At 40.8% G+C, this 261,680-nt stretch overlaps 2 protein-coding genes and 2 long non-coding RNA genes across 8 annotated transcripts; 3 read left to right on the top strand and 1 right to left on the bottom strand.

The window, feature by feature from the left end:
* Positions 1-3,659: 3,659 nt before the first annotated feature.
* Positions 3,660-18,339, bottom strand: TAGAP (T cell activation RhoGTPase activating protein). 3 transcript variants are annotated; one of them, XM_020809392.3, is made up of 10 exons: positions 15,471-18,339; positions 14,633-14,717; positions 14,462-14,515; positions 13,271-13,337; positions 12,284-12,453; positions 10,979-11,140; positions 10,461-10,570; positions 8,313-8,508; positions 6,407-6,512; positions 3,660-5,574 (listed from the first exon to the last, which is right to left on the bottom strand). In XM_020809392.3, exons 2-10 carry the CDS (start codon positions 14,657-14,659, stop codon positions 4,313-4,315), a joined length of 2,154 nt encoding a protein of 717 aa, XP_020665051.3. In that variant the 5' UTR covers positions 14,660-14,717; positions 15,471-18,339; the 3' UTR covers positions 3,660-4,312. The 3 variants fall into 3 exon arrangements, with proteins under 3 accessions (XP_020665051.3, XP_020665060.3, XP_020665070.1); XM_020809411.3 differs by lacking the exon at positions 6,407-6,512 and having other exon boundaries at positions 5,482-5,574; XM_020809401.3 differs by lacking the exons at positions 14,462-14,515; positions 14,633-14,717.
* Positions 18,340-36,926: 18,587 nt separating this feature from the next.
* On the top strand, positions 36,927-50,701 carry LOC144585918 (uncharacterized). Its single transcript, XR_013540543.1, has 4 exons — positions 36,927-38,036; positions 39,005-39,048; positions 41,369-41,462; positions 43,244-50,701. It is a non-coding gene; the product is annotated as an uncharacterized LOC144585918 (long non-coding RNA).
* A 30,327-nt stretch (positions 50,702-81,028) lies between these two features.
* On the top strand, positions 81,029-197,723 carry FNDC1 (fibronectin type III domain containing 1). Of its 3 annotated transcripts, none has more exons than XM_072994707.2 (19): positions 81,029-81,268; positions 121,861-122,076; positions 130,322-130,439; positions 132,863-133,050; positions 135,525-135,632; positions 137,754-137,942; positions 139,891-142,935; positions 144,345-144,463; positions 144,560-144,671; positions 146,923-147,273; positions 154,385-154,450; positions 157,030-157,188; positions 166,917-167,147; positions 170,330-170,438; positions 185,870-185,949; positions 188,914-188,943; positions 191,857-192,018; positions 194,897-195,019; positions 196,739-197,723. In XM_072994707.2, exons 1-19 carry the CDS (start codon positions 81,160-81,162, stop codon positions 196,852-196,854), a joined length of 5,631 nt encoding a protein of 1,876 aa, XP_072850808.2. In that variant the 5' UTR covers positions 81,029-81,159; the 3' UTR covers positions 196,855-197,723. The 3 variants fall into 3 exon arrangements, with proteins under 3 accessions (XP_072850808.2, XP_072850802.2, XP_078239341.1); XM_072994701.2 differs by lacking the exon at positions 81,029-81,268 and adding an exon at positions 117,469-117,767; XM_078383215.1 differs by lacking the exon at positions 81,029-81,268 and adding an exon at positions 119,555-119,707.
* On the top strand, positions 148,042-150,935 carry LOC144585916 (uncharacterized). The gene is made up of 2 exons (XR_013540541.1): positions 148,042-148,330; positions 150,193-150,935. It is a non-coding gene; the product is annotated as an uncharacterized LOC144585916 (long non-coding RNA).
* Positions 197,724-261,680: the final 63,957 nt, after the last annotated feature.

The following is a 261,680-nucleotide window of genomic DNA, read 5'->3' as shown; positions in this document are numbered from 1 at the left end:
TTATGGCACATTGAACTATGAGCCAAAAATTGTCATGGTGAGGGAACCACAAAAGAAGCTCTGTAGAAGGTAACTGTTAACACCTAATCATCCAGTGACTGTCAACACTATGGAAACAAGCTGCTCATCTCTTTTGTTCTTGAACTATAGCCTGACATGCAGAAATTAAGCCTAGCAGTTTTCAGAGTTCAGAAACCATACTTCCTTGAGCACCATTTGTTAGAAACCCTTTGCCAAAAGGGCCGGTGGCGGAGAAGCTGGCAGATCCAGTGGGAAGGAAGAGCAGCTTTTCTAGGCTGCAGGGAAATATCTGCAGGTACATAGCTGTAAAAGAAGTAGAGGAGCAAGAGTTACGGTATGTTATGTTTCCAGAGGGGTTACCCCACACATTCAGATGCTGTGGTTGCTCGTCTGCAGGAGCACACAGACCTACTGGTGGACTCACAATTTGATGGAAATCTCACAAAAGTACTGAATGGTGGAATTCAGTACTTCCTGTAAGAGGCATAAGGCCCTTGAAGTGGTGCTATTACACCTGTTCAAAATTAGGCAGCGCCTATGTAAGCTAAGGGACGTAGTGGCACTGAGGGTTAAACCGCAGAAGCCTCTGTGCTGCAAGGTTGGAAGACCAGCAGTCTTAAGATCGAATCCATGCAACGGAGTAAGGTCCCGTTGCTTGTCCCAGTTCCTCGGCAACATAGCAGTTTGAAAGCATGCAAACATGATAAATAGGTACCACCACAGTGACAAGGTAATGGCATTCGGTCTAGTCGCGCTGGCCACATGACCACGGAAGATTGTCTTCAGACAAACATTAGCTCTACGGCTTGGAAACGGAGATGAGCACCGCGCCCTAAAGTCAGACATGACTGGACATTTGTCAAGGGGAACCTTTACCTTTTACCTATGTAAGCTCTCTGCATGCTGGTGCTTTTCAGATGAATAAGATGACTCTCATCATCCCACTGCCAGCATTGTGCTGGTCCTGGGCATGTTTGACATCAGGCGTTGCTGTCACTGAACACCTAATGAAGTTTGTGTTTCCTAGAGTTTCTGCCTGTGTGCGTTTGGCACACAGAGATGTCAAGAATTTCAAAGGCTTGAAATCAAGAGCTCTCATTTTATGTGCAGCTGCCTTGTACATGGCATGAGCCACCAAATGGCATGTTGCACCATGTGGGACAGAAGGACAAACTAAGGGCAGAAATAAACAATTTAGAAAGCCTTTGGTTAGAAGAACAAATCCTTAAAATACAATTGTGTGTTAAGTGTTGACTGTGGTACCTACTCTCCCCTTTTGGAGCTTACATCATTAGTTTCATTATTAGTTTTCAGAATTTTAAGCACAGGATTCCCCTCAATCCAATTTCTCAAACACCACACAAAAAGACCATGCCTTGAACATTTCCTGTGAAAATGAATTCGCTTTCAGGTCTAGTTACATGTTATCTATAAAGCCAAGATTTAGGAGCAAGATGAAAGTTAGAACTAGGGATAAGTACAAGATGTGGCAATTCACCCATGGAGCTGCACATAGAACCGTGAATTTAGGGATCTCTCATCATCGTAAACCCTCAATTTTATGCATAGGATGGAAGTACTATTTTGTGGCCAGGCTTCATTCTTTTTTTGGAGGGGGTATTTTCCCCCTTCTTTTTTTTTAAATTTATACATGGTGTTTGCTGAATTGGAAGCTCCAGGAAGAAAGTGAGTATAACAGCCATCTATAAAGAGGAGTAACTCTCATTGGCCTGTGTAGGAAAGAACAGCCAGTTTAGAACTGATTGCACTTGAGAAGAACAAGAGATATGAATTAGCATGTTACTACAGCCAACATTGTCCGGAAACCTTAGGGAACCATAGAAGAAAATGTTGGGGCTGGCGGGGAGACTGAGCCTATGAGTCACCTTCCTAGAGCGCGGTCACTGGTATACAGTGTCGTTCTCATGAAGTTCTAGTCCATGGGGCTGTGAAACTGGAAGCTCATATTTAAGACGGGAATCAGTCACTCAAAAGTTTTTAGGAAAAAACAACACACAACCTGGAAAAGTGATTTTTTTTCCCCCTGGCCTCTAACTCCCCAAATTCCTCAGGCCAGCATTTGGGGATTTGGGTAACTGTGGTTAAAAAAGTAACTTTTCCAAAAAGAAAACATTCTTGTTTGCTGACAATAAAACATGGGTAAAGAATATCTAATTCCCTGTTGAGATGCTATCAGAGATAAACACTGATGGTGACAACAACTTTCATAGAAAACTGTGACCAAACTTGGTTTTTAGTTTCCTGTTATATTATTTCTTTACCTCATATGAGGCTGAAGCTGAACGCATTCCTTCCTCCCTGCATCAACTTCTTAGATGAAGTTTGATGCTGCGGGTAACCCTTACGAAACTAAGAGGTTACCGAAGATATATATATTTCAGGAGTTTTCTCATAATGGTTTCTGGAGAGTCAGAGACACTGCACAGCTGAACGCAGGGCTCTTAGAGTGAGCACTGGTTGACAGCTAATTGAAAGGTTCCAGCCAGGAGATTCTCGCTGGACATCAACTTCAAATGGGAAGCACCATAACACTAAACAAACCCCCTTTTAAAAAGTGATGCTCAAAAGAGTAAAAGTACAAAAAGTTATAGAAAATCTCATTTTACTAAGGAAGAAAAGAAGAATGTTGTATGAATGGTGGCAGCAACACCTAAATACATTAATGAAGACAAATGGTCTGTCTTCATGGGAGTACAGTATATTTAACACTTTGGCCAGTTTTTTCTATTTTGTTTGTGCCCTGCTCAGTGCCAAATTGTAGATGGATTGAAAGGATAATCAATATTTTAAGCTGAAGAAATATTTCAAGAAAATAAAGCTGTATATCCCCATTTCTTCTTCTTTTATGTCTTATTTTAAAGGGTTTTTTTTTTACTACAGCACTCAGCAGGCTGAGATATTCCAAGGTGTTTGGTCCAAAAAGGTAGCATTTCCAGCATTGACATATTCACTGGGAAGTAGCATTAATGTTTTAACTTGCAACACCAGAGAACTGTTAATGACAGGATGTCCCTAATTCATAAGTCTGCCATAAATAAGAGGTGACTTGATAGCACATAAAAACAACAACCATTAATTTTAATTTCCAGGTAATAGTCATGTTAGTGGGTGGAATAAAATAATAAGATGGCAACATTAAAATGAACAAATGTATTATTGTTGATGCTGGAAGAAATATCTTAGTTTTAATGGTAGCACACAACTTTGTTATTTTCAATGTGATTTTGAGAAAAGTGGGTTTATAATAGATCACATAAACACTCCTGGGGCGTTACGCTATGCCTTCTTTATGTAGACATCTTCTGATACCTCTGAACTTGCTACAAATTAAAGAGGAAAGTAACAGACACTGGCTTTCTCTGTATGTTCTCTTTGTGAGTTGTGAGAAGCATCTTGCAGGCTATTTTTAAGACATAGGACCCTGGACTAGAAGAAAAGTCAGCCCAAAGAAAAAAGGAAGGTATGTTCTTATTTAAGTATCATAATCCTTGCACATATATACAAGTATATAGTTGTTTAGTGTACACTGATATATGAAACAGACAATATTTATCTACTGGGACATTTAAGGGTAACAAAGACTCAGAAAGAGGATCCTACATTTTTGGCAGAAACAATTTTGTACAATTGAGGTTTATTTCAGTTGGAAATAGCATCAGAAAAGGAAGCAGTAAAAACCATGGTAGTTTGAGTAATGTAAAACCAGACAAAGCAGTATCACTAGACATGTAAAAATAATTTTACTTTGTTCTAGGATTAAGATAGACTACAGCAAATTTCCCCCACCTGGTATCCTTCAGGCGTCTTAGACTAGACTATATTATCCATCATCCCCAGCCAACACTCCTATTCAGGCTGAGGACAATGAGGATTGTAACTCAACACATCTGGAAGGTGCTAGCTTAGAAAAGACTTCTTTATTAGAGTACCTATAACATTCCTGTAATGTCTTTAGCTTGCCCGTGTAGACTTGGAAAATAATGACTCATACGATGTATGACTTTGCTAAAAGCAATATAGATAAAAGTGCTAGTTCTTTTGCTTGACTTTAAAAATGTGCCTTTAAAATTCACAGGCATTGATGAGCACAAATATATACATTATGTACAAGATTTGCACACTTGCAGAAAAACAATCATATTCCTTTGTGCTTTTCTTTGTATTAAATATAAACAAATTAGTTTATGTTAGAAGCAGCCATATGTGTCCAAAGATACGCTTTCATGCCAATTGTACCATACACATTTGGGCATAAATGGGAAAGATCCAGTCAAACATAGGATTCTTTAGCACACTGTATGTGGTCAAAAGCTGGCTGACTGCATCTCCGCACCAAGTATTCGTGTTTGTTCTTTTGATAAGACCCAGACATGGTCCTGAGACGGTAGACTTGAGGGGTGAGAGGCAGATTAGCCCTGGAATGTATTCCAATTACAACATCAACAGGTGGCAGTTTGTCCTTAGAGCCAATGATCTCAGGAGGCTTCCCATGAAAAGGGCCTTCCTTTTTGTGCCTTGGAAAATGGGGCTTATGGTTGAGAGGCAGCATGCTGGGTCTCAAATTTTGATCTGCTAAGCTACTGTAGGAAGGCAGTCTAGCAGCTAAGCAGTTTTTGGTGGCCTCTTCATAGGATGGGGGCTTCCTGGGAGTCTTTTGATCCACAAGTCGAAACACCTCATCAGCTGACAGGAAACGAGGCCTCTGTTGACACCCTGTGGACAACTGTGTCTTGCACTGACCAGCCCCAGTGGCATGAATAATCTGGCAGGAAAGATGTCTCTCTTTCACAGGGTCATTTTTGAAACTGTCCCCTGGAAAGCCACTCACACTGCAACTTTGCATTTTTGTTAGCACCTTTTTGCAAGTTGCTACTGAAAAGGACATTGAATGTTTTTTGAGCTCTCTGCTGGATGTGTCACTTTCCTTTGAAGTCTTGGTGGAAAAGGACTGTGGCCGCGTTATGGCATTTTTCTGGATGGCCGAAGGTGATGTTAGTGGCGAGCTGGTGAAAACAGAACTGTCTGAGATTGAGGAGGTGCTGTCAAGTGAGCTGTTGGAAGATGTCCTTGGCAAAGAGCCACTTGACAATTCTGAGCGCAAGTCAGCTTTTATTGATAGTTGTGGTGGCTTTTTGTTCCTATAGAGGCCTGAAAGATAGGACTCCCTCATCATTGGCGCTGTTGGTCCTTGACATTTCAATGCCAGTTCCTCCTGCTGAATGACATTGTCCTCACTATTGTTTAGCTTCTGGCTCCTCGTACAGCCTTCCTGAGGGCCTTTAGAAGAAAACATGTCTGGTTCAGAGAACCTTCTATCCAGTTTGCTTATTGATTGTTTGAATCGGGTCAATGAGGAAACAGAAGGAGTCTGGGCTAGTCGTCGTTGCAAGTATAACTCTGTATCACTTGGTTTGCTGGCTGGTTCATTGGCTTGTGGCAGATCATTAGGCTGAGAATCACTGGAATTACATTCTCCATCAAAGTCTGTACTCCCATAGGCAGAGTCATGTTGCTGGTTTGCAGACATCATTTCTAGAGGAGAAAGAAAACATAAGAAATGCACATAAAAATTAGCTCAAAATTGAGATTTTATGCTCCTGGATGCCTCCAGGAACAGCAGTTTTTACTGGTTAGGTACGTAGGGTTTTCCTGCCCGAAGGTTAAGAAAAAAGTTGTAAGTGCCTTCACAGGTAGTTTTTGTTCAGTTATTTTTCAAAAAAGAATGCTAGAAAAAGGCTATTTTTGATTTTCCTGTAAACCATGGAAGAGGCTGGGGGCACAAATCTTGCTTCCAAGCCATCAAAGCTTGGTTACCCCATAGCAGAGTTTCTCATTTCTGAGGAACTGTAAAATTATTCTGATTGCAAAAATATGTCAGAAGGTAGGGTATTTTGTGGACCCTTCAGAAAGAGAGAGAGAGAGAGAGAGAGAGAGAGAGAGCGAGAGAGCAAGAGACAGAGCGCTGTTCATGGGTTAACTATCCTGAGATAAAACTGAACTACTTAATATATATAGCATCTTTAGATGACATTCCATGCTTATCCAGGATTATTTTGTCTTTATATATCAAACAGCAACCACCATGTATCTCTTGCTTCTGCACTGTGGAATGAGAGCAATTTCAGCAGAAATATAACATCTGAGATCTCATTTGGAAATGATCTAATTTTGTGGTGTGTCAGTTATCTTTAGTCACTTCCTGTGTAGCTAGACCCTGTCGAAAGAATTAGCAGTAATGTGCAACTGAATCAAGTGGTAGAGCACTTAACAATGAAATCCTAGCACATTCTGAGAAAAAGGCTTTGACACCGATCTAAACAATGTTAAAGAGCCCATGATTATACTATATGCCACTGTTACCTACCTGACTTGTCCAAGGAATCATCAGCAGAAATACAGAATAATGAACAGATTTCTTCCCCAAATATTTCAGAACAATTGTCAATGAGGAATTCCACCAACATTTTCACCTGTGCAAGTCATCAAGAATATTTTGTTAGCTGGCCATGTATCTCAGGCAGTTTCACAATTAATGCTATTGTTTATACAGAGCAGGCCATCTTTACATGATTCAATCACTGGTTTAGAGCCAACACTCATGCTGTGTTTGTTTACAGATGTGGGCATGAATCCCATTCTCTGCCCAATAATACATGAGCTCTATACCTAAACTGTTATCAGAAAGCATAGTCATCACCTGTGAGTGCTCAGATACAGTTACACTGCTTGGAAAAATATAGCAGCCAGGTTGCCTCAGATATTCTAAAAGTCATAGTCAAAATCACAAACTTTTACAAGCTCTGAACAGAGTATATATTTTTTTTCTGTAAAGGACTTCAGGGACAATCTGCCAATAGCTACATGTCAATGGCAGACAAAATCAAAGCCAACATTGCTTAGGGCCGGGGCCAGATGTGTGGCTATCTCCTCTCTTCTTGCCACTCTTCTCTTGTTCTGTCCCATCCTTCGTCTTCCTTCCTGCTCACTGGGTTGATGGGAAAGAGACAGTTTCCTTTTAACAAAAGCCTGAATTGCTCACCCTCTGAGCCCAAGAACCATATATAATACAATTACCCCACAGGTAAGAGTCTCTCTCTTTTTTTGTAACTACAGAGCTCACTCTTGTGAAGCTACCAGGCCAGAGTCAATCCACCCAAGTGCAGCCTGCTCAGCTCGCAGCAGTTCTCAGGGTCTTAGATAGAGGTCTTTCCCATCACTTCCTACAGGGGTGCCTCAACTTATGAACGTCTTGACTTGCGACTATTTCAAATTACGACCAGCTCCGGCCGCAAAATTTTGCTTTGACTTGCAGCCAGAGCTTCGAGTTACAACCAAAAAAAGGCAGTGAAAAAAGGGTGGGGAATTCAAATTGCTAACTGTTGGTGGCAAAGAGGCTGCTTCTTTGTAGGGCTTTCGCCCCAACGGTTAGAGTGTTCACGTTCGGAGGCAGCTTTGGACTGCCTGGTACTGCTTCCTGCTTTTTAAAATGCCTGTTCTGAGTGAGTACAGGGTTTTGCAGCATGGGTTTGGGCTGGGGGGGTCATGTTTCTGTGCTGTGATGGGTCTTGCAGTCTTTGTTTGCTTTTTGGTGTTTTATTTCCCCCACGTTTCCAATGGGTCTTGGAGTGTTTGCTTGCTTTTTGGTGTGTCCCCCCTGCCCGAAACGGATCAATTGCATTTCTGCAGTTGGGTCTTGCAGTATTTTTTGTTTTTCCTTGGGTTTTTTCCCGGCTGAAATGGATTAATAGCATTTCAATGAATTCCTATGGGAAATGGTGCTTTGAGTTACGACCAATTTGAGTTACGACCATCTTCCGGAACCAATTAAGTTTGTAACTGAAGGCACCACTGTACTTTGATTTTTGCATGGGGAATTGATCCTGGCATCTTGGCCAAGCAGTTGCTCTACTACAAAACTATTGTCCCTCCATTGAATCTGCTTCCTTCCTAGCATTAATTGATGTTATCGTGATCCACAAACCATTACTGAACTAGAAGTGTAATATTTAAGCTTATTTGAATATCACAGAGAAATGTCACAGAGGCTAAAGATCTATATTCCTTTCTTTATTAATGTAGCAGTCTAACTGCCTACAGCATTGGTTCTTATGCATCATAAGCCAGCTCGGCTCACTATTCCTAGTATGAGGCCACAGCAAGCTAGTTTGAAGATAAAGATGTAAAGATGTCATTGACCACTGTGTTGTAGTAATGGCCGCCTTGTCTTTGAACAACACAGTGAGAGTAGCAAGAAACAAAATTATGCTAACCTTATCTGTCAGCCCTTTCTGGACTTCAAGGGGCAGACTTTGGTCACAATCTGGTGTCAGTATAGTTGGCCCAAAGCAAATGGCAAGATTGCTAGAATCCATTTTGTTGACATCAGAGCTTTTACTGATGTGGTGGAGAACACATAGCAAATGCTTGAGCAGAAGAAGATTCGGCCTTGGGAGCTTGTTTGCAACTCTGTAAAAACAAGCAAAAGGAGGGGGGTGAATCATCCTCAGTAACTTTTCCTTTAAAAACAAAACAAAACACCCCTCCACTTCATGTTCACTTGTAGTGGATGAGACTTACTCAAAATGTGTAGATGTTTAATTAAAGTGGTTAGATAAGATTCCTATTTAAAAGTCCCAGAACAGCAGCTGAACCTCCTCAAAACTTTCCAACAAGCCCTCAAGTGGTGTAATACTGTCTGAAGTAAAAGTTATCGATTAAAAGAGAGAGAGAAAGAGAAACCCTAAATCCATTGCATCTGTGAAGATTCTCAGTCATCCAGATGAGGTTATTTAGAAAAGTAATGGCAACTGGACATCTTATTAGGTTTAAACGTTTCTCTACTCATCCAAGCAGCTTCTTCAAGCTGAGGAGAGTTGGTAGGAGAATCCTGATAGGGGAAAGTGAAACCAACGTGGAGGATATATCGGGGTCTTCTGCCAACTCTCCTCAGACTGAAGGAGCTATTTGGCTGATTAGTGAAATGTTTCAACCTAATACGAAGTCCAGTTGCTGTGACTCAACTTCCAGATACAGTAACTTAAATCCAATGCTGTGGAGATAGCATAGGAACTTTGCGTCCCCTGCTGCTGCCTTCTGTGCTACCCAAAAATCTGCTACAGAGGGTTTCCCTGGCTTTCAGAGAAGGTTTCTAGGGCTCATGCTGAGGACCACAGAAGGGATGATGATGAAGCTATTCCTGTCAGTTAGAAACACATCTTTAGCTGAAGTCCCTATGCATATAGTTTGATACAGGTGAAGCCATGGCATGTACATATTTCTGTTCAATTATGAAGTATAAAGCAGCCACCACAGATTCTTAACTGTCAGCTATCAAAGAAGCTATACCCCTGGTTTTGAGAATGAAAGCTAAGGACAGGAACCACACAGAATTAGGCAGCTTTCATTCCGGTTGATTTTAGGCCTTCAACATCGATGATATTATGATGCAGCATAGCTATTCAGATTTAACTGTGTGATGCAAAACTGAGCAATACCAAATCTTCACTCTGAATTGGGGTAAAGAGGAAATACAACTTCATTGCCTAATCAACTGGGCAACGAGCTGGCTGCATTTCCCTTCCAGCATTATTTCCCTTCTTGAGAAAAGTTCTTGGACAGAAAAAAATTACTCGGCAGCATACATTTCAAAGGGGGAATGCTCACAGCGATTTCCTGCTTTGGTTGACTGTTAACTGTAGCCATGTTGGCCAGTTTTGTGCAGGCTTATACGTATGTTCCCATTCTGTAGATAGGACTGTAGCCTTAGTCTGCAGCCTAAATACACGTAGGTTTCTGTGGCAAACCTGGGAGATGTGGGCCCGCTTAATTAGGCAATGGAACTCTCATACCAAGTAATAAGCGCTCCCAGAATTGATTGAGACTCAGCTCTGAATAAATATGCTTCAGATGATTGTGATGGTAAAACTGTCATTGTTGGTTTTACTCAACAGTAAAATTTGTCAAAAAAATTAACAAATGAACATGTTTAAACTTAGAATTTAATGTCAATGCTTTCTAAAGATATGCTTTCAAACCAATTTTGTATCATATTAAAGGGGAAATGTGGCAAGTCCAGAGACTGGAAAAATAATTTTTTGGACTATAGGTTCCAGTGGTTGTGGGAGCTGTAGGGGTTGCTGGGATTTGTAATCACATAAAAACACAACTTTTCCAAGTTCTGGACAAGCCGTACTTGTCAATATCCAACACAAATCTGTATCTGTCTTCTTGGAAGCAAGTCCCATTCATGTCAATGAGGCTTACTCCTAGGGTAAGTGACTGAAGGATTGTAACTTCACAAGTAATTTCAGGGTAATCAATGGAACATTTGACATGTAAAAGTGTTTAGGACTAGTGTCCCTCTGTGTTGTGTGTCAGAGAGCAACAATAAGAAATTTTCTGCAGTTGGATCCACTTACTCTTTCAGGGCTTCAGTTCTTTCATGGTGGTTTGTCTTCTCTATCGCTGTCATCCACTCATCATAAAGCTCAGTTAACAAGAGTGTGTGAGGAATGTTTCGGAGAAAATCCTGCAAGAAAATAACTCTTACTTTGTGTAAGATATTTTGCCATAGTACAAGCAAAATTATCTCTTTTTTTGCACAGAGAGAGCAGACCGATGAGAATTTGCTGCTTGAGGCAAAGAACAAAATTCCATGCCTTCCTATTCCACGTCAACAGGGAGTGGCCCTTGACTTTTTTTCAGCATTGATGATGGGGAAAAGCCTTCACCACATCTGAAGGTTGCCGGGTATTTTAGGGGGCACAGGGCAAGCTGTACTGCATGCCTCTCTCTCCTCCAGCACCTTGCTGCTGCCTCTCAGCCTTGTGAAGTGACTGTTTCAGTCTGCTCTTGTAGGCTTGGCCTTCCTGAGGAACCAGCAGCTTCAGCAAGAATGCATACAAGGACACACAGACAGAGAACTATATATATATACCTTAAAAACTACTGCTAACAAATGTACAGATGCATTTTCAAAGGTAACATTTCCTCCAGAGTTTAACTCTTCTTTCAGCTCCTTGCGTAACTTCTCATTGGCAGCTTTCCGGAATATTCCTTCAGTACTTGGTCCTTGCAGAAAGAGTATTGTAAGGATATCCTGCACATGAGTGAGAACAAAATACCTGTTATTCACCGTTTCAGCAAGAAACATTAATGGACACCACACTTTAAGAAGGATTCAGACAAATTGGAGCAAGTTCAGGGGATGGCAACAAGGATGATTAGGGGGCTGGACACTGAGCCCTATGAAGAAAGACTTGAAAAACTGGGCATGTTTAACCTTGAGAAAAAAAAGACTGAGGGGAGATATGATAGCACTTTAAAAAATACTTAAAAGATAGTCATACACAGGAGGGGCAGGATCGGTTTTTGATCATCTTAGAGTGCAAGACATGTAATAATGGGTTCAAGCTACAGGAAGCCAGATTACAGTTGAATATTAGGAGAAACTTCTTAACTGTTACAGCAGTATGGCAATGGAACCAATTAGGAGGTGGTGAATGCTCCAGTGCTGGAGGCATTAAAGAGAAAATGGGTCAACCATCTGTCAGAACTACTTTGATTTGAATTTCTGCCTTGAGCAGGGAGTTGGAGTCAGTGGCCTTACAGATCCCTTCCAACTCAATTATGATTCTATAGAGAATGGAACATAGTCATAGGTCGAAATATTGTTGCACAGTTTTGCCTGTACAATGACACTGATTAAAAACTTTCTATTTTGATTAAGGTTGCATATAGCTTTTATGCAATGAGATGAATTTGTGTGCACTCCAAAACTGAAAAAGGAAGTACTGTATTTTATTAGCAGCAATCTGCCTTTAGATCGGCCAAGTACCTATTAAAAAAGTATCTGCACAGAGTAGAGACAACTATTAGAATTAATGATGTTGTAATACTGTATTTGGAAAATTAGGATTTTATCCATGCACAGTGTTTCTGTCTCAGTGTAACTTGTTCTTTCTGCTGTTGGTTGCTTTCCTACCTTCTGTCCCACCCTCCTGCTAGACTCTTTGAAGAATACAGTGCATCTTAAGAGTTTCCTTATCATATAATTTAAGATTTTTGTTGGTGAATATATAGTCCAAACCTAAATCCTTACAAGCTAGGAAAAACTATTTCCTTCTGGATCAAAATTTGAAAAGGTTTTTCCCAGGAAATGTTGTGATTATTTTGCACAGCTTAAGAGAGTACCCTCTGCTACAAAAGGCATGCAGCTTTCCTACTGCAAGTGCCTCCTTACCTGTATTGGTTTGGGCAGCCTATCTTCCTGACTGCAAACAAGTGACAATGGCTGGTCAAACAGAGAGAGCTTCGAGTCAGGTTCAAGATGCCCCAGAGTTTCTGATCCAGCAGTTATCCGTCTCAGCATAAATGGCCAAGATATTACTTTCTTTCTTTTCTGTTTGCTGTCTGTTACAACATTAGAGAAGAAGAGTGTGTAACCAATAAGTAACATCAAAATAATTATATGGATGACTCATACATGATTACTGAATTATATACAGAGGAATAGCTAAAAAAACCCACACAAATCCATAGTGGAACAAAATCCATAGTGGAACAATAATTCATAAACATTTTATTAAAGCCAGAAAATTAAGTGTAGGTAACTAAGGCTGCAATACAATTCACACGTAATTTGCAGTAGATCTTACTGAGAACAATGGGTTCAATGTCTGCATAGACAAGTTTACTATGGCACTATATGGCTTGTTCACTTGTTCCCTTGATATTCTACTTTTCCTCCAAGAGGCTCAAGGTAGTCTACATATGTCTCCTGTTTAGCACTTTATCCTCACAACTTTTTTGTATCTGAGGAAGAAAGGAGATTTCCTGAGATTCTCAAGTGAGGGACTAGGATCTCAAAAGGAAAGGATCTCAAAAAGTAATTTTAGTTTGATACTACTCAAGGCCTCAAGCACTACTTGAGATGTCATAGCTGAGGCTAAAGAATCTTGGTACGTGTAGTTTGGAAGATATGTAGAATTCTCTGTGTATTGTCAGCAGAGAGAGAAAAGTGCCATGTTTAATGCCACAAGCATAAGTGCCCAATTTCACAATCTGTTTCAAAGCTATGGAATGTTAATCCTTTGGACTGTAATTCCCAGAATCCAGCATGGCTATGCCAGCTAAAAAATTTGGAGACTTGTAATACAAAAAAATTGGCTGACCAGGATTCTTAGTTTTCATGTTCATTAAAGGACATGGTTTCCATGTGAAAACATACCAGACAGGTGACATGGCCCATCTTCATCATCACATGGCATGAATAAGTGGCATCTCTTGATGTCAGCCTACAGTAAACCATAACAAGGTAGAAAGAAATCAATAAAAACTCAGTCCAACCAGCATATCCTCTAAGAAGCTTGAAATGTGTATCCCTTTTGAAAATCTCACATAGCATGTAGTTGAGATAAACATATTGAAAAGTGGCAACAGTAAGTCTGGAACAGATAAACGCAATCCTACTTTTCACAATATACCTCTTCATGATTTCTACCGAAAATATTAATCCTGTCCCTACAAAACATGGGTTGGATCTAGATAGACAGGTTTAAAATACACTAGCTGAAATGAATCCAGTAAATTATTCACTACTTACTTAACCCACCAATTTCAGTGAGGCTATTGTAAGCATGAGTAATTTGATGAAATGAATGTTGGGAGCCTGAAGGATTTTAGAATCTCCTCAAAAAGCTTTTTTCTCTTCCAAATACTATGCAGCAAAACAGTTTTTATAATAAAGTGGAATTTGCAAAATGGTTTGCCATTTGGAATGGAAGTTAGCAATTTACATGGACAGGTGGGAAGAAAGTCAAAAAATTCCACAGGACCAGTGCAATCTTCTGTTGTGAGCCTAAGCAGATCTTTTGGACCCGAGCCATAGACCCAAGTAAGGCTGCAAAGGGACTGCAGACTTCACATGCCTGGAAACAGCTTCACTGACGTGGATGGGTCCTTTAGCTAAAAAGCATTGAGGCTAAGAGTCATATCGTTTTCCAGACTGCACAGTTCTGTCTTGCAACATGATTGTAGCAGAGATGGGAGAACGTACTTCTTTGGACTAGAAAAAGCTATGGCCATTCTACCTTGGAGATCATGGGAGCTGTAGTCCAACTAAGTAACTTTTCCCGTCTTGGATTAATCCAGCAATGATGAAGGCACAAGCTCAGAGCTACATGTGCAACTTACTATGTACTTATTTTAATCAGTAATTCGAACAATAATGATAATAATGCTTCAGTTCTCGACAATTAAGCTCAAGTAAACAGTAAAATCAGAACTGGTCTGATAAAAGTGTACTATAACTCTCAAAATTTATTGAGAAGTTAAGTCCCACTGAACTCAAAGGCACTAACATTCTAAATTGCACTCTATAAAGAAGAATAGATAAAAACATGGGGGTGGGGTTATTTACCTCTGACTGGCATGCAATCAAAGTCTCCATGCTACTCATATTTAAGGTTTTGGGCTGTGAAATAAAACAAAGGCAAGGCATGGTGAACATTCCTTACAGTTGTATAGCTGAAACAGATTATAGTCTTCAGAGAAAAATATATTAGGTAAAGGAGCAAAAGAGACAACTTACTGCATTGCAGCTGCTTAGCACCTTCATCAGGAATTTAGTTGATGCAAGTTTTATGATTTTTGATTGTTTGATTTGTCTTGTTTTCCTGGTTAAGTGTAAAGAGGCATATATTTTAACAGCTACCCAGAGGCTTTTTGTTTGCTGCTTTTCTTTTCTCAATTGTAAACTCAGGCTGGATACAAATAACAATTTCTGTGATTTCAAAGACAAGAGCTTTTCTTGTCATGATGTAGGCACAGAGTAGTTTTTCTTTCATTGTTGCTTTTAGGTTTTTTAACAATAAAAAACCCTTTTACTAGAGACAAGAGTTAAGCACAGCAGAAGCAGCAATCCCACTTTCTGTTTGCCTTTTTTGGGGGGTGGGTGGGAAATGTTCACTCTCAAATCTTAAAAGTGAGCTAGTAGAGGTCCCCTACACAAGTATTGTTTCTACAACACATCATAAACATATGCTGGCTTAAAGGATGGCTCTAAAACCTTCCTTTCAAGTACTTTGCACAGTGTGCTGTATATTACAGTAAGGATCATCTATAGTACTAAACAGCCAGTGACTGTAGACATTTCAATACCCATCCACTTACCACCCACCCACCCCAAAAAAGGAAAGGAAGAGTAACATATGCTAGGATTTTCAAGCAGTTCCTGACATTGCAAAAATAAACTAAATCTACTGCAGTTACATTCTATGCATAACACAAAGCTAGGAGCAGCCTTAGTCTGCTAATGAGACAGTTAAGTTGGGCAGTCAGTGCTTCATCATATAACATATTGTTACTGCACCAGAAAGACAGACTCACACCAAGCTTCACCCTACAGTACATTCATTTTACAAGCTTACCAGAGAATATCCAGGCAGAGTTCTTTCACCTCCAACAAGCTGCATTGAAAAAGAAAACCCACGTTATGCTCTGTTGTTGCAACTAATTGACTGGGGAGAGATGGGGAAACAGAGAGACTTTCAGCCCTGTGTGTGCTGCATTCTAAATGAGCGGTGGTAGTGGAAGGACGCAGGTGGAAACCCACAACGTCACAGAAGCAGGAAAAAGCATCACGGTTTGAATGCAGAACTTAAGCGCTCACTGGCAGATGCTCATACTGCTCTGGCTTCCTCTTTCCTTTTAGGGCAGCTGCTGCGTGTGTTTGCCCTTCCCCCTTTCGTAAAAAAACAAAAGAAAAAGCCCAGTGTTGTCAGAGGCAGAAGGGCAATGGAACAGATGAGATGTCCCACAGGTAAAAGTTCCATTTTACTGTAGGACTCTAGTGGGATGTGTGAAAAGTTCATCACCGCGTAGGCTTTCCCCAAGTCTCTAAAGAGCTTCCTGCAGTTTTACATATCAAACTCTTACTAGGAGGAGAGGCTGTCTTTGTGTACATAACCAGCCCTAAGAGATCAAATCTAACCTCCTTCCTCAATAAACCACTTACAGTATCTTATAAAAGATCAAGGTCAGTGCAAAAATATTAGTGTGTTCTCTTTTATAAATTAGACAGAATAACAACAACAACAACAACAACAACAACAACAACATTTATTTATTTATTTATTTATTTATTTATTTATTTATTTATTTATTTATTTATTTATTTATATCCCACCTATCTAGCCAACTCAGGACCACTCTAGGCGGCCTGGGAAGGCATGTAGGGAGGGCTAGTAGGAAGATACATATGTGGGACCAGAAGTTTTGAAATGTAGAAAGTATTGTATTGGGCATCTATTTATAGCTGAGATCTTTGTAAATTTTTTGTTGTGGTGGGTATTGCATGAGAGTTTTTAAAAATCAATACACACACACACACACACACACACTTGTGTATATATGTGTGTGTATTTATTGTGATATGTACTTACTGTACTTAAGCCCTCTCCTGACCATTCTGTTTACAGAACTGCTATGGGACTAGTTTCTGGTGAACGGGAGCACTGGATTAAAACTTGACTCCTATTTTATCTCACAAAATGCCACATAAATCTGCAAACCTAGAATACCAGCTGCTTCAAGAAATAGTGATAAGCAGGTGAGGAACATCAAGTGGAGGAGGAAAAATGAAGCTGCCTTCTGGCTGACTGAGAATGGTCCCTCTAAAGCAGGAGGAGCTGCTAAAACAGTTTTCATACCTCATGAAAGCAGAGGATGGCTGACAAAAAAGCAACTGAGGCTGCAGTCCTAAGCAGAATTAGTAAGAAGGCAGTGATGTTGCATTCAATCAGCCTCCCCCAATCTAGCAACCTCCAAATATGCTTGATGACAAGTACTATCATTTCCAGAAAGTACAGCCAGTGGTTCTGCTGGCTGTCTATGACAGAGGTCAGCATCTCTGGAGGACACCAGGCTGGAGAAGGCTGATGCAAATGAACAACTCCATGGATCTCTTTTCTAGACAGTTTCAAAAGCATGGGAATTACTTGAATACTGTATTGTTCCACACTATTTGACAGGAATGGGGACTTGTGAATCACGACTTGCTCTCGAGTCTGAATCAAACTGCACTGGTGACTTGACTCTGATTCGACTCAAGGGGTTCTGGGGGGACACGGGACTTGATTCGCAACTCTGACCCATTTGTCAAGAGTCAGACTAGATAGTGTAAACTGCATAACACTGCATAAACTTAACATCGTGTTAAGACATGATTCTGATGGCCCTCCATGCTTGAACACACATGCAAATGATGCCCATGTCTACTTTTCAATCAACAACCAAAAAGCAAAACAAGTTATGGTTGTTGTGGGTTTTCCGGGCTCTTTGGCCGTGTTCTGAAGATTGTTCTTCCTAACGTTTCGCCAGTCTCTGTGGCCGGCATCTTCAGAGGACAAAACAAGTTCATTTGAAAACTACAAAATATGTGGAAAAACTCATACTGCAATATCAGATGTCTTTCTGTGCTTAAGGAATACCCTCTTCTAATAATCTGTGATATAGAGTTTGAGCTTAAAATAGTGACATGTATTAGAACAAGTTTCCCCGTTTTCTGGTATTATGGAAGGTAAAAGGCACTTGCCTCCTGAATGAAGAGCTTCATTTGGTGGTATCCAGATTAAGGTTATATCCAAATCACACTTATGAAGAAGTAAGCAAATATAATAGGATTTAATTCAGCATAAACATATATAGGGATGTGCTTTAAGTTAGTTGACTTTCATTCTTATTGAAATCTATGGGACAAGTCTGGCACGCATTACGTCTATTTGATTTAACAGGGAATTAAGTTTACCTAATCCAATCATGGTTTCCTACAGTCATCTCCCCACTGCCTTGGCTCTCATGTGCAAACAGCTTTCTTTGGAGCTTTGAAAAATTGCTTTTTTGAACTATAACCCGCAGACACTGCATGGCTATTAGCCTTGTTGATTGTGAAGTTCAGAGCTTTCCTATGCTCTGGCTAGGACACAGGTTGCATCATGCTCATAATTCATTTTTTAACACTTATTTGTAATTCATTTGCACATTTACTTGTACTAAATGCTGGTAAGGCCACACCTGGAGTACTGCGTACAGTTCTGGTTGCTGCACCTCAAAAAAGACATAGTGGAACTGGAAAAGAGAGCAACTAGATGACTGGGCTGGGGCACCTCCCTTATTAGGAAAGGCTACAGAGTTTAGGGCTCTTTAGTCTAGAGAAAAGCCGTCCGAGGGGGGACATGATTGAGACATATGAAATTATGCAGGGGATGGATAAAGTGGATAGAGGGAAGCTCTTTTCCCTCTCACGCAATACCAGAACCAGGCGACATGGACTTCAATTGAGTGTTGGGAGAGTGAGAACAGACAAAAGAAACTATTTCTTGACCCAGCATGTTAGGCTGTGGAACTCCTTGCCATAAGATGTGGTGATGGCATCTGGCCTAGATACCTTTAAAAAGGAATTGGACAAATTTCTGGAGGAAAAGTCCTTTGCAGGTTACAAGCCATGATGGGGATATATTATCTCCAGGTTTAAAAGAAAGGTACTTCATAATGCCAGATGCATGGGAGGTGGCACCACCCTAGCTTAAAAAGTCATGATGTTTTGTGCCTCTGAGCCCTGGTAACACTATAACAGTACACAAGGAGAGTGCAAGAGTTATGCTGCCTCCTACCCTGGGTAAGTGTACGTTTGGCAGCTGGGCAAAGAAACCCTAGAAGCAAATCAGTCTATGAGCATGAAACTCCTCTGCATTATCCTAGAATCCCTCCGTTTTTGTACATGCGTATGTGTGTGTCCCTTTCACGTATGTTTTTAAGGTGTGATGAACTTTTGGAACCTGCCTAGTAAAAGCAATCTTAAACTTTAAGATTTGCAGCTAGGTTTAACTAAGTTTAGTTTTTTAAAGTTTGTATTGCTTATATTTAATACAATTTTATTCCTATGTTTATAGAATTGTTTTTATGCTGCAAGCCAAGTTGGGAAGATTATGGCTAAGCAATGGATAGAGTAAAATAAATAATCTGTGATGTCTATTCTTCTTATTTGAGATATCTCTGAAGCTTCCTAGAGTGGAATTTCCAGCACAGAGCCAAGTAAATGCTGAGTATAATTAAAATAGCTTGGGACATGGATATTTGAAGGAGTGCCTGTCCCTATACAAACCTGCCCAATCTCTAAAATCTGCTGGGGAGGCCCTCCTTTGTGTCTCATCATTGAGAATAGCTTATGTGGAAACACAGGGGGGGGGGAGCTTTTTCTGCCTTAGCACCCCAATCATGGTATGCTCTTCCCTTGGATGTTTGAATGGCACTGACACTGGCATCATTTTTGGCACCAAGTCAAGATGTACTTTATTACAGCCTTTGGGGATTGAAGATTGTGGCCTGCATAGCATTTAGTGCAGTGCTTTTAATCAATAATCATGTGCTTTGAAGTTAATTCTACTTATGGAAATCCTTTCCAGGGTTTTCCAGGTAGAAAATACTCAAAAGCAGTTTACCATTCCCTTCTTCTGGGGGTGCCCTGGCATTCTGTAGCTTGCCCAAGGCCACGCAAGCTGGCTCTTTCCCAGGAGGCACAGTGAGGAATTGAATTCCCAACCTATGACTGAACTATCCAGTCAGCTGCAACATTTTAATATACTTAATATATGACTGTTTGAATTTTGTGTTGTTTGGTTTTAAATTGTTTTAAATAAGTTGTAAAAATGTTTTATTCACCTTATAACCTGCCCTGAGATCCTGTGATATCGGGTGGGCTAGAAATATTTAAATAAATAAACACAATAACTAAATGAACAACTATAAACTGTGCCAGTGAAGAAGAAAAAAAAATGTTTTTCTTAGCAAGGGCAGCTAAGTTAAGGTCCCAGGGAAACAAAAGGCAAGGAGACAGATTGCTAGTACCTTCCCCCCCCCCTTGCCTGCCTTTGTTCTTCCTCAAGTAGCATCTGTTTTAGTTCTTTTGTGAAACCCCCAATGGGAAAATCCCTACCATAGCAAATGTTAGCTGTTTCAAAAGAGCTGTAACCAACTTGTTAGGCACCCTGATGACCGTTGCAAAAGGGAGCTGCATGTGTGAGCAAATGGTGACAAATCTGTGCTTGTTTCAGTGATATGCTAATGAGAAATCAGCCAAGGTTTAGTATACTCAAGCAGACAAAGGGATGCGACTCAGCCTTTGACTCTTCCAGCCCCATGTATAATCCAGTGAAGCAATGAGGGTTCTGGACCATTGCTTCTCTCAATGTACTCTGCCCGAGTTGGCAGAGTAACTGTCTCCAGGGGAACAATAGAAACAATGACCAAACAAAAAAGTGCGCTTACGTAAGCAAAAGGAGAGCACAGTTTTTGTTTTTGTTTCCCTGCTTTTTCTCTAATGTTTTGGACTGCATAGCCTCCCAGCTCAGTTAAAACACCAGCTGTATTATTTTCAGAACGCTTAGTATTTTCCCTGTCTCTTGGTAGGGTCTTCACTGCAAACCCCGTTGTGTGTGATTGGGATGGCAATGCTGGTAGACCAGTGTGTTTTTCTCAGGGATGTCTATGCTGGTATTTCATTCTGTTTCTCAGGGGCCTGTGTCAACAAATACTGCACAGTACCATCCCAGAGGATAACATCTTTCTACGCCACACACTCATGAGCAAGTGCGTAGCCAGAGCTGAATCACTTTGCAATGCTGTACACTTTTACCCACTGCTTCAAGGCAAAAACAAATCAAATCAAATCCTGCACACACGGGTTAACAAATTCACAGCAGTGAAAATTCACACGGACGAAGAGACAGAACCCCTGCTCCCTCCCCCATAATGACTGTGACCTTTTCTGTTGATATGCCCTGTTTTACTCAATGCTCCCTCCTCCATTCCCCAAGGCCCAGGGAGTGGTTGATGGGCCTGGGGCCTGGCTGTGGCTGCCATGCTTTTCCACCTCAGTGCCCAGGCTGGTGTAACTTTTTTCCACGGTTGCTTGGAAGTCACAAGACAAGATCTTGGAAAGACTACAACTCCCAGAACTCTGCATCAAGCGTGGGAATGTATGAGTTATGCCCACAGGAGGATTCTGGTCCAAAAAGGGACATTTCTCAAGCTCTGACAAAGAGCTTGAGACAAATATCAAGGCATTTGTTTCCCTCCCTCTCACTTTTCCTCCATTGCAACACATTCTTTCCTCGCCGTGGTTTCAGCGCACCCACCGGGGCGGCCCGCCGCCTTCCACAGCCTGACGCGGGAAGGGAAGCGCGGCCCCCTCACAGCGCGCAGGGGGGCTGCTGCCCCCGCCACGGCAGCAAAGCGGTCGGCCCCTTCTGTGCTCGCAGCCAGGGCACGGAGGGGGCGCCCGAGAAAAGAGCCTGTGCGACAGCCACTTTTTCGTAGGCGTTCTCTCCGGGCCTTGGCCGGGAGAAGACTCCTTTCTCACAGAAGTGAGAAATGGGAAGCCGTCGGTCGGTGGCCGCCGGCCGACTCTCTCCTTCTCCTTTGTGCCCCCTGGCGCAGTGCGGGGGCGGCTTCCGTGCCCGCCGTTGGCCTTTCTCTTTCTAATCCTGTGGTGGAGGCAGGACGCCGACGACCCGAATACCCAGACAAAAGGCTCCCCAGAGAAGCGTGGCTGCCCGGCCTTTGACGCCCCACCGCTCTGCTGCCAGAAGCGGGTTGCGCGCGCGCGCACACACACACACACACACACCCGTGGCTCTCCTGGCCCTGATGCATATTATGAAAGGCAACAAATAGTATATTCACTATTCTTATTTCCAGGGATGGTGCAGAGGTTCTTGTGAGGATCTTCCATCTCAGGTGCTAAGGAAAGGAACAAAAGCAAGCAAGCAAAGCCTTTTCTGGTCCTTGTATATTGTTCACCTGAAACTGGAGTTGGGGTGGGTGGAGTGGCAGCATGGTTTGGAGCCTGTTTTATTCAGCAAGGTGTCTTGGACTGGCACTGTGAATCCGGTTTAGTATTGACAAACCAAAATTAAACATACATAAGAACATCTGACTCAGTAGTAGGCTGTGGTGTGTGTTGCTAGAATGTTATTTGCTGAATTCTGCCTGGGCCCATTTTTTTTTCCTGAGAAAAAGCAGAACAACATGTTTTCAAGGACAGGGTGCCCACCATTAATCAAAACCATTCTGACAAGTAGGAAACTAAAAGTAGATTGTTATCTGTGTATTGTGTTGCTGTTAGCAACAGCTACTTGTTGTTTTATCGATTCCAAGTTTGTACTGGTACCAGAATTTAAAATGAACTTACCTTGTTATCTCTATAATAGATAACTGGATATTGTAGCAAATTAAGCGCCACTCAGGTGATCAGCAAAGGAGCCAATCCTAACCACTTTCACTACTTTTAGGAAAGGTGTGAAGACACACTGTTTTAAATTGGCTTAGAATATTGTTTCATTTGTTGCGATGATTTTAACTATGGCCAATATCCTGTTGTTTAGTCTGGTGAATTGCACTAGACTAGGTCCACTGAATCAGTTTAGTGAATCACTTCCTCTGTAAGTTTCATTGATTCAAATGGGCTTACTCTAGCTGCAACTTACTTTAGCATAGTAAGTTGCGGCTAGAGTAGGCCAATATGAATCAATGGCATTTATGGAGAAGCTGACTCATTAAACCTTGATTGATTCAGTAGGCCTACTCTAGAATGATTTACTAAACTAAGCAATAGGATTTTGGCCTATTTATATACTAAGTTTAAATAGTTTTTACAGGCTGTGATCACACTGGTCATATGAATATATTTCTGTTCAGACTGTTCCAAGTCACATGGTATTTAAACTGGTGGCCATGTTCACATACACTGAATTAAAATAATTTATTTCTGGTAATTTCAACCAGTTTTGGCATCTATACTGCTGAAATCGACTCATTTCCTTTCTATCTTAGGAGCATGTTCTGTAAAATATTTTGATTTTAATTTTTTTTAAAGGTAAGTGATACATTGAATAATTGAGTGTCTAGGAGGTTCCATCTGGTGGCATAATAGTCAGTGGAAACTACAGGAAGAACATTGACTGGAGTGGCTACCCCAGGTGATTAATGATGAAAAAAGGAGAATGGGGGAGGGGGAGACTTCTAGCTGCTTTGCAGGGCGATGCTCCTGGCATGCAAACTGTCCTCCATGTCCAGGTAGACCACCAGCCAAATGGAGAGGACAGGGAAGGGAGTTGTAGTGCCAAATGTATTGATGAAGTGATGCAGTGATAAACATGTTAAGAAATAATTAAAAAAAAGAAAAAACAATGGTGTCCCTACCACCCACAATCCACATAGGCATACATTAAAATGACAGCAGCATTCACAGCCATAAAACTGCATTGAAGTGAATTGATTTTTAAAATGAGTTATTTTGAAAAGCTGCTGCTGGTCAGTTGGAAAAAAATTGCTTTGCAGCCCATATAAATCAATTTCACCCTTGTGTCCTGTGAACGATAAAATCTAAATAGATTTAAATGACGCTGAATATTATGTTCTTATTGCCAGTGTGGCTGTACAAGTTGTGTTGAGTTTTATCTGATTTTAATGTTTCTCTTGTTAAATTGAACCCAATTTCTGGGAGAGGGAGCGTTGGCTTCAGGCTGAGAGGTTACTTGGGTAGAGTAGCTTATCCTTCTTTAGAGGGTTGCACTTCCACGTTCAGTGGGGTGAGGGAGATGGAGTGAGTTTGCTCCTGTTAATGTGTGTGGGCTGCACACACTTTCTTAGTGACTGAATAGGGCTATAGGCACTGAGTAACAAGTGTGCACTTAGAATATATGGCTCCCCCCCCCCAGATATGTTCTTTGTTCATTAAATTTAGCCTGAGTTTGTGTAACCACAGCAAAAAGATTTGCGTGTCCAAAAAAGCATTTCCCAGTCATATGCTTCCTTTTAAAGAGTAGTTTTGGCTCCCCCTTTCCCTTCATTTATCAGATGAATGCATTAAATTGAGGCCATTCCCTCTGAGAACAGTGACAGGCCGAGGTTGCTTGCTTATAAACAGCCTTATTTGGTGTCTGCTCAAAACTTCCTACAATAAAGGTCTTGTGCTTAGTGATCCAAAACTTTAAGATGTATTTGGGAGACCCATAAATAAGTGAAAACATCATTTTCAGGGCAACTTGAATGTCAGTTCTAGTTTACAACTCCCAGCTTGCATGGTTTAGTGACCATGAAATAGCATTTATTTGCTTGAACACTGAGTAAATGTCTCAGCTGCAGCATTACACTGCCATGCAAAAAAAAAAAAAAAAAAATTATGTGTGGCGGGGAGTCAAACAACATATAATTAACAAAGGACATTTCAGAGTAACATGGTGTTAAGGGCTTCTCTTCTTCCCCCAAGGTCCAGAATGCTGAGACAATGCAATTTTAATGGCAACACATTGAATAGGTGTGTTATTTAAGCAATATTTATTTATTTATTTAATTTCTATCCTGCCTATCTGGTCATACTAGACCACTCTAGGCGGCTTACAATCGGAGCAACAATAAAATTATTAAAAACATTACAAATAGACAGAAATAGAAATCAAAGAATATAAAAGAAAAATCGTCAGGGATTATCTGTTGGGAAAGCCTGCCTATACATCAGTGTTTTCAATTGTTTCTTAATACAGAGAGGGCATGGTGTCCTGTGTGATTATTAATGTTAGCTTTACTGCTATCTTGGGATATAAATCCATGCATCTTTCATGAGAGGATGTTAATCTGAAATTAATTTGATGGCTCCCTTTTTTAGCTGTCTGTGTAAGCTTTGGTTCTTAAATGGAAAAGATAACCGTTTTGCATATATATGTTTACCAATTATGGAGGACATTGTGGGGAAGAAAACTGGTTCCTTCTTTTGCTTTCAGCTGGAAGGAAGCAATTTTGCAGGACTTTCAATATCTATCTTGAGGTTTCTTGTCAAGTCACAACAGGCTAAACAGATAAGGACAAAGAATTCAGCAAGGCTTTCTCCTTACCTGGGAACTGGGTGGTCAATGGTAAGGTGGTGTACCTAGATCCCTCCCACACACAAACACAAACACAAACACAAACACAAACACACACACACACACACACACACACACACACACACACACACACACACACACATCCCCACTCCATACACCACTAACCTATTTCTGGAGTTTATGTATGGATGTGGATGTTTTTTGTTCTCCAGTATATTACTGTAAGGGCAAATGGTATCTACAAACAATCTGTCCTATTCTGGCCTCTTCCTGCTAGAACATCTTCACAGCAGTATCCATATACATACCACAGGATTGGACCCAAGCATTTTGGTGCCTGTGGTGAAGAACAAAATGGCACCACCCTCGGTTCTATGCAGAAAAAGCCAACTGAGCTACTGTAGTTCAGTCTTTCACTAAGGAATAGCATCTTCACAGAGCAGCAGGCAACAAAGTAGCATAGCAAGGGAAAAGACAGCAGTTTCCTTTCTATGCCATGCTGCCAGTATCTTCCATCTAGGCAGCTGCCTCACTCTGCCAAATGGTAGACCTGAGCCTGATGGGGAGGGGTGGGGGACAGTGAGAGAATAAAAGTACCTGTAAAAAGAAAAGAAAAATGAATAGAGTCAGGATGTGCTGACATTAATTTTCCTAACATTCATCAGCAGATTTACTTCTAGATTTCAGTGCCCTGTACAAACTACCCCATCCTATTTACAGTCCAGTCTCTTTCCTCTAGTTATTGTTGGAGTTTCATTTGCAACTTCACGTACTGTCTAGTTTGTGCAACCTGGAGGGACTTTTCTGGGCTGGGCTTTCCTGCACTAACCAATAATTCTTTCCAGCCTTTGATTTGAAAAAGAGCCTTACCTCTCTGCTGAGTGTTCATTTCAAAATGGATTTCATTTAAATCAAATTGTTTTTTTTTAATTGATTTTTATTCAGTCTTACTCAGTTGGTGTCAGCTGCTTATTTGCTGTTGATCCGTTCAATTGATTGCTAAGTGTGCAGTGAAGAAAGCAGCATGCACAGGCCTGCAGTTTCAAGCAACTATAAATAAAGAAATGTTTTTTTATTCTTTCTCCAACAAATGTCTCAGTGTAAGTTATTGAGATTTGAAGTTAATGAGGAAGGGGTGGGTTCTGGAGAACTTCTAGATATTCTCATCTGTGGTGCTCTGTATACAGTACTTCTGTTACATAGCAAGAAGGAATTTTAACAGAAATTCAAAACTCTTCAACCATTATGACCATAGGATCCCCAAGCATGCACACACAGAGAGAAAGGGAGGAAGGAAGAGAGATCAAGAACAGGATTGTGATTTTAAATGGTATATTTTGTAAAAGGGTATGGTAAACAGATTGGGTTGCTGGCAAGAGGAGTGAAAACTATTGAGTATGGCTGTATCAGATATGCTAAAAACATGTTGGATATGCTTTGCAGACTAATGTATACTGTTTAAGTATGGCAGACTAGGACTGGGCAAACAGAAGTTCTAATCCCCATTCATACATAAGACCCATGATGGTGGTAGGGGGACTGAAACAAAGCCTATCTCACAAAGCTATGGTGATGATAAAAAACAGGGATAGTGGCCATTCACAGAGGAAAGCCAAGATCCAGAATAAATAAGAAAATAATTGCCATAATGATTGTTAAATCTCTGTCTGTCTGTCTGTCTGTCTGTCTGTCTGTCTGTCTGTCTGTCTGTCTGTCTGTCTGTCTGTCTGTCTGTCTGTCTGTCTGTCTATCTGTCTGTCTATCTATCTATCTATCTATCTATCTATCTATCTATCTATCTATCTATCTATCTATCTATCTATCTATCTATCTATCTATCTATCTATCTATCTATCTATCTATCTATCTATCTATCTATCTATCTATCTATCTATCTTTGTTGTTGTTTAGTCGTTAAGTCATGTCCGACTCTTCGTGACCCCGCAGACCAGAGCACGCCAGGCGCTCCTGTCTTCCACTGCCTCCCGGAGTTTGGTCAAATTGATGTTGGTAGCTTTGGTGACACTATCCAACCATCTCATCCTCTGTCGTCCCCTTCTCTTGCCTTCACACTTTCCCATATCGAGGTCTTTTCCAGGGAGTCTTCTCTTCTAATGAGATGGCCAAAGTATTGGAGCCTCAGCTTCATGATCTGTCCTTCCAGTGACCGCTCAGGGTTGATTTCCTTCAGAATGGATAGGTTTGTTCTCCTTGCAGTCCAGGGACTTTCAAGAGTCTTTTCCAGCACCACAATTCAAAAGCATCAATTCTTAGGTGGTCAGCCTTCTTTATAGTCCAGCTCTCACTTCTATAAATCGCTACTGGAAAAACCATAGCTTTGACTTTGCGGACCTTTGTTGGCAAGGTGATGTCTCTGCTTTTTAAGATGCTGTCTAGGTTTGTCATCGCTTTCCTCCCAAGAAGCAGAGGTCTTTTAATTTCGTGGCTGATGTCACCATCTGCAGTGATCACGGAGCCCAAGAAAGCTTGAGTTTTGCTATAAGAAGCTGATGATCAGAGTCACAATCAGCTCCAGATCTTGTTTTTGCTGACTGTATAGAGCTTCTCCATCTTTGGCTGCAGAGAACATAGTCAATCTGATTTCAGTATTGGCCATCTGGTGATATCCATGGGTAAAGTTGCCTCTTGTGTTGTTGGAAAAGTGTGTTTGTAATGACCAGCTTGTTCTCTTCACAAAACTCTATTAGCCTTTGCCCTGCTTCGTTTTGTTCTCCAAGGCCAAACTTACCTGTTGTTCCTTTTAACTCTTGACTCCCTACTTTAGCATTCCAGTCCCCTATAATGAGAAGAACATCTTTATTTGGTGCCAGTTCTAGAAGGTGTTGTAAGTCTTCATAGAATTGGTCAGTTTCAGCCTCTTCAGCATTGGTGGTTGGTGCATAAACTTGGATTACTGTGATATTGAAAGATCTGCCTTGGATTCGTATTGTAATCATTCTGTCATTTTTGAGATTGTATCCCAGTACAGCTTTCCCCACTCTTTTGTTGACTATGAGGGCTACTCCATTTCTTCTATGGGATTCTTGTCCACAATAGTAGATATGATAACCGTCTGAATTGAATTCGCTCATTCCTGTCCATTTTAGTTCACTGACGCCCAGGATGTCAATGTTTATTCTTGCCATCTCCTGTTTGGCCACATGCAGTACATAGATCTTACATTCCAGGTTCCTATGCAGTATTTTTCTTTGCAGCATTGGACTTTCTGTTCACTTCCAGGTGCATCCACAGCTAAGCGTCCTTCCAGCTTTGGCCCAACCACTTTATTAGCTCTGGAGCTACTTGTACTTACTTGTCCTCCGCTCTTCCTTAGTAGGATGTTGGACGCCTTCTGACCCGAGGGGCTCATCTTCCAGTGCCATATCTTTTAGTCTTTTGTTTCAGTCCATGGAGTTTTCTTGGCAAAGATACTGGAGTGGCTTGCCAGTTGCTGCTCCAGGTGGATCACATTTAGTCAGTGGGACTTTAATTCATCATTACTGACACATCTCACTAATCTAAGGGTGTCTAAGCAAGAATAAGTCTCATCTCATCCATAGGATGTTTTCTTTTTTTCCCCTGTTTTCTTCTTAAACTACAACATAAACATAAAAATAAAATACATAAAACAAAATACAAATCGACTGTGTCTCCCATCACCATAGTTGGGACCTCTTGCAGTAATCCTCTTCTTCCTCTATCTTTATTTTTCTTCTTCCTTTATTGTTCTCTTCTCCAGAACTGCATTGATTCTTGATTTGGAGCTTTCCCTTTTCCTCTTGTTAGCACATATTCAAGAAGTCTGGCCAATATATCATATAAATTTTTCTTTTTCATATCTCCTTTCTTAACCTTTAAGTTACAAGTTAACTTATCTTTTATAGCAATGTTCCGTATTTCATTATACCATTCTTCCATTCGAAATTCAGACTTTGATTTCCAGTTCCTAGCTATTATTAATCTGGCTGCTGTCAATAAATTGGTAACCAATTCTCTACTCATCTTATCATATTCCACATTCTCAAATATTGATAACAGAGCTATCTCAGGATTAAATTCTATATCTTTTTCACATATGTCATTTAGTAGTTTAAAGATTAGTTTCCAAAATCTTTGTACTTTTTTGTATTCCCACCACATATGAAAGTATGTACCAATTTCCTTCTCACATTTCCAACAGACATTCAGTTAACTAGCGTTAGTTTTATTCAATTTTGTCGGTGTCAAATACCATCTTAAACCCAATTTGAAAAAAAGATTATCTTATTCTCACCGACATAAATCGTAAAACCCTCATTTTCCCCATCTTCCTCCATTCTTAATCATTTATTCTTTTTCCTAAGTCTTGTTCCCACACTAACTTCAACCCTCTTTCTCAGTTTCTTCTTCTCCTAGATCAAGCAGGAATCTATAAATTTTACTTACTGCACCCTTGAATCGGTAGCTGAATATCTTTGTATGATAATAGAAATTGTTCATATTTTGTGTATTCTCTACCTTTATTATACTTCTTTACCCATTCATTGGTGCACCTTTCTAATTGCATATAATTCAACCATGAAATATTCTTATTTTGAAAGATTTGTTTCATTTGACCTTTCAATCTCATTTTATACAACCAGTCTTTTAATCTAATCACTTTTTAAAAACGATTCTGCATAAACTTTCATATTGGCAGGAAAAATCTCTTTTTCAGATCTAATGGAGTTAAACAGACATAAATTGTTTTTATGCTTGTACCAGACATTTAACGTTTAAAATTATATTTGTCAACAAACTTTTCTTGTTCTATTTTATTATGATTAAACAACATTATTTCAGATTTTTGCCAATTTACACATAATCCAGTTATTTTTCCAAATTTTCCTAAATGAATTTTAATTCTATCTATACTTTCTAATGGGTTTTTCACTGTCAATAGGGAATCATCAGGAAATAAATTAATCTTTATTTTATTATTTTCACCCATACCTTCAATTAAATTGTCATTCCTTATTGCATTTGCTAACATTTCAATAATCAAACAAAACCGAACTGGGGAAAGAGGGCAACCTTGTCTGGTTCCTTGGCCTAGAGCTATCTGATCTGTTATCCCTTCAGTAACAATTGCTGCAGAAGTGTTCTCCAAATATAATTGGTCTATTACCCCCCTAAATTTCTTTCCAAAACCCCAACCCTTTAAAAGGATCTTTAATGTTGGCCATTCTACACAATCAAATGCCTTAAAAAATCTTATGATAAAATACCTGCCTTTGATCTTTTTCTATATTATATATAATATTCAAAACCCTTCTGGTTAAATTTTCCATTTGTCTTCCCTTTAAAAACCCATTTTGATCCTCTTTAATATATTTTATAATAAACTTGTTCATTCTATTTGCCAAGATTGCAGTAAATACTTTGCATCTTGATTTAAATAATGAGATATGTCTATATGAACTTGGGTTTGTCAAATCTTTATTGGGTTTTGGAATAAGAGTTGCTAATGACTATTTCCAAGAATCTGGTATTTTCTCTCCTTCCAACATTCCATTATAAAGTATTTTAACTTGGGGATCAGTATTGATTTAAAAGCTTTCTAATATTCTGATCCCATTCCATCAAAGCCTGGAGTTTTACCATTTTTAGGATGTTTTCATTTCTTTTCTTACTCTGGTGTATAAATGGTTTTGTGTTTTTTTTTACCTCAGTGTGTGGGTGGGGAGCATTCGGCCCTATGGATGTTGTATGACTTCAGCTTCCATCTGCTCTAGTCAGCAGAGCAAGTGGTGATTCACTATGGGAGTTGAAATCCAACAATATCAAGAAGGCCACAGGTATTCCATTCCTGGCATGGTGGATCCTTCTCAGTGCCCAGTTCACAGATGCTCTTACAATGAGATGGTGGCACAGCAGCAGCAGCAATAGCATGTTTGGTAAATCCATTTAAATCCAGGATCAATCAAATCTCACTTGGATATGTTTGCATAATGCTTGTTTAGAAGGCAAGTTTTGAAAGCTTTAATGGTAGCAGAGCTTGTGGGAGGAATAGACAGAAATGCTCAGGAAAAGTGGAGAATTTGAGGCCTCTCCCACCTCCACAAAAGGTGAGATGAGGATGCACTAGCATTCAAGAGAATGTACCCAGAGTACAACGACACTGGAAATCATTCTGATTTGGCTTTGCTGTGATTTGATTCGCAACCTGTATTGCATATGAAATTGCAGTCAGTGCTCATGCAGGGGCTGTGGATTGATTCAGGAGTTCACTGTTCATATTGGATGCAATGTGATTTGCATTCTAGCTCACAGCACTCTCTTCTTTCCTTCCTTCCTTCCTTCCTCTGGTCCCACCTTTGCTAATCTGACATATATGGGGTAAATATGGGAAATAATAATGATAACCCAGTGATAGGTGATAGGGTGGTCTAGCGCAAATATATATGAAATATTTTTTAAAAATACAAAGGATGATTGAAGAAGAAATAAGAACAGGAGACCATGTTCTCCCGATCCAGAACATCACATCCCAACTGTCTACATCTCTGAAACACCACCTATAGGCACACTCCTGGTCTTTATAAGAATGTATCATGACTAACCACACAGGCAAAAGCCCACTTCAGTCATTCTGGCTTGAAAATGTAAAAGACCCCAGTGGCAGAGAAAACAAGCTGTTTCAGGAGCAAAAAATGGCTGGACTGATTTGAATCAGCCTTTGTGTCATGTGGTCAGTAAAAGATATTTCAAATATAAATGGAACAAATCCTGAGGTATTTGACCATGTAATTGGCAGCCTTAGTCAGGTTTGCATTTCTTTAAGGTCAGATACTGCTCTGTGCTCCAGGAGGTTTTAATAACCTTAGTTGAAAACATTTCTCCATAGTGTTGTTTCCTGTAGTCAACATGGGGATCAGATATGGACATCAAAAGTTAATGGTCTTTCCCACATTATATAATTTTTTTATTAGATTTTGATACCCAGGAGGAAGTGGTTAAAGAATATAAGATAAGTTGGGCACAGAATGTTGAGCACAATATAAGTTTGGATCAGTGGGAACAAATATGGAAAAACAATATAAAATTCACCAAGTCAGTAGCTTTTAAAGAAAATATATATGTTTTATAGATGGTATATAACTCCCACAAAATTAGCCAAAATAGATGTTAAAATTTCAAATCTCTGTTGGAGATATAAACAAAAAGAAGGTTCTTTTTATCATATGTGGTGGTCATGTGGGAAAGCCCAAAAATATTGGAAAAGATGCTTTTGCATGAGATTTTAGAGATCCCAATAACTGTAATCCCTGATTTTTTTCTTCTATACAGTATATAACCCCAGATTCAATAGACCTAGTGCAAAAATATTTAGTTATCCATATCTTGACAGCTGCAAGAATTATTTTTGCTAAACATTGGAAAGAGTCGGAGAATCCATCTCAAGATGAGTTAATAGTAAAAATCCTGGATATGGCAGAGATGGATAAACTATCAGAATCGCTAGATTCAACAAGAAAAGTGAATCATAAAGATTATTGGCATACATTTTATGATTGGCTTAGAAATAGAATGTAAATTAATATTCAATAATTGAAAGCCTAAGATCAATTTAGAATTAAAATATATATTATAAATCAGTTACACCAGAAACTTATGTATCTTTGAAATGTAATAGATAAGAATGAATATTGTAAAATGTTCATCTTGATTTACAACCCCTGTTTAATCCCATGTCCCCTGTCCCCATCCCTAACCCTAACCCTATAAAATAAAGCTAAAAATAAAAATAAAAAAGTTGGTGGTCTTTCCCCATGTTAATTTCCTTTCATCCTGTGCTTGTCCCTCAACAACCTTTCTCCCAACTGAGCTCATTTCCATCAATGGAACTATGCTAGGGGGAAAAGTGCTTGATGGGGTGGGGCAGAGAGTGGATAAGCAGTGGTGTGAAAAGGGAAGTTTAGCACGTCCTGATTGTACCCAGGGTTTCCTTCCTACTTTATATGCTACTCCAGGCATTGAAAGAAATGGGCCTGCTGCCCCAAACAGATTTTAAAAAGCATTTAGTTATAGTTACAGCCCCAAGGCTCCAAAGGTAGTTAGTTGCTATTATAATTATGTTTTTTAAAAAGCAGCTCTCTACTTACTAAGTGAGAATAATTAGTTATATATATATATATGGACTAGAGTGCAGCACATACCTATGCATGTTACTATAAAATTAACACAAGAAGGCATATACAGTTACAAGACAAAATGAAGGAAGTTATTCTTTATTACAATTGTTTTCATTATTGAAAAAGAAATTGATTACAAGTTACTATTATTTGTAACACCTTAACGTCTAAATTTTGCTGACGGCATTGGTTCTTGCTGATCAGACCTTGTCTTCTGTCTGTTGACACAAAAAATTGAGCAGTGGAATTGGTATTAAAACTAGGTCTTTTTTAATTGGAACACAGTGGCATTTACAGGAAGGTGAGTGACACGGTATCTACTATATGTGTGGCAGCTGAGACAAAGAGGAAGAGTAAGTGGACTGTGTGACGTTTTATCTCATGACTGTAGAAACTGATTCCTGGTTTCATCACGTTAACTAAAGAATGACATGGGATTCTCGAATTGTTGATGTTTTCCTAAATATCACCACTTCATTAAATAAGGAAGCATTTGGATTTTGCAAGATCTTGAGAGAGCTTGTCAGTACAATCTGGTTTTAACTTTTTTTGACCTATATAGCTTCAAAAAATGCCTGAGCTAGCATGGCTCTCAACGTTACTCTGTAGGCTACAAATTCTGGGAATTGTAGCCCCCACAGTAACTTTGTTAAGCTCTGGTTCTAGTAGCTTTATATTGCATTCTGCAAACACAGAGAAATTCTCAAACAAGAAAAAAAAACTTCTGTTAAAACAAAAAGTTATAATTGAAGCTATACACAAATAAGGAAAATACTCTTCAACCATTCATCTCCTCATCAAAACATGAATACATGGATGTACAGTGGTGCCTCGCTTAACGAGCGCACCATTTAACGACGAATCCGCATAGGTGACCCGTTTTTTGGGGTTGCTAATGCGATCGCATTGCGATGTTTAGATAGGCTAAATATCGCATTGCGATCATTTCTGCACCCGGCGTCCATTTTGGAAACAGCTGATCGGCCGGATCCAGGATTCTTCGCTTACCGGTGAGTTTTTCCCTAATAGGAACGCATTAAACAGAGTTTAATGTGTTCCTATGGGTTTTCCCCGCCCGGATAGCAAAGAATCCGGATAGCGACGTTAATCCTGGAACGGATTAACATCACTATGCGGGGCACCACTGTACATCTTTTCTACTTTAATTTCCATTCCAAATAAACAAAAGAACTGAACACTGCTCTTTGATTTCCTAAAGGTGAAAATATGTTGCTTGTATAGGCTTAGCCTTTCATGGACAAGACTTCCTCCATGCTCAAATATGGATCAATTGGACTGAACTACTGAAGATTATGTAACTATTGGAAATCTATAGCTTGTTGCTATTTGGTTGTTTAGTCGTATCCTGCTCATCATGACCTCATGGACCAGAGCACGCCAGGCCCTCCTGTCTTCCACTGCCTCCCAGAGTTTGGTCACATTCATGTTGGTCGCTTCGATAACACTGTCCAACCATCGCATCCTCTGTCGTCCCCTTCTCCTCCTGCGTTCACACTTTCCCAACATCAGGGTCTTTTCCAGGGAGTCTTCTCTTCTCATGAGATGGCCAAAGTCTTGGAGCCTCAGCTTCAGGATCTGTCCTTCCACTGAGCACTCAGGGCTGATTTCCTTCGGAATGGAAATTTCCTTCAGAATGGAAAATCTATAGCTTACATGCCATCAAAAGCCTATGTTTCTTTTTAGCTCTTCTCACCATTAGTGATATGCTATGCAAGGAGTGGGGTAGCTAGTGGGATTATGCTGTAGCATTCACTTGGTATGAAAATTAAGGTACCAAAAGGATACATCGACTAGTGAGGATGATGGCTGGGATCTGAGATCTAAATTTCCTTGCTTTTAGGTTTATAGTTTAAAGAATAACATTTTAGTTTAAAACTAAGATTTTTCTCTGTAGGAAATTTCTTCTGCTATTTTAATGTAGGAATATACAGACATTAATGGTTAGAAGTCTTTTTAATGAACAACTTGAGAGAAAAAGATAAGTCATTATATGAGTAACTAAAGTAAACAGTTAATGGCAGCATAACACTTTAGATTCACTGTATAAAACGCTACTTGTCTTATGGAACAGCATCTATGTAGGGCTTCTGTCTATAAAATATTGTACCTGATTTATACACTGGTATTAATATCCTAGGGACGTGGTGGCGCTGCAGGTTAAATCACAGAAGCCTCTGTGCTGCAAGGTTGGATGACCAGCAGTCGTAAGATCAAATCCACATGACGGAGTGAGCTCCCATTGCTTGTCCCAGCTCCTGCCAACCTAGCAGTTCAAAAGTATGCAAGTACGAGTAGATAAATAGGTACTATCACAGTGGGAAGGTAACTGCGTTCTGTGTCTAGTCACGCTGGCCACGTGACCACGGAAACTGTCTTCAGACAAATATTGGCTCTACAGCTTGGAAACAGGGATGAGCACCGTGCCCTAGAGTCAGACATGACTGGACAAAATGTCAAGGAAACCTTTACTAATATCCTGTAGATTTGGTGTGGTGGATAGTGTTGGAAGAAGACTCAAGAGGCCCGGGTTCAAATCCCTTTAAGTCAGAAGTAATGTGGCAAAACATAAGAACAGTGCACTAATATCCCAATTTATTCGCAAAGGCTTTCACGTCTGGGATCTAATGGTTGTTGTGGGTTTTTCGGGCTCTTTGGACGTGTTCTGAAGGTGCTGTCCTCTGAAGATGCCAGCCACAGAGACTGCCGAAACATTAGGAAGAACAACCTTCAGAACATGGCCAAAGAGCCCAAAAAACCCACAACAACCAATATCCCAATTAATCAAAAAATGTCTCTGTGCTGAATAAATACACATATGGTTATATAAATAAATAAATGTACACATGTTTGCAATGTAAGCAAGGGGGCAATCACAGAGTAATCGGAAACCTTTTGGTCTTAAGAGCGAAGTGTAAAAATTCCAACCATGCTGCAAAGATGCTTGAGACCACAGCCTCAAGGAGATTTTTAAAACCTGAGTCATTTGAAATCACCACTCACAGACATGTACCATCAGTTTTTGAACTCTGGACTCTCGTCTACAATTTTACTGCACTATTGATGAAGGGTAGGTACATTACTCCACAAAATTGCAATTATTTTAAATAAAAAAGTTTTACCCACTCATACATTTGTCTTTTCTTTGTAAACATGTTGGCAGGTGAAAGTGCCCTCCCCATGTCTCAGCTTTAAATCATTCTCACCCACTTTAAAATAATTCAGTGGCAATTTATATTGTAGACTAGATGGGGCAGCATAACCCCTAGCTAGTGTATAAAATGATGGATTAAGATTCAGGAAGCCTGGCTTCAAATCCCTGCCTCGGCCATGGAAATTCACTGGGGGCGGAGGGCTGGAACTAGTAAAACCTCTCCTGAGACATCTCATTTACGTGGAAAGTCCTATTAGGAAGACTGTAAGATGGATGTCACTTGATAGCACACAGGATCCACACGCACAACTTTACATGCCCACTGGCTCACATGTCCTGTATGCTCCAAGTAAAGACATCTTGTTTTCAGGTATATTGCTAATCAGATCATGTGTCATGGAACAAATAGCTTTGCCTCTTGCTTTTGCTAGTGACTAGCATTGCAATAGTTTAATAATGTCAGAGCCTGTTAAAAGATATTTGTGTTCACATTTGGTTTGTGTACACAGTGCAAGATAAGCAAATTTCCTTGTTTCATACTGGGATGGTACTCTAACGTTTTTTATAGAAGGCCAGTTTTTATAGAAGGCCAGTGCAAGATAAGCAAATTTCCTTGTTTCATACTGGGATGGTACTCTAACGTTTTTTATAGAAGGCCAGTCCATAGTTAGAGTGCTCCTTGTTTGTCTGTTTGTTTATTTCATTTCATTTTTTCTCTAAAGAGCTCAAGATAATATGCATGGTATATTTGCATATTCTATTTTATTTTATTTATCCCACCTTTTTTGAAGGCAGCCCAAGACAGTGTACATGGCCCCTTCTCTGGCATGTTATTATCACCACAACCCTGTAAGGTAAGCTAGGCTAATAAAAAGTCCTGATCCACAGTCATCCAGTGAGCTTCTCTGGAGATTTGTATGGGTTTCCCTTAATCCTTGTGCAAAACATTGACCAATCTGGCTGCAGTCCTGTGTTGAGTTACTGTGCAGTAACTGAACACAATGGAATTTTCTTCTGAGTAGACATTATATTATTGCATGGAATACTCTACTGCATCTCTGTACGGTGCATGTGAATTCCATTCTGTAGTTTTGTCCAAGGGTTGTTATAAACAAAACTCTACTGAAAACACAGACAGTGCAGAACTTGACAGATGAAAGGAGGGAAGATGCATGACAAAATCCAATCAGAGAAATGATCTTGTTAAGAAATGTGTGTTAGTTCTTCAAAGTGAGGTCATAAAACTAATGGAACCATGTGACTGGTTTGGGAGAAATTGGCATGTTTGCCTTATTTGGTGGTTTCTTATGAAAGTATATGCTTTTCCCAAGAGTCATGTTATAACCACTTGTCTTAGAGGAACTTCTCCTTTTCTAATCCCCTGGTGAAGAAGATCTTTTTCAAATCAGGGGTGGACAAGCCCCCCTCTCTAAATATGTGTAGCTAAGTGGGTTGGGGCACCTGCCTGCATGGCCAGGAGATCAAATCCTGGCTTTGTTTCCTGGGAGATTGGCCATCTGAAATCAGCTGGAGTATGGCAGGGGAAGCTGATGGCGTTACATGCCTTTCCTCCTGTGCAGCCTTGAGCAAGGTGAGTCATTCTAGAGCACCACGAGTGGGAGGAACTGACTAGTAAACCACTTTGAGTACTGTACACTTACTAGAAGACTCTGGAAGCCCATGTCCAACACACCGAACAATACAGCTTGAGTCCTGTGTTGAGTTACAGTAAGCTCTTCTTTTTAATGATGTAAGCTGCCTTGGGTCCTTTTTAAGGAGAAAGTCGGGATAAAAATATTTTAAATCAATCAATCCATTTGTCTTAACAAATAGATCCAGCTGAATGTAGTCATAGTGGAAATATTCAGGGCTATCGCAGATGCATCCAGTAGCACAAGGGTGCTTCATGAAACTTAAGATTTCAATTCTGTGAAAGCAAATCTGCTACTGTAGTTTTTTTGGAACTTCCCTTTTTGTGTCGTTTTAGACACAGCACAAACACATGATCTGTTACAGAATTATGGAACTTCTGCTTCCAGTTTCAGTCAATGAAATGAATGAATGAGTAAAATAATGTGTCAGGAAAGATCCATTGTGTCAACTTAATAAAGGTTTTAAAAAAGATGATGCTTGCACTATAATCGTTGCCAACTTTCTACAGGGTAAACCACTGAATTCTGTGCTGTTTATTGCCAGATAGAAGTGCACTGAACTTCCTCACCAAATTAAGTTCATTCCAGACAATGTTTACTGCCCATCATAATGCACCTTACAGGAGGGCTACTACAACCTACTGTATAAAGATTGATAAACATGGTTTTACTTGTCTGCAGTTTACTGCAGGCCTGTATACAGCGGCATTCCCCTTGTGGTCTTTGTCCCTCCTCCTTGTATTTTGAATATAGGGTTCTCTCATATCTGCAGTTTCTGGCATCCATAGCAGATCTAATTATGAGAACTAATCCCCTGCAGATATGGGGGCAGGGTTCCTACTGTACTTTTCTTTTTGCTATAATAGGATCTGGGGGCATGATGAGTACTTCAACAATTTTTGTTCTTGGGAAATTTCACTGTCTTGCCAGGCTGAGATTCTGTGCTATTACTGTTGAGTACTATTGTTTTCTTTGCTTCTCACAAAAAACAAAACAATAACCTTGTTTTCTGTCCCCTCCCCCTTTCTATCTATTTTTGCCTAGAAACAAGAAACTGCCGAATTCTGCACAATTCACTGCCCTTTCAGGTGAATCTTGCACAGGAACATGCCATTTTGCAAACAAAATATAATTAGCTTGTGCAGCTTGCCACTTTTGCCCTTTCCAGGTGAATGTTCTATCTAGACGAAAGATGCCATTATGCGCAGCGATGTTAATAATCTCCATGCAGCATGGCATTTCTTTTGGAAAGAATGACCATAAAACTTCCAGGAAATCCTGTGAGATTTCCTGCAAAAATTTTTTTCCTTTGAGGGGGGAAGTCACACAGAGAGGTCTCACCATAAGGAGTGAAGAGAACATCCAGGCCTGCAGTTTCACGCCCAAGAATGAGAGAAAACAAAATTCACATCCTTATTAGTTTCCATCACACGACTGGGTGATGATTTGATCTATGTAATTTCAAAAGGAAGCACAAAAACTGTTGCCAGATAGATAGATGTTGGGAGTTCATATGTGGCAGAAACAATAACTATGTATTTTTTTTATTCATCAGCTATATTTCTATTCTGCCTTTTTTTTAATGAGCTCAAGGCAGCCCACATGGTTCTCTCCGGCCCCAATGTTATCCTCTTGTGAACTGTGTGATGTAGGTCAAACGAAGAGAGAGTGACTTGTCCAAGGTTACTCATTGAGTTTCATGGCCAAGGGGTGACTTGAACCCAGGCATTCCGAGTGCTAATTTGACACTTTAGCCACTACATCGCACTGGCTCTCAGTTCTTTGGGCAGCCCAAAATTACTGGGGCAGAAGACAGTTGGGATCTATAATTAGATCTCTGGGAGATCTTCAGTCACTTGGTAAAGGTTTCTGTCTTTGAATGACTGGCAACAAAGTAGCTTTCCCCACCTATATCAGTGCCCCAATAAAGAAAACCTGCGGTAACCTGGCATGGGAGGAGTTTTTTTTTTTCCTGTCTTGTCTTTTGTTTGCATGAAAAGATTATGTGAGCAATTCAGTTCTGGTGATGAAAATAAACTCCTGAACTGAGAATGTGAACAAAGTTACCCTGGCTCTTTGATTTCAAGCACACACCCTTTCTTTTGCACCTGTGTTGTGGGATTCAAGTAGAATACAAAGTAGGTTCGACAAACCTGGAACACAGACACACCAATCTAAAGGAAAGTACTACTAGTCTACGTATTTCCAGCCACAATATGTGGGTGCAATCACTTGGAAATGTAGCTCGTATTTTGGAGTGTCATGGCCTGGTGAGAACTATTTTCTAATGATCGGGGTCATCATGAACTAGCCTATCCCTGCTCTGTATCCGATCTGGATCCGTTTTGCTCCACTGGCCACGATCTGGGCTGGAGTGATTCCTCTATGCATGGAAGACTTGCTTTATGGAAGATCACTCTCAGTGAAGCAATCCTTTCCAACCTGACCAGACCTGATACTCTATTGCCGTCTGCTCTAGTTCTTAGTACCGGTAATTACCACTGTTATCTCAGCACTGTGGCCTCAGTAACATTAGTAGTAGTGACAAGAAACAAACTTTTCAATTACTAATGCAAATACTAAAATCAAGGTTGTTTAAGAGAATGTTATACTGTTATTTCCAGGGCATTTATAAGTGCTAAAATGAAGCTTTAGGGTGAGCAATATGTGAACTACTAGGTGTCTTTCTGAAAGCAACCTACGTTATTGGAAGCATGTAGGAGAACGCTAAAAGGTCAACTATGCTGGTGGTCGTTTTGCCCCCTGGAGGAGTATGGTTTGTGCTTGTACAAGTTGGACGTGGAAGAAAGAAAGAAAGAAAGAAAGAAAGAAAGAAAAAGATGTCTCTGTGGCAAATGTGCACATTTGGGGAAGTTTTAATTGTTTATTCTTTAAATATAAGACAACGCTGAGGCAAAAGGGAACATTTGTTTCTTACATTCCCAAGTTTAGAATTATCATCCTCATCATCAAAAACAACAACAATATTAATTTCAACTGTGGCACAAGATGACATAAAATTTTAAAAAATCAAAATAAATGAAAAATGTATAGTCCTCCAAAATGAAGGTGTGGAGCCTATTGACCAATTTAATTGCCCTGGAATTTGGTTGAGTAAATAATGGCAGCACAACCATGCAATAAAAGTCAGCAAGAGATGCCTCAAAGTAGCATCCTTAAAGAGAAGAATCAAAGTTACAACAAATACTTAACAGTGGCTTTGAAAATGTGCATTGCATGTGCCATGTATTATCTGGTTCGCTGTATATACCATGGAGTCATGAACTTTATCACAGTTTAACATGCAAAAGGAAGAAACATTTCAGATATGCATTTCTCTTCATCCAAACCACTGTAAGAGCACTGGTATACATTAGGTTTTTCACATGTATCTGTTCCTATTTGCAGAAAGCAGAATCCATTCCTTAGGCTTCATGGTATGTGTTTGTTCTGTACTGTCAAGTCAGAACCAACTTATAGTGACCCTAATAGGGCTTTCAAGGTAAGTGAGATATTTAAGGAGTGGTTCTATCACTATTGCTCCCCTAGTGAGTTTCCATGATCAAGTCGGGATATGAACTTTGTTCTTCAGAGCAGTGTGGGTTGCAAGCACTTCGGCAAGGCTACCCCCCCACCTGTTTCTGCTACCACACTTCCATCCAGGCCTACTCGGACACCAAGCCTAGAAGAGAAACCGAGCAGACTTGAAGCTCCTTGTGAATCCCCAGCCCCCTCTGTGACATCACCCCCTCTGTGACTATCCCACCCCCTCCGTGATCCCCACCCTTTCACAACTACCCCAGCCCTCCATGCCCCCCCCTACTTGCTCCTGCTACTGCGCTGCCTTCCAGGCTTGTGCAGACAGCAGGCCTGGAAGAGAAGCTGAGCATCTATGACCCCCCTAAAATCCACTCCCCCCCATGACCGCCCTAAAATCCACTCCCCCCTATGACCCTCATTTCCCTCCATGACCCCCCCCACCTGCTTCTGCTGCCGTGCTACACAGACAACGGGCCTGGAAGGGAAGCTGAGCAGGCCTGACACCCCCCCCCCGTGTGAACACCCCTCCTCGGTGATTCCCTACCCACCCCTCCCTGCTCCTGAGACTGCCCTTCCCCAGTGGCCCCTGCCTCTCTGCAGGCCTGCCTGTCAGCTGGGCGGTGGGTGAGTGGCAGAGGCAGCAGGCCCTTGGCTCCTGGAAGGGAAGCTCAGTCTCCTGCCTCTGAAGATAGCCACTGCCGCCCCCAAGGAGAAGGTACTTTGCGGCTCCTAAAAATTATGCACTTGGGGAGACTGCCCCTGTGCCCCCCCATGCTACATTATTGCTCTAGAGTTGTAGTCCATCACTCTGTCCACGGCGCCATGCTGGGAATCTAGGCTTCCTGGAAATGCCCCAAATTTAGAAATGTTTTCCTGAGATGGGAAATGTCAAGGTTTTTTTACTACAATGTGGCCATGCTGAATTGGGTATTCTGTGAGTTACAGTCCACAAATGTAACTTATTCTATCTGGTGTTTTCACATTAACTATAAGTAGAAAGTTACTACAACTTCCAGGATCCAGCTGGCCATACTAGCTGGGGATACCAGGCATTTCAGTACAAAAATGTTGTTTTTCTAAGCTTGCTCATTTAAATCATCTGAAGTATTTGTCTTTGCTGCTGCACATGTACCCTGATTTTGGTAACCTCTCTATGAGTGATATCTAGAGACCATGCATTTTTAGAAATGGAACTGGGTGATGTTTTGGCTTTTTCCAATATTATAGTTCTCATTTATTTAAATAGTTCAAATTTAGGACATTTTTACATAATTCTGAAAATGTGTGAGAAACCCTAGCGGATTTGGTGATTTCAGCTAAATAAGGAGAATAAATAGTGATTTTCAAGTCAGAGGCCTTTGCTGAGTATGGCTGAACGTGATGCTATTGTGAAGTACTAGTCTTTGATGTCAGTGTACTTCTGCTGGTCAAAATACTGTATTAAAAGATAAGATTGATTAAAGGATCTCTTTGCCACCCACACAATTCTATAATATATTTTGCAGATAGCTTTGCTATATACTGCATGTTTAAAGTCAGAAGTTCTTCACTTTGTTGTAAACAGAGTTTGAGGAAATTCTGCAGTTAACCAACTGTGGTAAAGCTATTCTTCTGGGGCTTTTTCAACATTTAACTCCCGAGGAGAGGAAGCTCTGTATGGAAATGAATCATACTGTTGCTTTATTTAGAAAAGAGCAAATGAATAATGTATAGTTTTTCTTTACTGTCTCCTTCATTGTACAGAAAGAAGCAGAAGAAGAAACCTTATATTCTCCCTTGGTTCCAGCTGAATCCCTGGGTCAAAGCTGGCCAAGACGCAGCACCAGGTGGCACAACACACCCATTCCACACTGGCACAACTTGCCTGCACAGAAGCTGTGGCAGCTGCCCCAGAGAGCCGGTCTTCTGTCGGCTCAGTGCTGAGCTGGCAATTCTAATGAAAATGGCTTCCCTGGGACAGTAGGTTCACCACCAAAGGGTGACACTCCCTGGGAAGCCCTTAGGGAAGTTCTGCACGGATACCACTTTGTGCAATGAACTTCTTGCATAGACTTTGCTGTGCCTCGACTTGTGATTTCACAGAGTTAGAGATCCCACAATGGACAAGACATCGCATACTCTGTCTAATCTGGCTGTATGATGCCATCATTCAAGGTAACTGCAGCAGTGTGTAAGCAAAGATGTTGGCACAGAGTGCTGAAAGTGTTTTCCTTCTAGCTCTTGTTCCTTTTCTGATTGAGGCTGGATGTCATCTGGACCGGAGTGACTTCAGATGTAGCAGCATCTGTCATAATGTATAATGATCTCCAACCACATTGATCGCCAACATTATTCAGCTCTGTTCTCTTTTTTTTCTGCATTTCTTTCCCCATTTTTTAAAAAAATCAATGATCAGCCGGCACAAGGTGTACTTTTCATTATGAGTTTTATATTTTCTTGGTCTTTTACTCATTCATCTTAGTACTTCCTAGGTCACTGTCTTGATCCAAAAAATTGTTAACACAGTGCAATAATATTTTTGTGCTTTAGTCCCATTTATTTCATGCATACATCCCTTCCTTTCTATTATTTCAAATTTTTAAAAAATCATTGCTTCAAACACTGAGGTACAATGGGATTTCTGTTCTAGTACATCCTCAATCTTGGCTCCGGCTATTTACCTACTGGGATTAAAAACTTTACACAGATGCTGAAAGGACATGAAGAAGATGTGTTCCTGCACTAGCCTGGGAGTAAATGCAGAACAGGCCATACTTTCCACAACAGTTTGTAGGACACAAACAAAGATATTAACAAGCTTAATGATACTTGTTCACAAACAGCCCTAGAAGGGTGTCTTCAGAAGGCTTGGAAACACAAAACTGTAATGTGCCTGGAAGGACATTTCCCTCTGTCAAGAAAGAAAAAACGCTGGTTTAGAGTCCCAGTATCTGACCACAGAGGTTACTCCACTGCCCATGGAATTTATTATGCCTTCAGTGGCTCAGTGGTTTAGGTATTGGTTGGGAGTTTGATTTCCCACTATGCCTCCTTGACAGTGGCTGGATCTATAGGGGCCCTTCCAGCTCTACAGTTCTTTCCAATCACATCTCTACGAAGTGATTAGGAAGAACAACCTGTTTAAAGCCTTGGAAGTTTTAAACTGAAGTCTGTTCTGGTTTGCAGTTCTAGAAGGTTTTCCATGGACTAAGAGTTCAACTTTGCAGAACAGGAAGAAGGTTTAAGATGGAAACAAAGTGGTTTAGAGATTGGGTTTGCGTGGAAAAAGATCTCAGGTTAGGTTATACGTTTTGTGCTGGGGCAAATTGGGAGGACTTGTGTTGCTTTCTCTTCCCCAAATACACCAACTTGGGCATGATTATACAGTACTATGAGGTTGGGAATCGGGAAATGGATCAGGCACTTTGAAATTGGTTTAAAGTCATGTGGTAGCCATGTGGTTTTTGGGGTGATGTCTGCATCCTCTTGGGAAAACTTTTAATCTGTTTTTAAACTGTGTTGTGTATTGGTCAAGGACACTACAGAGGCTTTAAAAATTGTTGCATCTGAGGCCACCTGAGCTGCGTGCCCACCTGTCCTTGTGCTACTGTCTCTCACAACCACTCACCACTGCTGCTATGGTGTTATTTTTAATATTTGTTTTAATTTTTATTTCTTTCAAATTTAAACAGCTCTTGTCTGGTATTACAGACAGAAAAAATGGAGATACACACACAGAGACAAACGCACACACAGGGTGGAGAAGGAGAGGGAGGAACAGGGACTGGCAAGAGGAAAGGCATATCAGTGAGTGTTAAAGAGAAATTGACCAAAAATTTGTTAGGCCTGGCATCATCTAGGCCTGTGAAGGAGGGCGTGCTTTCCCCCGCCAGTGTTCTTCTCTCTGCTGGTTCTCTTTTCTGATTTCTTAAAAACCTAAGCTATACTCCATGTTTGCCTTGTGGCACAAGCCAATCCTTTCCTCATTCCTCCAGTTTTGATTTGCGATCAGGAGGAATGAAGGGCAGGAGAGCGCAAAGAGGCTCTGACAAAGGCAAGCGCATGAGCCAAAACAATTCAAAATAAATCACATTCACAATTGAGTTAAATTAAACACCCCGACTCCTGGTGGTTTAAAATACTTCACTTTCTGAACAAAAAACCAAGCTTCCCAGCCAAAAAAATTTTCATGTTTAGCTGATTTCATGTGTGCTAAACCTGATGCAAACCCAGGAGTATTTCAACATGTAACTGAACCCTTAGTTATCCTTTATTCAGGAAGATACCACTCTTGTGCTTAAACAAAACAAAGATAATAAGGCTAACAAAACATCTTAATTGTTTAACATTTGCCCATCTCTGTTCTAGTATGAAGAGAAAGTCTATCCTTTTTTCCTGTATCATGCATAATCTCATTTGCTTTTCTCCTCACTTCTCACCTTTTTTTTTCATAAGCTAAAACGCTCCAAACAAAGGTTCTCCAGTCCCCTGATCACTTTGCAGACCCTTTCTGTAAAGGACGGATGGGCAATGATGCTACTCTCGTAGCACCACTGAGTACAGAGGGAGTGGTAGTCCAAAAACGTATGGAGTGGCACATGGTGCCCAATTGTGCTGGAAAGCTTGACGGAACTGGCAGCAGCCCTCTTGTCTTGGCCTGCTACTTCCTACTGATCTTCCACAATTCCATGGACCTACTATGGCTCCAGAGAGATGGAGAGAGAAGCCACTACAAAATATGATGAGAAGTATTTGTACACATTCTGTGAAATTACCTTCTTTTTCTTGAGGAAGAAAACTCAGAACAAAATATTCTGAGATGTTTTCTCTCAATTCTAGCATTTGCCATGTTGGAAGAAGCTAAATGTGAAGAGATGCTTTACAATATGAAGCTATTAAAACATTATTTTGAAAGCTAGCAGCTTTGCTGACGATAGAGTTATGTCTAATTTGATAAGAAAATGTTTTAATTCAAACTGAAAGTGATATGCAGTTATTAAATCTAATGTATCTGCAGGGATTTGATGGTAATCTAATTTGTTTATTGTATACAAATTCTGGACAGGCCAGCCTGAGTGGGAGGCAGAGAATCTTTCATGCATGTAAGCCTAAAGTCAGTTAAGTGGGCGTAACCTAAAAGATTACATTTATACTCTTGCTTTAGTTTGACAAAAGCCAGGGAATCACCGAGGAGGAAAAGATACCTGTCTTTGGTCTTCATGGCTTTGGTTATTTGCATGCTCTCTTTGAAGATGTGTTCTGAGCTTTCATTGATCAAGCCCAGCACAAATCAACATCGCTCAGCAAGCACTAGGCAACCTGGAATGTCTCTGGAAAACAAAACAGTCATATTAATCTTTTCAGATGTAAGAACCAGGCTGGGCACTTGTTCTGCATGTCCGAGAGGGGTCAAGGTGAATAATGTGGTTAAAATGTGTGCTTTGCTCCAGTAAATGCTAAATATAAAGCACTATCTGCAAATCACCTCTCAAAATCATCCACACTATTTTTGGGTAGAGAAACTGGGGAGAACCATTTCACCATTTTTCTTCAGAAGATGTGGAAATTCTCTGCTGTTCTTAAGTGTGAGGATTCACCCTTGCTAATAGTTGTAGAACAACAACTCCCGCCCTCCCGCCCTCCCTTCCTAGTTGACAAGTTGACCACTATTTTGTATTCTCCCATTATGTTCCAAAATTATACGTGGACAACAAGGAGCAGGAAAGGGGGACTGGGAAGCTATGAATGGAATAGCCAATATTTGGAGAACATTCTGCAAATTTTCTTCTAATTTCTTGAAGGGATACTATGATAAAACACAAACATATTGGAAAGATTAGTAGTAAATGTCTTTGGAAAGATTGTGGCTCGGCTGTATAAACTGGGCAACAGTTTCAATAGTGCTGAAACTGGGAAGGATAGAAGGAGAAGCACTAAGCAAAAGAAACCCAAGCTCCTTTGATGCATGTTTAAAATCATTATCTATATGGGAGTAGGTTAACAGGTAGTCCACAGTTTTTATTAGATATTCAATGTCGCTGTATTGTATATTCTCTTTCCTACAGTCAGGCCATAAACCCTATAATTACCAGGAGGTGTATTTGACAGAATATGCTTTTCTGCTTCACCAAATGTCTTTGGCCACCTCTGGATAAACAATTGTGCTAGCTATGATCCAACCAAAGTTCAATATTTTGATTTCTGATCAGTGTCAGTAGTAGATTATAAGCTTACCTCTGGCTGGAGTACACTCTCCCCCCCCCATTATTTTTTTTAACCAAAACATGATAGACCTCAAGTCTTAACAGGTCATTTCCTCTCTGGACCTATAGAGAGAGTTCAGCTGCTATCTTATATGAGCCTGTCCCAACCCGACACTCCAGATGCATTGGATTTAAACCCATTATCCCACTAACCATGCTAGCTGAGGATGGAACTTTTCATTCTTTCTGCTACTAATGTCTCAGAGTGAGTTACTGAGACTGTAACTGCCAGTTGATAGAAAAGGGGGTGGACTAATCTGAGGAATTTGTGAAGGATGAGGAAAGATACGGCCCTGTACACCTGGAAGCTGCTCAACAAACCTAACAGAAAATAAGTCCCAGTGCTCTCAGTGAGCCTTATTTAAGAGTATTAAAACAGCCCTGCCAGATCAAGTTGAAGGATTATGTAGACAAGTGTTCTATTCCCCCTGTGGCAAATCAGATATCTGTGGAAAGCAAACAGGCAGGACATCAGGGCCATAGCAATCTCCCATGTTTCTAGCATGTGATATTGCAGGAGACAACATGTAACCATCATAACCCTATGGGGCTTTGCTAATTTGTTATCCTGAAGAGCTGACATTGGCCTTCTCAAAATGGAGGTGTTGGTAATGGTGAGCAAATCTGCATCCAGTACTGAAAGACTTCCCTGGAACTTGAAAAATTGCCAGAAAAACTTTGTGGGTTTCTTTTCTATCAGTGAAATTCTATTGACCCATAACTTCCAATCAACATCATTTTAAGTAACTGCCTCAGCTCTAATTTACTGTGAAAGAGCTCTGGACTAGGATGGCCAGAGGATGTAAAAATTAGCAAGGCTCCGATAGCTTTCATAGTTGAGTAAAACAGGAAGTTTCACTTATCAAAATACCCTTTTCTGTACAACCTCTGGAAATTCCTTTTTCTGCACGGTCCTGTTGTCTTTTGCATTTTGTGGTCAGCCTGGTCTGAACTGAAATGGGATTTTTTGGGGGGAGAAGGGGGTTGGCTGAAGCGTAGCAAGAAGCAGAGGGCAGGTTAGTAACTGATTTACCTTTACTGAGCAATAGCAGCTAACATGGTTAAAATAGCTTTGTTTGTTTTTGGATAATTCCAAAGAGTGGCCCTTTGCATTTCTATGCAGGAGAAAATCCCATTGACCCAGGCGAGTAAATATGTTTGTTTAAAATACTTATAAAAAATAATAATTGTGTGCCTTTCCAGGGTTTTCTAGATAGACAATACTCAGAAGTGGCTTACTGTTCCCTTCTTCTGGTAGAATCCTGGGTATGTGCAGCTTGCCCAAGGCTGGCTCTTCCGGGAGACGTAAGTGAGGGATTGAGTTCCCACCTTCTCGTTCCACAGCCAGGTATCTTACTCATTTAAGCTATCCAGTCAACCTAAACATTTATAGCCTACCCTGTACTGCAAGATCTCAGGGAAGAATATGGAGCCATATAAAACAATTTAAAAACATACATTTTAAAAAACAATTTAAAATTAAAGAGCTTCAAACACAGAAATTCAAGATATTAAAACACTAAAACCTTTGCTTTAAAATATGTGCAGGCTAAGATCCTCATCCCCAAAGGCTCTAATAAATAAGCATGTTTGACTTGGTGTTGAAATGATGCCATTGTCACTGTCAGTCAAGTCCACAAAGGGAAGGCATCCCACAGTGAGAAATAGGGTTAATGTTAAAAGGGAAAGTGGGATTGAGGGAAGAAAACTATGCAAGATCCCTTCAGGGAGAAGTGTGCCACCAAGTTAAGTTCAATATATCTTACAACTCCTTAGTGATATTTAACTTTCTTTTCATTAATTCATAGTGCCTGTACCAGAATATGATATTGACTCTTGTTCTAAGGTGGCTGACTCACTCACTAGACGATGCCAAGGTTTGCTTAGAGCTTTACTGAACACAAGTGCAGGAGATGAACTTTGGCAATGACTGAGGCTCTTTGGTAGCAAGAGATACTCAAATGACTCCTATGTTTCTCCTTAGCCCAATCATATGCATTGTTTTTGCCCTAAATGAATATCACTTCCATATCAGGTACATCCTTACGTGATGGACTTAGAGAATGGACAGGGAAGATGTGGTCCTCCAGATATTGTTCACCTGCACCTCTCATCATTCCCAGCCAGCATAGCCAATGGGAAGGGATGATGGGAGCTGCAGTCAAACAACATCTGAAGGACTGATGTGAAGGGACTGGAGGCTAGAAAAGTGGGTCCCCCCCCCGGCTTTGGTGGCTGAAGGATTCTGAGAGTTACAGGCAGAAATTTGGGTTGGGTAATATTTTTAATGGATCACTTAAAACCTATAAACACAGTGAGCCTCCAAGTCCTCCAGAATTCTTTCTTAGGCATAGATGTTATAGAATTAGAGTAACTGGGGAAGAAATAAAAAAGTTTACAAAAAAATTGTATCTAGATGTAGTAGCCATGGTATTTGAAACCAAATCCCTGGCAAACTCTAATTGGTAGTTACACCTAGTGTTCACATGAGACGGACTCCTCACTGAAGAGCAACCTAATGGAAAATTCTAATCCTCTGGCAGTGGACCCTGTTGTACACCTTTGGATTTTTGGTTTAATTTCTCTAGCTGTACAGCAGAAGTTCAGGGATTCACAGAGCAGAATAGCTTCTGATTCCCCAGATTAGTCCATCCCCTTTTCTCAACAACTGACACTTCCTATCTCAACAACTCACTCTAAGATATTAATAGTAGAAAGAATAAGAAGTTTAATTGCCCACAATCGAACAGATCAAACAGCAAGCTGACAATTATGACTGTTTGAAGAGCAGGCCTAAACAGAGGGATAGAACACCAAGCAAAGAGGCAAAGCTCTCCTTGAATTCAGAGGCAGGGAAGGAATAATTGGTTAGTCCTGAATAAATTGAGAGTCACCTTAGCCCAGAAAGGGCCTTCCCAGCCACACCCAATAAAGGCAACATGCAAGCTTGTAAAAAAAACTGCAACAGAACCAGACCCCAGGCAGATGACTTTTCCAGCCTTTGCAAATTACACATGGTGTTAATCACATCACTCTGACTTCGTACAAGACTTTGAGGAGGAGGAATAGAAAGCATGGAGACACAATATAGATCAGGTTCAGAACCCTAGGATTGAAGGGAGGGCTTTAACCATTTGGCCGCTCTTGTGGGCCTGATTTTGGTCAGGCGGGGGTTATGCTTGCAATTTACAATTTGCTCTTCAAAACAAACAAACAAACCCTCTGTTAAAGCAGAGTCCAAGTAGCTGCAGGGTATTTGGATCAAGAATGATGCCTGGTTCAAGTTCTGGAGTTTCCAACAACATAAGAGTTTAGCAAGTTCCTATCACTGACATTTGCAAATGTGTAACATGTTGCCAACATGGAGGATTTAACAATTAAGACAATTTTTGTTATGTTCAATTTTTCAGTAAATGAGAGCACTTAGGAACTTTTCCGAGCATAGGGGTTGTTATTGACTCATTATTACCATAATGTTTGACAAGTCCAGCCACTGTTGTTGAGTGGAAGACGTGCCAAAGCCAAATTCACCTACACTTTTTAGTTTCATAGCAGAGTGGGCAGATTGCTAAGATTCTGTCATAACAGTATTAGTATTAGCTGCTGACATTAAAAAGACCCTGTCTGCTGTGGGATTCTAGTAACTGAGCTTGTGCAAAGGCAGAATGAGGACAACAAATGATATTTTTATTGGTGGTAGGGTCTGTCAGAATCATATCCATTGGAACAAATTAGATCCAGTTTAAAAAACTAAATCGACTGGGTTGGATATACATTTAGTGGTACGTACTGATTAGTCAGAGTGGGGTGAGGACATGTGAGCACTGAGAGCCACAGGAATCCACCTCTTCCCTGTATTCAAATCTTGGTTTGGTTTCTTGGGGGGGGGGGGCTTGCCATACATATGATTGAGAGCAAAGTGGAGAGGGGTGCTGCTGCTGCACTGCCAAAATTGTGGAGTCCTAGAAATGGGCAGGAGTGGAACCATTTCCTAGGGGCCACATGTTGTGCACGTCTGGATTAGACCCACTGAACTCAATGGGCCTTAAGTTAGTTTTGACTTGCTCCTTATTTCTCACAATCACTTATTATTATGTCTGAGAAATGAAAACTCATGGTTCTAAGGCAATCTGATAATTCAGGGCCAAAATATATATCATTTAAATAGAAGTTAGCAGCTGTGACTAAAACCCACTTTAAAACTTACTGCAGTGTAACTCCATAGGAGTAAATGTCAGTGGCAAATTGCCACAAGTTAAGAAGTCAGCACAGGCATTTGCTATCATGTGCTGAATCACGTGACTATCGTGCAACAGCAAAATGACAATGACAGCTTCTGAGCCAGTGGCAATTCATGACTGAAATTTACACCAATGGAGTTGTGCTGGTGGGTGTAACTAAGAGCATTCTAGCCATTTTTTTCTACTTCTGTGGCTCCAATTCAAATTGAACTCCCCACATGGAATTTACAATGCAAACTAGTGATCAATTTGCTTCAGCGGTTTGCTGTTTCTTAATATAAATTGGCACTACAAATCCTGATCAGGACCACAGTGGAGGGGAGCGGTTAAGCTCTCCTTACTTTTCCATACTGGTGTCTCAGTTTTTACTGGTTTTTTGTGTTTACTTTAGAGTAAAAATGAACAGGTAATCACCTGAGCTTTATTGATGTTCATGTAGCTACTTGCAGCTAATTGATGAGGTGCTTCAGTGCACTTTGGCTGCAGCACAGCCAGGGACCTGGCCAGGTACACGATGCAACTGCAGCAAGTTATGCAAACCTTACGTGAATACTAATAAGATTCATCTTGATACTTGCTTTGGCCCTCATAAAGTAAGAGCTGGAGCATCTCAAAACACAAGTGATCTATAGGCATTTAATGGAATTCCTTCTGCTTCGATTATTGGATAATCTTTGATTATCTGTTCAGTTCCATAGGTGAAGGAATATAAATATTCCAACATAATAGAATGTCATATAAGAGCCAACTAAAACATTTTGTAGATTTAAAAAAATCAAAATAACCAGTGAAATGAAGATCTGGGACCACTACAGTAGTGTAATATTTGACAAAGGAAAATGTAAAGAGTTACATACAAGAAAGAAGAACCAAAAGCAGAAGTGAAAGATGGGGGAAGGTAATTAAAAACATACACAGTTCTTGCATTTTGAAGCACCTTGAAGTGAACTCACAAATCAGAGAAAGCTGACGATCATAGGCAAACTAGATTTATATCAAGGTAGACTGAGGTTTCTGAGTACCATAAGTCTGGATTAGAGCAGATATACCTTCATTTTTTTACCTACAGTACGTCAGTTTATTCTGTTTGCTTTTCTTTCTTGAGGAGGCATGACATAGCAACCCACGTGTGCACGGAAAAAGTGTGTCACAAGAAAAATAAACAGACAACGTCAAGTAGATACAGCTCTCCTATTTCCTTCTCAAGGCAGGAAGTCCTCTGATGTGTCACGATGTCTCATGGGACTAGCCTGCCAGATTACTTGTAAATTTAAAAGTGCCTTAGCGGTATCCCGCCCACTATATCAAACCATATCCCACTCATCTTCTTAACAAAACACAATGCTTTATTAGTGATGGAACAAGAGTCTGAGAGTTTTTCTCAATAAAGAGGCAGAAAAGTCTCCAAATTTCACAACAAACAAACAAGTTTTCCACACTCATCAACTTCCTCATGTGAAAGTACCAGGGATTTTGCAAACACATATAGAAATGGAAACAATTTTAAACCTGGAACTGAACTCCTGAGTATACGTAAATATGGACTGCTATGCAGAGCTTCACAAAATAATTGGATTAAAAATTCTCATAGCCAGCACAGCTAGTGATATGCTTAGTGTATATGATTGGTTCCTTTCCTGCAAGAACATAAGTGAGATGTGGGAGATCCACCCACAAGAGAGATTAAGAATGCATTTCTAACTGTTGGAAGCTCCAGATTTCCTGTTGTCTGAGGTAGGAGAGTGCATCATCACTTCTATTGCTTCCCTATTTCATGCCTCAGTTTCAGAGAGACCTTCCTCAGGGCAAGTGGGACTTATGTGGCCCTGGAGAAGGTCTGTACTGCAGTGCAGGCTGTCTGCTGGACTATCCGGCTGACAGTGATTCTTCCTAAGGAAGAGTAAGGGACTTGGGTCTGGGAGGCTCTCTGGAGTGGCTCACTCTCTGGTGCCTTACCTAAGATCTCCTCAGATGAGGTACCAGGCCTGCCACTTCAGTGGCTTTCACTAGTCAGGCATTAGACCAAGCTGACAGTAGGCTAGCAGAAGTAGGTAGTAGCCTCTAGTGGCAACTGGTACATGATTTGCCAGTCTTACACCAGAGTTAGGGCTCCTAACCTACCCCATGGGAGGAGAGGCCTTAATGCTTAATCTTTTGGGCAGCTGTCTGAGAAAAGTTAGAATAGGGCAAAAGTACCATTTGGTAGCAAAATGCTACTACAAGGGAGGACCCTCTTCCATTAAGATTCCTAATATACTCATAGAAAGCTCCATTAGGGGAGATATATTCTCCCCATAGTTTTAAGCATCTTGTCTTTTGCAGCCCCAGCATCTCAAATTGCAATCAGCACTGCTGGGAAAGTGGTACATCATCCGCTATTTCATTCCACATTACCACTGGCAGCATCTAACTTGTGGAGAATCAACATTTCCCATCATCATTTAACCAAAGTCTTAGTACATTTCCAGTGCCTTTTAAAATAACCTTATGATGGGTTGTTATGCATTCATTCTCATGCATTGTCAGCTGCTTTGGAAGACTGCCTGGAGGCAGAAGGATGGGATATAAAGCTGTTCTGGCTCCTTTTTAAGGAGAAAGGTGGGATAGAAATGTTTTAAATAAACAAATCATCTAAACAAACAAACATTTTATTTAGGATTGCTATGTCAAGTTACAGTCCTAAACACATTAGTCTTCTTGTTCTTTGTAGAGAGAGACACATGGGGTTGCACTGCAGGAGATAGTTCATTCTGTCATCTTGACTACCATCTGCCGGCCACTGCTGAACTGACAGAGAAAATTAAGTTGCTTTCAGAAAAGTGTTGGCATGTCTCCTGTAAGCTTTGAAGTAATAACATCCCACCAGGAGCCAAAATGTTGGTTTCAGAATTTTGATTAGGCTCCTGCCTAAGCCTCGGGACGTGCGGCTACACACTGTCTCATATTTTGGCTTAATCAGAAGGACCCAATCAAGCTCTAATTAAAAATAAATTTCCTTTTTAAATTCACCTTTGATTTTGGGGTAGCCTTTTATGTAACACATTCAAAATGTCATGTGCCAAAAAAGAAACAAGCCGGGCCTGATAGAGCTATATTTTCTTTTCACCGAAAGTCAGTATCCATTCTGGACCTTTTGAACTTTGATAACTGCTTGTTTGTGCCTGAAGCTTTCACTCAAATCACAGTGAAAGAGCTAATAACCTTTCAGTTTTGAAGGGAGCACTTTTAGTTTTGGGAAAAAGCTAAAGAGGAGCAATTCCTCAGGCAAATGCAATTCAAGGCCTATAGGCCTGAAGAAAACATGCTCAGTCAAGAATTGATATTTCCTGAAAGTCTGATGTTGCCCTCTGCTCTAGGAGATTTTAATGAATAACCGTCAGTTGCAGATCTTGTTAGCAGAGTGAAGCCTCTGTCTCCAGCAACAGATTCTGGATGGACTAAAAAAGGCAGCAGCTGGTATTTTTACTGCCAAGGAGTGGGAGAAACTCATGTGTAGACTATGTCTAGATGGGCGGCATATAAATGCAATCAATCAATCAATCAATCAATCAATCAATCAATCAATCAATCAATCAATCAATCAATCAATCAATCAATCAATCAATCAATCAATCAATAAATAAATAAATGTGGGTTTTGCTGCTTCAGGTGCCTCAAATAGTCATATGGCCGAGGCTGACTTGACTCTTGCTTGGTGAAAAACCACTCATTGTGGTGCCATTTTCCATAGGCAAAAGACTGCAGCAGCTATGAGTGGTCTCCTGGCTGTTTGTCCATTCATTTCTTCAGCACATGGGTGAGGTGGGGAGCACGTGTAACTCTACCCGTTCACTTGCCCTCTTATTGCCCAGAAAGAGAGAACAAAACAAAAGAGAGCATCTGTTCCTTCTATATGTTTTTAATTTGTCCTTATATACACAGAGAGGTAGAGGAAATAAAAAAGAACAGCATGGCCAAAGGGGCTGTGGAAATCACCAGAGGGCTTACCTCAGGTGTATAAACCTTGAAAGATACCACATCAGCGCTTACCATTTGGGGACTGAGAGATATATAAGGACATTGCTGTGAGCTATTTTAAGCTTCTGGCCCTATTCACACACTATCCACGTGACTGTTATCAGCACACCAAAGTCAAACAACTAGCTCCCCCCCCCATTTTTTTGCTTTTCCATGTGGAGAAACTCCTCTTCACATATAAGCTTTACTTATTAGTAAGAGCTCCAGTTTTCTCATTTTCATGCAAGCAGGAACTTTTCCTCTTCAGGCATGTGAGGGTGCAACAACACAATGGGAGAAAAGCAGATGGAGCACTTCCACCAGTCCCTTAGAAAAAGGAGTTTGGAGAAAAGAGATGTTCAACTGAGAGAGTCTGGCACCCTTGCAGGTGCCCCTTGGCTTCCTCTCTCCTCTTTTTGAACTATGAAGCTGGGAAAGCCAACTTCTGGCTATCCATTCAGCCCCGAAGCAGCAATGGCTCAAGCGATCACACTGCCTGAACTGATGCAAATTCATACCATTTTTTAAAAAGTAGAAGCCCAGCATTGGAGGAAAAACATGCAGATTGTGGGAGTTGGGGGACTCTAGGCTAATTCACATTCACCTGCACACTGCGTAATCAATTGGAAATAATGCGAATCAGACTGTCTCAATCCTGGAGCATTTAATGCATTATTTGTCGATGTAGTCACCCCCTCAGTCTCCACATAGGGAAGGCAACAATAGAGAGATGAAGGACAAGTGGCTCCTCTGAGTTGATGACAACCAACTAGGTAATGATAGAATAGGATTCATATAAAGCAGTTGGCTGTTACGTGATATTTAAAAAGTGGCTTTACCAGTTTCTGTCCCCCCAGTAAGTTTCAATGCCTGAGTGGGGATTTGAGCCCAGGCCTCCTAGGCCATCATTCTATCTGCTACACTATGCTGGGCATCGAAGAGTTTGGGCAAAGTTGGAGAATAAATTATAATTGAAATCAAATAAGTATTAATAGGTTTCATGAGACCTTCTGGGCAGCAGATGCATCTCTGATGAAGAAGCAAACAGTTAAATGCATTCCCTGGTGTGCCCTGCGGACCATGTGGACAATTTTCCTCTTGAGAACATGTGCTTTGCCACAGATGCACACAAGACTACAACAAACCTATTAATTCCGTATTTTGGCAGTGAAAGAGCTTGTCCTGTCCAATGAACCTTGTCTGCCAATTTCCTACAAGATGCTGGTCTTTTAAAACTACCCCTGTTTTGGGGCTTATGAAAAAAAAAACTTCTGAAAAAATAAAGGACTGATTCCTAACCAATAGGTGTGCCTCTGACTTACTGATTTTGCCAGTTTTGCAGCTCTTTTACAAGTAAAGAAAAGAAGATGGAAACATTTGATATAACTTGTACTCAAGGATTAAATCCAAGATGCATGGGTTTTGTTCGCTTGTGGGGTACCTGCGCTTGGATTGTGAAGATGAGCTGCTTTGCTATCCCACTGCTGTTTCCATAAATTGATGTCTCCAGATGCTTTGACAGGTCACCGGATGGCTCCAAGCTTTCATAATCCCTTTGAGCCAGAATCATGGGCAGGGATTGTTCAAAAACCCAAAATACACCCAAGTTCCTTGCTGTCCTCTTAGAGAGAAGAGGTGTCACTATTTTACTGTGTGAAATTACTGGGGAATGCCAGATTTTGTTGGACTCATATTCCCACCAGCACTAGCCTGCTGTGGATTATGGGAGCTGTAGTCTAACAAAATGGGGTGGCATAAGTCCCCCTCCTCCATCTCAAATGGAATATTTACCAAACTCACAGAAATGTTGCTGTTTTTAGTTGTCAAACTTTCTATAAATGTTATCCTTAGGAACAGCCTCCTCCCATGCAGGGCTTTCTATGATCTAATAGGGGAAAAATCCTGTTCTGTGTTTCTTCCTTTGGTCTTCTAAGAACCATGGACTGGTACAGATCCAGTTTTACTCTTTGGTGGCACCTAGGTTATCAAATGACTTCTCTGCCAAAGGCTATCTGGTCCACACTTTGTTCTAGTTTACCTTCAAGCATTCTTATTTGGTGTAAGCTTAGAAAAGTTACTTTTTTGGACTTCAGTAGTCAGAATATCCCCACCACCATGGACACTGGCCACATTGGAGGATACAAGTTGTAGTCTAAAAAGAGTACCTTTCTAAACCTCTTGAGACTCTAGCACTCAGTGAACAACTCTAAACAGTTTGGATACATGCCTTTCAACATCTTCCTGCTTTTTGCCAGTTTTGCCCATCCACCTGAATTTCTAATCTTTTTAATAGAAACAAATGTGTTTAACTTACTATTATTCAGATTATCATTGTGATTGGGTTCTTTGAAAATTCTTGACACTTCCAAACCTTGAGCAGGAAAATAAAACAGTGGGTCATTCAAATTTTTAACGGTTTTATTAAACTTGGAATCAGGTGAATCAACTACAACTTCAGTGGGGTATAAAGAGTTCAACTCTGGTAACTGTCCTGTAAACTCAGGAGACACCCCACAGTTAACACTGTCTTTCAGTATTGGGGAGCCGGACCAAAGTGCTGCTTGTCGGTCGGTTTCCTCATAGGTGCGCTCCGGACTGCGCATATCGTGTCACAACATGGGTGGCGGGTCCAATCTCCCTCGGGTGGTGGTTTGTGAGTAGAACTGGGCTGCACCACCTTCTTCCAACAACCCGACCTCTCAGGAATACGACCACCATCCATTCTGACATCTCCATGATCATCACCTCTTCTTTCCCCTTCACTGGGTCAGGCAAAAGTCCTCCCACCTTCAGGTTGGGGAAATCTTTTAGTAAATCTCGTACATGCTCGCCTTCTTTCTCCTCCTCTTCCTTTTCTCTTATCAGAACCCAAAAAACCCACTCTCCCCTTGTCTCTTTTATCTCCTCCTCCCATACCGTGATTTCTGACTCCTCCTCCTTTCCTTTCGCTTCCCCCACTAAGCAAATCTCCATTTTAACCCTTTCTTCTTTAATTCCCTCCCCTTTCATCTCTTTCTCATCTCTTTCCTGTGTTATGGTATTTCTTTCCTTTGGAGGAGACGGCACACACTCTCTCAAGTTCTCCTTTGCAATCATAATCAAACTCTTTCCCTCATTTCCACGTTTTCCATATGTTTCAATTTTGTGTTATGCCACGTCTAAACTGACTTATAGTGACCTTAATAGTCTTTTCAAGGAAAGTAAGATATTTAAGGAGTGCCACCTCCTCCCCAATGAGCTTCCATGGCCAAGTAGAGATTCATACTCAAGTATCCTGAGTCCTAGTTCATCACTGTATGCCCATGGTTCCCAACCTTGGGTCTACAGATGTTCTTGGAATGCAATTCCCAGAAATCCGGTCAGCACAGCAAATGGTGAAGACTTCTGGGAATTTCAGTCCAAGAACATATGGGGACACAAGGCTGGGAACCACTGCTCTATGCTCTACACCAGTGGTCCCCAACCTTTTCCCAACTGCAGAACGGTTGGGGGTGTGTGGCACACCCTCGGGGGGGCGGAGCTCGCCCGTGTACATGTGCATGTAGTGCTCGTGGGGGACGCTCATGCACATGCTCATAGCATGCTTGCAGGGGGCAGAACGCACTCACACGCATGCACACATCGCACTTATGCGGGGTGCACTCACACACAAGTACACAGCGTGCTTGCAGGGGGTGGAATGCGCTCGTGCACATGTGCATGATGGCGCTCGCAGGGGGTGTTTGTGGGGGGTAGGAGATCTGTGTCCACAGCCCAGTCCTGGATAGGCCACAGTCCACTGCCGGGTCGCAGACCGGGGGTTGGGGACCTCTGCTGTACACCACACTGGTTACTTCATGGTTAATTTACCTATTTCTTCAAGCTAGATCCTTTTTCTTGCAATTTCTATTAAAATATATGCTGTCTATACTGATGAAACAGCTCCTGAGAGTTTCTGTCTCAAACCAAGATACACTTTACAAGTGCTATAATCTTCTCTATTCTTTATTATACTTGGTGACTTTATGGAGAAAATATGGCAGTTTGGTGGAAAAAAAACAGCCTGGTCTAGAAGTTTTGGACATAGACTTAAGCATGTGTACATGTACACAAACTTTAGCCTTCAAAATAGGAGTAATGAAGGTAAATCCAGTGGAAACTTGGAATCAAAATATATCTCTTTTTCACTTTATTTTAAGCTCCACCATATTTGTAACATGTCTTATAAATCAGTTATTCACTTCTGTTACTTCACACCTGTGTCAGATTCAGAAGATTGACTGTTGTGCCTAATTAGAACATTCATCAAATGAACAAAAATAACAACCTGAAGTTTGCAAGAGGATGCATGGCCAAAAGAGCCAATTAACTCATCCAACACCTTAAATATATTTGAAGAAGAAATAAAAAGTAGTATGTAACTCCACAAGGTTGAAAATTCACTCAAAAGTCCATAAGAGAAGCACATTTTTTAAAATTAAACTTCTTTCTATTTTATAATGATATAACAGTCTGTGCAGTGTTTTGGGGTGTCATGAAAATCTAGCAAATTGTTCGTGACGTGGCTGGCTGGATAGCTCAGTACATTAGCTTGGGAACTTGATTCCCTATTGTGCCTCCCAGGAGAAATATCAGCCTTTGTAACCTTGGCAAGCTGCATCATCCTGGAGTATCCCTAGAAGAAAGGAATGGTAAGCTACCTCCGTGTCCCCTATACTGAGTATTGATTATGTGCTGTCAAGTCAATTCAGAGTTGATTTGACAGTACATAATAATGATAATGATTTTAGCATTATACTTTATCGTTTTTGCATGTTCATTCACAGAGATGTGGAGAGGTGCTTGCAGGCTTTCCTGTCTTATATAATGAAACAAAATTGATGGGCTCTGAGTACTGTGCTCCTTACTTTGGGTGGGTACAATGTGCCATTGTCAGTCCCCCTCAGGCAGCAAAACGTCTTGAGGCAGCCCTGCTGCAGCTTCCAGTTTGGCTTAATAAGCTCTGCTTGTGTTGGCATATGTGAAAGAGTGTAGATTCTCTAGCCTGTCCTAGACTTTGAGATCTGCAGAAGAGGTCCTTCTGTTGGTCCTCGCATCTCCAGAAGCAGAATGGACAAGGACTCAAGAGAGGGACTTTTCAGACCACAGGACTCCCGTATCGAGGGAAGCTAGGCTGGGCACCTACCTGGTGTCTTTCTTCCAACACACAAAAGATTTTCCTGTTGAGGCAAGGCTTCCATTACTAACTGACTCCTAAGGACTAGGGGTTTTAAGGATATACTGCACTTTTCTGTTTCTAACTGTAATTATTATTTTAGCTGATTGTTTCTTAAAGATGTTCTGTTTTAATATTATATATAGTTTTAAAATTGTACTTGTTTTTAAATTACACTGCAAGGTGCTTTTTGTGATAAAAACAGAGTACAAATCAAATAGGATCAAATCAATCAATAACAATCATAATCATGAAACCGATACAGGTACTGTATTACAAGTTCTACTGCACCCACACCACTTCTGACACAGCCCCTGCATTTTTCACATCTACAGGACCAATAAAAATGCAGTCATTACATATTTCCTTTGCATCGTGATAAAGTCATGGGAGAAACCATATCCATTCATTTTCTGCCTGCGAAGCATTTATCCAATGGAGGGTGTTTGTTTTAGAAAATGGTGACTTTTGCCCCCTTCTGATTAACTGCTTGATGTCAGACAAACTAGAAAAAGGCATGAGTGTTGAAAGACTGAACTTTATTATTTGACAGCAAGAACAGTGAGTCTCATGTCTTCTTAATGATGCCAAAGAAGATTAAAGATAAAGGAGATCACATTTCTGACACTTAGCTGTCATTCCACCTTGAGAAGGGCCATGCTTATCAGGCTAGTGTCATCAGAGGGGAGCAAACTGACAACCTGCTTCTAATTTTAGAGCTTGGACCATAAACATGCATCAAACAGAATCATAAAAAAAAGAAAGAAAGGATAAAACTGCTAAGCTTCAAGTAAGTAGGTGCAATTGCCAAAGATTTGTTATGAATATGTGGTCTTTTCATTGCAAGTCAACAAACAAAAGTAGCAGGGTTTCATTGCTGGGAGGGGGAAGAGAAAAACCCAAATCCTATCCGGATAATCTGTTCTGTTGATTAACATCCAGACAGACCAGAATGTACCACATCACACAAGCTGCTACTTTAATTCTGGAAGGGGTACAAGGAAGGTTCATGAGACCCCTCCCATTTACTGAGGAGGAAAAGTAGAGTTGGTTCCAGCAGTTACACCCTCTGTGTATTCCGTGTGCATGAGAAGAGGTCCTACATGTGTACTCATGTACAGCTCCTTTAATTGAAAAGGGTTCCTGGGTCAATCAGGATTATAATTATGGTTTGGTACATTTGGATTCCACCTATTCCAATTAACCATTTCGCTTGGAGCTGCTGCGCAACCAACAGGACTTCTCTACACGGACTCAACTGGAGCAGCTAAATATGGTCACGTAGGGTTGGGTAAAGATCTGGTATGTCATTTGACCTGATCCTTGCATCCAAATGGCTTATCAGCCTCAAATGACTCTCCAGATCCTTCTGCTGTCAATTGAAAACTTCCCCTGACAGTGGAAGTGAATATATTTTTTGCATCTGCTAGACCATTGTTGATGTGCCGAATCACTTAGATTATATGTCAACAAAAATTTCTTTGCCTTTTGTGTAGTGCCAATTGTGAAACTGCCTGCAGTCACAGTTTCAATCAGCACTGTACATAGTAGATTTTTTTAAAAAAAATGTTAAAGTGATTCGGCACATCAGTGATCATCTAGCAGGTGGAAAAAATTAACTCCTCTGCAGAGGAGCAGGGGAGGTGTTCACTTGCTAATAACCTGAACTGGCTTGTTTATTAAGCTTTTGTAGCTGCAAGCCTCAACTTTAATCCATTTCCAGCAATGGCACTCACTGGGAACAGACTAAACTAGAGCACACTGACTGACACCAAAAAAGTAGAAACCCCTGAAAGGATCTCAGAAAGTTGCAGCTTGGGTTCCTCTGGGTCAAAATGAGGTACATTGGTCCATTTGTCATGTGATCACCAGAAAAAAGAGCAAACCAACCTGTCCCTGCAATGCACCAAACAGCAGGGCAAATGCCAGTTCCTCTATTTTAACTGAGCCATGACTGAGCAAATTGATTACATGACCAGCCAGAAAGTTGCAACTCTCAGTTCCGAATGATTGCGATGGCAACAATAGCAGAGACCAAAGGCTATGCTCTTTTCTAAGCTTACCAGGTACATTGCACAGCAGGTATCTTCAGAATCCTGGGGTTCTATCTGCAGACCTGTGGTGTGTTTTTATGGGACCGGTTGGTTCCTACATCTAGATAGAATAAAAGTGAATGTTTGCAGTCTTATTTTGTTGATGACTCATGACAGACCTTCCCCAACGAGTGCCCTTCAGATGTCTTGAGCTACAACCCGCATCTTCATCCCACATGCTATACTGCAGGGATCAGTCAGATACAGTCCTTCAGATGCTTTCACAAGGCAACCCGCACCTGTCCTTGCCAACATGGCAAATAGAACGACGAGGACTGCAATCCAGCTGTACTTAAAGGGGCACAAGTAGCCAGCCATGAGTTTGAAGGTGCCAGGCTGGAGAAGCCATCAGCTTGAAGAAGATTTTCTGAAGCTTTCAAGACATTGTTCATTTTTCTGCCATGCATCTTTAAGGTCATTTGCAGTTATTAACAGAGCAACAACAACAACAACAAAACTCAAAACCTTTATTTGATTTTTCAGACTAGAGCAGGAACACAAATGTGGGATTAATGAGGCAAAATATTATTAAATTTTCCCTTGTACAGGCAAGCCTTACCATTTCCTATGTGTTCAGTTTTACGGGAACATTGCAGATATTCCTCTCCCCACATATTGATATTACTATGAAATGGATGGTGCTGTGTCTGTTATTATACAGCTTTCCTAGAATGATCGATGTGGATGTTCTGTTTACGTAACTTTATAAGATTGAGGGGGTTTTATGTGTGGAGTAAATCCACTGAGAACAAGACTGAAGAAATGCTATTACAATGTTTTATATTTGGGTTTTAGTTATATCCATATTACTATTTCACCACCACAATAAATATCTTAGTTGAACTATCATGTCCGTTCCTGCTTTTCTCTTGTAACGGAGCAAGTGCTTCGTGATGCTCAGAAGCCTGAACGTTATTTACTGGTGCTGATTAATAAATTAAAAAGCAGCAGCATGGCAATTGCTCTCCCCTCTAAACTATCTTGTGTATTGGGGTCTGTGAGTTTCTATGGGCTACAGCACCCCCTGGTGACTAAAATCTTATCATTCATTTCAGTTCTTTCAAATATGGAGTAGACGTTTGTGGTACCAGTGTATACTGGTGATATGTAAAGAATGCCCCAAATTATTTCCAGTATGCCACCTCAGGGATCACAAGTTACAACAAAAGAAGATGCACATTCCACCAATAGGAGGGTATGGAGAGGAATGTATCTTATGTTTGTTGTGTATTCATAGATATTCATACTAGGAATGCATAAAATTCTGGGAGTTACAGTCTGAAAAAACTCAAACCTGGACACTCTAATCCATATCTCTTATTTAGCTTTCTGGTCTTTAAAAAAGAAATTTAGCTGAAGACTTTGGATTTGAAGACCATTGTATTCAGTGCCTCTTTCGGGTCATACCATGGCATACTATCATATCACATCATGACATTCATCTTCTGGGGAAAGTGATGGCTGCTATGTGACATTTGTAGTGTTAAAGAAAAGAATAATGGAAAAGCTGAATTTAGAGAAGCTGTGACTAGTGGGGAACATGATTGTAGTGTATAAATTTATAAGTGCTGTGACAATATGCATCCTTGTCATGCTCAAGATCAGCAACTGAATCAGATTAGCATTCAGTTCTGGACAGACAAAAGAAAATAATTTCTTCATGGTGGGATTTGTTTATGGAACTCAGGGACCTGGCGATGGGTATTGGCTTAACTTGCCTTAAATGGCTTGGAATGAAACAAATTTCTTGTAGGATAGGCCTACCAATGGCTACTGGTCACGACAGCTCTATAGAACCTCCCCCCCCCCCATTCAGAGACAGTAGGCTATTGAGTAGCAGCTACCAGAGAGTGTTAACCCGAGAGGGCTTTTGCCCTCATTCCTTGCTCACACGCTTCCTGGAGGCATCTATTTGACATTGTAGAAAGCAGCTTGTTGGACTTGGTGACCTGATGGTTGAATATAATTACCTCAGAGTCCAAAGGCTATGCCCTTTTCTAAGCTTACTAGGCACATTGCACAACAGGTATCTTCAAACGGATTTGTTCTAGGACAAGATTTCTCTCTTCTGTATCTTGAATTCCAGTGTACTGTACTTTGCTTTGTGATGGATCATTGGATGGTAAACGTAATTTGCAAATCTGGTTGTTACAGCACTTACCTTTTAGGGATTTTTTCTGTAGGAGGTAGAAGTTATGAGTAATAAGGATTTCCCTTAATATTTAGTTTGATCCCGAGGCTCCACCATTTCCCTGAAAAAGTAAAAATCTTAAAGGGGCAGGGCTGGAGCCTGTAGCCTACTATTGTTTTGTCTCTCCAATGCTCATGCCAGCCATGATGCCTGTGTTGGTGTACTTTCCCAATGGATTGTAGGGCTCTCAGAGGCATTTGTGGACCTAATGTTGGAGCTGGACTTAGAGACTACAGTTGTTGGCCCTGGTACAAGAGTTTGCAGCTCGGGAGCCTCTGATGTTTTGAACAAGAGGGTCTCCAGTCTCACAAAATGGTGTTTGAGTTTGGTACCCCCTCCACAAGAACCACTGTTTTTTTTTAAGCCTCTGTGCCCATGTCCAAGTATTGAGAAACATTGCATGGGCTCTGTCTTAGTATTGTGTTGTTCTGAGACAGCCGCTTTGATAGTAGCTGCAGAAAGAATCCGTTTTGAGCTGCAAGGGGAAAGGGTAGTTAGATTTGGAGGAGGTATGCTCCCCTCTTACAGTCTAGAACTGCATCATACACATTTGCTCCATTTGTGCAACTCTTGTAGAAGCTCTTCCAAGCTGCTGACTTAACAATGTTAATTCTATCCATTCCTTTTGATCTCTAAGAGGCTTTTGACATGATCAGATTTGGTATCTTCTAGTCCTTTTGACCACAATACTGCTTTGCAGCTCGTACATAAATAGTTGGTTCCAGAGATATGGAAGGTTTCTACTCAACCTGTTGCCAGTGATTGCTGAGGTCTTCTGATTCTTTTTCCAGGACAGAAGCTAATGATTGGTGACGTGTTAACCAACTCCATCAAAATCACTTTATAGATGTTGTTGAAAGAGTTTGGAAATGCTATTTGGGGGGTTGCCATCCATTACCTGTTTGGATCATTTGGGGATGGTACTGTATAGCCAAAAAAAGAGAGTAAAGTAAAATTTCCAAATTCTGTGTGTATTTGTTGACCTCTTTTACAAATATACTAATGAGATTATGACTGCATGAATGATGAAAAAATCATTTGTTCTGAATTTACCTACTGACCTGCTGTTCATTTTGCTCTCTCTTCACAGTTGATTTTTCTGTAAGTCAGCCTATCAGTCTCATAAGGATCAATCCTGGAGTGCAGCCCTTTTTGGAAGAATGTGTTGCCTGCCAGTGCCAATGTTATACCACTTCTGTTTATTTCTTCCAGCAAACCTTGTGGGAACCACAATCTTTGAGCATTCGTGCACTAACCTACGTGTAGCTGTGTTCCACAAAACTTTTGGTTAAAAACGGTTTTGTATCATCATCACTGACCTTTAATTTATGGAAGTATCAAGTGGAATTTTTTTTGTTTGGCAATGGCCACAAATGTGAACCAGGCATTTGGACCACAGGCCTTCCAAAAAGGATTCCCTTTGCACCTTTAATGGAATTAATATAAACAGCAGACACACCATTGACAGGCAATTTAAATCACTGGCCATTGAGAAGCAATCAATCTTTCTAGCTCTGCAGTTGCTATTATTTTGTTTAAGCAGGAAGTCTGGAATATATGGCGAAGGATGGAATCCATGATCTTAACAGGTTGGTATTGCTGTCTCTACTGGGGAGAGCAACAATAACCTACCAATGCTCTTTATATTTACATTCTCTTTGTGGCTTTGGGTGTTGAACCAGAATCTTTTCTAGAACATTCCAATGTCTCAATTTTCAAATGTTGTGTTTGTAATACTCAGGCTATTCTGACAGCTGTCGTTGGAAAGGTTGCTTCTCCTATCTCTCCTCTGCAATTGTAGGGTCAAGGGCCTTGCTTTGGTGCACAATGTAAAGTAGAGTGCAGTAAAAAAAGTATACCTCCTTTGATGGATGATAATGAGTAGTCTCCCTCAGAAAAGACTTAGAAAACTAAATTAAATTTGCCCCTCAGCAGAACTCCAAGTCAAATCAGACCTGCTCAGACCATCATTAGTGAATATGGGAATATGATGAAGTTGAGTTGTTTCCCTTCCACCTTGCGCCTTCTATGCTTCCCAACCTATTCCCTCTTTCTTCTCATCCACCAGCATGTCCACTGGCTGTCTGCATTCCTTCCTTTTACCTGTCAGCCATTTGGGTTTGCCACTCTGGGTACAGTGGCAGTGGGAGAAAGGAAGAGGAGATTATTTCTTCTTGCTCTTATGACTGGCATGCTTCTGTAGCCCTTAGCTACAGAAATGCTCAGAAGTATACAAACAAAGACTTTTTGTTTGGCTTGGATCTGAGGTAAAAATGAAATTTGAGGTCATAATCCTAGCTTTGCATTTGAGATGAACATTACAAGTTGTTAAGATGTTATTTTACAGGATGAGGCAGTGAGGTGCTGGGACATAAATTTAGATCTAGACTGAAGTCTGAGAACATCAAGGGCATTGTCGTCTATGAATATTTTTCTTACACATTTCTCCACCACTATATAAGTACATATTGGCAGGCCATGGACCAAAGAACATACGTTGCTTTTTGGCAGTGAGATCTTCACATCAGTGTTTTATATTTTTCAAATTAATACGGACAGAATAAAATTCCTTAGAACCAATGTTTATCATCTTCAAGAGTAAAGCTGTAACTTGCCACATCATTAGGACAGTGTAGGGTGGATGCTGCCAAACATCTGCTTGTTCCTCACATAACTTCACAAATTGTGAGAACATATCTGCACACTTTAATGAGACTCAGCTAGCAGCCATTAGGGAAAAGAGAATCTTTCTCTTCTAATCTCACCTTCAAAAAGTTTCTTATGCTATTGGAGGAACAAAAGACACAAGTACTCTCATTTGCCTTTGTGAAGTTGTGTGGATATGTTTCCCCTTGAAATGTGAACCTTTTTAATGTGCAGTGAATGGACAATTAAACACTATTCTCTTGTCATGAGAACACCCAAGGGCCTGGCACATGTGGGAGAAACCACAAAAATACGTAGCACAGAAACATGGTGTATGCCACTGCACTGTATGTCAGCTAATAATGCATAGGAAGTGATTTCACCTTAATAACAAATAGCTCATCCACACAAGGTTCAGACTGAGTTCAGATTGAGGCAAACTGGAAGAGTAATCCCCTTTCTCCATAGGTACAGAATCATTCACTCCAAGCTTCCCTACCTGTTCTGACTTTCCTTTGAATGTTTCCCATTCGAATTTCCACAGCATCAGGCATCTCCTCTCTCCCACCTTCAACCTCTCCTGCTTCTTCCATCTCATGCCCCCTCTTCTCCACCCTGTTTCCACCCTTTGTCTCTTTTCTTCTCAAAGAGTGAGCTACAGGTAAGGTACTCCCGCAGATGACATCACAGCTGATGTTAGGAGAGTTCAGTTTGTGCATGCCCCATAGGAACTGAGCTTGTTTGAGGGAAAAACAGATGGGGCCAACACCTCTTGAACAACTTGGACTGTAAACCAACCAACCAACTACCATATTTTTCCGTGTATAAAACTATATTTTTGTCGAAATTCTTTAGACTAAAAATTGAGGCTCATCTTATACACAGACATAAGTCGAGGAGAGAACAAAAACAAGTGGAGGGGAAAGCAGAGATCAAAGCAATCTTGCAGCACTTTGATCCCTTTCCCCCTACACTTGCTAAGCCCCACTTATTTTTCTTAATTTTGGATGGGGGTGTCTTATACACAGAAAAATACGGTAGTTCCCAAGTGAAGGAAATAACCCACAAGGGGGAAGGATTGATTCGACTCTCTAGTAATGTCATGTAACTCTGCTAAACTAATCTGAATCAATACGCATGAGGGAACCACCTTCTTAACAAGAGCAAATAGGATGTGTGGATGAGTCCAAAGACAGTGCTGCCGACCAAATTGGATACCAATGTAAATAGAGAGTGACTGGGAGCATTCAGTGCTTTTCAACAGCTTTTCAACGGCAACGAAGACTATGAAATTCTAAATCAATCAGGCATTTTCATCTCTCCCCCATAACCCGCTCCCTTATTCACCTAACAGTTACAAAGGACACTCCTTAATATCAAATTAGACTACTGGCCTGGGTAGCTCAGTATACTCTATAATAACTAGCAGCAGCTTCCCAGGATTTCAGATAGAAGTCTCTTTGCAGTATCTGGAAGTGCCAAGGCTTGAATCTGATAATTTCTGCATGCAAATGATATCCTTTATCACCAAGCTAAAAACCATTCTGTCCTTCGATCCAAACTCTGAATTCTGCATCTGTAGAACTTCTAAGTGTCTCTCCCCCCCCCCCCCCAAAGGTGCTTGCATTCAAGGAGGTTAGGTTTGGGAATAGCATGCAGACAGACCTTTTTGGAGATCATTTGTTGCAAGTTACAGTGCCTCAAGCACCTTCTTTGTGCTGTTAGATGTAAGTGGAGACAAACCAACAAGACAGACAGAAAGTCTTGTGGGAAGCATCTAATGGGGGAACAACATCCAGAAGAAAGCAGATGTCATGCGAGGATTAGTTGCATGCACCTATGTCACATCTGAAAGCCATCTGTGTATGAACCTAATCCAGTTCCTGTTGAAGACAATCTGAGTATTTTCATTGACTATGAAAGGCAGACGTATTGTGCCATGTTAAAAGCTAAATAATTTATTTATTATACAGTGATAAGAGAAATAGCTCTATAAAAAATGAAGAAGAGAGCTAACAATGCCAAATAGAAATCTGAAGTTTGGATATGTCTCCTCTTCCTGGATGTTATATCAGTTTTAGAGGAGCCTTCTAAACTATGCTAGTGATTTGGGCCTGCGTCCCCCATCACACACCCCACTGCTGGAAAAACTAAGGTAACAGTGCAAAACAAATTCCACATAACCATGGATACAAGTCTGTGCTTATTGAAACATGGCACCCAGGCTGATTCACTGCATATTTCCATTATGTGAAGAATTCCATTTATCATCCCCCACCCCAAGGGTAGAAAGTTTGCTAAGGTAAGCAGCTTCAAAGATGTCCAACAGATTGAGCACTCCACCCCTGAATTCTACAGTTTGTTCCCTATATATGTTACAGTACGTGAAGTATTAAGCCAAGACCACACAGCAATGTTTAGGTTGTCAGCTGATTACAGAATGATTCGTTGACTAACTCACTGTTTTCTGATTATTTACACAATGCCATGGAAGTCAGTTTGTACATATCCAAAGCCTAAATATAGATGTTACATTAAAAAAAACAGGTAGAAGAAAGTGTAAGAAATTTTATCACTGAATAAACACAAGTATATACAGGTCCTTGGTGTCTTCTGCTTGATCTGGAAACCATTCATGGACCTGTTTCAACAACAGTTTCTGAATCAAAAGGCTGATCTCTTTGCATCCAATGGTTGGTGCAGTTCTAGCTTTAGGTTAGGAGTGTATGACATGGGGTTAGACTCCAACTCTCAGTATTCCTCACCACTGGCTATGCTAGATAGTGCTGATGGGAATTGTAAGCCAATAACATCTGGAGGGCTGCATGGTACTGTCCTCTGATCTATTTTTTGGGGTCATTCTTCTGTGGGAGACTTTGGGCATCTGCCTCAATGGTATGCCTTCACATTGCTGCTATGTTCCACCTCTATGTTCTTAATCTCCTCCCATTTACATTTCTCACCTTTCTTTATGATCATTCTGTACAGGACTGAGAGTCGAGGATGGTCCAGGAAACCAAAACAAAGCATTATTTATTTAACTAAGTACATATAAAGCCCATTTTCATTTTTAAAACAGGTACAGTAGAGAAAAACAGGTACAGTAAAATCGCTAGCTGAAAATAATAAAATAATGAAGCCAAGAATATCGATCCATCCGTGTTTGGCTTATGTGGAGAAGGGAGCCAGTTGCAGCACTCTCAGTACTTCAGGTAGTCATGTGTCCATGATGAAAGAGACTTGGAAGAAAAGACAAGGCTAGCTCATCAGCTTGACACATGTAGGGTCCACATGCTTTGAAGCACTGCTGAATAGGGCTTTTGATGGGACTCCCAGGTCTATGCCCTCTTTCCACATCCCATCTTCCCACATGGACAGGCTTCAGTGTTTCAGGATGGACTTGTTTCTTGCTGGAAAAGGTACCATCATCAGACATGATGAGCTATAGCATCTGTTATGCCAGGGATGGAGAAGGTATGGCCCTCCAGATCTTCCTGTCTGGCATCTCCCATCATCCCTGATGCTTGGCTTTGCTGGTTAAAATTAATGTGGATCAAAGTCCACCAAATCCGGAAGTCCATATTATTCCCACTCCTGCTTTATGCTTTCGCTTACCCAGGAGTTACTACAGTGTAGGAAAATTGTCAGAATTCTCTGAAACAAAAATCTGTTCTCAATATGTGAAAAAAACTCCATTTTACAAAGCATTTTTAATGCTTTTCTAAAGTTGGCAGAGTATTTTCTCTGCTTTTTCCTGGAATAGGGCAGCTTAACAAAGGTGTGATTGGCTGTTATTGTTAGGACTAGTTGAACCTTGTATTTCTGCACTTGGTAAGGCTTTGTTTGAAGAACACTTTTCTCTGAACTATGCAGTAACACTATGTGATGTTGATAGATGAAGAAATCATACTGAGTGACAATACACAACATGAAGAAAACTGTATAGGTTGGTATCCTAATGGGAAATATTGGTATCCTGATTGGAAAGGTACACTGAACAAAGGATTAAGGTGGCAGTTATTTAAATACTTTTTTTAAATGTACTGTATCTCATTTAGAGGAGTGAGGGAAATCTGTTCCTCAGACTTCCTTTTGTTTCTTTCATCATTATGTTATCAGAAACTTGACAAGTACTTGCACAGACAAGGAGGAGGAGAGAGAATCTATTGGGCTCATGTGCACACCACACCTTTTGTTTAGCACATTCTAGGCAGGGCTATCTCTGTCTTTAGGCAGAATGAAGCATTTGCCCCTGGCAGCAGTTTCTGGGAGGTAGCAGCAAGGTGCTGGAGGAGATAAGTAGGTGCCACACAGCCTGCCCTCTGGCTATTAAGCTGGCCTTCTCTCCTCATGTGTGGTGGAGGACCTTGTTCCAATACTATTGCTGAAGAAAATTCAATTGACAGACTTGGGTCTGTCTTGGGTCCATGGGATGGGAAAGCGCGCCATCTTGTTCTTTGCCCCAGGCAGTAAAATGTGTTGGGATATCCCTAATTCTAGGAGAGCTCTGAAGGGGGAAAAGTAACTATTTGCTGAGGGGGAAAAATAACTATTTTGAACCATATTATTATTGCTGTTGTTACATGACATCAAGTTGTCTCTGACTTATGACGACCCAGTGAATGAGTGATCCCAAAAATGTCCTGTTTTTAACATTCCTGATCAACTTGTGTAAACTCAAGCCTGTGGGTTCCTTTATGGACTCGACCCATCTCATATTTGGTCTTCTGCTTTTCCTGCCTCCAACCATTCCTAACATTATTATCTCTTTCAGAGAATCTTCCCTTTTCATGATGTGCCCAAAGTATGACAGTGTCAGTTTTGTCTTTTTTTTTTTTTGCCTCCAGACAGTGGTTCCTAACTTTGGGTCCCTGGATGTTCTTGAACAATAATTCCCAGAAGTTCTTCATCACTAGCTGTGCTGGCCATGATTTCATGGGGTTGTAGTCCAAATACATTTGGGGACCAAAGGTTGGAAGCCACCATCTCCAGAGATACTTCAGGCTTGATTTGCTCTAGAGGAGCTACTTTTTGTGTGTGTCTTTTGGCCAGTCCATGGTATCCACAAAGCTCTCCTCTGGAACACTATTTCAAATGAATCAATTCTTTCCCCCTGTTGGTTTTCTTTACTATACAGTTTTCACACCCATACAGCAGGAATGAAAGAGTTTGGACGATCTTGGCTTTGGTCTCCAGCCACACATCATTACACTTGATGATCTTTTCTAATTCTTTTTAGTCTCTTTCTGATTTCTTAGCTATAATCTCTATTTGGATTGATTGAACAAAAATATACAAAATCTTTAACTATTGAAATGTTTTTCTTCTCAGCATTAAAGTTAATTCTTCTATCATCATGAAGATTTTTGTAATGCTTATTTATTTATTTTAAGGATTTTTATCCTGCCTTTCTCCTAAAAGAGGACCCAAGGTGGCTTACACAGTTAAAAACACAATATTAGAAAGCTAACAAGAGTAAAATTTTCAAATATTTTAAATGAATTAATAACAGTAGACTGAAAATAACCTGCAAAAGTGAACTTGTCCACAAAAGCTCACATTAAAATAAAAGTAGTTAGTCTTTAAGATGCCAGAACATTTTTGTCTTCTTTTTTAATGTTTCTTTTGTTTTTTTTGACAGAAGTTAGTATAGATGAACACAGCTGCCTCTTCTAAAACTACATGAAATGCACACTTTGCTTTTTAAAGCTTGCTTGTCCTAGCCCAGCACTTTCATGACACCTTGGGTTCTCGTGATCTCCATTTCCGAAAGTAAATTAACAAGGGCACTCACTGCCTGGCTGAGCAGGATATGAGCAATGGCCAAGGACTGTTACAGGGCACCAGACTGGTAAAATCTAGGTTAAGGTTTCTTCTGACTAAGCAACTCTGGATTCATTGTTTTTGGTGTTTTGTTTTGTTTCATTGCTGTTTTGGGCAAGGCGGTCCCAGGGCTTTTGATTCCTGACTCCGGGCAGAGCACAGCTGACAAATAAAGCTCAAGGCAGAGCCAGGGAGCTCGCCACCAGAGCTCACAAACAGGGAGTTTGCTGCAGGAGTTCGCTGGGGGAGGCCCCAAACAATTTTGGGGGTTCCTTTGGGTATATGTACAACTACATTTAAACTAACAAAACAAGAGGGACAGGTTTCCTAAAACAGTTGAAAGTAAAAAAGCTAGAAGGGATTATGGAGGGTGGAGACAATTCAGTTGTGGTTACCTCCAAAATTTGTGCTATGTTTGCCTTTGTTCCTGAGTGCAAAATGCTGTATATGTGTAACAAATGTAAACTGGTGGCACTCTTAGAAGAGAAAGTCAGAGACCTGGAGCAGTGAGTAGCCACACTCAAGGCTATAAGGGAAGATGAAGCCTACATTGATAGAACTCTTGAACAGCAGCAGCTGTCAGAGGGGACACTGCTGATGGAAGAAAACCGAAACATTGCAGTGGAGAAAAATGCTGGAGAGGCTACAAACATAGTGGAGGAACCACCATGGAAAAGAACCACAGTTAGGAGCAAAAGAAGAAGACACTCTTTCCTGGTGGAACTAAAAAATTGCTTCCAGTTACTTGAAAAAGCGTCTGCCAGATAGGACACAGAGGAGACCCCACAGGAGGACAGGAGCAGGGCTGAAGCGCAGCAGAATACAATTGCTGGACCCACTCCCTACAAAAAGAAGAAGAGAGTAGTTATAGTAGGGGACTCCCTGCTACTTGGAATTGAGACCAAAGTTTGTCGGGAGGATCCATGGACTCGCCAGGTATGCTGTCTCCCTGGAGGATGGATAAGGGATCTGATGGAAGGATTGCCATTACTGTACTCATAAAATCTACAGATACATATCTGTTTCTTCTTGTCCCTGTGGGAACAAATGACACAGCCAAGAGGAGCTACTGAGAAATCGTGTCTGACTTTGAAGCTCTAGGAAGGAAACTCAAGGACTTTGGGGCCCAGATAGTTTTTTTCTTCCATCCTACCAGTGCTCGGAAGAGGAATCAAAAGAGAAAGGAAGATCCTCTGGGTGAATGACTGGCTACAAAGGTAGTGTCGAGAAGAGGGATTTGTTTTTTGGGATCATGGGCTAAGCTTCCTGGAAGCAAGAGACAGCTTGCAAGCCTTACATTTTTGTGTGATTATTATTGTAATGTTATAATTGTTTCCCTTTTGATGAGTGTGGCCCATTCCTCTTATTGCGTGTAAGGCTTCATCTACCCTTAACTCTGTGTTTGTGTCTCCTTCCTCCTTCCATTTCAGTACAAAAACTTGAGTGCAGAATCTGGCAAATGGTCCTGATTTAAAAGTTGACCAATCAAATTAAAATATATAGAGGGGAAATAAAACAAGATAAATTTATGAAAACCTGGCAACCAGTACAGTATTAACATATGGAATTAGCTGAAGAAAAGAAGAATGTGAAATGGGAAGTAATTTGGATTGCTGACATGTAATAGTTTAGAAGAATTAATTAATTGTGTTAAAATATGAACTAGTGGGTGTGTAAACAAAGATAATGTGCTGATAGACTGTGTAAGTAATGTGATAGTATTGTATTACAATTCCAACTTGCATTGTCATACTATGGATGTTAATAAAATAATGAATTTTTTAAAAAGTGCTTGCACTTTCAAACATGTTCAATTAATTTTGCAGCTGGTATAGACCAAAGAAAGTTGCAGAGAGTATAAAGAAGCTTGGTATGTCTTTGATATTCTGTCCAATAATTATGCCTTATATGCTCAGTATAAATGCATGTATTTATGTAAAGTTGAGAGTCCCAAGCCAGGTGTATATATATTTTTTCAAAAGAAAATGTGAATGACTTGATATCTAATGTGTAATTTTGTGCTATGCTCAGCTCCTGAAGAAGGCTTCGCTGAAAAGTGTTGAGCCAGAGCTTTTTAATGACCAAATTAAAGAATACAGAATAAAGAGCTTGATTCTATTTTCTACATCCTGAGACTTCATCTCTCATTTATAATCTGGACTTCCATGGATATACCAGTTCCTTTTGTTTTGATAATTTTCTCCTACAAAAAGTGGAGAAAGAAACTAGAGGATTTGCTATCCTTGACTGGCTTCTAACCAACAAAGATGATTTGGTGGGGGAAGTGGCAGTAAGGGAAACTCTAGGTGAGATTGACCATGTCCTTCTAGAATTCTTGATTTCAAAGGAAACGAAAGCAGAGTGTGGCCACACACTTCTGCTGGATTTTTAAAAAGCCAATTTTAATCATCTCAGAACAAGGATAAGTAAGGCCCCATGGCAGGAGATCCTAACAAGAGAAGGGGTCCAAGAAAGGTGGGAGCTTCTTAAAAAAGAAATTCTAAAGGCACAACTACAAACAATTCCAACAAGAAAAAAGGTGGGAGGTGGCAAAAAAAAAATGCCAGTGTGGCTTCACAAAAAAGTTCAGAGAGGACCTAAAAACCGAAAAAGACATGTACAGGAAGTGTAAAGAAGGCTAGGCCACTAAGGATGTGTACAGACAAGTAGCAAGGAAATGCAGGGATGGCATTATGAGGGCAAAAGCTGAGAATGAGCTGAGGTTACCAAGACACTAGGTAAAGGTAAAGGTTCCCTTGACATTTAGTCCAGTCGTGTCCGACTCTAGGGGAGACCCTGTTCATTACTGTTTCCAAGCCATAGAACCAGCGTTTGTCCAAAGACAGATTCCGTTGTCACGTGGCCAGCGCAACTTAGACCCGGAACGCTGTTTACCTTCCCACCAAGGTGATCCCTATTTATCTACTCGCATTTGCATGCTTTTGAACTGCTAGGTTGGCAGGAGCTGGGACAAGCGATGGGAGCTCATTCCATCGCGTGGATTCGAGCTTACGACAGCTGGTCTTCTGACCCTGCAGCACATAAAAGCTTCTGCAGTTTAGCCCGTAGCGCCACCGCGTCTCTTCCAAGACACTAGAAGCAATAAAAAAGCATTCTTCAGGTATGTGAGTAGCAAAAGACAAACAAAAGACATAGTGGCGCAGCTCTGCAATGGAAATGGCAAAATTATAACAGAGGACAAAGAAAAGACAAGGTGCTCAATTCCTATTTCAATTCCATCTTTTCCCATAAGGCAGACTATGAACCTCCAAACAAATTGAAAGTGCAAGTGTTGAGGGACAGGACTGAAGCTGGAGATTGAGAAACAAATAGTCAAGGAATACCTTATCACCTTGAATGAGTTCAGATCTCCAGGGCCGGATGAACTGCATCCAAGAGTATTGAAGGAACTGGTGAAGAACTCTCAGAACCGCTATCCATTATTTTCTTGAAATCATGGGAAACAGGTGAGGTGCCAGAGGATTGGAGAAGGGCTAAGGTTGTCCTTATGTACAAAAAGGGCAAAAGAGAGGAACCTGGGAACTACAGTCAGCCTGACACCAATCCCAGGCAAAATTCCGGAACAGATCATAAAGCAGTCATTGAGCAAGCACCTAGAAAACAGTGCAGTAATAACTAGAAGCCAACATGGATTTATCAAGAGCAAAACCTGCAAAACTAATTTGATCTCATTGTTTGATCAGTTCACCTCTCTGACAGACAGATAGAATGCTGTAGACATAGTATATCTTGACTTCAGCAAAGCTTTGGACAAAGTGCCCCACAATATGCTGATTAGCAAACTAACTAGGTGTGGGCTGGATAGATCAAGTGTCAGGTGGATACACAGTTGGCTACAGAATCGTACTCAGAGGGTGATGATTAATGGGCCCTTCTCTAACTAGGAGGAGGTAACAAGTGGGGTACCCGAGGCTCAGTCTTGGGCCCAGTGCTCTTCAATATTTTTATAAATGACTTGGATAAGGGAGTGCAGGGAATGCTTGTCAAATTTGCAGATGATACCAAATTGGGTGGAATAGCTAATACCCTTGAACAGTGGTCCCCAACCTTAGGCCTCCAGATGTTCTTGGACTTCAACTCCCAGAAATCCTGGCCAGCATAGGTAGTGGTGAAGGCTTATGGGAGTTGTAGTCCAAGAACATCTGGAGGCCCAAGGTTGGGGACCACAGCCCTAGAAGAGAGAAACAAAATTCAAAATGCTCTTGACAGGATGGAGCACTGGGCTGAAAGCAACAGAATGAAATTCAACAGGGATAAGTGCAAAGTACTGCACCTTGGAAAAAGAAACCAATGGCAGAGTTACAAGATGGGGAATACCTGGCTCAGCAGTACTACAAGCAAGAAGGATCCAGGAATTGTCGCAGATGACAAGCTAAATATGAGTCAACAATGTGATGTGGCTTGAAAAATGCAGATGCTATTTTAGGTAGCATTAACAGAAGTATAGTTTCCAAATCCTGCAATATGCTAGTTCCACTTTTTTCAGCACTGGTTGGGCCTCACCTTGTGTACTGTGTCCGGTTCTGGACACCACATTTCAAGAAGGATGCTAACAAATTGGAACAAGTTCAGAGGAGGATGACAAGGATGATCACAGGTCTGGAAACCAAGCCTTATGAGGAAAGGCTGAAAGAACTGGGCATGTTTAGCCTTGAGAAAAGAAGACTGAGGGGTGATATGATAGCACTTTTCAAATATTCGAAAGGCTGTCATACAGAGAAGGGGCAAGATCTGTTCTCGATCATCCCAGAGTGCAGGACACGCAACAATGGGCTCAAGTTAAAGGAAGCCAGATTTTGGTTGAATATCAGGAAAAACTTCCTGTTAAGGCAGTACAACAGTGGAACCAGTTACTCAGGAGTTGGTGAGTGCTCCAACACTGGAGGCATTCAAGAAAAACTTAGATAATCACCCGGCAGATATGCTTTGATTCTATTCCTGCATTGAATATGGGGTTGGACTTGATGGCCTTGTAGGCCCCTTCCAACTTCACTTTTCTGTGATTCTGTGAGGGCAGAAAACTGCTGCTCAAAACTGCCCCATGGTGACCTTTCTATGAAGTAACCACAAAGAAATGTTTTGTGATTTTTATTGTGATAAACTTGTCAGTGACATCTATAAAAGGCAATACCTCACCTCTGTTTGCTGGTGCTTCCCTGCTACCCCATCCTATATAGAAGTGGAAAAGCTGCAAAGTTACATGTAATCTGTTAGTGCAAACACAAAACTGAAACCTTACTTTGGCAGTTTCTTCTTACTAAAAGTTGTTTCAAGTCATTGCTGCTTTCTTCCAGAAAGGGGATTTTCGACTTTACCACTGGCAACCTGTCTAGATGTTCTGAAATGGAAGGTGGTCAGTGATATCATAAGAGCCTGAAACTCTGGGCAAATTTCAGCATTCATGTGTAGGATTTTTTTTCTTTTTTTCTCGCCCCAGAAGCTTAAGGGCCACCAACCAAAGTGAGACACAGAAGTTTGGCTTGGGGCTGAGGCCAGGTGCCCATCAAACCATTCAGCGGAGTCGCCTGCATAAATAGATCCAATGGTGTAAATAAGTCTTAAATATGAGTGACTGAACTACCACTGTTGCCTTGGGTACAATGTCTATCTTCCCCAGCCTGCAGGTCAGGTCATTGCCTGTGCTGCATGGAGATGATGAGAATTGTCATGAAACATGTGGAGATTGGGGAAGGCTGCAATGTAGTCAAGATACACATGACAAGAACTGGGTGGGTAGGTAGGTAGGTAGGTAGGCAGGCAGGCAGGCAGGCAGGCAGGCAGTTAGATAGGTAGGTAGGTAGGTAGGTACAGTAGGTAGGTGGGTAGGTGGGTAGGTAGGTAGGTAGGTAGGTAGGTAGGTAGGTAGGTAGGTAGGTAGGTAGGTAGGTAGGTAGATAGATAGATAGATAGATAGATAGATAGATAGATAGATAGATAGATAGATAGATAGATAGATAGATAGATAGATAGATAGATAGATAGATAGATAGATAGATAGATAGATAGATAGATAGATAGATAGATAGATAGATAGATAGATAGATAGATAGATAGATCTACTTGTGATATAGTATCTCTGTTTTTCAGGTGCTGCCTAGATCCTGCCTACCACCGCATCTTGTGTCACCGGCTGTAGACATTTTGTATCAAAGAGAAAAAGAACGTCAAAGGCCTGTAACGACTTCAAAGAGAAGCGCCGGCTCAGAGATGGCTGTTCCCGCTGGGTTAGAAGCGGGAAAGGCTTAAGCTGATGAGAACAGAGGAATCCCAAGAATGTGTCTAGTATTTCTGGACATGGTAGGGAATAAGGAAGTAGGCTGAGAGGGCAGCCTTCTGCACCCTACAACATCTGGCTGCAGGTGGGGGGATTTTCATTTTTGAACGCTGTCCAACATAAAACCGAGGCAGTGCCCCTGTAAGAGCTCGAACGCTGGACTTCTAGCAAGGAGTCGCCGGTTCAGATCCTTACTCTGTCCTGAAGCTCACCGGGTGATCTTGGATCTGCCAACTTCTGCCAATCAATTCTACCTCGCAAGGCTGTTGAGAGGGCGAGCGTCGACGTATGTAGGGCGCTGTGGATGGAGGGTGGAATAAAAACGGAAGAAAACGAAACGTCCTGGTCGTAGAAAACATGGGGGCAGGAGGCTTTAGAGCTTAACCCACGTTCCCTTCCTGATGTGCTTGACCAGATGCAAGGACGGTTTTGGCTTTTCGGGGTGTGTGTCCATAAATGGTAACTCCCGCCCCGCAGTTTGAATTGGTACAATCCAAAATCCGACCACCTGAGCACGTCGGCCTCTTCCTCGGGCACATCCATTAGGGTGAGCCCTGTCTATCTCCCCTCGTCCCGGTCTGGGTGGCTGCACTACCGCTCTTGGCCAGCAGGAGGAAACAGGGGGCCGGCAGAGAAAGCCCCCGCGGGGCGGGTGGCGGGAGAGAAGCCTTGGAGCGGCAACAGCAAACTTGAGGACAGCGATGAAGAAGAGAAGCGGCGAGCCCCGACGGCACCGACGGCGTGTGGCTGCTGCTGCTGCTGCCCGCCAGTAAGGAGGGTCGGAGTCGTAGGGTTGCTGTGGAGCGAAGACGGCCGTCGCTGCTCCGGGTGCCGGGCGCTTCCCTGCGGGAGACCCCCCTCCCTTTCCCGACCGAGCCACCACCCTCACCTCGCCCGGCTGCGAAGGCGCGCCTGCTTGTCGCCCGCGCACCGGCCCCATGGCTGCCGCCGCCGCCGCCGGCCGGGCTCCGCGGAGCCTTCTGCTTCCCTGGGCGCTCCTCCTGCTCCTCGCGGCTCTGCCCCGCGCCGCCTCGCCCGCCGCACCAGGTAATGTCCCCTTACTCGTTCTTCTCGCCCCGCATCTCTCCTCGGGGCATCCTCGGAAAGGGGGGGGGCGGGCGGGGAGGAGGAGGAGGGCGCAGCGTCTTTTAAGTGGAGCTTGGGAAAGTTATTGCGAGGGGGACTACAACTCCCAGAATCCCCCACACTTGAGGACTCAGCCTGCTGGTTGGGGCATTTTGAGGAGCTGTCCTCCCAGCAGGAAGATTCCCACCCTCTGCCTTTAATTTCAGGGGTGCAACCAGCCCTCATCACTGTTGCAGTCAGTGTGAGAAATGGAAAAGTTGACCCCCTTCTTATTTATCCTCTCTCCTCTGCTAGATCTTCTTCCATCATCTTTATCCTGTCTTGCCTACTTAACACTGTAAATTCTTGGAGCAGGAGCTGCATGAAGTTTGGGGTTCCCCATAACGTGTTGTTGACATGTGAAAAATATTACTAGGCATGAGTGTTTATTGGCAGTTTAGTGTCCCTGTTGTGCTGGAAAATGTCTGTGAGGGCTCAGTCACTTCTCTGGAAGGATTTTTTTTTGTCTGCAAAAGGAAAACAGGTGTCTTGCCCTGCAATTGTTTGTTCCTTGGGGCTTAGCCCTCTCTCCTTGTATATAACATGACTACCCGTCCTAAAATCCCTCAGTCAGCTTGATCACTAGCTATGCTGGTTGGGGAGTGCCGGATATCTATTATATAAAAAAGAAAGGTCTCCAAGTGCAGGCATAGCGGACTCATAAACGTCGGTCTTTCCTGTGTTAAAATGGACACATGATCCAAAATGCACAACCTGAAATACATCTATTCTCACTGCAATCTTAAATCCATCCAACTTCCTTTGAACCCTTTCCTCCTATTCTTATTTCTTTATGATCCCTCACAGCTGCTGATCCCAGTTCTTCCGTAGCAGAACTGTTGCAGGTAACCAGCAAAACAGGCCAGCCCTCTGTCTGGAAACTGTCTTGAGATTGCATAGGTTGCAGTACGTGCTGAGTAGGTCCAATTGCACTCCATTTTAGCAGGGAGGGAGGGAGGGAAGGACCACTGGTGGCCTGGAATAAGATTCATCTGCTGTTGAGAGGAAAACTTGGCATGGCACATGAGGGGTGGGTGGGGGAGGACATGCCACGGTTGCTGTGGGAGGGAGCCACTTCCCTGAGCTGATTCCCCCCCGTCTTCCCCCCTACCTTGTCTCTGCCTCTTGTTCACCCTGATCTCAGTGTGTTGCTCCTTGGTTCTTATCTTGCAGGATTAGAAGGTCTAGTACTAGCTGTATGTGTTGCTACAAGTTCATCTTGCAGGCAAGGGAAGGCATTCTGATCACAACATTTGCCCGGGGGGGGTGTCAGTGTCTTGACAGAGAAGGATGACATAACCGTCAAGACAAAGGACTGAATCCTTAAATGAGACAGTTTGCTCAAGAATTGGGTCCATTGAAATCAACGGGAAATACTTCGAGAAAAAAAATGAGTGTAGGTTTATCATGTCAGGGCAAAAAAGTAAATTATCAGATGGGGCTCTCCCTTGGATTTTCAATATAAATTGTTCAGTGGTATTGAATAGAGACATTGAAAGAGATACCTTTCGTAATGCTCAGTTTATATTGGAGGCTGGTTACAGTAGCTTTCTTCTGAAATTAGCCCCCACAACCAGACCACATACTCTCTGGAATGCTAGACCTCGTTTCATCCATGCTTGATGAGGATAATGGGTGGTATAATCCAATCCAGAGTGCCGGGCTCTGGAAGGCTGTCTAAATCCCACTGAAAAATGTGACAGGGTGGAGACCTTCCAGATCTGTTTTTTTGGACCTACATAGCTAGACATTGGTTCCTGGAGAGTGCAGGATCTGCACTACATATTTCAGGAATATCATACCCAGACAGCCTATGGCTAAGGCACCTGCAACTCTTTCAACAATTTGCTTGCCCACCCACCCACCCCCGCAAATCCTGGTGCTTTTCTGGAATGTTTGCTGTGGCCTAATCACTCCTGTTGTGTGTGTTGGGGAGAGGGAGAGGTTTTGGGTTGGCTTTCCTCTCTACCCCTCCCACTCACTGTGCTGTCTATAAATCACTCCAGAGAGATGGAATGTTTCAGCTGGCGATCTCTAATTTAGAGGCTTGCAAACTTACCGCTTACCATATTAATGCAGGATTTGCAGCACACAGATGGGCAGATGAAAGATAAAAGGCTTTGGGGAAAACCAGTTGGATTAACAAGGAGAACGGTTTTTGCTTTACTTGTGCGTGGAAGCAGTCATGGGATTTAGGAGTCTGATTAATCTGTCCTTTGTAAAATATGTACTGGCTTTCTGAGAAGCAGCAGCCCATCATCAGGCTTGGAAGGTAACTTCAATTCCAAAGCAACCCACTGCTCTGTTTGGAAAAATGGACAATTGAATGTTCAAAGTGAAAGGACACTTGTGTTTCTTTCCCCACCCCAATTGCTGTCAGTTGCACTTAGTACTCACTTCCATACTCTAGACTGCTCTAAAAGTCAGATGTCTTATATTATCACTCATGGTCTGTCAACATTCCCCAATGGCCTTTCTGATATTTGGAAGGTGGTTCCTATCAGGCATAGTTAATATGGCCAAAGCTGAGGGTTCATGGAAGTTGAAATCAAGATACCTTGGGGAAGCTTGGCTTAAGTCTCTGCAATTCTACAACTGTTTACTTTTAAATAAACAGTTATAGTGCTTACTTTTAAATAGGGACGTGGTGGCACTGTGGGCTAAACCACAGAAGCCTGTGCTGCAGGGTCAGAAGACCAGCAGTCGTAAGATCGAATCCACGCGACAGAGTGAGTGCCCGTCACTTGTCCCAGCTCCCGCCAACCTAGCGGTTCAAAAGCATGCAAATGCGAGTAGATTAATAGGGACCACCTCGGTGGGAAAGTAACAGCGTTCCGTGTCTAAGTCGCCCTGGCCATGTGACCACGGAATATTATTTTCGGACAAAAACGCTGGCTCTATGGCTTGGAAACAGGGATGAGCACCGCCCCCTAGAGTCGAACACGACTGGACAAAAATTGTCAAGGGGAACCTTTACCTTACTTTTAAATAAGCCTTAATGAATTTGGAGTAATTAACTGTACACTCCATAGATGACTCAGGGGTGCTGTTTGTTTCCTTTTATTTTTGAGAACTTGTATTGTTCAACACCGATAACCGATTCTGCCTCTTTTTTCAGAGGTATCTTGTCTGCAAACCATAACAAATCCCTCTCAACTTGCAGAGGCATGGAACTTAACTCTTTATATTGCCACCTAGGTGGGATGCCTGACTCCTCAGTCACAGGAGCACCTGACTTCATTGGGGAGGGTGGGAAACCCAGCCCACCTGAGGCTCCCACACCTTCTTGCCCAGGTTCTGTCTTAACCAGGGTCTGATGGGACTCACTTCAAGGGGTTTCCCAAGATGGTTGAGACATGACCTATTCTCCTGTCCCTGGACTTCTCGCTGTTGCCACTCTCTGCACTTTTTCCTTTGCTCCCTTTCCTCACTTTTGCTCCAGTAAGGTTGTTTCTGATATATCTTCCTGTTCCATTCCTTCTCCACATATTCTCTGGGCACTCTGAACTCAGTCCATCCCCCAGTCTACGAATCTTCCACCCAGTCTTTCTCTTGCTCATCTTCCTCTTCCCTCACCCAACAAGCCTCTGCCTCACCCAACTCCAACTGCCCCTCTCTCTCCTTCTCTCCTCCTTTTATTCCCTCCCCTCTCCCTGTCAAAATGTCACCCTCTGGTGGCTCCTTCTTTTCTGGGTCTCTCTGTCACTCCTCACTCAAGCACAGTCCCTTTAAGGTCTCCTCCAGGGTCGTCCTCTTTCCCTCAGTATCTTCACTGGAGGAGACAGATGGCACACTCTGAGGACTGCCCCTCAGGGTACTGCCAGCCTCACATTAACACATTAATGATTAATAATGTAAAGTACAGGCCTGCACAGACTACACAAACACAGTGGACTCAAATATCAAGTTCACCAGGGAAGACACCAAAGACAACCAGTTTGCTTTCCTGGACAGTACAATCATCATAGGATCCAACGACAGCTTAGAAATAGAAATCTACAGAAAATCTACACACACTGATCAGTACCTGCGATTTGACTCGAAGAAACATCCCCGCCTCCACAGAAGCCAAGAAGAAGGAAGAAGGACATCTGAGGACAGTGCTTAAGGCCTGTGGATATCCAAAATGGGCCTTTAAGAAGGCAATGTCCCAAGGCAGCAGGAGAGTGGCACGGTCTGAGACCCAGTCTGAGACCCTGGTCATTCCTTACATGGTAGGTGTGTCTGAAAATCTCAGAAGGATTTGTGGTAAACACCACATACCCATGCACTTCAAACTCACAAACACACTAAGGCAGAGACTTGTCCACTCAAAAGACCGGACACCAAAACACAACAGGAGCAATATAGTATATGCGGTCCAATGCAAAGAGGAGTGTTTGGAGCTCTACATTGGAGAAACCAACAGCCATTAAACAAGAGAATGGCCCGGCACAGAAGGGGTGATGGCTCAGGACCACAATCAGCAATGTTCCTTCATTTGAAGGACAAACAACACTCATTTTTGTACCAAGAAAATTCATTTTGTACCAAGAAAATAGGTGATTTGAGACAGGGGTCAGGGAGGTCATACATGTGCATATAGAAAATCCTCACTCAACAGGGATGGAGGCCTTAGATACAATCTGTCTCCTGCTTATCATGCTGCCCTTTCATCCATTTCCAGAAAGATTAGGACCACATATACCAAAAAGACCACTGTTAACCACTGTTAAAGACCCATGAGGATGGGTGGAGAAGGACTGCAAAAGTGGGATTATCCCTCACCCCCAGTCCTTTGTCCTTCTAATGAGCCTATTCAGACCAGGGGAAAGTGAAAACAATATATCAGGGTTCTCCTACCAACTCTCCTCAGACTGAAGAAGCTACTTGGATGAGTAGCGAAAGCAACAGAATTTTGGCCACAGTTTTGTAACTGATCTGTACAGGATCAGATTGTTAGTCTCTGAGTTCTATTTGACTGTAGATAATCGGTCACTAAATAATGTATCCTCTTTTTTGTGATTAAATGTTAGTAAATTAAATGGTAATTCATAGACTAAGTACCTGATTTGAATAAAGCAATAATTTTTTAAAAGCATACCTCTTTTGCCTTTAGATGGACACATCACAATAGACAATGAAAAAGATGGCATTTCTTGCTGTGAAAGAGTCAGGTTGGACACCATCTACAGTTTTAATAACTACATTTTTTGAAAACAGCATTTTTCTTTTAAAACAGGGTTTCAATGGGTGCACATGAACTGGGGAATGTGAAATAGAGGTAACCTGTGTGTGATTCTTTTTTTTCTTATAACTGTGGACACTCGTAATCTTTTATATTAGAGATCGAACAATGAAGAAATGGCCAGCTGGTAAGAATTATAACTTGACTTCTTCACCATTGGGAATGCAAGATTAAAATTTATTTTTAGAAGAATTCTTGAAAACATACACATATTTGTATTTAAGGTTTTTTGGCTAATAATTATCAGCTTGCTAAATTCCATAATGTTGCATCTTTAAATGGAGGCACAAGTAATATTATTCGTCATTGAGAATATATAAAAAACATCTGTAGTGGGTGTAAACAGACTAATTGTGAGCAAATTTCCTTTATGTACATTTTCTTGGCACACAAACTTTTGTTCATGAAAATTTGCTAAGAAGTTCCCTCCAACCTAACTGTTCAAGCGTTACTTGAAATGAAAAGCCGGAGCATGTTGGTTTAAACTGTCTGTGCTCTGCCCCAGTACAGTCAGTCCAGGAATGTAGTTCTAAAGACACACCAGTATAATTGAGGCAGGTGTAAGAGAAATGTGCCCCAAGGAGGTATTCCATGCAGCTGCTGTCTCAGAGCTTTTCCTGAGCAAGGACTGCTGGATCAAACCTTTGGTATTTGGAAAGATTTTTCATGTTCTTTTGACATCCCAGATGTACAGCATGATCATTTAGCAATTCTTATGAACCTGTGTGTGCATTAGGCTGCAATACTAAACCACTGTGAGCAAGACCCACTGAATTCAAAGATTAGATGTGTATTGGATCATGCAACAAATATACTTTTAGGAAAGTATATTTCAGCTTTCTTAAAAGAAACACTAAAAAGCATTCTGTTTTGTGTGCCAAGAACTAATGTGCAGGTTAATGGAAGTGCCATTGGGCAGTGGCCCATTGCTCAGCTTTATCAGTACTGTGTGAGGCATGATATTTGAGACCAAGATTGCCACTGTTTTTTTCTAGTTAAATCCCTGTGCTTTTTTCAACATCAGGAGAGGGCTTAATTCAACAGATGCCGCCTTTTCTGGCATAGAGGTGCAATGAGTGACACAGGAGCTCTGACAGAAAACAACAGCAAGTAACCAACAAAGAAGTTGTCATTGGAGTGGGGAACCATATTTCATTTATTTATTTGTCTCATTTGTAGGCTGCCTTTTGCCTGATGAGGTCTCAAGGTGGCTTATGGTATTAAAAAAAATTAAAGTCAAAAACACAATAAATTATATATTAAAAATAGTTAAATTGTAATAGTAGTTTATTGTGTTCATAAGGCCACTATCTGCTATGAGAGGGATGTGCCTTTCAAATAGGGAGTGTGATAAGAAGGGAGCCGGGAACAGCCATTGGAACAATACAGGATAGAGGGAGATATGGAGAAGAGAGACAACTGTATCATTATAGGAGCAGCAGGAAGGACACGATTCTGCTGACCCCCAAATGATCTCCCAATTGAAACAGCCTGGCAATGGTCCCTCTGTGTAAATACTACTGCTTTGCACCCATCATGGCATGACTGCATGTGAGCGTTAGTGGCAGCTGGTAGCAAAAGAGGTCCCTGTGCTGTTGTATTTCTTGGCAAAGAACAGTACACAGTGCATACCAGTGACGAAAATATCTCCTGTACATGTTGGGCTTAACTTCATGTCATGAAAATCCACATCACACTCATCCCTTTGGCTCCCTTTCCTGTACCTGACAAAATTTCAAAGGGCTGTTCAAGCTCTTGAAACAACATTACATAGTTTGATGCCATATATCTTGACAATCACAACTCCTCTTCTTCCTGGCTGCAGAATAAATGCTGTTTCAGAAAATAATTTAAGAATGACAAGTGAGGGTTAACTCTGGTGATAAGGAGTCCTTATTCCAGTAGCTCAGGGATGGGGAGTGTTTTCTGATGTTTTCGGACTGCAGCTCTCCTCCTCACCTCTCCCTGGTGGCTGAGGCTGATTGGCAGCCCCATGGCATCTGGGGGGACAATGTTCCCTGGCCTTGCAGCATGAGATTCTGTCAGAATTAAAATTATTGAATTTTGCTGTTTGAGGCTGCTAGTGTGAAAAAACAAAAACAAAACAGCCCAACACTATGTAATTCGCTTTGCACAGCTCCTGCTAACTTCGCACTTCCTGTCTTGGCCAAGCTGCAATTTGTATGGGAGATAACACAATTTATTCTTTTACAAGAAGTCTTTTTAATGAAGTGAACCCATGGGAGGATTCTCCCTCAATCTGATCAGCGTGGGACATCCCTCAAAGCAAATGTCACATTCACACAAGACATCACGTGGCTATTCCAGTCCCATTTGTTATCAGCAACACTACTTTACCGCAAATGGACACTTACCTCAAAAAAAAACTTGTATTTCTTAAAGGCTGAAAGTTAACACATGGTGTGCCTTGTCCCCAAGGCTGGAAAAATCAGGTGGCTAGAAACATTGGTTAAAATCCAGTAGTACATTGCAACTCAAGTAGGCCCATTGAATCTGTGGGGTTTTTGTAAGTCAACTCTTCTGCAGGCTCAGTTGATTCAATACACCTACTTTAGGCGTAGCTTACTACTGGATTTCAGTCATTGGCGCCTAAACCTGAAATGCTGATGATGAAAGGCTGAAAAATATAGAAGCCAGGAGATGCAGGGCCCAAGCAAGACTACAAAGTATGTGCACTTCACTATTTGAGAATCAGCATAGAAACAGGTTAATGTTGTTGTTGTTTAAAATATATGCATTATGTAGGAGAGACAATTACCCATTATTAAAGAAGATGGGATGTATCATTGAAAGAGGAACAGAAATATATGTAAGCTGTGCTTATTGAAATGTGTATGTGCAAATTTATACATATTATAATTAAAACAGAATACATGTATCTCAGTAAACTGTGATCAGCTGAGGGGCATGACAGCATGCTGTGATGTACTGTGGCTAATGCCCTCTGCTTTTCCATGTTATTGTTCTTTTCCTTTAAGCTGTTCTAGGGCTGCTTTTCAAATAGAAGACTGTTCTCAGGCAGCCTTTCAAATAGAAGGTTGTGACGTCCACCATCATGCCCCTTTGCTTGACCTTCAAACCTCAGAGCACACCGAAGGCAAACACTCTCTTCTTTTACACTTGCTGCCACCAGGTGATCTCTAAATCACCATTACTTCAGAAAGATTCAGGTCCACACTTCAAGTTCTTTTAAATAAAACTTTGGTTTATTGATTACAGAGATTCATAAATGTCTTCAGTAGCTAATCACATCTAAATTTCCCAAACTACATACTCTATTACTCTGTCTGGCTTTTCTCTCCTGCCTGACTCTTACATTTCTCTAACTCAGTGGTTCTTAACCTTTTTGAAAGAAACGCCCCCTTGAGCCATTGAGGAAGTTATCATCGCCCCCCTCCCCGCGGTGATATCTTATTTATTTATTTATTTATTTATTTATTTATTTATTTATTTATTTATTTATTTATTTATTTATTTATTTATGTATTTATTTATTTATTTATTTATTACACTTAAATCCAATGACCCCTGAAAACAAAATTCAATTCCAAGAAAATGAAATGCCCCCAAAAAGTAACATTTAATGATTTAGTTGCAAGCGAATTTTAAGCCTCAAAATGAAATATAAAAAGGGCATAAAAACAAACCACAATGCAGGAACTAAAAATTTCAAAACGAAAACTCTGAAACTAAATTAAGATTGGAGGAAAATATATATTCATGCACATTGTAAAAAGGCTGCAGCCATCTTCACAGGTTTGGCTTGCTCCAGCGCCCCCCTACCGCCCCCTTCTGCTCCATCGCCCCCACACCACCCCTTTTTGTTCTACCGCCCCCCGGAAAAATGAAATCGCCCCCTGGGGGGCATTATCGCCCACGTTAAGAACCATTGCTCTAACTGACTCCATCTCTCCCTCTGACTCACTGACCCCGCCTCTTATAGCATCTCTCTTGACTCCGCCTCTCAGCAATATGAATATTCATAAATCATTACATAATACTACAAGAACCATAGATCTAATAAAAGGAGAACGGTACAAAGGTGGTGCTCTCTAAAATGGGATTCAGAGCCACATTTGTATTACACTTGCTATGATTTGGAAGTTGGAGCTGTCTATCAAGTCTCTAAATTCCTAGGTAGGGATAGAAATTGTGTGGAAAACAGGGGCAACCTTTATTTTCTCCTCAATTTGAGATAGTAGAATGGATTTGGAGAAATCTTGTGCATTTTGAGACAAGGGTTGTTATTTTCTTTTTTTTGCCCTTTTCTGTGATGGAGAGAACAATAACTATTGCCTGTTGTATAAACTAGTAAAAGTAGTAGAGTTGGTTGGGTTGTTTGTCATCATTCAGCTTTTTAATTTTGCTCTCTCTCTGTGTGTGCACACTCATGTACTTAGCTTCATAAAGACTTTAGATTTGTATAGACATTATGTGCAAATATTGAAAGCTATGTTGAAAAACAAAACTAATATTTGGTGCCAACACTTTTGCTCTCAAATGAAGTAGTTGGAAATTCCTTGAGGGCCTTTTTGTTGTGCTGAGATGGCCTGTCTTGAGCAAAATCTTGGCAGTGGCACAGGAAAAGATCAACTTCTTCAGATGAATGTGTCTGAACAGAGGATTGTAATTGACAAAACTCATACTGAAATAAAATCCCGATTAATTACTTGATGGCACATACCAAACTTGCGTTGTTACTTTATAAGAAGAAACATTCATCTGATAATTCCCCAGATCATGATGCCACTGAGATGCTTAGCGGGTCACATGACTTTGAGGAGATGCCAAAAATATCTTTAGGGGAGGGCAATCTTCCCTACCATGAGATATCTTTGGAGTTTCCTCAGAGTCACATGATCACAACCTTAGTTGTTTGTTGTAAGTACTTCTGGGACAGAATCATACAAATTGTATCTTCTGGCAAAAGTTGATTCTGCAAATGGAAGGGGACAAGTCTCCATCTCTGTGGCTGGGACTCGCCCAGCTCCACCTTGGAGCAGGTTTTAGGCTCTGTGGAGGGAAGAGAGATGCAGGATCATTGCCTAGAATGTAGCTTTGGATTTATCCCAAGATGTCTGGTGCAGAGATGTGCCTTGTAGAAGTGCCTTCCACCCCTCACCCATCCTCACCTGCCCATATTGCATAGATTTAACTTGGAATTCCATTTCTGCAGGAGAGACCATTGGCAGCCTGACCAATGTGATCAGTCAACTGTAGCTGAAATAGCTGAAACTGTTTGTATCCTTAAGGTTTCTGGATCCTCTGTCATATTACTCATTTTTAATAAGAAAATCTTGGTTCCTTGTACTGTACAGAGTTGGAACCAGAGCAGAGAGAAGTGGGATAAAGCTGACAGCTGGGGATAGAGAGGAACATCATGAATCATGGGTTTGTAAAACTAGAGTGGAAACTTACAGGTTTTTATAGGTAATGTCCTGGCTGGCAAACTATCTCTTGCATAAAGGGTAGAAATGAATTTTACTGACCTCAGGCACCAACATTGGTTATCTTCCAGAATTAGAGATGCTTGAGGAATTTTATTTTCGTTAATTCTGATGCAAACTGACCTGACTTGAACCTCCCAGATGACTGTGCTAATGAGAATGTAATTATTCGTGGGTTTTAACACGTCTCCAAATGTGATGAAGCAGTTCTTAAATGTGTGTATATGAAAATGCAGGCAAGATATGCATTGTATGATAAAACAGCACTAGAAATGCATATGTTTATTAAATATACATGAGAGAATACAAATATATGAGTACTTCTGCATTTTTGTAGGAATTTTTTAAACATCTGCATATTGGGAGGGGATGGACTTCTGAATGAATACTGTACCTGGAAAAGTAACCGTGAGTTGGATTGATTATGCACTTTTCATTGACGGAAGGGCTCCATTTGTGGGTAGTACCTCACTTGGTCCAAATAGGAGTTTCTGAGTTTTCCTCACAACTACAGCAGAAGAGGGTTAAATTCCTCCTGTAGATCTGCTCTGATCCTTTTAATTATTACTGTCTCTAAACAGACACAGATTGGATTTTTAAAAAAAGAATACCTGCAAATTGCAGAATTTAAGAGGATGTGCAACTTGGTTTTGAGTCTCGGTATATGTGCCAGGATTATTGTTGTGTATTGGCCGCAGGAGCTTTTAGACTGCTCAGCGTTGGTCTTTGGAATATGAAGTCAGACAACGTCTTTTGTTTCAGAATGTGAGGATAAAGAATATTTTCAACAGCGAAGTTTTCACACCTTGGCTGGTGGTGTGCATATGCAAATATTTTCAAGTATCTATTAGTGTTATTATTATCTACTGTATAAATGCATAGTATCACATCCTTCAAGGAGAACCTGCACAATAACAAATTCAAGAACTGACAATAAAACATCAAGGTGGCTACATCAAGGACTGGATCCATTGTTGTCCAGCTACTTTTTAGCAGAACTAGGGGTCAGTTCCCCTCCCACCTAAATGCACTCATAGTTTGCTCCAGAGGTCTGGAAAGTCCCCTAGACATGATATTTGAGATTTCTGAGAAGCTTGTGGGGTAGGACAGTAAGGAAAGATTTCTGTTCTTCTTATGGTTGTTGTGGGTTTCTCGGGCTCTTTGGCCGTGTTCTGAAGTTTGTTCTTCCTAACGTTTCGCCAGTCTCTGTGGCTGGCATCTTCAGAGGACAACACTCAGAGCATAGAATGCTGTCCTCTGAAGATGCCGGCCACAGAGACTGGCAAAACGTTAGGAAGAACAAACTTCAGAACATGGCCAAAGAGCCCAAAAACCCCACAACAACCATTAGATCCTGGCCGTGAAAGCCTTCGCGAATACATCTGTTCTTTTTGTTATCACCTGTTAGCATAGCACTGGATTGAGGCCCGTATCTCATTGTTTCTACCACTACTAAACATTGATATGAATACTTCAAAAAGCCCAGTCCTCTTATCTGCAAATATATAACAGCAAATAAGGATTTTCTTAAGCAACAACAAAAGCTCTTATTTTCTATTTAAAAGTTTCCTTAATTCTGCTCAGCCTGCAAGTCACATAGTGCCCTTGTTCATGTTCAGACAGAAAATCATTGTGTTATCACTCGGTTCACAGACAGAATGATTAATTTTAATTATATAACTTAATAGATGTAACTTTCTTCCTGTCTAAGAGGCAGAATCTGTAATTAATCACAGATTATTTCAAGGGCAGTCAAGTTAATTATAGTTATGTTCCTCCCCCACCCCCACCCCCTTGCACTAATGTAAGGTATTTTGGAAGTTTGGAAAGGAATCCTGCCTAATGTGAGTCTGGCTTATTCTTGTCATTTGGAGGACTAAGTGCACTATGTAAGGTTGGGCAGATGCTGAAATTGCAAGAACCGGGCCATCATTTCACATACAGTTTAGTATTTTGATTTATTGTCTGCCTTAACTGCAGGCTCAAGACAGGTGAATGTAAATACCCAGAAGCCAAGCTCAAAAAAGCAAAGCAAAACAAAATAAAATTCTCAGTAAAAATGAGCTTTGGTATTGTCCTCAGATTGCCACTAGGCGTCTCCTAAACATCCACAGGAATGAAGAATCAGTTAAAGCCCTGTTTTCTGCCATAGGGTGCACTTGTCAGAACATTCAAAGTGGAAATGCCTAGGCTACCACATGGTAATATTCTCATGCCTTCTGATGTTTTGCATGGCATCTTAAGATATACTTCCTATTCTGATTTTTATATCACTTTTCAGTTTGCGTAAAATATTGAGAACTCAATAAAGTAATAACTGAAATAGCGGATCTATAAAAGCATCATAAATGGAGTATCCATATAATCGGAGTAAAACAGATCCCATATGATGAAAGCCTAGATAATAAGAGGACTTTGCTAGGTGCCTTCCAAAGCTGGGGTGCCATACTGCAGAGGTCCTCTTTTCTTAGTAACCGCCTGCTATGCTTCAGATGCTGGAGGAACATGGAGAACGATGTGTGATGATGGTGATGATGATGATGGTGGTGGTATTTAATATAGGCAAGCACATGTGGAGGCAGGTTTTCAGGAGTAACAGAAAGCAGAGAAAGTTTGCAACGCGTCAATTAAAAAAAATACATCAGCCATATGTCTTTGCAAGAACTACATCAGATAATAAAACTGTAATGCTAAAAATTAAGAAAACATTACATCTGCTCCAAGATATATCAAAAGTAAAAGACAGTGAAGAAAAATTAACATAATAAAATTAGCTAAAAAGTAACAATCAGGGCATTGTGTTTTGATACCAGCTGCCACATTTTTGCAGACTTTGTTGTCACCTGTTATTGTGATGTGGAAGAAGAAAAGAAATATACAAATCAGATGAATGCTCTGAGATGGAAACCAATATGTGGATGACTGACCACAGATACTTATAGAATGAGCAGAACAACCGTACATGAGTGTCTCAAGGCAATCTCCTCACAGGCAAACATAAATGCATCTCAGCTCTGTCTGAATCCTAAAGCCTTGCATGTTGACAGCTGTTGGCAAGAATCACTGCCCAAGCATTAGGTCTTGCTATCATCCATTGCTTAAGGCTCCATAACATCTTCCTTGATGCAATTGATTCATTGATTCACTGAGTCATAACCAAGAATGCTTCATTGGAAGTGTACTGGAAAGAGCTGGTTATGCTATGCTATGTTTATCAGCACTTAAAAAAAATGCCTTAAGAACTACAAGGCAGCTGTGTGTTGCATGTCTTCTTGGTCCCCATGCATAGGCATTGATTTTATTACAAGAGACAAGTGGTGCATGCAAGAAAATGTTACAGTGTGGGAAATACCCTCTGCCTTATCAGTTGGGGGCAAACAAGGGTCAGGTGCTAAAGGGTTATTATTGTTTGTATCCTTTGCAGAACTTGTATAACTGTGGAGGTACTGGAAACTAGATGAATCATTCTGAATGACTTTTTTGGGGTATGGAAACATTTATCTAATCTTTGTTAAATGGAATTCCAAAATAAAAAAAGCCGAAGGAGGGCATGCCAGGCTGAGTTTGATTTCTCTCTCCCTCCCATCTGCCTTGCTTGCTAGCTTTTCTCAGTACCGTTCAGAGAGAGCAAACACATCAGATTCAAAATGAAGCAGCCTGATAGCCTGCATTGTGAAAAGATTCACCCTCAAAAGAAGGAGAGAAAGAGGGAATGATGAAACAGTATCTTAGAACGACAGAGTGGTTATTATTCTATTTTTCATTATTCTGTCTAGCATCCTTTCACTGGGTTCCCTAATTCTGTCTAGTGGTATAAAACTTTAGTAGAGTACAGTGAGTACAAACAGGATTTCAGTATCCAAAGCAGTATTTATATTTGCTTACTCTTGTTCTACAATCTAATATTATATGTGTACAATCTTATATTAAATAGGGATGGAGAAGAATTTTGTTTTAGTTCACGTTTGATGAGTTTTGCTTGGATGATGTATACATGTCTGCTCACAAATTGATCCCCCTGTGTGTAATAGGATATTGGGTTCAACTAGATGGCCAAATTGAATTGGGCTGGATAGGACTAAATAGGATAGTTTAGGATTGCATCAAGGTGTGGTGATCCATTGGGTGCGATTCTTGCATTCATGTAGAATGATCAGGTGGTTTCAGGTCAGGAAACCATTCACATCACATCTCAAACAACCCTTTTTGGCCCATCCTCCCATTAAAGGGGAAATTGAGGGGGAAAGTAAAGTGGGTGGGGTGAAAAAGTAACCAAAAAACCCCTTTCTTGTCACCTTTTGTCTCCTTTTATTTTCAGGAAGAAATTTTCAATTTTTTATTCCCCCTCCCCCGAAAAGTAACGCATCAGCACTGCCTCTCAGGGCTTTTTTTAAAAAGCAGCTTTGCTTCCTCTCTTTCCCCCTCCATGGAGGAGTGGGAGGAAGCTTTCAATTTCCCAGTATCATCAAGTGGGAAGTTGTCTGCTTAAGCCAAATCCTTTGGTTCCGTTCCAGCAATTATACATATTGGAACCAAACCAAAATGAACTGGTCCTACCTGCACAAAACCAAAACAGGACAGAACAAAAAACAGCACCCCTGGCAGGGGTCCAAAAAGGTGTGGGTAAATATTTATTTATTTATTTATTTATTTATTTATTTATTTATTTATTTATTTATTTATTTATTTATTTATTTATTGGACTTATATACCGACCCATAGCGCTACAAGCACTCTCCGGGCGGTTTACAATTTTTTAATTATACAGGCTACACATTGCCCCCCTAGGAAGCTGGGTACTCATTTTACCGACCTCGGAAGGATGGAAGGCTGAGTCAACCTTGAGCCGGCTACCTGGGATTTGAACCCCAGGTCGTGAGCACAGTTTTAGCTTGCAGTACAGTGTTTTAACCACTGCGCCACGAGTATCAAGGATGGGCTGGTTCATGATGGTATGTTTATCACGTGGTTGCTGGAAAAAAAGAGTGAAGCAGACTGTCCTCAAGTGGACCAACAGCTGGAAAAGGCTCCGTCTGGTCACACTCTTACTTCCAAGTAAGTGTTGGCAGAACTTTGGAAAGCTACTTTTTGGATTGCACTTCCTACATTAAACTGACAGAGAAATTCTGCAACCTGTAGTCCCAAAATATATTTTCCATCTTAAACTTTGAAGGTGGATGTAGGATTTCAGCCTAAGATGAGAATGACAAAGAGAAGTCAAAATCTGAATTCAGAAATAGTTGGCAGTTAATGACTTTTGTAACTAAAAGACACATGAGACTTTCTGTCACCTCTTTTTTTAAATCAGAAATCTTTAGTGCTAGAATTTATGCTTTTGTGGCATAAATTCTAAATACAAATAAGCAATAGAGTGCAGCTTTTTTTTGCAATACGTGGCCAGTGGTCTAGTCTGAAAATCTCTTTTTTAAAGTATCTTTTTAATATAACTTTAAAATTAAAAAATACAAATAAACAACACAACTGAAAACATTTCAACGTCAATAAAACATCTAATAAAGAAAAAAGAAAAGAACATAGTCTGCGCCACCATATTAGGGGAAAAATGCAATTTACCCTTCTGGAGCCACCTTTCTGATATTTTATAAATTTTTGAGTTGAGCTTTTCCCTTCCCTTTTATTAACACAAATCAATAAATTCCCCCTATATGTCTACAGACACACCCCTATCAATTACCTTCCTTTTAACTCTTATATCACATGTAAGCATTGTTCCCTGTAAACCAAGTGGCTGCCCAGCTGCCCAGCACTGCTTTGGGGCCACATAGCACAGACAGTGTTGCTGCCCATTTGGTTCCTTTCGTGGCCAAAACCCTGTGCGTGCAGGGCAAGGTCCCTGCCCAGTGCTGGCAGAAAATTAGAGGGAATGTAGTGTGTAAGTTTAATTGCTACTTCCCAGATTTCCCTACACCATTCACTTCATAAAATATGATGAGTTGTTTTCCAGTTCCTAGCAATAATCAGTCTCACAATTATTAGCAAACTGAAAACTGGTTGCCCAATTACCTTGTGTCATGAGAATGGCTGACGGTCGGATTACAAAAAAATCTCCTGTATGGAGAATTAGTGCAGAAAAAATGCCCCAGAGGGACACCACAGCTGTGATACAAGGATATCTGCAAACAGGATCTGAAGGCCTTAGGAATGGGCCTCAACAGATGGGAAACCTTGACATCTGAGCGTTCAGCCTGGAGGCAGGCGGTGCATCATGGCCTCTCCCAATTTGAAGAGACACTTGTCCAGCAGGCCGAGGCAGAGAGGCAGTCCTGAAACAAGCAAAACCAGGAAGCTGGACAGGGGACAGACTGTATTTGTCTTCAATGTGTAAGAGATTGTCACTCTTGAATTGGCCTTCTCAGCCACACTAGACGCTGTTCCAAGTCCTCCATACAGAGCACGTTACCATAGTCTCTTGAGACTGAAGGATGCCTAAAAAACCACATCCAATTATTGATAAAAGTGCTATTTTAGGACATACAACTAAATCTAAATTGTTTATTTCATTTTTTGCTTAAAAACCAATTGACAAAATTTAAGTGTATACTAACATTCCACCCACCACATGTGAAAATGTATACCTAATTTCCGGCACCCTCTCCCACATTTCTTAGAGTAATTACCATCTATTTTGCTTGTTGAGTTTCTTGTAAACAATGACATGTGGTTTGTTCTTGTTCAATAAAGTCTCCATTCTTTTTCTTGTTATAACACTCCCCTGTCCCTCCACGTTTAAAGCTGGAATTCTTAGTCTATTAACTGTAACTATTTAAACTGTTAAATTTGCATCTAAGAAGTTAATTATCTATGAAAGCTAATTCTACAAAAATGTTGGCAGTTTTTGAGATGCTAGAGGAATACATTTTCATAGGTCTTTTATTTCTCTAATAAATTTTTTTGGACAAATAATTACTTTGAACTACTGGCCAAAAGCTGTTTTCCCACCCTTGTTTTTGTGTTTGTAGCAGAACATGTAAATGTTGTACAACTCCCACAATTCTTTATCTTAAAGCTAAACATAAACCATACTAGATAACCCTTCCAATAGAGAGAAGCTTTAATTTTAGGACTGCTATCTGCCCTTGCAAGAAAAGATTCCTCTATATAGAGTTGCGCATATGGACACTAATTACTCGGATTGGTGGTATAAATGTTTAAGGAACACAGTTCAGTTTTGTGTCTTATAAAATAGAGAAAGGGATGTTTTCTTTCCCTTTTGACAGTGCCAGATTTGATAGTCCAACTACATGTTTCATGACTGTTTATAACAGAGGAAGTTTTAATAGTGAACTGGCCCACCCAACATTCTTATCCTTGTAATGTTGTGTCTGTAGAACTTTATTATTTTTATTATTGATCTCTTGGATGTTCTGACATTTAAAGGTAAAGCTAAGACATATACAGTATTTGATTTCTTCATTGAGTGCATGTTAAAGCTTAAATTTGTGTTCCTTGAATTTATTTTTTGGTCTCTGAGAGAATTTTGGCAGTACCCAGTGGAAAGTTAACATTGCAATAGAGAGATGGAATGGAAAGAGTTCATGTAAACATAAGAATCCTTTTTGGATTGGAAAAAATCTTGTTGCAATATAAGGTGGAAGAATCATTTCACAGTTGGGTCTAATCTTCATAACCCAAGGTGTTCACATGACACTAGAAGATTAAGATTATAGATATCCTGTTCTTTTTGCAAGCACATCATGAGAACATGAAAAGTTTAATTTATCACAATATTTGCAAAATAATACAAAGCCAGGGCCATCATTTTCTTTTAGACATTTAATTCATGAGATATTTTAGTACAAGTGGTGCCCCGCATAGCGACGTTAATCCGTTCCAGGAAAAACGTTGCTATCCGGAAACATCGCTAATTACACATTGTGTTGAGCAGTTAGTGTGCATAGTTATATAAACTGAAATAATTGCTATGAGTTCCCTTGTTTAAGATTGGGACTATTTTGCACTAAGAGCACCTTCTCAGGGAACACTGTAGATTTTGGGGAAAAACTTCACCCCATGGTGAAGGAAATGGTTAAATTTCTTCTTCCAGTGTTCTCTAGCCCCAATCATGCTCCCTGATGGCTGTTAATAGCTTCCCTTCTAACTTAAACAACAGCTTTGGGCCAGGGAAGATCTTTATTAGTAGAGCTTAGGGAAAAAGTATTTCAAAAACCAATTTCACCCATCACCTCTCTCTCTCTCTCTCTCTCTCTCTCTCTCTCTCTCTCTCTCTCTCTCTCTCCCTGCAGCTGGTGCATAAAGGTGTTTTTTTTAAGTGCAAACTACTTGCTTAGTGGTGCATGACATGTGATGTCCAGGCTAGTACCAGTGTCATGTAATCCAAAAACAGGAGATACAAGACATCATTCCACAATGGCAAGATGACTCCCTCCCAAGCCACCAATGCATGATGGCTGTCTCCTGGCAAACTGAATTTTTTTGATGTAATATATAAGGAAGTCATTACATGTGGCACTCATTGGCTGCAATGTAAATCTATACAGCCCAGAGATTCTGTACTACATGATTTATATGAGTAATTTATATGGTTTATCATACAAAACTTTTTTACAGTTTAAAAAAGGAGCTACTTCATATGGGGGTGTGGGGTGTGTGTTTGTGCATGTGCTTACTGTGAACAGGGTGTTGCAGGTTGCTATCTGTGCCACAGCAGCCACTGTTCATGAACTTTAATGTCCACAACTATTAGGAAGAGGAAGATTTATTGGGTGGATCCGTCTAGTGGGTGCTTACTAGTGGATCCGTCTAGTGGCTGCAAAATAGTAGATTATTAAGATTAAACTGCAACAGCTTTTAAACTGAGCTGGAAGAAAGAAAGAGATCATTTGCTGTGCAGGACTATTTTGCCAAAATGGATGATACTCACCCAGCCTCTCACCCACATTTGAGGGTATGTAGAGATTAGCTGGACTGCAAGAGATCAAACCTATCAATTCTGAAGGAAATCAACCCTGAGTGCTCACTGGAAAGACAGATCCTGAAGCTGAGGCTCCAATACTTTGGCCATCTCATGAGAAGAGAAGACTCCCTGAAAACTCCCTGATGTTGGGAAAAAGTAAAGGCAAGAGGAGAAGGGGATGACAGAGGACAAGATGGTTGGACAGTGTCATCAAAGCGACCAACATGAATTTGGCCAAACTCTGGGAGGCAATGGAAGACAGGAGGGCCTGGCGTGCTCTAGTCCATGGGGTCACGAAGAGTCGGACACGACTTAATGACTAAACAAAGAGATTAGCTAGATCATTAAGCGTCAGTTGAAAAATTAGATACATTTTACTTTTAATAGAATAAATGTTCTGCTTTTCACTGCAGGCAGGCAAATGCATATTTCTCAGAGCACGAAGTCAAATCTTAGGTCCATCTGGTTCAATCCTGTCTACACCTACAGGGCGTGAGGTCCTGGGGGTTTCAAGCAAGAGTCTTTCTTGGCTCTACCTCCAGATGGTGGAAACTGGAACTGGGATGTTCTGCATGAAACACATGCTGCTCTATTGTTGAGCCAAAATAACCGACGGTCTCGTGTAAACTGAAGATGAGAAAAGGGAAAGATCAGCCTAGAATCTTTTTCTGATACATGTTTTAAGAGTTAGTCCATGAAAAAAAATGTATTTTCACAGAGAAGCAGTGCACCAAAAGGTGATCTCTTCTTGGCCTTAGAAGCATTTTTTTCTGTCATCATGCATCTTATCATATGTATCTGTTCTTACCATTCCTTCCATAGAAGGGTATATTTCCAGCATGCATTCATCAGGGATCAGCAGATGACTTGGAATCTTTTTTTATAAGGGAAACTTTCTTTTATATGGGAACCACTGTTTAGCTCAGGATTCTCTTACTCTCTTTTCATGTAATTGAAATATATACTGAGGGTTAGATTTTACATTAGTGCATCACTGTTGCCGTGGCCCCCCTCCAAAAAAGAACAATCAAGCATTCTGTGGTATCTTAAGGACTAGCAGTATTATTATACCATGATGCCCATTAAAGTTTTTATTGTAATCAAATTGATAGCTTTTAAGCTGCCATAGGACTCTTCACTGGTTTTTCTGCAGTGCCAGTCCATTTGGAAATTGTTGAATAGTTGTTATAGTTTTATTCATATGCCATTGTAGATGCAGCCCCACCATCAATGCAAGGGAAACATTGCTCACATTTCTTCAGTTATTTCTTCTCTAAGCAGAAGTGACCCTACCATTAGGCAAATTGAGAAGGCTCCTCCTTTTAATTTAAAATAAAAAGCCCACAGATAATATAATATAATATACAGAGCTGGAAGGACTCTTGCTTTCATCGTTACGGTGGAAGTGAGAGCTTCAGTGAGAGTATCAGGAAGGGGTTTAAATGTGGGTTGGCAGGAAAAAAAGGTTTGAAAGTAAGAAAACTGGTCTGAGACGTCTTGTCTCCATTGCAAAGTCAAATTTAGCAAAAACACTTCAGTATACAGTAATCTGAATTGGTATAATGGTAGTAAGATACCTTGATTATAAACCATCCAGGCTGAAAAAAACTAAAGAAGACTTGACTATAGCTAGGTTGAGTAAATTGGTGGAAACCAGAGGTGGGCAACTCATCATCTGTCAGCTACATATTGCCCCCATGTTCCTGTTGGGCTGTTGCCCACAGGGCAGAGTGCAAGGGTCATTCCTATGCTTCCTCCTTCCACACAGAACTGGCTGCTTCGTAGGTGAGCAGAACTCCAATTGTGAGCATGGGGAAAAGAGTACATATTGCAAATGATGCCCTCTGTTGTTAACAGAGACTGGGGAAAAGTATTCCTGTGACTGTTGGGTGGTAAACCTAACAGGAATAGGGACATTGCATTGCTCTGGGCAAGTGTGCATGCGTACTTCTGCAACTCCCAGTCACCTATTAAATGCAAAATATAGCCCTCAAGATTGGACATCTCTTGCACAGAGAGGGGGAAACCATTGTTTTCTGTACTACAGCTCCCAGAATCCAACAACCAGAATGCCCAATTATAGACCAAAAATGAAAAAATTTCCTCTCTGTGTCCTGAGATGAACTCTCTTGGCATGTCATAAGATGAGGCTTATATTTGCAGTGGCTGCAAATATAGGTTTTGGCAAATAGGAGGAAAGCTCCACAGTTGAGGGGGATCGTGGCAAGATACCCTGTACTGTAATGTGGGTACTAAAAGCCTGCCCAAGCAATAAGGGATTCCACAGCTTTTAAAGCAATTTTAAAAATGGAGTGTGAGGATTCGGGGTCTGGCTCCAGTTTGTCTTCAAATAAATTGACAGACTTCTTTGGTTTAGAAATTGGTGTAACATTTATTGGATTGTTTAACAAATAACCTGTGTCAGGTATTCCAACCATTTCCTCCCTCTAACAACTGGTTAGATGGGGGCTTCCAGTCTTCAGCTTTAAAGGGGTTACACCCCTGAACATTCCAGGGACCCGGCCAGTCCAGTGTAAAGTCCGTGTTCAGTAATTGTCCTGTCTCCCCTTCCAGTAAGGGGACTGTGTCTTCATCCCGGTCATCTGTCCAAACCTGGTCTCCTGAAGGGGAATTCTCCGGCTATAGTCTTCCGAGGGACCCCTCCGCTGTAGCTCCATCATCTGCCATTCCAATCTTTCTCTCCTCTCCCTCTCCACCTTTTCCTTCTCTTCCCTTAAATTCCTTCCCCACTCTTTTGTCAATAAGATGGTTTAGGGCTGCTCTCACTTCTCCTTCTAGCATCTGCCTCCTCCTTTGGGACTCTTAGTTTCTCTACCTTCCCTATCCATGGATCTTCCAAACAAATCCACTCCCAACCACAAGGCAGGTTTCTGTCCCCCCCCACTTCTTATATCCACAAGCCCTGCCTCCACCTCTACCTGGAGCTGTTGTTCCATTCCCACCAAAACATTCCTGCTTTCTTTAACAGTCATTTCTTTCAACTTCTGTTCTACAATCCCCGGGTCTGTTCCGAGTGGTCTTATCTTCCTGGGAGGGGGAATAGGTGGTGCTTGTACTTACTTGTCAGCAGAGGGCAGGAGGGACGGCGCTCCTGTTAGAGGAATCTTATTCTCACCTTCAGTCTCACATGGAGTAATATAATACTGTAGTCACAATTTTTCATGCCTTCTCTAACCAGCTCTCAAAATAAGAGCCAGAGTTGCTTAATGCAGTTTTCCATACACAGAATATTCTCTGGTAAATGTTTTGCTTTTTTGAAGAATATCCTATTTTGACATACTGGGAGCCTTATTAGAAGCTGTGGCTTGGGTGTAAGTTGTATTAGAATTCATGTTTTATTTAACATTAAGTCAGTCTTCTGAAGTCTCTTACAGTCTGAAACAGTGGCTTGATGTGAACCATATGTTTCAGAGCCAGGGATAGTTTTTTCTGAACATATTGCTGCAGAAACCCACAATGAAATGAAATGAAAAATTTATAGAAGTGAGAGTTCACCTAGTAAATTCAAGCGTTATATGCTATATCCTTTCCACCCCTTTATCTATACAGGGTTGGTTTTCCCATTCTAGTTGAACCTGGAGATATAGTGCCTGTGATTAAACTTTGCCTGCCACATTAGACAGTGCTAAATATTCAGTGAAAGCCATGTGTGTAACACAGATAGTTTTATTTATTGCATGGATAGCATGGAGTGAAAACAGGCTATCTGATCAGCTTAAACTCAAGCATTTGTATTATTGGGTGTACAGTTTTAAGAACCTTTAGTTGTAAATAAGTCTTACTGATTTCAGCAGATGGTCAAAGAAAATGGCTTACAGTAGTGTCTGGAAGCCAGTTGGTTTAAGAAGAAATGTATACAATTGGTGAAATAGGAGAATTTTAGAAATTAGTTAATATGTAATACTCACCCATAATTTGATAATATGGGAATTATGTTGGGGAGTCCTTGGCTTGTCCACTTCAACCTCTTCTTATTTATAGCTTGATATTCCCTGCACAAGCAAACTATGGTTAGATTGTGGTATGTAATCCTAATTTGCATGCAAGCACAAACCATAGTTTGTCTGTTGAGATGAAATTGCAAGTTATGGTTTTCTGCAAACAAGGAAGAAGAAAATCAGTGTGCACAAAGAAGAAAGAAGAGAACATGTGTGTCTCAAGCTCTTCTGAGAGGCCTCTTTCACATATGCCAAATAATTGATGGGTATCACATCTGAGCACATCTGTGGCATTCCATGTGAAAGATTACATCTGATAGCCTGTTCGAAGCAGGTTCCAGAGAAATGTGGGACTACATTTATATTTCCTCTCTTTGCCCTAGGCCCATACACTCTGGGGAAGAAACTGGTAGCATGTGGGATCTATGCCTTAGTGTAGGGAGGTTTCAAAGGCATTATCCACTGAAGTCTTCAGGGTAGCCATCCGTGTATCACTAGGTGGAGGAAATGAGTCAACACAGAGTTGTATAGATTTGAACAGATGCAAATTTAGATATAATTCCTGCAATTTAACTAGAAATGCAACAGTGGGAAGACTGTGATCAGTTGATCTCTGTGTGTGCCTGTCTGATCTGTCATCCAGATGCTATCTCCGGGAGGTGGGTATTTGTCTTTCAATCTGTTGGACCAGATGGACCTTCATGCGTCACAAGGGTGGGCAATTTGCTCCAGCCCAAAGAGTTAATTTCATTTTAGAGGACTTATAAAAAAGCATATTCTAGGGATAAGCAAGAGCCAGTGGTTTGCTTTTTTAAAAAAAAGGGAACCAAAAGTGCCAGCTTATTTTAGCTCAGAGGTATAACTGTCAGTAGAGAGAGAAAATACATAACTTCTGAGTGCTCTATACCTAGAAAACGCTGAAAAAGATAGCTATGAGTAGCAGTAGATTTGGCAGCCCACAATTATTATTTATTACCAGTGAAGTCTTAAAGGTTGTGGCATCTTAAAGATTAACAGACTTATTTAGTGTGAACTTACTTGGATTACAGCCCCCTTCCTCAGATACATGCAACATAACAGTCAGGCCACATGCTGCATAAGTATGTCCATGCCATTGTGCAAGTTACCTTTTTAGTCAAAGGGGAGTAACTTTGATGCCGTTCCAGTTGAACTACTTGGTTACAGAACTCCTTGCCACTTCCTACATTTTATTTTGGTCCATGTGTTAGACACTATAGGGGGAACACAGTTAACTAGTTTTTGGTGAATTAGCTGGTTGAGTAGTGGATATAAATAAATGGCTGTACAGACGTCTGCTGTGAATTTAGAAATGCCTGGCACTGTGCAAGGAAAGGTGTATAAAATTTACAGCTTTGGCTATGAGTGTAGAAAGTGAATTGGAAATATTGTAAAATGCACCCTCCTTTTATCTAGCTCTCTGCCCTTTGCTTCTATTGTTATTGTTTCTACAAAAATATGTGAATTCTGTAGTTTACAGAAATTAGTTCACAGGTGATCAACATATTCCCAGGTCATGGCATTATAACACACACAGGCATCTTCAGTTAATGTACAGGCAGTGACTGGACCAAAAATCATAGGATCTGAAATAGGCCACATCAGAAATTGTACTATATAGCAGAAGTAGGCACTTTGTGTGTTTTAGATTGCAACTTCTATCAGCTATAGCCAGTGTAGATCTTGATGAGGGCTCATGAGAAACAACATTCAGCAACAGGTAGTGGTTTGTGTGCTTTCCCCTACTCCAAAAAAAAATAGTAATGAATGTAGTAGATTTACTCCCTCTCCTCTGCTTTGATACCTGTTTGTCCAAATATTTATGAATGTTTTGGCAAGCAGAAGGCTGCAATCTATTTTTATCATGAGTTCCATTTCATGCTGGAAATCAAGGTCATGGACCATGATGTCTAGATGGTATCTACTATATTTTGCAATATTTGTGTATAATTTGTCACCTTGGGCCCATTTATTCAAGGACTGGATATCCCAGCCAGTCTTTTGCCCCCTATGTGAATAATGCCTTGGCTTAAAGTGTGCTTGAAGCCAAGCCATTATGGAGAGGAGTGGCTGAAAAAATAATACCACAGCGTTATTCACACATCCACAAGTGGAGCACCTCAGGTACGCAGGCAGGGAGTGGTGGTGAGGAGAAATGATCACTGCTGCTGTTTTCCTTCTCCTCTCCTGTTGAGTGTTGTGGGGTATGGCAGTGGCAACGGTGGCACTTCTCTTTCCTCTTCGGATAGTAGGAGAATATGCTCCGGCTCTGCCAAAAAAGTGAAGAAAGCAATGAAACAGGAGATCATAGCACCTGTAATTTTTATCAGTTGCTTTGTACTCTCTTACATAGACAGTCACCATCCCTCCCATCTATGGGTAAAGACCTCGCTGTTGAAATTGGCGGAATTCCCAAAATCGGACTAATCTAATACAACTGAAATAAGTAGATAAATTCCTCCCCCATTACTAGTAACCTTGCTATTTTGATACTTATCCAGTGATGACAGCACTATATGTTGGAACAGATTTTGGACTGCACACTTTGGGAAGATGGCAAGATCGTCTTCAGTTCTCTCCTAGTTGTTTGAAGAAATATTGCAGGCACTGCACTGTTTCAGTCCCTGGGTTCGAAAATGTCTGTGCTACTATGCTTAGTATTCAAAAGCCTCTTCAGAGAGACTTATGATTGATTTCAAAGGCTGTTAATCTTGCAGAATGAGATGTTAAAAGTTATGGGGATGACAGAAGGCTAATCTGCAGCTTTACAGAGAGCAATTTCATATAAATCAGGCATGACAGTAGGCCACAAATATGTTATCCAAAATTCTTGACCATAGGCTTGGTGAATTCTGGCATCTTTTCCATTGTTTAACACCAACCAATGGAAGAACTTCTTTTTCTTTGCAAACAAATATTGAGATGTGAAGATAATATTTCAAGAATCTAGCCTGCCATGGCCAAATATTTATACAAGATTGGTGGTTTAGAAAAAACAACAACAAAAAAACAAACAAACAAACTTATGGGCTACACCCCAGAAGAGTTCAGTTCCTAAATCTGTGGAAGATTACAGTATTTGTTCTCTCACTTTCTCACCACTCTAAAACTTTGGGGGGTCTATAGTAAAATACCACAAAAATGAACTTCTGAAGACTAAAAGAGAAAGCTTTGTCTTCATGTGCTATAGAGGTTGTTTAGGGTAATTTCCTGATAAACTGGAGCTGAATCTTTATTCATTAAGTCCATTTCATAAACTTAAACTTGATGATTATGACATAATAAAGCTTAATAGTAAAGTTTAATTTCAGTTCTGTACTTTCTTATGCTTTAAGTTCCTTTGAAGCAATGTTAAATTAAGTCACATTACTGGACTACTTAAGCCAGCATTACCTATTGCAGGTGGTAGGTAAAGGCTTCACGGAGAGGTCTTTCACAGCTGTGCCAGCAGAAATCCCTTTCAAATGAAGTTATGAGTGATTCAGTATATGGTTTTAATCCTGCAGAATGGGTGCTTAGCCACTGAATTCGTAATCTCAGTAGTTAGTTACTCCAGGAGAGAGTTAGTTAGGCATCCTTCAGTCTCGAAAGACTATGGTAACGTGCTCTGTATGGAGGACTTGGAACAGCGCCTAGTGTGGCTGAGAAGGCCAATTCGAGAGTGACAGTCCCTTCCACACTGAAGACAAACAGACAAATCCAGTCTGTCCCCTGTCCGGCTCCCTGGTTTTGCTGCTTTTGTGACTTCCTCTTTGCCTCGGCCTGCTGGGCACCGCCTGCCTCCAGGCTGAACGCTCAGATGTCAGGGTTTCCCATCTGTTGAGGTCTATTCCTAAGGCCTTCAGATCTCGCTTGCAGATGTCCTTGTATTGCAGTTGTGGTCTCCCTCTGGGGCGCTTTCCCTGCACTAATTCTCCATAGAGAAGATCCTTTGGAATCCGACCATCAGCCATTCGATGTGCCCGAGCCAACGTAGACGTTGGAGAGAGTAACCAAAACACAAACAAACACCAAGAGACTCAGCTCAAGAAACAGAACGCTGTCAGGTCAGATGAGTTGCAATGAGAATATGTATTGAGAATGGAAAGCTGAGGTGTCTTGAACACAGATGTTAAGAACAGGACATTTATATTAGAGTCATTCACATTTAAGAAGTCTTTGGGTAGATAGGCAACCTCTCCAGTACTTCTGGGCAAGATCAGGGTAAACAGGGTTTCCTGCCAAGAAGTCTGGGAGTGATAATTCCAGCTTATTTCAGAAGAAGCTTCCAATGCACTAAACTGATTGTTAATAATTTAGAATATGCAAATATTTGTGTACCTGTCCCAGTGGGCAGCAACAGTGAAAAAGGTGGATGCTGAGAACTTGAGCTATTACTTTCTCCCTCTCCCTCTCCCTCTCCCTCTAATTTTTTTTGCTGTCATTGCTTTGTTTTTTTATGTTATACTCTGCTAACTAAAAGAGAGGGGGGATTATTAAATCCCCACAACAGTACTCATTTGAATACAGCCATGTTAGGCCTGGAATGTGGCATCGGGCACCTTATCAAGTGACATGGGTGGGTTACAACATTCAGGGTCTGAGTTGCACTCTCCAATATGAGGATCGAGATGGGAACAGTTAGGCTAGATTTGTGATGCTTAGGGATAAAGGAAGAGCACAGGCAAGAACTGAAGTTTTGTTTATGGTGTTGGTGGGAGGGGTCAGTCCAAAACTGGTCCTTTTGAAGAAAGGAATTTGCAGCACATTTGCAGTGGCAACAAGACCATTTTTCTTTTCCTTTTTCAAGGACTGTCAAGTTCCATTCTAGTTAAACATTGAGAAAACTTTATGCAACCCTGTGCCCTCCTTTTTCAGGTTTTGGTTTTGAGAGCCATCGTGGAGAGTCTGGTCTCTTAATTGGGCAAGGGCCAGGTTTGCGCCCAACGTGGTCAATGCAGAGGTTCTAAGTGCTTGCACCTTAGGGTAAATGAAATCTGGAATCTGGAATTCCTTGAGGATGTGGAAAACTAAAGCCTTGGTATGTATATTCACTGATAACAGCAGAAGGCTAGGTTTCTTCTGACAAGAAAGCTTCTCAGTGTTCATGAGTAAACATCTCTAGTGCAACCATTTCATGCAGATTATCAGAACTATTCGCCAATCACCAGTTTAACTCTGCTCACGTATGTTGCAAGAATTATGAAATATCCCTTTACAAAGATACCTGCATCCCACTTCGTCAATTTGATATTTAGTAACATGAAAAGTTATTATCCAGATGTACCTTATTGATTTCTTATGAGTGCAGATTCCTGGAGAGCCACTTTTGAGCTAATCCAACCTTGTGGTGACTCATTTGGTCAATGCATCATAAACACTTGGTTGCTACATGAGCACAATATCCCAATCCTGACATGGTGTGGGAATTGGCTCAAAGTGCCCCTGTTAGGACCAAGTTAAGAGAAATCATCTGCCAACATTAATTATTCTCTAATACAACTGTTGCCATGGAAGAATAACATGAACAATTAAGACTGAACTGAATGAATATATTTTAAAAGGGTATTGAAAACTTCTAAATTTAATTCTGTTAGGAGTCTTTTTAATTTTTTTTCTTATTGCTTTTTTGGTATGGTTATATCTTTTTATTCTTTATTTATTTGTTTGTTTTGTTACCTTTCATTTTATGGCACTGAACTGTAAGCAGTAGGATTTGTCTCTCCAAATCTGGACAGGTAGCACTCACACATGTTTAAATTGGGACTGGAAGATATAAAGGTACAGTATCTCGTCCCTGCCACATCATTTTTGTTCTGGTGAAATCCCATTCCTAGTGAAAATTGCCTAAAGATCTTATTTGCTGCTCTGGTTCTTCAAACCATTAGAGAAGTATCTTGCTGCACTGTAGGAGTTGGAAGGATTCCCTGTGACTTGCAGAGATGTGTATGTGTGAGGGTGATTTTTGAAGGAGGTTGCCTCCATGTAACTCATCCCCCTATGCACCTTTGTGAGTTGCAGAAAATCCTCATGATTCCCATATACAGTATTTTGTTTTATTCTTCTGTCTGCAGAAGGGCAATAGACTCCATAAGGCATCTTTATTTCTGGACTTATATGAAGCCTTGAGCTCCATAAATTAATACAAACTGTAAATGTCAGTATTTTTTCTTAAATTATGCCATATTTCATAATTACATTTCAAAGCCTTTGAAAATGTGAGATGGCAATCCAAAATTGGGGTTATGTGCAAAACAGATGTGTGGCACATGTTGCTTTTTGAGAAATACAGAAAGCCAAGAGGAATGTAATAAACAGCACGAGGCACCAGCTCAGTAGATTGTGGCTAATTATATTCCGATTCTCTCTATGATTTATGAATGGAGATATTATATCATATCATATATCAAGTTTATGCACACTGGCAATTCAGAAACTGCAAAAGGTACAAAACATAGGGTGGCCACTCCATCACCCTCCAACAAGGGGATATAGGATTGCTTAATAATGGTGCACACTGATTTATACATTTAAATGCAAATACAGAAATAAATAATCCTGTAATTTTACTAGAATTACAGTATATGGTCACCATAGTGGAGAAGGCTGGCCTGTAGGTCTGCTCAGTATATTCTCCACTTGCTAACAATACATGGGTAACTTGAAAGTTCCTTCTGTTCATTCCCATGGAACGAACATCTCTAGCCATTTTTCAAACAGCTAGACAGTTTCAGAGAGCTATCTTCCAGCAGCCATTCCAAGAGACTGTGCAGTATACAGTACATTGCATCATGTGGCCAGTTTAATGAATTGAAAGGGCATGTTAGGGCAGAACTCAGCAGACCCGTGATCCAGAGTGGTTTCCTGAGAAATGCTATCTTCATTCTCTAACCACTGCACATGGTTAACAGAAAAGAGATGTGGAGAAAGGGACTGCATGCTGGCAGGCCATATTAAAGGGTTGGGCTTGACATGGACTACTACGCCTCATTCATTACTGAAAGAGAAGCGGCTGCTGATCTGGGTGCCTGGGTAGCTAATGAGGTACAGATCGAGTTTGTAGGAACATGGAAGGGCAACTGTAGACAGAGTCAAAAGGTCACAAGATCAGCATGTTAAATATTTACATGTTCTTGCAAAAATTTTCAGGTACCCATTAATAACATATCATGTACACATAGCACATGCGTGTTTAATAACCCAGAACTTGGAAAAGGTAATTTTGGGGGGGAGGGTCACAGTTTCCATAATCGTCCAGTAGCTATGCTGGCTGAGATTCTGAAAAACTGGTCTCAAAATAAACATTTCCCACCTTCTTTATCATACAGACAAACATGTGATGAAATTGAAATTATTTGTGTGTCTGTCCATCCATCCATCCACCCACCCATCCATCCATTTATTTGCCAACTTTTTTTCCATAGGGGACTTAAGGAAGCATACAGTGATTTAAAATAAAATTGTACAAATAAAATTGTAAACACAATTAAAAACCACTTTTTCTCTGTGTCAAAAGCAATCTGGTGGTGCTTCCAGGCTCAGCTGATGGGGTGCTGTCATTACCTAGGGTGTTCACAGTCCTCACATTCTTTTGAGAAGTTCCAGATCCCCCAGTTAAAAACATTGTAAAAAAATATTAAAAATTAGTAAAGGTAAAGGTTCCCCTTGACAATTTTTGTCCAGTTGTGTTCGACTCTAGGGGGCGGTGCTCATCCCCGTTTCCAAGCCATAGAGCCAGCGTTTTGTCCGAAGACAATCTTCCGCAGTCACATGGCCAGTGCGACTTAGACACGGAACGCTGTTACCTTCCCACCGAGGTGGTCCCTATTGATCTACTCGCATTCTGAATGCTTTCGAACCGCTAGGTTGGCAGGAGCTGGGACGAGCGACGGGCACTCACTCCGTCACATGGATTCGAACTTACAGCTGAAGATCTACAGATCTTACAGCACAGAGGCTTCTGCGGTCTAACCTGCAGCGCCACCATGTCCCTTATTAAAAATTAGATAAGCTAATAATATTAAAAACCACAGTTTAAAAACATACTCGTTGAATTCAGTAAATACAGCATTTCATGCTGCTTGTCCAAGTCAGTTGAACACCAGCCTGAAAAAGAAAGTCTTTGCCTGCCAGTGGAAGACTGGGAGCCGGGGGGGCAATTTGGTTTCCTAAGGGAATGTGTTCCACTACCTAGGAGCAGTCACGGAGAAGGCCCTCTGTTGTGTCCTCACCAAGCAAGCCTTGTGAGGGAGATGGAACTGAGAAGTGGCTTACCCGGGGGATATTAAAACCTGGGGAGCGCATACACGTTGGTAATTTTTTAGATAGCCTGGAATCAAGCTGTGTTGGACTTTATAGGTCACAACCAGCACTTTGAGTTTGCCCTGAAATGGATTGCCAACCAGTATAGCTATTGTAAGGGTGGAATTATATGCTCCCTAAAACCAGTGCCAGTCAGCAACCTGGATGCAATGTTTTTTAAAAGCTGAAGTTTCTGAACACTCTTCAAAGGCAGACCCACAGAGAGTGCATTGCAGCAATCCAAGCAGGATGTAATTAAGGCATGTGTCACAGAAGCTGCCTTAAGGAACAAGTATAACAGAGCGGTACATACACAAGTGAGGAGTTCCCCCCCCCCCCCCGTATCCTGAACATGTAAAAGACAAATGAATGGCAATGACACATGAATACTAATCTTAGGCTGGACAGGTTGTAGTTCTTCTGTATGGGTTGATATTCGGTTTGGTGAGGCAGAGGCATCCTACCTGGCTGTGGATTTTCCTCACATTTGTCTTTGTGATTCCAACACAGAAAGGCATGTTGTGTGTCTAACTGTGTTACTGTCCACAAAACAGATCTGTGTTACTGGACTGGGGTAACTGGATGGGATAGAGAACATACCAAACGAATGATATGAAATGCTGCTCTTGGCTTAGAAAGGAGAAATTACAGCTAGTTTCTGGGCTGATATTGGACAGCTGGAATTCTACAGCTGCTCTCAGTACTGCCACATCATAATATGTGACGAAATGTTAAGAAGATGATAAAAGATTGAGAACAGCAAAGGAAAGGTCCGGCACCCTTTTAAAGCCATGGGAAGGAAACACAATTCACTGAGACATAAAATTCAGTTGCATCAACTATTGATTTACCAAAATTTGTAAATATATTTTGGTCATAACATGAACCCCCAATGCTTATAAAGTTTTAGCTACTGTTATGTTTTAGCTACCATTTCCGAAATACTTTTTGGAATATCTTCGTGGTATTTTGAGGTCATCTTGTCACCATGAACCCCCTTACACAATACTGCCTGCTGTTGTGAGATAAAGGAGTTAGTATCTGCGGGGGGGGGGGGAGATGGCTGAAAATACCAAAAATCTCTTTTGGGAGGGGACAACAACTAGGAAACAACCCTGTCTGGTGACTGGGTTTCTTTTAAAAAAGTGTTACTGTTATTTTTTAATTTTAAATTTATCTGTATGACATGTGTTTTCCTTATGTTATAATACGAAAAATAATTTTTTTTAAGTGGGTGTACTACCCGTAATGCACCTTATCTGATTTTGGAAGTTAATCAGCTTGGGGCCTCATTAGTCACTGAGCAGGCGACCACCAGGTAATATTGGGGCTCTCCAGCTAGTGCTAGGAAAGTATCCTGCCTAAAACTGGCTTTGACAGCCCGTCAAAGTCGACAATATTAGACTACCAAGGCAACCAAGATGATCTAACTCAGTATAAGACAGCCAGTCTCCTGTGTTCCTACTTTTCTCTTCAGGCAGGCTTTCTTTAAATGATCGGTTGATTTAAGGGATTGTGTTATTCTGTTGTTTTACTTGAGCTTTTAATATTGCTGCTATTTATAAATTTGAATATGGCATCTGTTTAATGCTTTTTAAATGTTATAATTTATTGTTTTTACCTTTGTTCCTTTTAATACTGTAAGCTGCCTTGGATCCTTTAGGACAGTGGTTCCCAGAAGCCTTCACCTCCAGCTGTGCTGGCCAGGGTTTCTGGGAATTGCAGTCCAAGGACACCTGGGTTGGGAACTACTGGTTTAGGAGAAAGGTGGTATATAAATATTTTTAAATAAACGAAATAAATATTATTTTCCAGGAATTTTTTTGCTGGATTTAATAACTGCTACCCTCATTATGCTAGATAGGTAGTGAGGCTTTTTAAAAAAGCATATAATCTATACTAGCCATACAGTATTCATTGTGTGTACTGTCATTGTTATTATCATAACCTAAAGGAATACTTGTAAGTCAATGGGATTTAAAATCATATTGCTTTCTTGATTCTAAGGTCTGTCCTTTTTGCTAATACAGACAACATTGCCTGTCTACTCTTATGGAATTAATTGGTGTGGCTTGTATAGTGTAATTATTATTGTACTGTTTGTTAGATAAAAATTCTTTTTTCGCTTGGATTCATTTCCCTGTCTGATTTCCCTTCCCTTCTTCCCAGGCCTAATTCTGCTCTGGTGCCTTATCAGGACTCATTCCTGCTTATTCAGAGTGTTTCTAATACTGAAAACCTGGTGCACTTTAGTTGCTTTGAAGATGGGTGGCTTAGCTTTCCAACTTGCAAACTCCAGTTTTTTTCTGCTGGGGCAGGGGGTCATACAGAGAGGATCTTCTGGGATTTCAGTGCTTGAAATTCTTCATTGGCAGATGCTTTAAATATTATTATAACTGAATTACTGTGGTGTAATCATTTGTTTGGGTGGTTTTATTCTTATATAAAAAGGAAAATGATGCCTTTTTTTGTCTAGAGATGTATTTGAGAAGTATCAGATGTACAGTGTGGTTTGTAAATAATGTCTGGGTTAAATCCTTTGTTAGTGTAAATTTGAAAAAAGCAACAAGATTGCAGCTTTCTCGTGTTCAATTGGAACTGGTGGCAGGAAGCCCTTTATTTTCTGTCAGCATGCCATGGCTTTCAGCTGCTGATCCACTGCCATCTCTTCCTATTGGGGGTTGTATGTGCCTTGTGCTGTAGCCTTGAGAGGAGTTATCTACACTCTGTTAATCTACAGCAAGTGTCTTATAGGACAAAAACAGATGGCTTTCTTTCTTTCTTTCTTTCTTTCTTTCTTTCTTTCTTTCTTTCTTTCTTTCTTTCTTTCTTTCTTCCTGAGTTACAGTGAGAACTAGGGCAGCTAAGTGATTCCTTGCCTAAAGCCACATTTGTTTGAAAGAGAATATTTTCCACATGGGTTTCTGGCTGATTTGATTCCTTTTGTATCCTTTGTCCCGTGAAAAGACTTTGTACTAATTCCAGTTGGGAAGCTGCGGTGCTTATTGGTAGAGGGAAAACTGATCAGCTGCAGACTCTGTTCCTGCTGCATGTCGTTTGGTTAAATTATGTGGCCAGTAGGAATGTGTTCAGTCTTCATATAGAGTAATAATTCATTTATATTGCAAAGAAAGATTGCAGGATATGGTGACATCCATCTTGAAAATGAGGCAATTAAATACTTTGGAGTGAAGTGTATGTTATAATGAGATACTGATATAGCTGTGTGGTAGAACCAGACAGAGTTGCAGGCAATACAGTATAGCAACTTATGTTATTTACTTACTGGATAACACTGGTGGATTTTAGTGTGGGTTGCTTTTCAAGTCATTGCATCTGTGAATGAAGTGTCAGGTAAAGCTGGCTTTATACTTGTCCTGTTGAAAGGCTGTACAAATATAATTTTCATATGTCAAATATATAGAATATGTAGATATGTTTTACAGGAATTTGAGGAAGATTTCTTAAAAAGTTTGTTTTATGTCAAAACTCTTCTAGGACATAGGCTGACCATTAAACAGAGTAGGAAAAGGGCTGCTTAAGGTGGATGTTATATTCCTTGTGTGTTTCAGAATCCAAATATAGTCAGCAAGAAGAATAAGGATTACATGAAAGGAGCAAAAAGGACTGGTTTTCTTTCTCTGTTGCACTCCCCAGGAAAAATGGCTGATGCCGACAATGTAAACCTGGGCAAAGGGTCTAGAGACATGGGCCCTCCAGCCAGTGTAGCCTCTGTCAGAACCCCAAGCAAGAGCCCTTACCCGCTGCCCTGCTGCTCTGCAGGGCTCTATAGTTTGAGAAGAGACTTTGGCATCTTCTTGTATCATAGAGAGCTGACATGGTTTGCTGTAGCATTTTGATGGAAACTTTAGGAACATTGGCAGTTGTAGGATTTTTGTGGTGGGTCTTGTGGCTCCTAGAAGGTTATACAAGCCAGTGTGCTCACCTTCCTGCTGGAAGTTTCCCATCTGAGTTTAGGGACTAGTGTCTTACAACAAGGTCATGCATTCCCCAAACCCCTTCTCTTCTAACTTAGCTGTGCAATTGGAACAAATTCTTCATCTGATTCAGTAGCAATCTTAGCTATTGCTTAATGCTATATTGGGCTTACCCCTTCATGGATTGCTGCCCTGTCGTGGCGAAGGGGCTTGAGTAATTCAGAGAAGCTATGGGCTATGTCGTGCAGGGACACCCAAGAGAGACAGGTCATAGTGGAGAGTTCTGACTAAACGCGATCCACCTGGAGCAGGAATTGGCAAGCCACTCCAGTATCTTTGCCAAGAAAACTCCACGGACAGAAACAAAAAGCTAAAAGATATGACGCTGGAAAATGAGCCCCTCAGGTTGGAAGGCGTCCAAAATGCTACTAAGGAAGAGCAGAGCACAAGTACAAGTAGCTCCAGAGCTAATGAAGTAGTTGGGCCAAAGCCGAAAGGACACTCAGCTGCGGACGTGCCTGGAAGTGAAAGGAAAGTCCGAATCTGCAAAGAAAAATACTGCACAGGAACCTGGAATGTAAGATATATGAACCTTGGTAAGCTGGATGTGGTCAAACAGAAAATGGCAAGAATAAACTTTGAGATCCTTATATATATATTCCACAATAGTAGATATGATAATTGTCTGAACTGAATTCACCCATTCCTGTCCATTTATATATAAGGCCTATATATAAGTTCACCTCTGGAAAGCTAAGTTCATATATATAATATATGAACGGTTACATTTGTAAATATATTATTGTGAGGCTCCCAAGATGGAGGCAATGATAGGAGTGCCGTCGCCCCCGAAGAGTACCCATCACACCCAGACATCTCCCCCACCATCCCCACCGCGACGGGAAGAGAAAGGTGTGGAGACCCCTGATTGGGGGAAGGAAAGCGTCGGATCCCTTACCCTGAACAAGGGGGTAGACACCCATGATTTGGAGGAGGTCATGAAGGAGTTAAAAATCACCCGGGAACCGGGACGAGTTCTGGCGGGAAACCGGGGGGTGGAGATTGAGGCTGGGGTAGGAGATATAAGGGAGAAGCCGAGGGATATACCAGGAGGTTGGGAATGGGTGTGGATGGAGGACTCCTGGACCCATAAGTGGGAACAGGTCCGGGTTCCTCATGAAGAAGCCGAGAAACGTCGGCAGTTGGGACTAAAACCCCGCCCTTCTTATTGGGGGGAAACGGAGGCTAAGGAGTGGAGGAGAAAGCTGCATGAGGAGAGGGAAGCCGTTGCACGGGAGTTGGAGAGAAAGAAGCAATGGCATATCGCCGAACTGAGGAAGCTGGGGGGTTACCCGGCCCCTGGGGCACGGATGGAGGAGATGGGTCATCCTGGGATGGCTGGAGCAGAGATGAAGAGACATTACTGCTAATTTCTTTAGAAGAAGCAATGGACCCTGGGCTGGGATCTGTGCCGCCTACAACCGGTCCCTGGAACCCAGAGACGACGAACCCATTTGTAAATAGTTTGTGGACTCCGTTGAAACCAAGCCATGTTTTGCAAGAATCCCTGAACCCCTTTGTAGGGGGAAATACGGTTGGTGTTAATACAGGAATAAATACTGAACCATTTGATCTACCTCCACCGTCTCGTCCATTTATTGGGGAGCAAACAGCCCTTCCAAACGAACCCTCACAATTATCTCCAGCCAAGGCACTAGCCAGCTTTCAATCTGAAAAACCACCAACAAACCAGGGAAAGAAACATATGCAACACATCTTGATTCCAAACTGTTTCTGTCTAAAAACAGTGCTGTACTAAAGGGGAGAAGGTCCAGAGCACAATAGTAGATAACTTTCCTGATATTGAAGAGGAGCTGGAGGCAACAGGACCAGAAACAAAGAGAAGATGAAACTATGCAGAACTTCATTAGGGCGATAAAAAGAAGTTGGCTCAAAATCAAGAATCAGAGCTGGGGAAATTAAGGACTTCTGGAACATCAAAGAAGAATTGATTACAGAAAAAAAGGACTTTTACCTCAAGAAGAATGAAATACTGTTCCAAAAAAACACTAAGAAGTTTAGCTAGCAATTTTGGTTCCTGGGACAAACAGCACGAAACATGCTGAGCACACACACTCTGTCTCTAGTCGTTGCAGCACCCACTCACCTTCACCAGATGCTCCCTCTGCCCAGTTCATAGCCTGTGCAGGCAAATGACTATCCATCCTCTTCGACTCATTGCTCCATCCCTGGCACTCTTCTCCATTCTGCTGCCTGCTGCCTGCCCCCTGCTACTTTGATGTCATAGGAGCACCCACAGTAGCCTGGCCTGACTGAAGTCTGTGGAGACAAGAGGGAGGGAGGGAGGAAGGAAGGGAGGAAGGAACAACCGATGGACATGAGAGGCAAGACCTTGGTATTTCAAGTCCTGAAACATGGATTGAGTGTATGCAGCCACATGGTTCTAAGAAAAACAGTAGAGGCACATGACTTGGAAATGCAGAACGACCCATGACAAAGAATAAAAAAGCCTATGGTACAGGATTTTTGTGCTGTTTAAATTTTTGGTGTCCTGGCTCAAAGACCCACTCAAACTGCTATAGCTATGGCTCTGGAAACCAAGCATATTGAAGAATATTTAGATACAGTAGTAACTTTTGGGCATGATAAAGAACTAAAACTGGTCTGTTTAGCACGTACAGTAGCCAGGTGTTCAGATAAGCATGTTATTCAACTCTTCTAAGTTCATTCTAGTGTGGCACTGAATCCAACAATGTAATCTGCTATCTAGTATCTGGAATCAGAATCTCCTGTCCTTTGCAGCCTTCCATAATGCTAAATTGGTTGCTCAAGAGGGGCTCACCCTGGAACAGGCTTTCAGAAAGACCCGGAGGATGATGGGATGAAGGGTCTCTCTCCCCCCTCCCCCATTCTGGCAGAAGTAAGGAGATCCACTAGATATAGACAGTTGTATCCCTGGCTTTACAGTGGACAAGAGCCAAAGACAAAGACCTTTCTCTTCAGGCAGGCTTTGCCTTAGTAACTGACTGGCCAGGAGGTTTTTTAGAAATTGGGTGATTGTGCCTTGTTGCTTTTAAATGTGATTTTAGTAATGGTTTTATTCACCATTTTAAATACCATATTTGTTTAATACTTTTTAAATATTGTAATACTTTATTGTTTTTAGCTTTTAATGTCTCTTTTTAATGATGTGAACTGCCTCGGGTCATTTTTTGGAGAAAGGCAGAATATAAATATTTTAAATTAATAAATAAAACCAATAAGAGCTCTCAAAGTGAAACACTCCAATGCTTAGAATCTTCAAAGTGTGTTTTTGGTCTGGGTGTTTTACACCCTTTCCTTTGAAAGTGCCTGCTTTTTTGGGGGGGGGGGAAGACACTGTATCAAGTTCCAAGTAGTCTCCCTGCTTTGATTGCTTGATTAAAAATAACATAAAATAAAGGCACCTACAAATGATACATCTTGTTTTCAGTTTACTTTATGTTTATGACTGAAGGCAAGATCCTGGGTGATAAAACAGGAAATGAAAACAAATAGAAGTCAAATTATCTGAGATAAGTAGTTATCAAACACAACTCCTAGAATTTTACTGAGTTGATCCTTAATATAATAATACGTGATCAAGTAAGAAGAAAGCCTCTGAAAGCTCTTCTTTGGAGCTAAATTCAGGTCAGAGGTTTGCCAAGAACCTCTTTTAGATTTTGAGGAGATGTGAAAGTCTCTGAGGGTGTACACAGCATGGTTTTCTTGCTACTAAGGGTCAAGCTCAGTTCACAGTTCAAGAGTGATAGTACATGTTTGTTCCCGTAGTGTGATTTCCTCAGAGATTTGAAGCTGTGCAATCAGACTTGCAAATTAACTCTAAATTTACATTCCAATGACCAATCACAAAACAAAGCTTGCTGGAATGTGAGATAACATAATTGAGTGCAAGCACAGGCTATGGCAAAGAAATATTTTTCTATACTTAAAGAAGCCTTGATTCTAACAATATGCTAACAATATTGTCTAGTGCAGAAACCAGATAATACCTTTACTGGACCACTAAAGAAATAGAACAAAAAGCAAACAGTGAGCTTTCAGTGATAATTCGTCTTCTTCAGGCCATGCACCAAGTTCTTGTTGGTGGTTCCAAAATTATATGCTTTTATTATAAGTCTCATGGCTGTTGTTGGGGCCAGGTTAAGCTTCTTTGATGTAAATGGCTAAAGTTTACAAGAGGCTTGTGGGGGAAGGGAGTGGCTTCAAACCCCTCCCCAGCCAGTGTTTTTGAATTTATCATCCAACTCTTTAAACAAAGGGTAGCCAAGCAATCTGATCCCCCTGCATTTCCACCTTCCACCGTCTTTTGAAACTCCAATCTTTTCTGTTTGGGTACAGAAAACAAAAGAACTCAGAAGCATGGTCAGCCTCCATCAGAGTGGGGATTAAAAAAATAGTTAAACCATCAGGAACATCCAATTTTAGCCAAATTAAAGCCAAATCAATGGTTTTACCTGGCAAATGCTTTCTTGTCTAGTTTAGCTCTGACTAACCAAGCTCCTCATGTTCATTTAACAGCTGGAATCAGAGGTTCTATGTCAACATGATTTCTTTGCTTTTTTTCCTCTTTCAGTACCTTAAGAGTAACTTTATTTGTGTCTTTGTGTGTTTTTACATTTTTTGAAGAAAAGGAAGTGCCAAGCAGACCTTTGAGAGTACGTGTCCGATCACCATTATCAACATCGGATAGATCACCTGTTCGATGGAGGCTACCCCACTCTTCAGGGGCAAGGAGCCCGCGTAGATATCCATCTTACCTCTCAAGATATGGGGAAAGCAGCAGGAAGATGAGTTATAAGCCATTGCCAAAAGAAGAAAGGAATCATGAGATTAAAAAATTAAGTGAGTCATTTTGTAATAATTTTTTTGTTTCACAACCAACATATTTCTTTGAGGTGAAGAATGGTCTCTGTTCTTTCCCCCTGTTCAGTCTGTTGGATTATAAAGAGAGATGAGGGTATTCATATACAAATATGAATACTCCCGCTCAGGTGGACATAATGAGGGTCGAGCCCCCTGGCGCCAGACGGTCCACTCACGGTTCCATCACTGCTGCGACCTCCGTGGAGCTTTCCAGTGGCTCCAGAGATCGTGTTCTGCGAGCCACTCTTTGACCTAGCAGAGAAGCTTGTCATCCTACCTCCTGCCAGGAGTGGCGAGCCAGTCGCGATCTCCGGAGCCACTGGAAGGTTCCGCGGAGGTCGTGGCAGTGGCGGAACATTGAGAGAACCATCCAGCCCTGGGGGATTGGACCCTCATTATGTCCACCTGTACGGGGGTATTTGTATACGAATACAAATACCCCCATAACTAATTATAAGAGATGTGGATATTTTCATTGTGCTTAGTTCTTTATGAGGAAATTGTATATAGAATAGTCCTTTCAGTAGGACCAGGAGCTCCTGACCAGGCATAGTGGTTAAACTGAAGTCCTGCAATCAAGACTCTGCTCATAACCTGAGTTCGATCCTGACAGGCTCTGGTAGGTGGCTCAAGGTCAATTCAGCCATTCTTCTGAAGCTGGTGAATTGAGTACCCAGCTCACTGGGGTAGGGTGGGGGGCAATGTGCAGCCCTCATAATTAAATTGTAAACTGTCCAGAAAGTCCTATGGGGTGATATATAAGCAGCACACTTTGCTTTTTTGCTTCGTTTTAATCATTTGAAAAGATTGTCCTATGAGAAGAAAGTGTGTAACATCTAGGATTCAATTGTAGTCATTGTAAATGGCCATGATATCAGTTAGGACATTGTCATTATTAAGCCTGGTCAGGGCAAAAAATTACAGTGGGAGCGTGGGACTAACTGGGAGAGTAGGGATGCTACAGCGGGCTGCGGCATACAAAAGCTTAAGCAAATAGAACCTTTTAGTATTTCAGGTGCCACAAGACTTTTTGTTGATGTTGCTATATAATAGGGGGCAGACAGATAAGAACAGACATTTTTGTTAATAAATGACTTGAGCTAATTTGTGGAAGATAGCCAGTGTGGTACAGTGAGCAGAGTTATGGACAAAGACCCAGGAAACCTGGATTTCAATCCCTGCATGCCCATGGAAACTCACTCTGAGTGGCACTAGTAAAACCACTCCTTATGTATCTCACCTATCTGGAAAACTCTATCGGGGTTGCTATAAGTTAGCTGTAACTTGATGGCACATAGCAAGCTATTTGTGGCAGCTTCAGAGAAAAGAGAAGATATTATTTTTGTAGGTTGTAGGTAAAAGATACCCAGTTTGATGTAGTGGATGAAGCGGCAGACTAGGATTCAGGAGACCTTCGTTTGAATCCTTGCTCGGCCCTGGAAATTCATAGGTCCGGGTGCGGTCAGGGCAGCATTGGTGAAACCACTCCTTAAATACCTCATTTATCTTGAAAGCCCTATCAGGATCACTATAACTCAGTTCCAACTTGTAATGTAATTCACACAGCTAAATGGACCATGACCAATACTAATAAAGAGCCTCGTGGCTCAGTGGTTAAACCGCTGTACTGCAGCTAAAACTGTGCCCACAACCTGGGGTTCAAATCCCAGGTAGCCGGCTCAAGGTTGACTCAGCCTTCTATCCTTCCGAGGTCGGTAAAATGAGTACCCAGCTCGCTGGGGGGGGGGCAATGTGTAGCCTGCGTAATTAAATTGTAAACTGCCCAGAGAGTGCTTGAAGCCCTATGGGGTGGTATATAAGCAGCACGCTTTGCTTTTTTGCTTTAATGTTACATCACACTTCCACCTCATTTCAATTGAGATCATATTTGGCAGCATTGTTGCTGCTTTAATTGGTTTATTGACAGATTTATCAAGTAATGCTTCTGACCGTTTAATCATTACACCACATTCAATATATGCTATACTTATATACCTCAGAAGCAAGCACAAAACAGAACCATTCCTTCCAAGATGATGGGTTGGAACTATTTTGGAACAGCATCTTAAATTACTTCCTTTGCCAAGTGACGTGCCAATTTAAATTAGAGCTGAGTTTTACTAAAAGTGTTTAAGAATCTAAGTGCTCCTTGAAGTAAAAAAACAAACCAGCCACACTCTTTTCAGTAACCATTCCAGGAAAGTGTGCATAGGATTGTGGCCTTAATATGATTAATTGACAGACTGTGAGATTATCTGGTATGTCATAACTGAAAATTCAGTAAACATCACAAGCAAAACTTACCTGCAGATTCCTATGTTTTGTCATCAGTGTTTAAGATGCCATACTTAAGATAACAACATATGCCACACGAAATGCTGCTTACTTTTATTCTACTTTTTGCATTCTGGGGTATTTTTCTTGTCATGTTTGTCTTTCAACATTCAACACTGCTCCTCCTATCAAAACGTGAGTACCACACCTGCAAGAATTTAAATCCTCATTTGTCTTGTTCTCACATGTAAGGATGACAGACGGCAGCAACCTTCACCATACTGGCAGAGACACTAGGATATTATCTGGCACTGTCAAGGAAAGTGAGAATGAATTTTGAGTGCAAAGTTGTGCAAATGCACAAAACTATGGTGGCTGCTGTACTTTTCTTGTACTTGAAGGATTAGAAGCATTAGATGGGTTGTTTGCATTTTTAAATCATCTTTGTGTGTGTGCGCGCACATATACAGTGGTGCCTCGCTTAACGAGTGCACCATATAGCGATGTTTCCGTATAGCGGTCCCTTTTTCGGGATTGCTATATGGAAACATACCCGATCTTCGCAATGGGGAAAACCCGCATTGCGAAGATCGGGTATTGCGGCGGCCATTTTGGAGCCGCCGAACAGCTGATCGGCGGTTCCAAAATGGCCGCCGGAAGCCCGGAAATGGCTGCCGGCAGCCGTTTTCGCGCCCTGCCCTCACTTAGCGAAGGCGCGAAAATGGCTGCTGGCACCTGGAATCCTCGCTGAACGGGTAAGTAACGAAGGTATTGGAACGCATTAAACGAAGTTTAATGCGTTCCAATACCTTTCCCCTACCCGTTTAGCGATGATTCCGTATAGCGAGGGTTAATCCGGAACGGATTAACCTCGCTATACGGGGCACCACTGTATATATATATTTGTTATAAATTTTTTTAGAACTTGTTATCCTTATGTTGTAAGCCACCTAGAGTGGTCGAAATGACTAGATAGGCAGGTATAAATATAATAAATAAATACATAAATAAAAATATTGTGGGTAAGAATCCCGTAGAAGGAATGGAGTAGTCCTCATAGTCAACAGAAGAGTGGGAAAAGCTGTACTGGGATAAAATCTCAAAAATGATAGAATGATGTCAATACAAACCCAAGGCAGACCTTTCAACATCACAGTCATCCAAATTCATGCACCAGCCACTGATGCTGAAGAGGCTAAAATTGATCAATCCTATGAAGACTTACAACACTTTCTAGAACTAACACCAAAGAAAGATGTTCTTGTCATTATAGGAGACTGGAATGCTAAAGTAGGGAGTCAAGAGATAAAAGGAACAACAGGTAAGTTTGGCCTTGGAGTTCAAAATGAAGCAGGGCAAAGGCTAATAGAGTTTTGTCAAGAGAACAAGCTGGTCATCACAAACACTCTTTTCAAACAACACAAGAGGCCCGTAACATTGTACAAGAGACAGCAACAAAAACCATCCCAAAGAAAAGGAAATGCATGAAAGCAAAGTGGAATTCCAACGAGGCCTTACAAACAGGAGAGAAGAGAAGGGAAACAAAATGCAAGGGAGATAAGGAAAGTTACAGAAAATTGAATGCAGACTTCCAAAGAATAGCAAGGAGAGATAAGAGGGCCTTCTTAAATGAACAGTGCAAAGAAATAGAGGAAAATAATAGAAAGGGAAAAACCAGAGATCTATTCAAGAAAATTGGAGATATTAAAAAAACCTTTTGTGCAAAGATGGACATGATAAAGGAGAAAAATGGGAGGGACCTTACAGAAGCAGAAGTCATCAAGAAGAGGTGGCAAGAATACACAGAGGAATTATACCAGAAATATCTGGATGTCCCAGACAACCCAGATAGTGTGGTTGCTGACCTTGAGTCAGACATCCTGGAGAGTGAAGTCAAGTGGGCCTTAGAAAGCATGGCTAAGAACAAGGCTAATAGAGGTGATGGCATTCCAGTTGAACTATTTAAAATCTTAAAAGATGATGTTGTTAAGGTGCTACACTCAATTTGCCAGCAAGTTTGGAAAACTCAACAGTGGCCAGAGGACTGGAAAAGATCAGTCTACATCCCAATACCAAAGGTCAGTGCCAAAGAATGCTCCAACTACCGTACAATTGCACGCATTTCCCACGCTAGCAAGGTTATGCTCAAAATCCTCCAAGGTAGGCTTCAGCATTTTGTGGACTGAGAACTCAAAGAAGTACAAGCTGGGTTTCGAAGGGGCAGAGGAACTAGAGACCAAATTGCTAACATGCACTGGATTATGGAGAAAGCCAGAGAGTTCCAGAAAAACATCTACTTCTGCTTCATTGACTACGCAAAAGCCTTCATCTGTGTGGACCATAGCAAACTATGGCAAGTCCTTAAAGAAATGGGAGTGCCTCACCACCTTATCTATCTTCTGAGAAATCTATATGTAGGACAGGAAGCAACAGTTAGAACTAGAGATGGAACAACTGATTCATTCAAAATTGGGAAAGGAGTACCACAAGGCTGTATGTTGTCCCCCTGCTTATTTAACTTATATGCAGAACACAACATGCGAAAGGCTGGACTGGAGGAATCCCAAACTGGAATTAAGATTGCCGGAGGAAATATCAACAACATCCGATATGCAGATGGTACCACTCTGGTGGCAGAAAGTGAGGAGGAATTAAATAACCTTTTAATGAGGGTGAAAAAGTAGAGTGCCAAAAATGGTCTGGAGCTCATCATCAAAAAAAACTAAGATCATGACCACTGGTCTCATGACCTCCTGGCAAATAGAAGGGGAAGATATGGAGGCAGTGACAGTTTTGACTTTCCTGGGTTCCATGATCACTGCAGATGGTGACAGCAACCATGAAATTAAAAGACGCCGGCTTCTTGGGAGGAAAGCAATGACAAACCTAGACAGCAGCTTAAAAAGCAGAGACATCACCTTGCCGACAAAGGTCTGCATAGTCAAAGCTATGTTTTTTCCAATAGCAATGTATGGAAGTGAGAGCTGGACCATAAAGAAGGCAGACTGCTGAAGAACGGATTCTTTTGAATTGTGGTGCTGGAGGAGACGCTTGAGAATCCCCTGGACTGCAAGGAGAACAAACCTATCCATTCTGAAGGAAATCAACCACGAGTGCTCGCTGGAAGGACAGATCCTGAAGCTGACGATCCAATACTTTGGCCATCTGATGAGAAGAAAAGACTCCCTAGAAAAGACTCTGATGTTGGGAAAGTGTGAGGGCAAGAGGAAAGGGGGATGACAGAGGACGAGATGGTTGGACGGCATCATCGAAGCGATCAACATGAATTTGACCAAATTCCAGGAGGCTGTGGAAGACAGGAGAGGCTGGCGTGCTCTGGTCTATGAGATCACTATGAGTTGGGCAGGACTTAACAACTAAACAACAATTACTATTTGCATTTCACTAAGGATGTCGTGGCGCTGCGGGCTAAACCGCAGAAGCCTGTGCTGCAGGGTCAGAAGACCAGCAGTTTTAAGATCAAATCCACGCAACGGAGTGAGCTCCCGTCGCTTTGTCCCAGCTCCTCGCCAACCTAGCAATTCGAAAGCATGTAAATGCGAGTAGATAAATAGGTACCACCTCGATGGGAAGGTAAAACGGCGCTCCCTAGTCATGCTGGCCACGTGACAACGGAAACTGTCTTCAGACAAGCGCTGGCTCTACATTTTAAAAAAGGGGATGACCACTGCCCCCTAGAGTCGGACACGACTGGACTAAAAATGTCAAGGGGAATCTTTACCTTTAAATGGTCCTTGTCCCCGATTTATCATCACAACAAACCCATGTCAGAAGCCAAACTGAATGACAGTCAGAAATGTGTGAAATGCTACTGGTTACAATTCTTGCTATCCTTATTAGGGTGGTTGAGAATGCAGATCTGCTGAGAACCAAGATCTGCATTCCTGTGCACCATGTTTCCTAGCAGAGTGGCTGGGTTGCAATTTTGGAAATCTTGATGGCAGCAGACAATTAGAGGGCCTGCGCAAAAGGCTAGGGGGCCTGCCCATAGCTTGTGGGCTACCTGTTAGTGATCCCTATGTTGCAAAGAAGAGAAGTGGTGTGAAAAGGCCAAGGTTCCATGTCATGTGTGATACTGTTTATCTGCACCATTTTTATTCTATTTTCAGGTTAAAAACCCACCTGGGACACTTTGTGTATGCATGGCAAAAACAAGACAGTCTCTGTCTGCAGCTTCCACGTAAAAAGACAGAGCAAACATAAAGAGGGGTTGAGGAGGAAAGGGGGGGGAAGTAAGTAGGCTTTAAGCAGGGCTGATGAAATGGTCCTGATTCCCATGATCCATTCTTATGACTCACAGAGGATTGTCAGCAACTCCTTCATATCTAAGCAGAGATTCAGAGTGGAAAGTGGCTTAATTTTCATATAAACAATACAGGAAACCCAGCTGTAGCTTGTTAGCCCTGAAGACAGAACCAGCAATGACAAATGAGGTCACCGCCTGCATTCTGAGTTGCAGTGGGAGGGGCAAGGAGTAGGAAATGAAAGCTAGAGGTTATTTTCCAAGTTCTAACCTCAAGATAGCTGTACTGCCAATCCATCCAGGCATGTCAGAATTTGTAGGGCAGGCTGAGGGAGGTTGCCCTGAAGGAAGGAAATGTCAATCAATTTAATCTTAAAAACCAAGTTCTTCTTGGCTACAGCATACACAATGTATGCATATGTAACGGAATAATCTTATCTTTCTATGGTACAGTTTTAAGCAATCTGATCTAATTTGTCAGTGGAACAAATATGAAATTGTGGTCGCTTAATGGTGAATTGAGAGCAGGTGGTGTAAAATAAGAAGCAGAGATTCTAGTTTTAGTCCCTTGATTTATACAGTGGCATATTGATGGAGTATACTGTGTGGAATTGGCTGACAGTACCAGTGAATAGGGAAGTATGCTAATGACTTCTGGAAGTGGTTTAGCAATTGTCAAAGCCTAGAATGAAGGTATCACCAAGAAAATTCAAAAAAAAAAGTGCTTGGGCTCTTGATGATAGGGTGTGGAATGGATCAGTTCAAATCTGAGCCATGTTGCTCTTCCATGTGTGAAAATCAAAGTCCTTCCCAGCCATTTTAAACATTACTGCACAAGCTGCTGTGTATACACATATGCAAGCAAACATGTAACAATGTTAGTTATGGGGCTATGGAGTGTTTTGAAGACTCTTTTATTTAATGTTTTTGCACTTTTAAATGGGTAATGGTAATTTGGAGCAGCTAACATGTAAATACTGCTGCATGTGTTCAAAATATGTCAGCCCTGGGAGAAACAGATCCTGGTGAATCAAGGAATGCTAAATCTGCAGCACTGGCCTAGCAACATCTGCTATCCTAGAGAAGGGTTCAATGTTATTTGTTTCCTTTGTACTTTGAAGGTGGTGAAGAAAGAACAATTCAAGAATTATTTTTGCCACACTCCATGGTTTTCTAAAGTGTCTGAATACTGTCAGGAGAAAGACAGTATAAAAGTCCAAGAAATAAATTAAGTAAATAAATGCAAATGCTAGTTCTTTGTATGGGGCACCTTCAGCTGCAACCCTGCTCAGATGAATCTGTAAGTTTCTCCAGCAGTGTGGACAAAATCAGCAGGTCTAGGGACCAGCCCCTTTCCCTCCCCTCTCCATTACTGGGCCCTGTCATGAAAATTCAGTAGCAAAGCACACCAGCAGTTATAACATGCATTTTGCTTGCTTTAAATAGAGATTTTTCCTGATTATTACCGAACTTCAGCACTGCAATTTGCCACCTGTTTTCAGTAGCATTTGGCGGGGGGTGTGATTGGAAGGTTAGCAACAGTGGTGTTGGAGGCGAGATGTAATTCATAAGGTTGGAAGGAAATGGGGAGGACCTCAGGCTATCCTTCACTCACCTCATCCTGTACACTACAGGATGATAACTCTAACATTTTTATTATTGTTCACTGTCATTATCTCGTTTCAGAGGAAGATGAACTGGAAGAGGCAGAAGACATAACTATTCGCGTCATGTCTTCTCAATCAGTACTTGTTACATGGACAGATCCCATCTTTGAGAAACAGAAGAAAACTGTCACCTCCAGGTATTAGGCGTTATGTTCCTTTTTGTACCATTATGCCAAAGGTGTTCCAATTCCAACTTACTATATGTGACTGCTGAAGTATCGCATGGCAATGTAAAATAAAAATAATGTAAAAGAATGCCTTTAGACCATGGACAATATTTATTTTATTTTGTTCATTAGCTGAATTTATATCATGACTGTTCTTTGATCGCTCAGTTCAGCATTCCTTTCTCTCCTCTAAATCTTATCCTCACAACCAACCCTAAAAAATAACTGATCCAGAGAATGGCCTAGGATGGGTCAGGGATTTTCAAGGCTCACTGGGGATTAGGATATCCCAAGGCCCAGTCTAACACCCTGTTCACTATACTAGATGATTTTTATTGTACTTGCACCAGAGTCTAGTGCACTTTTTTTTACTCTGCCCTCCACAATTATTACTGTATAGCTAGTGTTGGACAGCTATGGTTGGTCTGCGGGCCAGTTTGAGGGACAGGAAATTGATTTAAGCTTCTGCTTTCAGTTTAGCACACTAAATTGAAAAGGAGATGAGAACCTGGCTTTTAAAACTTGCCTTCTAACATTTTCCCCTTATTCATACTTAGCTCCATGCAGGGCAAGAAGGCCTTCTCTTGGTGGCTCTCCTCCACCTCCTCACTCTTCTCACTACTACACTTCACTCATCATTTCTCTTTGTTCCTAGTGTGCACAATTGTCGAGAGAGAGAGTGTGTGTGTGTGTGTGAGAGAGAGAGAGAGTGGAAGGCCAAGATGCAGCTCTGTCTCCTTCCTCAAAGAGGACCAGCGAAGAGGCAGTCATAGCAAAGCAGCAAACATGGGGGTGGGGGGTGTTACAAGGCTCCAGAAGCCAATCCCTGCTGTTTGCTGGCACTTGGCAGCTGCCCAATAAGACTGATACTTGACATTAGCCCTAGTCTTTTAAAATTAGTCCAAGTGGGCGGGTGGGCGGGCAGGCAGGCAGGCCGGCCACCTTTCTCCCAATAAAGGGGCAAGGCAGCTCACAATATTAAAAAGAATAAGATTAAAAACAGAATTAGTTAAACATTAAAAAAACAATGAAACTATATGCTAATTAAAATATAGTTCAATAATTAAAAGCAAGTAAACATTAAAAACTATCTTAACTTTAAAAAGGCATTCAGGGACTCCGTCATGATTGCTAAGAGCCTGCCTGAAAAGATGGGTCTTCAGCTATCCGCAGAAGGATAAAAGGAAGGGAACCAGCCTGATCTCCTGAGGGAGAGCATTCTATAATGCTAATACAGAAATAACATCTAATATGTTTTTGAGCATGCGAAGGTAGGCAATTGAGAATATTACAGGAGTCAAACACTGAAATATTCATATCTTCTCCAAGACAACGTGCAATTCGACAGTCAGGGCTTATTCAAAGGGAATTTGTGAACTGCCATGCTAATGCTTATAATTCTCTGCTAAAGTCCTGCCACTCAACCCTCAGCTATCTTGGTTTCTGCCTTTCTCACGCATACATGTACATGTACGTACAGTTGTCATTTTTCTTGGGGTTTGGGTTTTAGATGACAGTTTGAATTAACCATTGGCTTTCCACATGCAGAAAAGTGTCTTCCACCATGGAAGGACTTGTTTTACCCTTTGTGACAGAGTGTTGTACAAGAAAGTGAATGTAATTCTGAGCTTATTTTTCTGCTTAAGAACGTTTTTTTTGCAAAAACTAATCTTGTGGTTGTTATAACATGAATGTCTAAGTATGTTTCCATTGAATCCAGCAAAATATTTAATAAAAATAATTCAGGTTTCATAGAAACTGGACTTTCAAAAACCTCTTGTAACAACAGCCTCATTTTGTTCCAATATCTTTGCACTTTTTTACAAATCCACCACATACAATAGAATGTTTGCACTTCCAACATAAATTTGATATTTGGGCATTCATAAAAGAGGCTCCCCGTGTGATCCATTACCCTAAAAAAATCATGGATGTGAGTCACATGCAGAAGCATCTGCACTTAAAGTAAACTCTCTGTTTCAGACTTGTCACTTTTTATAAGATCAAAGCCATAGTGCAGGAAAATGTTTCCCTTCCTCACATATTTATAGAACGGTGGAACAGGGTTTGAGCTGTTGATTCCTCATGTTGTTTCATGTCTTCAAGTCACTACCAACTCATTGCAAAGCCTATGAATGAGTGATCTGCAAAATGTCTTATCTTTAACAGCCCTGGTGAGCTCTTGTAAACTCAAGTATGTGGCTTCTGAGCCAATCCATCTTGCGTTTGGTTTTCCTCTTTACATTTCTATACTCTGATCATTTATTTGGTATTTCAGATAAGTCTGTTTGCATTACTTAGATATGGAGTGGCTTCTGAAAAGTCTGACAGTTATTGTTGTGCACCATTTCCTGTGATTTTTGTTGACAATACACTCTTTGTATTATTTCTAGGCAATACACTGTCCGTTATAGGGAGAAAGGAGAATCAGCAAGGTGGGATTACAAGAAAATACCTAACAGACGAGTATTGGTGGATAAACTGATTCCAGACACCATGTATGAATTTGCAATTCAGATCTCAGAGGGAGAAAGGGAAGGCAAGTGGAGTGCCTCAGTTTACCAAAGAACCCCAGAAGCCGGTACGTGTTTTGTTTCTGAATGTGTATTTGCTGTACTTGCCAGTTGTTCAGTCTTCAGTGTTAGAGATATTGGATCTGTTTCTCAGCCTTCAGATTAATTAACATACACCTATCTCACCATGTCTCCACTCAGTGTCTAAGCTGTTAATTACTTTCACAGTGAATGGATAAATGCCCTCATGGGGAAAATTGTACCTGGCAGTCAAAGGAAACTACAGTAAATGATATGCATGGCACCTGCTGCCGAGATAGAATCCATGTGCCTTTTGCTTGCCTCTTCTTTTCCATATTATCTTAGCAGAACTCACCTCATACTCTGATGTCATAACAGCTTTCTTTCCCAACATACTTCGCTGTGTTTTATTGGTTGTCTGGTAGAAGGAGGAAATGTCATGAGATAGCACGGTGGAAGCCTAAGTGCATAATTCCTGTTTTTATAATGTCCGCTTTTGATCTGAAATGAAGTGAATTTTCCATTTGAAAAACAAAACAAAACAAAACAAAACAAACTAATCTCCTTTGGTAATTTCATAGCTACAAGTCAGGAATCAAGATTCTTATGTGTCCTGGAACTTTTAGTCCATTTCTCAGCTTTCTATATATTTACAAAATTTTTGAATAATACAATTGATGAAAGTGTGGGATGTAGCTCTTTTTAGTGAGGAGTACCATTTAACTTGTATTTTTTCTTTTCTTATTCTGACTTGATGAGCAATTTTTTTTTACTGTAACTCTTTAAGACCAGAGATTGCAACACCCTTCAGGCCTGGCCAGCAGAGTTCATGACGAGGCTGTAGTGGGAACTGTAGTTGAATGACATCTGCAGAGCCATCTGGAAGGCCACAGTTGCCCACTTGGATTTAGAGGTTTTCAAATGGTCTCCAGTCTCCTTTTAAATTAGCTAAATGACTGCATGCAGTTACTTCAGTCATTCTTCACACAAGCTTCCTGTTACTTCCTGTTATTTATAGTGCATGGATGAACTGGACTGACCTTCATTGAAAAGTCCATATCACAAAGAAGTGCAGTGCAAACCAGATCTGGGAAAAGTCTGTCTGTCTGTCTGTCTGTCTGTCTGTCTGTCTGTCTGTCTTTCTACTTCTGTATTGCCCAACTTAGTAAAATCACTACTTGGGGCAGTTTACATGAAAGAAGCCAAGAACTTTATAGAGCCAAGCAAGAATAGAATTCCCAATCACCCCCAATGAAATCAATGAGATATTATAACTATAATAAAAAGGTGAACACCTGATGGCATATGATATAAAATAGAATCCCTTACAAACTCACAATAAACCAATAAACCACATAAAATAATTAAATAAAATATAACAAAACATTACAAAATACAAGGTCACACAAGTCATGGCCTCCCTGGACAATTCCGTTTTAACAAGTTTTCTAAATGTTTGGAGGAAGGAGGCCTGTCTCACTTCCAAAGGAAGTCTTTTCCACAAAGAGGGTGCCACTACAAAAAAATTCCTAATTCTTGGTGGAATTTTTCTTTATTTCTCTTGGGGTAGGCACACTCAATAGTAAGGCCTGTGAGGATCAGTTTAACCAGGTAGATGTTCTTGGGGACAGACACTCTGACAGGTAAAAAGGTCCCAAACTGTTAAAGGCTTTATGGGTCATAACCAACACCTTGAATCTGGCATGGGAGCCAACCAGAAGCCATTGCTGGAGCTTCCGTACCATCTTCAAGGAAAACTCACATACAGAACATTGCAGTAATCAATTCTGGAGATTACCAATTTGTGAATCAAAGTATTCAGGGATTTCTCATCCAGATAGGGGTGTAATTGGGCAATCTGCCTAAAGTGAAAAAAAGTGGTCCTGGTCATGGCAGAAATTGGATGTTCCATTGATAGCACCAGATCCAGACATATTCTCGAATTGTGGACCTCATCTTTTATTAGGAGTGTAACCCTGTCCAGGCCAGGTAAATTACCCGTAATGAAGCAGAAGACCCTCTAACACAGTGGTCCCCAAACTTGGGCCTCCAGATGTTCTTGGACGTCAACTCCTAGAAATCCTGGCTAGCAGAGGTGGTGATGAAGGTTTCTGGGAGTTGTAGTCCGAGAACATCTGGAGGCCCAAGATTGGGGACCACTGCTCTAACAACAAAATATCTTGTCAGGATTCAATTTCAACTTGTTTGCCCTCATTCAGTACATTATTGAAAACAGGCAGTGCTCCAGAAGCTGAACAGCATCCACTGCTGATTTAGTAAAAGAGAGATAGAGCTGTGTGTCATCAGTATATTGATGGCAGCACACTTCAGACCTCTGGATGACCTCTCCCAGTGGTTTTACATAGATGTTAAAAAGCCTATGGAGACAATTGAGCTCTGAGGGACTCCATAACAAAAGGCCTGGGGTATGTGGAGGAGGAGCTCTATTACTTATTTAATATTATTTACTATTCTCTTCCTTTTTCTTTCTCTTTTTTGGTTCTGCTGTATACTTCAACAGCTCCCACTAGTGCACCAGAAAACCTGAATGTTTGGCCAATAAAAGGCAATACCCCATCTGTGGCTGCCTCTTGGGATGCTCTTTCAGAGAGTGAGGGGAAAGTGAAAGGTAGGTGATGAATTTGAGACGTATGTTCCAGACCAAATAGACTTGCAAGACAAAAGAACAAAACAAAGTGCTATATGTTGCGTTAAAATCCTAGTGCTATATCGTGCAATACTTTGTGGTGGTCTGTTGGCAAACTGAAATCACTTAGGCTGGAAACACTAATGGGGCATAGCTATGCTAGAACAAACAGAATACTGTTTTGGTTGTTGTGGGTTTTTCGGGCTCTTTGGCCATATTCTAAGGGTTGTTCTTCCACGTTTCGCCAGTCTCTGTGGCCGGCATCTTCAGAGGACAGCACTCTGTGCTCCCAGAATACTGTTTTACCTTCAGTTGTGACTTTATATTCAGCCCTTTGATCTTGGTCATATATACTACAGATCTGATCTGGTACTAATAGGCATTTCCTTTCCCTGGTGAAATACTGGAGATTGCAGTTCTCTGAGGATTCTCTAAGGAAGGATCCCTGACACTTTTGTCAAACTACCATTCTTAAGACTCTCTTTGTTGTACATTTTGCCACCTTTGGCTCCAGATTTTTACAACCATCAGCATGTTTTGTTCTCATGGTTTAAACATTTACCCATTTTAGAGAGAAAGGCAACCCAAACAGAAAAGGTTGTGGGTACAGTGAGTTTTGATTAGTTTAATTTGACTATAAAACTTCGCTGTGGCACCTAGAGATGCCAAAAGCTTTCCCTGACTCTGCTCTACAGTCCCTCCAAGTTTGGTGAAGATTAGGTTTCGGATGTTCCAGTTATACACCCACAAAGAGGGTCCCCCCAGGAAAGTTCTCCCCAGGAACCTAGAGATGTCAAAAATACAGAGAAGCTTTCCATGGCAGTGCTCAGTGATACTGGAAGTTGTAATCTGACATCATCTAGAGGGTCACCTGGTTGTCATCTCTATATTCAAATGCTAAAAATAAACCAACTACATCCTATATTTGAATGTTTCATAATTACGTAATTTTTGGGTACTGCTTTGTATAGAATGTCCTGAATCTTTGCTACTTACTGTAGGCCCTGATATTTCTTATTTTAAATGAGGCAACTATGGGTGATCTGGGAGCAACCCATATTGTATATTGTGTAGTTTGTCACCATACCTCAGTTGTGCAGGAATTTGTGCATTTCTTTTGGTGCTACAAGCATAATATAAAAGCTGTCCATAATATGTTAAAAGTGTCTTTAAAGAGAAAATTGGGTCCTCCTTGATCAACATCTCTGCTGTGCCCATCCTTTTCTTTTCCCGTTTTCTCTTGATTGATACTTTTGATACAGAGACCCTGGTTTATTCAGCCACATTTACCTTTTTCAAATAGAAGCAGTATGTAATAGAGTACTAGAATTTGGGAGATGTGAGTTCAGATCCAATTTCAGCAACTCTGCTTAGGCTTGTTTTACTGTCTTAGCCTGAACTGCCTCACGAGTCACTGTGGGGAGAAATGAGGAGAAGGAATATAAATGGTTGTTGGAGGAAAAGCAGGATATAAATATAATAAATAAATAAATGTGTACTGCATCTTACTGTTGATTTACAGATCCTAGAATAATATCCTTGGTTAGTAAACTGACATTATACTGGAGTCAATTTTGAATGAAGAGAGGATATCTGGTCTAAGCAAGCCAGAATCTACATACAGTACCAAAGCCATCATATGAGGACAAAAGTGAAAGACAGGAGCAGAGTAAAGGACTGAATTCATGGACATCCATCCTTTATAATAATAGCTATTGAGGAAATATAAATTGTTGTGGGCTCTTTCTTGGAGCATTAGCAATACCACTATGGACAGTGTGCCTTTTGTTAATTCATTATTTGATCCTCTCAGTTTATGTATATGCAAAATATTTTGATATCCAAGGTAGCAATGATTGTCTGGGGGTATTCATTTAAATACTGGACATATATGTCCTAAAAGTCCAACTAAATGTTGGTTCACAACTCAAGTTACTACATCTATATAATGTCTTTTACACCCCAGCTGTTGACTTGACGTGCATTGCCAGTGTATTAATTTTAGTAATGCACGTTCTAATTCATCCTACCCATACAGTCTGTCCGCTGGAAACAGGATAGTTTTCAGTTTCCTCCTTCAAACCGTCTGCCAAATCATTTCAGAATACATTCTCTCATATGCCCCCGCTCTCAAGCCCTTTGGAGCAAAGTCCATTTCCTACTCGGGAGATACAACCTCCGCCCTAGTTGACGGTCTGCAGGCTGGTGAGCGCTATATTTTCAAAATCCGTGCAGCAAACAGAAGGGGCCAGGGGCCTCAATCCAAAGCCTTCAGTGTGGTCTTGCCAGCAGGTAAGCATACTTTGTACCTTCCTCAGCCCTTCTCTTTTTTCTTCTTTGGTGTTTTCACTTTGTTTCATTGAGACAATTGAATTGCTTTGGAGTGGTGATTTTCTATTTCAGTGATTATTACATATACAGTCGTGCCCCGCTTAATGATTACCCCGCATTATGACGAATCCGCTTCACAACGATGTTTTTGCAATTGCAATTGCTTTAAATAGTTTTTTTCCGCTTTGCGAAGATCGGTTGCCTGCTTTGGGAACCAATTCTTCGCATTATGACAATCAAAACAGCTGATTGTCGGGTTTCCAAAATGGCCACCGGGTGCTCAGAATGGCTCCCCGCTGTGATTAGGGATGGATTCCTCGCTATACAGGCACATAAAATGGCCACCATATGGAGGATCTTCGCTGGACGGTGAGTTTTTAGCCCATTCGAACACATTAACAGGGTTTTAATGCGTTTCAGTGGGTTTTTTATTTTTGCTTTATGACGTTTTAGCTCTACAGTGATTTTGCTGGAACGAATTAACATTGTTAAGCGAGGCACCACTGTAGTTGCGAGCACCTTGGTTTTACAATAAACACAGTTACACTCTTCTAAGACATGGGTGGGCAACCCTGGAGCTGCATGCAATCAGGCTAATTTCAAAATCTGTTTTCAACTGGCCTGTTCAGATCTCTGGGCGTGGCAGTATTTAAGAGAGAGGATGAGGTGATGTACAGTAGAAATGAGAGAGAAGAATGTTGATCATTTTGGCTAGGGCCCTATCCACTGGTGGCCTTGTGCCTGGCAACTACTAGCCTGTAACCTCAGCAGATTATCTCTAAGAAATGGAGGACCTTCAAAGCTTGAGATTAAAAAAAAAAGCTAGCAGACATCACTGAAAACAAGGTGGGACCAAAGCCCAGTTCAGTTGTGCTTCAAAGAGTGTGGAAGCAGTGAGGGAAGAACATTAGCTTCTGTTGTCTCCTTAATCATTGATATGTATCTGTTTAAGAGGGAGAGGCTTCTGGAGCCTCTCCACAAGAGTCAGAGCTCTGATTTCTTTGGGTTTTGGTTCACATGGGGAAACCACCCAAATACAGGAACATCCTCCTGTTCAACAGTTGTATTTCTGTGATTAAAGCCACAGGATAAGAGAGAGGGGTGCCAGCCTCCCTCAACACCTCTTGACTTTAAAACATGATTGAATAGGACTCAAATCTCAAAAAGTAAAAATAGAAATAGAAATGTTTTATCCTGGTATTGGAATGAACCTGATGCATTGTGGCCCCATATAGACTTTGGAGCCTTTCGTGGGGCTCCAAAATGAAACAGAAAATGAATCAATTTGATGGTATGTAATAACAATAGAACAGGGGCAGAACAATATTGATCAAAACAAAAAGCCTCAAAGTCTGTTTTGTGCAAACATTCACACCCAAAATGCAAATTTAGTTTTCTATCTATCTATCTATCTATCTATCTATCTATCTATCTATCTATCTATCTATCTATCTATCTATCTATCTATCTATCTATCTATCTATCTATCTATCTATCTATCTATCTATCTATCTGTCTGTCTATCTGTCTGTCTGTCTGTCTGTCTGTCTGTCTGTCTGTCTGTCTGTCTGTCTGTCTGTCTGTCTGTCTGTCTATCTATTTATTTATACCCCGCCTATCCGGTCATTGCGACCACTCTAAGATTTTAAAATGTTCAAATTTTGAACCTTAGCAACCATTCAGTTTAACTTAAATACTATTCCAGAGTTTTAGTTTCAGGCTATATTCTGTGAGTAATTTTCATCACCATAATCTCAAACTGGCTTGAATATGTTACAGCGAATCACAGGAATAAGTACCTTTGGTTTACTGTGCCCCTCACCACAGTTAAAATACCTTTCCTTTCTGTACTTGTTACATATTTTAATATATTTCTGTATTAATCTCTCTTTTTTTGGTTTTGTTGTAGAAAGTACAGATGAACTGAATGTTGATCAACAAACACATACTGAAGATTCAGAACCACAACCAAATTCCTCCTCTCAGGAGCTCTCACAAACTTTATCCTCTAAACATACTTCTGTCCAACTATCCAGTTTGCCTGGTGGCAGAGATTCCAAAAGTTCTATTTCTGATCTCAAGAAGAAACTCCCAGCTGGTAATAGAAACCCCACCAAAAAACAGTTGTCCTCCAGAAAAGATGCAGAGCTGAAAGGAGACTCTCACTCCACAAGGGATACTGTTGGCCACCATGCCAAAAAAGAAATAGCGACAGAACAACCAAAAACTCAGGATATTAAGAGCAGCATTAAGTCTCACTCTTCTGTTAAACCATCACATGCTATCAGTTCCTCAGGGAAAATGCCTCATAGTTCACAAACACCTGTAAATACAGAGCAGATAAGTACTGGGAAGCAAAGATCATTACCCTCTTCGTCTTCCTCCCCTGCTGTTCCCAAATATACAGAAAATGAAACAAAGAGTTTGAGACTCGACAGTTCTAACTTTCCTTCATCCTCTGAAGTCACATTAGATAATCCACCTGTTGACAATGAAAGTAATGATGAAATTGACAGCACAGAGGAAAAGCACATTTCACATTCGGATGAGCAGCATTCTGTATCTCGGAAGGTGGTTCAGAGTCGTCCACCGAAATTGCCTACCCTTTCTGTATCAGTCAAGTCTCCTACATTACCTGCAGTTGCGGGTAATCCACACCATCCCTCTTATAAACTAGTTCCTGTTGATACCAGTGATCCTTCTGAAAAGTCTAGTGGCAGAGATTCATTAAAAAGAGAGCAAAAGCCAAGTTCTAGGCCTCAGGGTGGCTCATCTCCATCTATGCAAGCCAGGCCTCCGTCTCATTCCAATCGCCAGGCAGTGAGAGATCCAAGAGTAGCCACCTCTGCAGTTTCTGCTGCTGCCACCCATACATTACCTCACTCATATCGCCCATCTTCCACCAAACATAGGCCTAGTGGAAGAGAGGATTTTGACGATAAGGACAATGAGGGTGATGAAAATGAAGAAGGCAAAGAGAACAAACGTGGTTTGTTGTCATCAAGATCCAGTTCTAGGGCCTCTTTGGGCCAGACTGTATCTGAACGGGTTGATTTGTTGAAACATCGATCAGCTCTCACTACAAACCGACTTGCAAACAGGGGAAGTAATACTCATGATACCAGGATTCAACCTTCTAAAGACTCCTCCATTGTTGAGTCCTCTAAGGTTCATCCACACGCCAGCTCTCATCAGACAACTGGCAGATCTACTTCCAGTAGTGATAGTGATAAAAATCTGCAAGATGTAGATGAAACCCCACTTCCATCAACTCTTTCCCATGGCAATTCACCATCCTTTCCTAAATCTTCAGTAGAGTATTCCAGAAGGAGAAATCCTCAGGTTGAATCTAAGAGCCATCACAGAGATATGACCACTGAAAAATCCAATCCCACAAAAACACAAGAAGAAATCCATAGTGAAGAAAAGGATGCCACAAATACTGATTCTTTACATGAAGCTCAGCACTCTGATGCACTGATTTCAGTATCTGGCCAGTCTCCCTCACTGAGCAAGCATCATTCTGGTGTTTCTCATCAGTTAACTAATGGTCAGAGTTCAAGGTCTAGAGGGACATCTCCATCTACTCGCTCAGTTCCAAGGACATCTGTGGGAAAGTCATCTCCTCTACGGTCTCCTGCTTCTAAATATCAACCTGATGATCTAGAGAGCAAAGATATATTTCCTAAACCCAAAGAGGCTTCACCTTTGCCTAAAAAAATATTAACGGGAGGTTCTCATGCTTTGTCACGTAAAACACCCCATCCAGAAACCAGCCATCATTCACAATCCCAGCCCTCCTTAAATTTGAGAACCCAACCCACACTGATACCCCTCCAAAGTAATGAAAACATGGAGGATGAAGATGAAGGCAACTTAGAGGGAAACTATAACAAAGAGGCAAGTGATATGAAGAAACAGAAGAATTCTCATTCAGTCCCTGCCAAGGAAGTTTCTACACGTAGGAGAGTATCTACATCTTTGTCTCGGGAAAGTACCAGTGCTCTTTCAAAGCATTCTGATTCTCATACTAGTAAATCTGGTGAAAAATCTCCAGCTCAGCATGAGCCATTAACTTCCTCCAGAAGGTTAACTTTGCCACCAGGACAACGTACTGGGTTGAAGGTTATTACTTCTAGTGAAGATTTGTTTGATATATATAAATTGCCTGCATCTTCCCATCAATCCAAATATGTTGAGCCAGAATCTACCTTTTCAAAAGACACAGTAAAAGACCATCAACATAGTAGGGATACTGCTTTATTTTCAAAACCACCCTCAACATCTCTTAGACAAACCCATCCTTCTTTATCCCGTTATCCCTCTGTTTCCAGAGTACCTTCTAGGACAGCTTCCCAAACAGGCAAAAAATATGGGCTCCCGGAGCCAGCCTCCACAAAAACTGAACATTTTCCAAAAACAACTTCTTCTAAAACACACCAGTCTTTTCCAAGCCATGATGATAATGAAGATTATGATCAGTCAGAAACAGAGGAAAATCCCAAAGCATCTTTAGCAGCAAGGTGGCCATCATCCTCAGTTTCAAGAGGCAGTAAAAACTTAAATAATAACACAGGTAGGGAAAAGAGTAAATCACCAAGCACTGCTTTGTCTCACGAAGCAAAACTTGTTGATGAGGAAGATTACAAGGAAGAGGAGGAGGAGGCGGAAGAGAAGGCAGAAGATGAGGAAGGGAAATACACTATTTCCAAAACATTAAATACTGCTACATTGGACAAGTCTGCTTTAACTTCCAGGTCTTTCCAGTCTTCTAACACACCTCATACCTCACGTTCCTCTGGATCTACTTCTGTATCTTCTCAACTTCATCCAACTCATACTGCTTCTCCAACAAGGTCTTCAGCTTCCTCAGTGTTCTCTAATCAGCGAATACAAAATTCAAGATTATTCAACCTTTCTCAGCGACAGCAACCTAGACTTCCTCACAGACAAGGTAATGTGCATTTGATGTTCGTACTAATGGTTGTTATTAGGCCATTAACTCCCACCATAACTGGTTTACAAAGAAAATGCTTTGTTATAAAAAAGTTTTCTCATGAAGTCCCCATCAGTGGATATTGCTCTGTTCTAGAATCATCAATTCATTCTGCTAATAGGAATGAATCAGTGAATGGTTTTTATTCTTTGCATTAACGTCCCCCCATGTCTTTCTGTTGGCAGTGTGCCAGTTCTCTCAGAATTGCACCATTTTTATTCAGTGACCCAAATTCTGTTGTTTAGTGTAGTAAATTGCACTAGAGTAGGTCAATGGAATCAATAGAGATTTAGTGAGTCAACTGCTGCGTACGTTCCATTGATTCAAATAGACCTTTTCTAGAATAGGCCTATTTGAATCAACGGCACTTACATAGGAGTTGACTCGTCCAACCCCACTGATTGGGCCTACTCTCATATGACTTACTACACTATTCAACTACATTTCAATCCTATTCCTGTCCACTTTAATTCATTCACATTGAGTAAAAAAGGTAAAGGTTCCCTTTGACAATTTGTCCAGTCGTTTGCAACTCTAGGCGGCAGTGCTCATCTCCGTTTCCAACCCATAGAGCTAGCATTTTGTCCGCAGACAATCCTCTGTGGTCACGTGGTCAGCGTGACTAGACATGGAATGCTGTTTACCTTCCCACCGAGGTGGTACCTATTTATCTACTCACATTTTTGCATTTTGCATGCTTCGAGCTGCTAGGTTGGCAGGAGCTGGGACAAGCGACGGGGGCTCACTCCGTCGCGTGGATTCAATCTTACGACTGCAGGTCTTCTGACCCTGCAGCACAGAGGCTTCAGCGGTTTAACCCGCAGTGCCACCACGTCCCTTATACATTCACATTGAGTACTGCATTACATTACATTTATTGTTTTAGAATTTTATGTTTACCTTCATTCAAAGTTCTCAAATTCCATGTTCTAATTATATGTCTTTTGCTTTGGTGCACATAGGCCAAGAGATACCCTCTCTTATCTCCATTGGAATTATCAGTTTTGTTTTGCTGGTGTGACTGTTAATCCAGAAGGGGTGGATGAGTCTAAGCCTGGAGTCTCAGCTTTGACCATTCTGCCTCGGGTTACCCCCTCTCCCACAAAAGTCTACTCACATAATGAAAATAACCATGAAAATCACAAATCTTCAGTGCAGTTATATTTACTGTATGGTAACTAGTGTATTCTCACTAGACCAAACCAGTTTAAGCAATATGTGTTTGGTCATTGTATGTATGCTAACTGAAGTCAAAGATTCATTGCATTATGCTAAATATTTTGGGGGGATTTGTTTATTTGAGCGCGGCAATTTCATTGAATGGACAAGACAAGGAATATCATGTGTTTGTTCTATGTGTATTTCAGGTAATGGTGGTCGGCCCAATCTAACAACAAAACTAGATCAAAATAATAAAATATCTCCTGGTAATAATGGCAAACGACATGGACAGAAATTGATAAATGGTCCACAAGGAACAAAGTGGGTAGGGTGACATTATTTAAAAATATAAAATACTTGTAAGATTTAATTTCATATTCTTTCATATTGGAGAGCCCTTCAATCTACACATTGTTTTTAGATTGTGGATCTTGACCGAGGACTGGTGTTGAATGTCGAAGGACGATACCTCCAAGATTCAGAAGGAAAACCTCTCAGGGTAAAATTAGGAGGAGATGGCCGTACTATTGTTGGTATGTTAAAAAATTTTTTTTACTTTTATGTAGTATGACTTATTATATTTTTAGTAAATTGCCCAGAAGACTTCATTTAGTGAGTGGTAGAAATGTTCTGTAAATTAATACTGAATAAGCAAAAGAATATTAATAGAAATCTGGACATTGGCCAATTGTGGAGTTCTTCCAGCAAAGTGATCCGGTTGATTACTTGATCCTATTTAGTTCCTAAGTTCCTATCTAAAAGGAGCCAAACGAAATTATCACCTATCTGTACTTGTTGTTTAGTCATTAAATCGTGTCCGAATCTTCGTGACCCCATGGACCAAAGCACGCCAGGGCCTCTTCTCTTCCACTGCCTCCCAAAGTTTGGTCAAATTCATGTTGGTTGCTTCGCAGACACTGTCCAGCCATCTCATCCTCGGTCGTCCCCTTCTCCTCTTGCCATCACACTTTCCCAACATCAGGGACTTTTCCAGGGAGTCTTCTCATGAGATGGCTAAACTATTGGAGCCTCAGCTTCAGGATCTGTCTTTCCAGTGAGCACTCAGGCTTGATTTCCTTCAGAATGGATAGGTTTGTTCTCCTTGCAGTTGAGGGGACTCTCAAGAGTCTCCTCTAGCACCACAATTCAAAAGCATCAATTCTTCGGTGGTCAGCCTTCTTTATGATCCAGATCTCATTTTCATACATTGCTGCTGGAAAAACCATAGCTTTGACTATGTGGATCTTTGTTAGAAAGGTGATGTCTCTGCTTTTTAAAATGCTGTCTCGGTTTGCCATTGCTTTCCTCCCAAGAAGCAGGCGTCTTTTAATTTCGTGGCTGCTGTCACCATCTGCAGTGATCATGGAGCCCAAGAAAGTAAAATCTGTCACTGCCTCCATTTCTTCCCCTTCTATTTGCCAGGAGGTGATGGGACCAGTGGCCATGATCTTATTTTTTGTTTATGTTGAGCTTCAGACCATTTTTGGCGCTCTCCTCTTTCACCCTTATTAAGAGGTTAGTTGTTGCCACAACAAGGCAGCAATCCGTTAAGGGGTATCTGTACTAGTAAAGGTTCCCCTTGACATTTAGTCCATTTGTGTCTGACTCTAGGGTGTAATGCTCATCCCCATCTCCCAGCTGTAGAGCCAGTGTTTGTCCATAGAAAGTTTCCGTGGTCATGTGGCCAGCGCCACTAGACATGGAATGTCATTACCGAGGTGGTGCCTATTTTTCTACTTGCATTTACATGCTTTCAAACTGCTAGGTTGGCAGGAGCTGGGACAAGTGACGGGAGCTCGTTCCATTGCATGGGTTCGATCTTACGACCACTGGTCTTCTGCCCTCGCAGCACAGAGGCTTCTGTGGTTTAACCCGCAGCACCACCATGTCCCTGTATCTGTACTAGCCAAATTCAATCAGTGCCTATTTTTCATTACGAATGTTACCTTCTTATCCCTGCCTGTCATGTGCTGGTAAAAGTGAGGAGTTCTTTAGAATAGAACTGATAATCTCAGTTTAACACCACAACATGGCTGGATGTACAGAGATTCCAATCCATATGATTATGAGCTAAGCACTAAAAGCTGTCTGCCTTGATGAATGAATGCCAGTGTGGCCTTCTCTTACATTTGAACTATTGAAATGTCATTTTTCCCCCATCCTATTTGGGAGGAAATCTGCAAATCATGCTGAGTCCTTTTTAAAAAATGAATTGAAGAAAATTTTCAGACATCCTTAATTTGGATTTTCATGGATGAAATCTATATATTGGTAGATATAATGCACGGGTCGTGAGTAGAAATAGTTTACTGTTGCATAGCATAGTAAGTTGCATTATAGGATGACCGTTTTGAAACAGTGGGACTTACAAAGAAGTTGATTCACCAGATTCCTCCTTTAATGCACCTACTCTAGTGAGACTTATTACATTAGGCAACAGTATTTCACCTAGTGTTTCCTATATTCAAAGGAATTGCCAAATAGATCTAGTTATACTATTTTTTCTGTAGGAGTGATGAGTAAATTTTGAGGTGGTGGGAAAGAATATTATTGAAAGAACAAGAATTTTGTACGTACTTCATAGGTAAGAATTATTCTTCAAGAAATTAGATTATATATTAAGAGTGTTGATAGTCTCCACAAACCTGCTAGCCTTGGAGTCACAGAAGTGTATTTTTGATGTACTTTCTATGCCTTGTAATTGTCTGTCTGGTTCCTGGAGGAATATTTTATGATAATAACTGTATTTGAAATAAAATTACAACTTGTTTCATTTTATTTAAGATTCTAAAGGCGCTCCAATTGTGAGTCCAGAAGGTTTGCCTTTGTTTGGACATGGAAGATTTAGCAAGCCTGTAGCAAATGCACAAGATAAACCTATCATAAGTCTTGGAGGGAAGCCACTGATAGGCCTTGAGATGATTAAAAGGACAACAACGCCTTCTACAACGACTACTACTACAACTACTACTACTGCCACTACAACTACTACTACTACCACTCCTGAACCAACAACTACTGAGCCACCAACAGAGAAACCATTGCCTACCTGTCCACCTGGCAGCTATCCAGAATATGATGAAGAGGGGAATCTTGTATTAGGTCGTGACGGTCGTGCTGAATGCAATTCTGAAGGTACCATCTTTTATGCTAGCTAAGCATCACTGTTGTCTCTTGCTGTACGGCAAATATTGTGCTATGGAGAAAGATAATTGTTCTTTCAATAAATGCTTCCAGTTTCAGTTCAGAAGAAAAGTAAGATTCAGATGATAATTGCCTCAAATTAGTTCTTGCCGTGAAATACAAAATAAGTAAAGCTGCACTATTATTCTTTCGCAACCATTTATGCTTTCTGTTCTGGTCTGTTTGGATAAGACAAACCAAGAGTAGATGTAGAGTTCTGTGTGATATGAAAATATGTGCAGTAAATGTACAAATAACAGGGCTACACTAAGCCAACACTTAGAAGCTACTTTCATTAGCCTCTAAACATGGAAGGCAGCTCATTGAAGAAGAAAGCCCCCTGTGTCCACATGGATTCTCCATGCACTTTAGAATAAGAATTAACACGTAAACAATTAGCATCCTGCTCATTTCTCCGTTCTCTGCCATTGCCGTAAGGGTAACATTATTGCCTGTCATGGGGTGTATACAGACTGCGTTTACCACAGTGTGCTTGTAACTACTTGCCAAATGGAAAAGAAGATGCCTCACACAGATTAGAAGTGTGGTAGGTTCAGTAGAAGACAAGTAGTTATAGGAGTACATTATGGTATGTTATCACTTCATAAATAGTTGTCTGCTCAGGCTCATTGAGATTAGTTGGTTAACCTATGTGTTGACCAGCTGTTGCATATTTTCTGGATCAACTGTTAGGGAATTAAATGTGCATTATCTTGTTGTCACTTGTGTTCTTTCATTTCTAATATCAACATCACCATGGAATACCACATCATGAAATGGCTACCTGCATTTAGCAGGGAGATGAAATTCTTTCTGGCATTATTTATCAAAACTTCCAGTGAACAGATTAAGTAATGAGTAAGAAGCATGGGATGAGGAAATGTTTGGGCAGCAGAGGAGAGGTTGGAAGGAATGGGCTAAACAATGAATTTGGAAGATATGCAAGAGTCTCAGCAAGAAGAACGAGAAGGAGCTAATCTCTGCTTCCTTGCTTCCGGAATTGCGCTGGGTGAGTATCCATAAACTTTTCTTTTACATTCTGAATGGAATTGTTGTTCATTAACGCCTTTGGTTGTGCTCTAATTAATGCTTCTGTACATGTAGAATAGCATTTGGCTATTTTTCCTGGGAGTTGACCTTTTGTGCTGCATTACAACTGCTTTTTGGTACTTCCAAATTACTGTATAATGTGGCACAGGAATGGATGGGATTCCTAAAGAATAGCCAAGAAACAGGTTGCATAGAGCAATCTGCCATGAATGGATCTGGATTTCAGACATTATTAGAAATACTGTCAGCATCTTCGCTTTTATGTAGCAATTCATTATTTTTGGCGTTCCTAGACCAAAAACAAACAACAAAGGGTGACTATCTGAAGATGTCCATTATTAGTTGGAATGAGTGTAGGAAGAACTGAAGCCAACTATGACTGTGTGAGGGGTTAATTGGAAATAAGTGTGATCAGAGAGTGTTCTCATGGATCTTCACTGTGATTTTATGGTTTTTCAAAATGATGAGCATGTATACGTATATATATAAAAAAGAGAATTTTCTAAAAATATGTTAACAGTACTTATTTGGAAGTTCCTGCTATCATTTTCCAAATTACAGTGGTGCCTCGCTTAGCGATGTTAATTGGTTAAAAAAAAGCACATCGCTATGGGAAAACATTGCTAAGCGAAACACCATTTCCCATAGGAATGCATTGAAAACTAGATAATCCGTTCCAATGGGAACGGATTACCGTTCTTAAGCGAAAATCGCCATAGGAAACATTGCTAAGAGAAACGCGGTTCCGCCATTGGAATGCATTGAATAGGTTTCAGTGCATTTCAATGGTTTTGACAGGTCCGTTTTCACTATTTTTAAAGTGTCTTAAAATGTTCCGTGTTTGTCCATAGAAAGTTTCCGTGATCACATGGCCAGTGCCACTAGACACAGAATGCCATTACCGAGGTGGTGCCTATTTATCTACTCACATTTACATACTTTCGAACTGCTAGGTTGGCAGGAGCTGGGACAAGTGACGGGAGCTCACTCCGTTGCATGGATTCGATCTTACAGCTGCTGGTCTTCTGACCTCGCAGCACAGATCTGTCAAACTTACAGTTCAATGCATTCCAATGGGGGGGGGGGAATTCACCAAAAATTAACAAAGACTCAGAACAAAGCCAAATTAAGTTTGCAAAGGTTTTACAGGGTGCACTAACGATCCCAATCATTTAAAACAGTTTTTGAACATTTTAAGACACTTTTAAAATAGCGAAAACGGACATCGCTAAGCAAAACAAGGGGACCTAAACTGTTATCGCTAAGCAAAGCAAGGTCCCGAACATCGCAATGCGAAATTTCCCCATTGGAAACATCGCTAAACGGAGCGCAAGATCGCTCCAAAAACCTCATCGCTAAGCGAATACATAGTTAAATGAGGCAATCTCTAAGCGAGGCACCACTGTATATGGAATATATATGATATACATATTTTAGAGCTAGTTATGTAAGAATATTGGAAGTTATTGATTAGGGCTCCATAGCCCAGCTGGAGCATTATACTGTACCCATAAATGAAATGTCAAATTTACTTTCTCCCTCCTCTGGCTCTGCTCTTGAGCTCCATGTGAAGCATGCATGGGACTTTAATATCAGTGCCTTCCACCTATATTTCACTGTTAGGTTTTACCTTTTTCTAGTGGGTCTCTGTGTGTATGAAAGAAGGAATGAACATATGGATGAACAGAGCTATTCCTGAAATTGAAATCAAGGAATATGCACTTTAAAAATTCTTACCTAGGATATGCATGTGCTTCGAATATCTCTCTAAGTAGTGTTTTGAAATCTGACCCCCTCTTTTGCTCTCCCTTTCTTTTCCAGCTTCCACTTCTCCAGCTGGCCTGGCCCTAGCATTGCTCTTCACACAATATCATTCATGGAGTCAAGCAAATCCATAGAGGGACTTGAGGCACTGCATAAAAACAGCTGTCCGTCTTCAAAGGTCCAGGATTTCAGCGCCTCCTCTGCCAGTAATTCAGATGGAAATCTGGAAGGATAAGAAAGCTGCCTTCAGAATTTTTACAGCTTGCTCACTGAAACACCATAGCCATCCTATTGCGAACATTGGTCTGAAGAAGCTTTTCAGAACTTGGACTGGCTGGCAAAAGTAGAAGAACTGCCAGTGGAATGAGGAGAACAGTACAAAAACGATACCTGCTGGGTGATCGCTTTGTGACTTTGAAGGACAGCAAATACCTTAGCAGACATATATGGCTACCAGATGCAGTCAATTTATGCCTGCTCAGAATGTTCCAGAATGTTCTCTCCTGGTAGAAAAACACAGTGGCATATTCAGTCAAATATACTGTTATTTGTCAGGAATCTGATCTATCGGCTCTTTCCAAATGGGCTCAAGGAAATGTGGTGTGGAAAAAGAATGCTGCTGTGGGTTCTTCTAACCCTTTGGTCTAATTTCCGCTTTAGGATTTAGAAAGATGAATTCACCAGATACAGATTTGTTTTACTTTCAGAGAATGCAGGAGGATCCCAAGCTTATGTGGCACTGAAAGTCCAGACAGTTAAATGTAAAAAAACAAAATAAAAAAACAACTATAGTCAACAAAGCTATTAAAGTCATGTGATAGCAGCAGTTATAAAACCTTACTGGAAAATATAGGTCTCTAAATTTAAGGGACAATAATAAGCTTGCAAATATTAAAGGAATAACCTTTCTATTTTTCCCCTTTCTGAGCTTCCATATGTTCTTGGACTGAATTACTTTTAAAGTGGGTTGACAGAGTTTTTGTGAATTACCTGCATGCAGGTGTTCTCAGAATTCCATTGGATTTATTCTGAGCAGGTCTTCTGTAAGTTTGTTTGGTGCAGGGACACACAGTAAATGGGCAGGCGTCAAATAAAAGTGCTTTAATTAATAGTGAGCTCTCAAGAGAAGATGCTGGCAATGCGTTCGTAGAAGAATGAATCATTTTTCCATTTCTTTTTGTCTTCAAGGTTTACTTTGGCAGGGAAACTACCAGTCATGTTACTCAAGTTATGTTTTTAAAGTTTGAAAATATAAAGGCTCAATCAGTGACAAAATAATATGGACTGTGCTTGGACATGCTGCTGTTGTTCAAGTCTTGTTTGCATCTGCTCATTTGCTACTGAAACTTGAGCTAAATGAACCAGATTTTCACTGTTAGCTTTACCCTGAACTGGAATAACATTTATCTGTTCAATTTTAAGTTTAAAGTTAACAAATAGATAAATTGATATATTTATTTATCCAGTCATCTTGAAGTTAATATACTTCTAACAATTGAGAAGACTGTTAAATTTTGTGGAAAAGCTGCCATCAGTTGAACAGATGAAGCTTTAGAACCTGCAATGTAGTTACATTAGAAAGTAAAATGGATTATATGCACTGCTAGGTTGCTGTAGTCAGATGTCTAAAAAAAATCTTTTGCACCATTAAGCTACTAATAGGAAAAATGACAAATATTTGAAGATCAAATTTGATTTCAGAGAAGCCATATTCCAGTAGTGAGGAGGCAAAGGGCTGGAACCACAGATGTTAGCATGTTTTTCATAATGATCTCACTGCCAGTAACTACACTAATTTAATAATTATGTGCTGCCACAGTCACTCAAACAACCCTTCCAAGATCTCTATCTATAAAGTCCTCGGAAGTTTGTCAATTCCACCTTCTAGCGGCAAATTTAACATGAAGAGCAATGTGCATCTCAAAGTTTTGTGCCTCCCTCCTAGAAGTTTTTCATACTTCCCCTTTGGGGGTGTATACTGTGCTTTGGAAACCAGTAAATTAGAGAAGCCCAGAGGGTTGGATTCAGCCACAGATCCTGAGGATCCCAACTTCTGGTTTACAGGATAGTACCGATAAGCCAGAATCCAATTTATTGTGACATAATATAAAATTATATCAATGTAACTTTGCTATGCATTACATCCAAGCACACCAGATTGTGCAGTTTGATACTGCAGCTGTTCATGTGGCTCCTGTCATGACCAATTGCACAATGCACTGGCAGAAGTGATTCTTGAAAAGGCTTCCACTTTGGCACTGTTGTAGCTACTGTGGACATAACTTTGAGTTATGCCCACATAGCTGTATACTGTATATGTGTAGCAACATGTCCAAGCACAGTGCATATCATTTTGTTATCTGATTGTGCCATTATATTTTCAAACTTTAAAAACGTAACTTGAGTAAATGACTTGTAGTTTCCATCCCAAAGTAAACCTTGAGGACAAAAAGTCAGCAGTTACTTCAGCTGAGTGTTTTTAGTTTGCCCTTAGTAAATGCCCCTGACAAGGGTCTCTGCGTTACCCCGTCTGCGCACACGGTGTCTACTATAAGGATATGAATTTCATGAGTTGGGAGATTAAAAAATTTTCCACATCTAAATTTCTGTCCAGATAAAAGGATTTCCAAATTCACTTATCTTACTTACAGAGGTGAGTTAGAGACTCTATTCTTCTGTTTCTGATTTCCAGGTTTCAATCTACTTTATGCACATAGTTTTCAGTTCACATTGGTCTCTGTGCCAATGCTGAAATTTATTTCAATGTTTATCCATATTAAATTGGAAGTCATAATGACTCAAAACAGCGATACCTTACAGAAACTTAATAAAGCCTCTGTGTGTGCATGTGTGTATTATATTAAACATGCTTCCTTATTTGGTTACACAAGTAATTGAATATATATGTCATCATAAAAACACATATCTTTAAGACTTAAACACATGTTTAAGCCATGGTACAATAAACATTAGGTAAATTATTTCATATATACATGGTACGAGACTTGCTAAAGTGTGTGTGCATCTGATCTTTATTTTACTTGGTTTCTTAAAAGAGCCTTTGAATTATTAATTCTATGAAGTTTTAATTATATAATTTATTTAAGAATATTCAAATACTGTGATTTATTCTGCTTTTAAACAATGGCTGAAGTCCTGTTGGCAGAGCTCCATTCATGCAAGGCTGATGACATTGTCAGATACAGCCTTATCTCACTTATGGAAGTTTTCTAATCTCCCGTTTCCAAGGCTCCACAGGGAAAGCCTTTAAAGATCTTGGGTGGGAGGGGGGGAAGCCTTTAATGTCTGAAAATATGTGCCACTTGTCCCAGGCTGTCTATGGTGTGGAAATGGGACTTTGATAACCAGGCTGCCTGACCTGAGATGCAGGACATTTCAGAATCACTCTTTTTTGAAGGGGAGAGCTGAATTAAAAGGGCATATTAATATCATGGAAAGATACAGTTTTAGTATATACATCTAAAACAGTTTTTACGCATGTTCTTTAATATAAAATAGTTCAGGAAACTGAGAAATATTCAAAAAATGAAAAGAAAGAATTCCAAATAATATTTATTGCAAAAGCCCACTAGCATAAATATCTAATGGGGAAGTAAATTTGTAATGTAAGGTTAACTTATTTGCTCCTGGGGCCTGTAAATTTAGCAGCAAAAGTGCCTCCCTCCTATTTGTATTGGAATCAGTGTCTCTGCTTACTTATCCTCATTTCCTCTCCTGCAGCCAGCAGGCTTTCTTGCTGACTTCTTTCAGGTATGCAGAAAATGCCAGACTGAACTGAGGCAGCTTGGACTTAACAGTTCTTAAAAGACTATATCTCAGAGGAAGGAGCACTATTCTGCTCTAGACAAGAAATCCTAGAGATTCAGGAAAGAAACATTGTTGTGTACAAAGTCCTGGAGAGTTGCTGTGTGAGGAAAAAATGCTGAATAAGCAATAATTAAGAATTTGGAAACAGTTAACTTACAGTCTTAAGAATAGATACATCCAACATTTTAAAAGTAATTAAAGCCAACATTTTACACCTGAAAAAAATGTACCTGGTTTGCTGAACTTTTGCATTAATTAAGTAACCAATCCATCTCCATAACTGATTGTAACTTACAGAATGACTGGTGCTATCATTACCATATATGCAATTTGTTTTAGACTGCTCTTTAAATCCTTGTTAATAAAGTCCCAGAGAAAAAGCAGTTAGTTGCATACTGCAAATGTCTTCTTTCTTCCACAGATATATTCTCAGGGCTTGATGCAGATGTGGCAGGAACTACAGAGTCATACGTCATATACGATGAAGGTAGGAGTGGACAGTAAAAGTCTCCAGACTGGTGTATGTTGTCACTTTTCTTTCTGTTGTCTTTCAGAATGCATTCCCAAGAATGTTTTGAGAGTCACTCTAGATCATACACCAAGCTCAGTGTATCTAAAAAATAAAAGCTGATTTGTTCTTTTGTTCTTTGTACCTTTGGTCCAGGTAGAAGCTGTAGTGGCAGATCCACATAGTCCCCGACCTTTGTCCTTGCTGACTCAGGTTTTATCTGCATTGTTGTTCAAAGTATTTGGGGGAATATTGGGGTACCTTATTTTGGTTTTAACAGTGTCTTAATATGGAAAGATCCATGTGTTTTAACATGTGTGTTCTCCAATCATGTAGAAGAGGTAAGTGAATATAGGGGCTGATTTTAACATCAAGAGTAGTGTATGATTGAGGAATACTGAATTCTACCTCGACCCATAGCTTATTCCTCCACAGCACCCTGCCAGTGTATTTTAGCCTAGCTCATTTAATGTACTGGAGCTTAGCTGGTGGGAAAAACAACCAAGTAAGACAGACCTGTAAGGAAGAAGTTTGCAGATTGTGGGAGAGGGAAGAGTAGCTTTCTTGACCTGCATGTACTCTTTGGTCAATATTTGACCTACACTGTCTTCCTTTAAGATGAGGGCAGTTCAGTTGTAAAGAAGCACATTCCATTATCCCTAGATTGATCCCCATTTGTTTGTCAGTTTTTGTGTCCTAATTCTGCATCTTGTTCTTTCTGGGGTAGTAAGCAGTATAAAGGGAAGTACTCTAATTAAATGAAATGGGGTAATTTGATGTAATATTGAGCATTTATATACCGTTTTGTATGAGTGACATTCATCATGGCCAGAAAATTGTCATTAAGACAAGTAAACACAACAGTGTCAAGCAATGAAACACATCAGGATGTAAGAAAAAAAAGAGCCAACCAATGACACATTGCCATAGTATTGCCAGTAGAGGTGTGCCATTTCTGTACCCACAAGAGGTCCTCCAATGACCTTTTCAACTATGGACCAGATTTTTATGGGAATAGACAGTTGCTAGCCTGAACTTGGGGGCACTGGACAAGTGACTCTTAGTGACCTCTCTGCTGGCACCACTTGATCATGGTAGCCTATTTGTTGCAGTTTTGAGTATAGTCTAGTCCAGTAGAAGTTACATCCTATTTTAATCTTTGTGTCACATAACCTTATTTCACCAGTTTCACATCTGATGGTCATGTTGGTACAATTGTAATTATGACACAAAATACGAGGTGCCCAAAGTATTATAGCCCTAGATGCACTGTGAGTATCTGTAGTACTCTGACTGGCACCATTGCCAGGCCTGGTTGTCTCTCCATTTCCCACAGCCACCTAGATAATCCACATCACATGCAGTAATAAAGGCAGGTGGTTGGTGGTAGAGGTAGACACCGCAGTTATTTGACTTATTTCCTCCTTGCCAGGAGAGTTGTTTTAAATTGTACCAATGTGTGTGTGTATAATTTATATTATATTATATTGGTACAATTTAAAACAACCCTCCCAGCAAGGGGGAAATACACCAATTGCTAGGGCAAATGAATTTATGTTGGCCGTGCGTCATGAGACTGAAATGAAATTATAAAAAAAAACAAACCAGCCAAATTGGTATAACTGGGCTTATTTTGACAGGTGTGATCAAGACCATATATATATATGGAGCCAGAACGTCTTAGTCCAAAGCCAGCCATGTCAGCTCTAACTGTAATTCTTAATCTTTTGTATTTTATGTCCCCCCCATCACTGTATCCAAGAACATGAATCTAATATAAGAGAAACCAAAAAAGGCCGCCTTTTCTGAAAAAATAGCAACATGTTTGCAGATGCTGTACAGATATCTTACTGTGCCATTTTGAGGTTTGGCCTTTTGATAATTTTCATATATTAAAGACCGGCCATCCAAATTTGCCTGTTTAGTTCACAGAAACAATTGAACCTGAGCACATGGAAGAAAATAGGCATTCTTCTCACATTAGGAAATCTCAGCATCATATATTACAATCTTAATCCTAATCTGTAGAGTGCGTAGCAGAGTGGTAAATCCTTTGGCCTGCCTGCTGAAGATGAAGGTGTTTGAACATCAGACTTTCTGGCATGAAAGCTGTGCTGATAGTTTATTTCTAGAAATGGTACTTGAGAACAGAGTACAGATGCATAAGGCTATGTCAAAAGGCTGTTCTCCCTTTGAGTGACACTGGACTGGGTTCGGAAATAGAAAGAGCTGGTGGTCGGAAAAGAAAAATCATTAGTGACAGTGTCTGAATGTTACAGCAGGAGCTTCTCTCACTTTTGGGAGTAAGCCAAGTTGAGAGCAACTCTGGCTGTAATATTAGCTTCTTTGGGTGACTGATCTTCAGGATTTAAGCACAAAATTCTTTCACAAACCTGAAGAGGCTGCCTTGATCACCTGTCCGCCTGCAATGCTGTGTTTTCAACTCCAGTGACAGGCCATTTTCAATTTTTCTGGCCTGAACGTGTGCACTTTAAAATTCAGTGGTCCAGTGTATTTATTGTTAAGTCTTAGTCCTAACAGTTTTTCTTTTTGTCTAGATTATGAGTTTTTTGAAACCACTTTGCCTCCTTCTACCACCACTACTGTTGCGACCACCACTACAGAAGTACTGCCTGAAACCACCTTTCCAGAATTTAGTGTTACAGGCTCAGATCCTCTGTCAGAATTTGATGCTGCAGGAAAGAAACGGTTTACTGGTAAGTCTGAACTTCCTGCTCCAAAGTAGCAATGGTATAATTTAGGGGCTTAACAGTATGTGGTACTAAATGTTTTATGTGCCATCAAGTTGCTTCCAACTTATGAAGAACTTTTATATTAGTGATCTCTAGGAGATCCCTTTGTTAACAGCTCTGTTTATTTCTTACAAACTCAGTGCTGTGGCTTCTTTTATTGAGTGAAATCAATTCATGCTTGGGCTTCCTCTTTTCCTTCAAATTTTCACAGCATTATTTCTACTCTATTGAGTCTCACATTTTCATGATGTGCCCAAAGTATTATAGCCCCAGTTTAAGAATTTTTGCTTCTTAAAGTTCAGGCTTGACTTGATCTTGCAGTCTGAAATGGTGGTCCATGGTATCTGTAAAGCTCTTTTCAAGCAAAATATTTCAAACTAATTGGTTTCCCGTCTGCTTTCTTCACTATCAGCTTTCACATCCATAGGTAGCAATCGGGAATGCCATAGGCCATCCATTAACATTATGCCAGCATAATGACATAACTTTTTGGAATGAATGGCCTCAAGATACAAAATCAGCGTAAACATTATCTGTTGTGAATTACACTATCTAGTACTCAATAAATAATGTCCGTGGTTATTTGTCAATCTGAGGCAATTCATCTCCAAAAACTTTATGCTTCTGAAAATTACGCAAGAGAATTTTGGCTATAGTATGGATAATCTTGGCTTTGGTCTCTGGTGATATATCATTCTTTAGGAACTTGTTTCTAGTTCATTTATAATTGCCCTTACAGGTCTCCACTTTTTTCAGATTTCTTGGGTGCAGTCTCCATTTGGATTGGTGATTGAACCCAAATATAGGAAATCTTTTAACAAGTGTGGTTTTCTCATTCTCACCATTAAGATGATGTAATACTTCAGTAGTCATGATCTGAAGTATCAGTTTAAAAATCTGGCTTTAGCACTTTCTTCTTTGGTCTTCCTCAGTAGTCATTTCAAGCCATTGCTGTTTTCTGCTAGCAATTTGTTATCATATACCTATCTTAAATCATTGATGTTCTTTCATCAATTTTTACTTCTCTTTCATCTTAATCTAATCCGACTTTCCACATATATTCTGTATAGAGACTGAACAAACAGGGAGATCAAATATCACCCTTATCTGACATCTTTGGCAATGGGAAACCATTCTGTTTCTCCATATTCTATTCTAACAGTAATCTGGTATATTTTGGAAAATTTAATTAATTCCTTTTATAAGTTGCAGAGTATCAAGTACAATCAACTACTGTACAGAGAGAGCATGAGGGAATAGTTTAAGTCTCAGCAGCCTACCACCTTATATGTTAAAAATTAATCTGGAAGCATTTTAAATCTAAAAAAAAATTATTTTTCTATTTATGGTTAGTCAGTAGAAAAATAAAAAGCAAAAGCAAAGCAAAGCGTGCTCCTTTTATACCGCCCCATAGTGTTTCAAGCACCCTCTGGTCGGTTTACAAGTTAATTATGCAGGCTACTCATTGCCCTCCCAGCAAGCTGGTACTCATTTTACCAACCTTGGAAGGACAGAAGGCTAAGTCAACCTTGAGCCCGCTACCTGGGATTGAAACCCGGGTTGTGAGCAGTTTTGGCTGCAGTACAGCAGTTTAACCATTGCGCCACGAGGCTCTCCTTCTGGAGCAGAAAAAAATGTGTCTCTAGACATGCTTCCTGCATGCTCAGAGATCAGGAAAAGAAAGAGAGAGAGACCCACCCATCCCCCAAAAAAGGAATTTAAGCAAACAAACAGGAAGATGAGAGAGGCAATTTTTCAGAGGCAGGAAAAATGACTTTGCCAATAGGATCGTGGGAAAGGAGAGCTTTTTCTCCTGGGAAGTCCATTTTGACTGGAACTATTCTTTACTGACAGTGCTTCAGGAACTGAAACCAAGAAGCTGGGACAACCAATATCAAAGAAAAAAATTACTTCAAAGGAATTTGTGAGTAGACATGGGGATGAATAAAAAATGAATCACAATATTCCTCAGAAATCATCACTTTGTATTCGTCAATTCAGGAGGCCCCTGATGAACACAAAGATGAGTAGTTACCCTTTTTATTCATCCCTTCATTGAGCCTGGGCCAAAGAGCAAGCTAGGCTGCCAACCCGTAGGCAGAGAGAACAGGCTAGATGGCTGGAATAATGCAGCCAGGCTAGCCTGATTGCTCTGCCTCTCAGAGTGCCAATCAGTTGATCGGTGCCAGCAGGAAGCAGAGAGAGCCTGCTTGCACACTTTTGCCCATCTAGCTTGCTCTCTCTGCCAATGGTCTGGGCCCACAGGCAGAGACAGCAGGCTAGATGGCCAAAATTGTGCGGGCAGGCTAGCTTGAACACTCTGTCTCTGTGGGTGCTTCTCAGCTGATCAGTGCCAGCAGAAGCAGAGAGAGCCTGCCGGCACAGTTCTGCCCAGCTAACCTGCTCTCTCTGCCTATGGTATGGGCCCATAGGCAGAGAGAGCAGGCTAGCCATCTGGAGCCGTGCCGGCTGGCTAGCCGGATCTCTCTGCCTCTGCAAGCACTGATCAGCTGATTGGCACCCACAGAGGCAGAGAGATCAGTTTTGCCTGCTGGAACCGCGGCTTCCATTCCAGCGCTGCTGCCACGGCCATCACCAGCAGGTCAAGGTAAGGAGGCAAAAGAAGGCAGTGGGAAGGATGTAGGGGGGGTGGGGACTCAGTATTTTATATTTTAGATAGATAGATAGATAGATAGATAGATAGATAGATAGATAGATAGATAGATAGATAGATAGATAGATAGATAGATAGATAGATAGATAGATGGATGGATGGATGGATGGATGGATGGATGGATGGATGGATGGATGGATGGATGGATGGATGGATGGATGGATGGATGGATGGATGGATGGATGGATGGATGGATGGATGGATGGATGGATGGATGGATGGATGGATGGATGGATGGATGGATGGATATTTAGTTAGACTTTACGGTTTTCTTTTGCTATTCATCAGGACAGTCAAGTGCTAAAGTGTACCCTTTATACAATACTCCATAGCTTTTCATGATCCATATAGTTGAAGGCTTTATTTTTCACAAATAATAGCAAAGTGGATCATGAAAAACTAGGGATGTTATAAAAGACATGGGTGTGCCACTGAACAAGAGCTGCTGTTGGGATAGAACATTAGGACAGACTTCTTTTTCTGAAATTCTTTGGCATGCTCCAGTGTACATTTGCAATATGCTCTTTAGTACTCCCACTTTTTTTTGAATGCAGATGGAATAGCTGACATTTCTTGCTCCATACATGGTAAAAGTGTTCATTGCAAAAGCTTGAACATCCCTTTCCTTGCAGAGGAAATTAATACTAAATGTAGGAATTTGTATATTTAACAATAATTACTCTTATCCTGTTAGGGTCAGGGTATGTTTGAAGGAATCTTTTTTAATTATTGGTAATAATTTATTTTATTTTATTTAACATGTATGCCGCCCACACTTCCCAAAGGTCTCTGAGCAGCTTTCAACAATTTAACTACAGTAAAAAAGATAATATTATTAAAATACAATTAAAATATATACTCTAAAAAGTGCCATCAGGACCCACAGTTGATATATTTCAATTAAAAGCCTTCTGGAGCAGGAAGGTTTTGACCTAGCGCCATCAGGTAGGGCTGTAGCTGGTATAATTTCCGCAGCTGAAGGAAGGCGCCCCGGCCACCGAGTCCACCTGGGCTTCTAGAGTTAGACTGGGATCCAGGAGCATCCCCAGGCTGCGGACCCTGTCCCTTAGGGGAAGTGTAACCCCATTCAGGGCAGGGAAATGGCCCTCCAGCCTGTCTGGTGAAGCACCCATTAACAGCACTTCCATCTTGTCAGGACTGAGTTTTAATTTATTAACCCTCATCCATTATCAAGTCCAGATACAAGTTCAGTACAGAAACCGCCTCACCTGGATTGGTGGAAAACGAGAGGCAGAGCTGAGTGTCATCAGCATATTGCTGACTCCTCAGCCCAAACCTCCTGATGACCTCTCCCAGCGGTTCCATGTAGATGTTAAACAGCATGGGGGACAGTATCGAGCCCTGAGGAACTCCATGACATAAACGCCATGGGACAGAGCAACTGTCCCCCAGCACCACCCTCTGGACACGATCAGCCAGGAAGGAGTGGAACCACTGTAAAGCGGTGCCCCAAATAATGGTAAAGTGGTGGGTTTGTGGAGATTGTGGCTGGGAAAAGAATGATAACAAATTCTCCATGCATGTGGTATTATTAAAAAATGGTTTGGCAGTTGCCTGGAAGCAAACCAGCAACTAGTATTTTCAATATAACTGGCTCTTGTCAATAGCCTAGCTACAACAGTTTGAACCTACTGGAGATTCCATACACTTTCTAATGGCCGATTCATATGATGTAGTAGCTGTAACTGTGCAGATGGACTCCTGGCCACCATGTTATTTCACAGAAGTTAAAAAGATAGCATCAACAGCGAGAGGGAGAGAAAGGCAAAAATGAACAGATACATAAACATGGTATAGTGGAAGAGAAGATTATAGGATTACATATCATGGGATATCAGGTGGGACTGGATTCCATGGCATTGCTGCTAACCATTTGGCAATACAGGGAAAATGAACATGAAGAATTAAAAGGGAGCCACTGTTTTCTTGAGGTCTAGCAGCTGAATTATTGAAACAGCCAAACTCCTCCTGCAACTGAAATCACTGTATTTCCCTTCAAAGAGGTTTATGTTGCATATTAAGTGGCAGCAAGCCTGGGTTTGATATTTGAGAGTTGGAAGCTGTAGTTTTAATAACTCTCAGTTGAGAAGTTATTTTAAAAATATTGGCAGATTAACCTTATGAATAGATTAATCTAGGATTGACTAAATGTTAAAATGGACAAAGAGCCATCTTTGATATTCCTCTCCCCACAAATTGTGGCAATTATATATTGTTTGTTAGTACATTCCAATAAACCATAAGAAAATGTTTAATGTCTCCACCTGATGCCTGTTGATTTTCATAGACCTATGTTATAGTAACATACTCTTCCACACATCTGTTATTTTATTTTTATTTTCATTTATTTGATACATGTTTTTTTATTAAAAAATCATTTGTGGAAGCCTTAAAATGTAATGGTTAAACTAAAGAGGCACTTAGGCAAATTATTATGCTTACATCACAGAGACCTTGAGTTATGATTCCCAATGTGAACCATTTTCAATGTCATAAGTACTTAATTCATAGCTTCTTTTTAACTGCCATTCTCATCTAATAAATATTGCTCTGGCAGAGTGAAGTGAAATTAGAGCCTCTTTTAAACCAAAGCAGTAACCGACCACAAAACTGACTATCTGGGATGAAAGTCATTCTCCTTCATGTTGAAGCTGATTTAGCTTCATATAGACAAGTGACATTAATGGCTTTCTATTTTTGTACCTCTGTTCCAGGGTTTCCTAAAGAGAGGGGCAGAAAAGTAATAAACTGAATTTATTTAAATGTTCAGTTTCATAGGAGCCAACCTGTAAAGAAGAGAGAGATGGAAGGCAAAGACCCAGAGATAAAAGTACATGACACTTTGCACTTTGATGTAATTGCAGACATCCAATTTCCTGCTTTATGATACAGTGTGCACTCGTGTCTTTAAAACTAGGTATGAAGTGTGTAATTGAGGGCTACTTGGAATTTTTAGTTTAGGATTACAAAGAAAAAAAAGTGATATACATTTTCCAGCCATAGTAGGTACAAATCTTGTATTTGTTTAAAAACCTCACTGTGTGGAAAAGAAAGATGTATAACACCAGAAGTAACTGGAGAAACAGAGAAAGAAGTAAACTTTAGGGATGACAGTTAGAAGTTCTCATATTTTAAAAAGGGGATTCATATGTTTCTCATCACATGAAATGATCCTTCTATCCTGGGTGAAGTAAGAATCAGGGAAATTAAATTACATCCAATTACACGTGTCTGTATCTGATAGAGACTTTTTAAAGAAGGAAATTGCATGGGGGGGTCATTATAAGCAGGATTAGAGTAGAAGGGCATCTGCATTATATAGTTATATGACTTCCATACCAGCTATCATGGCTCTGTCCTAAGGATTCTTGGGATCTGTATATTGTAGTCATAATTATCTTCTAGAAAGCTTTGGATAACCGTTCTGAACCACATATTTCCTCTAACGTACAAATCCCGGGATCCCTTTGGAATTGGAGCCAATTCATGGTGGTTATAGTGATATCAATCTTATAGAACTGTGTCGTACCGGTACTGTTTTTGTGTACAAAAGTTAACCCACCAACTGGAGATTCTGCCCCAAAGCAAATGCTAGCTTACTGAGAAGGACTCTCCTCAAGATCAAGCAGGGGAGGAAAATCCTGTCAGCATGCCTACTGTGATTCAATTAATTCTACACAAGCTGATGTAATTAAGATTTTTCAAAATTCCTCCATATTAGTTGTAAAATTATTTAACAGCATGTGTAGTTTGTCCCTAGGGAGTGACTTTTATATAAAGCTTAAACAATGCTTTGTGGATGTGTACCGGGCAGGTTCCTGAGGGCTACCATCCATTCTCAAAGATGGCCATGGCTGTTAAGAGCAATTTGGCAGCAGGCTTCATATTCTGTCATGTAATACATGAGCAGAATGAAGCTGAGAAAAGTAGTTGATGTCAGATATTGTTTGTCACACCTCTGGAAGTCTGAAATAAAAATTACCATCATCCACCTTAAGCATGATTTTGCCACACAAATGAAGAGAGTAGAGGAAGAGAGAGCTGATGAACACAAATAGAGAGGGGCAACGGAGAAAGTTGACAGAGGAGGAGGCATGGAACAGAAAACAAACAGGCAAAAGGGACATGCTGAGGGGCAATCAGAGGACTGGGAGGGAGTCAGCACAGGAAGAGAGTAGAAATGCTGGCCTTCAACATATCAAGGAGTGGAATTGACAAAAGACATGAAAAACATAGTGAGTGACCAAATAATAGGGAAACAGAAAGCAAGTGCAGCAAAAAATAAGAGGTCTAAAAGTAATGGCCTGGAGGTGTTGAATTCAACCAAATGATAGCCAAAGAATGGATGGTAAGGAAGCAGAAGAAGGATGTTTCTGAAAAGGTATTGTGGTCAAATGCTAACAAGACGCCAAATGGCTTTTTATCTTTCTCCTCTTATCATCTTGGAAATTCCCCACCAAATGCCCAGCTGTCGGCCCTGTTTTTCACTGTTCACCTACTGGTGCTGCGAATTGTGGCATTTTTCCAGTCAAACTGAGTGGCACCCCTCTGAGGTGCTGTTTCTAGAGTGAGCAAGGATCTGCTGCTCTTGCCCAGACTGAGGACAGTCTGCAGCTCCTAGTTCTTCCTGGTGACAGATGAAAGGATGAATGGGGGTAGCCAATGATGTAAAATCTCCAACTCCAGACCTTAGATGCCCATTTGGCACCATTAACTGTCCAATTTTTAAAAAATCAAGTAAAGAGCTTTTATGCCAGTCTAGACTTAGCCTCAGTGTCAGCTGATTTCTGTCATGCTGTTGAATAGCCTTCCTCTCCTCTCAGTGACTGTGGTGCACAGTTGTTTGGGAATAGAAAGTGCTTGGAGTGTCTAAAGATAAATACATGGCATATGCTAGAGAATAACTCCCTGAAGAGATAAATTAAAACCATCGTTTTTATAAACACTTAATGGCATTCAAGGAAGAGGGGAAAATCTATCCTTCTGACGAAATCTGTAAACATTTCCAATGACTAACAATAAAATCTCTTTCAATGTGTGGATCACCTTTCCAATAATGAAATTCTCATTAATTTATGAGTTTAGATTGAGTGAACTTCTTTGGTTCTATAAAATAGAAATACTAGGAATAATAGTCAAATAGCTGTGCCAAAGTTCATCTACTAATGCATTCTTGAAGGCTTTCACAGCCGGGATCCGATGGTGGTTGTAGGTTTTTCAGGCTGTTTGGCCATGTTCCAAAGGTTTTTCTTCCTAATTTTTCCACCAGTCTCTGTGGCTGGCATCTTCAAATGCAGCCACAGAGACTGGTGAAATGTTAGGAAGAAAAACCTTCAGAACACAGCCAAAGAGCCTGAAAAACCTACAACAATCATTCATTTGCTAATATTTTCAGGTGAACATTAGGGATAGGACTTCCATCTTTGTTTTGTTCTGCAAGAATTCCCCATGCAGAATTCTGGGAGTTTCAGCCCACAGACCCATACCTACAAACACTTGTATTCCACTCACCTGTAGCAAGGCCTAGTTTTCCAAGACTGTATAGCATTCTGGGCCTCATTTCTAGCTGTAATGTTTCCTGGGAGAAAACTGCTGTAATGATTCCTGGGTGCAGTAGTTCTTCAGGAGGTAACCTCTATATAAGCTAAAGGGCAGCAAGACTACTATGCCCAAGAAGCATACTTCTGCTGATGTAACCTAGATTTTTTTGCTGCTATGCCACACTCATATTTAGCTTGTGACTCATATTTAGCATTAGTGCCTACATTTAGGTAGGTACTGTCTCTACTACAGTGGTGCCTCGCATTATGATGTTAATTCGTTCCAGCAAAATCGCTGTAGAATGAAAACATCGTAAAGCAAAATTAAAAAGCCCATAGAAATGCATTAAACCTATTTAATGCGTTCTGATGGGCTGGAAACTCACTGTCCAATGATGATCCTCCATAGGGCAGCCATTTTCGCTGCCTGTGCAGCGAGGAATCCGTCCCAGAAAACAGCGGGGGGCATTTTGTTTTAAACCGCCAATCAGCTGTCCGGAAATCATTGTTTTGTGAAGAATCGGTTCCCGAAGCAGGGAACTGATCATCGCAAAGTGAAATTCCCCCATAGGAAACATCGGAAAGCAAGTGCAAAAGCGATTGCAAAAAGTTTGTCGTAATGCGGTTTTGTTGTTAAACGGAGCAATCGTAAAGTGAGGCACCACTGTATAAGGATGAGTGAGGCAGTGACTTCTGACAAAAGAATTTGAGTGTAACAAATGGGCACCAACTTTTTAGTTGTTTAAATAGTTATTGTATTTTTATTACCTGTAATGGAAGAGGTACTGTTAAGAGTTTCTGTCACTTAGGCCAAAGTAATTTGGCCAACTTTTACTATTCTTTACTTTTTATGGCGGATAAGTGTGTGTGTGTGGATCTGCTATTCTATCTCAGTCAGCAAAATATGTTAGACCAGTCCTGGTGTTTGCTCCCACTACTGTTTACCAAGTTGGAATACTGCAAGGGTCACACCCACTGCATATACTTTATTTTGCTTTGCTGCTGGATGCAGTAGATTGTGCCAGTCACTAAAGAGGCCAGATGTAGGCCAAAAGCCACCAATTGCTAATGTTAGTTTTACAACATTAAAGCATCAGGCACTGCTTTTAAGCCTTGTAAACAAACATGTGCCAATGACTTGTTCTCTCATCTAGTGCCTTCCTCAATCTATAGTGACATTGCATTGAATATTTGTCATGCTCCTGGTTTCCAAAATTCTTTGCTTATGTGGATTTTAATGCCAGTCTAGAAGCTTTCCAGATGGCAGCTATTTACAGATGTGAAAATTTTAGCAAATGGCAAGAAAATATATAAATCTTGAGTCCAGGAAATTAATGTTGAATCTGCTGTGTTTGAAAAAAATGTATCCTTTATCTAGGTTTGCTGTTTCACTCAATGTCAGGATTTTAAAAATCAGACTTTAAGAACAAATGTTGTATTTCTGTGTTTTCTTTCAGCTCCTTATGTGACTTATCTAAACAAAGATCCAGGAGCTCCATGCTCATTAACAGAGGCGTTAGACCACTTCCAAGTAGAGAGCCTGGATGAAATCATACCCAACGATCTAAAGAACAAAGAGATGCGTCCTCAGAATGTCCCTCACAATATCACTGTTGTAGCTGTGGAAGGCTGCCATTCCTTTGTGATTCTTGACTGGGCTAAGCCGATACATGGGGATCTGGTCACAGGTACTGCTAATACGGGCTACTTATACAGGCTGCACTGGGTTTGTAATTAGTGGTTATTAATTGCACAGAGAAAACACACAATTTACCTATTAAATCCTAAGAGTTCATTAACTTGGAAGGGTATGCCAACAGATTCCACAAAATAGATGAAAATAATATAAAAATGTACATTATAATCTGAGTGGAAATTCCCAGTCTTTGGTCTAGCCACCTTGGATCCTTTTAAAAAGAAAGGCAGGGTAAAAATAGGTAGGTAGGTAGGTAGGTAGGTAGGTAGGTAGGTAGGTAGGTAGGTAGGTAGGTAGGTAGGTAGGTAGGTAGGTAGGTAGGTAGGTAGGTAGGTAGGTAGGTAGGTAGGTAGGTAGGTAGGTAGGTAGGTAGGTAGGTAGGTAGGTAGGTAGGTAGGTAGGTAGGTAGGTAGGTAGGTAGGTAGGTTGGTTGGTTGGTTGGTTGGTTGGTTGGTTGGTTGGTTGGTTGGTTGGTTGGTTGGTTGGTTGGTTGGTTGGTTGGTTGGTTGGTTGGTTGGTTGGTTGGTTGGTTGGTCGGTTGGAAATTTCAGAGAAAGGTATCACTGGAAATTTGCAAAGACAATTTTGAAAAGTGGACAGCAAAGCTCACTTATGGTCTAGAAAGAAAGAAATAATCATGAGAAACCCAAGATCTTTGTAGAAGACAAAAAAAAAATGATTGCTTCATGCAGGTTGCCTTAGTTTGCTATAATGTAGCCTTGAAGGAAGCTGTGAAGCTATCAAAACTGTGTGCATTGACTGAAGTCCTGAGGGAATAATTTGTCCACCACATGACTGTGAGGTGACTACTGTACAGCAGCAGAGTGAGATAGCCTTTGACTTCAAATGCACTGACTCCTCAAAATTATTTAAAATAGATGGGTGAATTTTTCAAATCATATACAGTAATCCAGAAGTACACACTTTTAGGACCCCTAGTAGATTTGAGGTGTCATGGTATTAGAACCATGTGTTTGACAGACAAAGCTGTCTTCTTCATGTTATTAAGGTCTTAAAATCTGATAGCTATTATAGTGCAACTGAATGCAGTAGCAAACAATGTGCTGTCTTACGGCTCATCCAAATTAGATATATGGCTCATGCTGATGTGGGTTGGAACGGTGATCCCTTTTCCTCATCTAAAATGACTCACTCCAAGCTCCCTCACCTGATTTAATATTAAATTGAAGGTAATTCAAATTACCTCTCCCTCCCTCACCTCACCACAGTAGCAGGAGCTACTGGCCAGCATGAGAGCAGGTCAGGTGGGCACAGGGCAAAGCCTCAAATGCAATGATTCTAAAAGCTAATGTAGCCCCCTCAAACAAGATGCAACAAATCTTTAAAATGGATTAAAAGTTTTCTCAAGAGGATGCACACATCAATCCAAAGACCATGTGACACCACATGACTTCTAAATTGATTCCATTTGGAATGGAGCTTATTGTGAGGCAAATGTAAATGTAAACAAGTCATAATCTGAGTCAGTGAATGAGGAAATGCCTTTTAAACAGGTGCAAACAGGATATGTGGATCAGCTCCTACTTTTGGATTGTTTAAAAGGCTGAATGAAGATCCCTGATCTCTTTAGTTTTGTACAGACAGCAACTTAATATAATGTAAAGATTCCTCAAACATACAAGGCCTCTCTGCTCCATAAATCCAAGGTTGCTGGTTGTTGTTATAAAATTAAAACAGATTGATCTAAATTAAGATTGGGTTACTGGCTTGATAATGTCTACCTTCTTCAAAATCTCAAGGAGAGCTACCAGGTGCGTTGGCTAAGAGCCAGACAAGGAAAAGAAAATGTAACCCAGATACAGCATGGAATGAAAACAGTGCTCAGAACAGGTTAATCTAGATTTATAGCAAGAAATGTCTACTGTGACTTGTGAATGTTGCTACTTGATGTGAACAAGCAAAGCACATACAAATCAGATAATCACTTTTTTGTGTTGAAAAGTTGAGTTAGGGTGTGTTTACTTGGGAATTTTCACAGAGCTTAGTTTTGTCCATTCCTGCAGAAACAAAAGTATGGGGAGCAGTACTGGTGAAAAAAAGTTACAATTAGGTGTGTGTTTTGCAAGCTGACATTCTTTTGCCATCTGAATACAGACTGAAGTTAGCATTGTTAATGATAATCCTTTGGCTTGTAGTGTGTGATTCATGACAGTAATCTAATCAAATGCTTCACAAACAGATGAGAAGATGGTGTGTGTTTTTCTGTTTCCTGCTCTTCTCTGTAGCACTGAGAAATTCTTCCAGAGGAAAGCATGGACATCCCTCCCAAACAGCACATAAGGTGGTTGGAGAGGGCTGAAAGAAGGCAAGGAGATGGATAAAAATTGCCTTCACTTGTCTTCTATTAGTGGAGCCATCTCCAAGATCATGGATCGAAGATCAAACCCAAAAGAGATGCCTCTGTTCATGGGACTATTGGATACAACCGACTGACAAGTCTGTCTGTCTGTCTGTCTATCTCTCTATGTGTTTCTGGGAAGGATAGAAATTCCGTTCCAATTGGAACACCCCAGTCCAAAGGGTGTCTCTGTTTGTGAACTAGTTGATGTACTGTATTTATTACATTTTTATTCTGACAAGCTGCCAAAAATAAAATACATACTGAAATAAAAATGTAAATTAAAATATAAAACCAAATGAAAATGAAATGTGATTAAGAACACAATGGCCAGAATGCTATTGCCTATTCATGCTTATGTGTAAGTCTTGGCATCAAATTGCTGCTCTTTGACAAGGTCCTGGTTGCATTATAGCATCCGGGAATGCTACCAGTAACTTTGAACTGCAGTTTGTCATCACAGTTTGTGCTATACACAAGCATAAACCTGCAATAGGATTCTGGCCAACATTTTTTTTTAAAGGTAGCACCATCCAGTTAAAATCCCCTCCAGTAACAGTCTACTGTATGTTACCTGGCAGAACAAAAACTATATTTGCCTGTCAGAAAAAGAGAACAAAGAAGAAGCCAACCTACTGCATTCAAAAGGCATTTCCAGAGCCTGGGAGCAGCTACTAAAAAGACCCTATGACAACTTTGTGGCACTCTCCAATGTTACAACTGTATATCATTCCATTGATGCTTCTTGTGTTTCCTTAAACTGTAGCCTTAATTTATTATCTCATGATGACTATGTTATTTCCTTTTCTTAACAGGATATTTAGTTTATAGCGCATCTTATGATGACTTTATAAAAAACAGATGGTCTACCAAGACTGCAGGAAGCACTAATTTACCTATTGAAAACCTGAAGCCAAATACAAGGTACTAAAATGTTTTGGGTTGTACAATACATTTCAGAAATGTTGCAAGTGTATGAGAAGGACTCTCTTCAGCCAAGCTTGCCAAGTTGCTGTGCTGAGAAACTCCACTTTATCTACAAGGCAGTCTGTCCCACAGAGATGTTGGGTCCAGGGTTTAAATGCACCCTGAGTCCATTTTGCCTTTCAGCCCTACACATACGCCGGAGGACAAAATGGACACTTGGTTTTGCCAAACCACTGCATAGGATTCTAGGTTTTGGCAAACCAGTTCATTTTACATTGGTAAATTCGGAAAATAACATAGATACAAAACTGTGAAACACATATTCAGTTCTAACATGTTGGATTTATTGACACATCCATTGAAATCCTGTCGTCTTTTTTTACATTAGCTCGGTCAAGGATTACTGTTGTCAAACTGATTGGCTCCCATAATGTGCTTCATAACTGAGAAACAAGAGTGAAAAATACAGGAGGCGGGACTGAGGATTGTTCTTTCTCTTTGGCACCAAAATGTCATGTGGATCATCAGCCAATAGTGTGTTCTCTCTGGTCTTGCAGGCTGAAATAGCTGCAGATCTCGTGACTTATAAATAGCTCCTCACCACTGGCAAAATTTCTGTAATTGGGCAAGCATAACTGAAAGATTAAGCCAGAGTAAAACCATGTGTCAGCAATTGTGTGCAATTGCAAGAAACTCTGATTCAGGAGTGAAGGCTAAACTACATACTATATTAAATACATTGTATGCCACTTTTATTTCACATTCAAATCCATGGTGCTGGTCCACGCTGGGACTATTGTACACTAGTGGGGAAAGATTTAAATCTCTCCACATCCCCTTCCTTTCTAGGAATGGGGGGGGGAGACCTCTTTTAGCCCCCATGGTGGATTTTCCTTTTAAAGCAGCATTCTGGGAAGATTTCAATTTATGGGCACCATTTGTGGAGGAGGATTTTGAGTGGCTAGAATTGAAACCTTTCCTGTATATGCACAGTAGTCCTGATCTGGATCAAGACCAGAACTTGGAAATATTATTCTTATTAGCTATGGCCATGCTGGCTGGTGATTCCTAAGAGTTTTAATCCAGTTTCCCCATGCTCTGATCAGAACTGCATATGCCTAGTCAAGAGTAAAGAAGAAACTGATCTTAAACTGTGTGCCTTAATGGAGCATTTTGTTAAGCCCTGAGTTACAGTACTTGCAGACCAGTTCTAAGGCTTCTTGTAATATTGAGTCAAACTAGTTGATACAGTTAGCACATTATTAGAAACAAAGTTCTCTTGCATGATAAAAGATGTCTTATTTAATCTTGGGTGAGCTTTTGTCACCTCTGCATATCGGAAACCAGCATGCTTTTCTTTTATGATTAGTTATTGAGAGGTAAGCACAAGATTCACATGCAATGCCTAGGTATGCTGCTTTGATGGAATGGTGATGCTGGAAAGGACAGCTTTCTGGGAGCTTCGGATTGCAAAAGTAGTGTCCTGTCTGGTTTGATCCAAAGAACACCAATTAAGATGAGGCATAGCTAGCCCGAACCCCCATCTGTTATCTGGGTCCTGGTGAAGACAGAAAACTACTGGTGCTTTATAAGAGATGTTTCACAAGGATGCAGCATGAAATGTTATAGCAAAAGGAAATGTGCACATACCCTCACATGCTAAGATGTTGCTTGGAGACCATGGTACCTCTTCATCTGGTGAAGCAAAGGTCTTTACAACCTAGCCTTCCTATGCTGAAACTAGGAGGGAACAATGGAAGACAGTAGCCACCCAGTCCCTCCAGAACAGGGGTGGGCAATTAATTTCTATAGGGGGGCCACATGAAAAATCTGAACTGTATTTGGGGGCCAAACCAACTTTACTTAAAAATAAAATGAAACAGTGATGTTATGATTATTTTTATTTTAAACTTGTTAATCTTAACAAATACTCAAGAATTTTTGGGGTATGTTAAAGATAAGCAACTGATCAACTTTAGACAAAAAGCTATAAATGGTTTTGATGTCCAGCGGGCCAGAGAGGAGCGGCTCGCGGGCCATATGTGGCCCTCGGGCCGCACTTTGCCCAGGTCTGCTCCAGAAGATGGAAGATGTCTTTCATCAGGTCAACATGTTATCACGTGGATAAGAGAAGCTGCTTTCAGAACAATAGGTTTCTTTCTATGTGCATAGTTCTCACTTAGCTGGTGATGCAACATTCATGAAGTAGTGAATAAATGTCTTCTGTGCAGCAGATCCCAGAATCAAAACACTTGTACCTGTTCAAAGTGTTTTAAGCTTATTGATTAAGCTAAAGGATCAAGCACCAAGCACTCTGTTTTACTATATTCATTCATTAAAAGCTTGATCGTGAAGTTAAATGTCTGCTAAAAGAAAACATACAGGGCTTGTCTACATGGTGTGAAAGAAATGGGCTGGTTTGGGCTAAATAGGGTTGTTAGCAAGTCTGATATGTCATTTGGTGCAATCCTTGCATTCAAATTGCAGACAGACCTCAAGTGACCATAGCTGGTCCACAGCCTCTGCCAATATTATGAACTGGCTTACATTTTACAACCACTTCAGTATATTTGCAAATTAATCACTTCCTCAGCTCCACTGAGGAGCTGAAGAACTGAAAGTTTTTTTTAAAGTGTGCATTAGGGCAGCAAATATTTGCTGCACCACTTGAAAAAAATAAAAGACAAATGGAAAGCTTGAATAGAACTTTGGTTCCCTTTTTTTAAAAGGTCTGATCATGAGCCTGCCTGCTTTGTGACGAGTCTGTGGATAAAATATATGCCTTTTTAGTACTTTTTAAAAACCAAGTTAACTCTCTCCCTCTATAAGTAAAGAACAGAAAATATTTAAATGGAAAAGAAGAAAAGTAAAGCTTATGGTTATATGCTAAAGAAACTGACAGCTTTAAACATTTTTCTTACATGTTATTTTCATCGCTATTGAATATTTTTATTTTGTTGTGTTTTTTAAAATAAAACTCTGGTTTATAAACCCTGCTAACTATTTTATAAATGGCAACAATAAGTTATTATACCCCTGTATACTATTGGTCAGTGTTATGACATATCACCAAAGTAAACAAAACTGAGTTTAACGAAATTCATTCTTTTTTTTTTTTTTTTAAGGACACTATGAAATAAACTCTTTGCTTTGGCACAGTTGTTGCATCTGTGAAAACGGGAATGCCGACTGTTTCCTTGGTTAGTAATAGGGAAAATTCCAGAGGAATCCCTCACAAGTTTAAACAACAAGCCCAAATTAAGTGTAGGTGTTTTCAGGTGGTTATCATTTGGATACAGGTTGTGAAGGTGTGTGAGTGCGGTCATGCTGTTGCTTGTTATGGGAAGAGCACCTGTGCACAGCGAACTCACTTAGAACATTTCACAGCCATGGGGAGACTGGAATCCGGATCTTGAAAGTCCTGCTCCATCATTCTCCATCATTCTCGTAAAGACTGTGCCTCACTGTCACTGGGCTGCAAATGCCCTCTTGCCCCCTTTCCTTCCTTCCAACATTTACAATCACAAAATGTGTGATGAGTTGTCAACACCTTGTACAGTATATTGTTTGCTTTCCCACCAGCCGCCAGTGACGTGAGTCACAGCAGAGCAGCTGAGAGTGCAAAACTGTCATGTCACAAGTGGTGCTACATTACATGTTGTGAAAGAGGGAAATAGAGACAGTATAGAGACAGTATAGAGACAGTGGCAGGTCTCTCCATGTCTCATGTAGCATCTAGTTCCTCCCTTAAGTAATGAACTAAAAGCAGAAAGATAAATAAATAAATTCCTGGATGGGTGCCTAGAAAGCAGCACGAGATCACTGCTTGTTTGCCCTTTCTGTATATATATAAGGAAAGTTTATTGGCCATTTAGACTCATGTTTTGAAGTATAGATTTGTAGGCAAGTCACAGGACTTGGAAGTTAAGAATTCTGGGTTGCTCTCCTGGCAGCCTTGAAGACTTCTAGTGTGCAAGTCATTTGGAATGCTCTCTTAATATTAAGTAAAGTGTTTGTTTAATACCACTTAATTTTGTGCTGTCATGCATGAAACTCAGGCAGCTGTGTAGGTGCCAGACAGCTTTCTCATAGAGTTACCTTCTGGACAAATGTTCTGTGCTCCTCTTCTGGTCCAGTTAGAACATTCTGAAGAGATATTTGAACTGTTCTTAATGTCTGTCGACCCATATCCTTGCAAGTAAGTTTCCTATGGTGCAAGAGAGAGCCATGACTGGCCCTCCAGATGTTGCTGGGTTGGAGTTCCCAGAATTCCTTACCATTGGCCACGTTGGCTCAGGCTTATGGGAGCTGCGTTGCAGCAATATCTGTAGGACTCACTCTTCTATTACAGGGAGGTTAGCTGCAATGATCAGGATGGACAAGCAGTAAGAACTGCTGAACTCCATGCAGAGATTGTCACTCCATTTGGGTTTCCTTCTTGATTACTTTCAAATGCAAAAGTGTATAGAGTTGTGTCACCACCCAGATGAGATTTATGAAACATAGAAGATGGCAACCATGGACAAGTCTTCTCTTTATTTGGCTTGAACTTCTTCATGAGGTTATAGTGAAGATAGCATGAAATAATGTGTGATGTATATAGAATATACAGCCCTTTGAGGGTTTCTTGGATGCAAAGCAGCCTACAAGTGGGATAGAGAAATAAATAAAGTGTGATGGATCTTATTCTAATTGCTTTGAAATTTACCTTGTACCCCTTAAGCTGTGGAAAGCCTCTTCAGCCACACAACAGAATGAGAATCTTTACATAAACCACTGAAAAATATTTCCATATTGTGAAAGACTGTGTCAGGGAAATAAAGGGAAAAAAACACATAACTCTCAAAAATACCAAACTTTTATGTGGTTTGTGTCTGCCGCAACCAGTATTAGGAGGCGGGAAAAGCTTATTAAAGAGTCTTGTTTTTCTTCCCTCTCCCTTCCTTTAGACATCACATGATTCATAATTGCATTCAGAGTAGTTTGCAGGCAACAACAAGCTGAAAAGTTAAATTATGGCAAGAAGTAAAGAAGATAGGAAAAGAAATATAAGACACATACAGAACTCATTGTAATCTCGATTATTAACGGGAATAACTCAAACAACACGGTTCATTTTTTAAAAACTGAGCAGTCATTTCTTCTGTGTCTTTTTGAGTTGCTGCTGCTTTGAATGAAAGTTGTCATCTAATACAGTGACCTTCAACCATTTGTGTGATTAAAATGAATCAGAGTGCCCTTTATACTGAAAACAAGTAAGAAGTAATATAATTACCTTTAATGTGTTCCTCCAGAGTTCTGTTTCTATGTGTATATATAAACAGGCAGAGGCTTCTGTTTTCCATTTTTCAATTCAAATGAAACCATTTTTCTTCTCCAGTTCAGTCCATGCAAATTCTGAGCATAAAGGGTAGGGATAGAAATGGTATAATGTGTGACAGTATTCCACATTAGACATTTCATTTCCAAACAGAGATTGGTCCCTTTATTGCCCTGATCATTTTCAGGGCAGGAACAGTCACCACCCAAGGCCTGCTCAGCATGGATAAATTTGCATAGAAATCATAGCATAAGATTTTATTCTGTTGGAACAATTTTATCCTGTCTTCCAGAAAGAAGGAAAAGAATCTTCAAACACAATTAACAATACTTACAGTCAGTTAACAGAACTTTAGAACATGCACGTAACAGTGACCAGCCACAAAATATGTAGTAGTAATAAATCATAAAATGACAGGATTAATAGCCGGAAATCTATTCCTAATTTACATTTGCATAAGGGAAATGACATAAATTTTGGTGGTAAATTCCCTCTTATTAATGAAGTGCTGGTTGTGATCCTGGCCACATGATGACATAGGAACACAACTAGCACTTAATTAATGAATGGGAATTTGCCCCAAAAATGGCGGAAATCCTGTTGCTTAGCATAGTAAATCACAACTAAAGGAAGTCCATTCAAATCAATGGAACTTACAGAAAGATTGCTCACCAAATCCCCACCTATAAATTAGCCTACTGCAGTGGAGTGAAAGTGAGAGTTGGACCATAAAGAAGGCTGACCACTGAAGAATTAGTGCTTCTGAATTGTGGTGCTGGTCTGCAAAGAGAACAAACCTATCCATTTTGAAGGAAATCAACCCTGAGTGCTCACTGGAAGGACAGATCCTGAAGCTGAGGCTCCAATACTTTGGCCATCTCATGAGAAGACTTCCTGGAAAAGACCCTGATGTTGGGAAAGTGTGAAGGCAAGAGGAGAAGGGGACGACAGAGGACAAGATAGCTGAACAGTGTCATCGAAGGTACCAACATGAATTTGAACAAACTCGGGAGACAGTGGAAGACAGGAGGGCCTGGCGTACTCTGGTCCATGGGGTAACGGAGAGTCAGACACGACTTATCGACTAAACAGCAACAACAAGTGCAGGTTACTATTGCTAAGCAACAGGATTTCAGCTTCTAAGTTGTTTCTCTTATTCAAGCATAAATTGGCCAAAGGATTCTGATCCCATTATTCATATAAGTTCAGGAGTGTGAAATTGTTCTCACATGGTGTAAAGGCTAAGAGCAGTTGACCACCTCAGCAGAATAGGCTGCATCTGGGGTGCTGATGCCAAGGATGTATCTCTGATAGCCACATGCATGCCATAGCTAAGTGGTAGAATACTGATTTTATAACCAGTGTCTCCTTGATTCAGTGCTTGGCATCCCCAAATAGGGCTGGAAAGCATTCCTTTCTAAAACTGCAGAGAAGTCTGGCCAGCCACTATAAATAGAATTAAGCAGGATGGACCAATAATCTGCATTGGGATAAGCTAGTTTCTTATGTTCTGAATATCTGAATAGACTAGCATTCAGAGCACATTCAGTAAAGGATAGCGGCAAATTTTTCAGGGATTAGAGTGACAGAAAGGAAAGAGGAAATATAGTAGGATAAAAAATGAACAAGACCATAGGAGGATAAGCAGGGAAGATCATATGAGAGGTAGGACCACCAAAGTCACCCAGCCAAGGTTTCTCAAAGCTACCTCATAATCGTGATCAGCTACTTCTAGCTCAAGCACATCCCCTTGGATTTTTTTTCTGGTCATATTTCCTTTGGCCCTGGTAGCAACACACTGGAATGTTCTGTTATTAAAACAAATTATTCTTTTTCTTTGGGGAAATAACCTTAGGCAAGAGACAGATACTAATGTATTCTTGAAGGCTTTAACAGCCGGGATCCAATGGTTGTTGTAGGTTTTTCAGGCTGTTTGGTTATGTTCTGGAGGTTTTTCTTCCTAACATTTCACCAGTCTCTGTGGCTGGCATCTTCAGAGGTCAGGAGTTAGAACTCTGTGTTCTGCTGGAGTGTGTGGGATAGTTGAGTATTTGTAGCTGTGGGATTAGCTTTTTGTCCTTTTCAGGAGATTGGGTGATTATAATGTTCAGGGTGTTTTTTGTTATGGGTGTAGTGATAAGGGGGGAGATGATCTGTCATTGTGATTGATGAGTGTTGTTAGCTGGTCTTTTGTGTGCAGTGATCACCGGTCCTTGTGGCTGGGTAGTGTCTGTTGACCTTTTTGCAGGCTGTATTTTTCAGTGCTGGGAACCAGGCTTTCTTGAGTTTTAGACTTTCTTCTTTTTTGTTGAAGCTTTGCTGATGTTTCTGGATTTCAGTGGCTTCCCTGTGTATTCTAACATAATGATTGCTGGTATCATCCAGTACTTTTCTGTTTTGAAATATAGGACTGGCCAGAAGATGCCAGCCACAGAGACTGGTGAAACGTTAGGAAGAAAAATCTCCAGAACATGGTCAAACAGCCTGAAAAAACCTACAACAATCACACAGACATTAGTTTGTCATGTAGTTAAAGAACAGAACTATAGCTGATTGAACCATTTTTACCAAGAAAATGTGTATACAAGCATGCACATAGAAGCCGTTTGTGTGTACAGTCTCATTAATATTTTTTAAACCAGGCCTTTTGCAGCACACATCACAAGTAGGTTTAGATCCAGTTGTCTGCCACCAGTCATAGTTATGGCTTGAGGCTTTTGCTCTTGGAGTAATAATCATTGTAGATTTTTCTGTGCAACGTAGCACTTAAGTTAGTTAGAAGCTGAAAGGAATATTGCCAAGGGGAATAATCCAAATTCTGCTGGCATTTTACTTGTCTGAGCCAGTTACTTAGGAAGGTCATGTGGTTTTAGGGGATACTGTTCTTTTGGCGAGACTCACTTTTGGATGGGAAGCAAAATAAATGGCCAAACTATTGCTAGTAATTACAGAATGTCAGTATTTTTCTTGCCAGGGACGGGAAGTGAGTGCATGTTTGGAAATGTGGAATCTAGCAAGATTGTTTTAATAGGCCCTCATAATTCCAAATAGCATGCAAGCTGCCACAGCAGCTCAGATCTTTGTTGAATATGCAAACGTGATTGAAATGATACACTGCTGAGGCTGCAACTACACTGGCAAATCAAACTGAAGTGATTCAGCATAGCTGAGACTTGATTTGCAGCCTATTTTACACTTCTGCTTGAATTAAGTAATCAAACAGGGACTGTGGATTATTTCAGTACCAGTGCCCACACTGGCCCTTAAATTTGTTGTGGTTTGATCCATGCCACAGCCCACAGCTTTCCTTTGGCCCTACCCTCTGTTGGTCCTCAGCTCTCCTTTATGGTTCATTGTAAAGCCTGAGGACTTTTTAAAGTGTTGCCAGTGCTAGGGAAAAGAGAAAGTTTTCAAAGTTCTTCATAATGTACAAACACATATACACTTACCACAGAAACATAATCAGCTGTACAGTGGTGCCTCGACTTATGAACGTCCCTACTTACAACCATTTGAGTTACAATCAGCTCCGGCCACAAAATTTTGCTTCTACTTGTGATCAGAGCTTCTACTTACGAACAGAAAAGGGCAGGGGAAAAGGCAGGAAATTCAAATTTCTAACTGTAGGTGGCGATGAGGCTGCTTCTTTGTAGCTCCTTTGCCCCAGTAGTTAGAGAGAGTGCATCAGAGGAGGCTTGGGACTGCCTCACTTCTGCTTCTGACTCTGTGTGTGTGTGTGTGTGTGTGTGTGTGTGTGTGTGTGTGTGTGTGTGTGTGTGTGTGTACGCACGTGTGTGCAGGGCGGCTTCAGGCTGCCTGGTAAGGTAAGGTGCTGTTTTCTGCTTTTTAAAAACTGTTCTGGGTGTTTTTGCAGCATGGTTTTGGGTTGGGGGGATTATGTTTCTGTGCTGTGATGGGTCTTGGAGGCTGTTTTGGGTTTTTTTCCCCATTTCCAATGGGGCTTGGGGGGGTTGTTGCTTTTTGGAGTGTTTTTTCCCATTTCCAATGGGTCTTGGAGGGTTGTTTGTTTTTTGTTTCTCCCCCCCCCATTTCTGATGGGTCTTGTGTGGTATGGTTGCTTTTTGGGGGGTTCCCCATTTCTGATGGGTCTTGGGGGGTTGTTTATTTTTTGGCTTCTCCCTCCCATTTCCGATGGGTCTTGGGGGAGGGGTTGGTTGCTTTTTGGGTTTTTTCCCCCATATCCGATGGGTCTTGGGGGGTTTGGTTGCTTTTTGGGTTTTTTCCCATTTCTGATGAGTCCTGAAAGGTTCCTTTGCTTTTTCCTTGGTTTTCTTTGTATTTCTGACCTGCCCCCTTTGTTCTCTGTGAATTTCTGATCTGCTCCGTTTGTTTTCTGTGCATTTCTAATGGGTCTTGCATGCTTGATTGCTTTTCTTCCCCTCCCCAGCCAGAAAGGATTAATCACATTTCCTATGAGTCTTGCAGTGATTTTTTTTCTTCTTCTTCTGGAATGGATTAATTGCATTTCAGTGCATTCCTATGGAAATGGTGCTTCGACTTAACAACCATTTCGAGTTACGTCCATCTTCTGGAATGGATTATGGTCATTAGTCGAGGCACCACTGTAGTTTGTCAGAGTAGTTTCTATTTCATTGAATTTGTCAATCTTTTTTTTTCTTTGTGCAAAGATGTGCTAAACTAGTATATAAAAATAGTGGTAAGGTCATCTAAACTCAGGAATTTGTTTTTAAAAATTAATATGTACCTCAGGGCAGCTAGGGAGAAAGATCATAGGAATGGGTGTGATTGGAGCCCAAGACAAAAGACATGAACATGCACACTATGGGTAATCATGAGCTATCAGTCTACTTTAACTAGTTCTAAAACAATCCTAGATTTCTGCTTTGTATCCTTTCCCAATGTTTTCACTTAGCGACCTGTCGTAGCATATCAAAATCCTTCTTCTATGTCAGCACACAGATCTGCTGCAGTTCTGTATGTTGGGTGAGAAGTCTTGCATTTATTGGAGAAAATACACAAAAGAAGCAAAGAAGTCTGTGTAACTTTTCAAAACACACACATTGAACAGATAACTCAAGTTCCTAGTGTGTGAAGCCACTTGTACAATGGACCTTGGTATAAATGGATTGACATTGAAGTTTGTATTCAAGACCTTGCTGCATCAGTGAAAGCCATATAATTTCAGTGGCAGTCTTTGCCATTGTATTTATGTTACATCATCTGGTTGTGTTAGAGATAATGAAAGTGAACAGTTGAACTTGCTGCCCACTTTCTCCCCTTACATAATGAGTGGTAGCATCTTATCTGACTTTTATGGACAGTTATACACCAGTAAGTTTAAAAAATGTATAAATCTCCTTAACGTTGTATTTGTATTGCTTTCTTTGTCCCTTTTAAAAATTCAGACAAATCAAAGTAAATAGATATGTAGCTGATATTTTCTATATTTACCATACAATATTCAGCTTTCAAGATCTAGCTTCATGCTTTAATTCAGTGCCCCTCATTGTTTCCTAAATGGAGCATGTTGTATGGATGTTATTTTTCATTAACTTCCATCTGTTCTTGCTTTTTGTGTAAGAGTTTGTGACTGTGTATTTCTGTGGTTCATATTAATATGCTGAAATGCCATCTACTATGATACTGATTCTTACTAGTAGAAGCAGGTTAGAAGCCATGATGGGGATGTATGATCTCCAGGCTTGAAAGGAAGGTACTGCAAAATGCCAGATGCAAGGGAGGGGTATCAGGAGACAGGTTTCTAGTTGTCTCGTGTGCTCCCAGAGACATCTGGTGGGGCCACTGTGAGATACAGGAAACTGGACTAGATGGGCCCTTGGCCTGATCCAGCAGGGCTCTTCTTATGTTCTTATATACTTGAGATTTTATTCCTCAACTATCTGTAATAGTTTTTTAGGTTTAAACAAGTAATTAGATAGTTGCTTCTCTCATCTAGTCCTTATCTTTCCTCCGGTAAAGTAAGATTCATAGTTTAGTAAAATCAGGTGGTGAGTTACTGCTGAGTTTTTAACAGTGCCTTGTTTCAGTTGCTTGGGTCTGTGGAAAAGCAACTTTCTGGGTTTCTTTGTGACAATCATGCTTAAGTATCTTTTTTTCATTTGCACAACCGTCTGATTAAATTTAGATACTGTAATTTTTTAGGGTATGTTGCTTTGATACTTAGCCAGAATAAAGTTTCTTTGATTTTTTTTTGTTTGTTTGTTTTGTCAGTGGTATGTGCTGTGTTTGATGTGTTTGAAACTGAAAACAGACAGGACAACATAAGGGTAATGAGTATGAAAAGAAGCAAATTTTATTTATTTATTATTTATTTGTTTGTTTTATTTATATACCACCTGTCTAGCTGAGGGCCACTCTGGGTGGTTCACAACATGAGACAAAACAAAGCAACAAGCAATAAAAACATCCTTACTAATATAAAAATAAATACTACATACAAATACATAGTTCGAAATCTCATCATGTAAACATATAAGCATTTAAAGTGGCAGTATAGTGAACTTACTGGTTGATTAACTCATTGGGATTTCATTGATGACCCAGAATAAAATGCCTGTTGAAACAGCCAAGTTTTAAAAAGCTTTTTGAAAATTGCCAGTGAAGGGGCCAGGCAGATATTCGGAGGTACTGTAGTTGGTTCCTCAGTTAGGGGTTGCCCACTGAGAAGGCTCAGTTCCTAGTTTTCTAGGAAATGCCTCCGCCCCACGGCTCCATCTGTGTTGAACTTGCAGATGGTACATTTAAAGACTGGTTTTGGAAATATGATTTTAAAAAGTTATTTAATATATTTTAAAGAATTTTTGGCACGAAAGCAAACAATGAACAAGAGAAACAAAACAAAACAAGGTTGCAAATTATGTGAGCTGGTGTGACATTTCACACTTGGTCATGATGTAGGACCCCTGATCGATATCCAGTTCTTTGAAGCATTGTTCTGTAAAATTTGATAATGGTTTGTTGATAAACAAACATCAGGCTATGGATAGCAATATGGAGTCGCTCAATTTGCAACTTGTGTCTAGGTAAAGGTAAAGGTTCCCCTTGACAAATTTTGTCCAGTCGTGTTCGACTCTAGGGGGTGGCGCTCATCCCCATTTCCAAGCCATAGAGCCAGCGTTTGTCCGAAGACAATCTCCTGTGGTCACATGGCCAGTGCGACTTAGACACGGAACGCTGTTACCTTCCCACCGAGGTGGTCCCTATTTATCTACTCGCATTTACATGCTTTCGAACCGCTAGGTTGGTGGGAGCTGGGACAAGCGACGGGCGCTCACTCCGTCACATGGATTCGATCTTACGACTGCTGGTCTTCTGACCCTGCAGCACAGGCTTCTGCGGTTTAGCCCGCAGCGCCACCATGTCCCTTCTAACTTGTGTCTACTAACTAACTACTGTAATCATTTTGGCTTTGTTTTCGTCTCCTTTGTTTTGTTTCTCGTCTGATATGCTTACATAGACTAACATGGCTACCACTTCAAAAACTACAACTATGAACAGGAGGCTTTCCCTCTCAGACTGTTGCTTTCCACATAAAAGAGATGGCAGGGTTAGGGTTAATGCAAGCCCATTAGCTATACTTGAATAGGAAATATTAAATTTAGGGCAAGAATATAAACATAAATAAAATATCTGCATAGGTGCAGGAAGACTTGTCAAAATGTTGACCGAGCATTTGGTTCTTACGTTTGGATCAGTGTTCCACAATACAAGTACTAATACGATGACTGAAATCCTGTTAGCATAGTACTTACGTCTCACTAGAATAGGCCTATTGAATCAATGGGGATTTGGTGTTCATTCCTCCATAAGTTCCATTGACTCAAATGGGCCTGTTCTTCTTGCACCTTGTTAAACTGGAATAGGATTTTAGATATTATATATAAATGTACAACCTGTATTTCCTTTTTTGGATAAATACCATTATATTAAATTAATAACTAAATCTGTGTTGTTAGGGGAGGAAACCATGCTAAATATATTCCCATAGGCCAAAGTGCTGCCATCAACCGCTAGAAGCAAACTAATTTCCTCTAATATCCGCATCAGTGTTTCTGTAGACCTTGAATGTACCTTGATTCAGAGGCCCTCTCAAAGGCCACAGCAGGTGAAAAGACCCATTCATTTTGAGATGCTTATCATCCATGAATATTTTGAGATCCTTGCTAAAATCTCATTATATCTGCTTGCCAGCATATGCTGAGAAACAGTTTTTTTCTTTGGGAATTTACAGACTGGAACGTCAACAGGTTATCTTGTCTCTCCGTCTTGTATTTGGTACTGTTACACACTGGGGGGGGGTCACTTTTCTCCCCTAGATCACATAATAGTGATCAAATCTGTGGCCTGAATCCAACAGTGTCATTGCACAAGCACAGTCTGTTACACTAACAGAAACAACAAGAGAGAGATCCGTTGCTGATTTTCCCCTGGGCAACCAGCAGATGTGGCACTCAGGCTCACTGTGCGAAACAGGTTGTAAGGATACGTTGTCTCTTATGCTGCCATTTGTTCAGTTGTCATATGAAGCACAACTGCATTAATGGAGTCTTCCGTTTCATTAGCATCAGGTTGAATTGAGGCCTTTGTAACCAATTATCATTAAAACTATTCAGAATGCTGTGTCTTGCAGAAGTCTAAGACATTACCAATACAAATGTATTAGTTGATCTTGTTTCCATGGCACGTGCAATTTGCATGTCATAAATATAAAGAACATGAGTGTGTGAACTGTGGCTCAGTTTGTGCTCATATGTCTGAGATGGTATATGTGTTTCTCTGTTTCCAGTACTTATTTGCAAATCCTGGCATAATACTTTTTCCTCCCACAGCCTCTGGAAATGACACCAAATGCTGATTGTTTGCCAAGATGATATCTTTTCCCACAGTATTTAGTCTGAAGCTTTTCAGTTCAGTGCTTACAGTGAAATGTGAATTATATTTATATTTGTTAAAACAAGCATCTGATGGCAGGGTAATTTGTATTTATATTAAGCTTCTTCCCTAGCTTTGGCTACATCTTTATAAGTTTATTATTTGCCATCAAGTTGCATTCCACACATGGAAACTCTCAGATAGTTTTCAAGGTATGCAAGATATTTAAGCAGTGGTTTTACAATTGCCAACCCTCCAGTAAGATTCTTTGGCTGAGCGGGGATTTGAACCCAGATCTCCTGAATTAATGCATCTGGTAGCTTGTTTAAACCAGGCCTCCTGGCCTCTCTATCTACTGTTTAGCACACAACACCAGTGTATAGCATGAGTATTGCAGGGCACTACCAACCTAACAATGTTCACTGAGTAGTCAAGGAGCCTGTTTAAAGAAGAAGGTGCAAAAATATGCAACAGTATACTGAGAAATTCTTCTTACTTATCCATGATCACCTTTAGACCAAATCTGAGCATGGAAAAGTTACTTGTACTTTTGTACTACAAGTTTTTGTAGTATGCTGGCTGGGAAATTCTTGGAGTTGTAACCAGAAAGTAACTTTTCCAAGTTACAGACCCGAGTCTGCAAATATGAGGTGACACATTCACAAAGTGCCCTTTGTCTCCCCTTTAAGGACTCAGCAGACCTTCTTTGTTCAGTTTTCCCTTGTTCTGGTGTCAACTTGTTGTGTAGGACATTGATATCTTTTTCTGAGAATGAGGACTAATCTATTCCTGCCCTTACGTCGCATGTTCTGGTATGGTTTCATAACAATGGATGACCGACACTTGCCCAAGTAAACTAACCTATGTCAAAAGCATGGTGCTTGGGATGATGTTGAGTGATAAAAATGTTATGTTAGTTGTGTTAGTTACTGGTAGTAGCTTGTTGATGCATCTTTCTTATACCTTGATGCTGCTGCAGTGATTTTGTAATGAACACAACCTGACCATACTGGTTTCCTCATTGCCTCAGAACCAAGTGAAACAGTAGATGGAATAACAAGCAGAGTTGACACAAAATATGTGATATAATTTATGCATTCAGTAAAATTGCCATCATGTACAATAACTGTATTCTAAACATCTTTTCATGTTATTATTATAATCTGATATGCATTTAGTGCGATTTTAATGGACCCCTCTTACTTTCACTTCCTTTCTCTTCCCATCCCCGTAGGTATTACTTTAAAATCCAAGCAAAGAATCCCTATGGTTATGGACCTATGAGCTCTTCAATTTCTTATGTCACAGAATCAGGTACAGTACTTGAAAATAATATTTCAAACGTCATGTTGGATTCTAATATTCCTAAATATGAACAGGATGGAGTAAGACTGGAAAGAACAAAAGATGGAATATCGGAGAAGAGATAAAACAGAGAAAGGAACAAAGTAGATGTAGAAAAAAATAATTTAGTGGTATGTAACAACAGGATAGAAACAGGAGGGTACTGTAATCATACAGGAGCATGTGACTAGTCATAGGTTACAAATAAGTGTTAAAACTGTGTTTTAGATGATTTTTATATTGTTCATATTGCTCTGTTTTTATTCATGTAAGCCGCCCCGAGTGGACGTTGTATAGAGGGGCGGGGTAATAAGTTGAATGAATGAATGAATGAATGAATGAATGAATGAATGAATGAATGAATGAATGAATGAATACATACATACATGCATGCATGCATGCATGCATGCATGCATGCATGCATGCATGCATGCATGCATACATACATACATACATACATACATACATACATACATACATACATACATACATACATACATACATACATACATACATACATACATACATACAAGTTTGGAAGAATCAATCAGAGGTTTCATGAGGTAAGGGAAGCAGTAACTTTACACAATCAAGGAGTTGGACACTGTTTTAGCAGAAACAATATTTCAAGGTTTCTGTCCCCAGCCAAACAGCAGTAAATTGGGTATATTGCTATTTCTACTACAGAAAGCCAACTCTTAACTAATTTTTCTAAATAGCAACTTAAGCAGGCCAACAGTCTTCAGAGCTGCCCGGTGTTTGGTTTTTAATACCCTGACAAATGGAAAGTAAAGAAGGTCAAATTTAAAAAGAAAATAAGGAAGCTGAATTCGTTTTTGTTACTTTGGCGAGACACTTCGAATTAGTATTTTTTTAATTATCAGCAGATGAACATTTGGAAGCAATTGTGTCTGGAAGGAAGATGGGAAACTATTTTCCATTCCATTTTCCCTCCATCTTGTTCCCATTTCATAATGCTGATACTGCTTATAGTGGTTAAAGGCTTTTACAAGATTTTCAAATGTGGCTGCCTAAAAACATTTCTTTTCCATGTTATTTTTTCTTTGATTAGTTGGATCATAGGTCAACTGACTTAACAATAACAAAATACAGTATAATGATCGTTTAACTAACTCAGGATAATCACTTTTCTTTCTTCTGTAGGCTTGGGTCCTATAATAGTTTTTTCTTGTTAAACATTCCCATTCCTGACCTTATTCTGACTATAAATTTCCAGCATTATAATTCATATGCATTTTTAACCATTAAAATTTTTGTCTATGAAGGTAAAAACTTTATAATCAAAACCAACGGGATTACAGAGTCCTCTGTAATAGATTTGGGTGTAAGCGGAAACAGGAAAACAGGAAATTCTAGGAAAGTTCCAAATTACCGTGTCTTTGTTCCTCACTGGATCGGGCTTATTTCAGCTCCTCCCTCCCTCCACCCTTCTTTGCCACTTTTTTGTTTTTTCTGATGACACACCCACAGATCTCTTTGCTGCAAGATCTCTGAGATCAGCCAACAGAATAGGGTTCTCCTAACACACGGATGGGCAACAGGAGGCCTACCAAGGATTTTTCCAGCCTCCAAAGACCAATGCAGAGCCCCCATTATTTTGTATTATTCTTACTGAAAAGCCCATTCCCACTCCTGGAGGCTTCTGGAGTTTGAGGGATTTGCACTGGAGACCCCTTTAAACCCCAAAGTGAATCGCTGAAAAATGGCTATTTCTCAATCTGATGTGGTCCATGGGGAGTCTGGAGAAAGTCTGCTCCCTAAACCTGTTGAGATTACCCACCCTATGCTAGTAGAAGAGCATTTCACCAGCCTTAACTGGATTTTTGCCTATTCCTAACCCCCTTTAGCTAGCATATGTTTGAGTTAGTATTGCATTGCCAGTTTGTCTACCTATTCTAAATCTTCTTTACTTTGAAATTCACAGTTGGATTTATCCAAATGTTTGATTCTTGCATACATTGATTCTTCTCCCCACGCCCCCCCCAATATTAATTTAATCACATGATTAATGGATTAGAATCCATATAGTTAATAGATTATGACTTCTTTACAAGGCTGAGAGTCCAGAAGCAGAGTTTTCTTAATAGAGAATGTGGAACTTTTCAAAGCAGACTTTGCTTCCCAGTTAGTTTGATGGCTATCTTTGCCTTAACAAAAAAGCAGCAGAGCATGTTCCGCTCACACCTCACTGAAAACAATTTTTGCGTAGGATTTTCTAAATTTTTGCTTTGATTTGCCTCTGTATATTATCACCTTTCACCATTTTATATGGCTTTCTAGATTGCTCTTGTATTGGGTGTTTGGCAGTTTATTTTCATTTTAGGCCCCCTTCAATTTGCTTTTCCAAAGGATGCCAGTATATTTTTCAGCAGTATTCCCTGTCCAGACTACTGGAGGGAATACAATTTGCTTAATTCTGGGCTGTTACTTGTCATAGTTTCCAACTGTTGGCTGGCTTGCAATTTCATTTGGTGCCAAGCTACTGCACAATAGATTCTGGCTTTTTGTACCTTCATGATTCTGGGCTATTGGAAAGTCTGCCCTGTTTTCTTTTTGTTCTCTGTTGTGGTTTTTTTTTCATGGATCTTCTACACTAAGTCTTCAGAAACCTATTTCTGTATTCAAGTTACTTATTCCATGGCAAGTCTCCAAATTTCACTCCAAGAAATCAAAACATAGTTTTGTAAAAAGTAGAACAGTGTAAAGGCTTTGAAAGGTATATAGCTTGCACAACAAAAAAAGAAGAATCTTAAATGGAACCTTGTGGGTGTGTTTTACTTTGAAAATAAACATGAATCAAAACATACATATTCTACCAATGTTTTTGATGAGTAGCTTCTCATTTCAGTTTGGCTTTAGGGAATAGAAATATTCAGAAAATCCACTCAGGCATTATTTGTTCCCTCCTTGCAGATAATCCTCTACTTATTGTCAGACCGCCAGGTAAGTCTTACTGAATTTTTAGTATTTTGTCCAGAGTAATGTAAAAACTGGAGTTGATAGACTCCATGTAATTGACAAACAAAGTCAAAACTAATAACAAGCTGTGGACAACAGCTCTCTTGATTTATACAGCTACTAGTGTCATTTGCTGATTGTGGAGATGACTAATGCCAAAGAAGACACACACAGTTAGAGCAACTCAGAGCAATAGTAAGGCCCTCCACATGATTTGGATTTTGCACATGCAAAATCCAGCAATAGGGCCAATGATAAGAGAATAAGGGGAGCTATAGGAGAACCAAAGGTTCTTCACTCCATTTCTAGGAACATGCTGTGGTGTACATCTGGTTTTCACTATATTACGAAAATTATGAGCTCCCTTACTTAAAGATTTCACAAAGTGAAGGGACAGCCTACCTTGATGAAATCACACATCTTCAAAGTACTGGGTGTATAAATGTTAGGTTTCATCTTTATAGGGCTTCAGTTCAGCAGAGCATTCTTGTATCAAACATTGGCTGTGCTGAGTGTTTTCTCTTGAGATTTTTCAAAAATTGCTATAAGTAGATGTGGCAGAGAATCCCATGAAAATAAGTGAGCAGACTGATAGAAAAGAGACAAAGTATTCCAGCCCTCCTCTGTTGCCAGCATGGGAATCAATCAAGCTGCCAAAGAAGAGTCTCAGAACTTAAAAAGTTTACAGTCCCAGAATCATCCATGGCTGGATTCTGGGAGTTGTAGCACCAAAAGAAAGAAAGAAAACAAAGGAAACGGGATTTTCCCAAACAAAAAGAGGAGCAGATTTCCCCTCAGGACTTGTAACTCTACAAGAAGATTTAGCCTGCTGCTAGTGGAGGGATAGAGCTCTTTGTCCTCCCTCTGCTAGCTTCCAAAAGGTTAGTGAATATTTTCCAGGCTTATAACCTTTGTGGTCTTATTTACAAAGTGGATTTAAAAGATTTAAGATTTAAATTTTCATACAGTTCAAAGCAGCTTGATATCTCCTTGTAGCAATCCTACATTTATATATGATATGATATGATATATGATATGATATGAAATGATATTATACTATACTGTACTATATTATATTATATTATATTATATTATATTATATTATATTATATTATATTATATTATATTATATTATATTATATTTAGAAATGGGACAAATTTCTCCAAGTCAGCTGCTAAAGGGCATTTTCCTGGGGGCACCTACTTTGTGGGTGTATAACGCAGATGTCTGAAACACAAGTTCCCTACCCTTTTGGAGTATCTAGGTGCCTGGGGGGCAGTTTTACAGGGTCTTAAAAGGAAAATTTTAATAAAAAGTAAATACCATGGGAATGCTGAGTGCTTTGATTCAGACTCACTGAGTAGTTTTCTTTCCATGAACACTTCATTGTTTTATTTGCACAGGCTGAAATGCTGGGAAGCATTTAGCCCACGTGAGAACCTTTTCATACAAAAGAAGACCCATTCTGCTGAAGTCAGCCATAGTGAAGCCCATTTCAGCACAGTTCAATGGGGCTATTTCTGTGGGGTGTTCATGAATTTATGTATGTTCGAAGGGCTAGGTCTTGCTTCTTTTGGGGATGGTGTTTCAAAAGAATTGACAGAAGAAAAGACAAAATGTTACTTTGTCTTTTCTCTTTTCAAAAACCTGGTTCTCATGCCATGACACAGTTGCCACTAGTATAAAAGAGGCAGCCCACATAGAGAAATGCATTGAGAAAGAAGTGAAGCAACAGCTTTCACAGTGTAACTTTCCCTTGTTTTCATGTATGGCTAGAATGACAAATTGGCTTTAGAAGCAAGGCAGATAGTTCTGTTTGATCTGTTTACAGCTCATACAGTTCATAGGGAAGATGCTCTTCAATGTATTTGTAAAGCCCAATCAGTTGACAGCATTTTAAGCTCCAATGCTTTGATTTAAAAGCATGTAGTGCCTATTGTATGATCAAGTGATTTGCTTTGCTGGTGCAGCCACAAGTCTCTGCCACCCACATGGACTACCCTGTTCAATTAAATTGAGGGGAGCGATTCCTATGTACATTCTTTTGTGTTCAGAATACTTTTGTCATCATTGAAATGATCAGGTCAGCCCACTGGCATTTACATTTGTACACCACACCAAATGGAATTTGGACTAGGACAATTGATTTCAAAGTCAATGGTAACCAATTCCCAGAACCCTCCATTTATAAGGGGAGGTTGTGTGTTACCCGACTCATGATGAATGCCAAATACACGCAAGTAGATTTTTAACTCATGAGACTAAGATTATTTGTCATCTCACCATTTTTTTTGCCTCTTTCAGTTATTTTTCAGTGTTAAAGTACTTCCGTTTAATTTCATTGTGGCCTTGGCTGTTGATAGATGGTGGCTTTTCAGTATTATAGCTTCTTATAAAGCAATAAAGTTAAGATTTCCTTTGCTTTTGTAATTGATTTTAAAAGTATATCTGTTTGATTTATGTTAAAAAAACCTCAGAATTTAAATTCAAACAAAATCTTAAAAGTCCTTTTTTTCAGCTGATTTTAAAATGTCATATTAAAAGTTTGTAATGCCCATTATGTCAATAATCCCTTTATGGTTTGTTAACCCTGGCAATGTATCAGAAAGCCAATATATTCTAAGAAGTCAAGAGTATTCCTTGGTGATAGTGGTGAGTTCATTATTATATACCACTTGCTATAGAATCAAAGGTATCCTATTAGCTAAATCAACATCTTGATCCTGTCTCACAGTGTATTTTTATTCGGTTCCAAGATTTTGACAAATGTTCTAAAGAAAATTGGTGGAGAATATCAGATTTACTTCATTTATGACTTAGTCTGTGACTCCAAACACATAAGTGAACAAGCAAATATAGTGAAGTGAACTTCTAGTTTTTTCCCCATTCTTTTTTAGGTGGTGAACCAATCTGGATCCCATTTTCATTTAAATATGATCCCACATACTCTGAATGCAGTGGCAAACAGTATGTGAAACGGACATGGTATCGGAAGTTTGTAGGAGTTGTCCTTTGTAACTCATTGAGATACAAAATTTACCTCAGTGATGATCTAAGAGGTATGTATCTGGCTTATTTCATTGTGAGTTGGTTTGATACAAAAGACCACTAGGAACAATCTGTTAAGCCCCCAGGGACAAGTGATAATGCTTTGCACTAGAATATTTGAATTCAATCCATGCGCTGGGAGACAAAAAGACATGGCCCAAGACTATGTGAATTGGATTTACTTCACTTATTCATACCCCATACGTGTCCTAACCCCATTCTAATTATTCTTAATCCCATTCAAGGTGTGCATGTTGGAAACAACACTGTTTTCTACAGTGCTATTAGGGTACTGGCTCAGTAAATGTAGTCATAGTCTTTGGTTTGCAAGATCTGATCAGACGTTGTCATTGTTGATATCATGTGCTGCTAAGTGAGTCCTTAGCAGCACATGTAGAGCGACACTTCTATGCATACAGTACTCAGGAGTGATATCTCCTTCTGATGGTCTTCTGGGACCGTGCAGCTTACCCAAGGCTGCATAGGCTGGCAGGCAAGAAGCACAGTGGGAAATAGTATTCAGGTGCTCTAACCCACTGGGCTTTCCAGCCAGTTCCATTAACACATAGGGTAATCATAAGTCAAACACAACGTGAAGACATTTAATCACAACATTTAGCTCCCAGAGTTTTGGCGATAGAGGTCCATCAAATTTTTCATTTAATTGGAGTTGATTCACAAACATTCATGGCATAGCAAGTAGAGACAAAAAAATCCATTGTTTTTTAAGAGGGAGATGCTCTGTATTTTGGAATGCAAGGAATTTACCAGTGATAAATGGTGGCTATAACATTCCATAAAAATGTGCCTGGCGGTTGCTGCAAATGGAGGAGTGGTGGCTCTCTTTTGACAGACCGGGGTGTGTGTGTAATGTTTTCCCATAATGTCTCACTTTGAACAATGCTGTGTTCTGGCATTATGTAACTTGAGAGGTGGTGTTCTTGCAATGGAATTCTGCCTTTTGTTCCATATGAACTCATCCCCACCATTGAAAATGTGAAGAATTCCTTCTTTCCCTACCTTTCAGAGAAAATGTGCCCTGCTGCTTTGGTCTTGTAAGTGCAGCTGCAGAAGTGAGGTGGCATTTTTGGCTCAACTCTTGATACAATAAAGGGCATTTTAGAGGGAAATGGAAATGAGTAGAGTTGTGTTTTTTGGACAGTGCCTTTTGGACACTGCCTGGGGAATTTGTGGAACTATAGTCCAAAAAATGTAAATCTGCACAACAGTTCTAGAGGAATTGGTAGGATGGGGCTGCTCATTGCAGGTAGGGAGCAAAGGCTTAATGAAAACAGTCCCTATGCATTTATTTATTTATTTAATTATTTTATTTTATTTACAAGATGGGATTGCAACTCTGTTCTTCCAGATGTTAGGATGTAACTCACACCAGTCCTAGGCCAGTAGTCAAGATGAAGGATCCTGGGAATTGTAGTCCAGCAGCATCTAGAAAGGAGTGACCATGGTGATAATGGTGCACATGGGAACCTAATTCTCCTGCTTGAACTGGGCTTCCTGCCATGTGATTATTTGCCATTCAATACTTTTAACTGGCCTCATATTGCTCTTATTTACTCTTTTAAGTCAGCTGTTTAATATTTTAAGTGATTTGTAATTGAATTAATATCACAATGTACAAGAACTACCATTATAGTTTTGAGTGAGAAACCTGTTGTGGATCATGTGGTATATAAGTAAATTGACCATGGTTGTAGCTGTGGTTGGCCACGGTTGTCACCTCTGGCCCACGGATTGGTGGTAGTAATATTTTGATCCAAAACATTTCCATTATCATTCAGTCTCTTGGTTTTTGAAAGCAACTGATGGCACAGTTGCAGAATGTGTGAATCCAGAACACATGAGATCTACCACATTGTGATTCTCAGCCAATAGCAGATATACAAATCTGTTTCATTGAGTTCAGGAATGTTGGCAAGGATCACTAGCTTGCTTTCATACAGTGCCAGTGGATTCTTCTACCATAATGCTCCTATTATTTCAGAAATCTATAGAAATAATAAACAAGTGCACTCTTGAGACCTTCACCCATCATTTCTAAATTAGTATTATGTCTGTCTGAGCCTTTACTGGCCCGTTCATGAGATGAAAATCTCCATTGTGATCCACTGGTTGAAGGGAAAAGGTTTAAACAGGATGCCTTCTGAAATTTTCAAAGCTTTTCCTCATCTTCCATATGTGTATTCAAGCAGAAAATGTATGCATTTCTACCTAATCAGCATGAATCCCTACTTCAAAAGGCTACTGCTTCTGACCTCCATAGAGTCAACTTTTATCTCCTTCATATATTCAGGATGGCCTGTAATTATACTTTCTTCCAGCCCTTCTTCCAATCCTGAGCTGGTTGATTGGCAGTTGCAATTTTGGGGTTGTTGTTCATGAGGTGTTGTAGTATCAAACACATAGTGCCTGATGCTACATACACAACTTTCTAGTACTGTACTAAGGTAAATGGAGAGGAGTGTCTTAACTTTTCCCCCAGTCAAGATTCTTATGTTTCAGGGTAGGAGCTTTGCGGATAGTCCTGGCATCAGCAGCATTTTAGATTTCTCTTGAAAAACATGACTTTGTTTCGTTGCTACCATAAATGGCCCGCTAGAGTATTTCCCCCTTTTTAAAGGAAAAATGTTGCTCTTGCTGCTGCTGCGGCTGTCACTATCCTTTTCTACTCTCCACAAATTGAACTGGATTTTTAAAAATGAGAACATAACAACACAGTCCTATGGTTTTCTTATACAGAATATCTCTTTCCATGCAAGGTGCCTCATCCATTATGAGCAGACATCTCTTGCAGGATGGTGGTGGTGGTGGGAATCCTTCTCTCTGAACTGGAGCAGTTATTAGTTCTAACCACAAATGCAACCTTTTCAGATACATTTTACAGCATAGGAGACAGCTGGGGAAGAGGCGAAGATCACTGCCAGTTTGTGGATTCACACCTTGATGGAAGAACAGGACCACAGTCATATGTAGAAGCCTTGCCACCTATTCCAGGTAAAACAAAGAAGAAAGAAATTAGGGTACTTTTTAAGAAGAATGGCAGGATAAAAATATTTTAAATAAATAAAATAAATAAACATAGACTATTTGCGATTTCTATTGCACATCTGTTGTGAATCAGAAATTAGGCAGTTTACATCTAGGCCCTCACACTAACATGTCTCGAGTTGTGCCTTCTGATCATAAGCAAAGAAACCAAATGCATTGAATGTGTTCCATGCGGTAAATCATAAACTCGCCTTCAGTGATTTTTGAAATGTAGACTGTTAGTGGTGGGGTTTTTAAAAGCCTACAGTTTTTATGGGAGAAAATGAAATATTCAGTCACCAAAGTCACAAGATCATATTGTGCTTTGCTATCTAAACAAAGAGTGGTTAATCCAGATGTGCATGGCCAGTTTTAAGTAACGGAAATATGAAACACAAGGAAATTGTGGAATTGGCACAATAATCCGCATTTCAGATATGATGCCACATACATGGAAAAGAATGCAGGGAACCTACTAATGCTTTGAGCAGTCAGACTCTTTCTGCAGACAGTTTTTTTCCTCATAGAATTTTTTAAAATTAAGTTTACTTTCAACCTTTTAACCGTCTGTAGCTCATGTTTTGATGGAGGGCTTCTGTTTTGCTGTCTTCCCCTTCTGCCCTTTTGCTCCATCTCATTAGTGTAGGGGAGAAGGAACCAGAACTGCAAGCAACTATAGCATCAGGACACTTTTTAGTTCACAAGTGGTGACAGTGTCATCTGCCAAGCATTTACCTGCCCGTGGTTGTTCAGGGAACTCTACGGATAATCAGAGCTATGAACCTGAGCCTTCTGGGAAAATTACAACAGCCTCACCAGTAATTCCCCCACCCCACCCCCCTGCAGCTCATGATTCTACTCCTAATAATCCGAGGGTTTTGCGATGTGTTCCTGCTTTTTGATATCTCTATGGGCAAGATCTTGTTGGCATAACCTTATGTGGCATAAACCAGATCAGGCACCTGAAGCATTTTATGTAAAGTAATTAAAAGATTCCTATCCCCTTCCTTTTACGTTCCAAGCTCCCCAGGGCTGCCTTTGGTGCAGGAAGCCATTAAAGGTAAAAGGTAAAGGTTCCCCTTGACATTCTTAGTCCAGTCGTGTCCGACTCTAGGGGGTGGTGCTCATCCCGTTGTAGAGCCAGCGCTTGTCCGAAGACAGTTTCCATTGTCATGTGGCCAGTGTGACTAGGGAACGCCGTTTTACCTTCCCACCAAGGTAGTACCTATTTGTCTACTCACATTTACATGCTTTCGAACTGCTAGGTTGGCAGGAGCTGGGACAAAGCGACAGGAGCTCACTCCATCACGTGGATTCGATCTTACGACTGTTGGTCTTCTGACCCTGCAGTACAGAGGCTTCTGCAGTTTAGCCTGCAGCGCCACCACGTCCCATATTATGTAGCCTTTTAGCTTTAAGCACTCTGGGGTGATATATAAACAACACACTTTGCCAGAAGGAAGTGCATTTAGAGTGTGTTTTCTCACAGCAATACAGAAGGGGCTACTTTCTGTGCCACATGCAGTAACACAATGGCAGACCAGTGGGGCAATAGATGATATTTTAGATAACTGCCCAGACAACGAGGGTTGGCCCTGATACCTTTTCAGGCAACTCTGTTTCCTTAATAATAATAGGGTTCTTCTGCTGCTGGAGTGCTAATATTAATATTTTGGTTCCTTACAGGTTATTATCGCCAATACCGACAAGAGCCTGTATCTTTTGGACGCATTGGATATATGACACCATATTACTATGTGGGCTGGTATGAGTGTGGTGTACCCATTCCAGGGAAATGGTAATGGTGCTGCAACATTTCTGCCACTTTTAAGCACAGAGCACCGAACAGTGCCTTTTGAATGACTGTTGCTGGAGGACTCTGAGCAGTTTCGTTTGACAAGGAAAGGAAAACAAGAACACAGACAAGAAAGAAACTTCAGGAAACTTTATAGATGTTGACAAAGCTCAATATTGTATAAGCTTTTGTCAGTCTAAGTCTATGGTGCTGCTTGATTACTGCTTGAGACCACATACAGAATTCAGTTTGGGTGTGTTGCCTTTTTCTCCTTGCCTTTTAAAAGACAAGGGGATGTAGCAGCAATCTGTGCTCAATGAAACCTAATATATTCGGCTAGCCACAAAAAATTGGAATTGTGATATATTTTGCAAGGAACGACTTAAGCATGCTGTGCTTGCATTATGGAATGCTAACCACTTGCCACTGCTATTAATGGACTTTTCTATTGCCTTCCACTGCCTTCTGAAATATTCTGCTCCAGAATGTTGCTATTCAGTCGTGCCGTGTTAACTAAACACTCTTGAAAGCCGATCAATGTTACTCAAGACTTCTCCTGTGGATTTGCACATTGCTGAACATAATACCAGGTCACTGTGTAAATTCCGTTTTAAAAAGCAACCAATGACAACCAGTACTGTATGCTTGCAGAAGTACTTTTTAGAACTGAGGTTTTCTTGTTGATTTAGATAAATATGTCTATGGGGTGATATGATATGTAAAAGGTGCTATTAATTAACAAGTTTTCTAAAAAAATATTCTGTGAAAAAATATATTATGCACAATACATTAACCATGTAAGAATCAGGCTTCTCTTTTTGCAAGTATTGTTGAACTGTAATGATGTTGATATTTGTATAAAATAGAAGAATTCAACATTGCGTTCCTAGCAAGTGATGTTTTAGTGATGGTGAATTATTTGCTACATATACTGCCATGCTTAATAGTCCAACATGAATTCCAACAAACTGGAGAACAACAAGCATTATCAGGGGACTAGAAAGACTGGAAGTACTGAACATGTTTTACCTTGATAAAAGAAGACAGAGGGGAGATATGATAGCATTTTTCAAGTACTGTACTTGAAAGTCTGTCATACAAAGAAGGGGCAGGATCTGTTCTCTACCATTCCAGAGTACAGGACACACAATAATGAGCTCAAGCTACATGAAGCTGGATTTAGGCTGAATATTGGGAATAAGCTCTTAACTGTTAGAACAGCTTGACAATAAAACCAATTGCCTTGGCAGCTAGTGAGCGCCCCAAAGCTGGAGGCATGCAAAGTAAAATTGGACAACCATCTGTCAGATCTGCTTTGATTTGGATTCCTGTGTTGAGCAGGGGATTGGACTCAATGACCTTATAGGTCCCTTCTTCCTCAATTATTCTGTGATTCTATGATTATGCTTAGAACTGAACCTCAGTGGAAAAGATTGGGATATGCCCCTTTGCTTTAATCTAAAAATGCCATCGTAGTAGGGTTGAGGTCCAGGCTGTCAGATCATATGGTGTCCACTGCCTTTCAGTCTTTTTTCACTCATTATCCATTTAGGTAAGGGGTAAACAAAGCATGGCCCACAGGCAGGGCCGGATTAAGACCCTTAGAGGCCCTAAGCACTTAAAAGATTTTGGTGCCCCCATATATATGTAATTCAAAATATGAACAATAATAAACCATAAAATAAAATTTTATCTATCAAAATTGAACAAAACATACAATAAGATGGAAAACAATGTTTATTTTTGTATACTTCCACTTTATATTTGAAACGTTTTCTACTTTTTTTAATTGCAAAGTCTTTGATCAGATCCTCAAAACTAATCTTATGTAACACATCTGCTTCTATACTTAATAGAGATAAGGCATCCAGCCTGCCTTGTTGCATAGTTGTTCTGATACGATTTTTAATATATTTCAACTGAGTAAATGAACGCTCAGCTGAGCAATTTGTGACCATTAATGTTAAAAATATACAAAAGCCAATGTCTACATTTGGAAAGGCACACTCAATATTGTCTTCTACAATTATTTTATAAAGTTCAGCAGAACTGAATCTTGTTTTTACATTTTTTGTTGCACTGAACGTATGGCACACATATGAATGAAACTGCTGGAGCTCAGCTGAGAAATTACTGTTGAAGTCCTCTGGGTAAGCATCAATCAGCTTTTGACAGCACCGAGAATATCTTTCAACGTTAGTAGATGATGAAGTGACATCATGTGGCATATCACTTAGAAATGAAAATCTCTGCTATTTCTTTATATTTCTCTCCTTTTCATCTCAGTTTAAAGTTTGTCAACAGTTGTGTAAAAGGTGGTAATACGTAATTTATCTCTGGCATTCAGATATACTTCTGGTGCATCTCCATCATTGAGTACTTTCTGATATATTTGCAAGTTGTAGCTGCCTTGTAATCAACATCTGGTAGCATTTCCTTTGCAGCTCCTTCATATCTTTCAAATTCATCTTGTGGAGTGCACAGTTGGTCAGCTAATGATACGTACAGATCTGCACATGTTTCCAAGTTCACATCCTCATTTTGTAGAACTTGGCTTGCTCCGTGAAAATCCTGCAAAATCTCATTCCAAAAATTCAACATAAGAACAAATTCTAGCTCTTGCATCTTATCTGTAATATTATTTGCTTCTCTTCTAGTGTCTCCCTTTTGTGTCTGGTCTTCGGCTATATATTCTAATGCTTCTAAAATTTTAAGGAAATATTTCAAAATTGCTGTTGTTGCCATAACATGTGCCTCCCATTTGGTATCAAAAAGGGATTTTAAGACATTTTCATTTCCAATATAACCTTTAAGAATTTTCTTAAATTCTTAAATTTTCTTAAAACCACAGGTTTTGGACCGGTAAGAAGGATTTCCTTTGCCTGAATTTCCATATTTTGAAATGTGGCCTGCTAAAAACAGATCAAACTGGCTTATGAGTTCAAGCAGCTCTTTAAAATTCCCATTTTGCAATGATCCAAACCTTTCTTTTGTTCCTCGAAAAGCCGAGCCATGTTCAGCTAACATACGAATAGCAGCTATGACACGCCTCAAGACATGTTCCCAGTAATCGCACTCTTCCTGAATTTGTTTCTCCAAATGTTGCCCCAACCCTGCAGCTTGTCTGCGAGTTAAGTATGTTAGCATAGAGTCTTGGTGAGTAGCGCTTTTTTCATGATTAGCAATTATAATAGTATTTCGCCAGTCACTGAACCCTTCTTTTATAAGAAAACTCAAGAAATTTTTAAGAGGAAACAGTTTGCGAATGAAACAATAAACCTATCCTGTTGATGGTGAATACAGTAGCCACTCTCTTTCGTATTTCTCACCATTGGCTTTTGTCCCAACAAAAGGTTTCTGTGAACAATACCTTACTGGCTTGCCGCTACTGAAATGCCAGTAAGACTTGTCAAACGGCTCATTGTGGTGTTGACAGACACTGGGTCCACAAGCAATCCAGTAAGCCACATCATCAGCAGAGAAATCAAGCCACAACTCTGGATCCTTTGCTACATTGTGATTTACTTCATCTTTTGCAGACAGAATAATTTCACCACCATCACCATGGCCCACTAAACTTTAATTTTCAGCAATTATTTCAGACCCAGAATGTATTGTAAAGTAACGTCATTCAACATTTGCAGTAGAGGTATCAAGAGAATTTACAGGCAAAGTGAGATCAGTAATGAAGCATGTGCTAGATGAACCTGCTTGTGACACCTCAGTGATTCTACCATCATATTTTGATTCTGATCAAAGTGGAATTTACTGTATTTGTGATGATGGAGATTGGTTTTGACCCAGGATAGGTATATCATGTTGTGGAACTTGTGTGAAGAAATCAGATACCTTTGCAGTCTTGGACTCTAAATCCAAAGTTTTCTCTTGTTTCTTTTTTGATAGTTTTCGCTTTTGTGCCCCACTTAACTGAACATGTTTCATCTTGGTTCTTGGCAGTCTGTCATGTAAGTTGATAGACATAATGAAATACATATCTAGTTATCACCACCAGTCCACCACCATGCAATAAAAAAAATGTAAATGCATACATAGTCAAAAGCAACACCATTTGGCCATTTTCATGAGTTTCACAATATTTCATAAGCACTTTCACAAAATTATGAAACATTAATTACATTATTTGTTGTCAGTGTTACATAAGGAATCAACTTACTTATTAAGTGTCAAAGTCTGGAAGCTATTAGGTGGCCTTTTGCCACCTGGCAAGGGCATCAGGGCCCAATCCATCGGACAGGGTAACAGAGCTAGAACAATAAGGCTGGCAGGCAAGGCAGGAACAACAGGGGAGGAAGGAGGAACCAGGAACAAGGCAAGGCTGCGCGCACGGGCCAAAATACAAGAGCAGAAGACACTTGCGTGTCTGGGAGGGAGAACCACTCCTTAAATAGGCCTTTCCTCCAGGCTTCCAGGTGGCCCCCTCATGAGTGGCCTAGTAGCTGCTGCTCAGGCTGAGGCCTGAACCTGCAAACACCAGGCAATTCCTGAATCAGGGTGCCCCTGATCCTGCAGTTACCTTACCAGGACTGTGACAAACCCAGACCTACTGGAGGATGCCACAGTCTCACTAAGCTGCCACCAACCATTCCCTATAAGAAGTCACACAGACCAGGGATGGATTTTTAACAAATAAAAGAACAAGGTTTATTTACATAACACACAGGGAAAATAAAATGATCAAATGAATAAGATACAGTAACGTGGCTTAGTCTCAATCATACATACACTAGTTTGGTTCACACAGAACGCATTTAACTAAAGCACAGACCCTGAACCTATCAGTTCTGGCTAACCCTACAGACACCTGAACCTATCAGGTTGGTACTGACTGACACACAGTAGTACCCTGTCTGACACACAGACTCCCACTCAAGCTTCTTCTCTCAGCTCTTCTCCAGCTTCTTCTCCAGCTTTCCTCACAAACTCCACATATATATACAGTACAGCCCCTCCTCCTGATGTCCCGCCTTCCACTCCCCATAGGATGGAACTTTCCCTCCAACCCATGACAGACAGGTAACATCAGTGCTGTATGTAACACCTCCCCTCTTTATAAGTTGTTTTGTAGGGGGAAAGCTAAGGTGCTTTTCTCCAAAAAACAACCTGGTTAAAACACACAAAAACAGTTATACATACAATATCATACTTACTTATACTTACACTCTAAGTTAAACATTTACCATTTTCAATACATCAAGTTACCTTTATTCATACAAATCAATCATGTTTAATAAACAGGTACATTTAACTTTTTGTCATCAAAATATATACATAGTCCATGTTTCTTTCGCCGTCTTCATTCTTCAGGTCTTCTTGACAAGGTGTCAGCAACACAGTTCACTGACCCTCTGACCACCTTCACTTCAAAGTCATAGTCTTGCAGGTTTAAAGCCCACCTCATAAGTTTACTATTGTGGGTTTTCATTGTCTTTAACCATTGCAGTGGTGAATGGTCAGTGCAAAGAATAAAATGTCTTCCCCAGATGTAAGGCTTGGCCTTCTGGATCACGTAGACTATGGCCAGGCACTCCTTCTCCACGGTTGCCAGATGTCTCTCACCTTTCTGGAGTTTCCTACTCAGGTAGGACACTGGATGCTGGTCACCATTTTCCTCCTCCTGGCAAAGAACTGCTCCTACCCCGCTGTTAGACGCATCGGTGTAGATGATGAACTCCCGGTCGAAGTCTGGAGCACGCAGCACTGGATAGTTGATGAGGGCCTCCTCCAACCTCTGGAACGCCTCCTCACAGTCGCTGGTCCACGGGATGCGGTCATCAGTCTTCTTCCTCGTCAGATCGGTCAGCGGAGCCGCAATCTCGCTAAACCTCGGGATGAACTTTCTGTAGTAGCCCACCAACCCAAGAAATGATTTGACCTTTTTCTTGGTGTTGGGTCTAGGCCAATCACGAACTGCTTCTATCTTGGCCTCTAGGGGTTTGATCACTCCTCCCCCTACTATGTGACCCAAGTATTTTATTTCCGGGCTACCCAGCTGCAGTTTGTTCTCTTTGCAGGGCCTAGGCCAAAGCACTTCCTCCCCTGGGTTAAAGTGCCTCTCCCTGCCTTCCTGGTCATCCCAAGCTTTCTTTCTGACCTTTTGAGCTTGCAGGGTCTCTGCTGCTAGCTCTAGGTTTCTCTTTAGGTCATTCCTTAAAGAGTCTATATATGTCACAACATCTTGTGGGTCATCCTGGGTGATCTGCTCCCAATTTTCTTTGATTAAATCAAGGGGCCCTTTCACCCTTCTCCCAAATAAAAGTTCAAACGGACTGAACCCGGTACTGGCTTGTGGCACTGATCGATAAGCAAACAAAAGGGATTGCAGCTTCTGGTCCCAATTGTTTGGATTCTCTGCCAAGTAAGCCCTAATCATGCGCATCAGAGTCCCATTGAACTTTTCCGTTAACCCATTACTTTCAGGGTGATAGGCAGTGGTTTCCTTGTGTTTAATTCCACAGATTTGCCATAAGCGTTTCATGAGCTTCGATGTAAACGATGCGCCCAAATCTGTGATTATTTCTGAGGCAAATCCCATCCTGGACATATACCCCACCAAGGCATCTGCCACTGTGTTAGTTTCAATGTTAGACAAGGGTATGGCTTCAGGGTACCTCGTGGCATGGTCCACAATGGTGAGAATGAACCTGTTCCCCCTCTTTGTGGCCTTGGGCAAAGGTCCCACAATATCCACCCCTATACATTTGAACGGAGTGTCGATCACAGGCAAAGGGCACAACTTTGCTTTGGTCCTGTCACGGTGATTCCCCTGCCTTTGACACACATCACATTGTTTACAGAACTCTTTGATCTGCTTCCCTATGTCAGGCCAGTAAAAATTCTGTGTGATTCTCTGCTGTGTCTTGTTCACCCCTAAGTGCGCAGCAAACATGTCAGAGTGCCCCCTTTGTAAGATCATGGGGCGATACTTTTCAGGTACCACTAGCTGACTTCTGATCCCATCTCCCCCTTTTGAGATATTTCTCAGGGTCTCTCTATATAAAATTCCCTTTTTCTCTCGAAATCTCACTGGGGTTTCAGGTGTTACCTGGGCGTCGGTCACCTGTTCAAAACACTTTTGGAGAGTGGCGTCTGCCTTTTGCTCTTGGCCAAATCTGCTGTCCGTGGTCAAGGTTTCCACCACAGCCTCGGAACTCCCCCCACCTGCTTCCGTCTCGGGCTCTCCAGTACCCCCCTGAACTGTCCCCGTGGTGGCTTGTGAGCGTGTAATCACTAGCACCCGTTTCACATGTTCAGCCAGGTCGTTTCCCACGAGCACGGCTGCTGGCAGAGTCGATGAAATCGCTAGCCGCCAAACTCCCCTCCATCCTTGAAAGTTCACAGGTACCTCAGCTACTGGCAGCGAGATCACCTGTCCCTCAATCCCTGCCACCTTCATGCTCTCATTTGGGATTATATACTCCCTAGGAATAATATCTGGATGGCACAGGGTCACCTGGGAACAAGTATCCCTTAGCCCCCTATACTGATGGTCAAGTATTCCTACGTCCACCCCTGCGGTTTCAAACAACTGCGAATCTGTTCTCACTAGCAAGCAGCGCTTGACCTCCACAAGAGGACCATTTTCCTCAGCCTGATCAGCAGATGTAACTGTTCCAGATTGAGTAGCCATGGCAACAGGCTCCCTCAGTGGCAAGGAGCTTTGCTCTTTCTGGACACAGAACACAGCTTTTGGCTTGGTTCCACTCAAATCATGAGGCACATTTCCTTTTAGCTGCTTTAATTTCTCACACTCTGAGATTAGATGGCCCTTTCCCTGACAGAAATAACATTTTCTGCTGTACTTGGAGTCTTTCTCCTCTGGTTTTGGTTTTCCCTCCAAAATCTGGTTCCTGGACTGGCTCTGCCCAGAAGTTTTATCAACAAAATGGCCGCCCATTTTTGGCGGGCTCTGAACTAACCCTTTGGAGTACTTAGGGTCCCATGTTTCCCTCATGTTTTCTTCAGAATAATTCAGGTTTTGATGTTGTGCCTTAACCTGTGTGCCTTCTTTTGGTTTCTTTTCTAGCTGCAATTCCTTCTCTTTTATTCTCAAATCCAGCTCCTTTTGCTTAGCCTCAAACTCAGCCCTGATCTGTAAAAGTTCTTCCTCAGCCCTAGCTTTTATCTCTTTTACTTTTTCTTCAGTCTTATCTCTGATTTCTTTTAATTTAATGTCTTTTTGCTGATTATATTTTTCAAGATCTTGCTCACTTTGTCTGACCTGAGCCTCATACTTTTCTTTCTTTGACATTTCTTCAACTGATAAATGGCTAATAAACTTATTTAGGAAATCCAATTCCAATTGTACCATTCTAATTTGGTGTTTCAGTTCCATCTCTTTCATCCTCATAGCCATTCCCCTTTTCTTGGCATCTGCCTCTGCCTGACGGATTTCAGCTCTTTCTCTGGCCTCCCTTTCCAATTGTTTCATCCTAAATTCATGCTGTTGGGCTAGGAGCATTTTTCTAAGTTCTGAGGTCAGTTCTCCCGTGCTCTCCTCCTGCACTGAGCCAAATTCCTCCTCAGAACCTTGGTCTACCTGGGGTTCTTTCACTTCACCCATTTCTGCCATTTGGCTTCGAGTCAAGGGCATAATCCCCCCCAGAACAGGCTGCTTTCAAAAGTCAAGCCTCAAAATAAAGCGACCACTTTTTTTTTCTTTTGCCTCAGAACCAGCCTTCTATAGATTGCTGCTGTTCTTCAGCACTAACTTGCAACTGTTGCCAGCCAGAGTCTACCCCCCTCTGCTAGGCCTCTCAGCAGACAAGCTAGATCACTGCTACTTTACACAGTTTTGCCTCAGCCTTTTCCCGCCAAAACAGGTTGCCTCAGAGCTCCCTAATCTAGTCCCACCAATCTGAGGTCACACGTTCTTCCACTAGCCTACCTCCCCGTGAGGTAAGCCTAGAAGATTACCTACGCGCTCTCAGATTGTCCCTGACTAGACCCCCCTTGCTCTGGGCACACTTGCCAAGGCTTTGCTGGACCACTGGACTACTGGACCAGTCGTATCCCACACGCTGGACACCAATCAATGTGACAAACCCAGACCTACTGGAGGATGCCACAGTCTCACTAAGCTGCCACCAACCATTCCCTATAAGAAGTCACACAGACCAGGGATGGATTTTTAACAAATAAAAGAACAAGGTTTATTTACATAACACACAGGGAAAATAAAATGATCAAATGAATAAGATACAGTAACGTGGCTTAGTCTCAATCATACATACACTAGTTTGGTTCACACAGAACGCATTTAACTAAAGCACAGACCCTGAACCTATCAGTTCTGGCTAACCCTACAGACACCTGAACCTATCAGGTTGGTACTGACTGACACACAGTAGTACCCTGTCTGACACACAGACTCCCACTCAAGCTTCTTCTCTCAGCTCTTCTCCAGCTTCTTCTCCAGCTTTCCTCACAAACTCCACATATATATACAGTACAGCCCCTCCTCCTGATGTCCCGCCTTCCACTCCCCATAGGATGGAACTTTCCCTCCAACCCATGACAGACAGGTAACATCAGTGCTGTATGTAACAAGGACCATGTAGGCCAGATCCTGACACAGCTAACACATGTGTTGTTGCCTCTTGGCACACTGGACACTGAGTGAGCTGCTAGCACCCCTGCACAATCTCATTCTCAGTGGACAACTGAACAGGAAACCCGACATAAACAAGACTTAGAAGTTGGACAAGCCTCGGTGGACCATAGGGCAGTTAAACTTACCAGATTCTAATTTTGTTGTATCCCCACCACTAATGTATATCATTAACCTCTATCATTACTATTATTCTTATTTTTACTTCCATCAATGAGGGTTTTTTTGGTCACAGTATGTGTGTGTTTGGTTTTTTTCTACTGATGTTGTACAGATTGTATACAAATTTCACAGACAGCATACAAAGGTTCCCCTGCTTTCATTTATGGGGGGAAGGGGTTTCCCCTTCGATTTCATGACCCTTGGCGGAGGTCTACACTCTCTGAATGCTCTTGTTATTATTGTATATATCTGTATGTAATTTTTTTTTCATGGCTGCACCATTTGCAGTATTGCACCACATGGCCCATGGTAAATTCGGCTATAGAAAATTTCTGTGGTGCCCCCTCTTACCTTGATGCCCCTAAGCACGTGCTTATTATGCTTAATGGTTAATCCACCCCTGCCCACAGGTCCTGTGCAGAATCAGGTTATTTTCGCAGCCCTCACACCTCTATGAACTCCCCTCATTCTCTCTGCAACCTGAACGTTAAAACTGAAAAAAAAATATCTGCACCCAACCTAAGATTTATTTTTCTTGACCAGCAATTTATTGAATTTGTTTCGAATGAGATAATTTCAATGGCAACTTATAATACATCATGCAGGTCAAATACTTCGTGTATGTGTGTGTGTGTTTTAAATCCAGTCATGCCATTGGTTAGTTCAAGTCCCTTGCATGACCTTAAGTATCTCTTTGGGTAGCAGAAATACAGTGGGATCTTGACTTGAGAACTTAAGCCGTATTGGAAGGCAGTTCTCAAGTGAAAAAGTCTGTAAGTCAAGTCTCCATTGACCTACAGTGCATTGAAAACCGATTAATCCCGTAACAGGCCATTTTTGTTCCATTTTGGTTTTTTTCTGGTCTGTAAGTGAAATCTCAGTCCGCAAGTCAAACCTAAATTTTGCGGCCAGAGAAGTCTGTAACTCAAAAAGTCTGTAAGTCAAGCCGTCTGTAAGTCAAGGGTCCACTGTACAAGACTTTTTTTCAAGTTTATGTCCACTACTACCTGCTTGGCACGATCGCTCTTGCTTTGGATCTACCTGAATGCAACACAGAAATCCAATGTTCTTTGAATAGGGCTTGATATAATTGCCAGAACGTTGCAGCCTATCAGCATACACATGAAGCCCCATCAGCATAAGAGCTGTCTTGATTTGTCAGGTACCAGTATATGCATCCTCTGTACACCCTGTATGCCCAGATTTTTTGGAATAATACAATCGCCTATGCTTGAACGAAGCCCATAAATACAGAGAAGCCTCCTGTATATAAGGGAACTACCCAATCCAGATGCAGATGTATTGAAACTGTAAAGTTATGTTTAACCACCAAACTGGTGTATTTAAATGTAACTTTTTTTTTGTAGCCTAAGGTGCATGTGGTTTTGTTTTTGTCTGGGGGTTTCTTGCATAGCTCTATGATTGCCAGTTCTTCTGCCTGGGAGATTAAATCTTCACTGGTCTAGCTGCAGTGGTGTTAGTGCTGGTCCTGAGCGATGACATCTCCCTTTTCATCTGCAAAGAGCCCCAAAGCTCTTTCATTTTGACACCAGAAGTGGTGGGGAATTACCAAACTGTATCAAAAGGGATGTGGAACTTCCTGGAAGCTGCATCTGAACCTGGTGGCCACATCTCCCTGCATTCATTCATTCATTCATTCATTCATTCATTCATTCATTCATTCATTCATTCATTCATTCATTCATTCATTCATTCATTCATTCATTCATTCATTCATTTTATTTATACCCTGCTTTTCTTCTAATGAAGGGACTCAAGGCAGCTTGCAAAATATTTAAAAAACAAATGAAGCTTAAAAATATAACAAATTGCAATATTAATGTGTGGTTAAACTTTAAAGCAACCAGTGGGGGGGGGGATGACAAACAATTATATCATACTGGAAAAGATTCTTATTAGTATAACATCCCCAGTCAAAACCCGTGCCGTGGCAGCCAGGCACTTGTCAAAAGCCTGCCCGAGTAGGAAGGATGTTGCTAGTTGCCAGAAAGGCCATGAAGGAGTAGGCCAGCCTTGCGTCCCATGGCAGGAAATTTCACAACTTGGAAGCAACTACTGAAAAGGCCTTGCAAAAAAGCCCTACTGATGCTCCATGAGGCAGTTGTAATGTTTATGTCTTCATTGTGTGCTGGGTCATAGGTGTACAGCACTGTCATCCATGCCCGCATTGCATTACACATTCATATTGACATCAGAGGTGAGTGTGCCTTGTGGCTGAGAGCCTTCCCCCCCCCTTTTTTTTTAAATAAGGAGGCCTGGTGTCAATCATAGTACTCTTGGGCATCTCCCAAAGCTGTGTGCGGCCCATCACTGACAAATGTTGTAGCAGGACGTTTAACATTTTTGCACTTAGTGCAGGGGTCAGGGAAGTTTTTTACTTTTTACCCCCCCAAAAATTTATATAGGCCAACATTACCCCCTTGATTTGAAAGGAAGTATTTGATGAAGCCACCCTTTTTCCTGCCTTAATTCAAGCCTTGCCTGTTCTTTTCATAGTTTTGAGTCAGTCTGTCTCTCACACACACACATCCACCCTCCCTCCCCCTTTTTCCTGCCTTAATTCAAGCCTTGCCTGTTCCTTTTTTCATAGTTTTGAGTCAGTCTCTCTCTCTCACACACACACACACTCACTCACTCACTCACTCACTCACTCACTCACTCACTCACTCACACGTCCACCCACCCACCCTCTATCCATCTATTTTCTCCATACATTTAAATAAGCTTGATGAAGCCCTTGGTCTCTCGTACCTTCCTTCCCCTCGTTAACTTGATCCTTTGCTGCCTCCTGCTTGCTTGCATTCATTTCCGGAGGAAGCAGTCATTCAAAGCCCCGGATTGATTGATTGCTCAGGGCTATTCCACAGCTGTAGCCAATTAAGCAGGCTTATCTCCGATCTCTGCATGAACTGAGGATTTACAAGTGCCTGCTGCAACCAGGAAGTAAGAGGGAGAGGTGGCTTACAATTTGAGGTTTGGCTGCAGGGGTGGGAGGGAGGGGGTAGCGCTCTGCTCATTACCCCCAGGATTTTCACTTTTAACCCATTTGGGGTAATTTACCCCTGTTCTCCGACCACTGGCTTAGTGCTTGGTGACAGGATTTGTCTAACATTTTCATTTCAGTGAAAACTCAAGCAAGCATTGCCTGGAATCTTGTGGAAGATGTCCGTGACAGAGAGACTGCACCCTGGAGCATATGGCCAGGTGAGTCTCTTGGAAGAGACCTACTAATGTAAGAGGAACCAACCCCCCAAAAGGGCACTTTTATACAAAGCCTGTGGAAGGACATCTCACAATATTAAAATGCCCTATACAGCAGAGGTCCCCAAACCCAGTCCGTGGCCTGGTGCTGGTCTGTGGCCTGAGCCAGACCGGGCCACAGAGACAGAACTCCTGCTTTGCCCCCTGCATGCACTCACCTCCGTACAGCTGATTCGTGCATGCGCACACATGCATGCCTGCACAATCACCACACTGCTGTTTGTGCATGCGCATGTCCGTGTGCTCATTTGTGCAAGAGAGTGTGTGTGCTTGTTCACACATGCACACAAGCACGGGAGGGTTCCTCACCTTCCCCAGCTGGTCCACGGGGTGAAAAAGTTTGGGGACCCCTGCTATACTGTATATCAATTTAAACCTCTAAATTCTTCAAACTGGAGTATAGCATAAACAGGTATTAAATGGGTAACAGCGAAGTCTGTTATACAATCCATACACTTCCCCAAAGAGAACTATCTTTGTTATTTTCTTAAAAATCAGAATGGAGTTTAAGAGTTATGCCTACCACATGGATGCTGACATGGCTATGCTTTTTGGCAGGTTCCACATGGGAGCAATAATTCTGAAATCATTCCTTTGCCTCTAACTTCCAAGAGTCCTTTTGTCTTCTTGATATAAACCAATCTAGGTTTTTCCCCCCAAGATACATTGACTCAAGGGAACCATCCTATTTAAGAAACAATGCAAACACTTTCAATTAAATCACTTTTTCCCATCATACATACATAGAATATGACTCACAGCATCTGCTACTCTTCAAACGTTGCATAAAACAAAATAGTAAGAATCTGGCATCATGGATGTATTCAAACAAGGTAGCAGCATTAATAAATTTGTTGCTTCCATCAATTCCTCATTTCATCTCTCTCCCTGCTTTGCTGGCATCTGAAGTGTATACTTATTTTCTGAAGACGGAACATGCCATTCCAGTTCCCATACAGATACTTCTAAGCTGTGGATTGCAATTTTCTAAATATGATCTACAGTTGTACCTCCAACTGTATGTGTAATACTTACCTCAGAATATTTATCTTAGACTGTATCTGTCATATTAACCTCTCTGCATGACTTCAAAGAACACTAATGTTATGAATGATGGTGGTGGTGGTGATTATGATGATTATGGCATCTTGTTTTCAGTGTATCCAATGAAAGTAGACTATGTAGGGGCACAACATTTATGTCGCTAATGTAGATGGCTATTTCCTCCCTCTAGTGGCCTTGATTTAGCTGTTATTTTCACCCTATCCCTCAAGTCTCTCTGGGATTAAACTGAAGAACACCTCTTTTTATCACATTCTTCTTAATGAACATGTATCAGATTTGCCATTTGGGCTGAACATCTTATTTTCATAGTTAAAAAATATTTTTGGATCAGGTTCCTAGTGACAGATGACCGCCCTTTACAGTTTTCCTTCACTTGTTTCAAAATCCAATATACCTCTTGATTTGCCACTATATTTTTTTAAAAAAAATCGATTAGGCATTGAAGGAGTATAGTAATAACATTAATGTCATTAGAGCAAGTCCTACTATGATCAGAGGATGGGGGCTGCCTCAAGTAAAGGATTGTTATGTATTTAATTTGCTTCGCATTTTTATTACTAGCGATGCAAAGAGAGGCTTCAGGGATTTTCTACCTCCTGTGCCAAAATAACTTGGCTGAATTTTGGGTGGGTGGGTGAGCCTCATTTGCTCTTCACTTCCGCCACCAAAAGATCCTGAACTGGCCAGGAGTTTAATAATTTTACTTAGAATAATGGGGAGGAGAGCAAGAAATTGTTCACAAATATATTTGGAACCATGCCTGTGCTCTGTGCCAGGAGGCAAAGCCAAGTTCTGTAAACTGAGGGCCAATCTATTCTCTAGACAGTAGGTGGAGTGCTGGAAGTGAAATCTGCCACAGAGACCCCTCCACCCATGCCTGTACACGTGGCCAAACTCTATAAAGCTGGTGGCATCTCATAGTAACAGTTTCATGACTCTATCCTGGGGTGTCCTCACAGAAATTACTGGTATCCTAACAATGCAGTTCAAAAGAGAGATGAACATAAAATAAGGATAGGGAAATGGAAATCTGGGGGCCAAATCTGGCCTCTGACAACATCTCATCTGCCCCTCTAACATAATCTCTACAGCCAAGGATGCTCCCTTCTTTATTATTAAGAAGGGGGAGTGTTATGTTCAAAAACTGAGCCATCAATTTCTAGCAAATAAGTAACAGTATGGTTGTTATACTTTGTTGTTACTTTGTATTCACAAAGACTTTCATGGCTGGGATCGGAGGATTGTTTTAGGTTTTTCGGGCTGTCTGGCCGTGTTCTTAAGTTTTTTCTTCCTAACGTTTTGCCAGTCTCTGTGGCCGGCATCTTCAGAGGACAGGAGTCAGAACTCTGTACTCTGGTGCAGTTTGTGGGATAGTTCAGTATTTATAGCTGTTGGATCAGCTTTTTGTCCTTTTCAGGAGACTGGGTGATTATGGTGATCAGCATTGTTGTGGATGTATTGTTGTGATAAAGGGGAGATATTATCTGTCACTGTGACTGATGGATGTCGTTAGCTGGTCTTTTTTTGTGCAGTGATCACTTGTCCTGATTACATTCATGTAATCTATTTCAAAATAACTCATTACTTTGCTTGTTACATTTTTGTTACTTTAAGAAAACCTTGAGATTAAAAACAGAATGATATAAAATTGGGAGAAATCTGCTCAAAATGTCTCAAAAAAGTCCTTTAAAAATAATTTTAAAGGCCAAAATCAAAACATTGCTCACATCTCTCCCCACCCCCCACATCACCACAAAATCAAAATGGCACGTTACTTTCTTTTTGAAATGTAACTTCCTAATGCTGTTGTTACCAGAAGGAGTATCATTTGAGATAACTGGAGGCTGTTCTAGATGGAGCATTTCTTCTCTGTAATGCACCCAGACTATTGCTGATATTATTGGCATTCTTCCTGCCATCCACATGACACATCTCCCAGTCCAAACAATGACATAACACATGACTCGCCATCGTTTTTTGTCCCCTTAGGGGACAACAGTCGGCATGGCTTTATTTTTATTACGATTCATGGTAGAGGGGGAGGGCAGCATTTAGCCCCATGACTGGATGCCTGCATAAAAGCAAAGGAGCACACTGTTTCTGCATTGCAAAAGCTAAGGTTGGGGGAGGAGGAAAAAACAGCTGTTTCTTGTTTGCAAATGTCAATCTTTCTTGCAGCGTCCTAAGATATAAGGGCTAGAGAGCCATGACTTGCTTATGTGATCAGAAAAAATATATTCTAATTGACCTGTACTAGTCAATCCCATGATATTTGATCATATGAAGAATGGTTTGGGGGAGGGGCTTTTACCTTCTCTAGAATAACTCTATGTCACTTACAACTACTTTTAACTATATAACAAACTACACATGATTTTAATAAATAGATAATTAAAAATGGTATTTTGAATCATGAAAGCCAATGGAACATTAACATAAAAAGTATAAAAACGATAACTTTGCCATCTCTTTCTTGTCTTCACTTTTAAACACCTACACTCTTTTTATATAACATTCCCTTCAAATGGGTCTTTTTCCAAATTATATGAAAAAATTGAAACAATCTTTCTCTAAAATATTTATAACTAACAGCTAAGTGATCTCTAAATTAGCAAAGTTATTTGGCCACTTGCACAAATTCTTTCTACTTTGAAAAGAGAAGTAAAAACATATTATTTTAATATGTAATATGAAATTGTTTCACAAATTGCTTCAAGGTGTAAAAATTTCTGAACGTCTACTCCTATTTGCATCCAAGAATCTTTTAAAGTAGGATAATTCATCTCTCTGTGTGGCATCCGTTGAAAGACATCATTCCCTCTAGGCCCAGTCTGCTGTTATGGCAGGAAATAAATGTTCAGGATCTGAAACTCTGCTAGCAAAACATCACCACTTCTGGCTTGGGTGGAACCTACATGGACCTGTAGGTCATCACCAAGTCTCTGTCATTCATAGTGATCCTATTCAGACAGCCACACATCATGCACAGCTGGCCCGGAACATGTAGCTGCCTGAAGGAAAGGGCAAGATGACACCTCCTGATCCCATTCCATATGGAGAAGCCAGTGGGACTGGTAGCTGGCTTTTCCTTCCTTTGTCTTGGTGACAGAATAATATTCATTGCTGCCCTCAAGAATAGGAGGCAAGATTATGCTGTTTGTGGCAGATTGTGTAGCATAAACAACACTGCCCCCCCCGTGCCACTGTCCAGTGCTCTCCAGCACTATCTTCCTGAGGTGTTAACTTCACTCTTCCAAAAGGCAGGGCTGACCTATATATATATATAATGTTTAGAGACATTAAAAGAAAACGTCTGCAGGTCATTTATATATATACATATACATAAGTTAACATATATACTGCCCCATTAGCACCAGCACTACTCTGAGTAGCTTACAGGTTAAAACGTAAAACCCACAAGAGGCCACCTAACACCATATTCAAATTAGCATGTTTTTGGTCTTCTTTTTTGATGATGCATGTCTTCCTCTTTGGTGATGTATGTGCGCCAACTTATGGAGGCTTTTCACATGGGGTTCACAGCTGTAAATGTATAGGGTCCTAAATCCACAAAGTAGGCTGCCCTCTTCAGACATTCTTCTCTGCTGTGTGTATGGAGGAGTCAAGACAGTGAACAGGAGGCCGGCAAGCAAAGCTCTGCTCCTCCCACATGCCATTACCAGACAGAGCCAACAAGATCCTTTCAACTTGCAAAAATGCCACTGAAAAGGAGTTACTAGGCTCAGGCTAGACAATATACTTAGCATTCAACTGGTGGAGGACATCTGTTTGTTATTATGCCGGTGCATCTGTCCTGTTCACAACTCTTGTTATAATAATTACAAAATGAGATGTAGTTTTGGGGGTAGAGGGACAGGCCATGGTGGTTAGAGAAATCAGGGTATCATGGTCCAAAAGTATTGTTTTTGTTTCAACTTGTATACAGTAGGACCGTGGTGTCTGTAAGGATCAGCTCTGAGTCCTCCCCGCAGATGCTGAAAACCACCTACAGTATAACAGTGAATCCTATACAGTATTGTGCTGTCTCTTTTTCCCTCTAGTGGCCAGTTCTGATAATTACATTGTGGAAATATGAATAAATATATATTTCTGGGTTAATAAGAAAAGACTCTGCCATACATAGCTAAGGAAACATAGTTAAATACATATAACATCTACTCCATTAATGCCCCCCATATGTCCTCCTCCTCCTCCTCCTCCTCCTCCTCCTCCTCCTCCTCCTCCTCCTTCTTCTTCTTCTTCTTCTTCTTCTTCTTCTTCTTCTTCTTCTAACCAAAACAACAGAGATTTCCTTGCATGGCTATCCTCTTTATTATTATTATTATTATTATTATTATTATTATTATTATTATTATTATTATTATTATTATTATTATTATTATTATTATTATTATTATCATCATCATCATCATCATCATCATCATCATCATCATCATCATCATCATCATCATCATCATGATTAAAAACATTGATGTATAGGCAGGCTTTCCCAACAGAAAACTCCTGACGATTTTTCCTTTCTTATATCTTTCTTTGATTTCTATCTTAGTCTAGGTGCAATGTTTTAAAATTATATTGTTTCTTTTATTGTAAGCCGCCTAGAGTGGGCTAATATGTCCAGATAGGCGGGATAGAAATAAAATAAAATAAATAAATAAATAAATAAATCACCACCACCACCATCATCATGATATCCACTTACATTGTCTGATCCACATCTACTTCCCATGAATGAATCCATAATCTCCAACTTCTTGTGATTACTGTTCTTTGGGGATTTTTGTGGGTGGCAGTCTATATCCCCAGAATAAAGCATGCAGTTTTACAGCAAGTATGTGCATTTATACAAATAGTGCAGATTATAGTTGGAACATTGAATCTGAACTTTCTTGGGGCAAGACATGCTCTCTCTCTCGCTCTCGCTCTCGCTTGGCACACTGTGAATAGCCTTGATAATGTCTGTTAAATGAGCAGCACATGTTATAGTGATGCAAGGATTTCCCATATAAGCCTGCAATTTCAACAGACTTTTTTCATTTATTCTAATCTGATGGCAGAGCACAGAAGTAGGATAAATGTTTCTCTTCTCAATACAGGAACCACTGCAGCCTGCATATGAGCCATGATTTGGCAGTTCCTTCAAAACTTTGTGTAGAAGCCACCATTATTTCATTACTCTTGGAACTCATCCTGACACATTATTGTGAGATTGCAGCATCGAGTCTTCTCATTTATCTGCAGAGTTTGCAATTAGACCTATTAAAATGGAGGAAGATGGAGGTCTCAGGTCAGAAGCACTAAGTACATTCAAATATACAGATCTACTATCTATAGATAAAAAACCAGTGAGCTGTGGCATGGCACTCTGGTATAAAGGGAAGTAATAAGGTGAAAAATATACTGGTCGTAAGGATGCCCACAGGATTATTTTGATAAAATACATGCAAAATACATAGGTTTGTACTTCATGCATAGATGTATACACTGGGTGGCCCTGCTGTGTGGCAGAGAGACTCACAGGCATAGAGTGAGCAAACCCTTCTTTCAAGGGGCTGTGGGAGGAAATCACAGCACATCCAGGGGTGGAGCAGCTCCTGCTTCACGCAGATGGGGCAGACCCTATGCATTCACACCTGACAGGTGTGGCTTAGCTTGAAAATCTCAATGAATCAAAGTAATGGCTATTCTAACCCAAGTACTTTCAATTGCAAGTATAGTATTTTTCTGTTTATAAAAAGACCCCATTTATAAGATGTCCCCCACCCCACTTTTCTAACCCCCAAATTAAGAAATCTTAACTTAGCTTTGAGTATTCAGCCTCTGGGATCAGAACACTCGGACATTATGAGTCCCTCTTGAATCTGAGCCTACAGGCTCCACCTCCAACATACCGCCAACCTACTTGATAATTTCTTCACTTTGTCCAGATTTAGTTAGACTTCAGAGTTTGTTGTTTCCTCCATAATCTATTTCTGTCAGCTGCCATTCTTATATTCAGAGAAGAAAAGATACAACTGTTAACACTTGTGGAAATCACCAAAGCATACTGTTTTCCACTTAAGTTGGGTTCAGTTAAACTAACCTTGGCCTGAGTCCCATTCTGTGTTAAGCACCAAATGTTTTGCATTCTTATGGAAACCAGGGGTCTTATCGGATTCCAGTGAGATGGCTGTCAACACCCTTGTTCACTGCTAGCTGGATCACTCAGAGCCAATTGTTATCACCTTGAGAATGGGCAGTCTTCAAGAGTGACAGGATTTTTTTTTTTGCCAGAAAGTGCCCTCGTCACCTTCTTTTCCTGCACCATGCCAGGGGTGAGCTAGCCTTTTATTCATGGAACATTGCAAAGCATCACCCTGTCCAAATGTGTTGGTAAAGACTTTAATCCGGGATTAATGAATACTAGGAAAGACAGCTTTTCCGCCAATAAAGGCTCAGAGCTCACTAAACCTGCTCCTAGACTAGACTTTCTAGAATTGCCAAGACAATATGGCCACTGGGAGTTGCAGTGCAAGAAATAATATTTTTACACAGTATGAAGTGTTACAGCAGCATGTTCTAATAAGTCTAAGGAATGAGTGCTTCCAGAGATAGGGATGTTCTTAGCACTAGGGAGAAAAAACGAGTTTGGCATCTAATTCTCACTGAAAAGACTGGTTCTGGATGCATCCTCATGAGATTCATCGCTCCCTGCCTTTGCTAAACTTGCCATAGGTTCTAGGATAGTACAATGGGAGAAGACATGAAAATGCGTCCAGTTTTTACAAGGCATGCTTTTAAAAGTGGGAGAGAAACCTGCATGAATTCATAGGTGAGAAGAGAACCTCATGTCTTCCAACGAGATACATAACTAGAGCAAGGCAAAAGAATGCGAGTCATATTTAGAGAAACACAGCAATACAAAGATTAAGAGACTATCCAGACAGGACATTTGTTCCCCTACGTGTTTTGTTGTTGCCAATCTCACCCATCCCCACTGTCCGTATAATGTTGTCCTTGATGCCATTAGCACTTTGACATTTTTCCAGCATTTCCCATATCTATCAGTGGTTTTTTTTTTGTTCCCCTTGCAAGGCATGGTTTATTTTCTTTCTGTTTATCCAGAGGATGGTTGGAGGTTTGTGCTATGGAACTTCCCCTTTCATTTCTGTGGTCCCAGCAATCTCAGCCACTGTGCTAGTAAGCTGAATGGCTCTGTAGTTCCGTAATGCAAAATCCCATTAAGCAAAAGCAATGCTTTTATTTGCTTTCAGAATATTGGGAGGCAATATGATATTTCTACCTGAAAAGTTCTTAACATTGGCTGGATCTTGCCTTGCAGATGAGAATTATAGCCCTGAGATCAACCTCGTGTGAAAAGCCTGAGGAATCATTTCCTTGCTGGGCAGATAAGCTGGGAAATCGGTAACCTTCGTACTAGCAGGAGTAAGTTGAAATATCAGTTATGACTTTGTTTCATTAAAACCTGGGACACACAGTGAGAAGCAATGCAGTGGCTGAGCGCCAGCAGTAGCTGCTAGTAGCAACCTGCCTCAGTCATTTGATACTTTTCATTCCCATCCCAGCTGAACCTTATCCCTCTCTTCCTATGCCGCTCCACACTTGCCCTCGGGTCACAAAAGAGTAGCAGCTATTTGACTTACTCATCCCTAGCCTCTGAGAGATTTGCTTATGACAGAGGCATTTAAGGTACAAAGCTAAGTAAGTATATTAAGACCAAAGACAAAAATATATATATACTTATACGTCTCAGACATACAGTAATTCCTTTGTCTCGGAGCCCAGATGTCATAAGGTTTATTTCCAGCTTGAGACTATGGCTTCTTAACAGTAAAACAATGATAAAAGTGAAGAAATATGGGTAATCTATAACATGTGTTTGGCAAATAACTTCTTTGGGTTTTCTTTTTCTTTTTCCTGAGTGCTCTAATAAAGTTCATTGGTAGGGCTTCTTTAAATGTGCTGTGGAGCTTAAATTGTCAGGTTTGGTGTGCATATGTGTTTCCTAAAACCCTTCAGACATATATAACACAAAGTAAAATGGGTTGAGTATTTTGAATATACTCTAGCTGTCCAAACATTGAACATAATTAACTGGTGCGATTCCAAAAAGAGAAAAAAAAAGGAGGTGGGATTTCCCTATCTTTGTTAGGTATTATATAGTTTATTTTACAAGTGTACATTAAAATGAATGGCACTTATTAAGCAGAGCAAAACCCAGTCCTGTAGAAGATGGAGGAAATGAAATTGGTTCTATGATACAATGGCAGCCACGCTCAGAATCATTTCCTTCCATAATTGCAGGTCTCAGGGAATCACTCTGCATATTCATGGCTCCAAGCAGAGAGACAGATCTGGAGATGAACTGTGCTGCTAGAGGAAGAGAAGTGTTGCAAGTAACTGAAAAGTCATCTCAACTTGTTCTTGCCTGTAGAAATCTGAGAGAATGGGATGCAGCTAAAGAGGTTTGAGGTGCAGTGGCTAAATTGCAATACTGCAGTCAAGACTCTCTGCTCGTGACCTGAGTTCAATCCCAAAAAACTCAGGTAGCCAGTTCAAGGTTGACTCAGCCTTCCATCTTTTTGAGGTCAATAAATTGAGTACCCAGCTTGTGGAGGGTGGGGAGTTTGTTAAAATACATAACCCTGCATAGTTAAAACTGTAAACATACAGAGAGTATTTTAAGGATTATGGGGTGGTATATAAGCAGTACACTTTGCTTTGCTAAGCTGGCAACCCTCCTCTTTCACATTCTCCCCCATAAGCCATTGAACACTGAGTATGCAGAACAGGAAATCCCTGTACATGAGACTGATACTGAGAAGCATTAGGTCTTTTACACCTGTGTTTTGTTGGCATCCAATCAGCACTTTGTCTTCTGTGATTGGTTATTCTGAAACACTATGTGGTTACTGGGAGCAAAGGGATTGTGAGATCTACCAGCACCTGATATCATGAATTGTGCATCTTGTACTGTAACAGAATTGTTTGTGTATTCTGTTCTGTCTAATCAGGACTGACCTATAATGACTGTAATAGGGCTTTCAAGGTAAGAGAGATACTTAAGGAGTGGTTTTACCAGTTCCACTCCCCCAGTGAGTTTCCATGGCAGAGTGGGGATACGAACCCAGGCCTCCTGAGTCCAAGTCTATCACCTTATCCATTACACCACACTGGGAATCTGTAACAGAACTTAGGACTTATTATCATGCAAGCATGCAAACAATTGGAACTACAAATTGTCCACGTCACTACTTCCTGAAGCAACTAATGAAATAAGCAAGTCCAGAATCTTAGCAGAATCTATCCTCCACACTGAGAGGTTAGATTTAATAATAATAATTGCTTGCTGTTGAGTTCTGACTTACAGCAATCATTTCCAGCATTTTCTAGGTAGAGAATCCTCAAAAGTGGTTTACCTTTCCCTTCTTCAGGAGGGGGGGGTTGCTCTGGAACTGTGCAGCTTGCCCACGGCCACACAGGCTTGGCTCTTCTCCCAGGAGGCACAGTGGGGAATCGAACTCCGAACCTCTGGCTCTGCAATCAGATACCTAAGTCACTGAGCTATCCTTTATCTTCAACTAAATCTTCAGTTTTATCTTTAGTCCCATCAGCTACCTCTTACAGTTTGTTTCATTCTGGAAACTCCTGCCTTAGAAGTATGAGTTTTGTAATGCTTCATCAGCCATCTGTAATTCAGCCAAGAATTCTAAATTCAGCTAAGAAGGCACTAATCCCAAGATTTCTGTTTCTCCCAGGGACTATACTACTTATTCCCTCCAGCTGAAGGACAAGGTTCTCCAGTCACCATGACTAGCAGTGAAGAATTATGGCTGTAGCAGTCTGTAGTCCACAACTATGTTGGGAGGGAGGGTCAACACTGAAATTCACTGCACAGAATCTAATTATAAATAATATAGTAGTAGCAGAGTAGGAGAGGAAGCTGAACACATTCCATATGCATTGTCTCCGACGGATTTTTGGTATCAGCTGGTAGGACAAAGTTCCAAATAGAGTAGTCCTAGAGCAAGCTGGAATTTTTAGCATGTATACACTACTGAAACAGCGACATCTACATTGGCTTGGGCATGTCATGAGAATGGCTGATGGTCGGATTCCAAAAGATCTCCTTTATGGAGAATTAGTGCAGAGAAATCGCCCCAGAAGGAGACCACAGCTGCGATACAAGGATATCTGAAGCGGGATCTGAAGGCCTTAGGAATGGACCTCAACAGATGGGAAGCCTTGACATCTGAGCATTCAGCCTGGAGGCAGGCGGTGCATCATGGCCTCTCCCATTTTGAAGAGACCCTTGTCCAGCAGGCCGAGGCAGAGGCAGTCCCGAAACCAGCAAAATCAGGGAGCTGGACAGGGGACCGATTGTATTTGTCTTCAGTGTGGAAGGGATTGTCACTCTCAAATTGGCCTTCTCAGTCACACTAGATGCTGTTCCAAGTCCTCCATATAGAGCACGTTACCGTAGTCTCTTGAAACTGAAGGATGCCTAATCTAAGTAGTAGAAATATGAATAAAATAGGAATAGAAGAGTTTGCTGTCAAAGCGATTCTGACATATGACTACTCTTTCCGGGGTTTTCTTGGTATAGAGTACTTAGAAGTATTATACTTATTTATTGATTGATTGATTTGATTTGATTTTTACCCCGCCCCTCTAGACCATGTCTACTTGGGGCGGCTTACAAAATAAAACAGAAAGTATAAAAATATATAAAAACATAAAATTACAACTACAATTTCAATTTAAAACAATTAATTTAAAGAGAGGATTACCAAGATGGAATAGCAAAGAAAAGAAAAAGAGAGAAAGATTTAATTGACTGGAGGGAAGGCCTTCTTGAATAACCAAGTTTTTAACTGGCTTTTAAAAACACCCAGCGAGGGTGCCAGTCGAATTTCTGTTGGGAGGGCATTCCACAGCCGAGGAGCCACCGCCGAGAAGGCCCGGTTTCTTGTTTTTTCCTTCCGGGCCTCTCTCGGCGTCAGACCCCTCAGCCGCCCCTGCTGGCTATGTCGGGTGATCTGGGTAGATCTGGGTGGGAGAAGACGGTCTGCCAAATATTGAGGTCCCAAACTGTATTTTACTATTCCCTTCTTGTGGGTGGCACTCTGGGACCGTGCATTTTGCCGAAGGATACACAGGCTGGCTTTTCCCTCCATGAAGGAAATCAAATTTATAGCCCTTGGCTCTGCAGCCAAGTGTCTCATCTCACTGCACTATCCAGCCAGCAAAGAGTATAAACTAAGGGATAAACCCAGTGCGATACTGGCGCAGTACCAGTGCAGTACTGGCTATACACATTTATATATATACAGTATAAAACCCCGAAAATGGTTGTCATCATATGTTAGAACTGACTTCATGACACTTTACTGCTACTGCTGCTGCTGCTGCTGCTACTACTACTACTACTACTAGAACACAGGGGATTATAGCGGTGAAACGAGATTGTCCTCACCCACCTTTGCTGCCTTTCTCGGCTAGACTGGCAGGCATCCTGTGTTTGATCTTGGCTAGAACGAATATCTGAAATTGTGTGCAATTGTATTGTTTTTAACAAGCATAATGTGGATAGAGAAGACCTACAAGCCTGGTTCTTCCGTCCCCTCCGATGACTGGACCTTTATGAGAAGGCGAGGTACAATACGGTGAAGTAGCGTGGAAGAAAGATAGGAAGGAAATGCCTCCTGCCCCGGGGCTTGTACATACTGGCAGATCTAGTCACCTGTATTAAAAAGCTTAAGAGGGCAGCTCTGTTGTGCCGGAGACACCTGCACCCGGCAAACATGTGTGTGCCAGATGTGAGTTTTGTTCCACATTCAGAGCACAGTGCCATCTGTCAGAGCTCTCAACCATGTGTGATGGTATGATCTATCACAGGGGAGGGTATATACATTTCAACTAGAGGAAGTAAATTAGCTTATTTGTCAGCTCAGGAAGCTGCACCCTGCTCTGATTTAGTACACTGACAATAATTCTGTGAATTTTCTATAGCATGACTCCCTTGGGGGTTGGTCTAATACATTACTGGGATGATTCTTGCTCCAAGAGATTTGGCAGGAAGTATGGGCTCGAAAAGAGGAGGGGGGCTGGGAACAACAGGAAGAATGATTTCATAGTTTCAGTAACATGTTGCAAATTTATGAAACTGGCTGAACTGTACTTTTTCTGCATTTTTATTTTTATTTTTTGCTTCTCTTTTTTTCTTCTGTGTTTAAATGCTTTAATAAATCATTTTCCCCACCCCAATGATATACCAGCATTGATATACAGTACTAGCACTGTCCTTATGTGCTGTCAACTCATATCTGACTTACTGCAACCCTGAGAGGGTTTTCAAGATAAGTGAGATATTTAAGGAGTTATTTACCAGTTCCACTCCCCCAGTGAGGTTCCATGGCCAAGTGGAGATTTGAACCCAGATCTCTCAAATCTGTCACTCTATGCACTACACCCCCTTGAAAACACCCAATCTCATCTGATTTTGGAAACCAAGCAAGTCAGGCCTGCTTAACTAATGGGAGGCATCCAGGAAATATCAGATCTCTACGTAGGGTCAGGAAAGAAGCCGGACTGGAACCATGGAGAACAGTTGCCAGTCAGAGTTAGCAGTACTGGGCCAGATGGACCAATGATATAACTCAGTATAAGGTAATCTATTTTGTCTAAAACCTCGCCTTCTGTGGGGATCTCATCACAGGGAACTAGAGACCTGCAAGAACTGAGGTCTCTTGGCCGAAACACACACATTCTTGAGCTTTGAAAGAAGCAGACAGATGGTGCAGTGGGCTGTAGATGGGCATCATAATATGAATAAGGCAACATCAACTGATCGATGAGCATAATTTACCTCAGCCCTTTCTGTTAGCGGGGGCGGGGAGAGAATAGGAGGAACTATAATTTAGCAGCGGAGTATGTGTTTTGCATGTTTAAGTCCTCCATTTTAGCCCCTAGCACTTGGACTTTGAAAAGCACTAGGATAAAAATGAGACATTGTGGCCTCCCGTGATATAACACTGGGTCAGGCCTGCTGCAACATACCTTCTTGCTTGCCTATGTAGAATGTTGCAGTGGACATCATGTTCAGTCTATCATCTCCACTCCCACCCACCATCTGCCCTAATCCAAATCTACTAGGATTGCCGGGTCAGCAGCATTCCAGTCCCTGAGACACCTGAGAATAGCAGCAGATGCTGATCATATCATAAAAGGGGGAAATGTTTCCCCAGACTTTGCACCACAGCTATGTGGGATTACACAACAAGATGTCTTGTGAGCTGCAGTGTGACGCTTTACTCCTTGTCTTGCTCCTATTAGCTGGATGGGCCCAATTACACTCTGCCAAAAAAGGGAGCGCTGAAGGGAGGTAAGTGGGGCGAGAGCTTTAGACTGCATTTTATTTGGAGCAACCCATAGTCAGATATCTTCACATGGATCGGGTGAGCCTGATAACTGCTGGAAATGGCTAGAGATGGGCACACAGGCTTTAAGACCACTTCAGGATGAACACTCAAAACTGCCTACTCTTTCCTCTTCACCCACCCTAAGGTTTCAGCATCAAAGGGAGCACAGAACATTTTCCCCAAATGCTTAATCTCTTGTGTGTATCATTGGAGAACTTAAAATGCCATTCATTTATGTTAACTTTGACATAGATATTTTAATTGGCACTGTTAATCGTTATGTTGATTATCAGAGTTGATTATCAGAAACCACAAAATTAACGGACAAAATGGCTTTTCTAGGGCTCTGCTCTCAGTATAAAAATGCCTACTGGCATGCACTGGTCTGTCCCAGGGCTGCCTGTCCAGCCATGAGGAAATTAGCTCTGATGACTCACCCCCAGGGCAGATTGGCCTCTCCTTTTGCCAATTTTCTCTGTCCTCAACTACTTATTTCACTCTCTTCCCCCTTTCCCTCCTTGTTTCCCCTATCCATGGGGCATGGAGGATAGAGACTGACCAGCAGAAAAATGCCCATAAAGGAATGTCACCAAATGACCCACAACTACAAAGTGTACAGATCAGCATGGAACAATACAGTATGAGGATCTATATGAGTGGATCATGCACGGGAGCAAATCAGAGCAAAGAATAAAAATATACCACTTAATTGGTGCAAATGGATCCACTGTCAAAAAAAGCAGAAGCCCCAGTGGCAGAGGAAAAAACTACAGATGGATGGGGGGATATTGGGCTGATTTGCATTGGCTTTTAATCCTCTTTTTCCTCAGGCAAACTATGCTCCATGAAGCTTCTTCATTTTTAAATGGGAGGGGGAAGAGGTGGAATTTCTGCAAGTGGAGAGACTGAGAAACCACTCAGATGAGTCCATTCTCCTTCAAACATGCAGTGCTACAATGCTCTTGGCAATTTGGACCACCTTGTGCCAACTAAGGCAATGACCTAGACTTTTGGAAAGTGCTTGTTAATATGTTTGATAGTTTTGGAACTGTCCAGTTTGCAAATGCCAGTCAATAGCATGAGGTCATGTCTGTTCAGCCAGCACCAAGGAAAACACTGGCAGTTAATTGATTCTGGAGTCCAGATCCTAATCTGCTCTACTGTGATATTTTCTTTTTTGCCACTAGGTCAACAGTGTATGAAATACAGTTTTGAAGGCTTTACACTCCAGAACAATATTAATAGACCTGACAAATCAAATACTTCAGAATGATTGCCATGAGGTGCAATCCAACCAAGCTCAAGCATTTTAAAGTGGCAATTGATTTCAACTGGAGATGTAGTTAAGGGTTTCCCACAGTAGTCAGTGGGGTTTAAATGTTCTTAACATTGGCTAGACTGTGATAATGGTAATGAAGCTGGTGTGAGTGACTACTAGTAATAAAAACAGCAGAGATTGAAAGCAATTACTCAGATGTAGTGTAATAACCTGCAGATGGTTATGTTTGGGGTAATGAAGGTATTTTGGCCATCTCATGGTTGGACAGTGTCTGCGAAGCAACCAACATGAATTTGACACAACTCCGGGAGGCAGTGGAAGATAGGAGGGCCTGGCGTGCTCTGGTCCATGGGGTCACGAAGAGTCGGACACGACTAAACGACTAAACACACAATGAAGGTATAACTAAGTTATGTTTCAAAAGTACTAAAACAAGCTGTTACAGCATTACTTCTTGGTATAATGAATAATGCTTGCTCCTTATTTTCAAAGCTTATTTTTAAAGGATGTTTTAAGACAGGTATTCTTCAACTTTCATGGTATCCTCATCAACTCTAACTAGCAGGGGATGTATTATTTTATTTGCCTTTTGAATTTCTGTAAAGTGTAATAGCAGAATTAGCCACTAGAGGGAACAATAGAACATTTCTGTGCATGAAAACTGGTAGGAGCAACACAATACATTTGCTTGCTTACTTACTTGCTTAAAATAAATATTTTACCCCACCTTTCTCCATTAAAAAAGAGCCAAAGTGGCTTACATCATTGAAGGACAATATTTAAAGCTGAAAACAATTAGTACACAATGGCGGTTTACATAATTAAAAGACAATATTTAAAGCTAAGAACAATGAGTATAAAGAGGCAGCTTATATCATTAAAAGACAATATTAAATCTAAAACAAAAAATACACAAATATTAAAAGGAACAAACAAATACCACTCTCAGAAATGGTAAAAACACGCAGTACTAAAGACCCAGTCAGAGCAGTAATGCTTTTGCTAAAGTGACAACAGTAATGTTAACTGATTCCTGCAAAGTAATGAGTAAAGAAACACATTCAAAAGTCACATTCCAAGCTTTGAAACATGCTGGGCCAGAATTTTAAACCTGCTATTCCATATACATTTACTATGTGTTTGTCCCTTGTAACTTCATATGATTTGTTTCTGGGAGAATTTAGGATTGAACTATGTGTGTTACACTAAGTGGCAGTTTAATGTGCAGTGCAATGAATGAAATAAGACAATATGGCACCAAACCCATCCATGGACACTAGCTCTCCCCCCCCCCTGGCAACAACTAAAATTAAAGAAAAGTTTTCTGTACATATTACAACAAGCTCTAGATATTAAACCAAAAGAGGCTAGGCTAAACCTACGGAGAACAAAACAATACACCTTGCCGAATGGATGCATGCTGAAGAGTATCTTCCACCAGGACAAGACTCTAGCTGGACTATTTGGAAGTCACTTAATAGACTTCAAGGCAAAGCAGGAAGATGAAAGACAATCAAGTAAAATGGGGCTACTTGGATACAGGACAATTCAATCAATGCAGTACTTATGTGCATGCAATTCCAATTTCTTTGCTTTGAAACAAAGATGCCATCTGCTGGTTTGGTGAATTAGTTATCTGGCTGCAGAGCCAGAGCATGGAAGTTCAATTCCCCACTGTGCATCCCGGAAGAACCCAGCCGTGTGACCTTGGACAAGCTGCACAGTCCCAGGGCACCCTCCGAAGAAGGGAAGGGTAAAAACACTTCTCATTATTCTCTGCATGCAAAATCCTCATAAGGATCACCATAAGTTTACTTGACAGCACATGATAATTGATATTAATTGACAATGAATTGATGATGATGATGATGATGATGATGATGATGATGATGATGATGATGATGATGATGATGATGATGATGATGATGATGATGATGATGATGATGATGATGATGGGTTTATATGGTGTATTTCTGGGTGTGAGAGCTCCACAGTGAAGAAGGCTGACATGACAGGAAGAAAATTGATTAGTTTGAAATGTGGAAGAGAGCTTTGCAGATCTTCTGGACTGCCAGACAGATGAACAAATGGTTCCTAGATCAAATCAAGTCTGAATTGTCTCTGGAAGCAAAAAATGTTGACATGGAGGCTGTCCTACCTTTGGCACATCATGAGAAGGCAGGATTCCCTGGAAAAAGACAATGATGTCGGGAAAGGTTGAGGGCAGCAGAAAAAGAGAAAGACCAAATACGAAATGAACTGACTCCCAAAGGAAGCCACGTGTTTAACTTTGCAAGAGCTGAGCAGGGCTGTTGAAGACAGGGCATTTTGGAAATCACTCATTTAAACGGTTGCCTTACGTCAGAGGTGACTTGACAGCACATAACAACAACATTGACAATCCATAGGAGCATAGCTACTGTTTAAGCAAGTATCAGTAGAACAAAATGTTTGGCCCTTGGGTGGGTGTACACGGTGCTGGTATTTTAACACTGCATATGAAGATAGTGGAGATTCCATGTAAACAGAGCTTAGGTCTAGCAGCACCAACAGGGAAGAAATTTGGGGCAGAGGTGCAGGGCATCACTCCACAGAGTGAGTGGGAGAGCTCCCTAAGGTCATACGGCTGGACTAATCAATAGAAGTGCTATATATATTGCTACCTAAATGCTGGGGGCATAAAATCATTAAGTGCAAAGTTTAAAAATATCAAAGTGCACCACATTTGTGGACCTATGGAAAGGACTGCTCTTACCGTAATATCAGGTTGGTTAGGTTTTACTAGGCGTACCACTAGTCAGGGATGTTGGCAAGTTCCAGGTGTGAATCTGAGCCTTTGCTACCAAGTTACAAGTCCGTTTTTATTTTTATTGTTAAGCTTTTTTTTTCCTGTAGGAAAAAAAGAGGGCGGGTGTGTTCCGAGTCATGACTCAAGTCTGAGCCCTTTAAAAAATAAACCTGAGTGGACTGGACAGCAAGTCTTGTGACTCAAATTCTCATCCCTGTTGCTAGTGTCCAAATAGATCATTGATTTGTCTGGGTTCCAATCTTTTGTATTGTACTTTGAACATATCATAAGAACATTGATAATGCTCTGGAAAAGGCAAGAGCCCTGGGAAAAGTTGAAGGCAGGAGCCAAAGAGGAAGATCAGTGATGGCTTGGCTTAGTAAAAGAAGCCTCATAACAATTCATCTCTAGCCCATATAGAACTGGAAATATGGGGAAAACATGCAGTCTGGTTCCATGCTTTGGTCAGCTGATCTGGAAGAAACAGGCCTTTCAGTGGGACTGGACAATGGGAGGAAATCATCCAAGAACTTGTTTGACAAAATCTTAACATATGTATAAATATTATCTTTTCACGGGTAAACAGGGGCAGGTCTGCTCTCCAGCTGATCTGCAGACAGCCAAAATCTGTTTACAGAACTACCTATAGGAAACTCATAGAAACCATTTAAGCCCCTAGAAATAAATGTTGGGTTTGGGATTTGGGAGGCTATAGCCTTAAAAAAGAAAAATATATATCCATGATCTGATATTATTTATCTCACAAACCTTCCAGAAAAATCAAGTTCCATTTTATCTTTCAGGCTTCTGGGAGCTTGTCTGACGCTACCTCGAGGAAAGAAGGACTTGGAAAAACAAGAGGAGAGGAGGAAAAGGAAGAGAACGTATGATTACATATTTTTATTATCATCATCATTAGTATGATTATGGTTGACTGAATCTCAACTTTCTGAAAAGAGATTTCAAACAAGATACAGAAATCATAGTATCAATTCCATACCACTAATGCACCTTGTATTTGTCTCAATATGCAGTTCATCAGTGGTTTCCCACCTTGGGTCCCCAAATGTTGTTGGACTAAAATTCTCAGAAGCCTTCACCACTAGGTGTGCTGGCCAGGATTTCTGGGAGTTGTAGTCTGATAACATCTATAGACTCATTTAAAATTTTTTTTGTATTATTATCACTAAGTTACAATCCTCTAGTCACATAACAAAAAAGGAGAAAATTGTAATTACCTATGAATACAGTTACACTTCCAATAATTTTCTTACCTATAGTATACTAATAATATTAATAATAATATTAATAATTGGAAAATGGGCTGAAATGCTAGTTAGTTTGAATAACTGTAGGGTTAGAAGTAGAACATATATAAATGTTTAAATATTATCTGTGGACTCAAGATTGAGAAGCACAGATGTATGTACTACTGAATTACATGGGCCTTGAACTTCAGTAAATATGCATATGTTTGATATATTTGTACTTACTACAAAAAAAGAGATTACCAAAGTTTCTTTCTTGAATTTTAATTCTCAGAATCAGCCAGCTAATTTGCACAGTGACTGTTTCGTCTAAGGGATTCTGGAAGGTGTAGTCCAAAAACTGTCCAAGCTCTGCTCTGAATCTACTTCCACTCGTTCTCAGGTTCGCCTGCATTTTCCCCCCTGCCGACCAGATAACAGAGTGCCATTGTGAGTGATTCCTGTGACATTCTTATGATCTGTAGGGGTGGTCTGTCATCAGCAAAATATGATGACAAAAATGACAGCCACTTCATAAGAGTATGACTAGAAGAAGATGGGTGTGGCAATATGTCACAGTGACAAGGCTGAGTTATATAGTTCCTTTCTCCCTCATATTATCCTCCAAACAACCCTGTAAAGTAGATTTGTCTGAGAAATACTGATTGGCCTAAGGAAGGTGGGACGACAAGCCTCTCTGCCAGGTCGCAGAGTGACTAATCAATCATGAGCAACAGAGAGATAGGAACGGACCACGGAGCTCGTGGCAGCAGCGGAATGGTGAGTGGTCAGTCTGGCCCCAGTTATCTGCACCTGTGGGAGGATACTCATATTCATATACGAATACCCCCATCTCTAATTGGGAGTCAATCAAGTTCCTCAGATCAAGAACAGAAAATATTAGGGTTTAGCTCAGCGAGTTAGGTATCTGGCTGTGGAGCCAGAGGTTGGAAGTTCAATCCTCCACTGTGCATCCCAGAAGAGCCAGCCTGTGGGGCCTTGGGCAAGCTGCACACTCCCAGGGCACCCCCAGAAGAAGGGAACAGTAAGCCACCTCTGAGTACTCTCTACCTTAAAAACCCCGAAAAGGGTCACCATAACTCAGAATTGACTTGACGGCACATCATTATTATTAATGTCCTGCAAAATGAAAGCCTCTATCCAAAAAAATGCTGAAAAGAACTGCTTGCATACTAAGTTTGAAAATACAGTAAGACATTTATTCTGAACTCCTTCAGGGATTAAGCTAGAAGTGCCACTTGGCAATTTTCATTTCACTTTTTCCCCAGTTCTCTTTGAACAGCCAGTGGATTGATTAAGGTTTATGGTCACTTGTGCAGGCAAACCATATTATGCTTGCTTTGCTGAAAAGTGTTTTGGATTCCAAGGTAGCTTCCTATCTTCACATGAAACAGGAAATTAACATGGGGGAGGGAGGAATATCATAACATGTTATACTGGCTGCTCAGTGTTTGCAGTTCCTTTGAGTCTCTATTGGCCCAGCAAAGCAGTAACAAAGTCTCATGCCCAAATCGTTCAAACCAAAGGCTGTAGCCAGTCAGTCCACCTCATGCTGTGTTTCCCCCTTTTCCTGTTGCCTTTTCCAATCATTATTGACTTTTCCAGTGAGCTTTATGAATCTTCTCATGCTATGTTTGAAGTACAGTACCTCCAGTTCAGACATTTTCACTTCTAGGGAAAGTTCGGTTTGACTTAGTCAAAAACCCATTTATTTGTCTTTCAGGTGCTCCCTGGTAACCATACAGCTCTCCTCCAGCACCACATATTGAATGCATTTATTCTCACAGCACCACTGCTGGTTTTCTTCATTGTACAACTTTCACATCTGTATATAGCAATTGGGAATGCCATAGGATGGATGATCTTGGCCTTGGTTTCCACCTACTCATCCTTTACACTCAGGGTTGTTCTCTAGTTCATTGGTCCCCAACCTTGGGCCTCCAGATATTCTTGGACTACTATTCCCAGAAGCCTTCACCACCACCTCTGCTGCCCAGGATTTCTGGGAATTGAAGTCCAAGAACATCTGGAGGCCCAAGGTTGGGGACCACTGCTCTAGTTCACTCATAGCTGCCCCTTCAAGTCCCAGGCTTTTACTGATTTCTTGGGCACAGTTTCCATTTAGATTGATAGTTTTATTAAATTTTAAAAATCCTTCGCAGTTTCAGTTTCATTATTGTCAACTTTAAAGTTTTCTAATTCTTTTGCAGTTACAATAACTTTTGTCTTCTTAATGTTCAGCTGTAAACCTGCTTTTCACTGTCTTCTTTGATCTTCCTCACTTAGTTGTTTCAAGACATTGCAATTTTCTGCCAGTAATAAAGTGTCATCTGTATGTCATAAATTACTGATGTTTCTTCAGCCAATTTTCACTCCTTCTTCATCTGCATTTAATCCAGTCTTCTGTACTGTATTCCCCGCACATAAATTTAACAGATAAAGAAGTAAAATAACACTTTATTGATGTGAAACCATCCTGTTTCTCCATATTCTGTTCTAATGGTACAGATTACCATATTAGAACAACCAGGCACACTTATTTCTTTCAGAACACCTCATAACTTTCATTATCCAAATGGTCAAGGGATTTGCTGTATGGTACAAAGCATAGACTGAGCTCCTTTTGTGATTTTCTGGGATAGTATAGGACCAACATATATGTGCAATAAGAATTCCTGTGTTTTTTTCTTTTTCTGATGATATTTAATAAAGGAACTCAATGTGAAGGATATGACGCTTTCATCTCACATCCTTCATTGTAGCCTTTCCCACCCTTGCAATTTTTATTGTCAAAGGGGCACTTAAAACAAGCAGACTACTTTAGAGTAAAATGCAAAAGCGTACCACCAACATTGTTTTTGTGGCTCTTTCTAACTCATCAGCTTCCCTGTTTCCTATTTTCCTGGAAGCCTCCTGGAAACTCAAAGATTCTGCTTGCACTCTATTTTTTTAAAAAAATATATCAAATTTTCAAAATGGCAGCTACTTCTGGTTCCATTTTTTTCTGACCTTGAGCAGTGTTTGCTGCTACTGGGCAGTCCTGGGGGTGGGGTGAATTTTGCCTCCTGGACCCATCTCAGTTTCCCAATCCTTACTTATGGGAATAAAAATTGCAGCAGTGGGTACCCCAATGTGGATCAGGACCACAGCAAAAGAAATAAGTCAACACCCAACCTTATCCTACATGAAATCATGTCTCCTCCTTTTACTGAAAGAAAAAAGTCAACCGCCACATCTGAAGTATCTTGTTTGATCCTAAGTCACTTTGAAAAAGAGAAAGCCCAACAAGCTGCAATATCAATAGGACTTCAAAATGTTAGCTTTGGCTGGAACTGCTGGATAATTCAGTGATTTAGGTATTTGGCTGTGGAGCCAGTTGTTGGGAGTTTGATTCTCCACTTGCCTCTCTGACAGAGGCTGGGCTCGATGATCCACAGGGTCCCTTCCAGCCCTGCAGTGCTAAGATGATGATGATGACTTCAAGGAAGAAGAGTCAAGAGCGAGGACCCTGATGGGCGGCCCCTTGCACCTTTCCCTAGAGAGAAACACACAACCTCTCCACTTCAGAGACTACTGTATGATGGATTGGGAGAAACCAGTGATAATGTGGGAGGGGAAAATATAATAAGAAAAAGGAGAGAGCAAAGATAGGAAAGATAGTAGATTTCCTTTTGGGAGAGAGTGGAAGAGGACAAAGTGAAGATCCAAACAAGAAAGTCAAGGTGGGAGGGAGGAAGATTTGGAATGATGAGCTGGAGGATTTGACAGCTGAATAATGGCTGGTAGATATAGAGAGGATGGTTGAGGAAAACCTGTTAGAGGAATGAGAATACATGGTGAAGGTAGATCCATGGATGGGGGAAGCAACAGCTTTCAACCTACGTAAATCAGGAGCAGGGTTGCAGAATGAACAACGTCTTTTCAACTCCCACAGAAACCTTCTTATTAGGGAAAAGATAAAAGTTGGGGGGGGAGCATTTTCTTGTTAAAACTGAAGGTCAGTTTGTCCCTTTATCAAAATACTCAAGAGAAAGGGATTCAAACTATAAATCTACAAGGGTGTTTCTGGTGAAGAGAAGTTTGGAAATGTAGAATTTAGTAAGTGGGGGTGTATGAAACACCAAGTTGGGGAACCCCTTTCAACCCACTTAGGAAACAGGAAGCGATGGGGCATCAGGCATTTAAAAACAAGTGAAAAGCAATAACATTAAAATAAATAAATAAATAAATAAATAAATAAATAAATAAATAAATAAATAAATTTATTTATTTATTTATTTATTTATTTATTTATTTGATTTGATTTGATTTGATTTGATTTGATTTGATTTGATTTGATTTGATTTGATTTGATTTGTACCCCGCCCATCTGGTCTATAAGACCACTCTAGAAAAATAACTAGAACTATTATTCGAGACAAAGTTCTTTTATTGAAATTATAACTATGTAGTTAGTAGTTTATGTTTAAAAGTTGAACTGTTTAATAAATGTGGAAGATCATTTACTTTGATAAGATGTCCAGATTTAAAGCCAGGATCTGAGGCTCACTTCTTATTGTAGATCCTGGTTAAAAAGGAAGTGGCATCCTGCTCAACCTTATACACTATACACTTGATGTCTCTGCTAGTTCCCAAGGCTAATTCCTGAAAGGAAACTGGATTCTTTAAGCGCAGTTAGGCAAGCTCCCGGGTTATGTTTGAATCGCCTGGAACAAATGTCCTATTCGAAGAAGCACTATTTTATTAATATGTTTTTAGTATGAAGTACAGTACCACATAATAGTTAGTAAGTAAGTAAGTACTGTAAGTAAGTAAGTAAGTAAGTAAGTAAGTAAGTAAGTAAGTAAGTAAGTAAGTAAGTAAGTAAATGAATAAATAAATAAATAAATAAATAAACAAACAAACAAATAAATAAATAAATAAATAAATAAATAAATAAATAAATAAATAAATAAATAAATAAATAAATAAATAAATAAATATCACATCATCATAATGCATCACAATTTACCAGTTTGTATTTCCCAGGCCATATATATTTGTCTGTAATCTTTGCTGAAAAAATTATACTTCTAATTTTTAAATATCAGTTTGTGATTTATTATGGGATCTTCTTATTGCTGCTACATCCTGCAATGCAGTGGTTCCCAACCTTTTTGATACCAGGGACCCGTTTAGTTGAAAACCATTCTCCCAAGGACCCAGGGGTGGCAGGGGGGGGGGACTTGTTATGCAGTAGGTTGTTGGAGGATAGCTTTGAATCGAGCTCATAAAGGAAATGGTGAGCAGGAACAGGAGGAGCAATTGAAGCTCCGCCTCCTGTTAGATCAGCAGCGGCATTAGAACCTAAGAAGAGTGCGCTGGAGGAGGTGGAGCGTCGCTTACCGCTCACCTCCTGCTCGCCGCTCTTCTCTCCCGGCAGCCCAGTCCTTCCAAGGCCACGGACTGGGATTGGTCCATAGACCGGGGATTGAGGGCCCCTGCTGTAAAGTGCTTAACCGCTCCTAATTGCTGAACAGAACCATTCCCCCGCCCCTAGCAATGGGATACCCAACTAGGGTTTTGAGCTTTGAAAGCAAACTCTCTGAGCAATCTCCTGGTGCATTTCTGGGTGATACCACCTGCCCCTGTCCCTCCCTTGCAAGAGTTTGTAGTTTACACAGAACTTTAAAGGACAGCTTTAGAAGTTCTTTGTCCTGAGAATAAGCAGATTTTCAGACCAGCCAGCCACTGGCTTGACAAAGACATGAACTCCTCTGAGCTTTCCGAACAAAATGAATGTAGATGTCTCTTGAAAAAGTATTCCCCGTGTGGACAATGTGAATCTTCCGTACGCACTGGAACAGTTCCTGAGTGCACATTGCTCAGTGCAGCTTTTTCTGGCAACCTTCTATTTTCCTTTCTTTACAGTGTGGCCAATGTGTGAAGTCATGTCATTGTTCACAGCTGAAAGGAATTTGAAACCTCAGCCCAAGTCCTGTCTATAAACATATTTATCTTCAGGCTGCCGTCTCTCACTTGATTAAAGTGGAAAATAAAATAAAAAGACCGAGACAATATGTCTACGGACAGTTTAATTAACGGGCCAGTGTCCAGTCTAATATATATAATGGACATACCACGGTGTAAATGTGGTTCATTCTGAGGCACTTCTTGCTGGAAGCTTATGCAGCTTGTGCATGTGGATTTTTTTTTTTTTTAAAAAAAACCTGATGCAGGGAGGTGAGGGGCAAAATCTGCACTTGCAACTTACCCACTGTGACTTCTCCTCTATCAGCAGTAGAAAGGAGAATAGGAAGGTTTTGCACAGCTCTAATGCCAGCTGAAGACTGAGGAAGAAAATAGATGTTCTAAATAGTCCATAATCGGAGCTGAAAGCATGCTGGTGCCAGAGAGAAGTGACTGAGACAGTGCTTTGGGTTTACAAAATAAGACTTCAAATGAATCCCGTGCTTGAATCACAATGACCAGATGGTGAGAGACGCTGTGGTCACTCCATCTATCCACTGGGCTCCCAGTTTGTGGCCAAGGAGGAGGGGCACTCATGGCCACTGCCATGTCGGGCATCTTCTTCCCAGCCACCCTTGAGTGGCAGCAAAGTTACGTGGGAGGCGCCGCTGGCCATCCAGTCTGATGTGGCTGGCAGTGCCCGGAGGAGGAGATCCCCCCCTCCAGGCTCAGCGGGGGATTTAATGCCCTGGTATAGTGGAGATCCAATGGCAGGCAGACTATCTAGTCTAGGGACCTGCTTCTTCTTCAATACTGTATTGCTGCAACCAACGTACGCACTGGCTATGCACTATGTATCTTTCTTTAATAAAACTGTTAATTGTAGCAAGATGTGCATGTCTATTTGTCGAGGAGGGGCTGAGGAGTGCCCTGGTTGTCTCACCTGGCTTCACAAGTTCCTGTTATGAATGAACATTTTCCTCTTCTATTCTTCTGTCTGATCTGCTTTTGCCCTGAAACAGTTCGTTCACAGATGAGAATACATCGTGACAAATTTTACAATATGCAGCTGCAAATTTGTGATATGTATATGCCACAATTTTCCTTCTAACATGCTGCATAAAGGCAAAACTATGCCTAAAATCTCAATGGAACAATACACTGATCATAAGAAATATGTGAGGGCACCTTTAGTACAATACTAAAAAGATAAATTATTGTTATGTGCCATCAAATTGCTCTCAGTTTATGGCAACTCTAATAGGACGTTTGAGATATGTGGAATGTTCAAGAAGTGGTTTTATCTTTGCTACCTCCCACTGAGTTTCCCTGGCCAAGGTAGGATTTGAACCCAGGTCTTCTGAATCCCAGTCCATGCTATCTACCACACCACACTGGGTCCAGGAAAAGTGAGTTCTATAAAGTAAAAGATCTCTGTTTTGGGACTGTAGAGAAAGCTCCCAGATAGAGGGGGGTTTTCCTTTGGGAAAAGGTTGACTCTAAGGCTAACAAGGATGATTCTGGTTGGCCTTAATGAATCTCTCAACCTTGAAACATTGCTTGGAGGTACAGCTGTTTCTTATTGGGACTGGAAGATATATATACTTGGCTTTTTCTCTTTTGCTCTTGGTAGCAGAAGAGACTGAAGAGTGAGGAGAGTGAAATGAGATAATTTCTAAAATCCAGAGTGCGTTTATTTAACCCTGGGGAATAATGTTTGATATACATGCCTTTGCTTTGCATAGTTTGCACAAAACTTAGTGGATTTTTGAAAACTAGTGCTTTTATTTTATTTTCAATGGTATTGTGTGAGTGGGAAGTCTGTTTTATAAAAATATTTTTATTGACTCGAAAATAATACTTTTGAGTGCAGTTTTTTTTTCATTTTTCAGGATACTGTGTGTATGTTTAAGTATATGGGCCAGAACGCTACTGCAGATGTACACTTGAGTAAGGGAGATTGGATAAGCCTCTGTGGGAAATGGCTGCTGATGAAGGGTGCAGTTATATTATTGAAATGGGTGATGCATCAGAGTTTTTTATTTAAAATCATGAGTTACTCACATGGTTTTTGAGACAGTGAGTGTGTTCTCTTGGGAAAACTTTTAATGACTTTTTAAATGGTGTTGTATATTGGTCAAGGAGGCTACACATGTTTTTTTTTTGGGGGGGGTCACTGCATTTGAGGCTTTGTCCTGAGCCTGACTGTCCTTGCTCCAGCTGCCTTTCACAGTCCCTAGCTGTCGGTGGTGTGCTATTAAATTTAAGAATTTTTAAAAATTTCTTGGTATCTGGCATAGGGCTAATGCAGAATGATGATGGGGGGAGAGGAAGACATGGAAAGGGGCTGGAACTGACCAGAGACATTGACTAGGCTTGTAAAGGAGGGACACAGATGCACACGCACACGCACACGCACACGCACAATGTTACAAATGTAGCAGTTTCATACTATACTATGTCACTATCCCATGAAGTTCTGCGATCTGTAGTTTGGAGAGATGCTCAGAATTATCTGCTGGAGAGCATCCTTGATCTGTAGCACCAGGGCTCTCTAGCAAATAATTCTATGTTCTTGCCAAACTACAGATCTCTTATTCCCCTGCAGTGGAATCATGACTGCTATACCTGTGTAATATAGATGCACTTTCACTCTCTTTGCCTGTGAAAACTAAGACGTGCACAAAGGACTCTTCATCTGAGGAAAAGAAATTTTCACAGATCCCTTCCATTACTATGTTCCCTTCCAGTGCTCAGTCTTGTTTGCCTGGACTTATCTTGGCTCACACACAGGAACCAGCAGCTAAGCTACATAAATAAATGCTCCAGCTATTAATGAGTTTCATGGCCAATACAGGATTTGAACCCAGGTCTCCTAAATCCTTGTCCAACTGTACCCACTAGACCACATAAGCTTTTGCTTGGTTGTGACTAGCAGGCCCTCTGCATTCCAGTGCTCTATCCCAAGTAGGATTAACACTGGCTCTAGCACAACAGGCAGAGCTGACTTTGCTGGCCCTTTTTTTCATTGTAGAATAAAGCTCCTGTTAAAACGATTTGTGAACCAACACTCTCCATTAAGGGAGTGTTAAAACCATCCATTTTGCCACTGCATTTTTCTCACTCTGATTTCTTTTCCATGTCTATCATTCCTTCAAGGTATATTTTAGAAGCAACTAGGACTTCAGCCACATTAATACTGGAGTTTCCGCTTGTTATTAAGACAGTCCCCCCTGTCTTGCTCCATGTGTCCTGTGAGTCTTTCAACTCCATTGCCAGAGAATATTCTGCTGTTCTGTTATTTTTTACTACCCGAGTTTTGCCCCTTAGATTAATAACACCTTTGTTTCACTAGAGTATTAAGTACAGATTTCACAAATTGAATTTGAAGCAAAAAGTCAAGCATATGTTTGAAAAAATGCAGCCTTTTGACTTTCTTAACGAGGTACTGAAAATGCCAGCAGTAAACAGACACAGAGATGTTGTGACACATCTGTAGTTTCTTGTAGGTGCTGGCATTCAACACTGTATGACTCACTTCAAGAGAACTCTGTACAGGATGAAATAATACATTTTCAATGTGTAATGGTGGTAAACTAAACAGAAGGCCTTCATATAGAGCCTCATGGCGCAGTGGTTAAACTGCAGCCAAAACTGTGTTCACGACCCGGGGTTCAATCTCAGGGAGCCAGCTCAAGGTTGACTCAGCCATCTATCCTTCTGAGGTCAATAAAATGAGTACCCAGCTCGGGGGGGGGGGCAATGGTGTAGCTTGCATAATTAACTTGTAAACCGCCCAGAGAGTGCTTGAAGCACTATGGGGCGGTATATAAGCAGCATGGAAATGTGTGTGTTTAGTCGTTTAGTCGTGTCCGACTCTTCGTGACCCCATGGACCAGAGCACGCCAGGCCCTCCTGTCTTCTACTGCCTCCCGGAGTTGTGTCAGGTTCATGTTGGTTGCTTCGCAGACACTGTCCAGCCATCTCATCCTTGGTCGTCCCCTTCTCCTCTTGCCATCACACCTTCCTAACATCAAGGTTTTTTCCAAGGACTCTTTTCTTCTCATGAGATGGCCAAAGTACTGGAGCCTCAGCTTCAGGATCTGTCCTTCAAGTGAGCATTCAGGGTTGATTTCCTTTAGAACTGATAGGTTTGTTCTCCTTGCAGTCCAGGGGATTCTCAAGAGCCTCCTCCAGCACCACAATTCAAAGGCATCAATTCTTCGGCGGTCTGCTTTCTTTATGGTCCAGCTCTCACTTCCATACATCACGACAGGAAAAACCATAGCTTTGACTATTCGGACTTTTGTTGGCAAGGTGATGTCTCTGCTTTTCAAGATGCTGTCAAGATTTGTCATCGCTTTCCTCCCAAGAAGAAGGCGCCTTTTAATTTCAGGGCTGCTGTCTCCATCTGAAGTAATCATGGAGCCCAGGAAGATAAAATTTGACACTGCCTCCATATCTTCCCCTTCTATTTCCCAGGAGGTGATGGGACCAGTGGCCATGATCTTAGTTTTTTTGATGTTGAGTTTCAGACCGTTTTTTGCACTCTCCTCTTTCACTCTCATTACAAGGTTCTTTAATTCCTCCTCACTTTCTGCCATCAGAGTGGTATCATCTGCATATCGGAGGTTGTTGATATTTCTTCCGGCAATCTTAATTCCGGCTTGGGTTTCTTCCAGTCCAGCCTTCCGCATGATGTATTCTGCATATAAGTTAAATAAGCTGGGGGACAATATACAGCCTTGCCCTACTCCTTTCCCAATTTTGAACCACTCAGTTGTTCCATGACCAGTTCTAACTGTTGCTTCCTGTCCCACATATAGGTTTCTCAGGAGACAGATAAAGTGGTCAGGCACTCCCATTTCTTTAAGAACTTGCCATAGTTTGCTGTGGTCCACACAGTCAAAGGCTTTCGCATAGTCAATGAAGCAGAAGTAGATATTTTTCTGGAACTCTCTGGCTTTCTCCATAATCCAGCGCAAGTTAGCAATTTGGTCTCGAGTTCCTCTGCCTCTTCGGAATCCAGCTTGTACTTCTGGGAGTTCTCGGTCCACATACTGCTGAAGCCTACCTTGTATGATTTTGAGCATAACCTTGCTAGCGTGCGAAATGAGTGCAATTGTACGGTAGTTGGAGCATTCTTTGGCACTGCCTTTCTTTGGGATTGGGATGTAGACTGATCTTTTCCAATCCTCTGGCCACTGTTGAGTTTTCCAAACTTGCTGGCATATTGAATGTAGCACCTTAACAGCATCATCTTTCAAGATTTTAAATAGTTCAACTGGAATGCCATCACCTCCACTGGCCTTGTTGTTAGCCAGGCTTTCTAAGGCCCACTTGACTTCGCTCTCCAGGATGTCTGGCTCAAGGTCAGCAACTACATTGTCTGGGTTGTCCAGGATATCCAAATCTTTCTGATATAATTCCTCTGTGTATTCTTGCCACCTCTTCTTGACGTCTTCTGCTTCTGTTAGGTCCCTCCCATTTTTGTCTTTTATCATGTTCATCTTTGCGCAAAATGTTCCTCTAATATGTCCAATTTTCCTGAACAGATCTCTGGTCTTTCCTTTTCTGTTATCTTCCTCTATTTCTTTGCATTGTTCATTTAAGAAGGCCCTCTTGTCTCTCCTTGCTATTCTTTGGAAGTCTGAATTCAAGTTTCTGTAACTTTCCCTATCTCCCTTGCATTTTGCTTCCCTTCTCCTCTCTGCTATTTCTAAGGCCTCGTTGGACAGCCACTTTGCTTTCTTGCATTTCCTTTTCTTTGGGATGGTTTTCGTTGCTGCCTCCTGGACAATGTTACGAGCCTCTATCCAAAGTTCTTCAGGCACTCTGTCCACCAAATCTAGTTCCTTAAATCTGTTCTTTACTTCCACTGTGTATTCATAAGGGATTTGGTTTAGATTATACCTGAGTGGCCCAGTGGTTTTTCCTAATCTCTTCAGTCTAAGCTTGAATTTTGCTATGAGAAGCTGATGATCAGAACCGCAGTCAGCTCCAGGTCTTGTTTTTGCTGACTGTATAGAGCTTCTCCATCTTTGGCTGCAGAGAATATAATCAATCTGATTTCGATATTGCCCATCTGGTGATTTCCATGTATAGAGTCGCCTCTTGTGTTGTTGGAAAAGAGTGTTTGTGATGACCAGCTTATTCTCTTGACAAAACTCTATTAGCCTTTGTCCTGCTTCGTTCTGAACTCCAAGGCCAAACTTCCCTGTTGTTCCTTTTATCTCTTGGCTCCCTACTTTAGCATTCCAGTCCCCTAGAATGAGAAGAACATCTTTCTTTGGTGTCAGTTCTAGAAGGTGTTGTAAATCTTCATAGAATTGTTCAATTTCAGTCTCCTCAGCAATGCTGGTTGGTGCATAAACTTGGATTATTGTGATGTTGAATGGTCTGCCTTGGATTCGTATTGACATCATTCTATCATTTTTGAGATTGTATCCCATTACAGCTTTTCCCACTCTTTTGTTGACTATGAGGGCTACTCCATTTCTTCTATGGGATTCTTGCCCACAGTAGTAGATATGATAATCATCTGAGCTGAATTCGCCCATTCCTGTCCATTTTAGTTCACTGATGCCCAGGATGTCGATGTTTATCCTTGTCATCTCCTGTTTGACCACCTCCAGCTTCCCAAGGTTCACAGATCTTACATTCCAGGTTCCTATGCAGTATTTTTCTTTGCAGCATTGGATTTTCCTTTCACTTCCAGGCACGTCCACAGCTGAGCGTCCTTTCGGCTTTGGCCCAACCACTTCATTAGCTCTGGAGCTACTTGTACTTGTCCTCCGCTCTTCCTCAGTAGCATGTTGGACGCCTTCCGACCTGAGGGGCCCATCTTCCAGCATCATATCTTTTAGCCTTTTGTTTCTGATCATGGGGCGTTCTTGGCAAAGATACTGGAGTGGCTTGCCATTTCCTACTCCAGGTGGATTGCGTTTAGTCGGAACTCTCCACTATGTCCTGTCCGTCTTGGGTGTCCCTGCACGGCATAGCCCATAGTTTCTCTGAGTTACTCAAGCCCCTTCGCCACGACAAGGCAGCAATCCATGAAGGAGCATGGAAATATATATTTGCAATGTTCATTCCTTTGCTTTCACTCATTGAAGTGTGCATGGGCACACCTATTTTTTTCATTCTGTGAATTTAGCATCAAAAATTGCTGAGGATATTGAGAGTACACTTACTTGGTTCTTCATGCAACCTTTTTTATGGCAGCTAAGCAATTCAGGGTGGGATGGAGAGTCAACACACACTACCTGAGGAACTTGGGTCTCACTCACCGTTCCTCACAGCACCTTCTTGCTAGAAAAAAATCCAGCTGAAGACAGAAAATCTTGGTGCGGAAAATCACCAAGAAGCTTTTAAAACATTATGGGAAACAGATTTGGATAAGGAAACAAGTACTGTACAGACATAGCCATAACTCAAGAAATAGCCATATTAGGGCATGATTACACTTCAAAATACTCCTTGATTTGCATTGGGTTTGCCCCCCCCCTTTAAATCAATTTGAAAATCTCTGACTACACAATGTATAAATAAGCATACAGTTTTTTATGACAAGCACATGGGGCAGGGGGTTTAAATTACCCCTTCAAAGGTTATTTATTTTGAATTAATACTGGTCATGGTTTTTTTAAAAAATTATTTTTTGCATTACGATTGCCTCAGTTGGAGCATATTGTGTCTCTGGGATTTGGCAAGTTGTTTTTGCCAAGACAACAGGTTTTCAACTGCAGGATGTCTTGCATTCTGCACTCACATTTTTTTTATTTTAAAATATCTCTTTCAAGTTAAGTGCTGCATCAATTAAGTGTGGAAAACAGCAGGGGGGATTTCACTTGTTATTTATCTTGTAAATGCCATGGTGGATAACCCTAAAATAAATCTGTTAGTTTTCTAGCTGCTCCTGTTTTTGTTTTTATTTCGTTTTTCCCATACCTTCTAGGCTGGATGTTCTGTTAGTCCACAAATCCTACCGTTGGACAGAGTGAAACAGCTGTGTTAGGCTGTTGATTTGGGGCCACATGAAAGGATAGCTATTTAGTATATTAAGGTGGAACTCAACTTTGAATGAAGCTCTGATGATACAGTACAGTTTGACCCGCAGGCAACAAAATACTTAAGCCAGTCCTGTCACCTGTTTCATGATAAAAATCATTCGCACTTGAAGTGTCACTGCTTGTAGAAAAGGAAGGAATTTTCTTGTATGGTACTGACAAGAAATGCAACAATTCCTGCAAATAAGTTTCATATCTAAGAAGATGAGTACACACATTTCTTTCAAAGTGTTAAACATGCCCTTGGCTCTACACTAGGCTAATCAACAGCTGACAGCTTCCTGGACTTCCCAAGTTCCAACAACTGGCTTAAGCTACATCAGCATCAGCCCTATTCTGTGGAAACATCTGTAGTCCTTTTCAGGCACAGAAGGACTTCACAAAGTCATCTCACAAGAAGAAAGTCCAAAGAGTGTCCTAAATTTTGTGAAGTTATACCAGACAAGCCAATCAAAATGGTCTTTCTTTCTTTCTTCCTTTCTTTCTTTCTTTCTTTCTTTCTTTCTTTCTTTCTTTCTTTCTTTCTTTCTTTCTTTCAATCAGCAAGTCTTTTCATATCAGGTTCATTTGAATACAATACCAGACACCAGTGAGCAGCTTGCTGGTGCATATTGTGCAAGGTAAAGATCCCAGACTTTCAGGGGAAGCCTTCTGTAAGGCACATTGCAGTTGTCATGGCACAATGTAGCTAGATAACATGGGGCAGCCTTCTAAGGTAGAGTAATTGATATCGGGTGTCATGAAAGTTCAGTAACTTGTTCACTAGTTTACTTTTTATGGTTCTGGTTTTTCTCTCTCTCTCTGAGAAAGACATTTTGGGGATCTTCTGCCTCAGGTGGCAAAGTAACTTGTTTGGCTGTGGGACCGAACTCTGCCCCAGGTAGCAAAATGTCTAGGACAGGCTTTGTAACAAAGATATGTGATGTGAAATTGTTGAAGGGCAATATAGCTTGTGCTGCACCCAGTAAAACCCACTGTGTTTAGGATTTCCACCTGAATTGAATAAAGAACTCATTACCTTATGGTCTTTTGGGACTTTAGCTGAGATTCATTATCCTTGTTATCAAAACAGGACATATTAAATTGTCTTCATGCTTCAGGTGTAAGCTCTTGTTATCTTGATGTGATAAAGTGTCAGTTTGCTTAAGGGATGAATGGTGGTGATCCCACAACCATCATGGAAAAATCTGTTATCCCCTCTACAGGCTTAAAACCCTGCTCAGGAAATCCTGAAAATCTGAGGGGATTATTTTGGTGTTAGAGCTCTTCATAACTAGTTCTTGTCCTGTCTCTACATCTTCCCAGGGATACTGGGAAGTTTCTTTAGCTGTATTAAGAAAGAATGACACACATCACTTGTTAGAACTTGAAGGAGGAAAGCAGTCAGAGTCTGTAGATCATGACCACAACAATGTGGTGTGACAAGGGGCAATGCCATCTATGAAGGGGGTCCTATCACTTTATCATTTGCAAGCAAGGAGCTGAAATTTCAGTATTTCACACAAATCTTGGGAAAATTAATTTTTGGACTACAGCTGCCATAATTTTCCATTCAATATTGATACTGGCTGGGGTGTTCATAGAGTTATATTCCCCCCAAAATCACATTTTAAGGTCTGCCTTTACATGGATTTCCCACATAATCCCAGAATTGACTTCACGGGCACAGTCGTGTCAGCTGAAATGTACAAGTATGATAGGCAAGTGCAGCCCCAGGGTTGTGTGCATTATCTTAAGGCTGCTTTTGTGGGTCCCAAACTCTCTTGTATGAGAATAAATCCCATAGCAAAAACAGTGCATTTCTTGGGAGCCTGCAGGATCTACAATTCACCTTTAAATATGCTGGAAGGGAAGAGGGGCCTAGACCATTTAACACCAAAAAATAATGATTTCTCAAAACTGAAGGTGGACTTCTAGCCATTTCCAATCTTGTTCTTTTTCTAGCCATTGCCAGTTGGGTTTGTTTTTTTAACTAAACCCCCAGAATCTCCACCTAACATGGTCATTGGCTAACCTAGATGGGGGTTTCTGGGAGCTGTAGTCCTAGGAAAGTAGTGTTTCCAGGTTCTGGGGCAATATGAAGACAATTTCTTCTCCTGTAGCCCAGATGAGTCTGTCGATTCATTTTAATCAGCTACCAGAATGCAATTTTTTTCATTTCAGGAAGACGGTCCAAAAGACAAAGGGAAAAAGCCAGTTTGGCTTTATAGAATAATGGAACAACTGATTTCTGGACAGGAGTTATTTTTTTCTTCATACTGTACTCTCATCAATCCCAAGTGGTCAAAATATTTTGGATTCTAACACACAGATTATTTCACATGAGTAAAGAAACATATGCTGTATAGTGGCATAATGTATTTATAAGTGTGTAACAGTTGTTTGATGCAATGTTTGGCTTTAAAGAGAAAGACTAGAAGGGTCAGGCTTTAATTTTCTATTTTAAATAAAGGTATTAAAATTGCTCTCGTGGCAACAAAGCAACAGCTTTTGCCAGTTTCTGGCTTCTCGTAACAACATTGTGTTTGTGGTGATCCCATCTGTTCTTGGCTGGAAACAAGAGCTACTAAATAAATCAACAGCAAGCATTCAGCCAGTTTGGGTGTTTCAGTTTTTAAAAAATAAAAATTACTGTATTATTATTTTAAAAGAAAGTCATTGCCATGGTTCCTGCAAGCCATTTCCTCATTAAGAGAAAAATAGCATGTTCCACCCAAAGCAACTTCAAGAAAGTGAAACATCTGAGTGTTAATAATTTTCTGATGGTCTGTGATGAAGGTTTGGGCTTCTATTCAGAGACAACTTTTTGGAGGTGCTGTATCGTATTCGTGACAGCTTTTTTCCTCTCTCCTAGTGTTTGTCCCATCTTGTCCAAAGTTTCTCCCCTTATTTAAAATTGTTTTAATTATATTGTATTACGCTTGTTGTAAGCCGCCTAGAGTAGTCTTAAGTGACTAGATAGGCGGGATATAAAATAAATAAATAAATAAATAAATAAACCACCAGGAAAAGCAACAAGCTATGCTGAATTCCATTTCAGAAACACTGTGAACATGCCTATTTTTCTAAAACGATATAGCTGGCAACATGCAGTCAAAGAATAATAGCAACCTGGCCAGGGCCTCCCTTTGCTGATTTTGCACAGAAGAGCAGGAAGAGAGGAAGAAACTATACCCAATAACTCTTATCTTTAGTTTTTGGCTGAAATCAGGATAAAGAACAGTGAAGGAGGGAATTATTATATTAAAGCCCATGTGGTGTTTGATGCATCAAATTCCCGTGAATCCTTTTTCATGCATAGACTTCTTTCCTCTGTTTAAATAAATGGGGAAGATTTGTCCTAGAGTAGGCAGGTAGCTAAAAAATACACATTTATATATCTATAGCCATATCACTCGCCCTCCACTTACCAGGCAGACTAAGCAATGTATAATACAAATATGTATCTTTAAATCTTAAATCATCAAAAAACCAAGAAACACAGGAACCAACCAAACCCCAACAAAAACAACACACTGTGGACATCATCCTAACATAACATTTGAGTGCTGAATTGAAGTGAAATGAAGGAGTGACCCAGGCATTTATAAACTGCCTTAGTTGTTTTACAATTTTTCAGTTTTATCCTCCTGTTGGAGTTTCTGATTTTCAATTTCAGAACATCTTATTCTATGTGTGAGGGTTCAAACTTCACCTCCTCTGGTTTCAACAGAGACACTGGGGGACACTTGTGTTGGAAAAGCATAACTATGTTTTATTGGAACATGTAATAACAAGTCCATATGCTCAAACTCAACTTCCACATTTTTTCTCGTCGCCAACGGGTCCAACTAGGGCATCCAAACATCTTTATTAAAGGGGTTACAGTTTGAGTCGTCCCAAGGTCCCTTCAAAAATGGGTTACTGCTTTCCATCTCAGCAGCCTCTGCTTCAGGGTTTAATAATGGGGTGGCCTCTTCATCTTGTCCATCCGACTCATAAGGGTCTTCTGCTCCTCGAAGAGGGGCCCACAGTCCAGCAGGTATCCCCTTCTCTGGGCTTCCTCTATATTCCATAACCGACACTCTTTTTCCTCCCTCTCCTCTCCTTTTCTTCCCTGAGCTGCCTGCGCCACTCTCTGGCTTCTGACTCACCCCCTGTAGGAAGGACACTGCGCAGCCCTCTTCTCCGTCTGTAATCAGCTTCTTCCCTAGGGACCCACACATTCTCCCATTTTCCAGTCCAAGGGTCTTCTACCTATATAATTTCCCAACCACCCTGTATTATGTCTACTTCCCGTTTTATATGAGCCTCGTGGCGCAGTGGTTAAAATGCTGTACTGCAGCTAAAACTGTGCTCACGACCTGGGGTTCAAATCCCAGGTAGCCGACTCAAGGTTGACTCAGCCTTCCATCCTTCCGAGGTCGGTAAAATGAGTACCCAGCTTGCTGGGGGGGCAATGTGTAGCCTGTATAATGAAATTGTAAACCGCCCGGAGAGTGCTTGTAGCACTATGGGGCGGTATATAAGTCCAAAAATAAATAAATAAAATAAAATTATATCACCCATTCCTGCCTCCACGACGGACCTCCCTCTTTCTTCTCTTCCCACCAACTCACACCCAGTCTGAGTGACCACTGTCATCTTTGACAGTTCCCACTCTAATTCCCGGATATCAACTCCCCGCTGTTTAGTCTCCACGAGTGGTGCAGGTGGGTCTGTCTGTGCCTCTTGTTCCTTTTTGAGGGAGAACGACACTCCGTCGAGAGCCTCTACCCTCTCGCCTCGCGTCTCACACTATGTCATTGTTTTTATCTTGATTTTATACTTTTAAAATATAACCCATTTTATATATCAGTCCTCTAACATTTTTTTAAATGAACAAAGGCCTGTATTGGAAAGCCTGGTAAATAAGATAGGTGGCTGTTCCATTTTATTCTAAATGGGATTTGCAATGAAGTTGCTCTAAATTATTCAAATGTTGCTCCAGTACTGAAAACAGTGCAATCTATAGCCACCAATACTGTGATCAGGGCATGCAAAAATGTGCTTGTATTCAAAAAGATCATACCAACAAATCTATATAATATATTCAATTTTCTTTCTTTCTTTCTTTCTTTCTTTCTTTCTTTCTTTCTTTCTTTCTTTCTTTCTTTCTTTCTTTCTTTCTTTCTTTCTTTCTTTAAGGATTGCTGCCCTAGGGCAGTTAGGTGACCAAAGGGAGGGGGAGAGCAAGGAATTGGCAGAGAGAGAGAGAGAGAAGTAAGTGATAAATCAGCCTTGTTTTCCACTTGTTCAAGTAGCTTTGCTCTAACCATGCCTCCTGCAAATCTGGACAGTCAGAACAGAGTTGCCCTAACAAGCTGCAAACAAGGCTTTTGTGTGTCAGTTTCCACTCCCCTTTGTGCCGGCCCCTGTGTGGTCGGACAAAGCAAATTAGCCCAGGGAAACCCAGCTTCTTGTGTGCGACTTCACAGCGGATCTGTTCACATTTTTCCTGCTGTGCAGTCACACCCTTGGTTACCTTTTTAAGACTAGTATCCTGTTCACTGTGACTGAAGACTAAGGTTCCACCTGCAGAGCTCCTGTGGTCTCCAACATGGTTTGGGCTCCATGCCCAGTGTTTTGCACAGCTGGTGGGAAGGCACATGACAGGAAAGCAAGCAAATCTGGAAATAAGGAGCAAGAGCATTGTGGAGAATGCCTGGATGCAAATCCAGATGTGCTTGACTTCAAATCTCATCATCCTCACCAGCATGGCTCAAGCATCTGGAGGGCATCAAGCATGGAATAGCTATATGTTTGAAAAAGCAAACAGATGCAGGCTTTATTAATACTAGAAATAGTTTATGTTCATCTCACTCAGCAAAAGCTGACTGTGGCTTGGCATCGTAAAGCAAGCGTTCTTTGCCTCCTCTTTCCCCCTCCAAACTAAACAATGGTTTGGGGTTCATTGCAAACCAACCCTCCACCCCTCTCTTCCTTTCTCTCTCTCACACACAGAGCAGTGCATTATTATGAGATATTAGCATTTCCACTGTACAACTGGACATGCTCTGTTCCACCAGCTAAAACCCTCACGACACTGGTCCCTTGGAGATTAAGCAAAAGAAACTGGAGAAATGCTATCCTAACTGACTTATAGAGTTTGCCCAGATATTTATTATTTATTTTATATTTCTTTAAAATATTTTTATCTCACCTTTCTCCTCAAAAGGCCCAAGGAGGCAGATGAGCCAGGGATATCCATATGTGACCATGTTAAAAGAAGAGGGGGGATCCACTATTGTTCGTATGTCCTTATGTCCCCCCACTGTGGGACATTCTAGAAGGATATACCACAGTGTATGGTATCAGCAAGTAGTTAAAAAACTGGACAGCATCCAACTAGAACCCAAACACAAAATGCTGGGAGATAGTGGCTGAAGTCCAACAGTACGTCACAACTGGAGCAGGCTCCCTTTGAATCAACTGAACTTATCAACTGGAGCTCCATCAATTCAAACTGGCCTGGCTGGGTATGCAGCCAAGATAGTTAGAATATTTTTCTGTGTGATATTAATAATATGCATAAAGGCAAAGAAAAGCTTTTTTAAAATATATTCTTACTTTTAAAAAGTTTTGTAGCTCTCTTAGGGAGATATCCAGGCATCAGACTCTCTAACCTGACACAAGTGAATAGAAGATTATGAATTTTATTCTGCCTGCAAGAGATGTGTGCAGCATGCCAGTGAGATTCAAAGGCATGTTTATCCAGTTATGACTGGGACAGAAACAAGTGGAAGACTTTTTCTGGATAAACTCAAGATCTTGCTCTTGGTGGAGAATAGCAGCAGCACAGGACCAAAGTTAACTTATGGGTCCAGCCTTTGGAAAATCAGATTAAATACCTGAACACACTTTCCCACTGCAAAGAAATGACTGGGCTTCTTTCCAAATGAATAAATATGGAAACGTATGTTTAGTAGGAAAGTGTATTTGAGATGGGAAAGGTGGCAGAAGTCCTAATACTATCTAAGTTGGAGATATCATGAGCCATGGCTGTCCCTTTCATCTCCAGAGGATAAAAACAAGCTGATCCTTGAAGGGACAAGGCAGGAATGGGGTGATACCACAGGCCCAAAGAACAGCAATTTAAAGTCAAAGGAAGGTCAGCATAGGTCAGAGCAAGTAAAGGACAGTCAAAGACATGTGTCTTCCTGAGCATAAGGGTCATTGCACTCAGGCGCTTCCTGTAGCGCTTAGAGGAGGGGAAAAAACTCCTTATGTTACGTGGATGTTCACCTGTTTGTGTTATTTTTAAGGTATCTTCTTGCTTTTCCTTCATAGATGTATTGGCACACTTGGTAACCCCACACGTGGTCTACAAATTCCATTATGTTTGAAATGTATCAGCAATAGATGCGATGTCCTTTAGTAAAGTGAGCCTTGGGCCAAATGTGGAATATTTTGTGATGTAATGCGCTATTCCATAAATTCACTCCTGATTAACCTGTCCCATATCTTCCATGTACTTTTGAACACAATCCGGACCTTGTCTTGCCGCCCTGGCAGATGTTGGATTGTGTATGTATCTATATTTCTTAATACTCCCTTTTAAGTTGTTGGTAATATGATTTGGCACCATCTAACCCAATGAAACAGGGACATGGTGGCGCTGCGGGCTAAACTGCAGAAGCCTTTGTATGCAGCAGGGTCAGAAGACCAGCAGTCGTAAGATCGAATCCACGCGACGGAGTGAGCTCCCGTCGCTTTGTCCCAGCTCCTCGCCAACCTAGCAGTTCAAAAGCATGTAAATGCGAGTAGATAAATATGTACCGTCTCGGTGGGAAGGTAAACAGCGTTCCATGGCTAAGTCGCACTGGCCATGTGACAATGGAAACTGTCTTTGGACAAACGCTGGCTCTACCACTTGGAAACGGGGATGAGCACCTCCCCCTAGCGTTGAACTTGACTGACTAAATGTCAAGGGGAACCTTTACCTTTTAACCCAATGAAGACATCAAAAAAACTCAAAGCTTGCACACTTTTGTAGCATACTTCTTAGTCTGTTAACGATATTACCCAAATCTGGATCAATTTTTTAACTATGAAGTAACATGAATCAGTGTTACTTAGATTTTATTTCAGTTGGGGGTAAAGTGTGATGAGTTTAAGATCTGTAATGATCATCTAACAGCAAGAGTCCAGATCATAAAATTAACCTGACCTTAACATAGGAAAACAATGAGATCATAACTGCTGATATTGCGAAATAACCTTTTCCTCCCATTATGGAAATGCTAACTAGGAACATTTCCAAGGACACAGTTTAGCAAAACACTTCATAGTTTTCTTTAGTCTCTAACAAGCGCATTATCCAATCAGTCTTACAGTAAACTTCAGAATGAATGTGAAACATTTTATTTCAAAACGTTTTAAGTGTGAACGGATCACCTTCCCCACAATTCAGAAGTATTACATCCAATATTATCCCCATTTACAAGGTAACAGGAAAGAGATCAAAATGCAGAAGAACAATGCATTAAACTACTATGCAGCAATAATCAGAATATTGAAAATATTCAATATTAGAAAGAGCAAATTAAAATCACATACTAAGCAACTTCACTGAAGGAACTGTCTTTACCCACTTCCAGGACATAAATGAGGAGATGAGACAGGGTCTGGATGTCTAAATTCTAAAAGGAGCTCTCCCTGATCCCTAATCCCAAATCCAAATTACTGGAGGGTTGTTGGGACATACAGGAAAGCCTCCAAAGATACTCTCAATAGACCGGCAGGTGTGTATATAGGAGAAGATACTCCTCCAGACATCTTGATCATGAACAATTTAGGGATTTAAAGGCAATCACGAATACATTGAATTGTTCAGCTGTTTCTCAGGCCTCCTAGCCTCATCAGTATTGTAGTTGAGGAGGGAACACTTAAACCTTATTTCCAAAAACTGCTGTTAAGCCCCTGGAAATGCTACTTTTCTGGACTAAAACTCCTAGTCCCACAGCAACAGGAGTGGGCGGGATTCTGAGAACTGTAATCTTAAAAAATGACTCTTCTGAGCTCTGTAATTGTTACCACTAATTTAGGTCCCTTCCAACTCAATTATGCTTCTGAAATTACTCATTTGCTTGTCTTATTTTTAAAAAACTGAGGCAAAAGGTGAGAGGAAAGGTGCTTTGGCAAAGCACCACTGTATGGGGCGTGGGGTGGGGCTGCGTATTTGTGCACGTGCACTTAGCTTGTCCTCCCTTTCTGCATTGGTTCAAGTGAACCTACATTTCGACTGATGTGAAAGGATACAGGTTTTAAAAAATAGAAGTCTGAGCAGTGCAGGGGAAAAACATGGATTATAGGTGGTGTTTGTGTCTCTGTGTGTGTTTGTGTGTGTGGACTCTGGACTGATTTGTATTTTCCTTTGTGAAAAAAATGTGAATCACCCCATCCCAAACCCGTAATATTTCCCACATTTTTAATGAATGTGGTCAGTCCTCAGCTAGTTCTTCACTGGACTTCAGCAACAGTGGACTTTTTTTCCTATAAATCTTTTTGTCATTTGTGTTCTCTCTCCCCCCCCCATTTTATTTCTATTATTTTGAGCAAATGATTTTCCAGTCATTAAAGCCCCACTGAGAGATGTGTATGAGTAGGAAGAAACATGGAAGGACTGAAAATAAAAGACACCTAGATTCAGAAAGTTATATAACACCTCTAGCAACTAAAAAGCACTTTCAAAGTAAGATTTCTAGTTCTGTGAAGACAAAAAGTCAACTGGACACATTATGCATTGTTCTTATTTACAGTGCTTCAACCATTTTAGTTTAATATGCTTGTCCCTTCGGGCAGTATAGGTACAGACCACTAAAAATGGCCATCTGGCTATGCGGATTTTTTCTAGAAACTGAGCTCTGGTTTCAGTGATCTTTTAGGGACAGAATCTTCAAATCGTTAAAAAAATTACCCTTAATTTTCTGCAAGAAGTATAAAAGTTATCTGTCATTGATCATTTAATACATTTCTTCGTCATGTGCAGAAACTATAAGAACACATGCCACCTTCCTTTCAATCCTGTTGAGACCATATAATCAAGATATAAAGGGGAAATTGGGAATCATGCTTATAAATCCCAGATTTTTTTTATTTTTGTCAACACAAAATGGCAGTGAGCTTTCATAAGAATTCTCATCTGTACACAGAAAGCCTTGTAGCAAGGTATTGTTGGTTTCTACCAGGATTGCTTTGCTATCAATCCAAAATTAGCTGTTTTATTGGTTTTTTTCAGTTATTATGGCTAATTCTCTAGGGATGTCAACATAATAAAGAGATTGAATCCCTCTGTAGATTGTTTGGAAGGACTAGAGTCAGTTGGCAACTTGTAGTTCCATCCTTCCACCCATGACTGCTGCTCCTCTTTCTTGTTAATGCCAATGCACACACAGGGGAGTTTAAGACATCTTACAATGTGAACACTTAAAAAGCAAAAAAAAAGTGGGAGGGGGGTTAAAAAAGGATAAATTTAACTGGCAAGCAAATTTGTTTTGAACTTTCAAAGGTACAACTTGGGAATTTTACTTTTTTTGTACTGTAGTTCCCAGAAATCTCCTGCCAGCATCAGGGTCTTATTTTAAAAGGTAATATTTCTAAGACCTGTTGTGAAAGACTGTCCATCGGGGCCTGGTCTATCCATGCAACAGAATCAGTTAATAGTACCCTCACTTCTGACTGCAAATTGAGAGCACCATTTGCAATTCCGCCCCACACCCCCACAAGTTAAAAACAATCTCACACACCCCAAAGCTCCCTACAAGTAAATCTCTAGCACATTAGAAAGAGGCCTTCTAGGGCCCTGGCTTTACTCCTTGCTCTGCTGGGTGTTATATGAGGATTTTATTTTTTAAAATAATTGCAAAATCATTTAAAAAATACAGTCCTCTTCTGTGACCACCAACACCTCCACTCAGGGCTGGGGTAGTCAGGACAGTTTCCTCCGTGGACTCCAGCCTTTTGGTGCTGCCGAAACTGACCTTTTGTTAGGATCAAGGAGCATCAGTATACCATCAGTTTGGATGCCTTCAACCTTTCACCCAGTTTCCTTTATTACCACCTGCACCCCCATTGCCCACGCTCCTTAAGTCTGTTCTAGTTCCTTTCATGGGCTGATCAGAGTCTCCGGTCCAGGCTAGCACTGAGTTTGCAGCACTGATCCAACCCGCCTATACCCTTTAGGAAGGCCTGATGGAGGCCCCAAGTCCCATCAGCTTGTCTTGCTCCTTCATCAGCTGCCACAACCACCGGTTGTGCCTCTTCTGCTGCCAAAGTATTTTCTAGGTGGCCATGCATTCACTAAACCTCATTTGTTTCAATCCACTGAAATCCGTAGACTCTGTAACTGTTAGTCAAAATAATAATGCTTATCATCATGATGGAAGCTTGCCAGATTCTGATGTACAGGAATGGAATTATCATAATTTATAAAAGAATCTGAAATTTCTATTATAAGTTTTCCCATTGTACATCCAGGACACTGTGGCTTAAAGGTCCAAACAGAAACAGCTGTTTACAGTTTGAATGGAAATGTAAACATCTGACAAAAATATGGAGAAGCAGAAGACACAGAAAACACAAGATGACAATGCAATACAACACCCAACACACACACAAACACACAAACAACCAGATACCAACAGCATTGACATCAAAGAGCAACATCATGTAGAAGCAGCAGCAACAGACAAGGACATCCTCCATAGATTCAAACTGGTTTGGCTGGGTGAGCACTAAGAGTAATTTTCTGTGTGTGAATTATAAGATGCAAAAGATTACTTAAAGTTATAGTGCTTTTTACTTTTACATGAGTCGGGGGAATGACCTGCCAGCATGCAAAGAACTGGGCAGATTTGGATCCAATTCATAGCAGCCGCTCCAGCATCATGGTTCTGTGGCCAGACTTCCTGGGGAAGTGGGTGTAGTGAGAGGTATGTGGTTCCCAGAAAGTAACCATTGTGAGAGAGAAAGTGTCCAGGGCAATGGGGCAGATGATGGCCTTCTGCATTGACAGATGGACTGAGCATCTGAAGAAGGCTTTTAATTGAAGTAACAACTGTGGGTCCTGATGATGGCAATTTTAATTGTATTTTAATTGTATTTTAATCATTTTATTGTATTGAATTTTGATTATTGTAAGCCGCCCAGAGACCTCTGGGTAGAGTGGGTGGCATATAAATAAATAAATAAATAAATAAATAAATAAATAAATAAATAAATAAATAAATAAATAAATAAATAAATAAATAAATAAATAAAAATGGATGCTTTGTATTGAACAGATCAGGTGAGCCTTATGGGACGAGGGCACGAGAATTAGGGGGGAGCATCCAAGAGAGTGTGGTTCCTTACAGGTGCAGTAGCTCTGGTGGAAGTTAGAATAGGCCCTGCTCTTGTAGTGGTTTTGGGCATTAGGGTGGATCCAGAAGGTGGGGACAGCAAGTATGGGCCTGCTCCCTCACATATTTGAATAACCCCCATAAGGGAACTAGAGGCAAAGGCATGTTCCGGCTGAACTCTAGCTCTGTAGCCCCTGTCTTTCTCCAACATGGCAGGGGACCACAGAGTGGCATAAGCTTATGTGGTCTCCATCAGTTTATTTTATTTATTTATTTATTTAATTTATACCCCGTCTATCTGGACCGATGGACCACTCTAGGCTCAGTTTGTCATTCCAGTGCTGATATACGGTACCTATAAGGCCCTTAACAGTGGGACCTTATCAGAATACCTCTCCCTGAGATTGTTTGCCTGTCCTGCCCACTCCACCCAGGTTATGATGCTGTGGGCTGCTTCTCTGAGGGAGGCCTGGAAATCGACAACTACTATAGGAACCAGACCTTTTTGCTGGTGGCTGTTGCATTAGGGAATGCCCTGCCAGCACAAATGCATCAGGTCCATTCCCCCCTAGCATGTAGAAAATCTGTCAAAACATCAATTTTCAGGGAAACTTTTGAAGACATCCTCTCTGAATGATATTTTATTGTGGTTTTACATTTAATTTGTTCTCTGTCTGCTACTGCTTCTGGGGGATTTTTCTTTTTGGTATTTTCTCTCCTTGATGCCCAGAGTAGTGATGGTGCTACTAGATGAGCAGGATACGAGTAGGTAGGTAGGTAGGTAGGTAGGTAGGTAGGTAGGTAGGTAGGTAGGTAGGTAGGTCGGTCGGTCGGTCGGTCGGTCGGTCGGTCGGTCGGTCGGTCGGTCGGTCGGTCGGTCGGTCCCCAGCCACCAGTTTAAGATCAGTGCTGAAACATCAGCCTGGCACTCATGTTTCCTGATCCATTTCCAGCACTGCGCCAGGTATATTGCTCCTTTCACCAAGGATTTCTTGTATTCTTGTATTGTGTTCTTGGTTCCTGTGACGCAAGGCCTGCTCAGTGTTAGGTCCATACATATGGGGCCCAGTTTCACCAAGAGTGGTGGGCTGGGCTTGGTGTGAGCTGTAGAATCAGGCTTTGGCAGCATGATAGCTCCATGTGTATCTTAGCATGGCACTGAGGACATCTCCTATTGTGGCATCCTTTCTGCTGGTTCCCTATTGACTGAGATGGTGGAGCATGACAGTACCAGAGCAGGCACAATGGAATGGAGCTGTCTGTTCAGTCTTCAGTCTTTTCCCCTTGCTTGTCTTCACTCTCACCTCTCCTTGATATGAACGCATTTAGACATGTACATATATCAATTATAACAATGCATGAGCAAAGAATGTTGTTCTCATATCTTTTAACATTGCAGCTTTTACCAGTAGGCAGTTCGGGGCACTGGTTTAAATGCAGCACAATCTCATTGTTTATTGCTATCACACACAAAGTCAACACAGTCATGAAGATGTTCAACCTCTGGTAGGAGAGCAATAACAAGATTTTTAGAATCCAATTGCTGGTGTGCATGTGCTTGAACTGATGATGGTAAATCAGTGCTAATTAATGAGAGGGTGGTTGCATTCCTGACTGCTGATCTGACCATATAACTGGGCACACCCAGGAATTCAACAGCATGTAATTAATTCTGACTGTTTCTTTGATGAATTCAAGTGTCCATGGTTTTCCATCTTCTTATCACCTCAACATGTGAAGTAGGTCAGCCTGACCTATGTAAGCCACTCCATGAGTGGCCATGAGTTTCAGATCTCAGACAGGATCCTGTCCCAATCTAATAGTCTAGCTCACTGTTTCCCAACCTTGGGAGACCCAGGTGTTCTTGTACTGCAGTTCCCAGAAGCCTTCACCATCAGTTGTGCCAGGCAGGATTTCTGAGAGTTGCAGTCTAAGAACACATGGGTTACCCACGGTTGGGAACCACTCATCTAGCTACTGTACCACACCAGTTCTCAGTGCCTTTGAACAATATTTTTACACAACTGAACCTGTCTTATAAAGTACCAAGTTAGACAATTCATCCATCCAGTCCAGTACTCTCTTATATTTGATTAGCAGTAGCTCCTAAGGGTACATTTTTGCTACCTGGTCTTTTAACAGATAACGCGAGAGACTTACTGGATGAAAATCATGCACTGTTTCACTGATTTACTGGCTGGAGACCCAGTATGTCGACTGGAAAAATGGGTGGGAGTACATGCCATATATATGAAATAAGCTGTGTTATTCTTATACTTGTGTCTCATGTCTTGAAAAAGGAGAGAGACCAATAAAACTACTAAACTTATGGCATTATAGGACTAAGGACTAGTGTCCAGGTTGTATGAGATGCATCATGGAAAGATCAAATATTACACATGTGTTGTTCTCCAGCGTATCTAATGAAAACTTGGCTGGGTGAATTTGGAACTTGTCCCAATGGGATGCAAACATGTCTATCTTTTTCATCTTTCCTGCTTGACAATGTACGATATAATGCAGCTGTGTTCTGAAGAAATTAAGAGCAGGGGTTCAAAATCAAGCTAACATCTTTGGTTTTTCAACTATGGCTGAACAATAAATCAGACACAAATCCTTATTTCCATTAATGATTTATTACTCCCAGGGCAATGTTAAGAGGAACAACAGCCATAGAAATGGCAAGGAGTCAACACACTCAACTGTAGTGCATTCCAGGGCTTATGGAAAAAAGGAGATAATCAGATTTCTTCCTAAAAAGAGCTTCAGAGCATCACAAACTTGGAAACAGTCACTCCTCTTTGTTATGTTCCATTCCATTAACATTGATAGATTTGAACAAGGATAATCATTGAGTACAATTTGGCCTCTGTTCCAGAGTAAATATTTTTGCATAAGGAAGAACAGAATTTCAAACTGCTATAGCATGGTCATCTAAGTGTATAACATGGACATAATTCTAGGAAATCAAAGGGAAATATTCCAAGAAAAATAAAGGAAAATTGTAGTTTGTTAGAAACACAAATATATGCTACTTCAGAGCAGTTGTATTTGTTTCTGTTACCCAGTAATAAGTCCAGACTGAATACTTTTGTATTCATGAAAAACCAGGCGCTTAATCAGTAAACATAAAAAGTCAAAACAAACCACTGAGAGTTAAAGATTTTTCTCTCCAAATGCTATTTCCTAATTCTTATAAAACAATTATTCATACATTTTATGCAAAACGTATTGTATTAACAATATAATTATCTGGACTAGAAGGTTCATGACAACGCTACCATGTAAGTCAATGGCTTGGCTTGGATTTCAGCGTAATCTACAGAGTGGACTTTTTCCAAGATGAGAAGGTATTTCCACTGCTGTCAAACGCAAAATGAACACACATTGGGTGTTTAGCAGGGGTGTCTGGAAGCCTTCTGGCCTGCTATGTGTCTGAATAGAAGATGCATAGATCAGGGCCAATCAACACTGTGATCTTTAGCAGATGCTCCAACCCAATCAGTGTCTTGGCCCATGATGGTGTTTGTGCATGTTTGTTTCTTCATCAAGATTCCATTTCTGCAAATTAGTAAATACAAAAGAAAAGACCACGGTTCTGAATGGTTCAGGTAGAAGAAAGGGGCTTTTGGTCAGGGCAGAAGGTCCTGTCCCTGTTATCTGGCAACCTCATTGTTCTAAATGAGGAACTAAGCACAGAGCTTCTTTGGCTCATATTAGTCTCCAGGTAGGACTGTAAGGATACAATCAGTCTTCCCAGCAACTTTGTCCCCAGCATTTAGAAGCTCTCTGAAGGCAAAACTTTAAAACTGACCTCAAAAGCGAAGGCAAACAACTGATACCAAATCACTGTTGCATGAACAAATCACCTAATTGCCCCAGGCGGGCAGTTGCATTTCTGCATCAATTACTGTATAGCTTTCAGATTACATTCAAATGTAGCTCTTGTGACAGTTTTTTGTTTTGTTTTACTTTGCCCAGTTGTCTTTGAAAGGAAAACTCCCCAGTATTTTTGTTGGCAGCTGACTGATAGAGCTCTCAGAAATGGCAAATTCTGAGAAGGTGAGAAAAAAAACAATGCCAAAGTTTTTAACTATTTCCTAGAAATGTGCAAGACAGCATGTCAGGCATGTCATGGGCTGTCTGCACCTTTTTTTCTTGTTTGGGGGAGAGGTGAAGAGGATGTGGGCTGCAGATGGGAGGTGCTGTGATGCCAATGAAGCAACTGTACCTTTCACTGTCCGTTATCTGTGCCATGACCTCCTTTGTGAGTTTGTGGTTTTTTTACATCTAGTGGGCACAGCACCAAGGCTGGTTATGTGAGGACATCTGTTTTATTGAATGTTTTCATTAGATGCCTAAGGGTCAAAATACAAATAGCGAGGTGCAACTGTAAAGCTTGCAGAATTTTTTAAAAGCAATAACTAGAACCCACTGTGGTCCCCCCCCCCCCGCTGACATTGTTCAATCAGCATAAAGTCTCAGTAGCTAATTGCACCAGCTCAAGACATCATCTTAGATGTTTGATATATCATGCACACAGCAAATGTCTATGTTAACTTTTTAACAAATGGCCGCAGAGATTTATGCCCATTCAGCTATGCTAGTGGGCACAACTTATAGGATTCTGGCCAACCATTTTTGTACGGATAAAATACTGAACACTTAATCATGTGTTCAAAGAATGGTTAATTTGAAAGACAAAGCCTTTGACAAAGTGCCCATGATATTCTGATTAACAAGCTAACTAGCTGTGGACTGGATAGAAGAAGTGGCAGGTGGATACACAGTGGGCTACAGAATCATATTCAGAAAGTACTTATCAATGGCTATTTCTCAAACTGGGAAAAGGTAACAAGATTGAGTCCTATTTTTATTAGTCTTATACGAGGGGGTGCAGGAAATACTTATCATATTTGCAGATGGCACAAAATTGGGCGGAGTAACGAATATTTTGGAAGATAGGAGAAAATTCAAAAGATTTTGAGAGGTTTGAGCACTGGCTGAAAGCAACAGAGTGAAATTTAACAAGTGCAGAGCTGTACACCTGGGGGGGGGACCAAATACACAGTTACAAGATGGGAGATACGTGCCTCAGTAATACTATGAGTGAGAAAGATCTTGGAATTGTAGATCAAAAGCTGAATATGAGTCAACAGTTTGATGTGATTTCCAGAAAGGCAAATGCTATTTTAGAATGCATTAATAGAAGTATAGTCTCCAAATCCCACGAGGCATTAGTTCCCATCTATTTAGCACTGGATAGGCCTCATCTAGAGTAGTGTATCGAGTTCTGGACACCACACTTTAAGAAGGATGCCAACAAACTGGAGCAAGTTCAGAGGACAATGGGATGATCAGAGGACTGTAAACCAAGCCTTATGAGGAAAGACTGAAAGAACTGGGCATGTTTAGCCTTGAGAAAAGAAGACTCGGAGGGAGATAAGATAGCATTTTTCAAATACTTGAAAGGCTGTCATACAGAGGAAGGGCAGGATCTGTTCTCAATCATCCCAGAGTGCAGGACACATAACAATGGGCT

Source organism: Pogona vitticeps, chromosome 1 (assembly GCF_051106095.1).
Source record: "Pogona vitticeps strain Pit_001003342236 chromosome 1, PviZW2.1, whole genome shotgun sequence".
In the NCBI taxonomy this organism is placed as follows: domain Eukaryota; kingdom Metazoa; phylum Chordata; class Lepidosauria; order Squamata; family Agamidae; genus Pogona; species Pogona vitticeps.
Note: the sequence above shows the minus strand (reverse complement) of the source record. Positions and strands in the feature narration are given on the sequence as shown.

Bases quoted from the DNA above. Each gene is read 5' to 3' on its own strand.
- FNDC1 (XM_072994701.2), top strand. From the start codon at position 117,551: ATGACGCTGGAAAATGAGCCCCTCAGGTTGGAAGGCGTCCAAAATGCT. The intron at 133,051-135,524 runs GTACGTGTTTTG...ATACTTCAACAG, and splicing joins CCAAAGAACCCCAGAAGCCG to CTCCCACTAGTGCACCAGAA. The intron at 154,451-157,029 runs GTAGGAGTGGAC...CTTTTTGTCTAG, and splicing joins ATACGTCATATACGATGAAG to ATTATGAGTTTTTTGAAACC.
- TAGAP (XM_020809392.3), bottom strand. From the start codon at position 14,659: ATGAAGGTGCTAAGCAGCTGCAATGCA. The intron at 8,509-10,460 runs GTAAGTGGATCC...TTGTTTTTACAG, and splicing joins AGAACTGAAGCCCTGAAAGA to AGTTGCAAACAAGCTCCCAA. The intron at 6,513-8,312 runs GTTAGCATAATT...TGACTTGCACAG, and splicing joins AGAAAGGGCTGACAGATAAG to GTGAAAATGTTGGTGGAATT.